Source organism: Anomaloglossus baeobatrachus, chromosome 2 (genome assembly GCF_048569485.1).
Source record: "Anomaloglossus baeobatrachus isolate aAnoBae1 chromosome 2, aAnoBae1.hap1, whole genome shotgun sequence".
Lineage (NCBI taxonomy): Eukaryota > Metazoa > Chordata > Amphibia > Anura > Aromobatidae > Anomaloglossus > Anomaloglossus baeobatrachus.
This window is the reverse complement of record NC_134354.1, coordinates 146,684,063-146,961,516: the sequence shown is the minus strand read 5'-3', so window position 1 is coordinate 146,961,516 and position 277,454 is coordinate 146,684,063. Positions and strand designations below refer to the sequence as shown.

Genomic DNA, 277,454 nt, shown 5'->3' with positions numbered 1-277,454 from the left:
TCTGCGTTAAAAAAACGTTCAGGACGCATGTTAAAAAGACGTAGTGTGAAAGCAGCCTTAGTGGTGTTAATGTCTGCCCTTGAGAAAGCTACCAAGAGGTAGTGATACGTGTGGGGCCACCCATATCTGGTCCACCACCCTTCCTTTGCCCTGCCCTGGATGGTTTTTTAGCATTTTTTGCTGCACCCTCCTTGAGGTTTTGGTATGTCATCCTGAGGGATTTTCCTTAGTTGCTCTCTGGGCTTTTTTTTATTATTTCAGCCCGCTTGCTTGATTATCTAAAACCTGTTTGAAATTCCTGCTGGGTGTCCTGTTCAGGTCTTTGTGAATTTGTGAACTGTACAATTTTTGATTTTTGATCTTGTTCATTTATTTTCTGCTGCTCACTTTGCCATGGGCCAGCCAGTTAATTTCATTTGAGTACCTGTGGGATCCTCGGCATAAGCTGCTATTCTATTTTGTGGAAAGTCCTCTCCTTGTGGCACAAATATAGGGGTATTTCAGGGTTTGTTCAATATTGATTACAGCCTATTGGCATTGGACCAAGTATATATATTTTTCAATGTGGGTATCTCTCAAGTGCATTAGTGCTTTTAAGTGATTTTAGATGTCCGTATTTGTCTGTGTGTATTCGTTTATCGTTTTTTTCTTTATCGTTCCTTTGGGAGACCCAGACCATGGGTGTTTAGCTTCTGCCTCCGGAGGACACACAAAGTACTACACTTAAAAGTGTAGCTCCTCCCTCTGAGCTTATACACCCCCTGGAGAACCAGATCTAGCCAGTTTATCGCTTTGTGTTCAGGAGGCATACATCCACACATGCATTCTCATCTGATTGTTTGACTTTTGGAAAGAGTTTGAAGAAAAGCGGGTCCATGTCTGGACTCCCGGCATGTCCCTTCTCACCCCACTGTGTCGGCGGTGTTGTAAGGTTGATTTACAAGGCTGGAGCCTTACATGCCGCGCTCCTTCACCATCCCTTCTGGGCTCTGGCTTGAAGTGGGAGCCAGCACGGTCTCCATGCCTGGCAGGAGTCCGGTCTCCATCCACAGCCCCTTGAGGATTCTGTTGGACCGGAGCACTCATCCCCAGGGACATGGCCCTGCGTCTCAGCAGCTAAGTACCTGAGACGTTTATGTTGGGGGTCCCGGTTCTTTATTGTAAGGGGAGAGTATGCTGTATGTGATTGTTTTAACTTTTCCGGCGGGTTCTCTAGCTTTTGCCTGAGAACCGCGCCGATGGTGCCTGCTTGTCGGCCTCGGCGCTTAAATTTAGGCCCCGGCTTCGCCGGAGGCCTAGTTTCATTTTCCTGCCCTCGCATGTCACTCATGCAGAGGGACAAGTTCGGCTCCTCCCGGCGGCCTTTCTACACAGGGGAGGGACACTCCCCACTGCTGGGGCGTCCCTCCTTCCCTGCAGGTCTCTCTAGCCCTCCAGTTCCCGCTCTTTTATAGGAACGCCCCTTAGTCATTTCTCAGGCAGAGTTCACTCTGCTCTGGGACATCCTGCATTCTGCATCTCTGCTGAGGTGCTGCGACTGGGGGACCGGGCTTCGGGATCTGGAGGGCACACAACACCGCGCTCAGCGGTCTGGTAAGCCACAGCCGGTCTCCGGTTGTGGACCTCTGTATATTCTCCCTGGGGTTCATTCTCTGCGCGGTCTCTCAGGCTGCTGCTGCTGCACCTGTGACTGAACCCCCGGCCTGGGTAGAGTCCTTTTCTAGGTCCATATCCCAGTCATTTGCTGAGTCCATGGGACTTTTGTCCAGGACTTTGATGAATATGCATCAGCCCCCCTCACAGGGTGCCTCTAATACTCTTGACAGAGGATTCCTATCCTCTGACCTCCGTCCATCGGAGCTCACGGAGGATTCATCATCTGATCCCAGACCCCATCCTTCTAAGAGAAGGCGCAGGGTTTCCTCCCCCTCCCCATCCCACGGCTCTGTCTCAAGAGCTGACTCTCGAGATGAGGAGGATGCCCTCACTGGGGGCTCGGAGGCTATGTATCCCATCGATTTCTCTGAGGGTGACTCAGATCTTAGTGATTTGATTGCTTCTATTAATTCTGTACTGGACCTCAATCCGCCAGTGTCAGAGGAGCAACCCTCTTTGGCAGAAAAACATCAGTTTACCTCGCCTAAGAGAGTGAAGAGTGTGTTCTTTAACCACTCCAGTTTTCAGGCCGCTGTGACCAAGCCCAGGGCCTGCCCTGACAAACGCTTCCCGAAGCGTGGTTCTGATGACCGGTTTCCATTTCCACCTGAGGTGGTCAAGGAGTGGTCTCACTCCCCAAAGGTAGACCCTCCGGTGTCTAGGCTCTCAGACCGGACCGTTGTGTCGGTGGCTGACGGCACCTCACTTAAGGATTCCACTGACCGTCAGATTGACCTTCTGGCCAAATCTGTATATGAAGCTGCGGGGGCCGCGTTTTCTCCGACTTTTGCAGCAGTGTGGGCTCTCAAAGCCATCTCTGCTTCTCTAGAGGAGATGCATTCCCTCGCCAGGCAATCTATGCCTGAGATGGTTACATTAACTTCCCAAGCTTCAGCTTTTTCATCCTATGCCATGTCTGCCATGCTGGAGGCTGCTCACCGCACTGCGGTGGCTTCAGCTAATTCTCTTGTTATCCGCAGGATCTTGTGGCTTCGAGAGTGGAAGGCAGATGCTTCTTCAAAGAAGTTTCTTGCTGGGCTCCCTTTTGCTGGTTCACGGCTGTTCGGTGAACAGCTGGATGAAATCATTAAAGAAGCTACTGGCGGGAAGAGTACTTCCATGCCACAAACTAAAACCAGGAAACCCGCCCAGGGTAGGAATCAATCGAGGTTTCGTTCCTTTCGTTCCTCCAACTGGTCATCCTCTAAGCCTTCCGCCTCGTCCGCTAACTCAGCCAAGGATCAGAAATCCAACTGGCGCCCAAAAGCGCGTCCGCAGAAGACCGCAGGAGGTTCTGTCACTAAGGCAGCCTCCTCATGACTCTCTGCCCGCTCCAGCAACGTCCTTAGTCGGTGGCAGGCTCTCCCACTTTGGCGACGCTTGGTAAAGCAAGTCTCCGATCAGTGGGTGAGAGACATCATATCTCACGGCTACAGGATAGAATTCTCTTCCAGCCCTCCAAACAGATTTTTTGTGTCAACTCCCCCCTGCTCCAAGGCCGCCGCCTTCTCTCAGGCCGTGGCATCCTTGCAGGCAAACGGAGTGATTGTCCCAGTTCCCGCTCAGGAACGGTTCAGAGGTTTTTACTCAAATCTCTTCCTAGTTCCCAAAAAGGACGGTACCTTCCGGCCCGTCCTGGATCTCAAGCTTCTCAACAAGCATGTTCGGGTGCGGCATTTTCGCATGGAGTCTCTGCGATCAGTCATTGCCTCTATGACCCAAGGGGAGTTCCTGGCGTCCATCGACATCAGAGATGCCTATCTACATGTGCCAATCGCAGTGTCACATCAGCGTTGGTTACGTTTTGCGATAGGAGAGGATCATTTCCAATTCGTGGCTCTCCCCTTCGGGTTAGCCACTGCCCCTCGGGTATTCACCAAGGTCATGGCTGCAGTGATTGCGGTCCTGCACCTCCAGGGGTTGGCAGAGCTTCCTTATCTGGACGACCTTCTGGTCAAGGGTCCATCCAGCGCAGACTGTCAGCGGAGTGTTTCGCTCACTCTCGCCACCCTAGCCCAATTCGGGTGGATTGTCAATCTGCCCAAATCCACTCTGACTCCGACCCAGAGTCTCACGTACCTAGGGATGCAGTTCGAGACTTTGCCGGCACTTGTGAAGTTGCCCTTAATCAAACAGCAGTCTCTCCGGCTAGCGGTGCACTCTCTCCTGAGGCCCCGCCGTTATTCCATCAGGCACCTGATGCAGGTGCTGGGTCAGATGGTGGCCTCCATGGAGGCGGTTCCCTTTGCCCAGTTCCATTTGCGTCCTCTGCAGCTGGACATTCTCCGCTGTTGGGACAAGCGGCCTTCCTCCTTACAGAGGTTAGTGGCTCTGTCGCCACGGTCCAGGAGCTCTCTTCAGTGGTGGCTTCGACCCCTCTCCCTGTCCCAAGAGCGCTCCTTCCTGGCCCCGTCCTGAGTGATTCTCACCACGGATGCCAGCCTATCCGGCTGGGGAGCAGTACATCTCCACCACAGAGCCCAGGGCACTTGGACTCCGTCCGAATCAGCCCTCTCGATCAATGTGCTGGAAATCAGAGCTGTGCTTCTAGCTCTCTTAGCCTTTCACCACCTGTTGGCGGGCAGGCACATTCGAGTCCAGTCAGACAACGCGACAGCGGTTGCCTACATCAATCACCAAGGCGGGACACGCAGCCGCCTGGCAATGTTGGAGGTCCAACGCATTCTTCAATGGGCGGAGGACTCCAAGTCCACCATATCCGCAGTCCACATCCCTGGCGTAGAAAACTGGGAGGCAGATTATCTCAGCCGTCAATCCGTGGACGGTGGCGAGTGGTCCCTGCACCCGGCAGTGTTTCAGTCAATCTGCCGCAAGTGGGGCACTCAGGACGTGGACCTAATGGCATCCCGTCACAACAACAAGGTTCCGGTTTACGTGGCTCGCTCCCACGATCCTCAGGCCTTCGCCGCGGACGCTCTGGTTCAAGACTGGTCCCAGTTTCGTCTGTCCTACGTGTTTCCCCCTCTAGCTCTCTTGCCCAGAGTCCTGCGCAAGATCAGAATGGAGGGCCGTCGAGTCATCCTAATTGCACCGGACTGGCCCAGGCGAGCTTGGTATCCGGACCTGCTCCAACTGTCCGTGGAGATGCCGTGGCATCTTCCGGACCGTCCAGACCTACTCTCACAAGGTCCGTTTTTCCGCCTGAATTCTGCGGCACTCAAATTGACGGCGTGGCTCTTGAGTCCTGGATTTTGACGGCTTCTGGTATCCCCCCTGAAGTCATCTGCACTATGACTCGGGCCCGTAAGTCTTCCTCCGCCAAGATCTATCACAGGACTTGGAAAATTTTCCTGTCCTGGTGTCGCTCTTCCGGCCATTCTCCTTGGCCATTCTCGTTGCTGACCCTTCTGTCTTTTTTACAGTCTGGTCTGCAGCTAGGACTGTCCCTCAACTCTCTCAAGGGACAAGTCTCAGCTCTGTCAGTGCTGTTCCAGCGGCGTCTCGCCCGGCTGGCTCAGGTCTCACATCATTCCGCCTTATCGGCGGCCCTTGGATCCCTGGGACCTTAACTTGGTCCTCACGGTATTGCAGAAACCCCCTTTTGAGCCCCTTAGGGAGGTTTCTTTGTATCGTCTTTCTCAAAAGGTGGCCTTTCTGGTTGCCATAACTTCTCTCAGGAGAGTCTCTGATTTGGCTGCGCTCTCTTCGGAGTCACCTTTTTTGGTTTTTCATCAAGACAAGGTGGTTCTCCGTCCGACCCCGGACTTTCTTCCTAAGGTGGTCTCTCCCTCCACCTTAACCAGGATATTTCCTTGCCTTCCTTCTGTCCGGCCCCTGTTCATCGCTTTGAGAAAGCGCTGCATACTCTAGATCTGTATAGTAAGAAATGGAATACATAGATTCTGCATAACGATAATAAATAGTCAGCACAATGTAATATATTATGCAGAATAAGGACCACAATATGAGACCAAATCGCTATTACAATAAGACAAGGACAAAGAACAGGAGGCGATCAAATAGGTCTATTTATTTTTTATTATTAATAAAAGTGCGGACAGGTGAGGGGAGTCAAACCCGGTATACATCACTACAGTTATCATGCACCAATTGTGCAAGGCATTATATAGAGTCAAGGTTGTGAGCACATATGTACCCTCAAAAATACAATCTGCATAGGGTATGAAATATTTATTCATCAAATATCCCTTACTGATTTACTGGACTCACTCATCCATACATGCACACACAGAGAGTACAATGTTATAGATACAATGGAGGCCACATGAACTACTCCAAGCTCAAACATGGACCACGTGCCCAGAGGATAAAGTATGAGACCACTATCCATAAATCGCTATGTCGAAAAGGCATCAATGTCCATAAAGTACAATATAGATCTTAATATCTTTATATGCACATGGTGACCATATGTAATGAAAGGATCACGTAAATGATTCCAGGTACAAAACATGGAGCAGTCCGTGAAATGATGGCACAATCACTTAATTAGTGAGCAAAAATTACATGCTCAGCAAAAAAATATGACTTCCATATAATACTGAGAAAATGGTGGTTACAATGACCAAATGCTCAATATCCATAAAACACATGAACTACTCCAGGCTCAAAACATGGAACACGTGCCCAGAAAATATGAGACCATTCTCCATAGATCACTATATCGAAAAGGCATCAATGTCCATTGATTACAATATAAATCTCAATTATCCTTATATGTATATGGTGACCATAAAAAGATCACATAAGTGGTTCCAGGTACAGAACATGGAGCAGTCCATGAAATGATGGCACAAACACACAGAATATCCTTCATCCACTAATACAGTGTACGGAGGATAAGGTATATAGGATAAGGGCACTATTCATATATTGGTGAGCAAAAATTCCATGCTCAGCAACAGAGTGGAACTTCCATATAATACTGAAATAGTGATGGTTACAAAGAACAGTGCTCAATATCCATACAATGCAGGAGTTATAACTCCAATAATCCTCACATGCACACAAGCGGATTCAAGAATTGTATATAATGAAAATACCACATGGGTTTTTCCAAGCTTGGGTCATAGAACACATGACAATCCATGGACTCGTAGCAATATAATATCCACCATTCACTCATGTGGTGCACAGGGCACGAGCACCGCCCAGAACCAATTGTGCAGAAGACAGGTACATATGATAAACAACAATTCAAGACTTACATGTTACTCAGAGATGGCAATAACTGCAGTGGAATGCGCCCAATGCGCATTTCGGTGTAAACCTTCGTCAGGGGGCGTGAACTAACATGGAGGAAGTGAGGTAATTATAGGCCACCGCTCTCTTCGATTGGGCAGCAATATGACGCACATGGGGCCGGTCAGCCGGAAGTCCCGCCTCACAGACGCGCCATGGATACACGAGCGCCGGGGAACCCGGCGTCCAAGTAGCCATAGAGACGCGGCTGGGAGCGCGAGAATCCCAGACAGGCCGCGCATGCGTACACTGCAACAATACGGAGAGAGAGGAAGATATAAGGATTTGGTTTCTCTGCACTACCAATTACCAAAATTAGAGGATACATTACATATAGCCCATAAAGGCAACTAAGTGATGTATATCGTAACCACACATTGCAATACAAATGTTATAACAAATTGCAAGAATGAGAGTATAATAAAATGAATAATCTAACATCTCAGGACAGGATTGCCACACAATATAACTGTACAGCAACCTGCTACACAGAGCCACACCCTTTATGTGGCTCTGTGTAGCAGGTTGCTGTACAGTTATATTGTGTGGCAATCCTGTCCTGAGATGTTAGATTATTCATTTTATTATACTCTCATTCTTGCAATTTGTTATAACATTTGTATTGCAATGTGTGGTTACGATATACATCACTTAGTTGCCTTTATGGGCTATATGTAATGTATCCTCTAATTTTGGTAATTGGTAGTGCAGAGAAACCAAATCCTTATATCTTCCTCTCTCTCCGTATTGTTGCAGTGTACGCATGCGCGGCCTGTCTGGGATTCTCGCGCTCCCAGCCGCGTCTCTATGGCTACTTGGACGCCGGGTTCCCCGGCGCTCGTGTATCCATGGCGCGTCTGTGAGGCGGGACTTCCGGCTGACCGGCCCCATGTGCGTCATATTGCTGCCCAATCGAAGAGAGCGGTGGCCTATAATTACCTCACTTCCTCCGTGTTAGTTCACGCCCCCTGACGAAGGTTTACACCGAAATGCGCATTGGGCGCATTCCACTGCAGTTATTGCCATCTCTGAGTAACATGTAAGTCTTGAATTGTTGTTTATCATATGTACCTGTCTTCTGCACAATTGGTTCTGGGAGGTGCTCGTGCCCTGTGCACCACATGAGTGAATGGTGGATATTATATTGCTACGAGTCCATGGATTGTCATGTGTTCTATGACCCAAGCTTGGAAAAACCCATGTGGTATTTTCATTATATACAATTCTTGAATCCGCTTGTGTGCATGTGAGGATTATTGGAGTTATAACTCCTGCATTGTATGGATATTGAGCACTGTTCTTTGTAACCATCACTATTTCAGTATTATATGGAAGTTCCACTCTGTTGCTGAGCATGGAATTTTTGCTCACCAATATATGAATAGTGCCCTTATCCTATATACCTTATCCTCCGTACACTGTATTAGTGGATGAAGGATATTCTGTGTGTTTGTGCCATCATTTCATGGACTGCTCCATGTTCTGTACCTGGAACCACTTATGTGATCTTTTTATGGTCACCATATACATATAAGGATAATTGAGATTTATATTGTAATCAATGGACATTGATGCCTTTTCGATATAGTGATCTATGGAGAATGGTCTCATATTTTCTGGGCACGTGTTCCATGTTTTGAGCCTGGAGTAGTTCATGTGTTTTATGGATATTGAGCATTTGGTCATTGTAACCACCATTTTCTCAGTATTATATGGAAGTCATATTTTTTTGCTGAGCATGTAATTTTTGCTCACTAATTAAGTGATTGTGCCATCATTTCATGGACTGCTCCATGTTTTGTACCTGGAATCATTTACGTGATCCTTTCATTACATATGGTCACCATGTGCATATAAAGATATTAAGATCTATATTGTACTTTATGGACATTGATGCCTTTTCGACATAGCGATTTATGGATAGTGGTCTCATACTTTATCCTCTGGGCACGTGGTCCATGTTTGAGCTTGGAGTAGTTCATGTGGCCTCCATTGTATCTATAACATTGTACTCTCTGTGTGTGCATGTATGGATGAGTGAGTCCAGTAAATCAGTAAGGGATATTTGATGAATAAATATTTGATACCCTATGCAGATTGTATTTTTGAGGGTACATATGTGCTCACAACCTTGACTCTATATAATGCCTTGCACAATTGGTGCATGATAACTGTAGTGATGTATACCGGGTTTGACTCCCCTCACCTGTCCGCACTTTTATTAATAATAAAAAATAAATAGACCTATTTGATCGCCTCTTGTTCTTTGTCCTTGTCATACTCTAGATCTGGTGCGTGCTCTCCGGATTTATGTGTCTCGCACCGCTGCGCTTAGGCGGTGCACCTCTCTTTTTGTGCTAACCACAGGGCGGCGCAAGGGTCTCTCTGCTTCTAAGCCGACCTTGGCCCGTTGGATTAGATCAACCATTTCGGACGCCTACCAGAGTACTCAGGTGCCTCCCCCGCCGGGGATCAAGGCACACTAGACCAGAGCTGTCGGTGCCTCTTCGGCTTTCAGGCACCAGGCTACGGCTCAACAAGTCTGTCAGGCTGCCACTTGGACTAGCCTGCATACCTTTTCGAAGCACTACCAAGTGCATGCTCATGCTTCGGCAGATGCGAGCTTGGGCAGACGCATCCTTCAGGCGGCTGTCGCCCACTTGTGAAGTTAGGCTCCGCCTACGTCTTAGTTTTTTCTGTTTATTCCCACCCAGGGACTGCTTTGGAACGTCCCATGGTCTGGGTCTCCCAAAGGAATGATAAAGAAAAAGAGAATTTTGTTACTTACCGTAAATTCTTTTTCTTATAGTTCCGTATTGGGAGACCCAGCTCCCTCCCTGTTGCCTGTTGGCAATTTTCTTGTTCCGTGTGTTATCACCGGCTGTTGTCGTGGACAGAGTCTCCGGTTGTTCCGGCTCTTGCTCTGTTTTTACTTGTGGGTGGCTATTCTCCTTCAGCTTTTGCACTAAACTGGCTAGGACTGGCTACCTGGGGGTGTATAAGCTCAGAGGGAGGAGCTACACTTTTAAGTGTAGTACTTTGTGTGTCCTCCGGAGGCAGAAGCTAAACACCCATGGTCTGGGTCTCCCAATACGGAACTATAAGAAAAAGAATTTACGGTAAGTAACAAAATTCTCTTTTTTCACTTTCACTATGTGTTTTATGTGTGTTCTATTGATAATAAAACATTGATGATTCTTATTAATACTTCATAAGTGGTGATCCCATTTTTTAGGTATGTCTTTTTCTTGTTCTTGCCACGTAACGCAGTGTACCTAGGAGATCCCCGTGGGTGGTGCCATCCCACTGTCTGTCTTTCCCCTGTGTGCTGTATTGCTGATACTTGACTGTTTTGCAGAGCATGACATATCCACTGCTTCTGCATGCATCCATCCATCCATCCTTGCCACACCTATGGATTCGGCTGCTGCTGCTGCACCCAGGGCTGTGGAGTCGGTAAGCCAAACCCCTGACTACTCAATTTCCCTGATTCCGACTCCACAACTCCCTCATACATGACTCATGTTTGTGATAAATTTACTGTAGTAAATTGGTAACATGAGGCTTATAATCAGTAATAAGATGCAATAATCAAGATGTTTAGATAGAACATGAAATAAATTTATTGGAATACAAGTTTAAAACACAAAAAACTTTAATACATTGTAAGTATGCAATATGCTATGCGGTAAGTGGGGAAAAAACAGTTTTCAACAAAAATTTACTGAATTACATTTGTGCAGTTTATGAATTTGTTCATTTAGTAATCTGTTGATCATCAAGCAGTATATGATGACTTGGGTCCACATAAACATATGCCAGAAGAATTTTATTTTCGAATAGCAGTCTCTCTCCAGTTCATTGAAGCAGCAATGCCATCTGCAATTAAACCTCCCCTTTGGGACAGGCAAAACAGCAAGTTCTTCCACTCCCTTATGAAAATGCCGGGAGTTAAATCCTCAGCTTGTAATTTTTTAGTCACTGTAAATGGGTGATGAAGCAATTCCTTCAATTCAGCCACCTGTGTGCATTGACCTTCATCAAGTGTTACCTGAGGGTTGTCCATATCTACAAGAAATGGTTTTAGCTCAAACAATCACTCAATCATTAAATAAGTGCTGCCTCACCAAGTGGCTTGATCGACAATTGCCCCTTTTCCAACACCTCTCTTCAAGATGGAATCAATTTTAGGGGTTCTGGCAGCAATAACCAATTTCCTCACTTTGCCAATCAGAGTTTCAGCATGTCCCTCTTGCAGACTATATCTTATTGCCAGCTGCAACGTGTGCACAACACAGCGCATGTGATGAATAGGAGAGAAAAGCATCTTCAACCAGATCATCTAATTCTAAAGGATCAGTTTGCTGTTTATTGAAAGTTTAGACTTGCTTTAAGAATTACTAATCTTAATCTTACTTTCCTTTTCACTCTAGAGTCTCTAGCAGGTCTGAGATGATTGCAGGCATTCTTTTTACCATTATCTGTAGAGGAGGAGCTTCCTTACTTATATCATGTAGCTGAAGTGCAGCACAGATTCATCTCAACTAAAAGCCTAGATTCTTTGATCAGGAATAGAACAGACATTTATAACTTTCCAAAATTCTTATGAAAAAATATTCATCACATAATGCATTGAACCGCTGTTCCCAATTTATTATATATTTTATGAGTTGGAGTTGGTCCATTTTATACCGACTCTTACTCCACCATAATAAACTCCGACTCCACGACTCAAACTCCACAGCCCTGCACCTGTCCATCCCGACTACACCTACAATACCAGTCGCTGCTGCTCCTGCATCCATCCATTCATACTGGTCCTTTGCTGCTGCATCCATCCTGGCAGAACTTACGATACTGGCCGCTGCTGTTGCCACATCTACTGTCAGAGACTGCCTGTATCCATACCTCTGGCGCCAGCTGCTGAGGTATAAAGATTCCCTGGCTCTGCCTTTGGCAGCTACCTATCTGTGGCTTTAGTGAAGAGTCGGTAGCCATTCAGGTTCACTCCTTCAGGTCTGAGATCGGTACCTTAGTCTAGTTTGTCCACTAGCACTTTGCTTGCCTCATCGAGCATGACAACAGTTTTGCATCACTGTCATTCAAAATAATTTATTGTTCTCAATGGTGGTGTGCACAGTGCAGCTGTCAAGCTGCCACCAGGGGGAGCCAGAGCTCTGCAGCAGAAGACACTACACGGAGCAACAAGAACCAGGAAGTAGATACACAATGTGTGCTCGTACACTGCCTCACAGCACAGCTGGGGAGCAGAACTGCGGGGCGTGCAAGGAATGGTCAGGCGGGACGGGTCAAGCACAGTACGGGCAGTAGGAAGACCGGAGGAAAGAGCAGAAGCTGAGTCGAGGTCAGACCGAGGTCAGTACCAGAGAAAGCAACAGAGTGGGGAGGTAGGAGAGGGGACAGAGGAATGGGGGGATGACTAGGGGATGGAACACAGACAGGGCACGGGGGCACAGGCACAGAAGGATCAGGATAACACTTACAGGACCAGCCATCACAGGAAAAGCAGCGCTAAGCTTATAGCCGGCGCTGGTTCACTGGAGATGTCAGTTTTTAAAGCATCCAAGCTCCGGAAGTGAGGCCCGGGAGAAGGCTCCGTCCCCTAGCCATGTGGACGGGGAGGCGGAACCGTGACAGCAGCAAATCTAAAGCAGTCCATGGTCTCATCGAAGTAAGATTATATGACCAGTTTGGACAATATCATGATTTCACTATGGGGAGATAAGGTATGCACACCAGTGACTATGTAAGGGGAATACATGAAATAGCAGAAACTGCTGTGTGAATACTGACCTGAAAAATCCAATAGCTATATGTAAGAGTGAAAATGTGTAAAATGGAATCTGCATTACTGCCATGAACATATGAATCAAGAGAAATTTAGCTACTGAATTGATCAATGCAATAGAGCCCCAACAGTACGCCAAAGTATTTCTCTACGTTGGGGTCCCTAGCTTGTGTGTGTCCTCTCATGCAGTTAAAAAACTTACCGTGTATGGGAAGCTGAGACCCAGGCTATATATGCGTATGATATGGATTGGCAATAGGTGTGAGTGGGGAGGGTTCACAAACGAAAAACTACTAACAATAAGGAATAACGTTTGGAACACCATTCTAAGTCTGAAACTTCAGACTTAGAATGGTGTTCCAAACGTTATTCCTTAATATCATGATTTCAGGCTGCACTGCTCTAATGAAGAATCCTTGGGACCAAGGACCAAGATGAGTGTAATGGTTTTGATTTCCACCATACTTTTCGACAATGGACTAGCTTCTTTCTCTAGTAAAATAAAAATAATTGCATCCTTCACTTGAGAAAGTCCAGCTTTGAGATGCATTGTGGAAATAAAAACCATTACTCATTTTGGTCCTAAGGATTCTTTCTTACAGCGCACAGCCTAAAATCGTGATATTGTCCAAATTGGTCATCTGTCATTTGAGCCTGAACACAACCTGCTTAGGTGAGATAAAAGGCAGGCAGCAGGCAAGGAGTAATGAGAGCGTGAGGAGCTGTAAGTTCAGTGCCCACTCACTGCACATGCAACTCAGTAGATAATTTCAACTAGGGATTTTCCTAAACAAAACAGATTTCTAGAAGAACAGTAAGGAACTAATCCGCATTAAAGCACCTTTACATATGTCATCAGTTTGGGGTATGTACTTCTGATGACATATTATTTTTATGTTATGTCCTACATCTCCTCTGACCCCCTCTCAATCAAGTCCAAACCCTGACTGTTCTCATCCAAAACATCAACTGGAAGAAGTTGTTAAATATCTTTCTTTTCTTAGCACTTGAAGTGTTGTAGCTAAAGGGATTAGAGCCCACAAATGGCAGAGATGTCGACATTGATGAAAATAAGACCACAATAAAAAAATAATAACTTATGGCAGATGGAGAACATGAATACTGACTCACGGAGTCACTGTCAGAGGTAACATTATCCTGCTTTGCCTGGGATGAGTGTTGTGTCATATTATCCATAATGTCCTCCTTCCCATTAACATGCTTGCTAGAGGCAAAGAAAGATAATGGTGACTCTGTCCATTGCCACTTTCTTTGATGATTAGTTTTTACAACATTAGAATTAACTTGTTACTCTTTGAAACCAGAATTCCCCTGTTCCCAAAAAGTATCAATCAAAAAGCGGCCAAAAACGGCAACAAGCCTCAGTATTGGTGTGGCATGTATGTACGTCAAATTTGACTACTATAATTGGTTTTCAAAAAACAGTAATTTGTAACACACACACTTTGTGACGTAAACAGTCACTTGAATGTATGTGTTTGGTTTTTTTTTAAAGGGATTCTGACAGCACACTATAACTGTTCAAGCCAAGTACAGGTGCTCCATGCATCATGGGGCCAAGCATTTAAGTGCACCTTTCCCTCTAACTCCACTCTCCCTCTCTTTGATTGACCAATTACAATTCACATTTTGAATTTTGGAACTTTAAAAGGTACTAATATGTGGTCTACAGTGTTTTTATTTGTCTATATTTTGCCGGTATGTTCAGTCAATGTATACAGTCTGCGTGCCTAAGGTAGCATGAGCAGTAAATATGGCTTTGCTGAGAGAGAAAGGGAAAGTAGCTGTTAGGTTTGGCAGAAGTGGGCAGGCTGTGAACACAGAACCACCAGGCACCTCATTATTAATAATATGCAGGGAACTGACTCTTAAAGAGAAACTGTCAGCAGGTTTTAGGTATGTAATATGAAGACAGCATGCTGTAAGCTTTAAAGCAGAGAATTCAGCCCTGCGTCTCTAATCACAAAGTGTGTTTTTGTTTTCTTGCTGTTAGCTTAAAGGGAAGGGTGTCGCGTTTTTTTAATTTTTGTATTAATAATAGTGATTATGAAATCAAGTATTTTTAATAGAAAATTAAATTCACTATTTATTTAGTTTTTCTAGTTTTACTGAAGCACTGGGGGCTGCCATTTTGGATTTGCTGTGAGTAACGACAGTTACTCACCACCTTTATGGCAGCCACCTGTGCATAGAAGACTGTTGTCGGGCTTCAACCCCTATACTTAACACAGGAACAGCGTCTGCTGTCATCAGGACAAGACCCCTGGGCTGTACAGATCACAGCAGAGGGAGGAGATCTCCGCCATCTTTGTGGAGCTCACAGCATATGCTGTGTACTGCACTTTCCCCCTGTCACCTGCCGGGATGCATGAGGTGAGTACTGGTGCTGGCAGCGGTGATTGCACCGTAACTGATCCTGGCGTGCTGCTCCCCACTCTGCCGCTCACAGCAGCTGCTCCCCCTAGTGTTTAAGTGTGGAAAATAAAAAACATTAAATTTATTTTTATATTTTTCACAATTAAAAAATAATAATATTATTTAAACATAACATTAAAACATTAATACTTTATATTTTTTCAGTTATTGAAAAATATATTTTTTTTTTACGACACCTTCCTAGCTTTATCATACTTTTTCCTCTTATTATCTAGCTTTTTATTTATAACTGAATGTTGTATTAAATTTTTTAAAAACAGACACGGAAAAAGTACATGAATGCATAGATATGTCTCACAAGCATATGAGCAATAACTATAAACCGAGAATCAATGTACATATCATACTATCCACTAATACAATAAAAACAGGGAATGTGACAAGACAAACAAAACAATACTAGACAAGGAGATATATGGAGGGGGGGGGGAATGAAGTGGTGAGGGTGGATATATCAGGCTTCCATCAAAACCATACCTTACTATTATTCTTTATTGGCCCAATAGGTGTCCCAAAGTGACCAAACGCTCTCAACATGATCTACCGTGTTATTTGACAGGGCAGATAGATACTCCATCCTTCTCACATCTTGGATCCGAGAATGCAGATCTGTAAGTGAGGGTGGATGGGCTAACCTCCAGTTACGGGCAATTAGACATCTAGCTGCTGTAGTTATATGTAACAATAACCGCTTCACTCTTTTCCCCAGCTGAACAAGTGGTATATTTAATATATAGAATTTAGGATCCAGGGGAACCCGAAGGCCAGTTACTTTATATATAAGGGATTGCACCAACCTCCAGAAGCACTGGATAATGGGGCATACCCAGAATATGTGTGGTATGTCTCCTCCTGTAGCTCCACACCTCCAACAATTGTCAGGTATAGCTGGGTTTAGTTTATGTAGTATTATCTAGCTTTTTATTAGTCGGGCCCAGCAGCGCGTGAGCTCAGGTCTGACTCTGCCCCTCTCTGTGATTAGCAGCTTCTGTCTATAGAAATGTGCATGGCGGCAGCTGTATGAGCTCTGCTGTTATGATCCAGAACCATGGAAGATGATAATGTATCATTGGCAAAAATATGACAAGAGCATTGGCAACTAATCTGGCCGCCATCCCCTTACTAACCACCAACACTAGAAGTAGCTGAGGAGTGAACTAACATCCTATGCACCACGAACCCAGCCGGAAAAACTGGCTATCCTAAAGGAAGGATGAATAACTCTGACTCAGAGTAGACCCCCAAAGGTATAGCAAGCCCCCCCACATTCAAAGACAATGGTGATATAGGAAAATACAATACACAGATGGAGGATAGGATTAGCAAAGGTGAGGCCCCACTAACTAAATAGAAAAGGGGCTGATGGTGGCCAGAGAAAAAGCCAACAAAAACCCAAATACCTGATAATACAAAAAGGTCCTCAGATCGCACGATCTGAACTCCGTCCTATACCAGGCGCTCTTGTCAAACCAGTGAACAGAAAAACAGGAACAATTACAAATTCAAGAAGAAACAAACACATGGACTTATAGGAGCAAAACTCCAAACATAGCTGCAGGGAGCTTCCCAGCTAAGCAACAAAGAGGGAAGATTCCTGCATGAAAATAAACTGACAATAACCACAGCAAATGACAAACCCAGATAAGAACAAAAAGAACAAAACAACTAAGAAAGAAGCAAGCACTTATCTGGGGTAGATGTGGTCAGAAGCAAGATAAAAAGGCAGGTGAGCTACAGGACAATGATAACCGTCTCAGACTGCCAGGAGGCCAAGGCTTAAATAGTATCAAACCAAATGTCCAATAATAAATATAAGAGGGGTAATACCCCAACTCACCAAGCTTCAAGGATGAATCAAACACCAAATGAGAAGTCTCGATGGATTCTCATGAATAAAGCATAAGGTGCGACAATATAAAATCATTTTTTTTATTAAAGATGTAAAAAATTTTTTTTTTAAATAAAATACTACAACAACAAGAAAAAGGGACCAATCACAGCCAAGGTATTAAATAACAATAAATATATGGAAAAATATATGAGGTACCGCCAATGCCTATTCAATAAATACTATTTCATAAATAAATATAATAAATAGTATATATATATATATTGTGCCAAAAGGCAGTACAATGAGGTAAGTATGAAATCTAAATGATACATAAAAGGCAGTGCAGGGTTTGTTTAAATATATAATCAGAAAAGCAGTATCTGAATAATACATGTTACCAGCCTGCATTGACAAAATATCACCATTAGATGGCAGCACAACTACGGTGAGAACTGCAACCGCAAACAAAGTACAAACACTTATCACAAGTGACAAAAGAGCAAACCACCGAGCAGCATGTAACCACCAAATAGAGAATTGAATTAACAAGAGACTTACATATAACCTCAAAATAAGATTTACCGTGTTTGAAGACCCCGGACTATGTGTGGTCCCTCACTCCAACATATGTTTCATGCCTGCTTCATCAGTGGGCATCAGGTTATATGTGAGTCTCTTGTTAATTCAATTCTCCATTTGATGGTTACATGCACTGCCTTTTATGTATCATTTAGATTTCATATTTACCTCATTGTACTGCCTTTATGCACTTTAATATATATATATTTATTAAATATTATTTATTGATTAGGCATTGGCAGTGCCTCATATAATATTTTTCCATATATGTATTGCTATTTATACCTTGGCTGTGATTGGTCCCTTTTTCTTGTTGTTGTAGTATTTTAATTTCCAAAAAAAAGGTTTTTTTACATCTTTAATAAAAAATTGATTTTCTATTGTCGCACCTTATGCTTTATTCATGAGAATCGATCGAGACTTCTCATTTGGTGTTTGATTCAAGGCTTAATAGGCAGAGAGTTCGCAATGGAAACGCCCATTGCTCAAGAACACCTGGTCTCTGTCAAAACCATTCCTGGCCACAAGAGGGAGCCTCACAGCAGCAACAGCATAACTGACATTCACAACACTGCTATATGTTAAATCTAAAGTCTTTGATTGTGTCAGAACAGCTGCACAAAGTAATCTCAGTGATACACTGTTGGATTCAGGGCCTCTTAGCCTACATCATGCTGCTCTCAGATGAGGTAGCAAAAAACAGCTGACAGATTCCCTGAACAGAAAGGTGAGTGCTGCAACCTGTCAGACTACAGAATAAAATAAATAGGTTAGTACAGCCAGTTGCGGTATGTTGTTTCTATAAATCTGATAGAAAAGGGAAGAAGTTACAAAAACATCATATTTTAGGAGCTGGAGGTTCCTTGCAAGTTTGGGACTGCATTTCAGCAAATATAACTGGGGATTGTTCAAGATTAATGGTGTCCTCAATGCTGAGAAATACAGGCATATACTTCTCTATCAAAGGAAACAAATACCCAAATTAGCCATATTAATAATTTACAATAGTAGTTCCATACTGTTAAAAAAAGAACCAGTAGTGGGGAAGGAAAACTTCAAAATAATATAGAAAAAACAAGAGAAAGAGGAGTATATTGTGCCAAATGCAAAAATATATTTTATTAGGACAAAAACAGTGATAAAGACATACTCAAGGTAATAAATGTGACAAAAGTGGCAGCAAATAAATGAAGAAATATATGTAAAAACCCCTGCAGGGCAAAAGGTAAATATAAGAAACTTGTTATCTACAGCAAAAATTCTTAATTTTATTCCAAGCCCATGGGGACAGTGTTGGACAAATATCATATCACCATATGTCTACCCAAACACAGGAGCAAATAATCAAAGGTACATACTCATAACAATGAATTAAGGAAATGCTGCCATCACCGGATCACAAGCCCCTACGTACATTTCGCATTAACTATGTAAGGTAGCTACCATGGCCATCGTTTCATCAGGGGAAGGAGTAGTTAGTGCACACAGTGCAATGGATTTTATAACCTCCTGAAGCCTGTGGAACACGGGGAGTGGTTCCACCTGCAGTGGAAGTAGCGCATCAGAAACCCTTAGAGCAGGTGGTCAGGCCGTCACTGGATATCGCGTGGGAGTGGGGACACGTCACCTTGACTCCTGGACATGTGCAGGCCAAAACTAGACAGGCCAAGTGCTGGCATAGATCAGAGCGACGCGCGTACAATGGCAGCTATATGTAGTACAAGATGATGAACATAAGGCTAAATTCACACTTGTGTTGTTTTGCATCCTTCACAAACAGTTCTGTGACCGATGCAACGGATGCGGTGCAGATAGTGGCACAACTGATGTGACTGATGCTGGAAAAAAAACGATCCGTTTTGTCTTTTTTTTTTTTTTTTTACTGTTTTACCGGCGTCCCACTTTTGTGAATGATCAGCTGATCGCCCAGTGTCCACTTTTCGGGAATGATCAGCTGATCGCCCGGCTTTTGTGAACGATCAGCTGATCGCCCAGCGTCCGGCTTTTGTGAACGATTAGCTGATCGTTTTTGTGAACGATCATCGTTCTCAAAAGCCGGCCGCCAGGTGATCAGCTGATCGTTCACAAAAGCCGTCCGCCGGGCGATGTGAACAGTTGTTATAATGTTAATCAGCAAACACTTAATGGTTTATAAATAAATATAATGCAAATGCAAATAGGCTATCAAAAATGTGAGACAGTAGTGAAAAAACACATTTATCCCACATAGAAGTGCAAGTAATAGATTTCATATGTGGGATAAATGTGTTTTTTCACTACTGTCTCACATTTTGGTAACCTATTTGCATTATATTTATTTATAAACCATTGAGTAAAGGGTACTTTACACGCTGCGATATCGGTACCGATATCGCTAGCAAGAGTACCCGCCCCCGTCGGTTGTGCGTCACCGGCAAATCGCTGCCCGTGGCGCACAACATTGCTTACACCCATCACACGGACTTACCTTCCCTGCGATGTCGCTCTGGCCGGTGATCCGCCTCCTTTCTAAGGGGGCGATTTGTGCGGTGTCACAACGACATCACACGGCAGCCGTCCAATAGCAGAGGAGGGGCAGAGATGAGCGGCCGGAACATGCCGCCCACCTCCTTCCTTCATTATTGCCAGTGGATGGAGGTAAGGAGATGTTCGTTGCTCCTGCGGTCTCACACATAGAGATGTATGATGCCGCAGGAACGAGGGGCAACATCGCTACTGACCAGACGATTTTTCATTGATAAACGACCTCTCTCAGACAAACGATTTTTGCCTCTTTTGCGATCGTTTAAGGTCACTCCAGCCTGTCACACGCTACGATGTCGCTAACGATGCCGGATGTGCGTCACAAACACCGTGACCCCGACGATATATCGTTAGCGATGTCGCAGCATGTAAATGGCCCTTAAGTGTTTGCTAATGAACATTATAAGGCTATGTGCGCACAGTGCGTTTTTCGTGGCGTTTTTTGGGTGCATTTTTGTTCAGAAAATTGCATGACTTTGCTTCCCCAGCAAAGACTATGAGTTTTCATTTTTGCTGTCTGCACACATCGTTTTTTTTAGCTGCGTTTTTGTGGTGCCCACAAAAACGCAGCATGTCAATTATTGAGTTCAATGAGATGTTCAAAAATGCAATGAAAAATGCAAATTGCAAATATAGCTGCGTTTTAGTGCGTTTCTATGACTAAAAACGCAGCTATAAACGCAAGGGGTGGGTAGTAAAGTGACATGTACAGGAAGAGGATTCCTTCTGTTGGTAAACACAGAAGTGTGAATCCTCCTGCTACCGCCACCGCTGCTTCCACCTCCCGTCCGGCGCCATGTCCGCACGGGAGGTGGAAGCAGCTGTGAAATCAAAAGTGAACAGTAGAAAAAAAAATGTCATACTCACCTGTTTGCAGACTCCCGGTACATGTCCGCTCCCAGCTCCTCTTCCCAGTACTGCCACCCCCGCTCCGGCTGTATGCAGACTCCCGGGCACGTCCGATGGCTGCAGGACCTGCCGCTGATCAGCTGATGCAGTCACCTGACGCGGTTAGGAGACTTCATCAGCTGATTACCGCCGGGTCCTGCATCGGATGGGGGACTGCACAGAAGAGTGTAGTTTTGTTTTTTTTTGCACTAATGAATCAGCTGATTGTATAAACAGCTTTTATACAATCAGCTGATGTGTGATGTGATTCACGTCCTTGAACCTGACACATCATCTGATCGCTTTGCCTTCCAGCAAATCGATCAGATGATATTGGATCTGGATTGGACGGCCCGGGATCCTTGACCCAGGATTACCTTGGAGGGGGGGGGGGGGGGGGTTCTTTATTTCAATAAAGATGGAGTCACTAATTGTGTTGTGTTTTATTTCTAATAATATTTTTCTGTGTGTTTTTTTTTTTATCTTTTCTAGAAATTCATGGTGGCTAATATTGGCGTGACACCATGAATTTCGGGCTTAGGGCCAGCTAGCCTTAACCCCATTATTACCCAGTGAGCCACCCGGTGCCAGGGCAGCTGAAAGAGTTGGATACAGCGCCAGAAGATGGCGCTTCTATGAAAGCGCCATTTTCTGGGGTGGCTGCTGACTGCAATTCGCAGCGAGGGTGCCCAGAAAGCTTGGGCACCCTGCACTGCAGATCCAATTCCCAGCTGCCTAGTTGTACCTGGCTGGACTCAAAAATTGGGCGAAGCCCATGTCATTTTTTTTAAATTATTTCATGAAATTCATTAAATTTTTTTTAAAAAAAGGGCTTCCCTATATTTTTGGTTCCCAGCCGGGTACAAATAGGCAGCTGGGGGATAGGGGCAGTTCGTACTTGCCTGCTATACCTGGCTAGCATACAAAAATATGGCGAAACCCACATCATTTTTTGGGGGGGCAAAAAACTCCTGCATGCAGTCCTGGATGGAGGATGCTGAGCCTTGTAGTTCTGCAGCTGTCTGCTCTCCTGCATACACTAGTGGAGGATGAAGAACATATTGTAGAAGGAAATTACATCAGACCTTTTTTTTTTTCCAACAATCTTTAATGGCATTGTTCACTGATAAAAAAACCGCATAAAAACGCAGTGAGCAAAAACGCAGCAAATTGCCGGAAAAACGCACAAAAACGCATGCGTTTTTTGCATGCTTTTTTTTGGACGCTCCATTTGTGTGCGTTTTTTGAGGGAAAAATGCACAAAAACGCAGTGAGGAAAAACGCACAAAAACGCATGCGTTTTTTGCATGCTTTTTTTGGACGCTGCATTTGTGTGCGTTTTTTGCGGGAAAAATGCACAAAAACGCAGCGTCAAAAAAACTCAGTGTGTGAACTTACCCTTCACATTTCTGCCATGTGTGTATTGTTGGCTCTCTGTGATTTGTCTTCAGGGACTTCCTGTAAAAACCTGATAATTGTGATTTGATGAATTTGTATGTTACTTTTTGCTACAACACTATTTAATAAATGTTTTTTATATTTTTGCAAGGAGTTGTATTTGACTGGTTTTTGATATTTTTGGTCATATGAAAAAATGAAATATCCTGCTTGGTGAAATTGCTATAAGGGCCATTTCACACCTCCGGTATTTTACCGGAAGCCGGATCCGGCACAAATGCAGTACAATTATATTAATTTACAGTAGAAGCGCAACATCATGTGGACACATGCGGTTGTGTATGCAGCACACAACCGCATGGTGTCGTGCTTCCACTGTAAATGAATGTAACTGTACTGCATGCGTGCCGGATCCGGCTTCCGGCAAAATACCGGAGGTGTGAAATGGCCCTAAGTTTATATATTCATTATCAGCACTCTATCCAATGATTTGCCTTTTGCTGATTACTGTCTAGGTGCTATACACCTATTTATTTATTTATTTATTGATAATGAATTATGATTAGAGTGATATGCTTACACACTGTGATTGGAGTAATATTTACATACTGTGACTAGAGAAATATGTTTACACTTTGTAATTAGAGTAACATGCTTACACACTGGGATAAGAGTGGTATGTGTACATATTGTGATCTAAGTGGCACTACTTTATAGTATTCTGGTAAACTGTGGATAGGCATGGTAACTTATTTACACAGGCATATGCACTTAATTGTACCTTCCTTATGTTCATCTCCTTGTACTAAATATAGCTGTCACTGTGCGTGTGGGTGTGCATGCGTCGCTCCGCTCTATGCCGGTGCTCGGCCTGTCTAGTTTTGACCTGCGCATGTCCGGGAGCCAGGGTGACGCGTCCCCGCTCCCGCGCATGCACCGCTTCCAGTGACAGATGGAACCACTTCCCGTATTCCACAGGGGTTATAAAATCCATTGCACAGCGTGCACTAACCACTCCTCCCCCTTATGAAATGATTGCCATGGTGGCTACCTTACGTAGTTAATGCGAAACGTACATAGGGGCTTGTGATCCGGTGGTGGCAGCATTTCTTTAATTCATTGTTATGGGTATGTACCTTTGATTATTTGCTCCTGTGTTTGGGTAGACATATGTTGATATGATGTTTGTCCACCACTGTCTCCATGGGCTTGGATATATTTAAGCATTTTTGCTGTAGATAACAGGTTTCTTATATTTACCTTTTGCCCTTTGTCTTTATCACTGTGTTTGTCCTAATAAAATATATTTTTGGATTTGGCACAATACACACCTGTTTCTCCTGTTTTTTCTATATACAGTGCCTTGCGAAAGTATTCAACCTGTTCCCACATTTCAGGCTTCAAACATAAAGATAAAAAATTTAATGTTATGGTGAAGAATGAACAACAAGTGGGACACAATTGTGAAGTTGAATGAAATGTATTGCTTATTTAATACTTTTTTAATAAATAAATAACTGAAAAGTGGCGCGTGCAATATTATTCGTCCCCTTTACTTTCAGTGCAGCAAACTCACTCCAGAAGTTCATTGAGGATCTCTGAATGATCCAATGTTGTCCTAAATGACTGATGATGATAAATATAATCCACCTGTATATAATCGTCTCCGTATAAATGCACCTGCTCTGTGATAGTCTTAGTGTTCTGTTTAAAGCGCAGATAGCATCATGAAGACCAAGGAACACAACAGGCAGGTCCGTGATACTGTTGTGGAGAGGTTTAAAGCTCGAATTGGTTACAAAAAGATTTCCATAACTTTAAACATCCCAAGAAGCACAGTGCAAGCGATCATATTGAAATGGAAAGAGTATCATACCACTGCAAATCTACCAAGACCCGGCCGTCCATCCAAACTTTCATCTCAAACAAGGAGAAGACTGATCAGAGACTGATCAGAGATGCAGCCAAGAGGCCCATGATCACTCTGGATGAACTGCGGAGATCTACAGCTGGAGGTGGAAGAGTCTGTCCATAGGACAACAATCAGTTGTACACTGCACAAATCTGGCCTTTATGGAAGAGTGGCAAGGAGAAAGCCATTTCTCAAAGATATCCATAAAAAGTGCTGTTTAAATTTTGCCACAAGCCACCTGGGAGACACCAAACATATGGAAGAAGGTGCTCTGCTCAGATGAAACCAAAATCGAACTATTTGGGCACAATGCCAAATGATATGTTTGGCATGAAAGCAACACAGTACACAATCTAATACATGTCCTTCATTTTTAAGGATGAGCGAACTTACAGATATCCAGCAGGATCGGCGGGACTAACCAGTCTTAAAAAAAAAAATCGGTTCCAGACCAGAATTAATCCCACATTTCTGGCCAGACATTGGTCCCCGTGAAAGTCTATGGGGACCAGGATCCAGCGCTTTAAAATGGTGGTAGACAGTTTTAGAACAGACACGCTTTTCGAGTCTCTGGCGCGGCTCTAACTGCTTCCAGGCCGCTCACTCTTCTTCTGAGGCCGTTCATTTACCTTCATGCATATTTACTGCTTCACCTACCCACCGGCAGTTCCAGCGTCTGTGATTGTTGCAGTTAAACACGATCCCAACCCGCTTTCAATCAGAGACCCGGTTTTTGGTGGTATAAAAATAAACAAATAAATTGACGTAGGGTCCCCCCATATTATGATACCCAACACAGATAAAGCATACGACTATAGGCTGCAGCCCCCAGCTGTGCGCTTATCTTTGCTGTGTATCAAAATAAGAGGAACTGCATGCAGCTTTTTTTTAATATTATTTAAATAATTTTAAAAAATGGCGTGCGGTCCCCCCAATTTTGATACTCAGCCATGATAAAGCTCAACAGCTGGGGGCTGGTATTCTCAGGCTTGGGAGACCCATGCTTATTGGGCCCCCAGCCTAAACATAGCAGCCTGCAGTCGCCAAGGATTGTCGCATCCATTAGATGCGACAATCCCGGCACTTTACCTGGCTCTTCCCGATTGCCGTGGCAATTAGGATAATAAGGGGTTAATAACAACACACCTGTCACTAAGACCTAGATTAGTAAAGGGAGGTGTCTATGAGATACAAAAAACCCCGACTCTTTTTCACACCTTTATTAACCCCCAAAACACTAATGTCCGACATAATCCACACGACGTCTCACAACGATTCCGGCTCTGCTACATTACTGAAGGCACAGCACGCGGCCATATAACATGACTGCCTGCTATGAGCTTCAGGCAGAGACTGAGCTGCGCGATGAGCGGAGATGTCACTCAAGTTATTTCCGGTCACAGCTGGAGGGAGGTTCCCACGGTCCTGTGATTGCAGGTAACCTTACCTCAAATGACTTCACCTCAGGTGAGGTCACTGAGTTCACAGACCTGCATCTCTTGGCAGCAAATACCGCATGTATTGATACAAGCACAGATAAAGCCCACAGCTACAGGTTGCAGCACCCAGCCGTGCGCTTATCTTGGTGGTGTATCAAAATAGGAGGAACCGCATGCAGCTTTTTCATTATTATTTAAAGAAATAATTTTTTAAAAACGGCGTGCAGTTTTCCCCCCCAATTTTGATACCCAGCCATGATAAAGCACAGTTAGGGGCTGGTATTCTCAGGCTTATTGGTTTCCCAAAGCCTAAAATTCGAAGCCTGCAGTGGCCCAGGCTTGTCTCATCCAGTAGATGTGACAATCCTGGCACTTTACTTGGCTCTTCCTAATTGGGCTGGTGCAATGACAATCGGTAATAAGTGGTTAATGGCACCTCACAGATGCCACTAAGCCCTAGATTAGTAATAGGATGTTTCTTTGAGACCCCCATTACTAATCTGTAAGTGAAAAGAAGTAAACACACCAAAAAAAATAATTTATTTGAAATAAAATACAAAACCCCACCTTCTTTCACCACTTTATTAACCCCCAAAACACCCAGGTCTTAACCGCATCCTAACACATACGTTTTGATGCATTTTTTTGCCAGGAGGTGTAGATTGGGTGCAGGAATATGGTGTACAAGTTTCAGCACCAAATTTGCAAAACAATGCACAAAAAACGGTTTTGAAGCCATTTTGGTGCAGTTTTCTGCCAGGAGGTGCAGGGGAAGCAGTGGATATGCATGAAGGTAACTAAGTGGCCCTGGAAGAAGAGTGAGTGGCCTGGTAGCAGTTACAGTTCCGCCGAAGACTCAGTAAATATAGTGCACTTGCTTTATTTTTCCTTTCCTTTTTTCTCTATTTCCTAAGTTGCTGGACCCTGATCGTTAGCCGGAGTTCCCTGAGAATTCTGAGCCCAGGTCCAGCACCAGAATACTTTTGAAACCATGCGGATCCGGACTTTTCCAGTCCGGGTCCGCTCATCACTATTCATTTTAATGTTTTATCAGCAGTTTGTGCCTTTACTGTGCGCTGCATTGTCCTTCTTTATATCTCCATCATTGATTATCAGTTCATGGGAGTGTATTAAATGCATCTATTGATGATACATTATCTTTCTAAAGAAGCTGATTTTACTTCCTTTCATTTGTAGCTCATAAAAAATGTAATGTTGAACTTCCTGTTCCTGCGCTGAGATGTGAGGAGGGAGAAGGAGCAGCTCCATACAGCCCCTGCAATATACAGCGACCTACAGAAGCAAATAGCACCCTAGACCAACATATAAAGGCTGCACTGAATTACCAGTTGTCAGTGCATGGATCGTTATCTCCTCAGAAGTGGAGGAACACCATTCAAGCCCAGAGCAGAGCAGAGGGAGGAGGGGGTGAGTGCAGATAACATGGCACCCACAGTGAGGGGGAAGGAGGGGGAGGAGGGAGAGGAACCACAAGGGCTGCTGCAGCAATGTGCAGGGGGCCAAGATAACAGAAGAATTCAGAGTATGCAGAGTGGTACAGAGACATTGGGCTTAGGGGAAAGATATGAGATGGATTACAAAAGGCTGGCAAAAGAAGTGGCAGATCATCTGACAGCAGAAATCAGAGAGGCAATAGCAACCTCAGTGAAGGAGGCTTTGGCTGCGCTGCAGGAGGATGTGGAGCACCATGATATGAGACTGACAGAGGTAGAGCAAAGAGTATCTGATGCTGAAGAGAATCTGACAAGATTGGAGGGCAGATTTAAGGAGCTAAACACTAATGCTCAGCTTATGAAGGATAAAATAGAAGATCTCGAAAACAGATCTAGGAGAAATAATTTAAGGCTGGTGGGTCTGCCTGAGACAGTGACAACAAAATATTTGGACTCAATCTGTGAAAAAGAATTACCCCAGGCTTTAGGCTTACCACATAGCTGCCGTGTAGAAAGAGCGCACAGAGTGGGACCCATAAGGGAGCAAAAAGATGGTCACAGTAACAATGATAATACCCCCAAGCAAGGTGAAATGTCCAGAGCAAGACAGGTTATTATAAAATACCTGGAATACAAAAATAAAGAAGAAATTCTACGGGCCTTCAGGAATAGGAAACAGGCACTATGCATTCAGGGACACAAGATTCTATTATTTGGCGACTATTCGGCAGAAGTCACACGAAAAAGAAAAGCATTTAGCCAGATCTGCACTGCCCTCTATCACAAAAACATTAAATTTCAGCTTTTATACCCAGCAATACTAAGAGTAAGAGGAGCAGATGGGGTCACAAAGACTTTTTAGGATCCTTCAGAGGCGGAGCGAGAGATACTACAGGACGGGAGAACACGGCGACAGGAGAGGAATGGAAAAGAAGGGACTTTCACTGATCCGAAACATGCAGATCCTGCAAACATAACATCTGCAGTTAGACCCGACAACGAGCCAGAGTGGAGTCAATCGAGATCCAGACCAGCCAGTCCGAAGGAAAAGTGACAGATGGCGACTTCAGCTGGGAAAAGAGGAGGAAGAGGCAGCAGCTCATGAAGAAGCAGGCAAGACAAGGACTTAATTTGAGACTGCTGAATGGAGCCGTATGGTGACAAATGTGCCTTAACTCTCTAAAGTCTCGCCTACCTCCTTCTCTCTTTCTTCTCTATCTCTTTTTCTTTCGCTCCCTTTTTCTCTCTCTCTTTTTCATGCTTATCACTTTTTCCCTTTTATCATTTACTAATGCTTTTTTTTTTTTTTTTCCTTCTTCTCTCTCTCTTTTTCTTCTCTTAATGAGGGTTTTAGAAGCTTGATAAATTTATAAAGGCTGTTTAGGGGCAAGGAGTTAATAGCCAATAGAGGGGGAGATGTGACTTAGTGGGGTGGCTTCATGGAGAGCTTGACTTGAAGCAGGGGTTTGAAAGGAGTCTCAATCATCTCAGAAAAAATGGAAGACGTTAATTGTATTTGTAAAGTTGGGGATGGGAGGGGTTATATACAGTTGGGGGAGGGGAGGGGAGGGGAAGAGAGTTGGGGAATCCATGCGACACGGCCTGAAAAAGGAACTGTTGATTTTGGGGATTATGGTTAAGCTCATTACGTGGAATGTTAAGGGACTCAGATCGCCGCACAAGCGAAATATGATACTACGTCATCTCAAGAAGCTTAAGGTTGATATTGCTTTATTACAGGAGACGCACTTGCAAAAGGATGAGTTCTTCCGTATGAATAAGATGTGGGTGGGAAGGGTATATGGGTCGGCCTCAAACGGTAGGAAAGCAGGGGTTCTTATTTTGATCAATAAAAACTTTGCACACGAGGTGGAAACACAAGATTCAGATGAAGAAGGAAGATACATACATATAAAGATTTCAGGTACTCAAGGCACTTTTAGTATCCATAATATATATGCACCCAATACGGAACAAAGGGTTTTTTTTTAAAATATGGCTAGTAAGATTTTGCTGGATGGGGATATATGTAAATTGGTGGGGGGAGACTTCAATACAGTGGTTTCTCAGGAAGAAGACAGGAGGAGTCAGGGGAAGCAGGGGAGGAACACGGAGGGGTCGCTGAGAGCATTGTTAAATACAACTACACTACAGGATTGCTGGAGATTATATCACCCGCAAGAGAGAGAATTTACACACTATTCCCACCCACACGATTCTTGGTCAAGGATTGACCTTTGGCTGACAAGTGAGAATTTATTGCAGAGGGTAGAAGAGATAGTTATAGAGACTATGGTAATATCAGATCATAGCCCAGTGGTAGTCAGTATAGCTGACAAAGTTCAGAGAGGACAGGATTATATATGGCGCTTCCCCTCATTCTTGACTTTGGACGAGAACTTCCATAGAATACTGAGAGAATGGTGGGTGGATTATACATTGACGAATCAGGAGCACAGTGGGGAAACACTATTGTATTGGGAGACGGCTAAGGCAGTTTTGAGAGGAAAAGTGATAGGATATACGACAAAGGTGAAACGACAGGCACAAGCAAAGTTTCAGGAGGCTAGCCGGGCAGTCAGGGAAGCATATACTGACTTCTTAAAAAAACCATCAAGGGTGACAAAAGCAAAGTGGGTGGAGGCGAAGGGCAATTTTGAGAACTGGGTAGAAAGGAAAGAAGGTATGTACAGGACACAACAAGAGGCAGAGTTGAATCGTTTCGGGAACAAGGCAGGGAAGTTATTGGCAAATCTGGCAAGGGGACGACGACCGATGACACATATTATGACATTGAGAAACGCTGTGGGGAGTAAAACGACAGATCCCAAAGAGATAAACGACATTCTTGGAGACTTCTATGCAGGTTTATATAAAGAGGAGGGGTTAGATGATAGGAGAGAAGGAAATGAGTGGTTAAAAGGAACAAAAATGCCTACGCTCACGGAGGAAAATTTACAGGCTCTGAATAAAGAGGTGACAGAGGAGGAGGTGCTACAGGTTATAGGAGAGTTAAAAACGACAAAGGCCCCGGGACCAGATGGCTTTAGCAGCAGTTTTTTCAAAATTATGAAGGATCAAATCTCACCTATACTGACAGAGTTATTCAATAAGATAATGGACGGGGAAAGAATATCGGGTACACTTAATACAGCCTATATAAAGCTCATTCCTAAAGGAGGAAAGAATTTAGAAGACCCATCTAGTTATAGGCCCATCTCGCTGATTAATCAAGACCTAAAAATTTTAGCGAAGTTGATGGCAAATAGGTTAGCGGCAGTATTGCCAGAGATTATAGATCTCCCCCAGGCTGGCTTTGTTAAAGGACGTTCAGTGGTGACAAACATTAGGAAAGTAATGCTAGCAATTGATGTAGTAAAGCAGACGAGAGAAGGGGGGGAGGGGAATCCAGCCTTGATCACCTTGGACGCGGAGAAAGCCTTTGACAATGTGAGGTGGTCATGGCTGGAACAGGTGTTAGATCACCTGGGCTTACACGGAGCTTTTAGGAATTTTGTGAGGGTCCTTTATGCAAATCTTCAGGCAAGAGTGAGTACCCCGGGATTTCTGTCAAAAACATTTCCTTTGATGAAGGGAACCAGGCAAGGATGCCCGATGTCACCACTATTGTTTAACTTAGCTATTGAACCACTGGCTAGACGTTTGAATGAGGGGGGGTGGTTTGAAGGGATCAAGGTAGGGAGGAAGTCATTGCACTCAGCCTTATTTGCTGATGATATAATCCTGTTCATGAGCAAACCTAAAACACAATTGAGTAGAGTCATAGAACAAATTGAGGAGTTTGGGAGGATAGCAGGGTTTAGACTTAACAAAAACAAATGTGAAATTCTCTTCTTGGACGGAAAGAGAGCGGAGGGGGAGAGGGGTGCATTATGTGACATTCCAATAGCTAGAAATACAATTAAATACTTGGGAGTACAGGTTGGGAGGGATACAAAAACCATATATTCATTAAATTATTCCCCTTTGATTGAGAAAATTGAACGTGAACTGCAAGGTTGGGCAAATTTGCCGTTGACTCTTCTGGGAAGAAATCATCTAATAAAAATGATGAGCTTTTCCAAGCTTCTCTATCCAATGCAGACAATCCCATTGCTTCTTAAACACTCGGATGTGAACAGATTGACAAAAGCGTTCTCACGTTTTTTGTGGAAGGGATATAGGCCGAGGATTAGTGCCAAAAAGCTAATGTTATCAACAGAAAATGGAGGGATCAGACTACCTAACATCAGGGGGTACAATTTGGCCTGTATCTTAAGACATGTAGTTGATTGGATTAGACGAACAAGTAGGTATTCTGACTGGGATATAGAGGCAGAATTTTGTAAACCTTGGGACCTGAGTTCAATCCTACATACCTCCATTCCAAATTTGCCGCCCAACATTAAACACTCACTGATTTGTAGAGACACAGTGATGACTTGGAAGGCGGTTAGGAAAAAGTTCGGGTTAGCCTGGAACATCTCCAAATTCCTTAATATATGGGCTTGTCCTGACTTTCCACAGGGAAGGGAAAATTATCTCTTTAAAGAATGGAGGGAAAAAGGGATTGGAACTCTAAAAAACCTGATGCATGATACAGAATGGAGATGGATGACGTGTGAGGAGTTGAGAGCAAAGTATGACTTGCGCCCATTCCAGACTCTCCAGTATGAGCAGGTGAAACAAGGGATAATGAAGAAACTATACAACATAAATAACGAATATGAGGCAAATCAGATGGATGCGATCATATTAAGGGACATCCATGCCACAAATATATCAAGTCTTTATGGAAATATGAGAGAAGTGTTAGTCCCTAACATATCAGGAAGAATGTTGGAAGGGTGGGCAAAGCAGTTGGGAGATCAAGAAGTGGAGGAGAAGATTTTGAATGGTTGGATGGTGATAAGAAAGAAGATTGTGAATGAGAACTTAAGAGATACCCAATTCAGGATCATACATAGAGCTATCTATGGATTTAATATACTGAATGCTAGACATCCAGATAAGATGATGAGTTGTCCAAATTGTGGTACGGAAAAAACAGATCTATATCATGGGATATGGCAGTGCGAAAGGATTGAAAGATTTTGGAAACAAGTCCAAGGGGTAGTGAGGAAAATCTGGAATAGAAATGTAGAGTTAGATCCAATGGTCTGGTTATTTCACTATCAACATCGGGAGAAGGGAGAGAAAGGGGGAGACAAGTTACCGAATCTTTTCCATGATATAGCAATGATAAGTAAAAGGGCTATTCTTCAGAAGTGGCTGGTGAAGGAAATACCAACAAAAGAAGAACTTGTTAATCAATTGAAAAAAACGCTCATGTTGGAGAAGGTGATGGTGGAGAGGTGTAAAGAAAGGATGACAGCAAAATTTTTCAGTAAATGGAGAAAGTTCATAAGCGTTATATGTTCTAGAGAAGAAACAATACAAATAATGTCCACATTTGTGTCTACGGAATGGTACATGAAGGAAGACCTGTCAGGGTCCCTGTGCGAGCTGAAAGTATAGTTGGCCAAATTCTGGGTTGTGTCGCATGGAGAGGGGAGGGGGGGGGGAGGGATAGTGTTTATAAGTAATGTTTGTAACAAGTTATCAAGGAATGCTGAAGGGGGGTAGCGGAGACTGAATAATGGAAATATACATTGACGAAGAAGGGGAAGGAAAAAATTTGATGACCGTGACAAATATTTGATCGATAAATTGTAGAGACTATATTATTTGATATTTTGATTTGTTGACCCTTATTTTCTTCATTCTGTACCCTTTTTTACCATTACAAGAAAAGAAATAAAAATTTGGTTTTAAAAAAAAAAAAAAAAATGTAATGTTCCCATATATATATATATATATATATATATATATATATATATATATATATATATATATTTATATCATGTTAATTAAAAACTTTTAAGCGAACTTTAATGGCATTGCGCTGATAATGTGGTTGAAAGCTATTAAATAAAACATTTGATTTCATGAAAACAATTCACCGTTAAGGACAGATATGCACTGAGTGCCTTACATCCATGTAACTAAGTTGATAACCACTAGAGGGCAATGTTGTTTCATAATAGAAAACGTGACTTCTGTCAGATTTTGTTCTGAGGAATTTTGCACATTGTTTCTATATACAGGAAGAAATAGTGAAAATACGGAAATGTAAATCTTTTGCTCATTTTGATCACAAGCTTTAACATGTTCTGTATAATTAGCCTACGTGTAGGGCTTTTGTTACTGCAAAAATCGGCAAATATCATTTTGTAGACTATCACTACAACCAGCAACCAGTCAGGATCCATATAATCAAATTCACACATCCCAACATTTGTTCTGAAAGTGATAATATCACTCCTTTATCCAGAATTCAGATCCAGAGAACACTAAAGTAAAATCACAGAAAATCATCTGTGTTCATCCATACAGAAATGGCCTTGATGGGCTAATGTGGCGCCCTGGACAAGCCAGGGGCCACAGAGCACAACACCCTCACACCCCACACTCCCGGTCAGGCACACCGAAGTCAGACAAAAACCCTTGTTGCCTTCCTCCAGGGGCTGATGATCACACCAGGGGGTGGGCCAGGCGGTTGGTCCCGCCCACCGAGGAGTTCACAGTCCTGGAGGCGGGAAAAGGAGTCAGATCAGTTTGGACAGGGAAAGTGGAAGGAGGAAAGTGTGGTAGTGGAGCAACTAACTGACAGTGTCCGGGTGTGTGGCCCGGGCGGGACAGCAAGGTTGGCAGATGGTGGTGACCGTCTTCAGGAGTGGCCTATCAGAGTTACCGTAAGGACCGTGGACGGGCGGTGGCCCGGCGGTACCGGACCGGTACACGAAGAGAAGTCAGCACCATCTGGCAGGGGCTTACGGACCCCGGCAAGGCTAGGAGTCGCAGCGAATTTGCCAAATCCGTTAGTGAAGGGGACCTCCTGGGTTTCCAAACAGCCAAGTCCCGACAGAAGGCAACAGTCCAACCAACAGAGGGAGACACCGCCACCGCCAAGGCAACCGTTTCTCAGGGCCAGAGCCTGCGGGCAAAGAGGGGCTCCTCCGGCCCATATCCAAGCTGGGGAGCGGGTTACCGCTGGGAACCCATCGGAACCATCAACCGTACATAGGTGCAGGGAAAGGCAGTCACCATCAACCTGCCGGGAGAAACAACACCGCAGCCGTCTGTGGGACCCGTCCATCCAGCCGAGTGTTTTACCGAGAACTGTGTCTTCATCATTGGGCTGAGTTAGTACCACCGTGCCGTGCGGCACAGCGCTGCTCCTGCGACCCTGCACCTCACCAGGCCCCGTAACCCGCCTGCCATCCATCCCTACCCCATCACCGAGCCCCGGGACAACCAACCCCCTACCCACGGAGGGGAGAACTAACAACAAAGCTGCTCCCTGTCACCGCTCCCGGGATCCCCGTCCAGAGCAGCGGTGGTGTCACCATTATCACCACAACCGTGGGTGGCGTTACGGACAATAATCAAAACCCCCACAATCAAAATCCCCTTTTCACTCACGGGCGAGGAACGCCGCTCGAGTCCCCGGGATCCGGCCCACCGCTCGAGCCACCACCGAGCAGCAGCAGCCGCGGCCGGACCCGAGCAGTGGGAGAGCGCAGCGTCCCCTCCTCCGCCCGCGACACTAGCAGTTCCATTCGCTTATGGATGGAACCCTAAAACGGTGTACGACCGCCACTCTGTCTAGATTTGGTGTGTATCTGGTTCTGGTACTTACCTCAGTTGTGCCCGAGTTGGTCTATCAAGCCCGTTAATCACATGTCAGGGGCACATCGCAAGGACAATAAATTCAATCTGGACCATCTTGGTCTTTGCACACTAATATTAGCACAACAGACCTGGTTTATCAAGCCTGTCAATCATTTGCCAGAGGCACCTAGCGAGGGCAATAAAGCCAAATGCTAGGTTGGTCTTTGCACACGAATATTAGAGTGACAGACCCCTGTAGGTTCAACTGTTATCCAAGTCAAAGTTGTCGGGTGGCCTTAATAAAAGACAACCAAACACGTAACAGTCCCTGACCTGTGACACCTCACATGGGCTACCTTTTAGAAATGCAGGGTCCCTTTCAGTTCGTGCTGGACAGCTTTATACACTACCACGTCTCACAGCCTCCCCCGTAAGAGGCTCATATCCCACACTCACAGAAGCATTCGCCTAAAGACAAGTTGCACATATAAAGCAGCAGAATTCACTGGTACACGGCAGAAGGTGACATCACGTCACGCACCAGACCACAAGAACAGCAAGAAGAAGAACACAGCCAGTAGACAGACAGGAGACAGCCAGTAACACAAAGGGTTATTTACCGTGGATGTCCTGTGTACCGTTCTCCGTCCTGTGCACCTGTGATCAGAGGCGATGTTGTGATGAACACATTCTCCACCAAAAAATGTTACGGCAAATATGGCATAGAACACAGTGTGACCAGTGATCATTGTCGATGGAGGCAACCATAGGTATGGTGTCAGTATAATTCCTCACCAGGCAGACGCCAAGGGGCAGATTTAGAGGAAAGCTTTAATACACAAATTAATACAAATTAAACATTATAGCTCACTTTTCAATCCTTAAAGTGATTGGTTTATAAAGTTTAATAATTGTGTTGATTGGTTCTTTGGCACAGTTACGCAAGTGGCAGGGTGTGTAGTCTTATAGTCCTTAGCCTATCTTGGCATATATCTTAGAGTTTCAAAGTCAACTTTCGAGCATACCAAGCGCCATCTTAGATTCATAGATGTTAATAAGATGATGAGTTTAAACACTATATAATATACCAATACCATACATAATTGTATTATAAAAGATTCAAACAATATAATACCCATAATTCAGTCCAAAATCCGATGATTTCCCTTACACTTTGTAAATACATTACTTGCTGTGCAGTTTTCCCAAGTTTTCAAATCTGCATTAACGGAGTTATCTCAAATTCTTAAATAGTAAAGTTTCAAAGTGTTTATAAAAACAAGCAAGTTTGCAACTTACTTCTTATTAACAATTCTTCCCATTCTCAAATATTCAGTTAAGAAACGTGCTGATAGCTGGTTCACAGAAAAAAAACCTCTTAAAAAATAATTTTATTACAACCGTTAAAAATATATCAATGCGACAAGGGCAGAGACACAAAATGTAACCAATTAAAATACAAACAATCACACAAAAAATTACTTAAGAAAAAGGTACAATAGCTCCCTCAAAATGTTTATATCACAATCCACAGATAGGCACTAAACTGGCCTAAATTAAATTTCCCTGCCTATCAGCGGTGGTTGACACTTTAGATACAACACAAAAAGGCCACTAGGCTTTCCTTAAACACCTTACCTAACCCTACAGAAAAATAATGTGAGTGGGGTATCAGAGAGAAGTGTTATATGCAGAGGGAGCACCATAATTATAAGACAATTCAAGGCTATAATGAATTGAGATATATGCAATTTAAATAATTCTTGACAAGATCCCTATGCGTAATGATGACACTCACTTGTAGGATACACATTAACAAACCCGACGTGTTTTCCCTGTATGAACAGAGATTCTTCATGGGTGTATTAACAAACCGTTAGTTGTTTTTTTCTGTACACTCATTGGATCTAATTAAACTCCATACTGTTCTTTCTGTGATATTTCTGAACTTTAAAGCCTGCTCATATTACTGTGAAGCTAGCTGGATTGCTAGATCCGATCAGCTCAAGTCCCCCTACACTTCTCCTATGCGTCAGAAGTAAAGACCACTTAATTTGGACTAGCAGCGCAACCACCTTCATCTTTTACTTCTATAACTTATGTTGGGCTCTATGATTTACATCCACAGAGTGACTGCTAGCCGATGGAGCGAGTTAGCAGAATTGTTATGATACTGGATGAAATCCAGGAGGTCAGGGTAAAAATCGGAAATCAGATGAGACTCATGCATTCAAGTTTATGGCTACTATAGAAAACCAAACAGATATCCTAAAGAAACCATCCCTCGATCTGACCTCGACTACCAGCTATCACCCCATATCATTGCTCCCGTTTGCTAACAAACTCCCCAAACTCCTCAAACTGCACGTCCACGCTGAATTTTCCTCCCACCTCTCATCTCTCTTACTTTTTGACAACTTACAATCCGTCTTCCGTCCTCACCATTCTACCGAAACTGCGCTAATCAAAATTACTAATGACTTACTGCCAAAGTTAACAGACACTTATCTACAGTCAGGGCCAGAAATATTTGGACAGTGACACAAGTTTTGTTATTTAGCTGTTTACAAAAACATGTTCAGAAATACAATTATATATATAATATGGGCTGAAAGTGCACACTCCCAGCTGCAATATGAGAGTTTTCACATCCAAATCGGAGAAAGGGTTTAGGAATCATAGCTCTGTAATGCATAGCCTCCTCTTTTTCAAGGGACCAAAAGTAATTGGACAAGGGACTCTAAGGGCTGCAATTAACTCTGAAGGCGTCTCCCTCGTTAACCTGTAATCAATGAAGTAGTTAAAAGGTCTGGGGTTGATTACAGGTGTGTGGTTTTGCATTTGGAAGCTGTTGCTGTGACCAGACAACATGCGGTCTAAGGAACTCTCAATTGAGGTGAAGCAGAACATCCTGAGGCTGAAAAAAAAGAAAAAATCCATCAGAGAGATAGCAGACATGCTTGGAGTAGCAAAATCAACAGTCGGGTACATTCTGAGAAAAAAGGAATTGACTGGTGAGCTTGGGAACTCAAAAAGGCCTGGGCGTCCACGGATGACAACAGTGGTGGATGATCGCCACATACTTTCTTTGGTGAAGAAGAACCCGTTCACAACATCAACTGAAGTCCAGAACACTCTCAGTGAAGTAGGTGTATCTATCTCTAAGTCAACAGTAAAGAGAAGACTCCATGAAAGTAAATACAAAGGGTTCACATCTAGATGCAAACCATTCATCAATTCCAAACATAGACAGGCCAGAGTTACATTTGCTGAAAAACACCTCATGAAGCCAGCTCAGTTCTGGAAAAGTATTCTATGGACAGATGAGACAAAGATCAACCTGTACCAGAATGATGGGAAGAAAAAAGTTTGGAGAAGAAAGGGAACGGCACATGATCCAAGGCACACCACATCCTCTGTAAAACATGGTGGAGGCAACGTGATGGCATGGGCATGCATGGCTTTCAATGGCACTGGGTCACTTGTGTTTATTGATGACATAACAGCAGACAAGAGTAGCCGGATGAATTCTGAAGTTACAGGGATATACTTTCAGCCCAGATTCAGCCAAATGCCGCAAAGTTGATCGGACAGCGCTTCATAGTACAGATGGACAATGACCCCAAGCATACAGCCAAAGCTACCCAGGAGTTCATGAGTGCAAAAAAGTGGAACATTCTGCAATGGCCAAGTCAATCACCAGATCTTAACCCAATTGAGCATGCATTTCACTTGCTCAAATCCAGACTTAAGATGGAAAGACCCACAAACAAGCAAGACCGGAAGGCTGCGGCTGTAAAGGCCTGGCAAAGCATTAAGAAGGAGGAAACCCAGCGTTTGGTGATGTCCATGGGTTCCAGACTTAAGGCAGTGATTGCCTCCAAAGGATTCGCAACAAAATATTGAAAATAAAAATATTTTGTTTGGGTTTGGTTTATTTGTCCAATTACTTTTGACCTCCTAAAATGTGGAGTGTTTGTAAAGAAATGTGTACAATTCCTACAATTTCTATCAGATATTTTTGTTCAAACCTTCAAATTAAACGTTACAATCTGCAATTGAATTCTGTTGTAGAGGTTTCATTTCAAATCCAATGTGGTGGCATGCAGAGCCCAACTCGCGAAAATTGTGTCACTGTCCAAATATTTCTGGACCTAACTGTATACTCATTTTTCTGGACCTGTCTTCAGCCTTAGACATTGCAAACCACTGCCTCCTACTACAGATCCTCTCTCCCATACCATTTTATCCGCATTTTTAGTGTCTCCTACTCTCACACTACCTCCTCATCATACCCTCTCTCTGTTGGTGTCCCTCAAGGCTCTGTCCTGGGGCTATCCGTGCCCGCCAGTGGTATCTGTGCCCCCCTAGTGATGTCTGTGGCCCAGCCCCTCCTGTGATGTATATGCCCCAGCATCTCCTGTGATGTATACTCCCTTCCTGTAATGTATACACCCCAGCCTCTCCTGTCCTGTATATGCCCCAGCGTCTCCTGTGATGTATATGCCCCCAGCTTCTCCAGACTGAGACAAATCTGGAAAAGCAGTTGTGAGAAGCAATATAATCAATATCACCAAACCTCACAGCTGCAGCAAAGAGAAGCAGCTCCAGCCACCACAGTAGGGATGAGTTAATTAATTGTTTGACCAAATATAGTAGGGTAGTTTTCAAGTTGATAATTTTGTGTGGCCCCCGAAGGTTGGTAGAAAATTCCAAATAGCCCCAGCAGTAAAAAGGTTCCCCACGACTGATCTAATGGAACAGATATAAAGACTTTTGAACTTTTTTTTTTGCATAAGGACATATCATTTATCCTTTTAGGCAGCACTACATGTGTATTGGATATGAGGAGACTTAGTTCTACAGTTAGAAACTACAAAGTTAGAATATTACCTCCCATAAAGCTGTTTATATGATTATTTTTTCGTTTTGTTTCGATGTTTTATCTTTGGGGCATAATTAATAATCAATGGCCTCAATTCACAGTACAAAAAAAACCATAAGGACACGTACACTGACAAGCAAAAGGGTAACAATGTTTTGAATTTTCAGGTTCCATATCACGCCAACCACTGCAGCTTTGAGTGTGAGGCTACCTTCATTTTATAGACAATCATCTTTGCTATCTCAAACATACATTTGACTTGCAGATAATTAGCATGTGATTAGTTATGCAGATTCTTGTCATGTCACTGCATTGTTTTGATCCTGGTGTTTGGAAAAAAAAAATGTTTCTTCCTGTATAATACAAATTACAATCTGTTCTTCTCACATTCCCTATTAGGTCAGTCTTTTATTAGGTTGGTTCTCAAGTGAAAGGTCACTGGTTTGAATAGAGAAATAGCCATGAGAAAGATATCCCAAGAAAAGAGAAACAGCATCATCCAGATCATTGATAGTGGTCTCTAGGGCATGAAAATTGCCAAACTGCATCATGTGAGTGCCACGACAGTAGTAAGAATATGAAATGAAGTCCGTCCATCCAGTTTAGTGCGACAAACGAGGCAGTGGAGGAGGCTCATGTGCTTCATAATAGTGAGATCACAGATATCCTTCCAAGTACTGTGCGTCACATGTTGCTGTCGCGCCCCTGGGCAGCCAAGCTGCTCAGAACCGGGCAGTCCGTTACTCGAGGGGTCTCAGACCCGGGGGCACCGTCAAACAGTTTTTAAATAAAAAAAAAAAAAAAAAATAAAAGTATAATTCGACTACGCCATTCGCGGTGTGCGGCTAGGAATGGTAGGGCCGCCGCTGCGGGTTCCCGCTGGGAATGATGGATTGGGGCAGCGTGGATGGTGGAGCCCTCCGCGAGCAGGGCTTTTCCCAAAGAGGTAGGTGAAGGGTTAAGGGTTGGAGGCGCACGGCAATAAATCAGTCTAGACAGGGAGTGCAGTTTGGTTGTGTTTACTTACTAGGTTCGCACCCTGGAGGCGTGCTGGATCCCAGGTGCGCCCGAGTCCTCTATAGCTGTGCCAGCCAACCTGGTGCCACTCTCCCACCGATACACTCTGGTGTATTTGTCGGTCCTTCCTGGCGTGGAGCTCCTGGAGGTCCATCTGTGTCTGGGTCCTGCTGCAGGCAGCTTGGATTATTTAAGGGAATATGTCCCGGTCCCCTCTATGCTGATGATACCTCAGATGTTAGTGGTGGCAGATGAGTCCTGGAAACCCACCTGCCTGGCAGAGTTAACAGATGGCTTGAAGTCCTGGTCTGTTCTGGGATCTGCACCCCGTGTGTGCAAAGTATTGGGAGCCCTGGATGTCCACCCCACAGGATTCCTCTGTCCTTGGAGCTTGCTCTCTCGCTCTCCAGCTACTTTCTCCTCTCAGTGGCTGATCTTTCTACTCAGGTCTTTGCAGAGTCTTTGCTACTTTCCCTGTGTCTCAAGAGTCCGTTGTCTGTCTTGACACCTGTTCTCTTACTACCGCTCACTTCTCACTCCTCTCCTCTCTCTCCAACCAACTAACTGACTACTCCCGCTGTCTACCAACACTTCCCAGGTCACTCTCTCCTCCCCCAGGTCTGGTCCCTCCATTCCCAGTTGGCTGGCTGTTAGCTCACAGTGCCCAGTCCTGTCACCTGGCTCTTAGGGGGGTCTCCCACCCTGGTTCGAGTGTAAATGTCCTGGTGTGCTAGTGTGTGTGTGCTGACTGGCAGTCATGTTGGACCCGAGCTGTTGCTTTGTTGTTACCTTGTTTTTGTGACACCTGGTTACCGCAGGGGCATCACATTACAAATGTCTGAAATACTGCCTTGAAAATAGGTGAATAAACCGGACAGTAAAAGATTGGAAATGAGTGATTTAGAGAGATGAGATGAAAGTCAATAGACTAGGCTCTGATGAGGAGTGCAAATAGATCTGGAAGAACCAGGGAAAAAGGAGCTAATGGATTGAGAAATTGAAGGAACTCTCAAGTTTGGTGGAGGAAGCCTGATGATAAGGGGTTGTTTCACAGCCAAAGTCGTTGGATACTTGACCAGGTTCTATGGTGGTCTGAATGCTGAGATATATCTGAGTATCCTAGATTAAGAGTTAGTTACTTTGTTCGCTCGAGTACTATGGGTATGAAAAGGACGATATAGTGTTCCAGCACGACAATTACTGAAGCATACGTCGAGATTAGAGCAGAAATGGTTCAATGACAATGAAGTAGAGGTGCTGGATTGGCCCTCACAACTGAACACGATCTAGCACTTCTGGGTAGAGTTGAAGAAAAAGCTGTATACATACTCTAGAGAGTCGACCAGAAAGTCAAAAGTGCAAAATATTGTTACCCTTTTGCTTGTCAGTGTATTTCTATAATTTAAGAAGTAAATATTTAATTATAACGGTAGATGTTTTTAAACACGAGTTAGATCACTTATAATATTCAAACTTTAAACTAAACACAATTGCATTTGTTTGAATGGGACAAGCTAAGTCCCTACATTTGCGGTTGTTAATGGGAACCTGTCAGCTGACACATGCTGCTGAAACTGTGGGCAGCCTGTATCAACCACTGGTTGTATTATCCCTGACAGGTATGTTTGACTGTGAAACGCTGTGGGCCTGTAGATGGTTGTACAGTTTGTTCCCTGGCAGTTTCTCCTCACCCACTGCCTTGAAGTGATAGGACTCTGCCATTAGGCACACGTAGGCAGAGACCCATAAGTCACTGTTAGTGAGCGGGTAGAAGCTGCCGGGGTTTGACTACAGAACCACACATGGTTTTCCTAAGACCCTCTAATAATGAAGGAGTTGCAGGTGTGGGACCAGGTGCCACTTGGGAAGACTGATGCTGTAATGGCTGACCCCAGGGTTATGGACACAGACAGTCTCTGAAGATAGGAGCAGCAGCCAGTGTAGTGGATTCAGCCAGGATGGATGGATAGATGTGGTAGCAGCAGTCGATGAGGATACTTGCAGCTGAAGGGGTCCTTGGCAGGTGGCCAGCGTGGATAGTTGCAGCAGTGGATATCGTGATAGCCAGCTGACGTGGATGGTTGCAGCAGTAGACTGGCAATGCACTGAAACACAGATACGAATCAACAGAAGAACACAGTACAATGACAACAGCACAATAGGACCTGAGAACTAGCAACATTAGGAACTTGTTGCCCAGGCACCTACCTAAAGGGGAAGGTACCTTAAATAACTGAAACCTCTCAACTGACCTAAGAGGCACTTCTGGGTCAGGGCGCACTGGGTCTTTAAGAAAAGGGGTGAGGCTGCGCGCACCCTATGACATTTCCAGGTGGCCTGTGAAGTGTGTGCAGGCCCCAGGAGACAGCAACATGAATCAAGGATGGGGCTACCACCGCAGGGGGAGGGGGACAGAACAGCGCGGATATGCCGGTATTGGCGTTACATAATGTATGAGTGTTAATATACTCACCTACTGCTGCTCTCTCCAGTGTCCAGCGCCTTTCCTTTCCTCTTCGGAGTGATGTCACCGCAGTTACAAAAAGACAGCTCACTCTAAGCTCTGTGTATGAGCCAGAAGTCTCTTTTAGGCTGGACTCACAAGAGCGTGAGAGCATCGGATGCGATATGCTAATGTCCCCCGCCTCAGGCTCTGCTGCGAGCATGAGCCAAGTGTCATGCGACTGTAACCCGATCTTGCGATTGAGTCACAGCTGTGAAGCTGAGTGCGGGCTCTGCGGAGGAGAGGGAGGGGTTAATTCTCCCATCTCCTCCACTGTCAGCCTGTGCATATCCAGAATCTGGATGCGAGAAAAGCTGATCAATAGCTCGCACTCATAGAATAACATTGGTTCGAGTGTAATGCGAGAATTTCTCGCATTGCTCTTGTCCGTATTTGTCGCTCGTGTGAGTGTACCCTAACACTGCAAGTCTAAGAAGCCTTGTTCCAGGGCTCCATAGACTTACATTGCAAAATCTACTTCTGGGTCATGCATAGTGCAGTGTGACCCGGAGAGTCTGAAGAGCAGTGTCATCACTCAGAAGATGAGCAGAACGACACTGGATATTGGAGAGAGCAGCAGTAGGTGAGTATATTTATATACACACTACATTACATGCATATACACAGATTTAATGAATAAAAACTTAAGGGAGTGCTTCTTTAATTATAACTATTGCAGAGAAAATATGTTGTCAGTATACACTGCCATCCACTATCACTTGTGAATAATTCATATCAATATAAATCTATTGTGTACCAAGATTGGTAATTATAGCTATTGCAGAGAAATATATCTTGTCAGTGTAAGTTGAGATCCCCTATCTCTTGTGGATACTTCATTTCAATGTAAGTCTGTTGTGAACTAAGATTGTTGATTATACAGTACTTATTACACAGAAGATATATCATGTTAGTGATATCAGATGCATGTTAGTAAATTTTTCTGAAAATTCCAAAATAATTCAATTATAGCAAAAAGGCAATGGTACTTATCAGCCAAGGTCATAGAAACAAATGCACAGACAGGATGCAGCATAATTTTTTTTAAATGTCCTTATTACTTTGGATATGCTTTTTTTTTTTAACTGTAGTGTAACGACTCGAAACACATGGGGACCCGACGATGGGTTGTGAACTTGCGTATTTTGGCCAAAATATAAACCAATACCTTATATTTATTTTTCGACACATTTTATGTATTTTTTTACAGGGTGCAGCCAGTCCCATCAATGGGTAAACTAGGGGCCTGTAACCCTGTGGTGCACTGAGAAAGTGTCTGGCAGCCCACCTAATCCAATAGTAGGGGGCATGTAGAAAGTACTGGAGAAAAAATGGATGTATTGCCGCGCTTACACTAATGCAAAAAAGTGTTGATTAATATTAGTGTTTTATTTTGCAGATCGACGCGTTTCTGGGATCAAGTCCCCTTCCTCAGGAGTATGGAAATCAATAACAGTCAAATGGCTGTTGTATATTTCCATGTTCCTGAGGAAGGGGACTTGATCCCAGAAACGCGTCGACCTGGAAAATAAAATATTAATCAACACTTTTTCGCATTGGTGGTAGCGCGGCAATACATCCATTCTTTCTCCAGTACCTTCCAGATTATTCACGTGGAGCCGCAGCAACCACGATTAAATTATATCCTATATAGGAGTTGTGCCTGCCACAACCCTGCCAGGTGAGTGGTTTCAATTGTACCTAACTCACCATTTATCTGGTAAAGCCCTATTTTCCGCTCGCATTTATTTTCAGCCGAATAGTAGGGGGCTTGTAATAGGCTGTTGGCTGGGCATTGTGATTCACGTGTGTGATCTGTGCTCTATTGCAAGCTTCATCTGTGTGCAATTCTCATTGATGGTAATCACCCCTCCTGGAACTGGTAGGTTGAGAGTACCTGTTTTGTCAATATTTTGTACCAGTGTTTTCTCCTTTGTTAAGGTGGACTGCTGCATCCTGTCTGTGCATTTGTTTCGATGACCTTGGCTGGTAAATAGCTTTGACCTTTTGCTATGTTTATAATTTAATTATTTTGATTTTTTTTTTTCATGTCCTTATTTCTTTGGCTATGTTTTTTATTTTACATTAGTGTAATCCAACAACCACGATGTCACACTCCATGCTGGTACGTCTCATGCGAGAGTGTGTGAGTGTGGACCCACTGGAGGGTCCAGGATTACAACAACGTGGGAGGAATTTTACTAAGCATTTAAATGGGTTTCACTAGAGCCACTGATGTGGTTAGGCTTGAGCCACAGGTGCCACTTCCAGGGCAGTGTCCAGGTGTGTGGTAGCTGAGTAGAGCTGGGTGAACCACAGGACAGGAACAAAACCAGAAACAGGATGGGTTCTGGGACTCAGGCAGGACTGACATGGGACCACAGACCGGACTGGATCCAGGTATTAGGACAGTTCAGGTACAGGGACGTAGGCACACAGGCAGGTCAAGCACAGGAATACAGGCTGGATGAGTCCAGGAACACGGACCGGTCAGGTACAAGAACACAGGCTGACGAGATTCAGGAACTCCGGCAGGTCGGTAGGGGAGCACAGGCAATCCAGATCCAGAAACACAGGCAAGACCGGCAGACACACAACTGATTATAGGCAGGAATGATGCTGGCTACAGGCAGACTGGAGAAACAGGCTGGATTAACAAGGCTAGCCAACCTACTGAATTGCTCAAGCCACTCCCAGAGATAGGCTTTTCAAGGTACGTGCACTGCCCCTTTAAGAGATGGGGAGCATGCATGCCCATCCTAGGCTACTAACCAGGAAAACCCATGCATGTGCGCAGACCCTAGGGCTAGGGATGCAGGTGGGAGCCAGAACCTATGTGGGCAGCCATAGAGCAGAGTCGGGGAGCGCACTACGTGTAGGCGGCAACGCAGGAGAGCTGTCGACCTAAACACACATGGGTAGCCATGTAGCAGAGCAGTGGCCTGAGACGCATGTGGGCGGCATGTAGCAGAGCAAGGGACCGCACAGCACGAGCACACCGTCAAGGACAAGCAAGCGGCCAAGGAGGTAACGGTGTCTGTGTCCCTGCCAGGCAGGGGAAGAGAGCAGGGGCATGGATGCAGGCAAGCACCAGTACGCGTAATTAGGGGTAGAGATGCTGGCGTTACACACTACCTATTTTGACATGTATATCAGTAAATTTAACCCCTACATGACCTTGGAAGTATATACAGTGTTTCCACCCATATCCTGTCCACCACCATTAACTTGAGAATGGCAACAGCTATAAGCATAGAAGTAGTGTCTAGGTATATTAAAGTAGCCATGCGCTACGCAATGAAACCACATATAGCGCCACTTGGTAGAAAACAACAGTTAGCATTTTTATCTCGAAAACGGAACGAGATAGAGAAAAAAAGTGAATTACAAAGTTGTAGGGCATCATCAATACAGAATAAATCGACACCTTGCATACAGAAATGCCATGATTAGAACGTGTAAAACTCACAAGGCTGCGGACGTGAAGCGATACCTCAAGGAAACCTTCCTACAAGTCATGGGATATGGTGGCTGCGTGGAGTGGCCTCCACACTCACCTGACCTGACCCCACTGGACTTCTTTCTGTGAGGTCACATCAAACAGAAGATGTGTGCGACCCCTCCACCAACATTGCAGGACCTACAACAACGTATCACAAATGTTTGTGCAAACGTGTCACCTACCATATTGCACAACAAGACACAGTATGCCGGCCAGAGACCAGATGTGCATTGCAGCTGATGATGGCCACTTTGAGCACCAAAGTTAAATGAGCGCCATATGCGTGACCAGCATTCAATGCTTGGGGGGGAGGGGGAAAGAGACATGGGTTTCATATCATAGCATTTCTGTATGCAAGGTGTCTATTCGTAATGAATCGATGATGCCCTACAATTTTTTTTTTAATTCATTTTTTTCTCTATCTCGTTCAGTTTTCAAGATAAAAATGCTAACTCCATTGTTTTCCACCAGGTGGCGCTATAGGTGGTTTCATTGCGTAGCGCATGGCTACTTTACTATACCTAGACACCGCTTCTATGCCTAAAGCTGCCGCCGTTCTCAAGTTAATGGCGGTGGACAGGATATGGGTGGACACACTGTATATACTTCCAAGGTCATGAAGGGGTTAAATTTACATTCCTAGGTCATATCCCCCCCCCCCAGTCACCACACCTCTGGCACATTTGCACCTTCAGGTCTGAAACTACTTATACCTTGGCATCAATACTGGGAGTTGGGGGTCACCTAACCGGATGACAATATAGGCCACCCAGCAAATATCCCAAAGCTTCAATCCAGTGTGCAATAATATATCTGCTGTAACATCAGCAGGTAAAAAAAAAAAATCCCAGCCACTAGTTAACATTAAACGTAATCATAGCCAAACAGTTACTGCTGATGGTTCAGCATCTAAGGCTGACCGTTCAGCCTCCCTGACTAGGTATATATGGTTTCTTAGCTTATTTGAAAGAATATTTTGAATACTATCTTCCTGGCAGGTAGGAGTGGTGCTGACATTATGCATAGTGTACAGGGAGAAGCAGCTTGTCGATTTCTAAAATTAAATGGTCAGATTCAAACAGGAGACTGAAAGGCAGGGAGGTAAAATATACATAAAAGTAATTCATCATCTTAAAGAAGATCAGGTACTAACTTCAGTAATGATTTCTGTTCCCACTGAAGGTCTTAAATAGAGACCCCACTGACTGGCTCACACAGCATGTATTCCTGTATGCAATGTGCAACAAGTGAATGCTACAGAAAGGAGAAAGGATGAGCGCACACCCACACTAACAGCTTAGTGATGAGGTGGTGTCTCATAGACACTGCCATCACTAAGCTAGGACTTAGTAGCAGCTATGTGCTGTTGCCATTAGCGCCTTATTACCCCGATTGCCCTGGTGCGGTAACAATCAGAATGAGCCGGAAAAAGTCCCAGAACGGTCGCATCTAATGGATGCGGCAATTCGAGGCGGCTGCTGGCAGAAATTTTTAGGCTGGGGGGAGCCTCCCAATGACATGGGTCTCCCCAGCCTGAGAATACCAGCCCTCAGCAGTGAGACTTTATCTGGGCTGGTTATTAAAATTGGGGGAACCGCAGTTTTTTTTTTTATTTATTTAACTTACTGTACAATATAGACCCTCCCACTAGCATCTGTGATTGGCTGTAGCCAGACAGCTGTCACTCAGCGTGGGGGCAGGTCTGCCTGCAACCAATTACAGCCACCGGTGAGCAGGGAAGGAGTGAATATGTTATGAGACTAATGAGCGGCCGACTCTGGAAGATGAAAGAGCTTCCGCGGCAGCCAACTGGTGATCGGTGAGTATGAAGCGCTTGCTCTACCCTTTTGCGCCCGATTCTGGTCCCTATAGACTTTATTTGGGGAGCAGTATCTAGCCAAATACCAGCGATCAATCCCCGCCAACCTGGAGTCTAGTAAGAAAAACGCAACAAAACGCATGTAAAATAACTTGTGTTTTACATTGCAGTTTTCCACACCTCATTGAATTCAATGGGTGAAAAACGCCAAAAGAATTGACATGCTACATCTTTGTGGTCACCTCAAGTACGCAGGCAAAAAACTGCAATGTGCTGACAGCAAAAATGAAATCTCAGCCTTAACATAGTGCAAGTAAACATGGGGTACTTAGTAAACATTTTTTGTTAAAAAAAAAAAAAAAAGCATAAAGCCATCCCGCTGCGACAAGGTGTACCCAAATCGGGACAGTACCTAACACTGTAGTATTAAAACCTTACCATGTGTCAAAAGACATCAATCGGAGTAAGGGCAGAGAGTGACTGGGTCCCGACCATGGACACACAGTGCATAAATGTGACCTAAAATTACATCACTAATATGGAGAATTATGAAGGGTTCAAACTTTCAAGCACCACCGTATAATATACCTATGAATACATTTATACAGTTAAATATAAAGTATCACCATTACAAAAGATAACCCAGTACAAGGGCCAAATAATACCGCCACACTATCACCACGTATTATTTGAATATACAGTAGACAATCATCGCAATGCTGGTACGGATATAAAAACACAGTACAAAGACCAAATTTACCAATAGTACCGCTCTGCAAACTTTTAAAGTGAATATAGGACAGGTATGGGCTTTTGCACATGAGCGTACAAATCAGACAAGTGGAATTAGTTAACAAAAAACCCCCAAAACAATAAAACAACTAATTTGCATTCTGTGGACACCCTGGACTCTGTTTAGGGAGACTCCGGACCTAACTTCCGGGCTTAAAGATCCATCAGTGGCTTTATATGGGGTTATATGATCTATACCTAATTTAGCCTCTACAATCGGGACCCGCAGGGAGTGCTCTCTTCTTGAACTCTACTCTTTCCCGTTCTGCAACTAATCATTTTCCCTTTTTCACGTCTAGCCCCCCCCCCCCCCCCAATGGGACTGATAATCCCACAGTTGGTGTTTCTATGTTTACTAAACATCTGAATTCTACTATACCAGGCCATACGGACATTGAGGGCTCTTGTCCACTTGCGATTTTCATGTGCGAGTGCAATCCGATAAAATCGGATTGCACTCACACCAGTGTTAATCAATGAGGCAGTTTCCTCTCTTTTTTTTTTTTTTTTTTCCTCCACACGAATCGTGCTCTCGGTGCAATCGCAGCATGCTGCGTTCTGCACAGAGTTTTGGCTCACGCGTGTAAAATCGCACTGCCTCGCATGTTATACAAGTGCAGTGCGGAGCACGCAGAGACAGACAGCGGAGGAGATGGGGAGAAAGTGCTCCCTCCATCTTCTCCGCTCATGTGATGCGATTGCAAGATTGCATCACAGTCGCATGACCCTCGGCTGACACCCGCAGCAGAGGGTCATTAGTATACCGCTTACGATGCGGTCGCATCAGAAGCTATACGCAAGTGGACAAGAGCCCTGAGATGGATATTGGCAAAGAACCATTAGGACTCAATGTTGGTGTTTTTTTTTTTTGCAAGCGCTTCTTTTTTCCTTATCCTCATTATAAACTATTGTTAAACTCTGATGTATTGAGAATGTTAATTTGTCTGTTTGTAAATTTAACATAAAATGGAATAAAACTCGATTTATATAAATAAAAAAAAAATCATCACCTTCTACTCAGACCAATGTTATTCTCTGGGGCAGTTCCAATCTCAAATTGTTTTTCTCAAGCCAAATCGGACTGCGGGAGAGGGGAAAAAAAAAACCAAACCAAAAACGAACCCCCCCCCCCCCACCCTCTGTAGCTGCAATTGTTTCGCATCACTCGCTCCCATACATGTCTATGGGTGCATGTTAAACATCAGACTGCACTCCACTTCCATCCGAGTGCACTGCGATATACGCAGAGACAGGTAGTGGAGAAGATGGCAAAATTAACCTCTTCATCTTCTTTTCACCTGTGAACCTATCACAGGATTAGCTCACACTTGCAGCAGAGCTTGAGCAAAGTGTCATTAATATCACGTATCGGATGCCATATGCTCATCTGACCCTAGACTCAAAAGTGACATCTTCTGATTGAAGTGGTACATTTTCCTTTATTTTTCCATCCAACACAGACCCTCCATGACAACGTCTCCTAGCCATGACTAATCTCTGCAGAATGTAATTCTTAGACATCTTTGGTGCATTACTTTTTCAGTACCTTGACCACTCTTCCCTCACCTCTACACAAAGATCAAATGCAATCCACCTCCATTCTGGGTGCTCTAAAATAGTACCCTCTTTTGTGTCCTGCAACTAAACTTAAAATAAAATCCCACTTGTGCCCGCACACAATCGTAAAATCTCCCTCTGTAGCCTCTAATAACAATGTTTTCTGCCTTGTACAGTAATAATGTCTTTTTTTGTGGCCCTCCTACAGCAGTAGTGAGCATTACATACAACAGTGCCAACCTCTTTGTGCCTCCTTTGCAGTAAGTACTACTGCCCCCAAAGAGTAGTAACATTCCAGTTTAAGGCCCCTATACAGTGGTAATGTTTACCTTTGAGTCCCTATATAGTGATGCTGCCCCCATGAAATAGACTTTGCTGATCACAAAATGCATTGTGGAGAAGTTCATGATTGTTGATCTCTGTTGGAAACCAGCAGAGCAATGATGTAAAACACACATGCAGATATATTGATGTAGTTTGCAGAAAATAAAATTGGACGGGCAGTGATGTGTACAGGAGCTTACAGTGCACAGAAGCAGAGAGTTTATTGCAAAGGTAGATTACAGTGTTGGTGCTGGAGGCAGAGCAGAACTATGCCACAAAGCAGCAGACAGAGGTCCTCACTGCCCATGATCGACCAAGAGCATGACACTTCCAATGCAACTGGAGAGGCATCCTTGGGGAAGGGAGAGTAGGGTTAATATGGACAAAACAGGGCAGATTGAAAATAAGTCACCTTAGTACAAGTTAATAAATGTGTACATTATTATAAGACCACAGTGTGATTTTGAGAACACCAGTGACTATGTAAGGGGAATACATGAAATAGCAGAAACTGCTGTGTGAATACAGACTTGAAAAATCCAATAGCTATATGTAAGAATGAAAATGTGAAAAATGGAATCTGCATTACTGCCATGAACATATGAATCAAGAGAAATTTAGCTACTGAATTGATCAATGCAATAGAGCCCCAACACTACGCCAAAGTATTTCTCTACGTTGGACTCCATCTACTGAAGGATGGACAGGTCACATTAAGTTGTGGGTTTTGAAGACACTTCATTCTTGGAACAAGCATTTTGGAGCTAGTAGTTTTGAGACTGTTCATTCTTTTTGACATTGTTCTAGATGTTTTTTCAGGCAGGCTGTCGGCAGAATCCACCCAAGATATGTCATTTGAACATACCCATAGCACCCCATTCACAATACACCATATTTAATTGTCCAAAGACAACTCTTTGAAGTATGATTTTTTTTTTTTTTTAAACACCACAAACCTAAATCATGTAGGTATTTGAAAGTTTATTATATAAATGTCTGGATTTTCTTTAGAAGATTACAAAACTGATTACGATATATGTACAAGCAATGATTACCTTTAAGAATGGATCGTACTGGATAAATACTTACGGTTTAGATTTTAATGGTGGTGATGAGAGATATTCTCATTTAGTTGTACTATGACACTGTACTCTAGTTTACTGCAATGGAAGCATTGATAAGCGTCTTCCAAACATTGGATGATGGCAAAAGGGAGAAATTCAGAATCCTACTTCAAGTATCATAATTGTACTGACATGCCATGCAAAGACTAATATAAAGAATGATTGTACATAACTGTAGAAAAATATTCTCTATGATTTGTATTTAAAAAAAAAAAATTACACAGCCCCTCCCACTGGAGATACAATAAGTCCAAAATAATTACATCCCTTTGTGTACAATGTCCCTTTATTCTGTGGTGGAATTAAGTCATAAAGCACATAATTTTCATCAGAGAAAACTCATCCATTATACAACACAGTCTCAGTAAAAGGAATCTGCTACCTGGTTTTTGCCACCTAATCTAAGAGCGGCATAATCTACAGACAGACCCTGATGCCAGTGATGTCTCACTTACTGGGCTGTTATTTAGTTTTAATAAAATCAATGTTTTATCAGCTGGAGATTATCACTAAAGGATCAGTAGTCCTGCTGCCATGTAGTCCTCCATATGAGTATCTGTATAACTTCCCACCCACCGCTGATTGTCTTTACTGTGCATAGGAAGAAAGCTGGCAAAGCTGTGAATCAGTGCTATGGCTGTAACTCCACCCATAGCACTGGGAGCAAGCAGCTAGGGAAACACAAGCGTATGGCATCGGATGCGATATGGTAATGATCCTCGGCTCCTGTTCTGCTGCGTGAGCCGAGTGTCATTATACTGTGATCCGATTCTGCGATAGGATCACAGCTGCGGAGGAGGGAGGGATTAATCTCTCCATCTACTCCATTATCAGCTGATGTGATTATCGCACTGCACTCCGGTGTCATCCGACGATGTTTCACTCGCACCCACAGACTTGTATGGGTGCGAGTGAATAAGGATCGGATTTTTTTTATCGCATTCCATTTGGCCAGTTTTACTCGCTGTGTGTCCTAGCCCTTATACAGCGCTCATCATTCAGAGAACGACTAGATGTGCAGCAAATAAACAATGATTTTATCAAAACTGTAGCACCCAGTAATTGACACCACTGGAATCACGGTCTGTGCCCATACATCATCCTGCTCTCAGATGGGGGTAGCAAAAACCTAGTGACAGATCCCCTTTAAGAATTATATTGCCTCTCCAGACATTTACTTTGCAGTCAAAACAAATCTAAATGCGAAAATGAATAATACAAAAAAAAAATAAAAATAAATCACATATTTGTGTGTCAGGTAAAAAACAATATCCATATGTGTTTTAAGTTCAAACCTGCTTGGAGCGAGGATGAAGGCAATAAAAAAAAATAATTGAAAAGCAATAGAAGAAAAATCCATCACCACTGCCATTGATTACATGTAGATTTAAAGCAGCCATGTTTCCATAGGCTGCTGATATAATTTAGGTTACAGCTCAGTATTTATCCGCAGACAGCTCCGACGGGAGGTGCAGTAACATAAGAGAACTTCTTCATCACCGGGCAGAGAAGATCAGGAAGCTCTGCACACGCCATAGCTAGAATATGAACCATTTCTATAGAGCCTACGTGAGTAGTATCATTGCTCACGTATACACATGGTGGAGGTCATCTATATGGCGGCCTGCACTGGAATGCTTACATCACAGATAACCTACAAGAATCTCATCCGCTGCTGTGTAAATGGGGCTTCCTTCCCTTCCCTGCGTGGTTGATTTGATGAAGGCCAAGTTTCAGAATAAAGGCAGGGAGCTTATAACCCAACATGAACAAATTAAGTACTATAAAAAAGCAGTAAAGCATGGATCTAACAGGGTAATGATGCATAAAGGCTGTCCATGATATATCCGGTACTGCTGCTGTACTCATTTGTGCTAATTCATGGCGTGGAGGCCAATCAATACCATTGACTGCCATTTCTTTAGAGGAACAAGCTCATGTTCTCCTGTGAGTGCTGGATCGTGTTACATTCAGAAACCGTGACATCGCTGTACTATTCCGGGCACGCACCGCCACTCCGGTGGGCATCTCGGAACGTACAGGACCACAAGGTGAAACCAATACAAGGCATTTAAAGCATCAGAATAGAAAAAAAAAATATATAACAGAGGTAAACTCGAGCACAGTAAGAAATCAGGCAACGAATGAAACATAGAAAACGGCCATGAAATAACCGGACACGTCTGCATGGCACAAAGTACAAGGATTTAAGGAACACAGCTTTGAAATCATATAAGTGCTCAAAATAAAGAGTATCTACATCCCGCTGAGATGGGCGACTAAAAACTCCCCCTATAAAAAAATATTGGTTGCCATTGTTTCAGTGTATTTTTCATGCCAGGGACGAGGGAAGTCTTATTGCTCCACTTTGTTGGAGGACCAGTCTTTCACTTGTATTATATTACAGACTGGCCATTCGAGTCAGTAAGGTTACGAGGGTTGCCGTCAACCAGGTGAAGAGAGAACAGACAAAAAGCAGCAGCATTGATGGTGATCCGGCAGAGAGCAGTGCCTGCCGGAATGTCTCTTTTTGATATGTGCTATCTCTGTTGGCTTGGTTTTGTGCTGTGGATCTTCAGCTCGAGCACTCTGTAGACGTGGCTGTTCACAGAGCGGTGGAGGTAATCTTCTTTATACCTCGCCTTTGAGCAAGAGTGGAACGGCCAACAGGTTCCAGCACTGGAGACAATGGATTGAGGTTCAAAGCAGAGTATGTCGCGGCCATAGCTCCCTATAGGAGATAGAGAACAGGTCAGAATAAGACACATGAAATAAGGGGACTGCTGAGACATAAGGCACCCACAGAGTGGTAAATATGAGCAAAGAAAACGATCAGTACCAATTCCTACATATTGCACTGTGCATGTGCTCACGCTGGCTGACACAAGGGTGTTTCTATTGCTTGAGAACAATAGACCATATACAAGTACACTCATGTAACGGGCGTGTTTCATTACAGCAAACAGCCCGTCTGATATCGTATTAGCCATACGTAAGGCTACAGAACAAGACAACATGATCTTTTACTAGCCAGGACACACCGACCGCGGTGAAGACTGCAAAGCAGAAAGATTGGAATCATAACCAATCCCATACTAAGGGTGATGGACAGGAAGCAATAGCCATATCATACACATGTATAGTTTTATGCAATAATATACAAGGTTTCCAGCAGGACGACCTACTCATTTACTTACTATGGCATTTATCACCTGCATATTAAAGCACAGACTCTATATATGATGAATGATTAACACTGCAATGCAGCAGGGAGAGCGATCCTAATCTGCACTGCTGAGTACTGTGTCCTGTTCATCACCCCATGCACAATGACGAAACGTGAGCGGAGGCTTCAACTCCTCACATTTACGCCTCCGTCTGCCGTAGTGTCACAGTACAACATTACTAGAGTAATGGAGATCGCAGCAGCAGCTGATCCTCTGCAGTGTTCGGGGGCAGCAGCCGTCATACCCCAGATTCCTCTCCCAAGCTGCGGCCAACACTGACCAGTAACAGATGTGACACATTCAGGTATTGGTGACAGATAATGTTATAAGTATAATTGTATACGACTCGTTCATGCTTAACCCTTTGAGGACTATTCTTTCTTTCCCTTCTTCTAAGAGCCATAGCATTAAAATTAGCAGTCAACATAGCTGGCTTTTTTGTTTTTATGGTATTTATTGTGCAGTAAAAATGACAAGTAAATAAGATTCTCCAGAACAGGCATCACCAAAATCCTATTCCATTTTTTGGGACCAGTAACTTTTGCATTTTCCACCCATAGAGCTGTGTCAGGGCTTGTTTTTATGCGTGCGGAGCTTACTTTTTATTGATCCTATTAAGGGGTACATAAAACATTTATTCTACCTTTTTATGGAAGTGTGGTAATAAAAATTGGCTATGGTTTCTCCAGCATAGAATAAACGTATAAATTTATATTTTGACCAGAATTTCTCAGACACTATTTTAAAATTCTTTATTTTTAAAGGGTAAAGGAGAGTGAATTAAAACTTTTTTAAAAAATATATATTGGTTATACACCTATTTTTCAGTCACCCTAGAGCACTTGTATAGGAGACAGATTAGTGTAATTGTGCTTCTTGTAAAAAGCCTTCACAGTAGAGCCAAGCCTGCAGCCACTTGTACCTTCTGTAGGTCCCCAGCTAAGAGGGTAGCACGTCAGTTCCTAGCAATCGCAGCACAGCCATTTAAATGCTGCCGAATGACAGTGGCATCTAAATGGTTAACAGCAGTGATCAGAGCTAAATCTGGCTGCTGCTCTTAGAGATAGACGCCAGCTATGTTCCAAATCTGGCATCTGCCTTGTTTATAGCAGCCTTAGCTCCGGAGCTTGATTCATACACCCCTTCGCGATCAATGATGAAAAGGTGCGGCGTCGGAGGTTGTTAAGGAGTTAAATACTTTATACTTCCCAGCCTGTAGATATCTTCAATGTGCTGGTCACCATGAACAATCTTACTTTATTATTAGAGTCTCCCAAAAATATTTGCAGGAAGGCTTGGCTTTTGGGATTCCTAAAGTGGCTATAATTGCTAGCAATGTGTGTTCAATTTCACCACAATGTCCCAACAGGGAAAATAAAGCTAACAGTTGTTAATGAAATCAGTGCTAGATCCTGCAGATAGAGGCATACCATCTGCACTGGATAATAAAGAAAGATCTTGATTTGGAACCTCTCAATTATCTCTGCTCACCAGTGTCAAGTAACGCAATTATAGATCAGCCCTGTATAATACACAGAAGTCCTACATCCATTCCCAATCATACACAGTCCTCCTTACCTTTACTAGGTGAGGAGCATCCTGGCGGTTGAGCTGGAACTGAGGCAGCTGGTCACAGTGCACGATCCAGGGATGCTTTAGTACCTGGGCTGCTGTTAATCTTTGATGTGGATCCACGTGAAGCATTTTTGACACCAAATCCTAATAAAGCATAAACCAATCTTTGAGTTCAACATCCACACTATAGACACACATAAGCATGGATTCCAGAACAGAAAAGATGAATCATCCATGTCAATCATCAAAGGAGGAAGGCAATTAGTGCCAAAAGGAGGGACAAGAACCGCGAATTAGGATGCCCATGAGACCGGACCAGATTAGCGTACATGGCGGGATATTTTATACAGGTATTTGTGGGGTCTACAGAGGGAATGAGAGGTCAACATGCACCTTTACCGAATGCAGCACAGGTGAGGATGCTTAAGGTGCTAGTTTTGGTTTAGAGCGCAAAAATCTGGTGACAGGTTCCCTTTAAGTCTACGGACTCCAGGCTATAGGCTTGTGTGTGTAAACTCCCCCATGTTCTATAGAAAGGCTTGAGACGACCGCTGCAGTAATCCAGAGCAACATGATGTCTTGCACCGCCCATATTTCTGAACACAAAGTAGTATGCAACATGGTGCCCCAAGCTCCACAAATGTTTCCCATAGATGAACTTGCTTCACAGATAAACGCAGAGTGAATACAGTTTGATTTGGTATACATCCGATACTTACTCTGCGTAAGGAACGCAACATTAGCCCTGGAAGTTATTATTTATTATGCCATTTATTCCATGGCGCTTTACATGTGAAAAGGGGTATACATAATAAGGAAAGTACAATAATCATGAACAATACAAGGCACAGACTGGTACAGGAGAGAGGTCCCTGCCCACGAGGGATCACAGTCTACAAGAAGTTGCAACTATACACGTGGGGTGGCTTGTTTTTATATTCCCACTCTCACCCAACTCTTATTCTAGAAGTATACTATTACTATATGTCTGATTTGTTTTGTATTTCTTTATGGTGTGGGCTTCTTGCTAGTATTGGTATTTTAAATCCATGGAGTGTTTCTGAATACATGATATGCAGCCTTATTGGGACACAGGTGGGGCAGTTCTGGCACACGCTTACAGTCTGGAAATCCTTCAGTATAGGCATGTTTTGTTTTTTTTTAAAAAAAAAAAAAAAGAAATCTGTCACCAGGTTTTTGGTACTCCATCTGAGAGCAGCAAAATGTAGAGACAGACCTATAATTCCAGTGGTGTGTCACTTATGGAGCTGCTTGCTCCAGTGTTGATAAAACTTATATGCTGCTGATCTACCAGTTCTCGGCCCACACCACTGATTGACAGTTGTGTACTTTGCATAGGCAGAAAGATGCCAATTGGTGTTGGGGGCAGGGTTACACAGAGTTTAAGAATATGGTGGACTACATGGCAGCAGGTTTACTAGTCCACTAGTCATATTTTCTGGTGATCAAACTTACTTGAAAATACAACAAGCAGCCCAGTAAGGGACACATCACTGGAATCCGCGTCTCTTTCTCTAAGTTATGCTGCTCTCAGATTAACTGGCAGCAAAAACCTTGTTACAGTTTTACTTTAAGTAATGTTAACACTTGTGGATTTTTGTATGACTTATTTTTCTTTAATATTACACAAATACTAAATATGAGAGAAAAAAAAAAGATTGAATATATATATATATATATATATATATATATATATATATATATATATATATATATATATATATATATATATATATATATATATATATATATTAATTATATAGAGATAGAGACACACACACACACACAAATTCACAGGAGAGTAACAAATAACAGGAGAGACAGAAAGGATTGCATTTGGCAAGTGCACGATTGATTTATAAAGAGAAGGATAGATAACTGACCTTAGCAATATCGGAAACTGAATTCCAGTAACCGCCACTTAGTGAGAACTTTCCACTACCTATTCGTGCTAATATTTCTTCAGGAGTATCATCAGGGCCATTTGCGAATGGTGTATATCTGCAAATCAATACAGGCAGTACATTTTTAGCTTATTTCTAGTTTTTATGCAACACCAAAATATTCCGTAGTGCTTTACAGACATTGTCATTATTCACTGCCCCTAGTGGAGGCCACCATCTAAATTCCTGAAAAGTACATCCGTGGAGTGAGCGGAAATTGGGGTAGAAAACCCACACAAAGAGAACATAGAAATAAAATATTGGCAGCTAAAAATAAAGTGAAAATCACACTGCATAAACTACTATGTGTTTTGTATTTTATCCCTTCTTGACATCCACCAACACATGTACGCTGAGCATGCAACATACATGGCAAGTAATGGCTGGGTGTCACAGCCATCATCTGCCTCTAACAGACGCAGTGAAGCTCTGTCTGAGACCAAGTTAAATGCCTGTTAATCTGAGATAGCCGCATTAATAGAGTGTAGTCAGTATGGAAGCATGTCCTTCTATATGACCATAGGCCAACCCAAAGTGATAGTAGTGGGTACAGATTTGTTGCAAACCCCCATCATTGAGCTCCGTTGAAACCCAGACTGTTTGTACTTTTGAGGAGACCCTAATTTTCACTATATCCAGCAATACTAAGTATATGTTGTATACAGCACAAATGATCAGATAAATCGCAAGTTCAAGTTCCCTAAAGGGTTATCAAATTTACTGGAATGTAAAAAAATAAAAAAAAAAAATAATATATATAGTGTATGTGTGAGAGAAAAAAAAAAAAAACAAAAAACCACCGCATACTAAAAATGAATTAAAAATCCCAAACCCACATGGTGTCGCCATATAAATGTCAGATCAAGATATAACATTAACCCGATCAGTTTACATCATATGCAAAAAATAAAAGAAAAAATGCCAAAATTGTGCTGCAAAAAAAATGCAGTAAGATGTGACACAAATGTAAAAATGTACCCCAAACTAGTAACAGTAAAAACATTTGCCTTGCCACGCAAAAAAAACCAAACCAAAACCCAAGTCCTCACACAGCTCCATCAACTGAAAACATTTAGAGAGTCTTGGAAAAATACGGCACAATCAAAATTTTTACTTAATTTGTTTTTTACAATTTTTACCACCAAAATAAAAATCTGATCAAGGTTTGTATTGCCATTGCAGTAGAAACGACTTTGAGAATCATGGTGCCAGGTCATTTTTTTGCCCACACAATGTGCGCCGTAAAAAATTTCCAGTAAAAAAAAAATAAAAAAAGTCTGAAGTGTGTTTTTGTTTTTTTTTTGCAATTTCTCTGCACTTGGATTTTTCTTTCCTGTTGTACAATATGGCTCCGTTCAAACATACAACTCCCCTCATAAAAAGAAAGCCCTCGTATGTCTATGTGGACAGAAAAATATAGTCGTGGCACATGGAAGGCGGCGAGAAAAAAAATGAACACAAAAATGGAAATTGCCAAGTCAAGCTAGGGGTATACATCAGGTGCAGACACTCACCCAGTAAGCATGGTATACAGGAGAACGCCCAGGCTCCAAATATCACACGCAGCATCATAACCCTGACGCTTCAGAACCTGGAATCCCAAGACAAGTGTAAATATCAGACATTTCATAAGTCATCAGAATATTACCATCATTAACGAGGAAGAGAACTACAAAAGCACAGAAGCAGCTCAACGCCTCCTTATGAAGCTCTGGAGCTGAAATGTTAAGAGATCTGCACATCCCTTCATGGCATCTGCTGGACTTTCTGACATCTCCTACGAGGTCTTTGGGCTCGTCCGACCTCCTGCTGCTGTGAATTCTGCTTTTTATAGTGGCCTGGAGCAGTATAATGTTACTTTATGGATTGCCATGCTTCCCAAACATTACGGATACATTACTTAATAAACAAGAATTCAAAGGAAGTTTTCCTAATAATGATAAGGTATCCTTAACAGTGATTTGGGAAGATTCAGACTGTTATCTGTATAAAGGGAAGCAATCATACGAAAATGACCTAATGTTTACATTACATTTTTGTGTTACAAGTATTTATTAACATTTTTATACATTTTTTTCATTTTCTTTAAAGTAATTTTGTAATTTTCACACTGGCCACTGGGGGCTTTTTTAGACGCTTACATCCTTGACCTTTTAGGAAGGGTTTTCAGAAAGGCTCCATATTTTCAGAGGCAGGGTTACAATGACAGGTACCATCTCTGTATACAGCTGATAACACAAGATCCACCAATCACAATAGATGATGCCACAGCTCACCTGCTCCCTCTCCCTTCATATTGACCTTTGCACATACATGCTCATTAGATGCAAAAGAGGGTGTCGGAGATGCTGTTAATTGTGGCTATGTACACATTTCCTGAAACTAACGCCCCATATTCTAAAAAATTCTCCTTAAAAGGGATGGTGTTAAAAAAAAATAAAAAAAAATCAAATTACTGAAAAAATGTAAAGTATTAATGTTATGTTTAAATAAAATTATTTGTTTTGAATGGAGAAAAATTATATATATATATATATATATATATATATATATATATATATATATATATATATATATATATATATATATATATATACATACATACATATATATACATACATACATATATGTGTATATGTATGTATGTGATGTATATATGTGTGTGTGATCTATATATATATATATATATATATCTATATATATCTATACATATCTATACATATCTATACATATCTATACATATCTATACATATCTATACATATCTATACATATCTATACATATCTATACATATCTATACATATCTATACATATCTATACATATCTATACATATCTATACATATCTATACATATCTATACATATCTATACATATCTATACATATCTATACATATCTATACATATCTATACATATCTATACATATCTATACATATCTATACATATCTATACATATCTATATATATATATATATATATCTATCTATGTATATATGTATATATGTGTGTGTGATAGAGAGAGAGATAGAGAGAGAGAGATATAGATATATAGAGAGAGAGATAGAGAGATATAGAGAGAGAGAGATATAGATATAGAGAGAGAGAGATATAGAGAGAGAGATAGAGAGATAGAGAGATAGAGATATATATATATATATATATATATATATATATATATATATATATATATATATATATATATATATACATACATACATACTAGAAGGTGGCCCGATTCTACGCATCGGGTATTCTAGAATTTACGTATTGTGTAGTTCATGTATGATTTTTGTTATATATATATATATATATATATATATATATATATATATATATATATATATATATATATATATAGATGTTGTTGTGTGTAGTTACCAAGTGTTTGTGTAGGGCGCTGTACATGTTCTGAGTGTCGCGGGGGGTGAGAGCGGTGTTGTATGTGTGTTGCGTGTGTTGCGTTGTTTGTGGAGCGCTGTGTGTATGTAGCGTTGTGTGTGTGTGTGTTGTGCGGTTTGTGTGTGTGTGGTGTGTTTTGGGGGAGGTATGTTTTGAGCAATGTGTGTGTTGTGCAGTATGTGCGTATATTTGTGTGTGCAGCGTTGTCTGTGTGTGTGGGTGTCTGTGTAGGGCGTTGTTTGTGATTCCTAGTGTGTGTGTGTTGTGCAGTGCGCGTGTGTGTGTGTGTTGGGGGGAGGTGTGCACCTCCCATCGTGCTCCATCCCCCATGCTGCGCACCCCCCATCGTGCTGCATCCCCATGCTGCGCACTCCCAAACGTGCTCCATCCGCCATGCTGCGCACTCCCAAACGTGGTCCATCCGCCATGCTGCGCACTCCCAAACGTGCTCCATCCGCCATACTGCGCACTCCCCATCGTGCTGCATCCCCCATGCTGCGCACTCCCCATCGTGCTCTATCCGCCATGCTGCGCACTCCCCATCGTGCTCTATCCGCCATGCTGCGCACTCCCAAACGTGCTCCATCCACCATGCTGCGCACTCCCAAACGTGCTCCATCCGCCATGCTGCGCACCCCCTATCATGCTCCACCCGCCATGCTGCGCACTCCCAAACGTGCTCCACCCGCCATGCTGCGCACTCCCAAACGTGCTCCATCCGCCATGCTGCGCACTCCCAAACGTGCTCCATCCGCCATGCTGCGCACTCCCAAACGTGCTCCATCCGCCATGCTGCGCACTCCCAAACGTGCTCCATCCGCCATACTGCGCACTCCCAAACGTGTTCCATCCGCCATACTGCGCACTCCCCATCGTGCACCATCCGCCATGCTGCGCACTCCCAAACGTGCTCCATCCGCCATGCTGCGCACTCCCAAACGTGCTCCATCCGCCATGCTGCGCACTCCCAAACGTGCTCCATCCGCCATGCTGCGCACTCCCAAACGTGCTCCATCCGCCATGCTGCGCACTCCCAAACGTGCTCCATCCGCCATGCTGCGCACTCCCAAACGTGCTCCATCCGTCATGCTGCGCACTCCCAAACGTGCTCCATCCGTCATGCTGCGCACTCCCAAACGTGCTCCATCCGTCATGCTGCGCACTCCCAAACGTGCTCCATCCGCCATGCTGCGCACCCCCCATCATGCTCCATCCGCTTGGGAGTGCGCAGCATGCCGGATGGTGCACGATGGGGAGTGCGCAGTATGGCGGATGGAGCACGTTTGGGAGTGCGCAGTATGGCGGATGGACCACGTTTGGGAGTGCGCAGCATGGCGGATGGACCACGTTTGGGAGTGCGCAGCATGGCGGATGGACCACGTTTGGGAGTGCGCAGCATGGCGGATGGAGCATGATGGGGGTGCGCAGCATGGCGGATGGAGCACGTTTGGGAGTGCGCAGCATGGCGGATGGAGCACTTTTGGGAGTGTGCAGCATGGCGGATAGAGCACGATGGGGAGTGCGCAGCATGGCGGATGAAGCACGTTTGGGAGTGCGCAGCATGGGGGATGGAGCACGTTTGGGAGTGTGCAGCATGGCGGATAGAGCACGATGGGGAGTGCGCAGTATGGCGGATGGAGCACGTTTGGGAGTGCGCAGCATGGCGGATGGAGCACGTTTGGGAGTGCGCAGCATGGCGGATAGAGCACGATGGGGAGTGCGCAGCATGGCGGATGGAGCACGATGGGGAGTGCGCAGTATGGCGGATGGAGCACGTTTGCTCAGCCTCTCTCCTTCCAGCCTCCCTCAGCATCAGCCTCCCCCTCCCAGCCTTCCCCAAGATCAGCCTCTCTGCTCCCAGCCTCCTCCAGCACGCCGTGCTCCTCTGCCGACACTCACCCACACCCGATCGCATCCACTCACCCACACAACCGATCGCATCCACTCACCCACACAACCGATCGCATCCACTCACCCACACAACCGATCGCATCCACTCACCCACACAACCGATCGCATCCACTCACACACACAACCGATCGCATCCACTCACACACACCCGATCGCATACACTCACACACACAGACACTGACGATATTGCACATACGCGCTGATACTCACAACATCCGGGGATATCACATGCTTCTGGCCATGTGATCCTCCGTCAGGTCCTGGAAGCTCACAGCACAATATCGCCGCCGAGAAGCAAGCGATATCCCAGGATGTTGTGAGTATTTGGATGCGATGTGATGTGTGAGGTATGTGTGAGTGTGATCTGATTTGTGTGTGTGTGTGTATGTGTGTGCTGTTATGTTATGTATGTTCCGCAGCTGCAGGACCTTGATGTGTGGATGCGATGTGATGTGTGTGTGAGGTGTGTGTGAGAGTGAGTGTGAGCCGGTGTACACTGGTAACTATGATACACATCGGGTAACTAAGGGACCTTAGTTACCCGATGTGTATAATGGTTACCAGCTTTCACGGCCTCCGTTAAGATCCCAGCATCGCAAGGTTATGTCTGGCGCTGCCGGGATCCTGACGGAGCAAGCGATATCCCAGCATGTTGTGATGTGTGAGGTGTGTGTGAGAGTGAGTGTGAGAGTGAGTGTGATCTGATGTGTGTGTGTACTCACCTGGGAATCGGAGCCCCGTGTCAGTTGGGCGGCCAGAGCGAGCGTGCATTGCGTGAGGGGGGCGGGGCCTGCAGAGAGCCGGGGCGAGAGGCCAATCCGTGTGGGGGGGCGGGGCCATGGCGAGCCCAGCGGCCAATCAGCTTTGTGTCACCGTAAGGACACAATTTCGGAGCATGACAGACAGACAGAATAAGGCAAGTATATATATATATATATATATATATATATATATATATATATATATATATATATATATATATATATATATATATATATATATATATATATATATATATATATATATATATATATATATATATATATATATATATATACACACATATACACATATACACACACACACACACACACACACACACACACACACACACACACACACACACAGTGAAATTGTGGACAATCAGTGCCAGGTTTGTGGCTGTGTACATGGAACAATATGTCCATGATTTCACTGCAGCCACAGATCTGCCAAAGATTTATCTCTGTGTGTGACGGGGCCTTAAAAACACTAGGCGGAGCAGCTGCTGAAATCCGAGTGTAGGAGTACTGGAGAAATATCTCACATTACAGCTACAGTAAAAGTAGGCGGAGTCTGCTTTGCTTTGTGTGATGTCACCTCCCCCTCCCAATCTGGGTGTTTCCAAAAAAATAAGAGAATGATCACCGTGCAGAGCCATTTTGTTGGTGGCCAAAGAGTGATCTTAATATGTCTAAAGTGTCACTAAGGCCAGTTGCATAGTGCTCCACTGTATCCTGCGCTGCACTGTATCCCAATGCCCCCCCACTGCCTACTGTTCCCCAATGCCTACTGACTGCTTCCCAATGTCCTGTCAGACAGTACAGTATGAGCAGCAGAGGCCCGAAGTGAGTACACACGGGGTCGGGAGGGGAAGGGGGGGTGTGGTTTGCGGCAGAGTGCGGGGGTGTCGCGGCTGCCTGTCGTTACAAACATCAATTCCAAGATGGCAGCCCCCAGTGCTTCAGTAAAACTAGAAATGAATAAAAACTAAATAAAAACAGTAATTTTGTATTAACAATACTTTATTTCATAATCCCCATTACTAATACAAAAATAAAAAACTGACACCTTACCTTTAACCAGTGTGAAAAAAAACCAAACCAAAAATAAAAAAATAAAAACCCATTTCGCATGAAAACCTTGTTTGAACAATAGGTCACTTTGTGATGATAGCCTTCCTTTAAAAAGAGGCTGCAGAGCTGTAAGTTGGGAAGTGGCAGTAAATAGTAGTTCAAGCTGTCGTCAGTGCAAGTGTATGGGAGGAAGCTCACGGTGCGATTCACGGGTAGTACACAATGTATGACGCTCTGCCTCCTCTTCAATAAAGGCCATAAATAACAGTTATGGGAAACACCTAATCTGCATGGTGTCACGGTTGATAGCCTCTTTTTAAAAGTTTCTCTGAGCAGATATTGTGGGGCGCCGTTTCATTTGGAATCCTGTATAGTGAATGTGGAGAAAACCAGACTACCGCTAAACCATGATTTCGCCTGCAGTTCAACACAAGTGTTTTCCAAAATGGCCCAAAAATATTTAGAATTAAGATTATATTTATATATTGCCTCCAGATCTTTGTTCAAGTGAAAGTAGCAAAATGAGATAAGCTGGAGATGATGTAAAGGTTAACAGCTCCGATCATTAACCCCTTCACAACCGGCCAATTCTGCGCTGTTTTTTTCGCCATTCTTCTTCCGAGAGACGTAACTTTTATTTTTCAGTCAATCTGGTCATGTGAGGGATCGTTTTTTGTGGAACGAGCTGAACTTTTAAATGAAGCCATGAGTTTTACCATATAATGTACTGGAAAACGGCAAATAAAATCCAAATGCCGAAAAATTGCAAAAAAAAAAAAAATGTGTGATAGCACTATTGTTTTTGAAATATTTTATTCACTGTGTTCACTATATGGTAATGCTGATGTGTTGCTGTGATGCCCGAGATTGGTGCGAGTTTGTAGACACCACACATGTATAGGTTTAGTTTTATCTAAGCGGTTAAAAAAAAATCTGAAACTTATCCAAAAAAGGTGGCGTACGTTTTGCATCATTTTCCACGACCCGTAGCGGTCTCAGTTTTTCGGTATCTATGGCTCAGTGACGGCTTATTTTTTGTGTCTCAAGCTGACGTTTTTAACCGTTCCATTTCTGCGCAGATGCTACTTTTGATCGTCTGTTATTGCATTTAGCAAATTTGCGGCGACCAAAAAACAATTTTGGGCGTTTGGAATTTTTTTGCTGCTACGCCGTATATCGATCAGGTTAATTGATTTTATACTTTATATAGACCGGGCACTTCTGACCGCGGACATACCAAATGTATATACTTTTTTATTTTTTTAACCCTTTAATTTTCAATTTTCCCGATCAGAGCAGAAACGCGCAGACCGAGAGAAATGATCATCTCTTGTAACAAGCAGGTCTCAGCTGTTTCTTACAAGACCTGAGTCATGTGAGCACAGGAGTCATCACATGGCCCTGTGCTACCATGACAACAACCGGATCCACGTGATCATGTCACGTGACTTACGGTATCGGCCTGTGAGTAAAGTTATAGCGCGATCGCGTTTATAAATGGCACTGTCACATACTGATAGCCCCATTTAAGGGGTTAAAAGGCACGAGCGGAATGAGATTAACACTATGACCGCTAGGACGCAAGATTACTGCCCGCGGTTGTTGAGGGGTTAAAGCAGCAAAGACTAAATCCAACCTTTCAAAGTGACAGTTTAACCAAGAAGGTGAAGCCATTAGTGTCAGTGCAGGTTTCCTGCACATATTTAGCTTCCAGTTCCTGAGCGGAGATCTTGGGAATTACACTAATCAACCATACGCTTCTTCTACAAACACTAAAACACTAGTAGACAGTTACCTCAGGAGCAACAAAGTTAGCCGTGTAGCAAGGAGTCATCAGCAAACCGTTTTCTGCCCTGAGTTGCTTTGCAAACCCAAAGTCACAGATTCTAATAGACTCCGGATTTCCAGACTCGTCCACATAAAGAATATTGCTGGGTTTTAGATCTCGGTGGACCACCTGCCAAAAACAAAAAGGGACATTGTAAGGACCTACATTTATCGAGCCCATAGTGAAGATAGAACTAATGTGATAAATCTGATAGGCCAATGTCACACAAGGTCAGAAGTGGAGCAAGGCAGAAAAGAAATTGATTAATCTTTTTTTATATTTTCCATTTATTTAGGATCCAATTCTGGTTTTAGCTTAGAGAAAAAAAAAACCAAACCACCAATAACTGCAAATCGGAATCCAGCCCCAGTGGAAAACGGCTAATAGTAATAATTAAAAAATAAAAATAAAAAATATAGATCTTGCAGCCTGACTTTATTTGAAATACTGGGTGCGGATGCAGATACAGTTGAAAGAAATGATTGAAGAGGAGAGTTGTCTGCTCCCTCCCTCATTCTGCGTCTAAAGTCTCAGCCCAGAGGACACCATGACGTCACCATTTTGCGCCCGCTGTCCTGGGCAGTGAAGAGCTTCAGAGACAGAGAGCAGCAGGGGAAAGAGGAAGTATTTATCTTTTTAATGTGGGTCCCCTAATACTATATGGAAGACTATATGTGGGGCCCATACTATTATATGGAGGGCTACGTGGGGCCCAATAATTCTGTATGGAGGGCTACGTGGGGCCCATTATTCTGTATGATTAACTATGTGGAGATTATTATTTTGTATGGATGACTATGTGGGGCCCATTAGTCTGTATGGTTGGGTATGTAGGACCTATTATTTTGGCTATGTGGGGCCTATTATTTTGTATGGAGGGCTATGTGGGGCCCATTCAGTATGGAGGGCTATGTGAGGCCCATTATTCTGTATGGATGGGTATGTAGGCTCACTATTCTGTACGGATGAATATGTGGGGCCAATTATTTTGTATGGAGGACTATGTTTCGCACATTATTCTGTACTGAGGACTATTTGGGGCCCATTATTTTGTATGGCGGAATATGCAGAGCACATTATTCTGTATGAAGGACTATGTGGGCCCGCAACCAGGATGGACTCTGACTTTATCCAAGTTTTTAATTTTGGCCCTCTGTGTATTTTTGTTTGACAGCCCTAATCCTGAGAGTATATTTATTTGCAGGACCCCGGTCCGCTGTCTCTACAAATATTCCCTTGGCCGCCATAAAGTAGTCCTGCAAATCATCTCCTACCTGCCAGAAACCCTGGCACCTCTTGATTTGGAAGCCGATGTGATGTCATTGTTGCTGTGTGACATACACATCTTCTCAACGGGCTTACTAATCAGAAAAGGCATTGGAAATGCTGGCAGTTAGGAGGCGGTTTACATGGCTCCTAGCCGGCAACCACAAAAAAACTGACTTTGCCACTGGTTTGAGGTTCTGTGAATCGATTTGCTAATCTCATCTACGTCACTTAAGTTTATATTCACCCACGTTCTCCACCCCACCCCCCAACCAAAAAAATATCATTAATTGAGCTGATGAACTAATAAAAACCTTTCATATGGGCAGAATTGCTTAAAAATTATCTAGAAATTTAGGAGAAATAAAAAATAACCCGATTTGAAAATCATTAATTCTTTACTTCACAAAATAGAGTCTACATGGCTAAAACCTAAAGTGCACATCCACGCCGAACTTCCACTGCATGTCATAGTGGCAGTACAGTGCATGAGACACCAAGAAACGCAGCACAGTACTATCTGGCTGTGGACTGATAAAATAACTGATGAACTTAACCCTCCGCAATGCAAAGAGTGAACTCTGCACCAAAGCAATACATTGTTAAATAGGACCCATGTTTCATTAGGGATGAGCTCCATGTTTTCAGACCCATAAGTGCATGAGCGCAAACAGCACATTTTTACCACTCGGTGCGTAGAATCTTTATCATGTCTTATGGCTGATTAAAAAACCACGCTTGTTTGAACATAAAGCTATAAAGAAGCCATAGGGATGGATGAAGCGAACCATTACAACAAAGGTCTGACATACTTCATGGAAAAATCATTACACTCGTGTTTCTGTTCCTTACCCACTGTGAATGGAGGTATTCTACGGTTTTGGTTATGGTATGCAGCACAGCACTTGCTTCCCTTTCTGAGAAGAACTTCTGCCGCAGAATTTTGTCTAAAAGTTCCCCTCCTTTCATTAGTTCTGTTACTAAATACACATACTTTCCATCATCATACACCTGAAACACATAAAATAGTATATTAGCACATAGGTCACATTAACGACTTCTGAACTCTTGCTACAAAACCAGTAAGTTGGGTGAGGAGGACAATATCAAAAAGCTGGCTGTGATCTATAGCCACAATTATAGGTCACCTAGAAAGAAATTCTACAGTTTGAGGCTTCTGGACAGAACAGTATTACCCGAATCACAAAATATCATGGACTCTCTGCTTATGGAAACCTCTATTTTGTGTAGTATAACAGGTGTAGAATGAAATGCAGTTATTTTGAGATCGCAAAATACATAAAAACAAAGTGAGAAAAAACAAACTTACATCTTTCAAAGTGATAATGTTTGGATGCTGCCCATAACGCAGCAGAATCTCAATCTCTTCTGTTGGATCTCGCTTACTCTTATCAATAATCTTTGAGGAAGAAAAAAAAAACACCATCAAACATGGTAGTATTAAATAAAGTATATGTACAAGAAATCTGATACTAGGGTTAGCCTTATCCTTGTGGCCTGACGACTTCTGGCCATGTGATGTAAGAGAACAATGTTGCAATTTTATCAATGCAACAATGTGATCTTAAAATCAGTTGCAAAGGAGCTCGAACCTAAGACTATGTTCACACGCTGCTTTTATCATGAGTTTTATGCAAATTAAAAGATGCTTTTTAGCGTACCAGCGAAAGCTATGAAATTTCATAAATCTCACACACAAGTAAGCTTTTTGGAAGCACATTTTTTACAGTTGAGAGCAGGTTCTGCTGCAGAAAAAAAAAGCCCCAAGTGTGACCCTAGCCCCAAGTGTGACCCTAGCCCCAAGTGTGACCCTAGCCCCAAGTGTGACCCTAGCCCCAAGTGTGACCCTAGCCCCAAGTGTGACCCTAGCCCCAAGTGTGACCCTAGCCCCAAGTGTGACCCTAGCCCCAAGTGTGACCCTAGCCCCAAGTGTGACCCTAGCCCCAAGTGTGACCCTAGCCCCAAGTGTGACCCTAGCCCCAAGTGTGACCCTAGCCCCAAGTGGCAGGCTTGCTAGCACTCTCAACACAAATGTTATCACTAAACCTCTCTCAATACGTGTGCAATTTAGGTGCATCAAAATAATTATCAAACACTGTCTTCTCCAGTTTCCAGCGCCGCTCAGTTTCTCTTCCCACTCATGTCTCTTCAATTCTGACTCGCCAGGTCACACTGGGGTTTGTGTGTGAACCAGAAGTCACTTTTACAATGTAAGCCTATGGCAGACCCAGAACAAGGCTGCATAGACTACACTGTGTGAATTGGAAGTCGCTTACACAAAAGTCTGTGCAATCTTGCGAGTCAGAAGAGTGGGAAAAGGATAGAAGTGGTGCTAAAAACCGGAGAAGATGGTGACTGTCAATATTTCAATGCACCTACACTACACTACACTACACATGTATTTAGAAAGGCTTAGGGCACAACATGTTTGTTGGGAGTGCTTTTTTTAATCTCTGTTCACACCTGCATTAATGAAGTCTGTCTATTCCGTTTCAGGAACAAGCTATTGGAATTATTGTCCCAAATACATGCACTGTATAACAGACGCAAACTGATGTGGAGGTGTGGCATTGATTATTATGGGTCTGAGTTCTGTGATCAGTTTTTAGATCATTAAATATTCTGCGTAATGTCCTTTTACTTTGGTTCTAAAATGGCCAAATCAAGACAGATTCTGCAACCATTAATGGGCACTTCCTTTTGCACCAGTTAGGCAAATGATCCATTTTTTATATGAATACGGGGTCAGCAGCCGGGTTTTTAAACTGTGTTCTCTAAAACACTGCATCGTTTCAAAGAAAGTCCTACCTAGCGGCAATTGCATAACCGAGCAATAATTTATTCTGCCCGTGGTTCAGGCGGTCCCTGAATGGAATAACATTTTTGGTGAAGCTCACTAAAGTGATAATGAATTGGACATATCTTAACTGGGGTGTCCTCCTTATTGAGAAAGGTGCGTCTTACTCCTGCACGCCCATCATTAAAATTGCAGGAGAAGACAACAATTTTAATGAATCAGGCATCTGTAAATGGCAAGCATCCTACAACATCGCAGACGTCCAGAAAGTAGCTGTATTTTGTTTTCAGACTTTAATTGAAGCTGCCGGCTTTCAGTCATGCAGGTGTTACTGGAGCAATTACGGACACCAATCACAGCACTGGTTGCGCTGACCACTCGCTCTGTACTGATGCACTGCAGAGCCGGCTGTAAGTAACTGCTGGGCTGTTTTAATCACCTCTGCTCTCAGAGCTGTGACAGTAATTGCTCAGGGCACGCCTGCATGACTGAAAGCCGGCGGCTCCTGGGAGTAAAACTTTCTGTACAGTATTTGGGCACCTTCATTACATATGCTATTAATCTGCAGATTAACCCTATGTCTGCATGTTAGTAGTATTATTAGGTTTCTTTTAATTTGTCAGCAGAAACATTCGGTAAAATAGAAACGGTTTAGAAGAAACAGGCTTAAAATAAAAGAATACTCACATTCCACCCATATTACATTTTGTGAAAAATCTCAGTTGCAAGGAGCTTAACCTTACCTTCACAGCGTACTCCATATTGGTAGCCTTGTGAATGCACCTTTTACAAATGGAATAGGAGCCCACGCCAATATCCTCCTTCAAGTCATAACCGTCAGTAAATTGGATGCTATTCCTATGAAGCTAAAATATGAAATGCCACCATTACTAATCCTCATAATACACTTACAGAAAAAACAACAAAAGCTTTTGAGGGTACATGACATCAACTGCTTGTCACAAAGCAAATCCCTACAGAGACTGCCTAGCCCTGGAATGGAGTGATCTGAGTAATTGGTTTACAGATACAATGGACATGAAAAATAGTGACGATGCAGGAAAGTGTTAAGAGGCAAAGGGTGCGATTACAGCCGAACTCGCTGTGTAGTGAGTGGTGACTGTCACCGCCCTCATGACTGAAAGCAAGTGGCTGCGGGGCGAACATAACTTCATTTTCTCCCTCCAGTCACTGCTTTATTAAGTATATTTACCTGATATTACAGCACATATTTGAGACTACAGGTTCCCTTTAGTAAATAATGTTTGTTGGCACTGCTATATTAGTCAACAATGAATATATGATAAGCAACTAAAGCTAATAAATAGCACACAAAGAATCTGATATTTTCAGGTATTGACCAGTATATGTGGTGCTCAGCCAAAAAAACAGGTTAAATTTCATGTATGTAGAGCAGAAAAATATGTGACACTAACCACAGGTTCTGTTTAAAACTGATACATGCCTTGTATCTACATAAAAACCCCAATGTATGAATAAGGCTATGACCACAGTGTTTTAGGCTACTGAAACTGATCTGCAACATGGTAGACAAGACCAGTGGTTTAACAAGACAGGCTCCATGGTCGACCAAAGGAGATGAGTATATATGCTCAGCATCATATACAGACCAAACACCGCACACTGCATCAAATTGGCCTACATGGCTGTTGTCCCAGAAGGAAGTCCCTTCTAAAGATGATGTACAAGAAAACCAGCAAACAGTTTGCTGAAGACAAGCAGACCAACGATATGGATTACTGGAAACATGTCCTGTGGTCTGATGAGGCAAAGACACTTATTTGGTTCAGATGATATCAAGTGTGTGGAGGTGCAAGGTCTCTAACATTCATCAGCTCCGTGATGGCGTCATGTAGGAGTGGAAGAGAATCCAGTGGCTCCTGTGAAGCTCTAGTGGCCTCCATACCCAAGAGTTAAGGCAGTGCTTGAAAATAATGGTGGCCATACAAAATATTCACACATTGGGCACAATCTGGCCTGTTCTCTTAGGGGTGTACTCAGTTTTGTTGCCCGAAGTTTAAACATTAATGGCTGTGTGTGGAGTTATTTAGATGGCACATCAAATTTATACTATTATACATGTACACTGACTAATTTACATTGTATTAAAGGGTCATATCTTCAGTGTTGTCCCATGAAACAATAAAATAAAAAGTAAAAAAAATAAATAAATAAATAAAAAAAGAGGGGTGTACTCACTTTTGTGGTATACGTAATATATATAAAAAAAATATGATGTCTATAGGTTTTGTAGCAGGTTTCAAATTGCCAACATGCTCCATTCTGAAATTACCCAGTAAAAACGGCAAGATCTTATGCATTGTATTAAAATGTGTGTTAGGAGACACAAGTTTACACGTTTTTCACATTGCTAGAAGGATCCACTAGATCTGAGCATGCCCCAATAGTGACTTAATGGCAGCCCAGCATCTCCTCCCTTAGGCCCTCCTCGGCTGCCCCCACGTGTGCCAGGGCTGGCTGGAATGTAGACGCTTGTCACACACAAAATTTCCAGTTTCTTTTCCCAGTAGAAAATGTGACATCTGTTTGTTCTAGGAACATTTGCTTACGCTTGCCATCAACACACATATGCAGCTTATTTCCTGCTGACATAACGCTTCTGCAGTTGTGAATATGTAAATTCATTAATATTTGGTATGTTTAATATCACAGCAGTAATCCCTGGGGCTGGATCCTAAATCCTCCAGTATACGGAGTCCGGTCCGCGCCGGGTGTGCTCAGGAGGCAAGGTGTGGACACCTGGCTGCAGGGTTAGCTCTCCTTACACATTTGGGGAAATACTAGAGATCATTTATGTTGACGCTTCCTGCTGATTGCAAGGCATTCTCAGTGAAAATCAATTATTTCCCTCGGCTGGATGCAAAGTATACATTTATGGTTACTGCCGGCTAATGACATATTTGCCAGCATGATCACCATTTTCTACCAAGTAACTAAAGTTTTAGTGCGACTTAATCATGACTGATGACTTCAGACCCAGATCTGCGTTACACATTACTATACTGCTGCCCCATAAATATCAACCATAACTTGGTGCAGACTGAAAGCCACGGAAGGAAATCTAATGAAACCTATAGTAACTGAGGTCCTCCATCTTTGTACAGCTAAACAACTTAAAGGGGCTGTCCATGCACCACAGACTGATGACCTAGCAAAAGGATCAATATGAGATCACTGGGAGTCTGATACCTAGAGTAACAGCTGATCGAGGAGGGCGCTGGACCCCCACAGAGCGGATATCGATCACTTATCCTGTGGATATGTCATCAATATGTTGTGCACAGACAACCCCTTTAAGGAAGGAGTTTTTTTTCTTTAGTACTACTAGATATCTGGGAAGGAATATGAAAGAAATTTGGTTACACAAAAATAAGTGGGGGCGATTCTCGCATGTCAACGGTTAAAAACCCCCCTCAAAACTAGGAACTTCTGAATGTGAACGTGGAAACATGACACAGTGGAAGTTATATCTATGTTTAGAAAAGAGACCAGTACTGATTTTAGGAACTGAAAATAGGAATTGAATTTTCACCCAATGTCAAACACTTCAGAATATTATGGCGTCTTACTAAGACTGAGATTTCTCCTGGTCGGGTCTCATACGGACGTCAGTGGTTTTCATCTATGTCGTCCGTTCTTTCCACAGTCATATTAGATTCCACGGTGACCATACTGATGGAGTTACATGGTGATCTGTCAGACATTTGTGGTAGTATCAGCCTGTTTGTAGAGTGGCACGGTGGCTCAGTGATTAGCACTGCAGTCTTGCAGCGCTGGGGTCCAAGGTTCAAGTCCCCCCCCCCCCCCAAGGACAACATCTGCAAGGAGTTTGTATGTTCTCCGTGTGTCTGTGTGGGTTTTCTTCAGGTATTCCGGTTTACACCAACAATCCAAAGACATACTAATAGGGGACGTAGATTGTGAGCCCCAATGGGGACAGTGTTGATGTATGTAAAGCGCTAAGGAATTAATGGCACTATATAAGTGAAAAAATATTATTTGGTGCGGGCACCAAAACGTAGTCCACTGCGCTTTTGTGACTGCTTCAAATATGTTGGCTATTTGAAACCATGAAAAAGTGTTCGCTAAAAAAACTGAAGTCTCTCTATGGAATTTAATTCTAAAAAGTTTTTTTTTTTAATATAAAATGTATTTTTAAAGTGTTTCTAAAACCAATTACAGTACGGATTAAGCCTTATCTATGCAGGCAGCTCTTCAAAGTATCTGCTTACCGGAACAATGCCATGGACGCCAACTGTTTGAATTGCCTGGTTGTCTTCCTCAGTTGAAATAGCCACAAAGCTAAATCCACGGAAGAGCTGGTGTGCGTTGGCACTTGCTGGAATACCAGGGGAGTCTAAAAAAAAAGCAGAAAGAACGAAGCCAACATTGAACACAACAGACAGTACTTCCAAGTCAGCAGGGACAGTATTATACATACTTTACTAATAGGAAAGGACGAATATGCAAACAATCTTTTGAAGTTGGTTCCCTTTAAATGGATTTCAGGATTCCTGAATTACAGCTTAATCGCGACATACTGAAAAGTTATGTAACTTTCTAAAATACCTTGTGATTCAACGGCTTCTTATTTTTATCATCCCTACGTGCAGTGAATGAGTGGATATTACATCTATTTAGAAGCTAAAACTGACTTAACCCCTTCACGACCGGCCGATTTTTCGCTTTCCGTTTTTTTTTTCGCCATTCTTTTTCTGAGAGACGTAACTTTTTTATTTTTCAGTCAATATGGTCATGTGAGGGCTCATTTTTTGCGGAACGAGCTGTACTTTTAAATGAAACCATCAGTTTTACCATATAGTGTACTAGAAAACTGCAAAAAAATTCCAAATGCTGAAAAATTGCAAAAAAAGTGCGATAGCACTATGGTTTTTGAGATATTTTATTCACTGTGTTCACTATATGGTAAAACTGATATGTGGGTGTGATGCCTCAGGTCAGTGCGAGACACCAAACATGTATAGGTTTACTTTTATATAAGGGGTTAAAAAAAAAAAAAATCGGAAGTTTGTCCGAAAAAAGTGGCGCACATTTTACGCCATATTCCGTGACCCGTAGTGTTCTCATTTTTCGGGATCTATGGCTCAGTGACGGCTTATTTTTTGCGTCTCGAGCTGACGTTTTTAACGGTACCATTTTTGCGCAGATGCTACGTTTTGATCGCCTCTTACTGCATTTTGCGCAAAAGTTGTGGCGACAAAAAAACATCGTTTTGGCGGTTGGAATTTTTTTGCCGCTACGCCGTATACTGATCAGATTAATTGATTTTATATTTTGATAGATCGGGCGTTTCTGAACGCGGCGATACCAAATGTGTGTATATTTTTAATTTTTTTTAACCCTTTAATTTTCAATGGGGCGAATGGGGGGTTATTTGAACTTAGGTTTTTTTAATTTTTTTAAAACTTTTTTTTTATTTTACTAGTCCCCCTAGGGGGCTATTGCGATCAGCAATCCGATCGCTCTGCAGTATCTGCTGATCACAGCTACACGGCTGTAAACAGCAGATACGCTGTCTCTCTTTTGCTGTGTCCCCGACACAGCGAAAGTGAAAGCAAGTCAGGTGTAGTACAGGAGTCATCACATGACCCTGTGCTACCATGACAACTATCGGGAGTCACATGACGGGATCGGGCGGTAAGTAAAACTTTACCGCGATCGCGCTTATAATGGCGCTGTCACATATTGACAGCGACATATAAGGGGTTAATCGGCACAAGCAGATAACGATTCTGCTCGTGCCTAGCAGGCACACATCTCAGCTGTGAAAATCAGCTGAGATGTGTGCCGATCGCGGCATGCTGCCGCCGGCAGACCGCGGGCAGTAAGGTTATGTCATTTAGGACGTAATTTTACTGCCCGCGGTCGTTAAGGGGTTAATACTTGAATTTTTGTTACAGTAAAGAAGGGAATTTTGTTACTTACCGTAAATTCCTTTTCTTCTAGCTCTTATTGGGAGACCCAGACGATTGGGGTATAGCTACTGCCCTCCGGAGGCCACACAAAGCACTACACCAAAAAGTGCAAGGCCCCTCCCCTTCTGGCTATACCCCCCCCGTGGTATCACGGGTTCTCCAGTTTTAGTGCCAAAGCAAGAAGGAGGAAGCCAATAACTGGTTTAAACAAATTAACTCCGAATAACGTCGGAGAACTGAAAAACCGTTCAACATAAACAACATGTGTACCCGCAAACAACAAAAAAATCCCGAAGGACAACAGGGCGGGTGCTGGGTCTCCCAATAAGAGCTAGAAGAAAAGGAATTTACGGTAAGTAACAAAATTCCCTTCTTCTTCAGCGCTCTATTGGGAGACCCAGACGATTGGGACGTCCAAAAGCTGTCCCTGGGTGGGTAAAGAGATACCTCATGTTAGAGCTGCAAAACAGCCCTCCCCTACGGGGATGTCACTGCCGCCTGCAGGACTCTTCTACCTAAGCTGGCATCCGCCGAAGCATAGGTATGCACCTGATAATGTTTGGTGAAAGTGTGCAGACTCGACCAGGTAGCTGCCTGGCACACCTGTTGAGCCGAAGCCTGGTGTCGCAAAGCCCAGGACGCACCCACAGCTCTGGTTGAGTGGGCTTTCAGCCCTGAAGGAACCGGAAGCCCAGCAGAACGGTAGGCTTCCAGAATTGGTTCTTTGATCCATCGAGCCAGGGTGGCTTTAGAAGCCTGCGACCCCTTGCGCTGGCCAGCGACAAGGACAAAAAGTGCATCTGAACGGCGGATAGGCACCGTGCGAGAAATAGAGATTCTGAGTGCTCTCACCAGATCTAGCAAACGTAAGTCTTTCTCATACCGGTGAACCGGCTGAGGACAAAAGGAAGGCAAGGATATATCCTGATTAAGATGAAACGAGGATACGACCTTAGGGAGAAACTCCGGAATGGGGCGCAGCACTACCTTGTCCTGGTGGAACACCAGGAAGGGAGCCTTGGATGACAGAGCTGCCAGCTCAGACACTCGCCGAAGCGATGTGATCGCAACAAGAAACGCCACTTTCTGTGACAGGCGAGAAAAGGAAACGTCCTTTAGAGGCTCGAAGGGCGGCTTTTGCAGAGCAACTAGTACTCTGTTCAGATCCCATGGATCTAACGGCCGCTTGTACGGGGGCACAATATGACAGACCCCCTGTAGGAACGTGCGCACCTTAGGAAGACGTGCTAGACGCTTCTGAAAAAACACAGATAGTGCCGAGACTTGCCCTTTAAGGGAGCTGAGCGACAAGCCCTTTTCCAACCCCGATTGCAGGAAGGAAAGAAAGGTGGGCAATGCAAATGGCCAAGGGGATACTCTCTGTGCAGAGCACCAGGATAAGAAAATCTTCCACGTTCTGTGGTAGATCTTAGCAGACGTTGACTTCCTAGCTTGTCTCATTGTGGCTACGACTCCTTGAGATAATCCTGCGGACGCTAGGATCCAGGACTCAATGGCCACACAGTCAGGTTCAGGGCCGCAGAATTCTGATGGAAAAACGGCCCTTGGGACAGTAAGTCTGGTCGGTCTGGCAGTGACCACGGTCGACCGACCGTGAGATGCCACAGATCCGGATACCACGATCTCCTCGGCCAGTCTGGGGCGACGAGTATGACGCGGCTGCAATCGGATCTGATCTTGCGTAACACTCTGGGCAAGAGTGCCAGAGGTGGGAAGACGTATGGGAGCCGGAACTGCGACCAATCTTGAACTAATTAATGCGTCTGCCGCCAGAGCTCTTTGATCGCGCGACCTCGCCATGAATGCCGGGACCTTGTTGTTGTGCCGGGACGCCATTAGGTCGACGTCCGGCACTCCCCATCGGCGACAGATTTCCTGAAACACGTCCGGGTGAAGGGACCACTCCCCTGCGTCCATGCCCTGGCGACTGAGGAAGTCTGCTTCCCAATTTTCTACGCCTGGGATGTGAACCGCGGATATGGTGGATGCTGTGTCCTCCACCCACATTAGAATGCGCCGGACTTCTTGGAATGCTTGCCAACTGCGCGTCCCTCCTTGGTGGTTGATGTATGCCACCGCTGTGGAGTTGTCCGACTGGATTCGGATCTGCTTTCCTTCCAGCCACTGTTGGAAGGCCAGTAGGGCAAGATACACTGCCCTGATTTCCAGAACATTGATCTGAAGGGTGGACTCCTGCGGAGTCCACGTCCCCTGGGCCCTGTGGTGGAGAAACACTGCTCCCCACCCTGACAGACTCGCATCTGTCGTGACCACTGCCCAGGATGGGGGCAGGAAGGATCTTCCCTGAGACAATGAGGTGGGAAGGAGCCACCATTGTAGAGAGTCCTTGGCTGTCTGGGAAAGAGAGACTTTCCTGTCCAGGGACGTTGACTTCCCGTCCCATTGGCGGAGAATGTCCCATTGAAGTGGGCGCAGATGAAACTGCGCAAAGGGAACTGCTTCCATGGCTGCCACCATCTTCCCGAGGAAGTGCATGAGGCGCCGTAAGGGGTGCGACTGGCCTTGAAGGAGGGATTGCACCCCTGTCTGTAGGGACCGCTGCTTGTTCAGCGGAAGCTTCACTCTCGCTGCTCGAGTATGAAACTCCATGCCAAGATACGTTAGCGACTGTGACGGTGACAGATTCGACTTTGGAAAGTTGATGATCCATCCGAACGTCTGTAGAGTCTCCAGCGTAGCATGTAGACTGAGTTGGCATGCCTCTTGAGAGGGTGCCTTGACAAGTAGATCGTCTAGGTAAGGGATCACCGAGTGTCCCTGAGAGTGCAAGACTGCTACCACCGCCGCCATGACCTTGGTGAAGACCCGGGGGGCTGTCGCCAGACCGAATGGCAGAGCTACGAACTGAAGATGGTCGTTTCCTATCACAAAACGTAGAAAACGTTGATGTTCTGTAGCAATTGGCACGTTGAGATAAGCATCTTTGATGTCTATTGAGGCAAGGAAATCTCCTTGAGACATTGAGGCAACGACAGAGCGGAGGGTTTCCATCCGGAACCGTCTGGCGTGCACATGTTTGTTGAGCAGCTTTAGATCCAGAACAGGACGGAACGAGCCGTCCTTTTTTGGAACCACAAAGAGATTGGAGTAAAACCCTCGCCCTTGTTCCTGAGGCGGTACAGGAACCACTACTCCTTCCGCTCTTAGGGAGTCCACCGCCTGCAGCAGGGCATCTGCTCGGTCTGGATGTGGGGAGGTTCTGAAGAACCGAGCTGGAGGACGAGAACTGAACTCGATTCTGTACCCGCGAGACAAAATGTTTGTCACCCACTGGTCTTTGACCTGTGACATCCAAATGTCGGAAAAGCGGGAGAGCCTGCCCCTGACCGGAGATGCGGAGGGGGGGGGCTGGAAGTCATGAGGTAGCCGCTTTGGAAGCGGTTCCTCCATTTGCTTTCTTGGGGCGTGCGTGAGCCCGCCAGGAATCTGAGACTCTTTGCGTCCTCTGAGTCCCTTTGGACGAGGAGAATTGTGTCTTGCCCGAACCTCGAAAGGACTGAAACCTCTGCTGCCATTTTTTCTGCTGAGGTTTGCTTGATCTGGGCTGGGGTAAGGAAGAGTCTTTACCCTTGGACTGTTTAATGATGTCAGCCAATGGCTCGCCAAACAGTCTATCTCTAGATAAAGGCAAGCTGGTTAAACATTTTTTGGAACCAGCATCTGCTTTCCAGTCCTTTAACCACAAGGCTCTGCGCAAAACTACCGAATTGGCGGACGCCATTGAGGTGCGGCTGGTAGATTCTAGGACCGCATTGATAGCGTAAGACGCAAACGCAGACATCTGCGAGGTAAGGGACGCCACTTGCGGCACCGCTGGATGTATGATAGCATCCACTTTTGCTAAACCAGCTGAAATAGCTTGGAGTGCCCATACGGCTGCGAATGCTGGAGCAAACGACGCGCCGATAGCTTCATAGACAGATTTTAACCAAAGGTCCATCTGTCTGTCATTGGCATCCTTAAGTGAAGCGCCATCCTCCACTGCAACTATGGATCTAGCTGCAAGTTTGGAAATCGGGGGGTCTACTTTTGGACACTGGGTCCAGCGCTTGACCACATCAGGGGGGAAAGGAAAACGTGTATCCTTAGAACGTTTAGAGAAACGCCTTTCTGGATGAGCGTCGTGTTTCTGGATTGACTCTCTGAAGTCAGAGTGATCCAAGAAAGCACTCAATTTACGCTTGGGATAGAGGAAACGAAACTTCTCCTGCTCTGCAGCTGCCTCCTCTGCAGAAGGAGCTGGGGGAGAAATATCCAACAGTCTATTGATGGCTGAGATAAGCTCGTTTACCATGGCGTCCCCATCCGGGGTATCCAGATTGAGAGGGGTTCCAGGATAAGACTCCTGATCACTCTCTTCAGACGCATCACAGGGCGACTGATTGCGCTGAGACCCTGAGCAGTGTGATGACGTTGAGGGTCTTTCCCAGCGAGCTCGCTTAGGGTGGCTGGGGCTATCATCTGAGTCATAATACTCAGCCTGGGAAGCCGGGGACCCCCTTGCAGTCTGGATTAATTCCAACTGAGGGGGATTAGAGGACAGAGACCTCGCCGTGTCCATAGACTGAGCCCCAGTCATGGATTGCAAAGTTTCAAGGATTTTTGCCATAGTCACAGACATTCCATCAGCAAAAACTGCAAAGTCTGTCCCTGACACCGGGGCAGGACTTACAAGCGTCTCAGCCTGGGTCACTACCCCTCTGGACTCCGGCTGGCGAAGCAGCACCGGATCTGAGCATTGCACACAATGGGGGTCTTTGGAACCTGCTGGTAGAGCAGCCCCACATGCAGCACACGCAGTGTACACAGCCCTAGCCTTGGCAGCCTTGCGTTTTGTGGATGACATGTTGCTGCCTCCTCAGAGCGATCTGGGGTATCCAGCCAGGAAGCGACCTCACAGTGCAAGAAATAAATAAATATATATATCTGGTGACACAGTACACCAATGCACACTGAGGCACTAGAGGGGCCAGCTGAAATGCCGCTTACCGCCCGCTTAAGAGCGGGTGTGTGGTCTCCAAAAGCCCCCTAGTCCAGGTCTCCCAGAGCCTTGCGTCCTTCCTCTAGCCAGACTGCATGTAATGGCTGCCGGCGTCCTGGGAGAGGAGGGGGGGCGGGCCCTGGGCGTTCCTGACTAAGAGCGGGAAGCCTGCTTCCCTCTGTGCCTAGTGAGAGGGCTGGAGCATGTAAATCAGGCTCCAGCCCTCGTCGCTGCTGCGAAACAGCGTCTCTCCCCTACCCTGATTGACAGGGTGGGGGCGGGAACGAAGCGGAGCTAGGCCGCAAAAGCCGGGGACTGGATTTATAAACGCCGCCGCCGTAAAAGCGCGGTCGGCGTGTCCCCGGCGCACTACAAGTCACAGCAGCGCCGCCGGTCCAGTGGGGGTCGGCGCTGCGTTCCCACAACCCAAAAGTCCCCCAGTAAACTGCAGGAACACCAACTCAATCGTTACGGTCCCCGGCGCACTACAACACCCAGCCAGCCCGGAGTGTGTCTGTGCCTGCCGGGGACACAGAGTACCTGTATGATGCAGGGCCTTGTCCCTGATTGTACTCCTGCTCCGTATCCATCAGGTGCTATGGGTCTGTGGATGGAGCCCGGCGTCAGAGCTTAGAGGCCGGCAGGATCCCACTTCCACAGAGCCCTACAAGGGGATGTGGAAGGAAAACAGCATGTGGGGCTCCAGCCCCTGTACCAGCAATAGGTACCTCAACCTTACAACACCATCCACGGGTGAGAAGGGAGCATGCTGGGGGCCCTATATGGGCCCTCTTTTCTTCCATCCGAAATAGTCAGCAGCTACTGCTGACTAAAATCTGTGGAGCCATGCGTGGATGTCTGACCTCCTTCGCACAAAGCTTGAAAACTGGAGAACCCGTGATACCACGGGGGGGTATAGCCAGAAGGGGAGGGGCCTTGCACTTTTTGGTGTAGTGCTTTGTGTGGCCTCCGGAGGGCAGTAGCTATACCCCAATCGTCTGGGTCTCCCAATAGAGCGCTGAAGAAAATGGATTTGTTTAAAGGGATTGTCCATTACGTTACACTGACGACTTATCCTGGGAATAGGTCATCATTATCAGATCGATGGCGGCGATAGGTAGGATTGCAGGCTGTCGTGTCCCCACTGATTTGATATTGATATTACTTTTTGTGTCCCCCCTATTCCCTCACAGACTGTACACTTGATAGCAGGGCCCTCACTTCTCTTCATGTGTGTTGAGCTAGGTTACTCTGGAATGTTTTATCTTGTTTGTAGAAGCACCAACTGAATTGTAAAGTGTTGCGGAATATGTCCGTGCTATAGAAATACAAATTATATTGATGATCTATCATGAGGATGTTATCGATATAAAACTAATGGACAACCCCTTTAAGGAGTTCACGCAATGTGAATGTTGTTTCATGTCCACTCTGCATTTAAAGACTTTTCATTGCTTCCTATAGAAAGCTGTGAACTTGCAGTAAAATCTGCTTCTAAGGCGATGTTCACACGCGGCATCCTTTTTTGTCAGTGCATCTTATAGTGCATCTTATAACGCATCAAAAACGCACCACAACAAAAATGCAATGGGTTTTTACCTCGTTTTGCCCAATGTGCTTTTTTTTTTTTTTTTTTTTTTTTTTTTTTTAAGTCAAATCTATTGACTGGAGGGCTCAAAAACGCAAAAAGAATTGACATGCTGCATCTTGAAAAACACAGCCAACAAAAGATGCCCAGTGTGGAGAGCAAAATAGAAATCTCAGACTTTGCTGGGAGAAGGAAATGCAGGCATTTTGGGGCATCCTTGTGACCTCAAAAACGCACCAAAAGATGCCCTGTGTGAACATAGCCTAAATCCCCGTTAAAAAAAAAAAAATGTGAATAGACCCTAAAAAAGGAAAAGGTGATTAACGTACATGGCGCTCTGCAACAGGTCATGGGTTTTGTGCTTACTGCCCAATGATCACAATTCTCAAACTACAGGGGTGCTGGTCACAGGCATGGAAGGCCACCATCTAAGTTACATGACTTTCTGGAGAGCCGAATGGGAGATGAGACCCTATTCTCCAGATGTATGAGGCATCCAGAGAGGTCTACACAGTGCACCATTAGTATCTGCTGGTCCCGGCTCCTGATCACTTTGCACCTACTCTCGTGTGTGGCTGCTCATATATAGTTAATCTGTCAGACAAGCATTTCTCTATGCATTGGGGCAACAAGGGCCGCTTGTGGCCCCCTGGGCGCAGGTTGTGCATCTCTGGCCTACAGGAACTCACTTATAAGACTCAATCCTGAAAAAGCTTTGAGCTTTTCAGGGCCTCATTTCTTCCATCAAAGCACCAGAGAATACAATAAATATAACAATGCTCGCACCATGTTTTGCCGCCAATCCAAACCTTTTCTTTAAACAGCCACTTATGTACAAAGTCCCTACACATTGCAGAATGAAAACTGCAGAAAAGGCTTTTACCTTTGGGTGTTTTTGCAGTGAACTCTGGATCAAAATAAAATGTGTCTTCAGGACCACCTGTGGCTGGCTTGAATGGAGGCTGGATCTCTCTTCTATACAGTTTCTACAAGAAGGAAAAAAAAAAAAAAAAAGAAGAAAGTTATTTATGTGGGCTGCCAGACCAGAAGAAAAGCAATGTAAAATACCAAGACTGAGTCATCCGCATAAATTAGGGAATATCTTACACTTGCTTTAATATCACTGCACTTACATTCCAATCAATCGTTGCAAAGAATGGATGCCTCTTAATTTCCTCCACGCCGTCCGGTCCAGCTCCTGTACAATGACAAGTGGAGGTGAAACAATACACTTGTGAGAAGCTATTGTATATAGGCCATCATCCGATACATGCTTCACAATGAAGCTCATCTTTATTATACTGAACGTATAGGTAACCGCACCAAAAGCTGAGCAAGTAAGTCGTTTGGATGCAAAGAAGGGAATTTTGTTTACTTACCGTAAATTCCTTTTCTTCTAGCGCCAATTGGGAGACCCAGACAATTGGGGTGTATAGCTACTGCCTCCGGAGGCCACACAAAGCACTACACTTAAAAGTGTAAGGCCCCTCCCCTTCTGCCTATACACCCCCCGTGGGATCACGGGCTCCTCAGTTTTAGTGCAAAAGCAAGAAGGAGGAAAGCCAATAACTGGTTTAAAAACAAACAAATTCAATCCGAAGGAACATCGGAGAACTGAAACCAATCAACATGAACAACATGTGTACCCGAAAAAAACAAAAATCTCTAAGAAAACAGGGCGGGCGCTGGGTCTCCCAATTGGAGCTAGAAGAAAAGGAATTTACGGTAAGTAAACAAAATTCCCTTCTTTGTCGCTCCATTGGGAGACCCAGACAATTGGGACGTCCAAAAGCAGTCCCTGGGTGGGTAAAATAACCCTCGTGACAGGACCGTAAAACAGCCCTTTCCTACAGGTGGGCAACCGCCGCCTGAAGGACTTGTCTACCTAGGCTGGCGTCCGCCGAAGCGTAGGTATGCACCTGATAATGCTTGGTAAAAGTGTGCAGACTCGACCAGGTAGCCGCCTGGCACACCTGCTGAGCCGTAGCCTGGTGCCGTAATGCCCAGGACGCACCCACGGCTCTGGTAGAATGGGCCTTCAGCCCTGAGGGAACCGGAAGCCCCGCGGAACGGTAGGCTTCAAAAATTGGTTCCTTGATCCACCGAGCCAAGGTGGATTTGGAAGCTTGCGACCCTTTACGCTGACCAGCGACAAGGACAAAGAGTGCATCCGATCGGCGCAGGGGCGCCGTGCGGGAAATGTAGATTCTGAGTGCTCTCACTAGATCCAACAAATGCAAATCCTTTTCACATTGATGAACTGGATGAGGACACAAAGAAGGTAAGGAGATATCCTGATTGAGATGAAAGGGGGATACCACCTTAGGGAGAAACTCCGGAATCGGGCGCAGGACCACCTTGTCCTGGTGAATCACCAGGAAAGGAGATTTGCATGACAGCGCTGCTAGCTCGGACACTCTCCGAAGAGAGGTGACCGCTACAAGAAAAGTCACTTTCTGTGAAAGGCGAGAAAGGGAAACATCCCTCATAGGCTCGAAAGGCGGCTTCTGGAGAGCAATTAGAACCCTGTTCAGATCCCAGGGCTCTAACGGCCGCTTGTAAGGAGGGACGATATGACAAACCCCTTGCAGGAACGTGCGTACCTGAGGAAGTCGTGCTAGGCGCTTCTGAAAAAATACAATAGCGCTGAGACCTGTCCTTTAAGGGAGCCTAGCGACAAACCTTTTTCCAAACCGGATTGTAGGAAGGAAAGAAAAAGTAGGCAATGCAAATGGCCAGGGAGGAAATCCCTGAGCAGAACACCAAGATAAGAATATCTTCCACGTCCTGTGGTAGATCTTGGCGGAGGTTGGTTTTCTAGCCTGTCTCATGGTGGCAATAACCTCTTGAGATAACCCTGAATACGCTAGGATCCAGGACTCAATGGCCACACAGTCAGGTTCAGGGCCGCAGAATTCCGATGGAAAAACGGCCCTTGAGACAGCAAGTCTGGTCGGTCTGGTAGCGCCCACGGTTGGCCTACCGTGAGGTGCCACAGATCCGGGTACCACGACCTCCTCGGCCAGTCTGGAGCGACGAGGATGGCGCGGCGGCAGTCGGACCTGATCTTGCGCAGCACTCTGGGCAACAGTGCCAGAGGAGGGAACACATAAGGTAGCCGGAACTGCGACCAATCTTGAACTAAGGCGTCCGCCGCCAGAGCTCGGTGATCGTGAGACCGCGCCATGAAAGCTGGGACCTTGTTGTTGTGCCGGGACGCCATTAGGTCGACGTCCGGCATCCCCCAGCGGCGACAGATCTCCTGAAACACGTCCGGGTGAAGAGACCATTCCCCTGCGTCCATACCCTGGCGACTGAGAAAATCTGCTTCCCAGTTGTCCACGCCTGGGATGTGAACTGCGGATATGGTGGATGCCGTGTCTTCCACCCACGTCAGAATCCGCCGGACTTCCTGGAAGGCTTGCCGACTGCGTGTTCCTCCTTGGTGGTTGATGTATGCCACCGCTGTGGAGTTGTCCGACTGAATTCGGATCTGCTTGCCTTCCAGCCACTGCTGGAAGGCTTGTAGGGCAAGATACACTGCTCTGATTTCCAGAACATTGATCTGAAGGGTGGACTCTTGCTGAGTCCACGTACCCTGAGCCCTGTGGTGGAGAAAAACCGCTCCCCACCCTGACAGACTCGCGTCCGTCGTGACCACCGCCCAGGATGGGGGTAGGAAGGACTTTCCCTTTGACAAAGAGGTGGGAAGAAGCCACCACTGAAGAGATTCCTTGGCCGCCTGAGAAAGGGAGACGTTCCTGTCGAGGGACGTCGACTTCCCGTCCCATTGGCGGAGAATGTCCCATTGTAGTGGACGCAGATGAAACTGCGCGAAAGGGACTGCCTCCATTGCTGCTACCATCTTCCCTAGGAAGTGCATGAGGCGTCTCAAGGGGTGTAGCTGGTCTTGAAGGAGAGATCGCACCCCTGTCTGTAGTGAACGCTGTTTGTCCAGCGGAAGCTTCACTATCGCTGAGAGAGTATGAAACTCCATGCCAAGATACGTTAGCGATTGGGTCGGGGTCAGATTTGACTTGGAAAAGTTGATGATCCACCCGAAACTCTGGAGAGTCTCCAGCGCAACGTTCAGGCTGTGTTGGCATGCCTCTTGAGAGGGAGCCTTGACAAGCAGATCGTCTAAGTAAGGGATCACAGAGTGTCCCTGAGAGTGCAGGACTGCTACTACTGCTGCCATGACCTTGGTGAAGGCCCGTGGGGCTGTCGCCAGACCGAAAGGCAGAGCTACGAACTGAAGGTGTTCGTCTCCTATCACGAAGCGTAGAAAACGCTGATGCTCTGGAGCAATCGGCACGTGGAGATAAGCATCCTTGATGTCTATTGATGCTAGGAAATCTCCTTGAGACATTGCGGCGATGACGGAGCGGAGGGATTCCATCCGGAATCGTCTGGTTTTCACGTACTTGTTGAGAAGTTTTAGGTCCAGAACGGGACGGAAAGATCCGTCCTTTTTTGGTACCACAAACAAATTGGAGTAAAAACCGTGACCTTGCTCCTGAAGAGGAACCGGGATCACCACTCTTTCTGCCTTTAGAGTGCACACCGCTTGCAGAAGAGCATCGGCTCGGTCGGGAGGCGGAGACGTTCTGAAGAATCGAGTTGGAGGACGAGAACTGAACTCTATCCTGTACCCGTGGGACAGAATGTCTCTCACCCAACGGTCTTGGACCTGTGGCAGCCAAACGTCGCCAAAGCGGGAGAGCCTGCCACCGACCGAGGATGCGGAGAGAGGAGGCCGAAAGTCATGAGGAAGCCGCCTTGGTAGCGGGTCTTCCGGCTGTCTTTTTTGGGCGTGACTGAGCCCGCCAAGAATCTGAGCTCCTCTGATCCTTTTGGACGAGGAGAATTGGGACCTGCCCGAGCCTCGAAAGGACCGAAACCCCGACTGTCCCCTCCTCTGTTGGGGTTTGGTTTGTCTGGGCTGAGGTAAGGATGAATCCTTACCCTTGGACTGCTTAATGATTTCATCCAAACGCTCACCAAACAGTCGATCACCAGAAAATGGCAGACTGGTTAAGCACTTTTGGACGCAGAATCTGCCTTCCATTCCCTTAACCATAAGGCTCTGCGTAGAACCACGGAGTTGGCTGACGCCACTGCCGTACGGCTCGTAAAGTCCAGGACAGCATTAATCGCGTAAGACGCAAATGCAGACATTTGAGAGGTTAAGGATGCCACCTGCGGAACAGATGTACGTGTGACCGTGTCAATCTGTGTAAGACCAGCTGAAATAGCCTGGAGTGCCCATACGGCTGCGAATGCTGGAGCAAACGACGCGCCGATAGCTTCATAGATGGATTTCAACCAGAGCTCCATCTGTCTGTCAGTGGCATCTTTAAGTGCAGCCCCATCCTCCACTGCAACTATGGATCTAGCCGCAAGCCTGGAGATAGGGGGATCCACCTTGGGACACTGGGTCCAACCTTTGACCACGTCAAGGGGAAAGGGATAACGTGTATCCTTAATCCGTTTGGAGAAACGCTTATCTGGGTAAGCGTGGTGTTTCTGGACTGCCTCTTTAAAGTCAGAATGGTCCAGAAAAGTACTTAATTTACGCTTGGGATACCTGAAATGGAATTTCTCCTGCTGTGAAGCTGACTCCTCCACCGGAGGAGCAGGGGGAGAAATATCCAACATTCTATTGATGGACGCTATAAGATCATTCACTATGGCGTCACCATCAGGCGTATCCAAATTGAGAGCGGTCTCAGGATCAGAATCCTGATCAGCTACCTCCGCCTCATCACACAGAGTCCTCCTGCTGGGACCCTGACCAGTGTGATGAAGTCGAGGGCCGCTCATAGCGAGCTCGCTTAGGCTGTCTGGGACTGTCGTCCGTGTCAGAGCCTTCACCCTGGGATGCATGGGACACCCCCGGAGCCCGGAGCTATTCCAATTGAGGGGGACCAGGGAGCAATGAGTCAACAGTGCCCCTGGTCTGAGTTACTGGTCTAGACTGCAAAGTTTCTAGAATTTTAGTCATAGTCACAGACAATCTATCAGCAAAGACTGCAAACTCTGTCCCCGTCACCTGGACAGTATTCACAGGTGGTTCTCCCTGGGTCACCTCTAGCAGAGGCCCCGGCCGAGCAGTTGCCACAGGGGCCGAGCACTGCACACAGTGGGGGTCAGTGGAACCTGCAGGTAGAGTAGCCTCACATGCGGTGCAAGCAGCATAGAAAGCCTGTGCCTTGGCACCCTTGCTTTTTGCGGATGACATGCTGTTGTCTCCTCTGAGCAATATAGGAGGGTATATAGCCAAGAATCACTAGCGACCGTACAGTGCAATGTATAGCATGCAAGCATAAAAATACAAATGTACACCTCGGCACTAAGTGGGGTCAGCACCAGAGGTGCCGCTTACCGCCCGCTCAAACGCGGGTGTGTGGTCGCCAGAATCCCGTGTCTGGGTCTCCCAGAACCTGTCTCCCCTCTCCAGCTCAGACTGCACACAGGAATGGCTGCCGGCGTTCTGTGAAGAGGGGCGGACCGTGGGCGTGCCGCAGACTAAGTGCGGGAAACTGGCGTCCCACTGTGCCCAGTGTGAGGGCTGGAGTATGTAAATAGACTCCAGCCCTCTGCGCTGACATTCTGTACAGCGTCCCGCCCTTTCCCTGACTGGCAGGCCTGGGGGCGGGAACAAAACGAAACTAGGCCGCAAAAGCCGGGGACTCGATTAATAAGCGCGGCCGCCATACATGCACGGCCAGCGCGGAAGTCCCCGGCGCACCACAAGTCCCAGCCGCGCCGCAGCATTTTTTAACTAACAGCAGCGGCCGGCGCGGCAGTTCGCAATACATAGACTCACTCAGCAGAGCTGTAGTGAGTAGTGGCACCAGCGCGCGCGCTGTTGTCCCCGGCGCACTAACACACTCAGCAATGCTGCAGTGTGTCTGCGTCTGTATGGGGACACAGAGTACCTTGATGTAGCAGGGTCCTGTCCCTGACGATACTCAGCTCCATATCCAGCTTTTCCAGGGGCTGTGGATGGAGCACGGTCTCAGTGCCTGGAGACCGGTAAAATCCCACTTCACCCAGAGCCCTAAGGGGGATGGGGAAGGATGCAGCATGTGGGCTCCAGCCTCCGTACCCGCAATGGGTACCTCAACCTTAACAAACACCGCCGACAAAAGTGGGGTGAGAAGGGAGCATGCTGGGAGCCCTAGTATGGGCCCTCTTTTCTTCCATCCGACATAGTCAGCAGCTGCTGCTGACTAAACAGTGGAGCTATGCGTGGATGTCTGACCTCCTTCGCACAAAGCATGAAAACTGAGGAGCCCGTGATCCCACGGGGGGTGTATAGGCAGAAGGGGAGGGGCCTTACACTTTTAAGTGTAGTGCTTTGTGTGGCCTCCGGAGGCAGTAGCTATACACCCCAATTGTCTGGGTCTCCCAATGGAGCGACAAAGAAAGGAAAGAATAACTAAACTACAAAACGAAGGAACAGTAGAAAAAAAAAAAAAAAAAAAAAAAGATCATGTTAGGCTGCTTTCACACATCCGGTTTTTGCAGTGCGGCTCAATCCGGCTCAAAAACCTTTGCAATGGATGTGGCGAAAAAAACTGATCCGTTGCATACATTTTTGCATGCGGCCCATCCGTTTTTTTACGGATGCGGCTTGATACTGAGCATGCACAGTGCAAAAAAAAAAAAAAAACGCATCCGGTGGCCGGATGTGGTTTTTACCGCAGGACGCCGCATCCGGTGTCCATAGGCTTGAATTGTAAATTGCGCCGCATCGCGCCTGATCCGGTTTTTTCGCCACACAAAAAACGTGCCAGGCAACGTTACATCCGGCCGCAGCATGGGCTAAACATGCCGCATCCGGCAAAAACCGGACGCAACGCAAGGCCATGCGGCACAATACGGCGCTAATGCAAGTCTAGGCAGAAAAAAATGTAACCGGCGGAAAAAAAAAAGGTTGCGTTTTTTTCTGCAAAGCGCCGTATTGTGCCGCTAAGCAAAAACCGGATGTGTGAAAGCAGCCTCACTGAAAAACATACTAAAAAGCAGGAGGTCTCAGAGATCCTTCTTGAATAGAATCACTCACCCAATCTGTTGGTGGGGTTTCTCTTAAAAAGCATACGGAGGAGAGATTGAGCTTCTGGAGTGAGAAACTGAGGCATCCCAAGCTTGGCCCTAGAGAATCAGACAAATCACAGCAAAGATGACTTGTGAACGCAATGGAAGATCAGTCCAGACTTTTCTTAACTAGGTTACAATGGGAATGACTCGGCCATAGTGCACTTCTACCAGACAAGAAATACTCATGTACAGGGGAGTATTCCAACTGTCTACATTTATGGCCTTATCCACAGGAATGACGGATACAATTTACAAATCTCCATAAGGGATCCAAAGGATAAGTCAGCAATATCATTATTTTCTGTGAAGTTGTATATAAATTCATGTAAGAGGCTGGCTGCAGAGTCCATTACAGCACACCAATCACTAGGATTTTCCTATATAAACTAAAGCCACTGCTATACTGGCACTATCATGCTGATTCTATACAAACCTATAGTTGTGAGATCGGATGTATACTTTCTGAAATACAGGCAAGTAAAGGTTGTGAAATGCAGTGATTTGATGAAAGGTGCAACGGAATATCTAATAGGTGGGTCGGGTTTTGCTAGTTATTCCTGCCCCTGTCTGACCTTCCTCCTCCCTGTCCTTCCTCCACTTGTAATAAGAGACAGGGGGAGGAAGGACAGGCAGGGGCGGGATTAACTAGTAATACCCGACCGACCCACCTCTCATCAAATAACAGTGCATTTCACAAACTTTACTTGCCTGTATTTCAGAAAGTATACATCCAACCCCACAACTAAATGTATGTATAAAGTCAGAATGATCGCTCCAGTATAGCACTGGTTTTAGTGCATATATTAAAATCCTTGTGATTGGTCCTCTTTAAAGGGTCATTTCCAGCTAGAAAAATATTACAATTTGAGAATCCTCAGTGGTCGATACTCTTTCATGGCTGACAAATCACAAGCTTTCAAGCCTACTCCGGTATCTGCATCAGGCAAAGTATAACACAGGACGGAGACATCTCAAAGCTGCTATTTGTTACTATTTTTTTTTAGTCATCAACCAATGAGAGCTCTCAAATTGTGATGATATTTTTCTATCTAGTGGCTAAAAGACATTTACTGTATTTCCATATATTCATTTTATTACAGAGAGGACCATGACGGCTTTTAATATCCAGTAAGAGGCAGAATTGTAAAAAGAAATAAAAAGTCCAGTTGCTTAAAAGGGAACCCCCCCCGCCAAAAAAAAAAAACCCAAAAACCCCCCACAATTGCCCACAGATATGGGGATAATCTGCAGATTTATAGCGTTCTGAAGCTGCTCAGCTCTGGCACAGATCGCCTTGCTGCCAGGAGCAAATATTCTTCCAGGCAGTATCGGACTTCCAGTCATCTGGGCGGTGTCTGTGCGTCACTCAGTGTATAGTGAGCTGCGGCTGTAACCAGCACTGCCAGCAGTCTCTCCCCTATTCCCAATCTGCTCCCACTTACAAGGAGAGGATTCAAGTAGCAGAAACAAGATTTCTATAGGAAACCTCTGCATTAAAAATGACCTGTATCCTCTCCCTGACACGTAGGGTGATCTACTTGATAAGCACAACCAACAGCCCATGTATTTCCTAGAAATACGCAGGATGGATCACGGCATCGGTTATCTATTACTCAGATTTTATAAGGGCAATCATAGATGGCTCTCACATACATATTATATAGGGTCAGGTCCCATGTAAGAGACTACTCACTTCAGAATCATGGTCATAGTTTCTTTTCTGTCCTTTCCTTGAAACGGTAAGGTACCCGTAAGCATCTCAAACTGCGGGCAAAACAGATAACCAAATGCATTAGACGATTACATTACTTTTATCGGACGGACTGTGAAAATGCTTCATCCAGCAGTGGAACAACACTTCCCCTCCTGAATGCATGAGACTAGGACACGTTTAGTGTTCCTCTCCGAGCCCCCATCTGACAGCACACTAAATCTGCTCCATTCTAATCAGTGGCTGCTCTTGGTACATTTACTAGGGTTATTTTTATATCTCCTGGGAGAGAAAGATAAGGAGGTGCGAGCGGCTAGAACAGACCGCAGCGCTGTGTACAAAACAACAATTGTCCACCAAGGGTCACATGAATGAAATCAGTTGGGCAGGACTATAATTTACGTTACATCTTATATCTTTGAGGTTTAGGACAATAAACTAGCAGTTTTAATCAAGGAAAAGGGACACCACGTGCATATGACCACGTTTAACTGACCAGCATACTTGCAATTACTTTGTTTTATTAAGCCCATTAATATTTCATAGACTGGCTACTGTTCAATCTTGGCCACTTAATGGATGCAGTGAACAATACTACACGTAAAAGCCATTTATATAACTGGTTATTCCATGTAGGAAGAGGCGGCATATGATATAAAAGGAGCCCATATACATGTATAGGGGATGTCCCGAATACTCCCTGATTGCAGATACCAGGAGAAGGAAGGATCAGTAACATTAACTTTCAACATTCCCAATAGTATGTTCTCATGAGAGATGACGGGGAATGGCTGATTCACCTCCTGTAGAGTACAAATGCAACTTCGGGAAACACAGCATGCATGTGTATAAGGAGGGGAGCCGACATTTGATCAACAGCAGAGGGGTAAGGTCATCGAGTTGTACAGTAAATGAGAATGTGCCAATCCCCTTCTCCCAGCAGACTGGAGGAATTGTTCATCTGCCCTCATATACATAAGATGCTGGTCACCATTTATTGACGTGGATCCCAGATATAGATGTTAACTAGTGATGGACGAGCACTAAAATGCTCCAATGTTCGTTAAATGCTCCAATGTTCGTTCCTCTATTCGAGCTCGTCTTTCATGGGCTGTGGAAAGCTACTAATACACAGAGTATAAAGGCTCAGAGGTAACTGGATGATAAAATTGTGTATAGGTACCACTAACCAGAGTCAGACCCAGGCATTATGCTATTAAATCGCATTCTTTAATTTTATATTTTTATCTTTTTGCATTTTGGTTTTGATCTACTTTACATTTTAAAAGCTTTCATTTTTGTTTCAAGTGAGATTGTCCTACTTTAATAAAACAACAAAATGTGAGGGCAAATAAGAATGAAAAGAAATGTATCATACTAAAGAAAGCCTGTCCACATTGAAATACTGAGCCTGCATACATTTTTTTTCTAGGAATTCGTAAATACTTAACCAGTGTTGGAGAATGAAGACACAGATTTGGCAAGTGGTAGAGACCCTTCTCAATCTACGCATCATAAGCAGATGGTGGGAGCCTGCATGTATACTACAGGATTTAGGTTCATTTCCCCACACACTGTGAAAGCCATCTGCAAGTAACGTGTATGATAGGCAGTAAACGTGTCGCACAATCAAACCCCTGACCCAGGAGCTGCAATCCCAATGTAAGCACAGTGCTGGATACAAGAAACGCATTGCAGAACAGAGACCCTCATATTACACCCATGTATGGGCCACAAAAGTAAAAGGGATTTTCAGAAATGTAGGGTGGGGGGGGGGGGGGGGGGGGACGGGCCGACCCAGAGAGGGGGGTGTAGGGGACAACGACCCCGAGAGGGGTCCAAGGTAAGTGAGTAAACCGTATTTGTTTTTAAAACAAAATGCTCTGGGGAAGAGGGGGTTTTCTGAAACCGGAAACTGCTTGCAGGGTTGTTTTGTTTTTTTTTTAAAGTGGGTTCTATAAATCTAGGTGGGATGAGAGTCTTCTGTCCATATACTGTAAAAACTGGTCCAGAATAGGTGACAAGATGAGAAATACTATAACGAAAGCACTAGGAATGAAGACACCTACCATGAGAACACCAAAAGACCACCAGTCGGCACTCTGTGTATGGCCTCGCCTATTTACAACCTCTGGAGCCATATACTCCACTGTCCCGCAGAAAGAGTATGCCTTCTTCTCATGGTCAATAGACTCTTTACTAAGTCCGAAATCTAAAATATAAAGACATATTTAGTTACAATAATGTTTTCACATTTGCAGCAAAAAAATTAAGGATAAAATAAGTAAAATTAGAATGGGTAGTTTGTTAGGAAACTAGGACCTTTTAATGATGGAACATCCATCTGTGAGATGCGGTATGTCACTAACAAATCTATTACTGGTTGTAGCATTGCCTCCAGAGACCATGTCATGAAGAAGGAATTAATAAATTAGTTACTAAATTAGCCTCCACCTTTCAAAACAAAACACCGACAGTAAGTGAATGTCACAGTCTAAGGCTATGTGCGCACGTTGCGTACAGTCACTGCAGACATTTCTGCAGCGATTTGAACAGCACACGTGCGCTTCAAATCGCTGCAGAAAGTCCGTAATGGGAAAAAAAAAAGCCGATTTCATGCGCTCTGACTGCAGCCCCTGCCATAGACAGAGTGGGACCTGCAGGCAGAGCGCAGGAAAGAAGTGACATGTCACTTCTTAGAACGCGCGCTTAGGGCACCAGCCGAAGCGCTGCGCTCTAAGACGCCACATGCACGGCTCCTCCATAATCTTCATAGATTATGCTGGGGACGCAGGACACATACAGTTACGCTGCGGTGCAGATCGCAGCGCAACGTGCGCACATAGCCTAAGCCTGATGGGGAGTCCTCTATTACATTATTCAGCCAGTCAAACCTTAAATAGTTATAGCTAAAATTGAAAGCATTTCAGACAGAAAATTATTGCAATTACACGTTTATGGTTATTTATTTTATGTGCATTGGAACCGCAGGCAAAAAAACCCAAAAACAACAAAAAAAAAAAAACCACAGGAGAGGGTTATATATAAAGAAAAAGAAAAAAAAAATTGGAAATTAGGAAAATTGAATAAATAAGTTCACAAAAACACCCTTCAAAAATGGGCAGAACAATACTGTTGGCACCCTCAAATTAATATTTGGCTTAACACCCTTTAAAAGTAAAATGACTGCAATCACTTCCTATAACCATCATCAAGCATCTTACACCTCTCATCTGGATTTTGGACCATGTTTCTTTTGCAAACTTCTCCTGGTCTCTTATATTTGAAGGGCACCATCTTCCAACAGTAACTTTAAGATCGGTCCACAAGTGTTCAATGGGATTTAGATCTGGTCTAATTTCTAGTCACTTCAGAACTTCCCAGGGCTTTGTTGCATGCATTTCTGGGGGCATCTTGAAATATGTTTTGAGTCATTGTCACAGACCTAGGACACAAACCAGCTTTCTGACACTGGGCTCTACATTGTGACCCAAAATTCTTTGTTGATCTTCAGATTTCATGATGCTTTGTGCATAGTCAAGGTTTAGACTGCCTGAGACCGCAAAACAATTTTGAATCTTTGAATCTCCACCATATTTGACTGTAGGTGCTATGTTCTTTTCTTTGTAGGCCTCATTGCCTTTTTTTGGTAAACAGTAGAATGATGTGCTTTACGAAACAACTCTATCTTGGTCTCATCAGTTCACAAGACATTTTCCCAGAAGGATTTTGGCTTACTCACGTACATTTTGGAAAACTACTGTCTAGTTTTTTTATGTCTCTGTGTCAGCATTGGGGTCCTCCTGTGTCTCCTGCCATAGCATTTCATTTTATTCAAATGTCGACAGTTCCAGGTGACACTGATGCACCCTGAGCTTGCAGGACAGCTTGAATTTATTTGGTACTTGATTGGGGGTGCTTATCTACCATCCAGACTATCAAGCCTTGCAACCTTTTATCAATTTTTTTCTGCCATCAACATGCAGGGAGATTAGCTACAGTGACATGGGTTGTAAACTTCTTGATTATGTTGCACAATGTGGACAGAGGAGCATCAATATCTCTGGAGCTGGGAGCTGAACTTGTAACCTTCAGATTGTTGATACTTTTCAACAATTCTGGTTCTCAAGTTCTCAAACAGTTCTCTTCTCCTCTTTATCTGTTCTCAATGCTTAGTGTGGCGCGCACACACACAGACACAATGCAAAGATGGAGTCAAGTTCTCTCCTTTTTATCTGGTTTCCTTTGTGATTTTCATATTTCCCACACCTGTTATAGGTGAGTTTGAACGATCTTTACATGCTTCAAACAGTTCTTTACCCACAATTTTGTAAGGGTACCAAATTGCAATAATTTTGTGGAAAAAAATATTTTTTGTTTTCTGAAACAATTTCAAGTGTACCAACTCTTTCGTCCATGACTGTATATGGTAAACTTACTGCAGTATCCATCTCTAGCTTGTCTTACATTTCACAAAAGACTATGCATTAAGACATACCTCCCAACCGTCTTGGATACAGCGGGACTATCACGCTTTGCTACCAAAGAAGAAGAATACGACCGCACCAACTGTGATTTTTCATCCGGTGAATCTTTATTCCATTTTAACGGTGTGCGATGCAGGCGGGTGGAGGAGACCTGGATGCAGCCCCTCGCTGCGGACGACGGCCGTTTCGCCTCTGAATGGGCTTCTACGGGTCCACATGTGGGGTGAGGCGAGCTCTCCTTAAATAGGAGTGCACATCCAGGTGTCCTCCCCGCACATACATTGTAATCAAGTGAAGTGTGTAATACAATAAAAGATACTATGCCTCCGACAATCGGCTACATAATGTATCATATTAAAAACAATCTTACAAGTAAACCAGAATCGGATTATACACAAAAGTACAGAGTATCTTACTGCTCCTTCAATACATTAATTTGTACATAATTTTTTTTATACATATATATATGTATTCTTTTTATGTGCAAACCACAATATATATATATATATATATATATATATATATATATATATATATATATATATATATATACACACACACACACACACACACACATCTTAATTTTCTTTTTTTCTTTTTTCTCTATGACTAATTATTAGTCCGAATTCACTTTAACACTATAAATCCATTTTTTATATATATTTTTGTGTTGTATATTTTTTCATGTTATTATTATAGGGGCTGCATCCAGGTCTCCTCCACCCGCCTGCATCGCACACCGTTAAAATGGAATAAAGATTCACCGGATGAAAAATCACAGTTGGTGCGGTCGTATTCTTCTTCTTTGGTATTATTGGGACTGACTGTTCCTGTGCCGACCTGCACACTGAACCGGTTTCCTGACCTGACAGCTGGATCGTGTTATCCCAGTAAGGAATGAGCCTATGGTGCGGTATGAGTGCATGTGTAGTGCAGGACTTTGCTCTTTTCTGATGACTATCACGCTTTGCATAGTTTGTCCCGTTGTCACGGGCGGGACGGCCGTATCCCGGGCTCCGCCCACCCACTCTCCCCCCGCCTCCCTGCTTTTCCGTCTTACCATCCTAACACGTGACGTGGCATAACAGAGGAGCGCGCTGCCCGAAACTAGTCTCTGTCTGCTCTGTGCTGCTGCTAAGGTATGAAACTGAATCTCCCCAGCGCTGATTCCCCTCCCCCCCCCCCCCCCCCGGCCGGACCGTGAGATCCTCTGTTTCTCTGACCGTGTGTGTCCTTATCTATCGTGTGTGTCCTTATCTATCGTGTGTGTCCTTATCTATCGTGTGTGTCCTTATCTATCGTGTGTGTCCTTATCTATCGTGTGTGCCTGCCCTGCAGCATTGAGAATCACACAGTGTTTGCTTCTCAATGCTGCAGGCACACCACGGTAGATCAGGACATTGGGGAGAGGACAGTGTACTTACCACTTGTGTCCTCTCCTGTAGGTGCACAGCACTGGCCGGTAATATGCACAGATAGAAGCATTGCCAATGCTTCTATCAGCTACCGACCACTGATCCCCTGCCTGGCAGAGCTGCTGTCACACATCAGTGCATGATCTCCTGCCTGGCAGAGCTGCTGTCACACATCAGTGCATGATCTCCTGCCTGGCAGAGCTGCTGTCACACATCAGTGCATGATCTCCTGCCTGGCAGAGCTGCTGTCACACATCAGTGCATGATCTCCTGCCTGGCAGAGCTGCTGTCACACATCAGTGCATGATCTCCTGCCTGGCAAAGCTGCTGTTCACACATCAGTTTTTTCCCCAATCAGGCACAATCTGCTTTGTGCCTGATGCAACATATCCGTCTCAGATTGTGAAAAAACTGATGCGACGGATCCGTTTTTTTTTTTTTTTATGCTGAGACCCCACACGCACACACGCAGGCACTACCTCGTACGCATCATCACCGCACACCCCTGCACTACCCAGCAGGCATCATCATCACCGCACACCCCTGCATTACCGCACGCATCATCACCGCACACGCCGGCACTACCCAGCACGCATCATCACCACACACGCCGGCACTACCCAGCACGCATCATCACCGCACACGCAGGCACTACCCAGCACGCATCATCACCGCACACAACCCGGCATTACCTCAGTGACGTCGCCGCTGACAGCGCGACTCTTCAGTTGCTGTGTGGAGCTGATAGAGAGAGGCGGTTTTCTACTGCCTTTGCTGTCAGCTTCATGTAGCAGAGCTGAAATAGTCGTGGGACCTCTGGATTACGTCGGACCTGGAGGGGGTATTTGGGGATTTTAATAAAATGGTGAAAGAGTGTGTTTTTTTGCCTTTTATTCCAAATAAAGGATATTTTTGGGTGTATGTGTTTATTTACTTTCACTTACAGGTTAATCAATGGGGGTGTCTCAGACGCCTGCCATGATTAACCCCTTATTACCCCGATTGCCACCGCACCAGCGCAATTCAGGAAGAGCCGGGTAGAGTCCCTGGACTGTCGCATCTAATGGATGCGGCAATTCCGGGCGGCTGCTGGCTGATATTTTTAGGCTGGGGGGCTCCCCATAACGTAGAGCTCCCCATCCTGAGAATACCAGCCTTCAGCCGTGTGGCTTTATCTTAGCTGGTATCAAAATTGGGGGGGAACCGCACGCCGTTTTTCTTTTATTTATTTATTTTACTGCACAATATAGACCCGCCCACCGGCTGCTGTGATTGGTTGCAGTGAGGCAGCTGTCACTCAGCGTGGGGGCGTGTCTGCCTGCAACTAATCATAGGCGCCGGTGTGCGGGGAAAGCAGGGAATACGAGATTGAATAATGAGCGGCCGGCATTTTCAAATCAGGAGAACCTGCCGGAGCAGTGTGACAGCCGTGCAGCCCTGCGCCAGTGATCGGTGAGTGGGTGAGAGTGAGTGAATGAGTCAGTGAGTCAGTCAGTGAGAGAGAGTTTGAGAGTGAGTGATTGATTGATTTTCTGACAAGCAATGAATTTATATCACTTCTGGGCATGCTCAGAAGTAAAAACCGGATACGGTACATGCTTCCGGCGTTTGAAGCATGACACCGAATCCGGCTCGCATAGCACCTCACCTCATTATGCACCATGCCGCACAGCGCCGCACCCGGCGCTATGCATTTTTTTGCCGCTGGGAAAAAAAAACGTTCCTCTCTGCGTCCTGTGCGGCCGCCAGAGTGACGTTTTTTGCCGCATCAGGCAAAAACCGGATCAAACGCAAGTACATGCGGCACAATCCGGCGCTAATAAAAGTCTATGAGGAAAAACCACACCCGGCGGCAAAAAAAAACCAGATGCGTTTTTCCCGCAAGGCGCCGGATTGTGCCGCACAGCAAAAACCTGATGTGTGAACATACCCTTAGCTGCACACCCAGTTCAGCTCTCCTAGGTCCTAGCTGCCTGCACACCCTGTTCAGCTCTCCTCCTGGGTCCTAGCTGCCTGCACACCCTGTTCAGCTCTCCTCCTGGGTCCTAGCTGCCTGCACACCCTGTTCAGCTCTCCTCCTGGGTCCTAGCTGCCTGCACACCCTGTTCAGCTCTCCTCCTGGGTCCTAGCTGCCTGCACACCCTGTTCAGCTCTCCTCCTGGGTCCTAGCTGCCTGCACACCCTGTTCAGCTCTTCTCCTGGGTCCTAGCTGCCTGCACACCCTGTTCAGCTCTCCTCCTGGGTCCTAGCTGCCTGCACACCCTGTTCAGCTCTCCTCCTGGGTCCTAGCTGCCTGCACACCCTGTTCAGCTCTCCTCCTGGGTCCTAGCTGCCTGCACACCCTGTTCAGCTCTCCTCCTGGGTCCTAGCTGCCTGCACACCCTGTTCAGCTCTCCTCCTGGGTCCTAGCTGCCTGCACACCCTGTTCAGCTCTCCTCCTGGGTCCTAGCTGCCTGCACACCCTGTTCAGCTCTCCTCCTGGGTCCTAGCTGCCTGCACACCCTGTTCAGCTCTCCTCCTAGGTCCTAGCTGCCTGCACACCCTGTTCAGCTCTCCTCCTGGGTCCTAGCTGCCTGCACACCCTGTTCCGCTCTCCTCCTGGGTCCTAGCTGCCTGCATATCCTGTTCACTCTACTCCTGGGTCCTAGCTGCCTGCACACCCTGTTCAGCTCTCCTCCTGGGTCCTAGCCGCCTGCACACCCTGTAGTTAACTCCCTGCCTGTTCTGCACATTGCGATCACGGACAGCTTCTGCAGTTTGTTTGCTGGATGGGTGTAGATGGGGAGTGGATATGGGTGTGGCCGTTTGTAAAATGGGTGTGGTTAGGGGCGTGGCCTAAAAAATTGCCGCGCGTTGCAAACTTTGTCCCTCTTTCCCTTCTTTAAAAGTTGGGAGGTATGATTAAGATGTGACTGTCTATAGTGTCATGCTTCGCTATAATTTTCCATTTTGTGGTTGATACTTAAAAGTGTTCTCTGTTGCTAGTCATTTCAGCAGCAGGAGGAGAGTGGTACTAATGACGATGTATGAGTAGATGCCTGCCAGGAGACATACACGATTCCTGTAAGAAGCGCATACATTAACAATACCCATGACCATTTACTGTACATCTGACCCTATTAGAATGAATGAAAGTAGATCTGCAGTACCCCGCTGCAGCCACTATACAGTTGTCAGAGCTGTTCTGTTCTAATTAACAATTGATTGCTTCCAGCAGCTACCAGCACTGGGAACAGATGGTCGGCGGGAGGGCCTGATGTCATACCCCCACCAAGTTGCTATGGATGACATATCTAAAGGATAAACCATCAATATAAAAGTAATGGACAACCCCTTTAAAGTTGATTTGTCAGCAGATTTTGCAATACAAACTGCATAGATTATTAAATAGATATCTTCCACCTGATGAAGCTAGTATACTTACTCTGAAATGCCATGTCAGATTGGCAGTATAATCCTGATCTTAAAGAGGACCTGTCAGCAGGAGACTCATTCACTAAAGAAATCTGCGAGTGTAAAGCCCCGCTGATGCTCATTACATTCATAACTTTCTCGAGGAATTTAATTGGGTAATTTTTATTCTCAAGTGTATCGAAGTGGACACTTACCTCACTTGTACTATTTTGTACTTCGCTGCTGCCAGTCAGCCCCAGCCTTTGTTTAGCAGATCCCTCTTCCCTCAGTTACGCGTCTCCCCTGCACCGGCATTGCCGGGGTTCGTTTCATCACAAGGGCACCTTCACAGTGATATCCTGATTACGCTGTAAGAGATGTACGGGCTCCCACATCATCATGAGACGTTCACAGCATCGGAGCAGTCATTGCCCAGGTTCCTTGCAATGATGGCACCTGAGCAGTGCGCTCCTCTGACATTGTGGAGCAGGTACATTGATCTCGCAGGATCATCAGGCAGGAGAGACCGGTCACAGAAGAGTGACCTGTCAATCAACAACTGGAAGCCAGCAGTGGGCAGAACACTGCACTAGAGCAGAGAATTTATGTGCCCGCTCAGATGTGCTTGAGAAAAAAAAACCCAAAACTTTAAAAACAGATTTTTCCCTAATGTCTCAACATACTTCTACTATAATGGTATGAATGTAAGGGCCTTACAATCACACTTTTAGATAGCACTCCGATATGCTACTGACAGATCCTCTTTATAAAATCATTTAATGGAGTATTGGAGAAGAATGGTAGAGCTCATGACGCCAAGTATATTCAAATCACCACCCACCCAGCAGAACTGACAGCTGCAGCTTGTACTGAGCAGTGGGAGATCACAGCAGCTGGAGTTCTGAGGAATTGTCAATCAGGCTAGGTAGACAGAGTTTAAAGGGAACCTGTCACCAGTTTTTTCACTATGAAACCAAAAGTGTCACCTTCTGCAGCTCCTGGGCTGCATTCTATGTGGGTGCACCTTGTACCCTGACTCCCCTTGCAGACCCCGAATATAACTATATAAAACCTGACCGTTAGGTATGCGAATGACCTGTGGGGCTCAGATGGGCGTGCTCATTTTCGACTCCTGTCCCTCCTTGTGGCCTTCTTCGCCATCCTCCTTTCATGATTGACGTGATGACGCTGCCGTCATCATGCACGCTGCTCGGACAAATCTTGCGTCTTTGCAGTCATTCCCCCGGCTTGCGCATGTGCAAACACCGCACCGGCTCTTGTGAGGGCGAATAGTGCCTGCGCGAGTCGGGGGAATGACTGCACAGACGCAAGATTTGTCGGAGCAGCGTGCATGACGGCGGTGTAATCACGTCAATCAAGAAAGGAAGATGGCGAGCAGAGGCAGGAGGGGGGACAAGAGCCGAAAAAGAGGACCCCCCACCCGACTAGATTAGCATTCATAACGGTCAGGTTTTATAAAGTTATTTTTGGGGTCTGCAAGGGGAGTCAGGGCACAAGGTGCACCTTCATAGAATGCAGCCCAGGAGCTGCAGAAGGGGACACTGTTTCATAGTGAAAGAAAAAACAAAAATAAAATGGTGACAAGTCCCCTTAAGTTTAAAAAAATAAATAAATAAATATACAGCAATGAGATAACTGTACAGCAAGCCCACTACTCTCAAACCTAAAATATCTACTTAATTTATTAAATAAAAAAGGCACCAAAACAGATTTTCACTTTGCTTTTAAAGTTCATTTGTACATACCTGTTAACTTGATGTGACCCTCCTCATCAAGCAATATACTAGAAAGAATAAAAATTAGACAAAATTAGTGGGCTTTTAAATTTACTTTGGAAAAAAATAAAAAAAAAGTTAAAGCTTTTCACTAAAGCGTTTCACTAATGAGCCATTTTAGAAGTCATTGCACTACACATTATGGTCAGCATACCATGCATTTGTGGGTCACCTTTCTCTGCAGAGATAAAATTCATTACAAGAATAAAGCACAGCTCGAGCAGCAGGGAACAACCGGACATGACCAAATCAATAACAGAGATCAAGAATAGCAGCGTTGTATGGTTCTTTAGCTTTCCAGACATTAAGGACCAAATACGTGCCAAGTCATATACACCAAGGACTTACTTCTCTGGCTTCAGGTCCCGATATATTATACCAAGTGTATGAAGATGGTCTAAAGCAAGTGCCAATTCTGCCAGGTAGTATTTCACATCTTCTTCCGTGAACATTACCTACAAAATGAAATAAAGAATTGACATATCCATCATTTATCCTGTATGTATCCAACCATACAACTCTGGTAGCGGAGAATGTTATACTACGAGATCTGTATGTCCGATGGACTGAATAACCACAAAGGCTTCTAGTCATTTCTCTTCTGTCTTACGCTTTATCATTTAGAAGGGTCACGGTTATTAAATCCAGGGTAAAAAGAAAAGCTGCCCATAAAATTCTGTGGATCAGATTGCTGATAGACATTGGTTTATGACACTCCCGCAATTAAATGCACACATTGGTCTTTGCCTGCCCCTATATGTGCTCCGTAAACATACCAACATTAAAGGGAACCTGTCAGGTGCAATATGTCACGAGCAGTTCTGGGTGCATATTGCCAATCCCTGCCTAACCGTCCCTGTATCTGGTAGCATCGATAAAGAGATCTTTAGAAAATGTATTTCTAAAGATCTTTTATCATATGCTAATGAGGGCAGCGACTAATCGCAAGGGCGTGATTTCCCCTGGCTATTCTGTGTACGATCATGCTAATGAATGCACATGTCAGAGGATGGTCGCGCTCACCTCTCTGCTGCCATCACGTCAGAGTCTTGGATTTCGGCTCCGCGCTCATAATCCCGGACTTTCGGTCATGCGTACTGCATGGCTTTGAAGCCAGGACTCGTACACCAGGCGGTCATGTGCACTAGGAGTCAAAATCAGGACTCGGATGTGATGGCAGCAGAGAGGTGAGCGCGACCATCCTCTGACACTGCGCATTCATTAGCATGTTAGCACACCAACAGGGGAGTATCAACATGCTAATGGGGCCGAATAGCAAGGGGAAAATCATGCCCTTGCAACAAGTTGCTGCCCTCATTAGCATATAAAAGATCTTTAGAAACTCTTTCTAAAGATCTCTATGCTACTGGGGAAATGTCAGATTAACCCTTTAAAAGACTGAGGGCCTTCAGAGTACACATCCTAAGGGTGAATTTTATTTTCATTTCAAACTGTCAAATTTTTATGTATTTTTTTTTATTTATTTTTAATTAACAGGGTCTGGGGGAAGCCAGCATACGATGATCTGTGTTATCCACCTGACAATCAGTAATCGAAGGCCAGCTTGCCAATAGATCATTATTATACTATATAGGAAAACGTTTGGATGACACTTTTTGTTAGATTTTATGGTAATGGTATATACAGGAATGAAGTTTACCACATTATTGCACAACACGGTTTGGTCTATTTAAAAGGGAATTTGTAGCTGGGATGCAAATCTACCCTTCAAGGCCGACATGTGAGTAGGTAGTACAGATATATAGATGATATTTCTATTAGTTAACGCATTTCATAAGTTTACAGCAAAACTATAGATTTTTAGGGTGTGTGTAAAAGAACAATACACAAATTCCATTCATACTTTTCTCCCATTGTGTACATAGGCATACACACAAAAAAGTGAAGATTTTCCAATTACTGAGCTAGATGGCAGCTGTAACTGATGAGATTCTATGGCAGAGCGAGGCGACAGCGGCAGAGCGAGGCGACAGCGGCAGAGCGAGGCGACAGAGCGAGGCGACAGCGGCAGAGCGAGGCGACAGCGGCAGAGCGAGGCGACAGCGACAGAGCGAGGCGACAGCGGCAGAGCGAGGCGACAGCGGCAGAGCGAGGCGACAGAGCGAGGCGACAGCGGCAGAGCGAGGCGACAGCGACAGAGCGAGGCGACAGCGGCAGAGCGAGGCGACAGAGCGAGGCGACAGCGGCAGAGCGAGGCGACAGAGCGAGGCGACAGCGGCAGAGCGAGGCGGCAGAGCGAGGCGACAGCGGCAGAGCGAGGCGACAGCGGCAGAGCGAGGCGACAGCGGCAGAGCGAGGCGACAGCGGCAGAGCGAGGCGACAGCGGCAGAGCGAGGCGACAGCGGCAGAGCGAGGCGACAGCGGCAGAGCGAGGCGACAGCGGCAGAGCGAGGCGACAGCGGCAGAGCGAGGCGACAGCGGCAGAGCGAGGCGACAGCGGCAGAGCGAGGCGACAGCGGCAGAGCGAGGCGGCAGAGCGAGGCGACAGCGGCAGAGCGAGGCGACAGCGGCAGAGCGAGGCGACAGAGCGAGGCGACAGCGGCAGAGCGAGGCGACAGCGGCAGAGCGAGGCGACAGAGCGAGGCGACAGCGGCAGAGCGAGGCGACAGCGGCAGAGCGAGGCGGCAGCGGCAGAGCGAGGCGACAGCGGCAGAGCGAGGCGGCAGCGGCAGAGCGAGGCGGCAGCGGCAGAGCGAGGCGGCAGCGGCAGAGCGAGGCGGCAGCGGCAGAGCGAGGCGGCAGCGGCAGAGCGAGGCGGCAGCGGCAGAGCGAGGCGGCAGCGGCAGAGCGAGGCGGCAGCGGCAGAGCGAGGCGGCAGCGGCAGAGCGAGGCGGCAGCGGCAGAGCGAGGCGGCAGCGGCAGAGCGAGGCGACAGCGGCAGAGCGCGGCGGCAGCGGCAGAGCGAGGCGACAGCGGCAGAGCGCGGCGACAGCGGCAGAGCGAGGCAGGAGAGCGAGGCGACAGCGGCAGAGCGAGGCAGGAGAGCGAGGCGACAGCGGCAGAGCGAGGCAGGAGAGCGAGGCGACAGCGGCAGAGCGAGGCAGGAGAGCGAGGCGACAGCGGCAGAGCGAGGCAGGAGAGCGAGGCGACAGCGGCAGAGCGAGGCAGGAGAGCGAGGCGACAGCGGCAGAGCGAGGCAGGAGAGCGAGGCGACAGCGGCAGAGCGAGGCAGGAGAGCGAGGCGACAGCGGCAGAGCGAGGCAGGAGAGCGAGGCGACAGCGGCAGAGCGAGGCAGGAGAGCGAGGCGACAGCGGCAGAGCGAGGCAGGAGAGCGAGGCGACAGCGGCAGAGCGAGGCAGGAGAGCGAGGCGACAGCGGCAGAGCGAGGCAGGAGAGCGAGGCGACAGCGGCAGAGCGAGGCAGGAGAGCGAGGCGACAGCGGCAGAGCGAGGCAGGAGAGCGAGGCGACAGCGGCAGAGCGAGGCAGGAGAGCGAGGCGACAGCGGCAGAGCGAGGCAGGAGAGCGAGGCGACAGCGGCAGAGCGAGGCAGGAGAGCGAGGCGACAGCGGCAGAGCGAGGCAGGAGAGCGAGGCGACAGCGGCAGAGCGAGGCAGGAGAGCGAGGCGACAGCGGCAGAGCGAGGCAGGAGAGCGAGGCGACAGCGGCAGAGCGAGGCAGGAGAGCGAGGCGACAGCGGCAGAGCGAGGCAGGAGAGCGAGGCGACAGCGGCAGAGCGAGGCAGGAGAGCGAGGCGACAGCGGCAGAGCGAGGCAGGAGAGCGAGGCGACAGCGGCAGAGCGAGGCAGGAGAGCGAGGCGACAGCGGCAGAGCGAGGCGACAGCGAGGCGACAGCGGCAGAGCGAGGCGACAGCGGCAGAGCGAGGCGACAGCGGCAGAGCGAGGCGACAGCGGCAGAGCGAGGCGACAGCGGCAGAGCGAGGCGACAGCGGCAGAGCGAGGCGACAGCGGCAGAGCGAGGCGACAGCGGCAGAGCGAGGCGACAGCGGCAGAGCGAGGCGGCAGAGCGAGGCGACAGCGGCAGAGCGAGGCGGCAGAGCGAGGCGACAGCGGCAGAGCGAGGCGGCAGAGCGAGGCGACAGCGGCAGAGCGAGGCGGCAGAGCGAGGCGACAGCGGCAGAGCGAGGCGGCAGAGCGAGGCGACAGCGGCAGAGCGAGGCGACAGAGCGAGGCGACAGCGGCAGAGCGAGGCGGCAGAGCGAGGCGACAGCGGCAGAGCGAGGCGGCAGAGCGAGGCGACAGCGGCAGAGCGAGGCGACAGCGGCAGAGCGAGGCGACAGAGCGAGGCGACAGAGCGAGGCGACAGAGCGAGGCGACAGAGCGAGGAGACAGAGCGAGGCGACAGAGCGAGGCGACAGAGCGAGGCGACAGAGCGAGGCGACAGAGCGAGGCGACAGAGCGAGGCGACAGAGCGAGGCGACAGAGCGAGGCGACAGAGCGAGGCGACAGAGCGAGGCGACAGAGCGAGGCGACAGAGCGAGGCGACAGAGCGAGGCGACAGAGCGAGGCGACAGCGGCAGAGCGAGGAGACAGCGGCAGAGCGAGGCGACAGCGGCAGAGCGAGGCGACAGCGGCAGAGCGAGGAGACAGCGGCAGAGCGAGGAGACAGCGGCAGAGCGAGGAGACAGCGGCAGAGCGAGGAGACAGCGGCAGAGCGAGGAGACAGCGGCAGAGCGAGGAGACAGCGGCAGAGCGAGGAGACAGCGGCAGAGCGAGGAGACAGCGGCAGAGCGAGGAGACAGCGGCAGAGCGAGGAGACAGCGGCAGAGCGAGGAGACAGCGGCAGAGCGAGGAGACAGCGGCAGAGCGAGGAGACAGCGGCAGAGCGAGGAGACAGCGGCAGAGCGAGGAGACAGCGGCAGAGCGAGGAGACAGCGGCAGAGCGAGGAGACAGCGGCAGAGCGAGGAGACAGCGGCAGAGCGAGGAGACAGCGGCAGAGCGAGGAGACAGCGGCAGAGCGAGGAGACAGCGGCAGAGCGAGGAGACAGCGGCAGAGCGAGGAGACAGCGGCAGAGCGAGGAGACAGCGGCAGAGCGAGGAGACAGCGGCAGAGCGAGGAGACAGCGGCAGAGCGAGGAGACAGCGGCAGAGCGAGGAGACAGCGGCAGAGCGAGGAGACAGCGGCAGAGCGAGGAGACAGCGGCAGAGCGAGGAGACAGCGGCAGAGCGAGGAGACAGCGGCAGAGCGAGGAGACAGCGGCAGAGCGAGGAGACAGCGGCAGAGCGAGGAGACAGCGGCAGAGCGAGGAGACAGCGGCAGAGCGAGGAGACAGCGGCAGAGCGAGGAGACAGCGGCAGAGCGAGGAGACAGCGGCAGAGCGAGGAGACAGCGGCAGAGCGAGGAGACAGCGGCAGAGCGAGGAGACAGCGGCAGAGCGAGGAGACAGCGGCAGAGCGAGGAGACAGCGGCAGAGCGAGGAGACAGCGGCAGAGCGAGGAGACAGCGGCAGAGCGAGGAGACAGCGGCAGAGCGAGGAGACAGCGGCAGAGCGAGGAGACAGCGGCAGAGCGAGGAGACAGCGGCAGAGCGAGGAGACAGCGGCAGAGCGAGGAGACAGCGGCAGAGCGAGGAGACAGCGGCAGAGCGAGGAGACAGCGGCAGAGCGAGGAGACAGCGGCAGAGCGAGGAGACAGCGGCAGAGCGAGGAGACAGCGGCAGAGCGAGGAGACAGCGGCAGAGCGAGGAGACAGCGGCAGAGCGAGGAGACAGCGGCAGAGCGAGGAGACAGCGGCAGCTCCACCCCTCCCCCTCTTCTACATAGAATATCATGTGAGCAGGGCAGCAGCCCACTTCACAAACATTAAATCGGGACATGCTCTTTTGTGTCAAACCTAGGCCAGAAGTAAAGGAGCCTGGACTGGCACTGGTATCTTTAAAGGTGCATCTTAATCACAAGTATATTAATAAGTGGAGAATAATTTTTTATTTTAATATGCACTTAACATAATTTTAGGGGACAAACACTTAGTTAATTACATTTTAAATCACAAAAGAAAAGCCAAGAATTGATTATTAAAAAGCAAAAAACGTACCTCTTTGGATAAGCGTGTAAACAAATCCCCACCCCTGAGAAAATCCAAAATTAGGTATAGTTTGCCTTCTGTTTGGAAAGCTGTAACAAAAGATTAGAAATTATATATATTTGTTTTAGTACAGATTGTGCTTGAACTTACGTAATCAAAACCACTTACAAGGTTACATCATTTTTCTGTGAATAATTTACACTTTTGAAGTGTGAATATTTATGAGACGCACAGCCCTTGACCAGCCCTCTCTGTATACAGAATCTGCAGCTCCTACATACACATGAAAACGCCCAGGGGGAATGGGAACACCCGCTGATACTTTAGGCTAGGTTCACATTTCCGTTGTTTTGAATCAGTCACATGCGTTGCTTGACGCTTGTGACTGATGCGTTGTACAACGGATGTCAAGAATGAGAATTCATTGTCGGACTCCGTTGTAAAATGTGAGAGAACGATCAGCCGATCGCTCACAGCAGCCGGGCGATCAGCCGATCGCTCACAGCAGCCGGGCGATCAGCCGATCGCTCACAGCAGCCGGGCGATCAGCCGATCGCTCACAGCAGCCGGGCGATCAGCCGATCGCTCACAGCAGCCGGGCGATCAGCCGATCGCTCACAGCAGCCGGGCGATCAGCCGATCGCTCACAGCAGCCGGGCGATCAGCCGATCGCTCACAGCAGCCGGGCGATCAGCCGATCGCTCACAGCAGCCGGGCGATCAGCCGATCGCTCACAGCAGCCGGGCGATCAGCCGATCGCTCACAGCAGCCGGGCGATCAGCCGATCGCTCACAGCAGCCGGGTGATCAGCCGATCGCTCACAACAGCCGGGCGATCAGCCGATTGTTCGGCCGCCGAGAGAGAGCATGCGCAGCGGAATCAAAAGGATTCCGCTGCTCAAAAAACACTACATGCCGCGTTCCTGCTGCCCGACGGTCAGTCGTTCTACGACTGATCAGTCGGGCGGAGGATGCAACGCAGCATCATCAGTCACAATCCGCCGCTGATACAAGTCTATGTGAACAACGGAATCCGCCAAATGGATTCCGTTGTTTACCAGAGCCGCGGATTGTGACTGATACAAATTGACGGAAATGTGAACCTAGCCTTATTCATGCATTTCCAGGAGGAATATCAGAGGTATTGCATAATGTAACGTTCTTAGAAAACATGCTCCAGAATTGTTACTTGTATTTACTATACTGCTTGTCGGGAGTGCAGACAGGTCCTCTTTGGATAAATACATGGTAAAAGGTCTTGTTTTCACATTTCTAGCACCTTTTTTCTTTGTTTTATTGTGATACGTTCCTTTCAAGTTTGCAAACAAACAATAAGAGAAACGTAAATTAAATTTTATGCAAAGTACCATCTGCATGGAACCGTAATTAAAGCGATGTGAAGGAAAATAAGCTGCACTTCTTACACTCGCAGAACAGACTTCACATTGAAGTGGCAACCGTGCAGAATCAAAGAGGACATCAAAGATATCGTAATGCCGGAGACACCGAGCGGCGTACAATGGCTGAAATAATAAGGCTGGAGCTGGGATAATTCTCGTGTAGACAGAACCTGTTCCTGTGGGCTAATAGTAACTGACATATTTAGATATTTGCATAGTGTGTAAATGTTAGTAAGACGCAGAGGCATTAGTGCGGGCAGGATGTGACATGCGAGCAGCTGGTGCCGCTCTAGCAGCGGGCACAAATCTATTACTCACCATAGTGCAATTTGACAATAAACGGATGATTAACTTCCACTAAAATATCACGCTCCATTTTTGTTCTAACACGATCTCGAACTGTGGGATGAAAAAAAAAACAAAAAACAATATCACTTTAACGATTGATGCCAACTCTACAAGTGCACCCAGCAATCCTTCACGGCGTCTAGGCAGGGCACCTCCTGGGGACAAAATACACCTGAACCCCTATAGACCCCATTAGGATATACGGTATTAAGAAAGGATGGAAATGCTGCAGTTGTGTAGGAAAATCTGCAGTGGATTTAGACCTTGTCATCTACTTTGTGACATATTGCACTATGGATATTTACCTATGGTGCGGATTTTTATATCTCCAGTAAACACATTTCAGGATTTTCTTCATTGACTTTGCAGATTTTGCTGAGATTTAAGTTCAGATCTTAAGTGCGGATAAAACTGAAAAATATATAGTCTGTATCACGGCCCCCAGCGTCTGGCGACTCGCCATAACTGGCAGATGGTTGAACAGAGACCAGCGGGGAACCAATGTCACATTATCAGGTACTAGTAACGGTAGGTCGCTTTTACACTGGCCGATAATCAAGAAACAAATGTTCCAAAGAACTGAAATAAACTATCGGTATGGCTTTACACATGCTGGCAACCACCAGACAAAAAAAAATATAGAGCAAGAAGCTTGTTCGTCGGGTGAAATGACTTTTATAGTTGCATTTAGACTGGCTGAATGTGTGTGTAAACCAATCGGCTACAAGCAGTCTGAATGGCGGGCGTTAATTGGAATGTTTAGCAAGCCGACTGGCTGCACCGCCACGTGGTAAAAGATTGTGCTCTGCGTATAGAATTGTTCTCGGTATCAATGCTTTTACGTTTGCGTAAAAATCATTTCACTTGACGAGCAAGCTTTTTGCTTGTTCTCCAGGAGATCGCTGGCCTGTTTAGAGAGGTTAATAACTGGGAAATGATGGTTAGTTTGATTATTGGCCACTGTAAATGGGTCCTAAGCAATCATCATTCTCAGCAGCCCATCATCCTGTGTACACAAGATGTGGTGCGGTGAGCATGAAGTACTATGGGGATGACGTTTTAAGTGTAGTATTCATCATTCTGGGCATATTTGGTTGTCATTTAGCGGCCATACAGATTAAAGGGACTCTTGTCACCTGGTTTCTGCCACCTAATCGGAGAGCAGTATAATGTAGAGGCAAAGCTCCTGATTCCAGCGATGTGTCACTTACTGGGCTGCACAGTGTAGTTTTGATAAAATTACTGTTTAATCTGCAGTAGATTATCATTATGGGACTACTTTGCGTGCTGCAGGCAGTCCAGCATATTCACTCTGTATAAGGCTGGGGACACACGGGGATTACTGTGATCCCCTCGCATGACACTGCTCACGCTGGCAGTACAGCAGAGCCGAGTGTCATGCGAGTGTCCCTGCGACTGAGGTCCGCTCGTGCAAGTGGACCTCTGCTGCGGGGGGCGGGCCGGCACTGAGGAGGAGAGGGCGGGGTTTATCTCCCGCTCTCCTCCGTAGCCGGCTATTGTCATTCTCGCACTGCACTCGCGGTACACCGATGTACTGAGAGTGCAGTACGATTTTTCTCTCGCACCATAGACTTGAATGGGTGTGAGGAAAAAAAAAAAAACAGGATTGCATTACAGTCACAGCATGCTGCGATTGTTTTCTCGGTTCGATTAGGGCTGAGAAAATAATCGCTCATGGGCGCTGACACACAGGCTAATATTGGTCCGAGTGGAATGCGATTCTTTATCACACTCCACTCGCACAGTTTTTCTCGCCGTGTGTCTTAGGCCTAAGCCACACGGCGAGAAAAACAGTGCGATAAAGAATCGCATTCCACTCAGACCAATTCTAGCCTTTGTGTCAGCGCCCATGAGCGATTATTTTCTCAGCCCTAAATCGGACCGAGAAAACAATTGCAGCATGTTGCGATTGTAATGCGAGACTCTCTCTTGCACCCATTTAAGTGAATGGGGCGAGAGAAAAAAAAAAAATAAATAAAATAAATCGCACTGCACTCGCAGTACACCGGTGTACCGCTAGTGCAGTGCGAGAATGGCAATAGCCGGCTATGCAGGAGAGAGGGAGAGAAATCCCTCCCTCCCCTCCTGAGTGCCGGCCCGCACCCCGCAGCTGAGGTCTGCTCGCACGAACGGACCTCAGTTGCAAGGACACACGCATGACACTCTGCTCTGCTGTACTGACAGCACTAGGCGAGTGTCATGCAAGGGGATCGCAGTAGTCCCCGTGTGGCCCCAGCCTTAGGCCTAACTGCTAGATCTGCAGCAGAGAAAACATTGATTTTATCAAACCGACAGCAAACAGCTCAGAAAGACACATTGCTGGAATCAGGGTCTCTGTCTCTACATTATACCACTCTCAGATGGGGGAGCAAGAACCTGGTTACAGAATCTCTAAGGATACGGCTTTAGGCTACATGACTTCTGTTACCATCTTACGTAGCACATGTTTTAGTGCTTTCTTTTCTTTTTTTAATTACCACAGGGAAAACCTCAACAAAATGGACACGATTTGTGCAGACTGGCAGCCGTAGATTTCCCCGCAGCTTTGTGAAGAACATCCACCAGTAAATCATTTATATTTCAATCTATATATCAAGTGAAAGAAATCCAATAAAGGGAATTTGGTGGTAATTGTGCAAAAACTAATCTTGCCTACAAGTCATAACAGTAAAGTGATGACGCAGGTGTGAACAGGCGCAGAGAGAAAATGGTGGGCAGCAAGCCACGCTCAACAGGTATTAGCAGGCGCACCTCAACGACACCACCAGGTAAAGTGACCAAGGAAAAGAAGGACGGCGCACTGCCACGTTACAGCGCACAATGAGCAATGACATGTGGATGGGTCTCCTCCTTTTCCTTGGTTAGAAGTGTGAACAGAGTCCATGTACAGAGCTGGAGATGATGAAACCATATAACTGCCATTTTACTGCACAGTCTGCTCTTAGCAGGGTGGAAGCAACTCTTGATAATCAAATGATGACGATCAATGAGCCCAGTTACTGTGAATCTCTCAACTAAGCAGCGATTTGGGACTCATCTCCATCTACGCTCAATCCATTATTCTTGTCCAGGCTACATTGCATATTGACTATCCATTATCATCCATGGGTGAAAATTCCCTTATAACGTTAAAGAGAACCTATCAGCACACTGATGCTTTCGTCTTGGAGGGCGGCGTGAAGTGGGGACAGACACTCATATCTGCCGTGTGGCATTTATCTGTATATGTGGAGCGGTTTGTGAAGCAGTTGATTAGTTTCCACGTCTCCAGCACTGCAAATTCGAAGCCCGACGGACTCATAAGCTGAATCTTCCTATTACTGGGCATAAACATCCACAAGCCGCCTTCCCTTTAAAATAAGTTGTCTGGTAGTATAAAAACAAAAAAAAACAAACAGCACTAATACAAAATCGATGTTTCAGTGGCCACTGCTGTCTTGTTTACAGGCATGCAGCAATGACATTTCTAGCCATCACCTATACTACCCGGCAGTATTAGTGGCCAGTATTGGCCGGGATACAGGTGAGCACTTGAAGGACAGGGGGGGGGTTGTTTTTTTGTAACATTTGCAGCATCCCCCCACCCCAAATACTGGACAACCAACCCCTTTAACAGATAACACTGAAATGATGCACATTGAGCGCAATCTAGACAATATTACACCCAATTGTGAAGATTCCATTCTGTCAAATGCTAAACATGAATACGATTTATGGTAGTAATAAGGTATATATATTGTTGGATATTTTGGGGACTCCTGGAGATGACGACATGTGCAGTTCCACCCAAAGACTTTACAGATCTCATAACCCCCTCCCCACAGCATACAAATGACAATATGTAGGATTTACCAGCATGGCACCCAGATATCTGTGCCCTAATGTAACACCTCACCCTATATTGGGGTGTCTAAGCGGCGAGGCTTCTGTCCATCACAGTGGATGTCGCATGCAGCCAAAAATCATTACCACCAGGGCCGGATTATAGGCGGGGCAGGCGGGGCTTCAGCCCCGGGGCCCCCACCAAAAGAGCTTCCAAGGGGGCCCCCACCACCAGGGCCATACTTGCCACCCGTCAGCAATTTTTTTTTTTCTTTTCTTCACACCCGCTCCCCCTCCGTTAAGACAGTCTAAATCAGCTGTGTTTTCGGGGGGGGGGCACCTACATTTATTTGTATCTGCGTCTCTAAGACGCAAAAACAAGCTGCGGGCACAGGACGCTGATTGACCTCGGAAGTACCATCGTTTGTACTTCCGGGGTCAGAGGTGTGCCTGCTCCCTGCTCTGCTGCGGCGTCCAATGCTGCGGACGTCACAGCAGGACGCCGCGGACGTCACAGCAGGACGCCGCCGCGGAGAAGACCCACGCGGGCGGCCGGCTGGCTGGCCGGCCGCGGAGGAGAGGACCCACGCGGGCGGCCGGCTGGCTGGCCGGCCGCGGAGGAGAGGACCCACGCGGGCGGCCGGCTGGCTGGCCGGCCGCGGAGGAGAGGACCCACGCGGGCGGCCGGCTGGCTGGCCGGCCGCGGAGGAGAGGACCCACGCGGGCGGCCGGCCGCGGAGAAGACCCACGCCGCGGCCAGGAGAGGAGACTAACCGGAGCAGGAGAATGGCCGCGGCACCGGAACAGCAGCAGGACGATGGCGGCCTATACCGGAGCAGCAGGAGGATGGCATCAGAGCAGGTAGGGACAGAGCTGAAGAAAGATGTGTGGTGTGATGCAGAGCTGTGTGGTGTGATGCAGAGCTGTGTGGTGTGATGCAGAGCTGTGTGGTGTGATGCAGAGCTGTGTGGTGTGATGCAGAGCTGTGTGGTGTGATGCAGAGCTGTGTGTGTGAAGCAGAGCTGTGTGTGTGAAGCAGAGCTGTGTGTGTGAAGCAGAGCTGTGTGTGTGAAGCAGAGCTGTGTGTGAGTGTGTGTGTGAAAGAGAGCTGTGTGTGTGTGAAGCAGAGCTGTGTGTGAAGCAGAGCTGAAGAAATGTGTGGTGTGAAGCAGAGCTGTGTGTGTGTGTGTGAAAGAGAGCTGTGTGTGTGAAGCAGAGCTGTGTGTGAAGCAGAGCTGAAGAAATATGTGTGGTGTGAAGCAGAGCTGTGTGTGTGTGTCTGTGTGTGAAGCAGAGCTGTGTGTGAGTGTGTGTGAAAGAGAGCTGTGTGTGAAGCAGAGCTGAAGAAATGTGTGGTGTGAAGCAGAGCTGTGTGTGTGTCTGTGTGTGAAGCAGAGCTGTGTGTGTGTGTGAGAGAAGCAGAGCTGAAGAAAGATGTGTGGTGTGAAGCACAGCTGTGTGTGTGAGAGAAGCAGAGCTGAAGAAAGATGTGTGGTGTGAAGCAGAGCTGTGTGTGTGTGAGAGAAGCAGAGCTGAAGAAAGATGTGTGGTGTGAAGCAGAGCTGTGTGTGTGTGTGTGTGTGTGTGTGTGAAGCAGAGCTGAAGAAAGATGTGTGGTGTGAAGCAGAGCTGTGTGTGAAGCAGAGCTGAAGAAAGATTTGTGGTGTGAAGCAGAGCTGTGTGTGTGTGTGAAGCAGAGCTGAAGAAAGATGTGTGGTGTGAAGCAGAGCTGTGTGTGAAGCAGAGCTGAAGAAAGATTTGTGGTGTGAAGCAGAGCTGTGTGTGTGTGTGAAGCAGAGCTGTGTGTGTGTGTGAAGCAGAGCTGAAGAAAGATGTGTGGTGTGAAGCAGAGCTGTGTGTGTGAAGCAGAGCTGTGTGTTTGAAGCAGAGCTGTGTGTGTGTATATATGAATCAGAGCAGTCTATGCGGCACCCCAGAACTATATGGGTCCCCCAGAGCGCTAAGCCACCCATCCCAGTAATGTGTACGCCACCAGAGCGGTTTGCCACTCCAGTAACGTCTATGCCCCCCCCCAGTAATGTCTATGCCCCCTGCCCCTCCTGTAATGTATTTATTGTAGGCCCCAGCCCCTCCTGTGATGTATATACATCAGTGCTGTGTCAGTGTGCATGGTGTGCAGTCATGTCTGTTATTGATGGCCATCATGCAACACAGCCATATGTCCTGGAGGAGCTGGAAACAAGCGGGAGAGGTGAGTGAGGCTGCTTGTGACTTCTCCATATTAACACCTGTAATGCGTCTGTGTCTGCATGTATGTCAGTGTATATGACTGTGCATATATTTGTCTGTTTAAATGTATTTTTGTGAATTTGTCTTCAAATATGTATATGTACGTATGCCTGTATGTGTATGTGTGTGTCTGTGTGTGGATGGGGCCCACTGAGACTCATCCGGGGACCACAAAAACCTGGAGCCGTCCCTGGCTGCCTTAACATTGGGATCAATTAAAAATATGTGAGTAAAGGCCGCTTTACACGCTGCGATATCGGTCCCGATATCGCTAGCGTGCGTACCCGCCCCCATCTGTTGCGCGACACGGGCAAATCGCTGCCCGTGCCGCACAACATCGCCCAGAGCCGTCACACATACTTACCTGTCCGGCGACGTCGCTGTGACCGGCGAACCGCCTCCTTTCTAAGGGGGCGGTCCATGCGGCGTCACAGCGACGCCACTGAAGCGTCACTTAACCGCCGCCCAATAGCAGCGGAGGGGTGGAGATGAGCGGGATGTAACATCCCGCCCACCTCCTTCCTTCTGCATAGCGGCCGGGAGGCAGGTAAGGGGAGCTTCCTCGTTCCTGCGGTGTCACACTGAGCGATGTGTGCTGCCACAGGAATGAGGAACAACTTCGTTACTACTGCAGCAACGATATTAGAGAATGGACCCCCATGTCGCCGATTAGCGATTTTGCAAGTTATTGCAACGATGCAAAATCGCTTATCGGTGTCACACGAAACGGCATCGCTAATGCGGCCGAATGTGCGTCACGAATTCCGTGACCCCAACGACTCCGCATTAGCGATGTCGCAGCGTGTAAAGCCCCCTTTACTCTACTTTCTTTGTATAAGTGACGACTGTGAGTGATCCTGGACTGTATCTGTATTGTAGTCCTGTAAATCTGAATATGGCAGATCAGGGTAAAGGTCCAGTCACACTAAGCAACTTACCAGCGATCCCAACAACGATGGGGATCGCTGGTAAGTTGCTAGGAGGTTGCTGGTGAGATGTCACACTGCGACGCTCCAGCGATCCCACCAGCAACCTGACCTGGCAGGGATCGCTGGAGCGTCGCTACACAAGTTGCTGGTGAGCGCACCAGCAACCAGTGACCAGCCCCCAGCGCCGCGTGGAAGATGCTGCGCTTGGTAACTAAGGTAAATATCGGGTAACCAACCCGATATTTACCTTGGTTACCAGCGCACGCAGCTACACGTGCAGAGAGCAGGAAGCAGCGCACACTGAGCGCTGGCTCCCTGCTCTCCTAGTTACAGCACACATCGGGTTAATTACCCGATGTGTGCTGCAGCTAAATGTGCACAGAGCAGGGAGCAGCGCACAATGCTTAGCGCTGGCTCCTTGCTCTCCTAGTTACAGCACACATCGGGTTAATTAACCCGATGTGTGCTGCAGCTACATGTGCACAGAGCAGGAGCCGGCACTGATAGTGAGAGCAGCGGAGGCTGGTATCAAAGGTAAATATCGGGTAACCAAGGACAGGGCTTCTTGGTTACCCAATGTTTACATTGGTTACCAGCCTCCGCAGAAGCCGGCTCCTGCTGCCTGCACATTCAGTTGTTGCTGTCTCGCTGTCACACACAGCGATCTGTGCTGCACAGCGGGACAGCAACAACTAAAAAATGGCCCAGGACATTCAGCAACAACCAACGACCTCACAGCAGGGGCCAGGTTGTTGCTGGATGTCACACACAGCAACATCGCTAGCAACGTCACAAAAGTTGTTAGTTAGCAGCGATGTTGCTTAGTGTGACGGGGCCTTAAGATACATGTTTATTGGATTTATATCTAAATGCTACAGTTCGTGCTCTACTGTTATGGCTAAAAATGTTAACGTTTATGGGGCCCCCACCAGATTTTCTGCCCAGGGACCCCCACCAACCTTAATCCGGCCCTGATTCCCACACATGGTGGCAAATACATAAGCTAAGGCTGCTTTACACCTTACAATTTCGCATACGATTGTATGTGCGGCACGTTCAATTTGTTGACCGTGTCGCACAAACGATTATTTCCTGTCACACGTACTTACCTTCCATACGACCTCACTGTGGGCGGCGAACATCCACTTCCTGGAGTGGGAGGGACGTTCGGCGTCACAGTGACGTCACATGGCAGCCGGCCAATAGAAGCGGAGGGGCGGAGATGAGCGGGACGTTAACATCTCCTTCCTTCCACATTGCCGGCAGGAGCTGCGGGACGCAGGTAAGGAGATGTTCATTGTTCCCGGGGTGTCACACAGCGATGTGTGCTGTCTCGGGAACATTGCTCAACCTGACGTTCAATTTTTAGTAATTGAACGACGTGCATGCGATGCAATGTAACTAACGATGCCGGATGTGCGTCACTTACGACGTGACCCCGCCGACACATCGTTCGATAAATTGTAGCGTGTAAAGCCCACTTTAGTGGGGAAAGTTGAGGTATTACTGGAAATATGTTGTAGCCACTGAACAGCCTATAGGCATACTCAGCTGCTGCCATGTGGTACCATACCTTTAGTGGCACCCCCTGGCTATTATGAAGGGGATCATTTACTACAGTCATTTCTGCAGCTCTGGCTAAGTGACATTATTAACTACTTTAAAGCTTATTATATTATATTGGTCAATGAGACAAATTAATGTTACATTTTCTATTAAGACATGTAGACTGAACACAGTGAGGCAATGCCACATTATGGTTGGTGGGACCCCTGAAAAACAAATCTGAGAAATCTTAATGTACACTGTCAAGATCTACCGGCTTCTATACCTAAGGCATGTGTAGGAGTCACAAGAGCATAAAAACTGCAGTGTACAATGACAAATAGACGTACCACGGGGCACAAGCCGGCACTTTAATGGAGGAAAATAGAAAAATCCTGAAATGCCCAATTCAAATTCTGATGGCAATGTATTATGTGCATGCATATTACTGAATGTAAGCAGTGTTGTGCATGTCATATATAAGGCAGCAAAGATAAAATAACGGCACTATATACGATACATCCACAGGGCAGTCAGAGACTATGTCCGGGATCCAATTACTCCACCTGCTTAATATATTATAGGCTGTAACCAGATTGCTCAGTTCTTATTCCAAACTTTCGGGCTCTAGGAAACCCAGCGCTTGTGAGCTATACCCATGGCTGGAGCAAACCATACAAACATCAGCTGAACGACAGGAGCAAAACAAGACAGAGACCCAATATTGGTCTTACCTTTAAGTGTGGCTTTTTTTAATACTTTCATTGCATATAGTTGCCCAGCGTCAGATTCTGAGATTTTTCGCACAAGAAATACCTGTAATAAAAGATTGGATTCTGTGGTTATTAAAAGTAAATAGAAAAGCACATGGATACATTTTCTAATATTACAAGACCGATATGGCGGCCCTTAGGGGAGAAGTACTTACACTTATTGCAGGAAAAAGGTCCATTTGATTCCTGCGGAGGTAAGCAAACAGCGGCATACCCCACAGGTCACGCGTGCTACAATAGATTCCCCTGCGTTGCGATATCACAACTAATAGTTTCTCATAGTGGCAAAGGGCAATTTGTTCTGTGTATGCCCACAACCATTACTGTAATATACAGGGAATACATAGTGCACTGAGCTAGCCTCGGAGGTTGTTTATTCAGCATCTACCTATATGAGCTACAAGGGGCGATAGATACAGAAGAGGTGGCCCCCACCATGGGTCCCCTGTATTAGAAGTAGTGAAGAAGACCTGCAACTAACGTCATACTTAAAATGAGAATGAACCAAAATGAGGAAATCTTTGTAATGTCCACCGCTAAGAACGGCTGATCACACGGCTCACAAAATCGGGAATCCTCAATGGCAGGGGTTGGCAATTAATTTCCTGAGAGACCATGATTGGTGTGGAGGGCCGAACCAATAGGCTGAAAGTAATTCTGCTCAATATTATTAACATAACTATTTTATATGAATATTAATTGTATCACTTAATATTGGAGTAGAATTAAGTATGCGGACATCCCCCTATATATAGTGTGAACCCCACACAACCCCTATATAAAGTGTGAGCCCCACAGTCTCCTAAATACAGCATGATCGCTTACTTAACCTCAAATATACAGTATGAGCCCCATTTAGCCTCACATACACAGCAGGAGTCCCCCCATAGCCTCTATATACATTTCTGAGCTGCCATATAGCCTCTAATATAAATAGGGCTTTTAAATATAGAATGAGCCTCACAGCCTCCTACATACTTTGAGCCCCTTATAGCCTCCTATATCCATTTCTGAACCCGCACATTGCCCCCTATATACACACATTTTGAGCTCCCACACAGCCTTCTACATACATACCAACATCCCATACACATGAAAAATAAACACCACACACATCTTGCTAACCCATTCCCCGAGTGCTCTGCTATGGCTTTCTAGTGCACTGAGGCTCCGCACAGCACACGCGGTGATGTGAAGTCATTGTGTCTGCTGTGCCGCACGCTGATTGGTGGAAAACTGAGCCGGCGTCCCCCTCCTTCACAATGTGTTCACCTCTGTCTACATTCGGAAAATGCAGATAATGGTGGCATTGAGAAATGGACTGCGGAATACGGGAAACTGGGGAGGGCATGGTGCGGACTGCGGGCCACAGTTTTCAGCCCTTTGACTGTCTCGGTCTGTGGGCTGGACTGTAACAGCCAGAGAACCGGATTGGACTGCGGGCAGTACATTGCCCAGCCCTGCGTTAGGCTGGGTTCACACATAGCGACAGCGACAACGACGTCGCTGTTATGTCACCATTTTCTGTGACGTAACAGCGACCTTGTAAGTCGCTGTTATGATCGCTGCTTAGCTGTCAAACACAGAGACGCAGCAGCTATCATAACGTCGCTACATGTGCAGAGAGCAGGGAGCCGCGCACACTGCTTAGCGCTGGCTCCTTGCTCTCCTAGCTACAGTACACATCGGGTTAATTAACCCGATGTGTACTGCAGCTACATGTGCAGAGAGCAGGGAGCCGCACACACTGCTTAGCGCTGGCTCCTTGCTCTCCTAGCTACAGTACACATCGGGTTAATTAACGCGATGTGTACTGCAGCTACATGTGCAGAGAGCAGGAGCCGGCACTGGCAGCGAGAGCGGCGGAGGCTGGTAACGAAGGTAAATATCGGGTAACCAGGGAAAGGGCATCTCTTGGTTACCCGATGTTTACCCTGGTTACAGCTTACCGCAGCTGCCAGATGCCGGCTCCTGCTCTCTGCTCGCTTAATTTCGTTGCTCTCTCGCTGTCACACACAGCGATGTGTGCGTCACAGCGGGAGAGTGCCTTTGAAGAAAACGAACCAGGGCTGTGTGTAACGAGCAGCGATCTCACAGCAGGGGCCAGATCGCTGCTCAGTGTCACACACAGCGAGATCGCTAATAAGGTCACTGTTGCGTCACCAAAACCGTGACGTAGCAGCGATTTCGGTAGCGATCTCGCTGTGTGTGAAGCACCCCTTATCGGGACTAATGGCAGATATGTTGGTGGTACAAACTTTCCTGTTAAGAGGAGATAGATTCTCAGTGAACTCATTCAGCAGACAGCAATGTGCAGGAAAATGAAGTCTGAACCAGCCATATTCTAAATGAAACTTGAAAATTAGACCCTACAGGTGTATATACCCTATAATCCCATCTCTTCAGCCAAAACAGAGAAATATATGGCTTTCTAGGACACTTTCTCATGGGACTGGGTAGTCAAGAACACCAGAAAATTACTGCATCGGTCTCTGGAGTCATCCAGAAGTTTATGATGTGAATTGTGTTTCTGCATTTAATGGAATCATAATAGATGGAAATTCTGAATCTGGAGAAGCTGGAGGCAAAAAAACGTGCATAGCCCCTTATTATAACACCAATGCATGGACGAAACGTCACACTCACCTTTCCAAAAGAACCTTGTCCAAGTACCTTGAGAAGCTCAAACTGTGAGGGGTCAGCTTTCTCGTGTCCTTCCTTAACATGATGTGTAATTGCTATTTCATTTATGCTTCCTTCATCCTATGGAAATTAAATAACACAAAAACCATAAGAAACTACAGCCAGCAAACTGAAGCGTAGCGTGACTAATAGAGAACGGATGAACGAGTGAGCAGTGGCAGCAGTTTATCACCGAAAAGATCAATGACACAATATTACAGCATTAAATCCTTGTGTGAGGGGCGAAACGAATGGTAGAGTGTGACAATTGTAACTCAGCGCAGACAGGGGCGCCCGCACTCGCTGATTGACTTCAGCCATGATGGGAACGTACTTAATATATTTGTAAGACAGAAGATGCGCACACAATGGCAAGAAAGAACAACCACAAGACTGCCCGCACCGACATGACTATTCAATATTATCAAACTGCAGTTTTATTGGCCTTTTTTTCTTTTTAAATACAAAGGGATTTTTTTTCCCATTTTTTTATTGACATTATAGTAGGTACAGCTGTTAAAGTGGTAAAAAAAGGTTTCCTAGTCTGCACTTTAGCCAAATGTTGGTACTATTGTATGGAGGAAAACTAAACTTTGTAGTCTTGCAAAATTGATACCCCAACCGATCCAGGAGCAGCCAATCACATAGCAGCTGTCATAATAACAGAACAGGTCTGAAAAACGAAGCTGTGATCCGATTGGCTGATTTATATACACACAGCAGTCATGTTTTAATAGAAGGAATTTAACATCAGGACAAAAATTATTCATCGAATGGCCAAAGACGTAAATGTACAGAGGCGTGTAAAAGTTTGGGCACCTCTGCTGAAAATTACAGTTATTGTGAACAGTTAAACAAGTTGAAGATTAAATGATCTCTACAAGGCATAAAGTTAAGGATGACACATTTCCTTTGTATTAATGAGTTAGGGTTATTGTCATTCGGAAAGGCCAGGTGAAAAAAATCCAGCCGCCTCTAACCTTGTTACAAAAAAAAGCAGCCATGGGTTCTTCTAAGCAGCTGACTAAAGGCCCCGTCACACTAAGCAACATCGCTAGCAACATCGCTGCTAACGAACAACTTTTGTGACGTAGCAGCGATGTTGCTAGTGATGTCGCTGTGTGTGACATCCAGCAACAACCTGGCCCCTGCTGTGAGGTCGTTGGTTGTTGCTGAATGTCCTGGACCATTTTTTAGTTGTTGCTCTCCCGCTGTGAAGCACAGATCGCTGTGTGTGACCGCGAGACAACAACAACTAAATGTGCAGGCAGCAGGAGCCGGCTTCTGCGGAGGCTGGTAACCACAGTAAACATCGGGTAACCAAGAAGCCCTGTCCTTGGTTACCCGATATTTACCTTCCTTATCAGCCTCCTCCGCTCTCACTGTCAGTGCTGGCTCCGGCTCCTGCTCCTTGCACGTGTAGCAGAGTACACATCGGGTAATTAACCCCATGTGTACTGTAGCTAGGAGAGCAGGGAGCCAGTGCTAAGCGGTGTGCGCTGCTCCCTGCTCGTGTAGCTGCATGCGCTGGTAACCAAGGTAAATATCGGGTTGGTTACCCGATATTTACCTTAGTTACTAAGCGCAGCATCTTCCACGCGGCGCTGCTGGCTGGAACACTGGTTGCTGGTGAGCTCACCAGCAACTCGTGTAGCCACGCTCCAGCGATCCCTGCTAGGTCAGGTTGCTGGTGGGATCGCTGGAGCATCGCAGTGTGACATCTCACCGGCAACCTCCTAGCAACTTACCAGCGATCCCTATCAGGTTGTATCGTTGTTGGGATCGCTGGTAAGTTGTTTAGTGTGACTGGGCCTTTACACTCTGAAAATGAAAATAGTGGAGGCCCACAAAAGCAGGAGAAGGCTATAAGATCACAAAGCGCTTCAAGTTGCCCTTACCTCAGTAATGTAATTAAGAAATGACCATTAACAGGAACAGTGAAGGGTCAAGATATGATCTGAAAGCAAAATTTCTGTTCGAACTGCTTGTAGGATTGCTAGAGAGGAAAATCAGAATCCCCCTCACTGCAAAAGACCTTAAGATTTAGTAGTCTCTGGAGTTGTGGTACATTGTTCTACTGCACAAATATGGCATAAATGAAAGAATCATCATATGGGCTGCACGGTGGCTCAGTGGTTAGCACTGCAGCCTTGCAGCGCTGGGGTTCTGGGTTCAAATCCCACCAAGGACACCATCTGCAAGGAGTTTGTATGTTCTCCCTGTGTTTGCGTGGGTTTCCTCCGGGTACTCCGGTTTCCTCCCACACTCCAAAGACATACAGATAGGGACTCTAGATTGTGAGCCCCAATGGGGACAGTGTTGCAAATGTATGTAAAGCGCTGTGGAAATAATAGCGCTATATAAATGAATAAAATTATTATTATTAATTATTATCAGAAGAAAACCTGACCTGTGTCCCAACCATATAATTTAGCATCAGAAGTATGCAAAAGACCATCTAAACAAGCTGATGCATTTTGGAAACAAGTCCTGTGGACCAATGAGGTTGCAATAGAACTCTTTTGCCACATCAATCAAAGCTATATGTGGAGAAAAAAAAAGACTCAATTTCAGAAAAAGACCATCTTGCCAACCATTAAGTGTGGGGTGGATCAATCATGCTTTGGGGTAGTGATGCAGCCAATGGCACAGGGAACATTTCACAGGTAGAGGGAAGAATGGATTCAATGAAATTTCAACAAATTCTTGATGCAAACATAACACCATCTGTAAAAAAGATGAAGCTGAAAAGAGGATGGATCCTACACAAACTCCACAATAGACGACCTCAAAAGCCGCAAGCTGAAAGTTTTACAATGGCCCTAACAAGCTTCTGATTTGATAATCATTGAAAATCTGTGTCTAGACCTCAAAAGAGCAGTGCATGCAAGACGACCCAGGAATCTCACAGAACTGGAAGACTTTGCCATGGAAGAACGGATGAAAATCACTCCAACAAGAATTGAAAGACTCTTGGCTGGCTACAAAATGCATTTACAAGCTGTGATACTTGCCAAAGGGAGTTCTACTAGGTACCAACCATGCAGGGTGCCCAAACTTTTGTATCAGACTAGTTCCCTTTTAGTCATTTTTAAAAATGTAAAAGATTATATTTTTTTCCCCCCTAAAATACAAAGGAAATGTGTCATCTTTAACTTTATGCCCTTTAGATCATTTCATCTTCAACTGTTCACAATAAGGCTAGGTTCACACACAGTTTTTTTGCCGCTGCGTTTATGCGTTTTTTTGCGGCAAAAACGCACTCGCGGCAAAAAAACGCGGCAAAAACGCACGCGTTTTGCCGCGATTTGGTGCGTTTTTTTGCTGAGTTTTTGCTCACTGCGTCTTTATACATTTTTTATCAGTGAACAATGCCATTAAAGATTGTTGGGAAAAAAAAAAAAAAAAAAAAGGTCCGATGTCATTTTCTTCTTCAATATGTTCTTCATTCTCCACTAGTGTATGCAGGAGAGCAGACAGCTGCAGAACTACAAGGCTCAGCATGCTCCATACAGGACTGTATGCTGGAGGGAGAGGCAGGGGGAGCAGAACTACAAGGCTCAGCATCCTCCATCCAATAGTGTATGCAGGAGAGCAGACAGCAGCTGCAGAACTACAAGGCTCAGCATCCTCCATCCTCCATCCAATAGTGCATGCAGGAGAGCAGACAGCAGCTGCAGAACTACAAGGCTCAGCATCCTCCATCCAGGACTGTATGCAGGAATTTTTTGCCCCCCAAAAAAATATCACGTGGGCTTCGCCATATTATTGTATCCTAGCCTGGTACAGCAGGCAGGTACGGCTGCCCCCAACCTTAGCACCCTATTTGTACCCGGCTGGGAACCAAAAATATAGGGAAGCCCTTTTTTTTTTTTTTTTTTTATATTTCATGAAATAATTGAAAAAAAAAAAAAAAAAAAAGACGTGGGCTTCGCTTAATTTTTGAGTCCAGCCGGGTACAACTAGGCAGCTGTGGATTGGAATCCACAGTGCAGGGTGCCCATGCTTTCTGGGCACCTCCGCTGTTTATTGCAGTCCGCAGCCACCCCAGAAAATGGCGCTTTCATAGAAGCGCCATCTTCTGGCGCTGTATGCAACTCTTCCAGCTGCCCTGGTGACGGTGGCTCGCTGGGTAATAATGGGGTTAGGGCTAGCTGTACATTATCAGCTGGCCCTAAGCCCGAAATTCATGGTGTCACGCCAATATTAGACATGGCCACCATGAATTTCTAGTAAAGATAAAAAAAAAACCCACAACACATAGAAAAATATTTTTATTAGAAATAAAACAACACAATTAGTGACTCCATCTTTATTGAAATAAAGAACCACCCTCCACAGTAATCCTGGGTAAAGGGTCCCGCGCCGTCCAATCCGGATCCAATATCATCTCATCGGTTTGCTGGAAGGCAAAGCGATCAGATGATGTGGCAGGTTAAAAGATGTGAATCGCATGACACAGCAGCTGATTGTATAAACGCCGGTTATACAATCAGATGATGCATCGGTGCAAAAAAAAAAAAAAAAAAAACAAAAAAAAAAACCAAAAAACTCACTTATGTGCCGATTACCGGCAGCTCCTGGAGCGGAGTCTGATCCCGTCCGATCGCTGCAGGAGCTGCCGGTAATCAGGGATGAAGTCTCCTGACGGCATCCGCTGATAGGTAAAGCCGGCCGGGCGCCGGCGTCACCGCGAGACTTACGATCAGGTGACTGCATCAGGTGACTGCATCAGGTGACTGCATCAGGTGACTGCATCAGGTGACTGCATCAGGTGACTGCATCAGGTGACTGCATCAGGTGACTGCATCAGGTGACTGCATCAGGTGACTGCATCAGGTGACTGCATCAGGTGATCCATCGCCAGGTCCTGCATCCATCGTACTGCCCGGGGAGACTGCACACACCCGATGTGGCGGTACCGGGAGTGGAGCTGGGAGCGGGCATGGCACAGAGTGTCTGCAGACAGGTGAGTATGACATTTTTTTTCTACTGTTCACTTTTGTTTTCACAACCGCTTCCACCTCCCGCCCGAACATGGCGCTGCACGGCAGCTGACATGCACAGGACTGGGGTGGAAGCGGCGGTGACGGTACCGGGAGGAATCACGCTTCTGTGTTTACTGACAGAAGGAATCCTTTTCCTGTACATGTCACTTTACTACCCCCCTCCTGTGTTTATAGCTGCGTTTTTGGTCTTAGAAACGCAACAAAACACACCAAAAACGCAGCTATTTGCGTTTCTCATTGCGTCTTTCAACATCCCATTGCACTCAATGGATGAAAAGCGCAGTGAAAAACGTGGGAATTGACATGCTGCGTTTTTGTGGCACCACAAAAACGCAGCAGAAAAAAACCGCTGTGTGCAGACAGCAAAAATGAAAACTAAGACTTTGCTGGGGAAGCAAAGTCATGCAGTTTTCTAAGCAAAACCGCACCCGAAAACTGCGCAAAAACGCCACGAAAAACGCACTGTATGAACTTACCCTAACATTAATTTTGACCAGGGGGGCCCACATGTTTTTACATGCAGTTGTAACTGCCATATCAATGAAGGATGTCTGTGTACACATTGTCATTACAAGTATGCATTTCCACTTCCTCTATCCAAGTGTCAGAACGATATCACAAAAATGCCCTCGCTATTGATGACAATTTACACTGTCTGTCACCTAGGGAGGCAAAGATAACGGGGATGAAAGCTCACACTGATCAGCAATAACAATGGCAGCGAGGTGTGTGGACAGAGGGAGACCGTGATTTGGAGTCGGACTATGTCCTTTTAATAATGTACATGACTGATAGGAGAAGGGGAGCAGCTGCAGCCGGAAGGTCTAACACCAAGCACTGGTAACCATGAGAAGAAGCTGCAGAAAGGTCGTCTTATTTCTTCACCGCAAACAGATGCCCGGCCCCACATACAGGGCTAGAGATATACAGTGACACAAGTTTTGACATTTTAGCGGTTTGCCAAAACATATGAAACATACGGTATATAATCAAGACGCTGCCTCCTCCTTTCAAGTAACCAAAAGAAATTGGACAATTGTCTCAAAAGCTCTTCAACCCCTGTCGATTTTCTGGTTTGTTTTTTTTCTGTTTTTTTTTTTTTTTGTTTTGTTTTCCCTCTCTTTCTTCAAAAGCCATAACTCCTTCATTTTTTGATGAATATAACCAGTACTTTTCAATGACACCATTCATTATGCTCCATACTGTACTGGAAAATGGGAAGAAAATTCCAAAGCGGTGAAGTTGCAAAAAACAAAAAAAAAAAAAAAAAAAAAAGTGCAACTCCACAATGTTTATTATTTTTTGTACGAGTTCATAGATACTAAACTTGCATAATTCACCAAAAAGGACACCAGTCACACAGATATGTGCAGTGCACAGTGTCCACCTCACAGCCTATGGATGACGCCCTTCTATTAGGTCATACCAAACAAGTATAGTTTGTTTTTTTTTATTTAAGTGTTGGGGAAAAAAAAACGCAGAAATTTCTCAAAAAATAAAATAAATAAATTGCATTTTTGGCACTATTTACTGAGACCAGAAGCATTGTCATTTTTTTTAATCTGGGGCTGTGTGGGGATGATTTTGAGTGGCCTGGTCTGACTTTTTTAATATTACCATATTGGTGTAAATGTGGTGTTTGATCGCCTAACTTATAATTCTGAAGTTTTTAATTTATTTTTTTCTCGTTACGTGCCCTTTACTGATCACAATTTATTTTACATGTTTGATAGATTGCGCATTTCTGAAGCTGGCAATACCAAATATGTGCTTTGTTTTTATTTTCAATGAGGCAAAAGGGGGTTGATTTGAACTTGTGGAGGATTTTGTTTTCACATTTCTATTTTTTTTTTTATTGTGTTTATTAGGGGACTTGAAGCTGCGATCTTCCGATCACTTCTGCTGTACAGAGCGAGGCATCAGCATGAACAGACTGTCTTGCGGAAGGTATGACTGATGCTTTGCTACATGTGCATATAAAAACAGTTCTCGATTTAAAATCCCGCTATCAAAATTACTTTAGGAACCACAGCTGTGCGGTTTTTTTAATACTAAAGATCCTCACCGCTTAAGACGCCAAGCTCTGACCATTGTCCTGAACAATGAGGCATTCATGTAAACACGATTACAGTTTACATTAACAATTTTTTGCAATGAAGATGCCATAATAACAATGTCAAAAAAACTACATATATGCTTTTTTTTTTGTATAATAGTTTGTGTCATGCTACGACAGCCAGATGAGAAGTTTGTGACGGAAGTGCCATCTAGTACCGCATTGGTAAGCGCTACTGAAGGACATCACGTCAATACAGCCTCCCTCCTCATGACAGGCCACAATAACCTCAGTTTTCAAACAGATCCCACTGACATAATTAGGGCCAGCATGCTTTTGTTAAAATTATATTTTATTTTTTTTTTTATAGGTAAGCAAACAACCAGAAAAACATTAAGTGACTACCAGCTATCTTGATATGTTTGCTTTAGTTCGGTTTCCCCAAAAATAAGCCCTACCATGATTTTACAGGATTTTTGAGAGTATGATTAATATAAGCCCTACTCCAAAAATAAGCCCTAGTTACAGTCAAAGTCAGCATTATGGGGGCGAAAAACTAGTCAATATCTCAGGCTTTCACTCTCTTAGGGGCCACCAGTGATTCTACTCCAAGGGTAAGACTGCTTAAGGACCTTTGGTGACTTCACAGTCATGTGCCCATGATGCCACCAAAGGTCTTAACTGCATTAGTGTTAAGGAGTTGAACATGAGACAGGCTGGTATGCAGGACTGGCATTAGGGGGTATGGAGAGAAAAATGGGCAATTTCACAGGGTTGTCCCACCATTTTTATCCCGAGGTTACGATTGCTTAAGGACCTATGGTGACATCACGGATATTTGACCATGATGTCACCAAAAGGTCTCAACTGCAGGAATCTAGAGCTGAAGAGGAGAAAGGTTGGCATGTATAGGCAACATGTGTGTGTGTGTGTGTGTGTGTGTGTGTGTGTGTGTGTGTGTGTGTGTGTGTGTATATACATACATAATATTTATATATATATATATATATATATATATATATATATATATATATATATATATATATATATATATATATATATATATATATATATATATATATATATATATATATATATATATATATATATATATATATATATATATATATATATATATATATATATATATACACACACACACATAATCTATACATACACACACACACACATACACACACACACACATACACACACACACATACACACACACACACACACACACATACACACACACACACACACACACACATACACACACACACACACATACACACACACACACATACACACACACATACATACATATATATTATACACATAATCTATATATATATAATTGCCTTATTCTGTCTGTCTGTCTGTCATGCTCCGAAATTGTGTCCTTACGGTGACACAAAGCTGATTGGCCGCTGGGCTCGCCATGGCCCCGCCCCCCCCACGGATTGGCCTCTCGCCCCGGCTCTCTGCAGGCCCCGCCCCCCTCACGCAATGCACGCTCGCTGTGGCCCAACTGACACGGGGCTCCGATTCCCAGGTGAGTACACACACATCAGATCACACTCACTCTCACACACACCTCACACATCACATCCACACACTCACAACATGCTGGGATATCGCTTGCTTCTACACCGGCTGCGTCAGGATCCCGGCAGCGCCAGACATAACCTTGCGATGCTGGGATCTTAACGGAGGCCGTGAAAGCTGGTAACCATTATAAAAATCGGGTAACTAAGGTCCCTTAGTTACCCGATGTGTATCATAGTTACCAGTGTACACCGGCTCACACTCACTCTCACACACACACCTCACACACACATCACATCGCATCCACACATCAAGGTCCTGCAGCTGCGGAACACACATAACATAACAGCACACACACACACACAAATCAGATCACACTCACACACACACACATCACATCGCATCCAAATACTCACAACATCCTGGGATATCGCTTGCTTCTCAGCGGCGATATTGTGCTGTGAGCTTCCAGGACCTGACGGAGGATCACATGGCCAGAAGCATGTGATATCCCCGGATGTTGTGAGTATCAGCGCGTATGTGCAATATCGTCAGTGTCTGTGTGTGTGTGAGTGTATGCGATCGGGTGTGTGTGAGTGGATGCGATCGGTTGTGTGTGTGAGTGGATGCGATCGGTTGTGTGTGTGAGTGGATGCGATCGGTTGTGTGGGTGAGTGGATGCGATCGGTTGTGTGGGTGAGTGGATGCGATCGGTTGTGTGGGTGAGTGGATGCGATCGGTTGTGTGGGTGAGTGGATGCGATCGGTTGTGTGGGTGAGTGGATGCGATCGGTTGTGTGGGTGAGTGTCGGCAGAGGAGCACAGCGTGCTGGAGGAGGCTGGGAGCAGAGAGGCTGATCTTGGGGAAGGCTGGGAGGGGGAGGCTGATGCTGAGGGAGGCTGGAAGGAGAGAGGCTGAGCAAACGTGCTCCATCCGCCATACGGCGCACTCCCCATCGTGCTGCATCCCCCATGCTGCGCACTCCCAAACGTGGTCCATCCGCCATGCTGCGCACTCCCAAACATGGTCCATCCGCCATGCTGCGCACTCCCAAACGTGGTCCATCCGCCATGCTGCGCACTCCCAAACGTGCTCCATCCGCCATACTGCGCACTCCCAAACGTGCTCCATCCGCCATACTGCGCACTCCCCATCGTGCACCATCCGGCATGCTGCGCACTCCCAAGCGGATGGAGCATGATGGGGGGTGCGCAGCATGGCGGATGGAGCACGTTTGGGAGTGCGCAGCATGACGGATGGAGCACGTTTGGGAGTGCGCAGCATGACGGATGGAGCACGTTTGGGAGTGCGCAGCATGCCGGATGGTGCACGATGGGGAGTGCGCAGTATGGCGGATGGAGCACGTTTGGGAGTGCGCAGCATGGCGGATGGACCACGTTTGGGAGTGCGCAGCATGGCGGATGGACCACGTTTGGGAGTGCGCAGCATGGCGGATGGACCACGTTTGGGAGTGCGCAGCATGGCGGATGGAGCACGTTTGGGAGTGCGCAGCATGGCGGATGGAGCACGTTTGGGAGTGTGCAGCATGGCGGATGGAGCACGTTTGGGAGTGTGCAGCATGGCGGATGGAGCACGTTTGGTAGTGCGCAGCATGGCGGATGGAGCACGTTTGGGAGTGCGCAGCATGCCGGATGGAGCACGTTTGGGAGTGCGCAGCATGCCGGATGGAGCACGTTTGGGAGTGCGCAGCATGGCGGATGGAGCACGTTTGGGAGTGCGCAGCATGGCGGATGGAGCACGTTTGGGAGTGCGCAGCATGGCGGGTGGAGCACGTTTGGGAGTGCGCAGCATGGCGGGTGGAGCACGTTTGGGAGTGCGCAGCATGGCGGATGGAGCATGATAGGGGGTGCGCAGCATGGCGGATGGAGCACGTTTGGGAGTGCGCAGCATGGCGGATGGAGCACGTTTGGGAGTGTGCAGCATGGCGGATAGAGCACGATGGGGAGTGCGCAGCATGGCGGATGGAGCACGATTGGGAGTGCGCAGTATGGCGGATGGAGCACGTTTGGGAGTGCGCAGCATGGCGGATGGAGCACGTTTGGGAGTGCGCAGCATGGGGGATGCAGCACGATGGGAGGTGCACACCTCCCCCCAACACACACACACACGCGCACTGCACAACACACACACACTACGAATCACAAACAACGCCCTACACAGACACCCACACACACAGACAACGCTGCACACACAAATATACGCACATACTGCACAACACACACATTGCTCAAAACATACCTCCCCCCAAAACACACCACACCCACACAAACCGCACAACACACACACACACAACGCTCCACAAACAACGCAACACACGCAACACACATACAACACCGCTCTCACCCCCCGCGACACTCAGAACATGTACAGCGCCCTACACAAACACTTGGTAACTACACACAACAACATATATATATATATATCTATATATATATCTATCTATATAACAAAAATCATACATGAACTACACAATACGTAAATTCTAGAATACCCGATGCGTAGAATCGGGCCACCTTCTAATATATATATATATATATATATATATATATATATATATATATATATATATATATATATATATATATATATATATATATATATATATATATACACATACATATATATATATACACACATACATATACACACACACACATATATACACACATATATATATATATATATATATATATATATATATATATATATATATATATATATATATATATATATATATATATATACACACATATACACACACATACATATACACACACATACATACATTGTATATATGTGTATGTGTGTCACACACAAGGTTTGGAGAGCTATGTTGAAGTTTCATTATGTGATTATATTTTAATAAATGATATTTTGTTCAAGAACAAATGTGGATTTTTATAAAAAAAAAAAAAAAAAACAAAAAAAAAAACAAAAAAACACACACAGACAGACGCTGAAAATAAGCCCTAGCCAAATCTTTTGGAACAAAAAAAAAACCCATCACATAAGACCCCATCTTATTTTTGGAGAAACACGGTACCTACAGAGCGCTCCAGTTTGCCATCCTTCTGCTATTCCTCTTGGTAATATATGAGTGAAATGACCTTTCGGTGTTACTCCTAACCTGAAGCGTGATCATTCTACACACTGAGACTGTCCAACTGGAGGTAGCAGGGGCAAAACCAGTACTAACCAAGCAGATATGAATGCTGACTACTTAACATATTGAGGTTTCCAGGAAAAAAATAGCTGATTAATATCAATATGTTAGAGGATTGGGAAATACAAGTATTTACGAAAACAGAAATATCAAGAAAACTGACGAATCCGCTTTTCAGAATTAATATGATAAACCTAACAGTAGGCTGATAATACAGGCCGCTCTGCATTGTGATACCGCACCATACAGCCAAACGCTATTTCATGTCTTACTCATAGCGACCTTCATAACTTATAGCATTCCAACACGCCATCTGCCAACAGAAGGGAAAAACACAAATCATATGAAGGCGCGTCTGCTGGGTGTTATCCTCTGCTAACCAGGCCATGGTACATGCAGACTGTATGTTAGGAAACACAAGCCGCATTGTTACATCGAGTCGGACACGCAGCGGGTGAAGACCCCACAGACACGCTGCTTCGCGCTCACTAATGGCAATGCAGCTTTTGATTATTTCTCTCTCCCGGTGATTTTAATTGACTTGTGCAGCAATTTCGGCTATGGTCTCAGTGTCAGTTGCTTGTTCTCTTTGGTGACTTGTGGTTCTCACAATGAGATGGTTTTTTGATTGAATGAAATGTAGAAAACCAGCGGAGCACCACACTTTCATCATAAGGGTAAAGCTGGTGCAAGAACATGGATTACAGGACGGATCAAACCCGATGTGAGCCCTGCTGACAGTACCGGGCCTGGGGTGCCTTGTAAATTGGCAGCTTTTTTTTTTGCATACTGTAATAATGGTCACAAGCAGTTTTTTCTGGCAACTCACTAGACATATGTAGGTTTCTATAAGAAATCACATATATCATAGCCTGCAATTAGCAATGTGGTTGCCAACTGGATTTCCTCCTCTATGCCAGATTTTTTTGCCTTTTACAGTCAGCAGCTAAGCGGAAGTACGGTTACATCAGTAGATGCCCCTTCATCCGGCATTACACCGATTAGTCATGGCCGGTATTCAGCCCACAAGTTACTATGCCTACCTTTACTGTGTTGTATCCCTTAGATTCCCATTATATTCACACACTAACCCATTCTGCAGATTTATACCTCATTCCAAATACCTTTATGATACCATTTTTAAGCCAGCCATCACTTAATCTCCATATTGCTGTCCACCAGATAGTTCTCAAATAAGCCCCTGCCCCCAAAGAGGCTTAAAATGTAATTTCCCAATTAAAGGAGCCCCAATGGGGAAGTGTTGCCAATGTATGTGAAGTGCTGTGGAATTAATAGCACTATATAAATGAATAAATATTATATATAAATATTAAATAGGAAGTTACTTTAGTATGTGAGTGGTATGGATGTACAGACGCTTGTCCTCTAATATAAAATTATGCTTTTTTTGTAGAGATCCAATAGGACAGTCATAAAAAAAAACAAAACACAGAAGCCATATGCAAATTCAGGCTTCCAGTGCACTGTGGGCGTATCACTGCACTTGGAAGCAGCAGTCGATTGGGATTAAAATGCCCTAAGCGGACATCTAGCCTGATTTACACATGGTTTCTGTGCTACATAATGAATTTCTCATGTCTGGCATAACAGATCAATACTGGTGATGACCGAGCACTAACATGCTCGGGTCTCGAAACAAACAGGTCAGACGCTCGGACAGGCTTGACTCAAGTAACCAAGTATAATAGAAATCAATGTAAGTTCTTCCAGAAAAACACTCAAGTTTCCCAAGGACTTCCATTATGCCCGGTACTCGAGTGGAGCCCGTCTGAGCATCAGACTACTCTATTCCAGTACAAAGCATGGTAGTGCTCGCTCAACACTACATAAAGACATCATTTTTATTGGCGGATAAAAGTCCATACAGCCATACCACTACATCCATAAGCAAAAATATGCTAAAGTTTAGCTTCAACCTCAGCAGAATGGATGGGAAATGTAGATGAACAAAAACAAACAAAAAACACATGGAAAATACACAAAAAACACTTCCAAAACGTGCCCTTAGTACTGCATTATAAACAGTATTAATAATAGACACCAAAACGCAAATTCCCTGATTTATCATTCTTTATGCAGGTCTTATTTTTACGTTTTGTTTTAGACATTTTTAATTTTTGTGCCAAGTTTATTCTGGAGTTTGCACCATTTTTACACTAGTTTTCCCAGTCCTTGACATTTTGGGGGGTTTGCTTGACAATGTGGGCATAGCTTGCATTATCCAGATGCTTTTAGTTCATTTATCATTTGTGACCCTTAGAAGCATCGCAAATTTATTTATGGTACATTTTAAAGTCTATTGAAAGCATAGAGCAACAACGTATTATAAAAAAGAAAAAGAAAAAGAAAAAGAAAAAGAAAAAGAAAAAGAAAAAGAAAAAGAAAAAGAAAAAGAAAAAGAAAAAGAAAAAGAAAAAGAAAAAGAAAAAGAAAAAGAAAAAGAAAAAGAAAAAGAAAAAGAAAAAGAAAAAGAAAAAGAACAAGAACAAGAACAAGAACAAGAACAAGAACAAGAAAAAGAACAAGAACAAGAACAAGAACAAGAACAAGAACAAGAACAAGAACAAGAACAAGAACAAGAACAAGAACAAGAACAAGAACAAGAACAAGAACAAGAACAAGAACAAGAACAAGAACAACAACAACAACAACCTGAAGAATCAGGCCTTAGAAAATATTCAACCACTGCTAATATTTGTAGTAGTCATTCATTTCAATGATTTCAGAAATCCAGACTAAAACATAACTATATGAATGGGAGTTTTAGTGTGTGACTATAACATTAATGGATTAACAGGAACAGCATACTCTGGTATTAGTTGTCCGCCATCTACATTTCTGCTCCTATGAAGAGTCATGTATTGCTACCTATAAAAGTTAATGTCCCACTCTTGAGCATCACTAATGGCTCCATAACTAATGGCTCCGATAAGTGGACAGATCCGTATGGAGCAGGATTTATAGAATGCTTTTTCAGGGTAGAAAAGTAACCAGATGTCTCATCATGGTAAATGAGATTTTATATCTAGCTAATACTACAGCATGGCCCATCTGTACTAGCTTTGTAGCAGTTTTTCTAAAATGACCTAACAGTGTTTATTGAGGGAAAACAAGGATTGAGCACGTGTATAGCACACGTGGATGGGAGCAGCGCAACTTGGAAATTCTTGGGCTACAGAGGACAATTTGTAATAAGGCCACCAAACTTTACATGCAATAACGAAAGTAGGGGAAATCCACTGAGACAGTTATAGCAATGACATATAATGATGGCACAGTACATGGACAATAACTGAGCGCGCACTCCAAAGAAAGGACATCTACATCAGGGGTCCCCGACCTTTTTACCTTGAAAGCCACATTTGACTTTGAAAGTTGGCCGAGAGCCACATTCTAGAAGAGAACCACATTCTAGACATGAAGACGTAGTCAAAGCCAATTTAGCAGTAGAAAACAGGAAACAATTGGAAATAAAGAATCTTCCCTATATTGAAATCAGAGAGAAAAAGTGACCTCCATACACAAACACAATCCACTATACCAAGTAAATAACAGTGACCAGACAACATATTACCACCAGAGTGACTGAATACAGCCACATACAAGGGAGAAATAACGCTACACCGTGACCAGATAACACATCAACACATATTGATCAACCACACCATAATTAGACCACGTAGTAACCAAATATTACCACATCCAAGGGAGAAATACCACAACACTATTACTAGACCACATAATGACCAAATAATACCACACACAAGAGACAAATACCACCACCCCGTAACCAGACCACATATTACTACCACGCAGGGATGTATATTACTACAATACTGATCATGAATAAAAACCACAATACTAATATCAGTGCCATTTTACACAGGAGCTCTGTGTATCGTGTACAGGTAATACAGTGATCACTGGTGACATTATACACAGCTGGGCTCTGTATATAGTAGTATGCGTGTACATGTAATGCACTGTCTTACCATTGTCGTCTCTAGCTGAAGTTAATCATTTTCACTTTCTCTTCATTTGGCGCTGACCGCCATCACTTCTTCCTGCCGTGACGCGGCTGTACAGAAAATAACAGTCACCTATAGCTGATTACTTCTAGAGCACATTCCACACCATTTTCTACTCTACATCAGACTTTTGTTTCCCCATGGAAGACAGCATCTTCAAAATTAACTTATATTTCATCAGTAATAATGTCCCCTAAATTGCCCCTACAGTCATTATGCCCCACTTGCCACCATAAACCAATAATGTATGTCCCTCATTCTGGCCCCATATAGTAATTCTGTACCCCATCATGGTCCCAGTTTATAAGTAATGTCTGGGGAAACACGTGGAATCAGAAGGGGTTGTTAATTGATTTCTGCACAAAATATCCCCCCACATACTGCTCCTCTCCAAAATAGCCCCACAAAGTGCCCCTTTCCATAATGCCCCCCCAAAACTTGACCTGTCTATAAAATCTCCCCCATATTACATCTCTGTATAAATACCCCCCCCAGCTCCTCCTCATCCTATGCCGCCTTTCACAATCCCTTTTCTAATTGCCTCATAATGACCTCATTATCCTATAATGTATTGCTACACAATGTCCCAATTTGCTTCATAATTTTCTCCATTGCCCCATAATATCCCAATCAATTTGCTCCATAATGTTACCATTTTCCCAGAATGTCCCTAATTGACCCATAATGTGCAAATTTGCCTCAATGTCGCCATTACCCCATAGTGCTTTTCATTCCCCCACAATGTCCCAATTTACTCTATAATGTCCCCCACTGTCCTATAAAGTATCAATTTGCTTTCTATTATCCCCCATTTCCCCAAAATGTCCCAATTTGCCCCATAAAATCCCTCTTTGCCCCACAACGTCCCAATTTACTCTTTAACGTCCCCATTTCACCATAATGACCCAATACACTTCATTGCCCCATAATGTCTCAGTTTTATAATGTTCCCCACTTCCCTATAATGCCCTAATATGCTTCATAATGCCCCCAAACTCACCTTCAGCTCCTCTGGAGTGGTTACCTGTTCCTGCGCATCTTCCTCTAGCGTTAGGCTATGTGCCCATGTGTGTGCGCTCTGCACCGCAGCGTTTTGTCACTGCATGTCCGCTTCAGAGCGCAGCTGAAAAGCTCCATTCTGAAACTTTGGTGACTGCAGAATTCGTGTGCTCTGGCTGCTGCCTCTCCCTATAGACAGAAAGGAGACAGCATGCAAAGCGCACAAAAGTAGTGACATGTTGCTTGTTAGAACGCAGCGATTTGGCAGCATGCAAATCGCTGCGTTCTAAAACACAACGTGGGCATGGATTATGCATAATCTTCATAGATTATGCAGGGGACGCAGGACGCATGCAGTTACGTTGCGGTGCAATACGCAGCATAACTGCATGCAAATACGCAACGTGGGCACACAGCCTTAGGATCTTAGGTGAGTTACATGACTGATGTCACCAAAGGTCATTCTGCAACTACGGAAACTTCAGCGATAGTACAGAACTTAAACTTCAGCATTAGTACATTATTGAAAGGCTGGGGGCCCCTCAGAGCGTTGGGGCCATGGATCAGCTGCCCCCCCCCCTTTCCCACACCTAACAAATTGACAGCATTGAAACCAGATCGGCTACTTTCAGCGACAATGGAACTATCAATTTACTTTGAAAAAACACTATCAGGCAGACTGCTGTATATAAGAGGCCAAGCCGCTCCGTATAACATAAGAGATTTTATAATACTCACCTAGGGGGCGGTCGGGCCCGATGGGCGTCGCTAGTCTTGGTCCGGCACCTCCTTTTTTCTTGCAATCGCCGTACTCCTTCCCTGCTCCGCGTCCTATGTAATCCACACAGAGGCCTCCATTACGCTCCTGCCCAAGCGCACAGACCGTCCGTGCATGTGCGCTACCATACTTTGATCTGCTTTCAGTAGGGCAGATCTAAATGTGCTTGCACAGGAGCGCAATGGAGACCTCTGTGGATGACGTAGGAAGCGCCATTTACATGGAACCGGGAAGGAGGACGGCGATGGAAGGAAGACTGGAGACGCCGGACCGAGACCAGTGACACCCATAAGACTCGGTACTGCCCGCCCAACATTTCGGCTCATACTGGAGCCTTCACCAGGGGCCAAGAGTACTAAGACAAACATGGTATGAGAAAGAAAACAAAAAGATTTTTACAATTTGCATCATGACACTGCATCAGGGGAAAACATGAAAATAATAACCTATTTGGGAATAAGAAGATAAAGGGAGACAATTGTCGTAGTGTGGAGTGTGGAACAAAAGGATATAACCGCTAGGGATAAAAGTGGAAGATCTAAAGATATAATAGGATAGGAAAACAAGGACAAGAAGGGAACAAAGGAAGAGAAAGGAAGGAGGGGAAAGACAAGAAGAGAGGAGAGGGAAGCACCGGTGTACCGCGAGTGCAGTGTGATTTTTCTCTCGCCCCATACACTTGAATGTGTGCAAGAGAAAGAGTCTCGCATTACACTTGCAGCATGCTGCGATTGTTTTCTCTGTCCAATTAGGGCTGAGAAAATAATCGCTCATGTGCGCTGACACACAGGCTAATATTGGTCCAAGTGGAATGTGATTTTATTATCGCACTCCACTCACTCCAATTTCCATGCAGTGTGGCTTAGGCCTTAATGAGTCAATGCGACTCAATGCAGACATCCAAAGAGAAGCCAAGAACGCCTTCCTGAAAGCACGGACATGAACCTTGAAGATGCCTATCAGAAAGGTCACAGAAGGGAATTAAGTTGCCATGCTGAATCAAGAAGCCTTTTTTAGCACACTGAACCATCAAAAACTGAAGGGAATGAGATTAGCGACCTGCAAGACATCAAGCAGAGATGGAAAGAATGAAAGAATACAGAGGAGTCGGCCAAACACTACAATACGGGCATGTTTACACTGCACTATTTCTAGGCTGTGTACGGTCTGTCTTAAAAAAAAAAAAAAAGTACAGACTTATTTGATGCAATGGAACTATTCTCACGTCTGGTTTTAATGGATCTGTGTGTCTAAGGGTACCGTCACACTTTAGCGACGCAGCAGCGATCCCATCAGCGATCTGACCTGGTCAGGATCGCTGCTGCGTCGCTACATGGTCGCTGGTGAGCTGTCAAACAGGCAGATCTCACCAGCGACCAGTGACCAGCCCCCAGCCAGCAGCGACGCTGCGCTTGCACGGAGCCGGCGTCTGGAAGCTGCGGACACTGGTAACTAAGGTAAACATCGGGTATGGTTACCTGATGTTTACCTTAGTTACCAGTGCACACCGCTTAGCTTAGCGTGTGCAGGGAGCAGGAGCCGACGCTGGCAGCGTGAGAGCTGCGGAGGCTGGTAACGAAGATAAATATCGGGTAACCACCTTGGTTACCCGATGTTTACCTTGGTTACAGCTTACCGCAGGCTGTCAGACGCCGGCTCCTGCTCCCTTCACATTCAGGATTGTTGCTCTCTCGCTGTCACACACCGCGATGTGTGCTTATCAGCGGGAGAGCAACAATAAAAAAACGAACCAGGGCTGTGTGTAACGAGCAGCGATCTCACAGCAGGGGCCAGATCGCTGCTCAGTGTCACACACAGCGAGATCGCTAATGAGGTCACAAAAAACGTGACTCAGCAGCGATCTCAGTAGCGGATCTCGCTGTGTGTGAAGTACCCCTAACAGTAAATTCAGTACATGTCCTATGTTAATCCATTTCAGAATCAGTGAATCCATGAGCCAAGATAAATGGAAGGTTTACAGAAGCCGTCTGTGTTTATCAGGTCAGCTTCTGGGGTCCATAAAACCTGTCATCTGAATGTGCCCTCCAATTAAAGCATTGGAGAAGACCAGTAGTCATTAAAGAGCGATACCTAGCATAAACAGAAAATAATTTATCAAGAAGGGAAAACATCACTTACAAAGCATAATAGAGTACATGAAAAGTTGTGGGAATTCATCAGAAGAGATTGCGTACATTAACCTTGCATGAAGCCATACTGATCTAAGAACCACAAGACATTGATGTGTATGGCTCATAAAACGTCACATAACCACAAGGAAATATGCCAGCAATGCGAAAAAAAAAAAAAAAAAAATCAAGAACAAAGCAGTTTATACTAAACTCTGCACTCAACCTAGCTGTAATGACGGAGACAATGTGACCGGAGATCATGTGGGGCTTGTGACAGCACTTCCTTCTCTTAACACTGACCCTTTGTACGGCATTACCAGTCTTCACGTGTTACCCAAAATTACAGGCTTTCCCAAGGAGCTTTTTAGACATTTTTTCCATCAGAATGTGTTCCTAGCGCCCCCATAATTGCAGGGACCAAATAGTACAGTAGTTGCACAGTAGAACCACAGATTTATAGAAATCCCAGCACAACTGTGCCTCTTCTCTCCGCAGTGTAAATGGACCTGCTGTGCTGCCTTCCGAACCGCAGCATGTCAAATGATGCTGCGGAGACACAAGTATTCTCCGAGGGGAGAACAGAAAAAACGTCCATAGCAAGAAGACATACTGGGTCCAGGACACAGCATGTCCGGATCGTGTGCACAACCCCTAAGGCTGCGTGCCCACGGGACAATGTACCCGCGGAATTTGCCTCGGAAAATCTGCGGATTTATCTGGATTTTCTAGATAAATCCGCAGGTTTGCACAAGTACAGACACTCCCTATGTATGGGACATGGGGATTGCTGTGTCCATGCTGCGGTATGTGCGGCTGCGGAACATGCTGCGGATGTCCCGCAGCTGCACGTAACTGCATGTCAATTATTCCTGCGGACATACCGACCCTCCACTATGGAAATAGAGGCCGGGACTTCCGCTCATAAGTCGCGCGAATGTCTGCAGGTTATATCCGCAGGTACATAGTCCCGTGGGCACATAGCCTTATAATTTCGCCACCTTTGGGCTTTCCGTGAGACAGAAGGCGAAGGACACCACCTGATTTTTAGCTACAATGTACGCGTTTTCCTGATGTATAGTATAGTAGTTTTAATAGGTTGGTCAAGCACCAACCAAAAACGATGCAAAACGTTAGCACAAATGCCTTTTATTGCAATGGCTTTGCCAATTTTCCAATACCAGAAAATTGGTGTAAAAGGAAAATAAACTCCAAAGGATTATGATTCCTCAGCTATATACTCCTAAGCATAGCCATTCCAAATGTTTCAGTCCTACCAAGTGTACTTACACTTTATATTAACCCTCACTTAGCTTTAATCATTTGGCTCCTCCTAAAGGCCCAGTCACACTAAACAACTTACCAGCGATCCCAACAACGATACAACCTGATAGGGATCGCTGGTAAGTTGCTAGGAGGTCGCTGGTGAGAGGTCACACTGCGACGCTCCAGCGATCCCACCAGCAACCTGACCTGGCAGGGATCGCTGGAGCGTGGCTACACGTGGAAGCATGCTGCACTTGGTAACTAAGGTAAATATCGGGTAACCAACCCAATATTTACCTTGGTTACCAGCGCACACCGCTTAGCGCTGGCTCCCTGCACTCCTAGCCACAGTACACATCGGGTTAATTACCCGATGTGTACTCCAGCTACGTGTGCAGAGAGCAGGGAGCCGGCACTGACAGTGTGAGAGCGGCGGAGGCTGGTAACGAAAGTAAATATCAGGTAACCAAGGTAAGGGCTTCTTGGTTACCCGCTGTTTACCGTGGTTACCAGCGTCCGCAGAAGCCGGTTCCTGCTCCCTGCACATTCAGTTGTTGCTCTGTCGCTGTCACACACAGCGATCTGTGCTTCACAGCGGGAGAGCAACAATTAAAAAATGGTCCAGGCCATTCAGCAACAACCAGCGACCTCACAGCAGGGGCCAGGTTGTTGCTGGATGTCACACACAGCGACATCGCTAGCAAGTTGTGCCTCAGCAGCGATGTTGCTTAGTGTGACGGTACCTTAAATCTTGCAGCCAATTATTTTGCATGTCATCCCTTGCCATATCTAAAAATCACAGTTTATGACAGGTACCATATTTAATAATGGTATGAATGGTATGTAAATATGGGTTCTTTATGATGAAACCCCATTATAAAGAACCCATATTTACATACCATTCATACCATTATTAAATATTTGGTAATTGAACACAAAAACCTCTATAAAAACACTCGTGAGAAATATGTATTGTCAAAACACAGCAACTGTGACCAAGGGATCCAGAAAAAGTGAAACCTATAAAATTCCAGCGGCGTGTCAGCTCTATATGTCATCCTGACGTCTGCCCTGCACCGCTCCTTTCTAGAACTAACCTTTGCTCTAGACATAAAAGCATTATCTGCCTATTCAAACAAAGAGGAAGACAAGAAGGTCTCGTTTATGGGGGCGAACTACAAGTTATTCGCTATATAGACAAATGAGGGAGGAAATGTATAATTCTAAAAGGAGACTCCCACATCGCCCAGGTGAACGTCCAATAAAACTGCACATAAGGGTACGCTCACACGAGCGAGAAATTCTCGCATTGCACTCTGACCAATGTTAGGCAATGAGGTTGAGCTGTTGGTCAGCTTTTCTCGCATACAGATTCTGGATGCGAGAAAAGCGGCAGCATGCTGCGTTTTGCTGCTACCGCCGTATCACTCGCACCCATTCAAGTGAATGGATGCGAGAGAGACATCGGACTACACTCGGATGTTATCCCAGTGCAGTGCGATATATGCACAGGCTGACAGTGGAGGAGATGGGAGGATTAACCCCTCCCTCTCCTCCGCAGCACCCGCACTCAGCTTCACAGCTGTGACCCGATCGCAAGATCGGGTTACAGTCGCATGACACTCGGCTCACGCTCGCAGCAGAGCCTGAGCCGGGGGACATTAGCATATCACATCCGATGCTCTTGCATCGGATGCCATACGCTCGTGTGAGTTCAGCCTTATGGTGCGATACTGAACTGTGTTATTCCAGCGCTGTGCACTTAGATAGTAATATTCTGTAAAAGTGCAATGCCTTAAGTCTGCATTATTACACATATTATACTTCTTACTGAAGCGCCCGAGACACTGTGCTGTAGATTACACCTTGCCATCACACCTTCACGCTGCTCGGCATGATAACATTAAGTGTTTTCACAGATCACAAAGGATTTTACATAACAGACAGATGTGTCAACACATAATCATCACAAAGGGGCGAGATACGCATGCATGTTCTCCCAGATCATTATGCATGGAGCGGAGTGTGTGACGCTGCTGTGGAGTCTATCAGCCTCTTCACCGGGATTCTCTTCGCAAATCGAACAACTAAACCGTAAATTGGCTCATGTCATTTGCTCCTATAGTGGAAACCAGTATACATAGGACTTGGGTACTGGTGATAAAGGTAAGCTGTATTCCCCAGGGTGTCTGGATGTGTGCACACGTCGTCTTTTTGCAAGCGGTTTCTGCTACGGAAAATTGCCTGAAAAACCTATTGGGAAACCCCCCCCAGAAGAGTGAACATATGCATAAGGCTGGAGCCACAGCTGTGCATGACTCGTGCAAGGATCGCATCACGCTGCCCGGACCGGCCGCCCGCTCTCCTGACAGGAGCATGCAGCTTAACTATGTCCATGCAGCGGCACACTCCCATCAGAGGAGAGGTGAGGCACACTCAAGTGTGACCCCAGCCTAAAGGCTACTCACTGTGCACATGTGTAAGCTTCTGAACGTCTTAACAGCTTCAGGTGTTTAAAAATGCAAAGAAGTGTGTCCATTCTCCTGGTGTTCTCTACTGGGAAGAAGCTCTGTGCTCAAAATACATGTGACCAAAGAACTACGGGGGGCAAAAGTGTAGGAAACATGCTCAGAAAAGAACCTTAACACAAAACAAAAGATGCTTCAAGAAAAAAGAGCCAGTTTTCTAAAGAAACTTCTGCTAGAAATATTTGGTGAGTTCAAAAGATGCTGCATACACAACCCTAAAGCCCGCTTTACACGCTACGATAGATCATACGATATGTCGTCGGGGTCACGTCGTTAGTGACGCACATCCGGCATCGTTTGACATATTGTAGCGTGTAACCGCTACGAGCATCTGTGAATGAGCAAAAATACTCACCTTATCGTTGCTCGTTGACACGTCGCTCATTTTCAAAATATCGAACGTCCCTCTGTGCTCCGGTTGTTCATTGTTCCCGAGGCAGCACACGTCGCTCCATGTGACACCCCGGGAACGATAAACTGCAGCTTACCTGCATCCGCCGGCAATGCAGAAGGAAGGAGGTGGGCGGGATGTTTACGTCCTGCTCATCTCCGCCCCTCCGCTTCTATTGGCCGGCCGCTGTGTGACGCCGAACGTCACACTCCCTTCAGGAAGAGGATATTCGCCGCCCACAGCGAGGTAGTTTGGGAGGCAAGTACGTGTGACAGGGGGTTAACGACATTGTGCGACACGGGCAACAAATTGCCCGTGCCGCACAAATGATGGGGGCGGGTGCAATCGCACAATTAATTGCAGCGTGTAAAGCAGGCTTTAAAGGGAGTGTGTCACCGGGCTTCTGCCACCTAATCTGAGAGCAGCATGCCCAACCTTTATGAGCCACATTCAGGTGAGGGTCGTGTGCCCCATCCAGATCCCGTCACCCTCACAGTAGTGACACCCACAGTCCCCATTACTGGTAAAATGACAGAAATCCCCATGAGGCAGTATACCAAGATCCAGGGGGGTACCTACCTTAACCCCATTCAGATCTCCTCTTTTGTGTGGGGCTACTTTGTTATTTGCTAGAGGTGGTAGCTGGCAGACAGCCGCGAACCACGCATCATGGGCCTGCAAGCCACAAGCGACTCCAGAGTTACAGGTTGGGGACCCCTGAAGTAGGGACAGAGACCCAGATTCCAGCGATGTGTCACTTACTGGACTGTTTGCTGTAGCTTTGATAAAATCACTGTTTTATCAGCAGATTGCCAATGAATGGCAACTTTCTGTGTATAGGCAGGAAGCTGCCAATCAGTGATGTGGGCAGGATTATACAGAAATTGAAGATGAAAAAAATTCAGCACCAGCGTATAAAATTCAGAAATCTAATATAAAATTAAAAAGCCCATAATAAGAATATATTAGGGTATGTATAGAGCAAGGAAAAGTCAACGCGTTTCAAGGAAAAAAAAAAAAAAAAAAAAATCACTTGAATGATTAAGGGTTTTTTTTTAAAGCTTGAAATGCGCTGATGTTTCCTTGCTCTATACATGCCCTAGTATACTACTAAGGGCGTTATAATTTTATACCAATTTCTAAATTGTATATGCTTGTGCTAAATTTTTTTTCAATCTTCTATTTTGGCCATTTACCTGTGAGCCGGATAAGGCTATCCGTGCACCGCTACTCCTAATATTTCCTCCGGTGAGCTGTTTCTTCTCCTTTACATAGGATTATACAGAGCTCAGCATCCAGAGGACTAGTAACTCTGCAGCAGATAAAACAGGGATAACTAGCAAAACTGTAGTAAACATCCAAGTAAGTGACATCACTAGAATCAGGGTCCCTACTCTCAGATTGGGTAGCAAAAACCTGGTGACAGATTCCCCTTAATACTATGAACCTGTATTGCTCCCACATAAAGAGAGACCTTAGCACATTTCTGCTTTGTTCCACTCCATATTACAATTTCCCCATCCACTAGATGGATGTATCGAGCAATCCACTATGTTAGGGCTCCAACACACATCCGTTAAAACCACGCACGTGTGATACGGGCCGTTTTTCGGGTCCGTTTTCCGTTTTTTAGGTCCGTTTTTATGGTATGTGTGGCCTGCGTGTGTATCCCGTATGCTAGCCGTATGTGCGTGTGGAATGTCCGTGAGTGTGAAATAACTGACGTGTGTGTGTGTTGTCAATGTGAAATGTACGTGTGTGATGCAAAATGTTGTTACTACATGTCGGAAGACAGAGTAGCGGGATGAGAATGAACTCGGGTGAACTTCACCCGACTTCATTGTCATGCCGCGGCTCTGTCTTTGTGCCGTGTACTGATTAGCGGTCACCTGTGAAGGATTCACCGGTGACCGCTAATCCCCCGAGTGACTGAAGTGTCCCCCCCTCTCTCATACTAACCGATCCCCGATCACCGGCGCTGCACGGCATTCACACTGCTCCGGCGACTTTTTCCAATTTGAAAAAGCCGGCCGCTCATTAAACATTCTCCCCCCACCGGCGCCTGTGATTGGTTGCAGTGAGACACGTCCCCACGCTGAGTGACAGCTGTATCACTGCACCCAATCACAGCAGCCGGTGGGCGTGTCTATACTGTGCAGTAAAATAAATAAATAAATTAAAAAACCGGCGTGCGTTCCCCCCCATTTTAATACCAGCCAGATAAAGCCATACGGCTGAAGGCTGGTATTCTCAGGATGGGGAGCTCCACGTTATGGGGAGCCCCCCACCCTAACAATATCAGTCAGCAGCCGCCCAGAATTGCCGCATACATTATATGCGACAGTTCTGTGACTGTACCCGGCTCTTCCCGATTTACCCTAGTGCGTTGGCAAATCGGGGTTATAAGGAGTTATTGGCAGCCCATAAGTCCTAGATTAATCATGTCAGGAGTCTCCCCGAGATACCCTCCATGATTAATCTGTAAATTACAGTAAATAAAAACACACACACACACACACACACACACACACACACACACACACACACACACACACACACACACACACAAAAATCATTTATTAGAAATAAAAAACAAACAAATTCCCTCATTACCAATTTATTAACCCCGACAAAGCCCTCCATGTCCGGCGTAATCCACAGACCTCCAGCGTCGCTTCGTCGTGGATTACGCCGGACATGGAGGGCTTTGTCGGGGTTAATAAATTTGTGATGAGGGACTTGTTAGTGTTTTGTATTTCTAATAAATGATTTTTTTCAGGTGTGTGTGTGTGTGTGTGTGTTTTTTAACTGTCACTTACAGATTAATCATGGAAGGAATCTCGGGGAGACTCCTGACATGATTAATCTAGGACTTATTGGCAGCTATGGGCTGCCAATAACTCCTTATTACCCCGATTTGCCAACGCACCAGGGCAAATCGGGAAGAGCCGGGTACAGTCACAGAACTGTCGCATATAATGTATGCGGCAATTCTGGGCGGCTGCTGACTGATATTGTTAGGGTGGGGGGCTCCCCATAATGTGGAGCTCCCCATCCTGAGAATACCAGCCTTCAGCCATATGGCTTTATCTGGCTGGTATTAAAATGGGGGGGGGGGGGGGGGACCGCACGGTTTTTTTAAATTATTTATTTATTTCACTGCACAGTATAGACACGGCTGCTGTGATTGGGTGCAGTGAGACAGCTGTCACTCAGCGTGGTGGGCGTGTCTGACTGCAACCAATCACAGGCGCCGGTGGGCGGGTAAAGCAGGGAATACGAGATTAATGGTGGCCGGCTTTTTCAAAATAGTAAAAGCCGCCGAAGTTTTTATAACAGCCGTGCAGCGCCGCGCCGGAGATCGGGGAACGGTAAGTATGAGACAGGGGGGGGGACTGACCGACAGACAGCTAGAGGGACAGATAAGACAGAGAGACCGACCGACGGACTGAGGGAGAGAACGAAACAGAAAAAGAAAAAAAGACCGACATCACATGAAAAAAAGCACAAAACGTACAGGGAGCAAACAGAGATGCGTCCGTGTCACTCGGACGTGCGCACAGACCCATTGACTTTCATTGGGTCCGTGCTGCGTGTTGTGTGCAGAAAACGGACATGCTGCCGTGCAAAACGCATACAGGTACGAATCACGGACACGGACAAACGGACATGCATCAAAAACGCACGTGGAGCTTTTGTCATACAACAACATTGGTGCACGTTTGGCCGTGTCTCCAGTATACACAGAAACGGACCAAACACGCACGTGTTTCATGGATGTGTGTTTCAGGCCTTACAGAGACCTCAATAACTACAGGCACTTAGGCTACTTTCACACTTGCGTGGAACGGCATTGTGTGCATTGTGTAACGCATGTGACAGATGCCTTGTAAAAAGTGTGATAATAAAGGCCACGGATTCCAGTGAAATGACGCGTTGCGTTAAGTTTTCTTTAGCCGAGAGAGAGAGCCCTCATCATCACCGCACACATCCCGACACTACAGCCCTCATCTTCACCGCACACATCCCGACACTACAGCCCTCATCACCGCACACATCCCGACACTACAGCCCTCATCTTCACCGCACACATCCCGACACTACAGCCCTCATCTTCACCGCACACATCCCGACACTACAGCCCTCATCACCGCACACACGCACGCACTACCGCCACATCACCGCGCACACAGCGGCACTACCTCACCCATCATCACCGCACACGCAGGCACTACCACACCCATCATCACCGCACACACGCACGCACTACTGCACCCATCATTACCGCACACGCAGGCACTACCACACCCATCATCACTGCACACAGGCACTACCGCACCCATCATCACCGCACATACACAGGCATTACCTCAGTGACGTCCTCGCTGACAGCGCGACTCCCTTCAGTTTCTGCGTGGAGCTGAAAGTGAGCGGTGGTGTTCTACTGCCGCTCCTGTCAGCTTCATGTAGCAGAGCTGGATGCGTCGCGGGACCTCGTGTGGATTACGCCGGACCTGGAGGGGTATTTGAGGATTTTAATAAAGTGGAGAAAGAGGGTGTTTTTTTGTTTTTTTTTGTCTTTTATTCCAAATAAAGGATTTTTTTGGGTGAATGTGTTTATTTACTTTTACTTACAGGTTAATCATGGAATGTGTCTCAGGCGCCTGCCATGATTAACCTAGGACTTAGTGGCAGCTCTGGGCTGCTGCCATTAACTCCTTATTACCTCGATTGCCACACACCAGGACAATTCGGGATGAGCCGGGTAGAGTCCCGGGACTGTCGCATCTAATGGATGCGGCAATTCCAGGCGGCTGCTGGCTGATATTTTTAGGTTGGGGGGCTCCCCATAACGTGGGGCTCTCCATCCTGAGAATACCAGCCTTCAGCCGTGTGGCTTTACCTTGGCTGGTATCGAAATTGGGGGGGGACCGCACGCCGTTTTTTTAAAATTAATTTATTTATTATACTGCACGATATAGACACGCCCACCAACGGCTGTGATTGGTTGCAATGAGACAGCTGTCACTCAGCGTGGGGGCGGGTCTGACTGCAACCAATCATAGGAGTCGGTGGGCGGGGGAAGCAGTGAATACGAGATTGAATAATGGGCGGCCGGCTTTTTCAAAAGAGGAAAAGCCGCCGGAGCTTTGTCACAACTGTGCAGCGTTGCGCCCGTGATCAGTGAGTATGAGAGAGGGGGAGAGAGGGGGGGAGAGACCAGGAGTGATTTTAAACGATTTCGATAGTTCTGCTGGACATGCTGAGCAGGCACAGTAGAACGTGACGAAATCAGTCAGCAGAGTCCGCCGCTTAGCGCATCGTGGCGGAAACCGCCACCATAGACAATTAAACACCGTGGCAGATTCCAATGGAATCCGTCAAGGTGCGCTATTTTAGCGACACAAAACGCTACATGCAGCGTTCCTTCCGCCCGATGCAGTGTCAAAATAACGACGCTGCGTCGTGCAGCGGATGCAAAGCAAGACCATCCGTTGCTATCCGTAGCCAATAGAAGTCTATGAGGAATATAACGGTTTCCTGCAACGGTTATCGTAATTCCTCAAGGCTGTGGATAGCAACGGAAGCCGTCCAACACAAGTGTGAAAGTAGCCTTACAGGTTTACTTCTACAGTGGATCGGGTTCTCCATTTTTGCTTTTCACGTATTGAGCTGCCGGTATGGATAAGATTCTAAAAAATTAGACCCACGCAGGATCCAAGCATGAGCGTAAAGGCCCAGTCACACACAACGACTTACCAGCGAACCCGAAAACGATGCGACCTGATAGGGATCACAGGTAAGTCGCTGGGAGGTCGCTGGTGAGATGTCACACAGTCAGATCTTACCAGCGATGCAGGAACAATACAGGTCGCAGTAGCAATCTGTATAATGATCTCAGCAGTCACTGTGACCCTGTCACACAGTGTCAAACACAGCATATGTCCTGCCCAGCAGCACATCGCCTTTGAAGAAAATGGCCTGGACCATTCTGCAACGACTAGCGATCTCACAGCAGGGGCCTGATCGCTGGTAGATGTCACACATAAGATCGCTAACGGGATCACTACTGCGTCACAGAAACCGTGACTCAGCTGCGATCTTGCTAGCGATCTCGTTATGTGTGACGGTACCTTAAGGCTATGTGTCCACGGGAGAAAGTACCTGCGGATTTTTCTGCATCAAAATCCGCAGCTTTCCCCCGGAATCCGCACCTTAGCATAGGTGCGGATTTGACGCGGATTTGACGCGGATTTTGATGCGGATTTTGTCCATTGTACTCTATTGTGTTTCTGAATAAAGCTTAGTCTGTTTTGAAGGGAAAAAAAAGGCTCTTTATGTCATTTCCTGTCCCAACCCTCCTTTCTCCTCCATTATCCATTTTGTAATAAAGGGGCAGAAATGTTTAAAGGGAACCTGTCGCCACTTTTTTTGTAAAAAGCTGCGGCCAACACCACTGTGCTCTTATATACAGCATTTTAACAGGCTGTATATAATAACCCAGTGGTGGTGGCCGCAGCTTACAGCCAAAAAATGTGGTGCCATGTTCCCTTTCACTGTTTTTTTTTTTTTTTTTTTTTTTAAAAATAAGTGCTCCGTTGTATTTTCACTGTCCAGCCCGATGCAAGCAAGCAACTGAGGGCTGTGCTTCTCAGCGGGATAAGGCTGAAGCATTCTCTGCCCCTCCCGCTGAGAAAAACAGTCCTCAGCTGCCCCTGAAAATGGCGGTTCCGTTGTGAAGCGCCATTCACAGGTGCTGTACCGAGGCTCATCCAGCTGCCCTGATGCATTGGCTGGCTGGGTAATAACGGGGTTAATGCCAGTTTTCTGCAAACTGGCACTAAGCCCGAAGTTCATAATGTCATGCCTGTGTAGACACAGCCATTATGAACCTCCATTTGGTACTAAATAAAAGAAAAACACTTTTTGAAAAATTTTATTTGAAAGAAAAACACACACACATCCCTGATTGCCATCTTTATTACTCCCAAGCCTCAGAGGTTAATCCAGGACAATTGTAATCACTGGTTTGCTCTCTGCCGGCTGCTATGAGCGGCAGAACTCACTGGCCGGGTCAGCTCAGTTCATAGCTGAGCCCGGGTCACAGCGTCAGCCGGTCACAGCAGCCGTCAGTGTATTAAATGCTGCACAGCTCTCTTCCGGCAGCTGGGAACGTCTGACGTCAGAGCCCTGGTCAGCTGACTTAATTCGCGAGTGCGGGCGGGTCAGCTGACTGCACACCGACCAGCTGACGTGCCGGGCTCCGATGTGCACTCATGTGACCCGGGCACGGACGTCAGCCGGTACCAGCAGCCGGAAGAGAGCTTTGCAGCATCTCGAACACTGACGGCTGCTGGGACCGGCTGACATCCGTGCCCGGGTCACATGAGTGCACATAGTCAGCTGACCCGCCTGCGCTCGCGAATTAAGTCAGCTGACCAGGGCTCTGATATCAGACGTTCCCAGCTGCCGGAAAAGAGCTGTGCAGCATTTAATAATACACTGACGGCTGCTGTCACCGGCTGACGTCAGTGCCCGGGTCAGCCGGGTGCACATCGGAGCCCGGCTCGGAGTTGTCATGGATTATCGTCGGGGGATTCAGGGAGTAATAAAAATGGCAATCAGGGATGTGTGTGTGTTTTTCTTTCAAATAAAATTTTTCAAAAAGTGTTTTCTTTTATTTAGTACCAAATGGAGGTTCATAATGGCCGTGTCTACACAGGCATGACATTATGAACTTCGGGCTTAGTGCCAGTTTGCAGAAAACTGGCATTAACCCCGTTATTACCCAGCCAGCCAATGCATCAGGGCAGCTGGATGAGCCTCGGCACAGCACCTGTGAATGGCGCTTCACAACGGAGCCGCCATTTTCAGGGGCAGCTGAGGACTGTTTTTCTCAGCGGGAGGGGCAGAGAATGCTTCAGCCTTATCCCGCTGAGAAGCACAGCCCTCAGTTGCTTGCTTGCATCGGGCTGGACAGTGAAAATACAGCGGAGCACATTTTTTTTTTTAAAAAAAAAAAGAATTGTGAAAAAAGACCTGGGATCCTGTTTTGCCAGCTAAAAGCAAGCAGCCTGTAACTAGCTGCTTTTAGCTGGCAATCCAGAGTCCGGACACAACACGACTACACTGCCACTACTCTACACTACACTACAAAATGGTGAAACTTCCTCTTCCTGAACTATCCTACATCACTTCCTGCGGATTTGTTTGCGAAATCCGCAGGAAAAAGCCTGTGGGAACAGACCTGCGGATTTTACACCTTGCATTGACTTGCATGGGAAAAATCCGCAACAAAATACGCAACAATAATTGACATGCTGCAGATTTTTCCGGATCAAAATCCGCGGCAAATCCGCCGTGGAAAAAAATGCAGCATGGGCACAGCATTTCCAAAATGCCATTGAAATGGCTTGGAAGTGCCGCTGCTGCAGATTTTCGGCAAATCCGCGGCAAATCCGCGATAAATCCGCAGCGTGGGCACATAGCCTAAGTCACAATGCCTCATACACTGTAAATACTTTACCTTGCAGTCGCCAGTTACAGAATACATAAAAGACAAGAATAAAAGGTCTTAAAGTAACAAGTGAAAACCATCGCGATCACATGCCAGTGCGGAGTCAGCTGCATTATAGTTCCATCACATGTGGCCGTACCTTAAAGGATTTACGCAGAACACAATGTTTCTAATATGTTAATACCTTAAAGTGACGCCGCATCTTCTAGTACTGCCGGCTACATTACAGGTATGCAGCAAATGGAAAGGCTACATTACAAAGCATCTTTTCACTCAGTTTTTTTTTTTTTTTTATTCTCCATGTGCTAATAAATGTTGACAGGTAAAATTAGATAAAACAGGTACTAAAAAAAAAAAACAAAAAAAAAAACAAACCTCTACACATAGGAGCCACATTGTTCATCTGAGCTCTCCGCACATTACAGATCATTTTCCCTTTTTACCGATTCACTATTCTGATCACTGCTACTCGTCCTCAGGATAGCAGAAAGGAACAGTATGGAATGAAATAGCCGATATTTTCAGAAATAGCCGAATATTTTCAGGACAAGACCAATTTCAGTCACCCGTTGTCATCCCCATTGACACTTCTCACTCATCTGTTTCTAAACTTCTAACACTCGCTTCCTCCTTTGGCCTCACACAATGGTCAACTGCAGCTACTCGCAAAGATAGCCACACGTTGGACCTCATCTTCACTAGTCTGTTCCCCATCTACCCTCTCTAACTCGCCTCTCCCCCTATCTGACCACAACCTACTCACATTCTCTTCCCTCTCCTCTAAGTACACAACCCCCCCCTCCACAATCTTTCACACCCCCGCAGAAATCTCAATCATCTTGATTTACACTGTCTCTTTTCCCTCTTGCAGACATAGCTTCTTCACATGATGCAGATGCTGCTGCCACTTAAGGCTACTTTCACACATCCGGTTTGAGCCGTGCGGCTCAATCCGGCTGTGAAACCTATGCAACGGATGCGGCGAAAACACCGCATCCTTTGCATACGTTTTTACATGCGGCCGGTCCGTTTTTTTTTCCGGTTGCGGCACGCTACTGAGCATGCGCAGTGGAAGAAACCGCATGCGGCGGCCGAATGCGTTTTTTCCGCATCGCGCCGCATCCGGCGTCCATAGGCATGCATTGAAAAATGCGCCGCAGCAACCGGATGCGGCGCGATGCGTTTTTTTTTTGCCGGAGCAAAAAATGTTGCAGACAACGTTCCATCCGGCCGTGGAATCGGCTAAATCTGCCGCATGCGGCAAAAACCGGACCGAACGCAAGCCTATGCGGCACAATACGGCACTAATGTAAGTCTATGCAAAAAAAACCGTAACCGGCGGCAAAAAAAAACGGTTGCGTTTTTTTGCAGAGCGCCGTATTGTGCCACAGAGCAAAAACCGGATGTGTGAAAGTAGCCTTATACGCCACCATCTCTGCAGCTCTCAAATCAGCTGCCCCTGTCTCACACACCAAACCCGCACAATCAACAGGCAACCCTGGCAAACGAGTCAGACTAAAGAATTGAGACAGGCTTCCAGAATTGCAAACCTACTTCTCATCCCTCATATCCTCTCTATCCTACAACCCTAAACAGCTACTCAACACTTTCAACTCTCTCCTCCGTCCCCACCTCCCTCTCCTCTCATCTGAAGACTTTGCCTCTTTCTAAAAGCAGAAGATCGACAACATCCGAGCAAGCTTTGGCCCACAATCATCACAGCCACTCCTCACAACTAGTCAGCCTTCTTCCTCCAAATCCAGCTTCTCCACAATGAAAGATCATCTTTCCACTCTACTCTCAAGATCAGATCTCACAACCTGCCTGCTTGATCCACTCCCATCCCACCTCATCCCCAATCTCACCAATCTTCCTCCAGACCCTAACCCATCTCTTCAACCTATCACTAACAACTGGGGTATTCCCTTCATGCTGCCTCCATCACACCCATCCTCAAAAAGCCCTCCCTTGACCCTTCCTCTGTGTTAAACTATTGCCCCGTATCACTTCTCTCCTATGCCTCAAAACTACTGGAACAGCATGTCCATCTTGAACTGTCCTCGTACCTCTCTTCCTGCTCCCTCTTTGACCGGTTACACTCTGGCTTCCGACCCCTTCATTCCACTGAAATTGCCCTAACCAAAGTCACTAAGGCTGCTTTCACACCTCCGGTTTCTGCAATGCGGCACACTCCGGCACTTTGCAGGAAAATCGCAACCGTTTTTTTTTGCTGCCGGTTGCAATTTTCCTGCATAGACTTTAATTAGTGCCGCATTGCCTTGCGTTCCATCCGGTTTTTGCCGCATGCGGCAGATTTAGCCGATGCGGGGGCCGGATGGAACGTTGCCTGGCACGTTTTTTTCGTGCGGCAAAAAAAAAAACGCATCGCGCCGCATTCGGCCGATGCGGCACATTTTTCAATGCATGCCTATGGCGGCCGGATGCGGCAATAACCGCATCCGGCTGCCGCATGCGGTTTTTGCCACTGCGCATGCTCAGTAGCATGCCGCAAGCGGCAAAAACCGGACTGGCCGCAAAGGAAAAACTTATGCAAAGGATGCGGTGTTTTCACCGCATCCGTTGCATAGGTGTTTTCACCGCATCCGTTGCATAGCTTGCACAGCCGGATTGAGCCGCAGAGCCCAACGGGAGACCAATGAGCACAGACTGTGTAAGCAGTGTACGCTGGTAACCAGGGTAAATATTGGGTAACTAACCAAAGCGCTTTGCTTAGTAACCAGATGTGTACCCTGGCTACATGTGCAGGGAGCCAGCGCTAAGCGGTGTACGCTGGTAACCAGGGTAAATATCGGGTAACCAAGCAAAGCGCTTTGCTTAGTAACCCAATGTGTACCTTGGTTACCAAGCACAGAGTCGTGGGTGGCTGGTCGCTGGTGAGATCTGCCTGATTGACAGCTCACCAGCAACCATGTAGCGACGCACCAGCGATCCTGACCAGGTCAAATCATGGTCGGAATCACTGGTACGTCGTTTAGTGAGACGGTACCCTTAGAGGGACTGCAGACTTGTGGATTTAGACCAAATAAACCCCTTAATAATAGAAACTCATAGAATCTATTTGGCCATACAGTGCCTGCAATTTATAGGGTAACTGTCAAGTCCCCTAACTGTTCCCTACTAGTTCTGCACCACTAGGCATGCCGCCCCAATTCCTTTTTCTCATAAAACATTTTATGGCCTTACTTAGGTTGCAAGCTTCTAAAGCTGAACTTTTATTATGCAGTGTCAAATATGCTAATAAGGCAGGATTAATCTGGGGCGGCAGGTGGGGGGGCATCTCCTTCCCCCAGACTACTCCTGGCTTAAATCATCTAATTAAACCCCCAGGGAGTGATAACAAGATCCCAGGCAGGGTTAATCAGGAGGAAGAGACTGCCTCATTAGGATAGGTGACTGCCTGCAACCTAGGTAAGCACATAACACACCTTATTAAATTAACAGACACAGCCTGCATACTGATATAGTAGTGGTAGGAAACAGAGGGGAACCTGACAGATTCCCTGTAATAGATTCAGATGAGAAACAAAATTGTGTGTTGGTAAAGCAGTTCTGGGATAGAAGATGGTGTAAAGTTCAGGGGTCATACCGAACATCAGGTGTCCAAGTCCTGGACACCAAGGCAATCCAGATGAGCTGGGTAAAGCGCCAAGATTGATAAGTCACAGCTGTCATTAACCCCTTATATTACCTCGATTGCCACCGTACCAGGGCAATCGGCATGAGCCAGGTAAAGCACCAGGATATGCACATTCAATGTGATGTTCTATTTTTCTTGGCAGCTGCGGGCTGGTATTTTTAGGCTGGGGAGGGGGGGGGGGGAAATATCCATGGCGCCTTCCATCCCGATAATACCATTCCCCACCTGTCTGCTATACTGTGGCTAGTTATCAAAAGTGAGGGGGGGGGGGGGGGGGGGGCGCTCTATGCTTTTTTGATTAACACAATTATTTTACTTTTCTTTTTTTAAAAAAATGGCCCTTTTTTTCTGAGCACGTGCTGGTTCGGTGAACCTGAATATGCACTCATCACCAATGGTATTGCATGATGGGGCACTGTGAGTCAAATTCTCAGAGGCACAGTTCATTCACACACCCCTGTATATGCTGTATGCATGTGGCTTTGCAATGTGCAGGAAATGTTAAGACTTTTTCTCTTAGGCTGCTTTCACACATCTGTTTTTTCCTGTGCGGCACAATCCGGCGCTTTGCAGAAAAACCGCAACCGTTTTTTTTTTTTGCCGCCGGTTGCGTTTTTTTTGCATAGACTTTAATTCGTGCCGGATTGTGCCGCATGGGCTTGCGTTCGGTCCGTTTTTTTGCCGCATGCGGCAGATTTAGCCGATGCGGCGGCCGGATAGAATGTTGCCTGGCGCGTTTTTTTTGTCTGGCAAAAAAAACCGCATTGTGCCGCATCTGGCCGATACGGCGCGATTTGCAATGCATGCGGCCGCCGCATGCGTTTTTTTCCACTGTGCATTCTCAGTAGCGTGCCGCAAGCAGCAAAAACTGGATGGGCCGCATGTCAAAAACTTATGCAAAGGATGCGGTTTTGTCGCCGCATCCGTTGCATAGGTTTTAGAGCCGGATTGGCCGGCTCTGCTAAAACCGGATGTGTGAAAGCAGCCTAAAACTGATAGAATGAATGAATGAAATGTGATGTGAACTTAGATTTGTCACTTTGGCAAAAAAAAAAAAAAAAAAATCCAGTTTTTCTATATAAAACTACTTTTTCCCACTTCAGAAGGCTATTCATACAGTTTAAAGGCGACTGTCATTTTTATGTAGATGTAAATCTCTGCTCTATGACCAGTCGTCCAGTGGGCGGTCCTATGGGGGCATTGCTAAGCTTTCTGCTTAGGCCCCTTTCACGCATCAGTTTTTTTTCCGCTGTCAGTCACAATACGTCGAATTTTGAAAAGAAAAAAAAAAAAAAAAAAAACACAGATCAGGAGACTGATGCTGCTGGGTCCATTTTTTTTCTCATCAATTTGTATTAGCGATGGATTGCCTCACGTTTCATCCGTCGTTGGAACGGATCCGTTCAAAAATGTTAGTCTGTCGGACGGAGACGTCGGCCAAAAGTAATGTTTGAGTACGTTGAAAAAGTGGATCTCTGGGCTCAAGATCAGTCATCATCTGTCAAATGACGGAAAACGGTGACGGATTCAGTTTTTTTTTTTTAACTGAGCATGCTCCAATTATTTAGCCCCCAGCTAGTCGGATCATTCGAAAAACGTATCCATCACATCAGCTTAGCCACAATCTGCGATGGATCCGTCGATCTGTTGAGAAAACAGATTGTGACTGATGGCAAAAAACGGATGTGTGAAAGGGGCCTTAACTGCTCATACAGACACTGCTTTCTGACACTATGTAGGAAGACGCACGGGACTCCTGACAATACTCCTGATTTTTCTGCATCTATGGGGAAATTAAGCACAGCGGAGTGTTCATGCAAGAGAAATGGACGTGACGCTGCTTGAAAAAACGCACTGCAGGTCAATTACACAGAGTATAAAAATAAGCGCAGGGGACAGGAGATTTCTATTAATCCCATCCACTTTGCTTGCACTGTAAAACACTGCATTTTGGACACAGCAAAAAGCCAAAGTGTCCAGAATGGGAGTAACACTGATCGTGGGAACATACCCTTATTCTCCAAAAGCACAGCAAATCCAGTTTTGTGCCTTTTTACACACGCATTGCTTTCTATGGCTGAAAAAGGCTCCTAAAACGGACATGCTGCAGACTTCAAAAACGCTGCCGCTCTCAAACTCAGTCAAGGGAACACAAAGAATGTGCCGGAAAGTTCTGAAATCTCATCTTTTGCTGGTCCTGTAAAATATAGCATCTTTTCTGCAGCATAAAAAAGCATCAAAAAACAAAAGGCTGCCCCATTAAATGTCAAAGTAAAGCAATGAAACAGCTAGAACACCCTGGCAGCTCACATTGGATGCATAAAATACATATTTAATAAACCATTGAAAAAAAAAAAAAAAATCAATCCTAACATGGCTGTGGGTATCTGACTCACGTGGCAGTAAGCGCCATCCTCCGCTGCCACGTATGACCTCAATTTCTGAATGAATAGTGTCAGCTTGTGCGGGGGGTAAGGGGGTGTGCGGGGGCATACGTCCATTACTTCAGATTTGTAGGATCTGCACAGGTAATGACCGGTGTCACTCGTCACTTGACTCTACTGCGTCAGTCACTGACATCAGCACATGGTTACTTTCTGGCAGATTCCCAAAATGATTGTCCTCTCGCTGTGATACCTGTAATTGTACGCGCTCTATGCAGTGACCTATTAGTCTACCTGCCACAATCACCGCTGCGTCATATATTTTTATTCATTTGACCGTCTTTATAATAGATCAATGTTTAATGATTAACAAGGTTTTATGTGACATTTCAATACACTAGATGAATCATTTTATTCACAAATATGTGATTTTAATGAAAAGAGGCAACTTCACTTTCTTGAAATGTCAGCAGACGTGCTCCACAGACAGCGGCTTCAGGAGCTCCCCTCTGTGTAGTCAGAGGTCATGCTATACAATAGCAATCTAGAACATCTGCCCTTTCTTAGTGTATAGTTATCATACACTGCACGTGTAACACACGCTATACAAGGATACACAAAAGCAAACAGCACAAACCATACAAGTAGGACACAGACAAAACACAAACTATACAAGAGAAAAGCAAACAATCTATAAGTACGACACAAAAACAAAAAGATACAAACTATAGAAGTAGGACCCAGATACAAACTATACAAGTACAACACAAAGCAAACAAACTATACAACATAAAAGCAAACATACAAAACTATACAAGTACAAAACTATAAAAATACAAACTTTACAAGTAGGACACAAAGCAAACTATACAACACAAAAACATACAAACTATACAAGTACGACAAAGCAAACACCACACAAACTTTACAACAACATACAAACTATACAAGTACAACACATAAAGGTAAACTATACAAGTACAAGACACAAAAACAAAAACACAAACTATATAAAGTATGACACAAAGCAAACGACACAAAAAAGTGCAGATAACATATTACAATAAACTAAACTAAAGCAACCGTTCAGAAACTGCACCAATACAAGAGCTATGCCATGTAAGACAAGTGGAGACATGTCACCTTAAGACGACCCACGTCTACTAGTCACTACGAGAAGAGGGGGAGAGACAGAACAAAATCTTACCCTTAAAGAACGTATCCGTAGACCCCAGAACCTTAACATGGCCATAAAACCATAATGCACTGTCCAGCACAGACATCTGACAAGTTCTAGAGGAAGGCCAAACCCCTATACTTCTTGCTGCTACCAGCTGTTCCGGCAATTAGAAAATTTCCTGTGAGGGGAGAGTCAGAGATTTCTAGTAAAGGACTTCTGATTCTTTTCCTCTGACAAAAGAAGAAAAAAAAAAAAAAAAGCTCAGCACACAAACAGATTGCAGGACATGAGATCCGAGCAGGAAGAGTGAATCCTACAATGGCGGACAGCGACCTGATCCCACAGACGCTGCTGCTTTGTGGTTTTAGAGACACAGACAGTTGACTGTAACGCAGGACTGAGGGCAAACACACAAGACGTCTTACTTTAATCACTGGCACAGCCAAAGCGAGGAGGTAACTACAACCTCCATGTGCAATAACACTCCCAGCACCTCTGTCCTATGGTAAAGGAAGATGGCACAGACCGGGTGAAGCTGTGCCATGTGCTCCGCCATCTGTAATGTCCGGCACCGTGCTCTGGATATAGTATACAGAGGGTGTGGGATAGGCACAAATCCATTTCAAGTACATGCAGGAATATTTTTGTCCTGTAAACATATTAAGCGCACGGTTTAAGTGAATCCGTTTATTCCTTGCTCTCCACCACAAAGTGCATAAATGCAGTCCTGGAGGCAATAAAAATCTGCAAGTCAGACCACGGCTGGCACAGGAGTAATTACACACCGAGTGCGGGGCATTACAGCCCACAAGTGAGCTGGCGAGGGACGACAGAGCTGGTTAAGATCTTAAAGGAACAAAATAAAAGGAAAATTAGAGACAGAAAATGTCCTTCCAAGTTCAGGTTAACACAGCCAGAGACGCAGGACGGACACAAGGACAAGTTACAGCACTTTAACCTATCTGGCTATATGATCACAGTCTCTGCCAGTCAGCTTCCCAGTGATCCTTCTTGCAGGCAGGTGCTCTTCTACAGAAGGACATCTGCCCCACTTGCCTTTACAAATGCCCAAGGCTATGTGCGCACGTTGCGTAATTACATGCAGTTACGCTGTGCTTTGTAGCGCAGCGTAACTGCATGCGTCCTGCGTCCCCTGCACAGTCTATGGAGATTGTGCAGGGGCCGTGCGCACGTGGCGTCTTCGAGCACAGCGCTTCGGCTGCTGCCCGAAGCACTGCGTTCTAAAAAGTGACATGTCACTTCTTCCGTGCGCTTTGCCGGCAGCTCCTGCTCGGTCTACGGCAGGAGCTGCAGGCAGAGCGCATGGAATCGGCTTTTTTTTCTCTACGGACATTTTCTGCAGCGACTGTACGCAACGTGCGCACATAGCCTAATAAAGAAATGTATTTCAAAGGATTGCAGGAGTCTTAGGCTACTTTCCCACTTGCGTTCAGCGCAGTCCGTCAGTATGGAGAATAGCGCAGTCCGTTAACTTGTATGGACGACGCACTGTAATGCAAGTGTCAGCATTGCATCCGCTGGACAACGCAGCGTCGTTATTTTTACGCTGTGTCGGCGGGCGGGCGGTTGAAACCTTTATTTTTCACTGCGCATGATTTTTTTTTTTTTTCTTTTAAATCACAGAAACTTAAATTTTGTTTCTCGGTGGCCAAATGTTCAGCTGAGCGCCCGACCGCCGGCATGCGAGAGCGCTCAGCTGAGCGAGCCCCGGCATGTGAGAGCGCTCAGCTGATCGTTCACAATAGTCTGCTGCCGGTAAAACTGTAAAGAAGAAGGGAAAAAAAAAAAAAAAAAAAAAAAAAAAAAAAAAAAGAGCTTTCGGTTGTTTGTACGATCCGTTGCATCCGTTGTGTCATTATATGCAACACATCTGTTGCATCCGTCACACAACGCAATGCAACGGATGCCATTCAACACAAGTGTGAAACTAGCCATAAAGACAAATCGTATACACTACTTTTAGGGGTAATGCGACCCCACTCAATCCTGCATCTGAGATAAGTGGGGCTGGTGCCATCCTCTCCACAGATATGTGGGGGCTCATATGTGAACGTGGTGGGCATTACACACCTGTCTTATTCTAATACAGATGTATGATATGTGCAGGCTCATTTGCGCACGTGGTGGGTATTACGCACCTGTTTTATTCTTATACAGATACAATCTGCTACAGCACCATATCAGTCGCAAAGAAGCATGCAGAAATCTCTCTAATGCAGATGTGAATGGGATGACTGTCTTTAGTGGGGCTGCGCACATCTGCAGACACTTGTTTTAGGCTTGAATGCATGCACTTGTACTCAAAATCTTTTTGAGACTCAGTTTCATTACGCTTTTTTATAGGCTTTTGGTTTCCCTGCACTTTTATCTGTGATGTGGTCTGTGGTCATAAATCCGCTGAGTGGAGTCTAGAGGCCCCTTTACACACAGACTTTCTAGCGATCCCACCAGCGATCCCAACCTGGCCGGGATCGCTACAAAGTCTCTGGTGAGTGGCTGGTGAGCTGTCAAACCTGGAAAACGACGCAACAGCGATCCGGACCTGCAGAACGACCTAGCTAGTCATTGGGGACGTTGTAAAGCAGCTTTTTTAAAGGGAAGTCGCTAACGAAGTCGCTGTAAAGGCCCCTTTACACACTGACTTTCTAGCGATCATGCTGCACAGCGGGAAACAAATCCCCTGACCACTAGGCATATAGCAGAATTATCCTAGCATAACGTCCTCACACAGGAGAGGGGGAAAGAGTGAGCACTATTCTGTGGACACAGCCCTGACAACGCAGTATTTGCGGCAGGATGTCGGGAGATTTATTTAGACACATTACAAGATGCAGGATGCGTAGGCTTCCTCCTTAAAATAAAACACCGCTTGATGTCTTCACTTAAAGAAAAAGCTAGAGCCCTGAATGCCGAATCAGCAGTCTGGAAACCGGCCTATTTCTGGTGCGGTCCTAATGGAAGGAGATATCGTTTGCTGCACACTAATGGCCCCGTATTGATCTGTACAGCTGCACGGAGTCATCTGCATTAGCCACCAACGAGGAGCATGTAGGTCTAAACTCTTCAAATGCCTAAGATATAAAGACTGATATCGCCTCAGATCACTGAACTCAGACGTAGATGAAAGCTCTACCTCAGACACCAAACTGCACAGGGAACTTTAAAATCTCAAAACTTTATCGGGGAGTTCCCACCTACCCCTCCCCCACAAGATGCCAAAAAAACAGCTCTTATCTATTGAAGCATTGGTTCTACAGAAATTCTGAAAGTCTGTGGTTGACCCTGGCAACAGATCCTTCAAAAAGGGGTTTCCCAAGAACAAAGTTGATTCTAATCAATAGATCTTAAAATAATAATTTCCACAATTGGAAGAGTATAAAATAAATGTTCCTGTGCTGAGATGATCTTCTATATGTGTCCCTGCTATGTACTGTGTAATGGCCGTGTCTGACCATACAGGACCACGATCTGATCATACCACAGCTCCTGGGCAGGGGAGGAAGTTAAAAAAAAAAAAAAAAAAAAAAAAAAAAAAAAAGTATACAGACAGCACAGCACAGGATCACAAATTATGCTTTCTTTGAGGTAAAACAGTTTTTTTAAAAAGACAGGAAAAAGGTTTTACCTCACAAAAAGAATCAGCTGTAATTCTGTGCTGTAATGTCTTTACACTGTTTTGGGTCCTTTCCGACTCAGGAGATGTGGTATGATCAGACCATGTTCCTGTACGGTCAGACATGGCCACTACACAGTATATAGCAGGGGCACATATATAAGGTAATCTCAGCACAGGAACATTTTTTTTTAAACATTTAAATTATGGAAATTATTATTAGTCCAAGACCTATTTATTAAAATAAACTTTAAAATTAACTCTGAAGGGGTTCTCTAGGAATGATTTTTACACTTCACAAGCTCCCCCACCAGGGTAAAAACATCAGCACTCCACTACCGTCAACAGCGCTGCAGTCAAACACAGGGTTCAGCCGCTTCAACCTTTCAGCAAAGACTGGAGGCACTGTGAGCGCAGGAGCTGTGCGTGTGAGTGTGTGTGTGGAGGGGGTAACCAAGGCTCAGTTTGTCATTTTCATTAGGTGGAAGACCTATGAAATAAAAACTGAAAATACCCAAATACCTTATAAATAAATAGATCTTATCACAAGTGGTCAGTTTTCCCTTATATTCTATTCCTGATGCTTTTATGTTTGTTTGGTTTTTTTTTTTAAAATCTGCCATACGGTTCAAGAAAAATGGGCATTATTATCCAGCTAATCTTTATGGTAGCTACCAACAGGGCGTGACTTTTGCAGAGCAGACTCCAAACATTACTCCGAAGAATTCCATGACCATGCCTACTTTGTAAAGATAAAAAAAAAATGAAAAAAAAAAAAACCACAATAAAAAAAAAAAAAAAAAACAGTATACTAGAAGAGCGGCAGGTATATATATATATATATATATATATATATATATATATATATATATATATATATATATATATATATATATATATATATATATATATATATATATATATATATATATATATATATATATATATATATATATATATATATATATATATATATATATATATATATATATATATATATATATATAAAAAAAAAGCAAAGCCTGACCACTTATGACCTTGTTGCTGACCACTTATTGCGGATCTTCTCGGTGCTGCAGGTTGGTGGATGAAATGGATGGGTGAACTGGAATCTATGGGCAAGTTCTGTGCAAAACGTGTTCATATAACGGGATGTGAACCAAAAGCATTCACAGACTTTGCTCCCTTCAGAAGAAAAAAAAAAAGAATCCTTGATAGAATTGTATTGAGTGTAATACAGTATATTAAGTAGTGTCACCATCAAATAATGAGACGAATGAGAAGCCCACACTGACGTACAGTAGATATTCTGTAATTTGCTTTGTGCCGTGAGCCATCTCAGGAGAGCTGGAGGCAGTGTATACACACGACTATACAAGGAGCAAAAAGTAACATTCAAGGCAGTGAGCGGCACCGGAAGAGATGTCGACATCCACAGATAAAAGCAGACAAGATTTTCAGTTACTTCCCTGCACAAAAGGAAGGGGCTAATAAACTGCAGTGCTCTGGTAGAAATAGAGGGAGGGGACGGAGGAAGAATGCGGCTTCTTTTAGACTTTGAAGACCTTTTTAGTGTCTGATTATATTTCTGGCATGGCACCCACCAAATGGCTCTAAAATATTAATCACAACTACAAATGTCAATTGTTAACATACTACAGATGGGTCTTAAAATGGGTTTTACTAAAACAACTTGTATAGTATTTGATTATATGAAATGCTCTAACATTTCATTCTTCTTGTGAAGAATTGAACAGTTAAAGAAAAAAAAAGTGAAAAAACAAAACAAAAAAAAAAAACAAAACCAAAAACCCTATTCAGGTTGAGTCTACAAATCAAGTCACCTTTAGGCTATGTGCCCAGGCTACAGGATTTACCGCGGATTTACCGCGGATTTGCCGAAAATCTGCAGCAGCAGCACTTCCAAGCCATTTCAATGGCATTTTGGAAATGCTGTGCCCATGCTGCGGATTTTTCCGCCGTGGATTTGCCGCGGATTTTGATCCGGAAAAATCTGCAGCATGTCAATTGTTTGGTGCAGATTTGGTGCGGATTTTTGGCTTTGAATGGGGAAAAAAAAAAAAAAATCCGCATCAAAATCCGCGGCAAATCCGCGGGTGCGGATTTGCCGCGAAAGTCGCGGATTTTCAGGCAAAAAAATCCGCAGGGACATTCTAGCGTGGGCACATAGCCTAAAGGTCTTGTATTCCTAATCTGAGTTTAATGACCATGAAGCGCTTCCTCTCCACACTTCAGAACATTCCTGAGATTACACAAGCAAATGTCCTGAGCCTTTGTCTATTAGGAAAGTGCTAGTTAGGTATAATCTAGCTGCATCGGTGTGAACGAATGTGAGCAGAACACAGCAAACGCAAACTAAAGCGCATTAGAAATGGCTACAAATAGTGATCTCAAGAAAGCTCCTGAAGTGTCACCGATCTTCGAGGAGAAACGTTTGATTAGAAAGTTGATTTTTTAGAATGGACTTTATTGGCATTTTAGAAACTAAAGGGTGCTTTACATGCTGCGATAGCGCTACCAATATATCGTCGGGGTCTCGTCGTTAGTGACGCACATCCGGCGCTGTTACCGACATCGCTGTGTAACACAAATGAGCGACGATCAACGAGCACAAAAACGTTAAAAATCGTTGATCGGTGACACATCGCTCATTTCCTTAATATCGCTGCTGCAACAGGTACGATGTTTGTCACTCCTGAGGCAGCACACATCGCTATGTGTGACACCGCAGGAACGACGAACATCTCCTTACCTGCCTCCACCGGCAATGAGGAAGGAAAAAGGTGGGCGGGATATGTCACGCTCATCTCCGCCCCTCCGCTTCTATTGGCCGGCCACTCGGATATCTATAAATGCCGAACGCACCTCCCCCTTGAGGGAGGGATTGTTCAGCGGTCACAGCAATGTCACTGCACAGGTATGTGCGTGTGACGCTGCCATAGCGATAATGTTCGCTACGGCAGCAAGCGCCAGATATCGTGCAACCGACGGGGGAGGGTGCTATCGGTCGAGACATTGCTAGCAAACGCTAGCGATGTCGCAACGTGTAAAGCACCCTTAAGTAATATCAGATATTGAAAGAAGAAACCGTATAAATAAGGCCAGCACAACATGTGCCCTCCAAAGAAGGTTTGTGGCTGGTTGAGAATTAGGAGACTCCGCTTCTCATTTTCCTACATTCAAGTCCATTCACATTTTTCAAAACATTTTTCTGAGACGAATACGGCTGGACACTGGCCCCAGGACGGCGAGTGGCACAGCAGAGTAGAGCTAGTCAGCCCCCGCTCCATTTTGTGAGGCGCAGTCATCACACTGCCGACCTCATCACCATGCTGCTGTCCCTGGTGTCAAAGCACAGAGGTGGCAAGGACACAGCATGCACTCCTTGGAAAAAACGAAAATAAAAAATATAATAATGGGAGGAATGGGGGAGTTTTGGCGAGAAGGTGGGGAATTATGAAGGGGAGGGGGGGGGGAACAGTATGCAGATTGGCAATGTGGGGGACATTATGTAGAGAGGCATTCTCTGCCTTAAGTTACAGTGTGCGGTCATGTTCAATGGTAAGTTGCTGTCACTTTAAATGTAGCAGAGCCAGGATCCTTGTGGGACTTTATGTGGATTACATTGAACCTTAAGGGGTATTTTTGGTGTTAATAAAGGAGTGAAAGTGATGCTCTTGTCTTTTCTTGCAAATAAACACAAAACCCCCCAAAAATCCTTTATTTCTTTTCACTTACAGATTAGTGATAGGGGAGGGGCTTAGACTCATCCCACTACTAATCTAAGTCTTAGTAGCAGCTGTGAGATACCGTTAACCCCTTACACACATTGCCATAGCAGCGGGGCGATCAGGAAGAGTCGGGTAAAGTTCCGGGATGGTCACATTTAATGGACGCAGCAATCCTGGGAGGCTGCAGGCTGCTATTTTTAGGCTGTGGGCCCAGTAAGCATGGCTCTTTTCAGCCTGAGAATACTGGCCCCCAGCTGTTGTGCTTTAGCATGGCTAGGTATCAAAATTGAAGGAGGGGGGTCAGACACCGCACACCGTTTTTAACAAAAAAAAAAAACAAAAACAAAAAACGACATGTATTTTGATACACAGCTACGATAAGCTCACAGCTGGGTGCTGCAGCCTGTGGCCGTATGTTTTATGCTGGGTATCATAATACAATGGGGGGGCTATTCAAATTTTATTTTTAATTTATTTACTTTTACACCACGATAGTGACTTGCAGACAGCATCTGTGATTGGTTGCAGTCAGACATGCTGTCACAGGCTGGAGCGCGTCTGACTGCAGCCAATCACAGAAGCGGGGACTGCTGGTGGACGAGGAAAGCAGTGCATATGGATGAACAATAATGAGAGGCCCAGGAAGAAGAGTGAGCGGCCAGGAGGCAGTGTTACAGCTGCGCGGGACACTCAGTAAGTTTAACGCTCTTGCTTTATTCTTATTTTCTTCATTTTTTTCTCTTTGCCTTTTTATTTCCAGAGTTGCCAGACCCGTATCATTACACGGAGTTCACTGAGAACTATAATTTTGAAACCACATGGATCAATACTTTTACAGTCCGGGTCTGCCCATCACTATTTTTCACCCATTGAATTAAACAAAAAAAAAAAAACCCGTATTGTCGAAACCGCATGCGCTTTTGGATGCGTTTTTTGGGCCACAGGCTGCGTTTTTGTGGTGATCACAAAGGGAATCTGTAACCAGGTTTTAAAACTATCACAGATCTGAGCAAAAATTATTTCTGCAGAGTCATACTTCCTTAGATAGGTTAAATTTGTACTTGTTCATACCTGTGCTGTCACCCAGATAATAGAATCTGGAAAAGTAGCTATTGGCTGAATGATGGGTATCTTATGAACACACTGAGCACAAAAGTTAGGTAAGTGAGAATTTTTGAACATATCCTTTTAAAGGACTCATTCACATGACTGTTCCGTTTGTCCTGTTCAGTTCCTGTTTTTTTGTAGACCCATGGACAGGCCCATCTTTTCAATGTCTTTTGTGTAACATCGAATGGCATACGGTAGCACTTCCGTGTGCATCCGATCCTACAAAAAAAACAAAACCAAAAAAAAAAACCCCAAAAAAAACCACAATCGGATGCCGTATGTCCGTTCCGTTATTATGGAAGAGGACCTATTCTGTTTCGTAATAACGGACCTTGACACAATACAAGTCAGTGGGACCGCAAAATCTCCAGAAGCCGCACGGAAGCACTTCCGTGTGACCTCCGTCGGGTGCCCGTGCAGTCTGTGTCCCACTCCCTGCCAGCCTCGTGGCTGCCTGCACTGCCGCATATGCCCACACTGCAGCGTGTCCGCATATGCCCACACTGCAGCGTGTCCGCATATGCCCACACTGCAATGCGATGAGCGCTGCTGTCAGGAGGTTAGTAAAAGTTTATTACCTGCGGTGTTGAACTCCTGCCCTCCTGAAGTCAGCGTTCCTCACTGACCGCCGCATTCCTGACATCTCTCGTGGGCGGGCCCAAGACTGACAAGCAGTGACGCCACAGACCTCTTGTGAGAGGTGTGACGACATGGACTCTCATGGGTTAAAGTCTCTTAAAATCCAGCCAGACAGCATGATAGATTGTCTATAGACGGGGGAGAAGTCCCTCATTGTTTTTACAAGACTCTTGTTGACTCAATGTAATTGTGTTGGCCACTGAAAGCCAGACATATTGTTCTCCAGACATTTCCAGTAACCATTGTATTGTAGTTGTGTATTGATAATGTAATTACCTTAGTAGCCATTGTCTAGTCGGTAACTTGCCGACTCCATGTAGATATACTGAGTCTATGCACATCATTTAAATGAACATTATCCATGCAGCTTGAAATTCATCCAATGGGAGAAGCAATCTTGTCCAACCAATCGATGAGGACGCAGTGTATCCTAAGGGAAGGTTATGGCTATAAAAAGGGACTTCTTTAAGCCACCAGGGTTGATGAAGGTTGATGGATGCTGATAGATCCAGTCTAAGCTCTCAGGAGCTGACTAGAGGATCAGGATATCTTATGGCTTCAATCTAGGGGCTCCGGTTCCGGTTGGAGACCATATCCACAGCCTAGGGATTTCGACTCCGGCTGCCAGGATTGTAATATCAAACCAGGACTACCTAAGGAGGACACTCAGGTTGGGACAGTTCAGTCACCTGTTACAGACTTTGCAGACCTCAGACAGCTTGGAACCTGTGAGGCATGGACATTCTAAATCCCTGGTGAGCCAGCGGAAGGGTGAGACTCTGTTGCCTGTTACATTTGTGTGTTTTGCTGGTTATGTGTTATGTGCCGTTAATTGTTTGGGGATCCAATAAAGTCTAATTATTGTGGTTCCCTCACCCTGTGTTGTCTGAGTAGTGTTACGCCCACGGTTAAGGAAGCCGGCGTTCAGTTGGGATGAGCCCTGAGCCACGCTGTCTTTCTAAAGGCGGCGGGTTTTAGCGGACGAGAGCACCCACTGAGCCCCGTGTCTCCACAAGAGGTGATCTGAGAACGCGGTGGTCAGTGAACTCAGTCACCAGCGCTGACATCAGGAGTGCAGAGGCTTCCTTCACCGCAGGTAATGTACCTTGCTATCATCCTGAAGTCAGCGCTAGTCATCCCCTGCAGTGACCTGGGCTGATCTCATGATGTTAGCTCAGGTTACTGCACTGCTCTCCCAGCCAATGGGGAGCATTCTGTTATTCATTCACTGGGACAGAGAGTATGGATCATCGTGGGACCCCCTTATTGGATTACGCCGGACTTGGATTTGTTTTTTCTTTGCAAAAAAATGGTGAAAAGAGCGAATGTTTTGGGGAGTGTTTTTTCAAAAAAAAATTTGTCGTCTTTTTTTTTTTTTTAATTACTGACTGGGTTACTGATGTCGGGTATCTGATAGACGCCGTAACATTACACATCTGGTATCAACCCCATATATTACCCTGTTTGCCACCGCACCAGGGCATCAGGATGAGCTGGGACAAAGCACCAGGATTGGCACATTTAATGGATGCACCACTTTTGGGGCGGCTGCAGCCTGCTATTCTTAGGCTGGGGAGGATCCAAGAACCGCAGACATCCCTAGTCTGAGAATACTAGACCACAGCTGTCTGCTTTACCTTGGCTGATGATCCAATTGGGGGGGGGGAAAAACGCACTTTTTTTGTTTTAAATTATTTATTTAATTTAAAATAACAGCGTGGGGTGCCCTCTGTTTTGGATTACAAGCCAAGGTGAAGCTGCCAGATGTGGTCTGCAGGCTGCAGCCATCTGCTTTACCCGAGCAGGTAACAAAAAAAAATAGAAGGGGCACCACGTCTGTTTTTTTTTTTTTAAATTATTTATTTTTTGGCTAAATACAAGGCTAAGCACCCTTTGTGCCACATGAAAAGCACCTGCAAGATTACAAAATGCTGGGAAGTGGGACATTAGGTTTTTCTCATCTATTATCCATCTATCCCTCTAGCTATCCGTCTATCCCTCCCTTCATTCATTCATTCATTCCTTCCTCTATTTATCCCTCTGTCTCTCTATCTATCCCTCTATCCATCCATCTAGCTAGCTGCTTCCGTGTTTTGCGGTCCGCAAAAAAACCGGAAGGCACACGGATGACACGGCCCGTATACAGAACGGATGTCACATGGATGCCACACGGATGCATTCGTGAAAAAACGGACTGTGTTTTTTGGACCGCAAAAACGGAACAGTCATGTGAATGAGCCTTTAAGCAGATTTTCCAACTCCAAGCAGAATAAACCTGAATGTTTATTGGATGATGCAGATCAGATGATGTGTATTTGTGTAATGATGGGGGGGTGCAGCTTAAAAGGATATCAAGACTATCAATGGGTGCAGAATTATTAGGCAGCTAGTCTTCCTGAGGGCAAAAAGGTCGAAACGAGATGGTCTTTAAAATGTCAAAAACTGTTAAATTGTACAAGTCTTACAGAGGGATGCGGCACTCTGGAAATTGCTAAGATATTACAGTGTGATCACAGAACCACACGTATTGTTGCAAATAGTCAACAGGGTCGCAAAAAATGTGTTGAGAAAACAGATGAGCATTAACTATGAAAGATTTGAGAAGAATAAAATGGGAAGTGACCCGGACCCCTCAAAAGCAAGGGAAAGGCTACAAAAGCATCAACTGCACACACGGGATAACTTTAGAAACGGGAAATAGTTTGTGTTTTATTTTCTATAGAATGATTAGTGGCCAACCAAATTACAATAATGCAGTATCATGGTGTAAAGTGACAAACTAATGGCAGAAATGAAAAGACTTAAATAGTAACATTAAATTTGGTGCATAGCCAGGACGAGCCCATAAACACAGGATATAACAACTTCCGCCGAAACGTGATCTGTAAAATCTTTATTTCCATTTGAACATCACTTGACCTTATTAATACCAGAGAAAATGTTGACTCAGTTATTGAAGAAATAAAAAGATCAAAAGCAGCGCGTAAAGGGTAATATGCAACTTGTAACAATAATGAAAAAAAAAAAAAAACAGCATCCCGCTATAGAAAAAAGTCTCAATACATTTACAATTAATTTCTCAATTTTAACCGCAAAAAAAAAAATAAAATATTGCAAAATACCCACAATATTCTCTTATCTTTAAAATCATGATTTATAATACAAAATTCCCACATGTAGCAGAAACTGTCCGCCTTGGATGTCAGCGAGTGTTATCTACAGATTTTGGGCTGTTGATAATATTCAGTATGCATTCCCCAAGTTCTTCCATTGATTCATCGTATGCATTTTAAAAAAAAAACAAAAAAACAAAACCTATTTAATAACATTGTGATGTATTGCAAATTTTAGGTACAAGAACTAAATCCTCCATGTCTGATCACTGACTAATAAAACATGGATACCAAAGATATGTAGGCTTTACATTGGCCACCATGCAAAGCTCCTTTTCCCTTCTTGTTTCCCTGACGGAGACATTAGAAGAGGATTCCCGTTGATGTACACAGTGATGTTATTTTAGGCTGTGTTTGACATGTTTGTGCTTGTTTTCTACAATTTTGCCCGGCTTGTATATACATTCTGTCTGCAGTAAATATGTTCTCAAAAAAACAATATTTACACGTAGATCAAACATATCCCACAGAATTGGAAACAAGTGAAGGAGAAAATGATAGAGAGGAAGTTATGTATCACGAAGGATGACTAACACCACAAAGGAGAATCTAAAATCTCTAAGGTGAATTAATGGTAAGAAGTGACCCTCCCTCGCTGCCCACCGACTGACTCCATGGGCTGTCATCTCAGCACAAACAGATGGGGTATTGCGATTGCTGAGCCTTATGTGATATACCATCGATGTCGGTCCCAAAACAAAGATAAGGCTTTAAAATGGGCTGTTTCATGGCCAAAGCCTCTGTGCATATGGCATATTAGGGAATATAAACTTCATAAAGTGAGGTCCCCCCCAAGAAAGCTGTCTACATGGACGTCATGATGCCGGTAATAGGACTACGTGCCTGCTGAAGCCACTGGAACGACACCACTGCAGGCAAAGATAACGGGTATCTAATGAGCTTATGGGCTGGATTTTTGGGGAGAGAACGAGCACACATTACATCTGATGCATTTCTTACATTTTTTTTCTACGCCCCTTTAAAGTCATCAGATAAATGTCTGAAGGAAACCATGAGGAGCACTTGTGTTGTGTTGTGATGCTAGAGATCCTGAGGAAGGCTGCAAAATGCACGGCAAGGTGATTAGTGATTGTGGGTACAGAGGGTTTGGACCATGTGTTGCGAACCATCAGTTAATAGAATATATGTTACCCTGTAACTATTGACAAGTGATAGGTGCTGGGGTTAAATATCATGGGTATAGCACTGGAACGCTGTACGTTGGGCATAAAAGGTGGCCACTGATTCTATACCTCTGCAATGACACCTGGTAGAGGACGTGCATATGCCATATAACTCATCGTTCCTCCATTTAGTTTTGTTTTTTTTTAATCTAAACTGGAACATATTTCATGTAAATGATTATATCACATATAGATCCAATTAAAGTCAATTTATTGGGAAAGGAGCCATCACATGGATTTTAGTTTTGGTCTGAAAGGAAGGCATGAGACTGAGGAGGGAGGACTAAAGGGGTTATATTATATATTTATATTATATATATATATATATATATATATATATATATATATATATATATATATATATATATATATATATATATATATATATATATATATATATATATATATATATATATATATATATATATATACACACGCACACACACACACACATATATATACACACACACATATACATTATATATACACACACACATAAACAAACAAAAAAAAAAAAAAAGCATATATTAAAAATGTGAGTAGATAAAATAATGCGGGTGTGGGGGGGCAGCGGAAAACAAATCAACCTGGTAGGTCAACATATCCAGGATCACCGAGGATCAGCAAGGATCACCTGCTTTGGACACATCATACAAAGAGAGCAATCACTGGAGAAGGACATAATATTTGGAAGAATAGAAGGAACAAAAAGGCGAAGAAGATGATCAGCAACCCGATGGCTCGATATAATCATGATGATAACTGCGGAGAAGACCCTGTGGATCTATCTAGGCTTGCACAAGAACAATCTTACTACAGAACCTTAAAGCACCATTTAAAAGCAACTTGATTAAATTACCTACCGTATATACTGGCGTATAAGACGACTTTTTACCCCCTTAAAATAATGGCTACAGTGGGGGGTCGTCTTATACGCCGGATATACGGGGGGGGGGGGGGGGGTGTGTATGTACACTGCAGCGTCCAGGGGAGGTGGGGGCAGCAGCTCTGGAGCACAGGGGAACGCTGCGGCGGCAGCCTTTGATCTCCTGCACCCGCTCATATAATATGCACAGCCGCTGTCCATCTCCAATGGTGCTGAAATCGCACGCAGTGAGGGGCTGGGGCAGCGGTGCATAGTATATGAGCCTGCGCAGTGTGATCGCACATGCACCCCCTGTGTTAGATTTGGCCCCCAGGCTGCTGCTCATTCTAAAATAAAAAAGCTTTACTTACCCCTGCAGCGTTTCTCCCCGTGTCCCTGCTTCCACTGTGATCAGGCAGGCAGAGATCTCAGCCTGCTGTGCCGATCACATGACCGCACTGAGAACCAGGAAGTGGAAGAACAGAAGCACGGAGCCAGACAGGAGGGAGCTCAGCGCTGGAGGAGGTAAGGAAAGAGGGTTTTATTTTACTATGGGCAGCAGCCTAGGGGCCATATCTGACACAGGGGGACTTGTGCGATCTATAGGGGCCATGGGCAGCACTATGGGGGCGATATCTGACACAGGGGGACTTGTGCGATCTATATAGGGGCCATGGGCAGCACTATGGGGGCGATATCTGACACAGGGGGACTTGTGCGATCTATAGGGGCCATGGGCAGCACTATGGGGGCGATATCTGACACAGGGGGACTTGTGCGATCTATATAGGGGCCATGGGCAGCACTATGGGAGCGATATCTAACACAGGGGGACTTGTGCCCATTATGGGCCCCGGTGAGCTGCTTCTAACCCCCCAGATGTATGCCCTGCCAATCCCCCCCCCGCCGATGCCGCGGGTGCTGTACCCGCCGAGCCGCGGGTGCAGGCCCCACAGAGCAGCAGAGTTGTGTGTATTTGTCTGTATGTAGCAGAGTTGTACGTGTTTGTCTGTATGTAGCAGAGTTGTACGTGTTTGTCTGTATGTAGCAGAGTTGTACGTGTTTGTCTGTATGTAGCAGAGTTGTACGTGTTTGTCTGTATGTAGCAGAGTTGTACGTGTTTGTCTGCATGTAGCAGAGTTGTGTGTGTTTGTCTGCATGTAGCAGAGTTGTGTGTGTTTGTCTGCATGTAGCAGAGTTGTACGTGTTTGTCTGTATGTAGCAGAGTTGTATGTGTTTGTCTGTATGTAGCAGAGTTGTATGTGTTTGTCTGTATGTAGCAGAGTTGTGTGTTTGTCTGTATGTAGCAGAGTTGTGTGTTTGTCTGTATGTAGCAGAGTTGTGTGTGTTTGTCTGTATGTAGCAGAGTTGTATGTGTTTGTCTGTATGTAGCAGAGTTGTGTGTGTTTGTCTGTATGTAGCAGAGTTGTGTGTGTTTGTCTGTTTGTAGCAGAGTTGTGTGTGTTTGTCTGTTTGTAGCAGAGTTGTGTGTGTCTGTTTGTAGCAGAGTGTAGTACCATTGTTTCAGTCCAGTTGTGGCTTTATACAGCAGGGAGGAGCATTCCTTGCTGTACTAAGTGAACATTGGAGCGATTGATCTGTCAATGGCCCTTTAAAAACATATTGTACGGCTCTCGCGGAATTAAAATTAACATGTTGCAATCAAAGCAGACTTTTTTTCATTTGGGAGCGGGGTAGTCTTATACAGTGAGTATATCCCAAATTCTATATTTTTAGGGCAGAAGTTGGGGGTCGTCTTATACGCCCAGTCGTCTTATACGCCGGCATATACGGTATTTTCTATGCATTAATTATTTCTGGCTATTATGTGTGTGCATCTGTATTAGAGTCTTTAGTATTACAAGGATAACGAATATTCCAGAGAGACCATCTTATACCTGTCATGCGATGTTCGGTTCCCGGCTCATTAGGTGTCATGGCGGCATTGGTTCACACTACAGAGCCTGACAAACAACCTGGTGTCTCCTAGTTGTTCAGCCACAGCTGGGCGCTGGCTGTTTCATGTGATCTGTTCCTCAGACCTGATAGAGTTAATTCCTGCTGACCTGGGGAACTCTGCTCTGAGCTAAGGTTACTAATTACCAATCTCAGCAGTCTCCTACCTAATAAAGGGACAGGATCCTGCTACTCAGTGTCGATAATAGCTCCAGCTTGGGCACAGATTACGATCTATTGTGGTGATCCAATCTTGGTGATCTGTGGTGTTCTTACTGTGCGGTGTGGAAGTTTCCCGGTTGTCTGTTTACTTCCTATTATGTTATTTTCCACTTGTGCACGTATAGTCTCACCTTTGTGTTTTATTGCCGCGTGTTTGAGGTTTGGTTTTCCCCCCGATTTGTGGCTAGTTGTGGGGTTTGTGACTGCGGTCCCGGCTCACCCCCTTAGGTGGAGGAGGGGGAGAGGAGTTACACCAGGGCTTGGACAAGAGTTAGGGTCACACTGGCGACTCACACCTCACCACCATCTAATGTACCTCTGAGCTGAGTGACAGCGCAGGATCCCTAGTCGGAGGGTCAGCCTAGATGTCTGTCCAGTCATTCCATTCCCGTAACAATACCATAGTTTTCTAAACAATTATTTCTGATAGGGAGTACTCAAACACATAAAGGGGGTTTCCCAATCAGTAACCTCAGCATTTTCCTGCCAGGTCACTGATCGGCTGCAGCAGTCACATTAGTAGACAGGATGCGGCCGATGTAGAAAAGTACACATTGGAGAACACCTCTGTGGCAGCACTGGAGCATCATGGGATTTATCAACCAAGTAGCCTTTTGCTCTATTACTTCATGGAATTGAAACCTAAATGTCTCATTGATATTGGAAAAAACTTTCAATTAGTTATACAATACAATCCATTGACGGCATGAGGTAAATGTTTTTATGAATGATCATTTGGTGAAGGTGACATTGCCTTCACAACCAACAAGACCGATTTTTGTGCGCATAACTACTAACAATTCACAACAAGCAAGTTTCCGGAAATCGGCAGCACTAAGTGAAGTGATGAGGCTTAGATACTGCCTTATAATAAATCAGGCTGTGTCTGGCACTTGCAGGAATCCTGCCGTTTCCAGGCATGAGAGGCGAGATATGTCTAGGAGAAGCCTCCCCGAGCTTTCACTGTTTAGAATTCCAAATCTCAAAAGGTTACAGAGGAGTCTGGCCAGATGCCAGGCGCTGGAAAGTTCCCCAGGACATCCATTATCCAGTCACAAAATATACAGGTGACTACGCAACAGAACGAATGGCAAAATCATTCTACAAAGAATGCAGAGATCTTCCTTGGAGCAATAAGCCAAAATCTCAGAGTAAGAAGTCACAATTTGTCAACTATCAAAAAAATAAAAATTAGAATAAATGAAATGCAATAGGTTATGGTACAAGATAAGAGTAAATGTAGGACATATCCAGTTGATATTAGACAGCTCGTGATCCCTTTTATATGCTGTCTAAGAGCAGCATTTTGCTACAGGTCAATATTACAGTATAAGCCAAAATAAAAACAAAAAAAAAATGTTCTGAGATTAGTTAATACAAAAATGCTGAGAATTTGGCTTACTCTGGAGACAGATATGGACTACATATTTTTAGGGTAAGTCCACACACTGCATTTTATGCCGCAAAAAAACCGCACGAACGCACCAGCTGTAAAAACGTATGCGATTTCACCGCGTTTTGCTATCAGTGAACAATGCCATTAAAGATTGTAGAAAGAAAAAAAAAAAAAAAAAGTCTGATGTCATTTCCTTCTTCAATATGTTCTTCATTCTCCACTAGTGTATGCAGGAGAGCAGACAGCTGCAGAACTACAAGGCTCAGCATCCCCCATCCAGGACTGTATGCTGGAGGGAGAGGTAGGGGGGGGGGAGCAGAACTACAAGGCTCAGCATCCTCCATCCAGGACTGTATGCTGGAGGGAGAGGTAGGGGGGAGCAGAACTACAAAGGTTCAGCATCCTCCATCCAATAGTGTATGCAGGAGAGCAGACAGCTGCAGAACTACAAGGCTCAGCATCCTCCATCCAGGAACTTTTTTGTATGCTGGCCAGGTACAGCAGGCAGGTACAGCTGCCCCCAACCCCCAGCTGCCTATTTGTACCGGCTGGGAACCAAAAATATAGCGAAGCCCCCTTTTTTTATTTTTTTTTTTGTTTAATTTCATGAAATCATTAAAAAAAAAAAAAACAAACACATGGGCTTCGCCCAATTATTGGGTAGTCCAGCCAGGTACAACTAGGCAGCTGGGGATTGGAATCCGCAGTACAGAGTGCCCAAGCATTCTGGGCACCCCCGCTGCAAATTGCAGTACGCAGCCACCCCAGAAAATGGCGCTTTCATAGAAGTGCCATCTTCTGGCGCTGTATCCAACTCTTCCAGCTGCCCTGGTGACTGGTAGCTCGCTGGGTACTGATGGGGTTAGGGCTAGCTGTATATTATCAGCTGGTCCTAAGCCCGAAATTCATGGCGTCACACCAATATTAGACATAGCCACCATGAATTTCTAGTAGATTAAAAAGAACACAAAAACACAAAAAAATATTTTTATTAGAAATAAAAACAAAAAACCACAAATTAGTGACAGCCTTTATTGAAATAAAGAAACCCCCCTCCCCCCCGCAGTAATCCCGGGTCAAGGGTCCCGCGCCGTCCAATCCAGATATCCAATATCATCTGATCGGTTTGCTGGAAGGCAAAGTGATCAGATGAAGTGTCAGGTTCTCAGGTTCAAGGATGAGAATCACATCACACATCAGCCGATTGTATAAAAGCTGTTTATACAATCAGCTGATGCATCAGTGCAAAAAAAAAAACAAACAAAATAAACACACAACTACACACGTCCGTGCTAGCTCCAGTCCGATCGTTCCAGGAGCTGTCGGTAATCAGCTGATGAAGTCTCCTGATGGCATCAGCTGATAGTTTAAGCCGGCCGGGAGGTAAAAAGCCGGCGTCACCGCGAGACTTACGGTCAGTTGATTCCGTCAGGTGCCGCATCAGTTGATCACCGCCAGGTCCTGCAGCCATAGGACGTGTCCTGGAAGTCTGCACACAGCCGGAGCAGGGGTGGCGGTACCGGGAAGAGGAGCTGGGAGCGAACATGGCACCGGGAGTCTGCAGACAGGTGAGTATGACTTTTTTTTTCCTACTCTTCACTTATAATTTCTCAGCTGCTTCCACCTCTCGTCCAGACATGGTGCAGAGTGGGAGGTGGAAGCAGCAGTGGCGGTACCGGGAGGATTCACGCTTCTGTGGTTACTAACAGAAGGAATCTTCTTCCTGTACATATCACTTTACTACCCACCCCTCGCGTTCATAGCTGCGTTTTTAGTCATAGAAACGCACTAAAACGCAGCTATATTTGCAATTTGCGTTTTTCATTGCGTTTTTGAACATCTCATTGAACTCAATGGGTGGAAAACTTAGTGAAAAACGCAAAAAAAAAAATTGACATGCTGCGTTTTTGTGGGCACCACCAAAATGCAGCTGAAAAAAAAAAACCGCTGTGTGCAGACTGCAAAAATGAAAACTCAACGACTTTGCTAGGGAAGCAAAGTCATGCTGTTTTCTGAGCAAAAATGCACCCGAAAAATGTGCAAAAATGCCGCAAAAAACGCACTGTGCGCACATAGCCTTAAGCAGCACTCCAGCGGTTTATTTCCTTGCTTGAATGATTCTGTAAATCTAAGTCCCCTGTCACCTGCCACTTGCATCACCGCCGCTCAGGTCAGTCTCCTATGCTTTGTGACCTACCGGCTGCTCCAGTGTTTCATGGAGCGACAGGCGGACAGAACTCAATACATCTCTATGGGAGTCTCGTTCTGGCTCTCAGAGATGCATTGGGAGCTTGACCAATAACTTCCATTCAGTCAAAAATTGTGCTCACAAGATACCGCCGCCGAAAAAGGGTGAAAACCACAGATATTGAGTATAATGGGGTAAAAGGACTTTTATTTAAAAAGGCCACTCAAGCGGCAAAATAAAATAACCTTAAAAAAACAAAAAAAAAAAAAACCACGAACTGGAGTGGTGCTTGAAGGGGGACCTGAAAGGTTTGATATGGCTATTAACCTGCAGGAATTAAGTTATACTTGTTTACGTGTGCTGGGTGGGACTGAATCTTTTCAGCAAACCAAAAGATCAATTCATCCAAGCAAGTATTCCCCGATCATAGTGTACTGTAAATGCACCTTTACTAGAGATCAGACTTTCTGGCTGTCCAGTCCCGAGGCCAGGTGAACAATGACTGGTAACACCTCTATATAGAGTAGATAACATAGGATCCACCATTGGCCATTCTGAAAATCACAGCTCAGCTCCTCTCCTCCCTTCACAATGACCTTCGCCCATATTAGAGCAATATATCGTTTCCCTACAAATAGAGTTTGAGCAAGTGTTATGCTGCTAATGTCACTACCTGGGTCAAAGATCCAGAAATATAAGCCTAATATTTAGACCTAAAGGAATTATTTTTTTTTTATTTTTTTTACATACTGTAGATCATAAAACGAAAATTTGAAGATACAAAAAACAAACAAACCTGATTTAAAATACTAGTCAAACTCTGATAACACTCATTTTAAACAGGTTGTCCACTAGTTTTACATTGACAGTCTTCTCTTAGGGGCACTTTGCACAATACAATATCGCAGCTGCGATGTCGGTGGGGTCAAATCGAAAGTGACGCACATCCGGCGTCGCTCTCGACATCGTAGTGTGTAAAGCATTTTTGATACGATTAACGAGCACAAAATAATCGTAATCGTATAATCGGTGTAGTGTCTGTCATTTCCATTAATTGGGAAAGACCGATGTTACGATGTTGTTCCTCACTCCTGCGGCAGCACACATCACTGTGTGAAGCCGCAGGAGCGAGGAACATCTCCTACCTGCGTCCCGGCCAGCTATGCGGAAGGAAGGAGGTGGGCGGGATTTTTACGTCCCGCTCATCTCCGCCCCTCCGCTTCTATTGGCCACCTGCCGTGTGAAGTCGCTATGACGCCGCACGACCCGTCCCCTTAGGAAGGAGGCGGTTCGCCGGCCAGAGCGACGTCGCAGGGCAGGTGAGTGCATGTGAAGCTGCCGTAGCGATAATGTTCACTACGGCAGCTATCACCATGATATCGCAGCTGCGACGGGGGCGGGGACTATCGCGCTCGGCATCGCAGCATCGGCTTGCGATGTCGTAGTGTGCAAAGTGCCCCTTGGGATAGGTCATCAATGTGACTGACTGGGGCCCACCACCCTCATTGATCAGCAGTTCTCGTTGCCTGCAGCAGGTGGCAGGAAATGCTCAGTTCCGGAGCTGATCAGTCTCCTGATAGCGGCCATGTACTGTACATTTGCCTTCTATTCTAATGAATTGGAGGCGGAGGTGTAGTACCCGGCCGCGGCCATTATCGGAAGACGGGGCAGCTCTGGAACGGAGCATTTCCGGCAGCCTGCTGCTACCACCAGGACACAGAACAGCTAATTGGCAATAATGCGGCGTGGTGGACCTGGCTGATCGTACACTGATGACCTATCTTAAGGATAGGTCATCAATGTTTAAGTAGTGGACATCCTCTAATGCTTTCTGGAAAAAGACAGCAATATAAGCAGATAACTCAAAAGTAAAACAAAGTCTTAGATATGAAAGTTAGAAGATACAGGGTCTTGTAGAAAACATGAAGTCACAACAATTATATCTAAAGAAGAAGGTACTTCTTGTCCAGATAAGGTGCAGTAAGGTGTATTATTGCAGTAAGATATAGTACTGCACAGCAGAGAAACGCTACTAGACCGCCAAGAAGTCCATACACTTCAATGATGAAGATAATCGGTGAAATATTTATGCCAATTTGTTTTATCTTCTAACTACTTTTTTTTCTGTGCAGCATTAATCGTTCCCTGATCAGCAATCGTTTAATAATGGGTTTACACAGACCACAGTTCAGATGTGCGATGGGCAATCTGATCACTGTCAGTGCGCACAGGCGGCCATTGTTTTTAGCAGCGCAAGGCCTGCAGGAAAAACGCAGAGCAAAAATGCAGGTGTTTGCCAAATTTTGCAACTTTTCTTTATGCGTTTTTGGCATGCTTTTTTTTTTATTATTTTCAATAGTGAAAAATGTAAGCAAAAAGGCTGAAAGAATTGACATGCTGCAGATTTTCTACATTAAATCTGCAAAAAAAAAAAAAAAAAAAAAAAACAAACCTCAACATGTGCACAAAACTTCAGGTTTCTCATGTATTTTGCTGGCAAATGAATATTATAAGACCTAAAATGATAATAGACTCACAGAAATATACCGTATTTTCGGATTATAAGACGCACTTTTCCTCCCAAAAATTTGGGAGAAAAGCGAGGTGTGCGTCTTATAATCAGAATAAGGGAGCCAGCACAAATTCTAAACTGTACTTATTAATAAATGGAGATTTTTGGCAAAATATTGCAATATTTTGAGCTACCCCGCCACTCCACGGCAAATCTCAAGGGGCAGTCCTACACTAATATTTTATTTATCTGAAGGGTGCCATGCGGCCTCACACATTAAAAGCAGGACTATTTAAAACAGCACCTACCTGATGCTTTGCAATCCCGTACCTGTGACTGAGATCACAGCTGTGTGCGGGACAGGCCCAGGCAAGTGCTGCTTTGATTAAATAGCCTGTGGACAGGGCTGATGGCTGTGTGTGAACAGTCACCACTTGCCAAAAATCAGACAGCTAGAATGACCAAAAAAGGGTGCACGGCGTGGATATCCACCACCAGGCCGTGCACCGTTTTTTGGTTGTTCTATCTGTAAACTGGTTTAGCTATTGGTTACTGTTCATACACAGCCACCGGCCCTGTCCACAGGCTTTTTAATCTTAGCCGCACTTGCCTGAGCCTGTCCCGCCCACAGCTGTGACTCAGTCACAGGTACAGGAATAAAAAAAGCACCAGGTAAGTGCTGCCTCAAGCAGTTCTGCATTTGATGTGTGAGGCCATATGGCACCCCAAACAAAATACAATATTTAGTGTAGGACTGCCCCATGGGATTTGCCGTGACGTTGGCGGGGTGGCTCAAAATATTGCAATGTTTTGCCAAAAATCTCTAATTTATCAACAAATACAGTATAGAAATCGTGCTGGCTCCTTGTTTCTTTGTGCGTCTTATAATCTGAATGTAGCTTACTAGGGTGGTGGAGAGGGGTTGCAAGAGGCCGGGGAAATGCTGAGGCACTGTGCAGGGGCTGCATTGGAGTCTCCGGCGGCTGCTGCTGGGGCGGCCGTGCAGGGTCTGAGCTGGGTCTCCGGCGTCTGGACTTCAAATAATGCCGCACGGAGTCTGCGCATGCGCAAATGGAGCCCTCGGCCCAAGCTCTCATCTGCACAGGCGCCGCCTCCAGCCAACTGATCTCCCTCTAGCGGACTTCAGGAAAATGGCGCCCGGAGGTGGTGCTTGAGCAGATGAGATCTCTGCTTGCCATTGAGCCTACAGCTAAATCTGCACTGACTCCGGGCGCCATTTCTTTAGAGCCCTCACCGCACGCAGCTGCTTGAGCACAGCAGCCTCAGCCTCCACACAGCCTACAGTTTCTGGGTACCTACTGCCCTTGCCTCCTGTGACTTCACCACCGATACTGCCCCCTCCGGTAAGACATCACCGGATTACAAGGCGAACCCCATTTTTTTTTTTCACCTTTGCTTGCTCTGAATTTGGAGTGCGTCTTATAATCCAGTGCGGCTTATAAAACGAAAAATACGGTAATTTAATGTATGGCTCATTACCACATTTACCCCCCCAAAAAAAACAAAAAAAAAAAAAACAAACCCTGGTCTCACATGCCTCAGTATGAATTTGACTTTTATATAATTTGTTTTTTCTTATTGGTCTTTTACTTATAAGGATATGCTTCAATAAATTAAGTACTATATGCATTTAGCATAAAATTCAGTCATGTTCCTTACATTGGCTGCATACTACTCGGACAACCCCTTCTCAATTTGTGCGTTTTCACCTTTGAAAATAACACTTATACTCACCTCTGGTACCCGCGTCATTCCTGCTTTGGTCGGTAGTCGCTTGCTCGGCAGCCACGTAACAATCTTACATCACTCGAGTCCTGTGGCTAATTTACAGCAGCTTCATATACAATAACCGGAGGAAGAGTGCAGCAGCTCTCACTTCTTACAAATCACTAACATCAGTAAGAAAGTGGGGCAAGTGAAGTGGCCACTGATCAGTCGTGTGACACATGATTGTTACGTGATCGAGAGGAGATCGAGTGCCAACACTACTGAAACGGCCGGAGGTGAATATAATTATTTTAAAAGGAGGAAACATACAGACTGAAAAAAGGATTGTCCACTACTCAGACAACCCCTTAAGAAAAGCAAAGATTGTGACGGAAACCGATCCAGACCCCTGATTAAGCCAAACCTCTACTATATGGGTGCAGATTTAATTTTTCTTTTAAGGTGTTTGATGTAACTTATTAGCACTGAAATCTTTGAAGATTGTCCGGACACTCATCTCCTTTGCCCGGATTTCCTGGATGGCATCTTAGGGGGCACTTCTCACATAGCGAGATCGCTAGCGAGATCACTGCTGAGTCACGGTTTTTGTGACGTACCAGTGACCTCATTAGCGATCTCGCTGTGTGTGACACTGAGCAGCGATCTGGCCCCTGCTGTGAGATCGCTGATCGTTACACACAGTGCTGGTTCATTTTTTGGACGTTGCTCTTCCGCTGTGAAGCACACATCGCTGTGTTTGACAGTGAGAGAGCAACAACCTGAATGTGCAGGGAGCTGGCGTCTGGCAGCCTGCGGTAAGCTGTAACCAAGGTAAATATCGGGTAACCAAGCAAAGCCCTTTGCTTGGTTACCCGATATTGACCTTGGTTACTAGCGTCCGCCACTCTCACGCTGTCAGTGCCGGCTCCCTGCACAAGTAGCCGGAGTACACATCGGGTAAATAAGCGAAGCGGGTTGCCAATTAACCCGATGTGTACTCTGGCTAGGAGTGCAGGGAGCCAGCGCTAAGCGATGCTGCGCTTGGTAACCATGGTAAATATCGGGTAACCAAGCGCTTGGTTACCCGATATTTACCTTAGTTACCAAGCGCAGCATCGCTTCCACGCGTCAGTGCTGGCTGGTCACTGGTGAGATCTGCCTGATTGACAGCTCACCAGCCACCATGTAGCGACGCACCAGCGATCCTGACCAGGTCAGATCGCTGGTGGGACCGCTGGAGCGTCGCTAAAGTGTGACGGTACCCTTACTCCATACCTCCCTGGATGCGATACACAGCCTGAACCCAATTGTCAACATGGGAGAACCCTTTTGCAGGCTTCCAATCACGTCCAGGATGGAGTTATTCAGAGTAATTCTAAAAATTGGAATCATTACTAGTTCAAAACAGTGTTGTCTCATTGGCATACTTAACGATGCAGAAGAAAAGTAAATTTTCAAAGACTGCAGTGATACGTAACATCAAACACTATGAGAATGGAAATCTGCGCCCACACCACCACAGCAGCAATTTCGGACGGTCCTTTCCTTTATTGCCAACGTATATGAATATAATATTTTACATTCTACAGTCAATTGAGTACAATGTCTAGAAAGAAAAATAAAAATCTCAATTGATTCATTACAAAAATAAAAGAACACTTACATTGTTCTCGTTGTCATCTTCACACATAGATTCCTCTGCAAACTGTTGTCCATTCTGTAATTGACATAAAAAAAATACAATTAGTCATCTTTAAATAATTCATGTAAAATTATCCAAAGGTTACAAAATATATATAAAATAGGGAACCGGCTATCTGATTCATCCTGGTCGACAGACGGGCAGCATGAATCGGGCACCAGCTGCCGTATCGCAGTCATGTGTTTGAGCACTGCAGCTCTCTGTAAAAAGTCGACCAAGGACTGTCCCCAATTGCTAGTCTGAGGCCGGTCCCACACAACTTCTCCCTGTCCTCTACAGGCTGCCAAGTCTCTATGGGTGGCCAAAAGAGAGAGAGCGCAATCAAAATTATCGAGGAGGGAAAAAGCCGCCAAGTACCTGACACAAGCTAGTCTATAGCTGACTAGATTCTCTGAATTGCCGCTGCGTTTGAGAAATTGAGATCTCTCAAGCTTCTCGCACACAGTCCTAAATGGACAGCACACAGATACAACTTAGGATGCCATCCGTGTGTTGCCTTTGTGATTGAATCACTCACTTGAAAAACTGATTAGTGGATAAGCCAGAATGTAAAGCTGGGTTCACACATAGCGACAACGATGTCGCTGTTACGTCACCATTTTCTGTGACATAACAGCGACCTAGTAAGTCGCTGTTATGATCGCTGCTTAGCTGTCAAACACAGCGACGCAGCAGCGATCATAACGTCGCTACATGTGCAGAGAGCAAGGAGCCGCGCACACTGCTTAGCGCTGGCTCCCTGCTCTCCTAGCTACAGTACACATCGGGTTAATTAACCCGATGTGTACTGCAGCTACATGTGCACAGAGCAGGAGCCGGCAGCACTGGCAGCCTGAGAGTGGCGGAGGCTGGTAACGAAGGTAAAAGGTGGTTACCCGATGTTTACAGCTTACCGCAGCTGCCAGACGCCGGCTCCTGCTCGCTTCATTTCGTCGCTCTCTCGCTGTCACACACAGCGATCTGTGCGTCACAGCGGGAGAGCAACAATAAAAAAACGAACCAGGGCTGTGTGTAACGAGCAGTGATCTCAGCAGCGATCTCGCTGTGTGTGAAGCACCCCTTAAACATTAGGCTAGATAAGCTAAAAAGACCATTACCAGCATCCAGCAATGTCTTATTATTGAGTAATCAGTAGAGATAAGTGAGCATGCTCGTTAATCGAGCATCAGAGTTGAAAAAGGATCATTTCCCATTGACCTCCATTATACTCTGTACATGAGTCACACCCAAGCACCACGGAGCTCGATCGAGAAATGACATTGCTCGCTCATCACCAGTAGTTAGTTTAAAACTATGTGGTTTTTCCCATACCAGCAATTTCTATTGTTAGAACATTGATTAAATCAATCTGTGGCTTGTCACACTCAACGACTTACCAGCGATCCCGAAAACAATGCGACCCGATAGGGATCGCTGGTAAGTCGCTGGTGAGATGTCACACAGTCAGACCTTACCAACGATGCAGGTCGCAGTAGCAACCTGTATAACGATCTCAGCAGATCACAGGCACTGTAATGTTCCAGCCATTTAAAATGACTGAAACATTGAAATCCAGCCCTGACCAGTGCAGCTGTAGCACTGGCCATTGGCTGGAGCTGGGTAACCTCACTGGATCACCCTCCCCCAGTTCCAGCAGCTCTGATTGGAGAGATCGGCCTTGTGACCGATCTCTCCAATCACCATGGACCTGTTGCCGGTGACCGACAGTCACCGTCACTTGTCGTCCCTGCAGCACGCCAGCACAAGAGTGTATACAGTGCAATGGCAGGGCGACAAGCTCCGGTCCCATGTTGTTATGAGACCGGAGCATGGGACCCGGAAGTTGCCGCGCTGCCATTGCACTGTATGAAACCCGCGAAAAGCCTCCCGATCCGCCGCTGCCCTCCGAGATCTGCCACCTGTCTCCCCGATCTGCTGCCCGCACCCCAACCCCTCGTGATCTGCTGCCCGCACCCCCATGACCACCCCTCCCGATCCGCCGCTGCCCTCCACCATCTGCCAGTGTCACCGCTTTCCCCGATCTGCTGCCCGCCCCCTCCCCTCCGTTATGCGCTGCCCGCCCCCTCCCCTCCGTTATGCGCTGCCCGACGCTCCCCCTTGTGATCGGCTGGCGCCCCCTCCCCTCTGTGATGTGCTGCCCACTACCCCCGTGATTGGCTACCCGCCCCCTCCCCTCTCACCCCCGTGATGTGTGCTCCCTCCCCTCTCACCCCCGTGATGTGTGCTCCCTCCCCTCTCACCCCCGTGATGTGTGCTCCCTCCCCTCTCACCCCCGTGATGTGTGCTCCCTCCCCTCTCACCCCCGTGATGTGTGCTCCCTCCCCTCTCACCCCCGTGATGTGTGCTCCCTCCCCTCTCACCCCCGTGATGTGTGCTCCCTCCCCTCTCACCCCCGTGATGTGTGCTCCCTCCCCTCTCACCCCCGTGATGTGTGCTCCCTCCCCTCTCACCCCCGTGATGTGTGCTCCCTCCCCTCTCACCCCCGTGATGTGTGCTCCCTCCCCTCTCACCCCCGTGATGTGTGCTCCCTCCCCTCTCACCCCCGTGATGTGTGCTCCCTCCCCTCTCACCCCCGTGATGTGTGCTCCCTCCCCTCTCACCCCCGTGATGTGTGCTCCCTCCCCTCTCACCCCCGTGATGTGTGCTCCCTCACCTCTCACCCCCGTGATGTGTGCTCCCTCACCTCTCACCCCCGTGATGTGTGCTCCCTCACCTCTCACCCCCGTGATGTGTGCTCCCTCACCTCTCACCCCCGTGATGTGTGCTCCCTCACCTCTCACCCCCGTGATGTGTGCTCCCTCACCTCTCACCCCTGTGATGTGTGCTCCCTCACCTCTCACCCCCGTGATGTGTGCTCCCTCACCTCTCCCCCCCCGTGATCTGCGCTGCGCTCACCCTCACCGATCTGCTGCCTCCTTCATCTCCTGTGATCCTGCTGCCTAGATCCATCCTGTAAGGTAACTATCCCCCAATCTCACCTCCCACTCCCCTTCCCTCCCATCCCCCCCTTCACCCCATCCTCTGCCGCTCCTGCATCCACTGCGCCCTCTCCCATCCTCCCCCACCCTATCCCAGCCGCCTCCGTCTCAATCACAGATGCTCCCTTTATATGCCGCTGCCCCCCCATCTGCCGCTGTTCTGATCTATATTGTAAGTATTGTTCGTGGCTCTTTTCTAACTATCCCCAATCGCATCTCCCACTCCCTCTCCCCTCCTCCCCCACCTGCTTGCCGCCAAGTGCTGATCAGCTACGTGATTGGCTGGTCAGGTATGTAATTGTTGCTCTAGCTTTTGCTTTTTTGTGCACCCCAAATAAAAACAAAAAAAAAACAAAAAAACTTTATTAGGTACCTGATCAGCAATCGTCCTGCAGTCGTACTCTACTTTGGACAGGACTTCTTTTCCGTCCCACCTAGTCCCCCCCCCCTTTTTTTTGCAGAACATTCGTGCGTGTGCCCTGTTTTTTTTTCTATGCCATGGGGGGGGGGGGGGTCTAGTTTTCCAAAATGGGGTCACATGTGGGGGAGCTCCACTGTTTCGGCACCTCAGGGGCTCTCCAAACGCAACATGGTGCGGCTAACGATTCCAGCTAATTTTCTGTTCAAAAAGTCAAATGACGCTCCTTCCCTTGCGAGTCCTGCCGTGCGCCCAAACAGTGGTTTTTCGCCACATATGAGGTATCTGCGTGCTCAGAAGAAATTGCCCAACAAATTTTGGGGGTTCATTTAATCCTGCTACTCTTGTGAAATGCAATATTTGAGGCTAAATTAACATTTTTGTTGCAAAAAGTAAAATGTTCATTTTTTCCTTCCACATTGCTTTAATTACTGTGAAGCACCAGAAGGGTTAATAACCTTCTTGAACGTGGTTTTGAGTAGCCTGAGGGGTGCAGTTTTTGGAATGGTGTCACTTTTGGGTGTTGTGTCATGTAGACCTTTCAAAAATTGCTTCAAATGTGATGTGGTCCCTAAAAAAAAAAAGTGGCTTTGTAAATTTTGTTGTAAAAATGAGAAATTGCTCAAACTTTGAACCCCTATAACTTCCTTAATTTTTTTTCCCCCAAAATTGTTCTGAGGTAAAGTAGACATGTGGGAAATGTTATTTATTAATTATTTTGTGTCATATGTCTCGTTGGTTTTAGAGCATAAAAAAATTTTCGCAAAATTTCCGTTTTTTTTTCACAAAGAAACGCAAAAAATATCGGCCTAAATTTACCACTAACATGAAGCCCAATATGTCACGAAAAAACAATCTCAGAATCACCGGGATCCGTTGAAGCGTTCCAGAGTTATAACCTTGACACTGGTCAAAATTGCAAAAAAATGGCCTGGTCTTTAGGGTCAAAATAGGCTTGGGGCTGAAGGGGTTAATAACATGGTGTGAACATGGCCAGTGAAGTCACGTACACAGATGTGCACACCCCGGCACGCGAGGCAGCGGCTATCTATAAATGTGACGTCCCCGTCCCTACACATCTCTGATATTGCTTTTCTATGTACATATTACTGTTATATGCTCCTCTTTTGATTCCCTAAAATCAACCTGAAGTGTTCAGTGGCATCCGCTCAGATTGATCAACTGGATTCTTCAGTATATAGCGGCAGGGGGATCCCCGCTATTGTGCAGGACAGACACTAAAAATCGGCGCCCTGGAGGGAGCTGCTCTCACCAGCACCAGGCACTTTGGTGACTAAGAAGAAAACCCCACGCAGAGCCATAACAAGCATGGAAAAAGTAATCAATTGAAAACCAGAGAATAAAGCCGGTTACATTTATCCCCCACAGCTCGACCCACAAATGTGCTGAGAAATAACCTACAATGAAACATTGAGCCAAGTACCAAGCAATCCCTGGACTCCAAGTTGCAATAATGTGTGAAGCAACCGAACAAACGCAATAAACTATAAGGCTATGTGCCCACGGGACTCTGTATCTGCAGATTTTTCTGCATCAAAATCCGCAGCTTTCCCCCGGAATCCGCACCTTTTCATAGGTGCGGATTTGATGCGGATTTTAGGATTTTTTTTTTAATTCAATTGAATAGGCAAAATCCGCACGAAAATCCGCAACAATAATTGACATGCTGCAGATTTTTCCACACGAAAATCCGCACGATTTCCGCTGCGGAAAAATCCGCAGCGTTGGCACAGCATTTCCCAAATGCCACAGAAATGGCTGGGGAGTAGCTGTGCTGCAGATTTCTGGAAAATCCGCGGCTTTTCCGCGAGAAATCCGCACATTTTCCGCAGCGTGGGCACATAGCCTAAAAAGAATAAAAAACATAAACCTACTTTAAAACCAAGAGAAAACCCCCTTAATAGAAAACGTCTCTAAGGTTTACATGGGCCGCGCTGAACAACAAACTGTCCCGGTGTGATCAGGAGAGGAGACAACATCAGTCAGACACCACCACTTCCTTCTATGCCAGGGTCAATGGTAATGAGGCAAAGGTTAAAAAAAAAAATACAAGGAAAAAGGGGTCTTTTTAAGTTCTCCGCGGGAACGCTGGTACCGGCAGAGCTCAGGGTGAATTCAATGGGGTTGTATGATTATAAAAATTGTCCCTGTGAGATTAGAGATTAATTACATATTCTGCTTCCATCACTGACATGCATCGAGAGGAGGGCAGACGGCTCCGGAAGCAACGTCTGTGTTGGATGTGAACATGGCCGCTGAAGCCGGTAATTGGCTGCAGCAGTCATGTGACTAGAGCAGCAAATCAGAGAAGCTTCTGTGATGCTTAAAGGGGATCTGTCACCAGAGCTCACAAGATAAAACTGTATACATTACTAAACAGATCTTGTTAGAATAGTGGTAAAATCCTTTAGAAAAGCTCAGTCTCCACCCCCCAAGCCTCAGTGCCCCCCCTGCTGCTGAGATCTCACACTGCTCAGTACAAGCTACAGGTGACAAACAAGGTGGTGATTGGAATCAAAAGGTTTATCGCAAAGGGAACCTGTAACTATGAAAATGCAATCCAAACTGAAGGCATCAAGTTATAGAGCATTGGAAACGGAGTAGACTGACCTATAGTGGAAGAAGGTATATGTACCATGTTTCCCCGAAAATAAGACAGTGTCTTATATTAATTTTTGTTCCCAAAGATGCACTAGGTCTTATATTCAAAGGATGTCTTATTTTTCCATGAAGAAGAATTCATATTTATTGTTGAAAAAAAAAATAAATGAACATTATATACTGTACAGTAGTTTTTAATCACAAACCAGCATAAACAGACAAACTGTGAATCCTATCAAGAATTTCTTGTTACTGCCATTATTTCCATGTACAACATGCCCTGGTGTTCTGTTCGGCGGGCATGCTTCCAAACAAAAACTTTGCTAGGTCTTACTTTCAGGGGAGGCCTTATATTTAGCAATTCAGCAAAACCTCTACTAGGTCTTATTTTTAGGGGATGTCTTATTTTAGGGAAAACAGGGTATGGCATACTTGTTTAGAGGAAGGTGCTCAAGGAGGACTCCAACCTGTAAAGATTATGACGTAAATGCCAAACTTTGAACTGCAAAAATAGATGCAATTCATTGTCCAGTCAGTCCTCCAGCAAAAATTAAGGCACTGTGCGCACGCTGCATTTTTTGGTGCAGTTTGCTGCCCAAAACTGCACGTCTTCTCTTCCCCAGCAAAGTCTGAGAATTCTGAAAGGCTGTGCACAAGTGGCTTCTTTATTCCATGCAGTTTTGGGTGCAGAAAAAATAAGCAGCATGTCAAGTCTTTGCAGTTTTGTGGTAACATCAAAGAAAAAGGCATGGTCACAAAACGCACATTTATTTATTTTGGTTTTGGGCCACAGCGTGCATTTTTGTGGTTAGGACAAAACTGCAGCCTGCGGGCATACCCTTATTTGCTTAATCCTCAATTTCCGTATACAAGTACATACAGCGATAGCTGTCAGTCACTGATCGGAACGCCCACTGGACGGAAATCCCAACAAGAGCAGGCTTAAATGATGGGTAAAAAAAAGAAAAAAAAAGTTCTGAGAAAGGATTCACTATAACCTATATATTAATCAATACCTCTTCTGCTTCTCTATACCATGCTGCCTGCAGATTAGATTGAGTTTTCATGGTGACAGTATTCCTTTAACATTATACAGCCATTTAGATATGGCTTTTCAAAGTAAGTACACAAGCTTCATCAGATCCAAGATCTTTTTAATAATGTTAAATCTTGTGACACCTGATAAAATGCTCCAGGCATGTATCACAGCAGCTCATGCTGGATATTGTGGTGCATCGTTAGACTGTCAAGTCTGACTTGACATTAATTCTTTATGCCAGATATCTTCAGCAAAATTTTGGTACATGATATCGTATGTTAGGCCACAGCCTCCTTTCCACTGAGCCATGCACGGAGCAGAAAGAGTCTAAAATACTCAATGTATATGGTGCAAGCCATTTTTTGACACAAGAGCTGACATTCAGCTGGAAAATCCTCCCAGCATTAGGCTGCTTTCACACGGTTTACAGTGGAGACTGCCAATACATCGTAGACACATAAAACACTAATATACGAGGGGCGATCCAAAAGTAATGATAATCGGTTATTTCTATTGCACACAAATTAAAATAAAATGTTGTTTTCTTCTCTTAGGTACCCACTAGTCCAGGAAAAAAAAAAAAAAAAAAAGTCACTTAAATAGGCCACGATTCCCGGGAGCTACATTCATTTGAATATGAACTGCCGAGGAGTGAACATCAAAATGGAAAAAACAAGCTCAGAGCTGTCATCAAATGCCTCTGCTTGAAAAAAATAACTACCAAAGACATACACAGCGACTTGGTGGAAACATTGGGGGACTCTTCTCCTCCATATTCCACAGTTGCACGCTGGGCCAAGGAATTTAAGCTGGGAAGAACATCGACGGAAGATGAACATCGTGAAGGACGCCCATCCACATCCCTCAATGAAGAAAACGTGAAAAAAGTTGAAGTTGTATTGGCAGACGGAAGATGACTATCAGGCATGTAGCTGAGGTCCCAGGGATCTCATATGGCAGTATTCAAAGATTCATTGCAAAAGAATTGCATATGAGAAAGGTCTCCGCACGTTGGGTGCCAAAAATGTTAACCGACGAGCAAAAGAAGAAACGAGTTGACATTTGAATAGCAAATCTTGGAAAGTTCCAAGCAGACAAGGAGAATTTGTCACGTTTTTTTGACCATGGACGAGACCTGGATCCACCACTTTGATCCCGAAACTAAACAACAATCGATGACATGGAAACGAACCGACGCCGAAGAAATTCAAAGTGTCAAGCTCAGTAGGGAAGGTTATGGTTATGGCGTCCGTTTTTTTGGGACGCTGAAGAAATTATTATGGTGGACTATTTGGAGAAGGGAGCCACTATTACGGGCTCCTACTACACAGAACAAATAAGAAGATTGCGGGAGGCCATCAAGGAGAAAAGGTGCAGCAAACTGCGGGCTGGAGTGCTGTTTCACCAAGATAACGCGCCGGCTCACAAAGCTGCAGTTGCCATGGCAACCATTCAAGAAGCGGGCTTTGAACTGGTGGAACACCCCCCCCCCTATTAGCCAGATCTAGCCCCCAGAGACTTGCTCTTTCCTCGCCTTAAGGAACACCTCCGGGGCAAGAAATTTGGCAATAGCGACGTGATAACCGCTGTTGGGGATTTTTTTGAGGGTCAAGATCAAGAATTTTTTTTCGAAGGGAATTCTAAGTTTAGAAAAGAGATGGACTAAATGTATAGACTTGTTAAGAGACTATGTAGAAAAATATATATATTTTTTTAATATATTCATTGTGTTTATTATTGATTATCATTACTTTTGGATCGCCCCTCGTACTAAACTAGAAAGATAAAAATATAAGACATTTCACTAAAATAAAGAACAGCATTTAAAAACAGACAAAACCAGCTACGATATCTCCAAGGAACATTGGCTCTTCCATCCATGACCAAGGCTGTGAAACCCTAGATCTGAATACACGATAACCTTACAATAAAATACCCAAAGTATCCTAAAGACGATCTGAACCAGGAATTTCACAACTGCATGTAAATAACAGCCGACCGATATACTCACAGTTTCTTCATGGAAATATCCAAGATACCACATTTTTAAGAACCTCCCTTTTTCTCCGAAAGCTTCACTCAATCTCCTCTACACACGGCTATACACCTCCTCACATGATCAGCTTAAATACAGTGGAAAAAAAAACAAAAACAAAAGGATGCAAGAGCTGGTAAAATAATGAAGATGCATATTGATATAGTGGAGGGTAAAGGATCATGTGTTTCCATGGTAGCCTTCGGGAAGAAAGAATAGTTGAAAATAGATCAGTTTCCTGGACGTTTACCCATGGCAGAGGGAGGTATGAGATTTACCATAGCGATACATTAGGAGATGGCACGCAGTAAGAAAGGCTGCTGCTTATAAGGAAACCCTCAAATGTTTGACAATGAAAAAAGACAAATATAACGAGTCCCTGATGGCAGTGTCATTCCTGGATGTCAGCCTAAGATCAGTACAGCCCTGCGGTAACTGGACTTATTGGGATGTCACATCCAGGTGTCTGTCCTGAAAAGATGTAAGGCCAGGTATTACCAGAGCACCACAAAGGATTCATGTCTGAATACAGACCTACACATGTTCTTTATGGAGGTCAGATAAGGATAGCATCTGAACTTTAGGACTAGTCACACATGACAATTACTGACCCAATCTGGCCTTTATAAAAGGTGGCCGTACACTCGTCATGATGAAATTGAATAAGACTAGGTTCACATTTCCGTCGTTTATGATCAGTCACAATCCGCCGCTCTGCTAAACAATGCTATCCGTTTGGCGGATTCCGTTGTTTCCCATAGACTTGTATGGAGCGGCAGATTGTGACTGATGCTCTTGCGTTGTATCCGCCGCCCGACTGATCAGTCGTGGAATGACTGACCGTCGGGCAGCAGGAACGCAGCATGTAACGTATTTTGAGCAGCGGAATCCTTTTGATTTCGCTGCGCAAGTGCGCATGCTCTCTCTCGGCGGCCGAACGATCAGCTGATCGCCCGGCGACCAGCTTATGAGAGCGATCAGCTGATCACCCGGCTTATGAGAGCGATCAGCTGATCACCCGGCGGCCGGCTTATGAGAGCGATCAGCTGATCACCCGGCGGCCGGCTTATGAGAGCGATCAGCTGATCGCTCTCATTAGCCGGCCGCCGGGTGATCATATGATCGCTCTCAAAAGCCGGCGGCCGGCTAATGCGAACGATCACTCGTTTTACAACGGAATCTGTTTTCTCGTGACAATGAATTCCAATTCTAGTCACCCGTTGTACAACTCATCAGTCACAAGAGTCAAGCAACGCATGTGACTGATGGAAAACAACGGAAATGTGAACCTAGCCTTAACCACATATTCCATGAGAGAACAGGATTTTTCCCTTTTCCGGTGAGGGTTTTCAGGATTTTTACCTTTCCTATCTTACTGGTTGTAACTTTTGTCATTTTATTACTCTCCCTCCTATATTCTAAGCTGGTTCGATCCTGCTTTCAATATAAACCGGTGACAAAAATGTCCAATGAGTCCACAGTACAAACTAATATGGACTTCACGGTATACCATTTCCTGGCTTCCCTCCCTATAGGAAAGTACAGTCTGGGGTACCAGAATATACCACCAGCCTGAGGGGGCCAAGAGGACATCGTTGCTGGTCTCTTTTAGGATGCGCTTATCGTGCAGTCGGGTTCTGACTTGTGCTGTCGCGGTTCGGGCAGCATGAATCTGATGTTCTCTTTAAGACAAGCCCTGTCCCCTGAAAGCTGCATATATTTTAATGTTTTCCTTGGTACACTGCACAGTTTCTAATTCTGTGACTACCAAAGCAGATAGTGACATTATGCTAAGGATCGTTCAATGCAGGCTAACGTTTTATATTCATGGCGAATTACCAGATGTTCATGCTGCATTGACAAAATGCTGAGAAAGGAGCATTTCTTTGAACGAAAAATAATTGAGCAGCGAGATACTGTAAAAAGCAAAAAAAAAAAAAAAGAAAAGAAAAGAAAGTGAAAAGTCGGGAAAAGACTGACTACAGGAAACCCTCAGACTGCATTGTACTTGGAACGTTACGCAGTGGAAAGGGTTAAATAATGTTCTTCAAGGCAAATAAGTGGGACCAGACTGTACACTATCACCATCTGCTTTACAGCATTGTGCAAGCAGCGCAACGTTCACACCGATTATTGGGACTCTAGAATTTTATCAGTTTCCTCTTCGTATTTCTATTGTCGATCGAGCGACTGAATTCCTATGAACTGTGCAGTCCTCCCTCAGTACGGTACCATCGTCACCACGTCTATGTGGAAATGCCTAGGATGAACTGGCTTCTAAATTCCTGTACCTGCAGCCCCATTTGCAGCAAAGCTGGGCAAACAATAGGCCCTCTATCTGAGAAGCGGATCCGGGCTGCTCCCTGAACTCAGCACAATCTTCTATATTCCTGACAACCCTTTGGAGCCTGTGGATTTTGACTTTCCCAGGGGTCCACTTGAGGATTACGGTACATCCTTCGGCTGGCTCATCCACACAGATACGTATTGACTACAGCTGCTGCTCACAATTTCACATGGACGTTCACACATCGAAGCATCCTCTTCTTGTAAGCTGGTGTCAGCGCGGCTATGAACATTGCTCAAGATGCCTGAAATTTAGGAAAGATGCATCATCTGTCCTAAAGAATATCTCTGCTGATCATTGCAATGCAGCCCGCTGAGGAACAATGAAAGGATCATGCCAGGCCTGCCAGGCTGAGAAATCCATTTATGGCCGAATACAACTGACACAGGTCAGAATCTGTTAGTGCGTTCCCTGCAGATCGGGTCACTTATGAATGCTGACAGCTGTTTATAGTCCATTAGAAGTAATAAGAACCACTGAGGCCATTTATTCTGGACCAAAATGTAAAGTGACTTGCCGTAACCAGCACTCATTTATCACAGGAATCTGAAGGACATTCTGGGCTTATCATCCGACATGGAATAACTGCTCTCTTAGGGCACAGTCATAAAAGCGCAGGAGGCTAGAAGTACACCGGCAACGCCATAAATTGTACACATTGTAAATCCGGGTTTAAGACACACAATGCTCCATGAAAATCCACACACATTGTATGTTCCCTGAAGTGTCATAACCTGGCAGTGACAGCAGAAGGGAGGCCAGACAAATCCTGCACCATGAGGGGTTGTCCCATAAAGCACCACTTTTTTCTCTAGTGGTGCTTTTAACCTAAGGTCCCTACTCCTACACCTAAACGGGCTTTACACGCAACGGCATCGCTAACGAGATGTCAGAGTCACGGAATTCGTGACGTACAACCGGCCTCGTTAGCGACGTCGTTGCGTGTGAAACGTACGAGCGACTGCTAACTATCAAAAATACTCACCTAATCGTTGATACGTCGCTCTAATCCCAAATATCGTTGCTGTTGCAGGTCGTTCCTGAGGCAGCATAAATCGCTACGCGTGACACTGCAGAAACGACGACCAACACCGTACCTGCGTCCTCCGGCAGCAAGGTGTGCGTCACTTTCTTTCGGCTGCTCACCGCCCCTCCGCTTCTATTGGACGGCTGCCGTGTGACGTCACACGGACCGCCCCCTTAGAAAGGAGGCGGTTCGGCGGCCACAGCGACGTCGCTAGGAAGGTAAGTACTTGTGATGGGTCCTAGAGATGTTGTGCGCCACGGGCAGCGATTTGCCCGTGACGCACAACTGACGGGGGCAGGTGCTTTCACCAGTGATATCGCTAGCGATATCGCTGTGTGGAAAGGACCTTTAGGCTCACTCTTAGCATCTTCACCGTTGTTCAGTGTCACTCAGGTCCCGCGGCGCCATCTTGCGACCGAAGCTTCCGACGGTAATGTAAGAAGCTCTCAGTGCAAGTCTAGGAGAGCGCTGGAGTGGCGACTTAAATAGTAATTATCTTACCACAGCGCAGATAATAAATGTATGATCACAGGGGCGTCAACCAACCCCAAGAATGGGAGCCCCACAGTCCTCTTAGCGCATGGAAAGTTGGGGAGCTTGTGCGACCACTGCTCCATTCACTGTCGCCACCCATAAGAGTTACAGACATTTAATGGACAATGATGACTAACCGTGTACTCACACATGGGACTGCGAGACCCCCGCTCTTGGGATCACTATTTTAGCAGTTTAATCCCCAGCACTAATCTGGATAAAGATGTAAATGTTCTTTATGGGACAACCCCTTTTAAGGTTATACAGTGGCACGTAAATGTTTTGGCACCCCTGGTCAAAATTACTCCTTTTTTAAACAGTTAAGAAAGTTGAAGATTAAATGATCTCTAAAAGGCATAAAGTTAATGATACATTTCCTTTGTATTTAGGCAAAAAAAAAAATGTTTTTATAATATACTTTTATTTATCCAATGAGTTGCATAATTAATAGAAAATATAGGCCAGACATTGATGAGGTTAGAAATAATGATTTTTAATTGAAATAATAATTTTCTCCTTCAAACTTTGCTTTCGGCACAGAATGCTCCTCTGCAGCAATTCCAGCTTTGCAGACCTTTGGCATTCTAGCTGTTAATTTGCGGAGGTAATCTGGAGATATTTCCCCCCATGCTTCCAGAAGCCTCCCACAAGTTGGATTGGCTTGGTGGGCACTTTTTGCGTACCATAGGGTCAAGCTGCTCCCACAACAGCTCAATAGGGTTGAGATCTGGTGACTTGGCTGGCCACTCCATTACAGATGGAATACCAGCTGCCCGCTTCTGCCCTAAATAGTTTATGCATAATTTGGAGGTGTGCTTTGGGTCATTGTTCTGTTGTAGGATAAAATTGGCTCCAATCAAGCGCTGTCCACAGGGTATGGCATGGCGTTGCAAAATTGAGTGATAGCCTTCCTTATTCAAAAATCCCTTCTACCTTGTACAAATCTCCCACTATACCAGCACTAAAGCAACCCCAGACCATCACATTACCTCCACCATGCTTGACAGATGGCATCAGGCACTCTTCCAGCATCTTTTCAGTAGTTCTGCGACTCACATATGTTCTTCTGTGTGATCCAAACACCTCAAACTTTGATTTGTCTGTCCATAACACTTTATTGCAATCTTCCTCTGTGCAATGTCGGTGTTCTTTTGCCCATACTAACCTTTTCCTTTTATTAGCCAGTCCCAGATATGGCTTTTTCTTTGCCTCTCTGCCCCGAATCGCCTCTTCACTGTAGACGTTGGCACTGGCGTTTTGAGAGTACTATTTAATGAAGCTGCCAGTTGAGGACCTGTGAGGCGTTGATTTCTCAAACTAGAGACTCTAATGTACTTGTCTTGTTGCTCAGTTGTGCAGCGGGACCACCCATTTCTCTTTCTAATCTGGTTAGAGCCTGTTTGTGCTTGCCTCTGAAGGGAGGAAATCTTCAGTTTCTTGGCACTTTCTCGCATGGAATATCCTTAATTTCTAAGAACAAGAATAGACTGTCACGTTTCACATGAAAGTTCTTTTCTTCTGGCCATTTTGAGTTTAATGGAATAAATGTAATGCTCCAGATTCTCAACTAGCTCAAAGGAAGTTCAGTTTTATAGCTTCTCTAATCAGCAAAACTGTTTTCAGTTGTGCTAACATACTTGCACAAGGGTTTTGAAGGCATTTCTAAACATCCATTGGCCTTCTAACACAGTTAGCAAACACAATGTACCATTAGAACACTGGAGTAGTGGTTGTTGGAAATGGGCCTCTATAAATCTATGTAGATATTGCATTCAAAACCAGACGTTTGAAGCTAGAATAGTCATTTACCACATTAACAATGTAAATAATTCTGTTTAATTTAGATACATTGAAAAAATAAAAATGTTTTTCAAAAATAAGGAAATATTGAAGTGACCCCAAACTTTTGAACTGTACTGTATGCAGCATATCTGTTGCTATTATGGGCCTGTTCCTCCTTTCTGTGAAAAACTGACATCCCTATTAAGGGAACCAGTCATCAGCCCCTCCCCCCTCTTAATGGCCAACAACTGGACAAGGCCTTTTATAAAACAAGTTTTCATTAAACCCTACATCATCTGCATCAAACCTGCATCCACCTTTGACTTAGCAGTGCAGCTTTTCCCCAAAATGCGCTGTGTGTGAAACCAGACATAAGGCTGTATAAGAAATAGTGGTGGGGCAGTGCGGTGTTTCAGGGACCGAGCCGCACTAAAGACTAGTCGGACAGGTGGGTTCCCAGCAGCTTCTTCCACCCCCTGCCCTCAACTGACAAGTCTTTCCCTATACATGCACACCGGGATAGACCTGTCAGTCACTGGCGGTAGACCGGAAGAAGCTGTCAGGGATCCACCTGTCCGACTATTCTTATGTGCAGCTCGATCCAGGCAGCCATTAAAGAGGTGGTTCACTACGCTGCAATAGTGACCACCTCTCTGTAAAACTCATAGGGAAGGTTTTGTGTAAATACCTTGTGTGGCCAATGCTGCATCTGAGCGGCACTATCGCAGTCCGCTCTTCCCCATCGTGTGACCCCTGGGCTCCGTGACCTCTGGTCAACTTCCAATTGACCTAACATGGGCTGTGTTTCACCGCTCATCACAGCATCTCACATGCGCTCTCCTTCACTGCAGAGCACTGCAAGCAGGAGACATGCTGGGCTGTGATGAGCAGTAAAACTCCGCTCACAGCCCGGTCACTCAGGAAGACTGGGGCCGGCCTCAGTGAGGTCAGTTCAACTGGAAGTTGATGTGACGTCACTGGATCCCAGAGGTCATGGGAATTTGTTGCGCGATGGGGGAAGAACGGCCAGAGATAGCGCCGCTCAGAGGCTGAATTGGCAGCACAAGGTATGTACAAAAAGCCTCCCCTATCAGTTTTACAGAGATGTGATCACTACTGCAGAATAGTGAACCACCCCTTTAAACTACGTTTTGTTCTGAAATGCCACAGTGTTTCACTTAAACCGATATGACTGAATTCATGCAGGCAGTGGATCGGGCACCATGTATCAGCTGTCAGGTTCTCTTTAAAGAGATATATTTTATAAAGTGACATTATATACCGGATTTTTCAGATCATAAGACGCACCCTGGTTTAGAGGAGGAAAATAGGAAAATAAAATTTTAACCAAAAAATGTGGTCATGACACACTTATGGGGCGAGGATCTGCTGCTGACACTTATGGGGATAACGTCCCCAAATTCTCTACTAAGGTACCCCATTCTGGTAACGATCCTCCTGCCTTGTATATGATCCTGCTCATTTACCCCCATCCTGCTCATATACCCCCATCAATCCTGCTCATAATATACCCCCATCCATCCTGCTCATAATATACCCCCATCCTGGTATATGGCCTGTATCCTATGGCACAGAAAAAAAAACAAAAAAAAAAAACAAACAAAACTTTATAGTTTATACTCACCTTTCCTCACTCCCTGCAGCACCAATCATCTTCCGGTCACAGCAGCAGCGCCGCTGAGTGGAGCGGTCACCGTTGTCTGCAGCATCGCGATGTCTTCCTGTCTGTCCCGGTCAGCTGATCTATGTGGACACTAGCGGTGCGCACAGCAATGAGGTCATCGCTATGCTCACCGCTCTCTACACAGATCAGCTGACCGGCACAGACAGGAAGACATCTCGATGCTGCAGGGGGACAGCTCCACACACTGACGGGTGAGTACACTGATTCACTGCACCCCGCGCTGATAATTATGCACGGGGGGGCAGTAAATACAGCCGCACATGATCACTCCAGGCTGTAGTCGCCAGGGGTGATCATGCGGGCCGGCTGTTAATTATGCGCGCACCCCCCCGCTCATCCCCCGCCCATCATCCCGTCCACCTATCAGAGCTGGCTTCAGCGCTGACAGATGATGGGCGTGCATATGAAATGAGCGGGCCCACGTGGTCACGGCAGGCTGCTAAAGCCTGCTCGTGCCCCCAATGACCCACTCCCCTCAGCGCCCTCATTCTCCGCAGCCACATTCAGACTAAGACGCACCCCCCACTTTCCCCCAACATTTGGGGGGGAAAAAAAGTGCGTATTGTAGTTCGAAAAATACGGTAGCTAGGACCTCATTATAAAATCAGCAGGGAACAGACCACTGGCTCACTGATCCAGAGCATTATCGCGCTGTAGATACAGAGGTCTCTAGAATTCTCTAGAATCCGCCCCTTTCTCACAATGGAAACGACAAAAACCCTCACCGTGGCCCTGATCCACTCTCGCCTTGACTACTGTAACTCTCTATTAATTGGTCTCCCCCTAACTAGACTCTCTCCTCTACAGTCCATCCTTAATGCAGCAGCCAGGGTCACCTATCTGGCTAACCGCTACTCGGATGCCTCTGCTCTTTGCCAGTCATTGCACTGGCTGCCCATATATCACAGGATCCAATTCAAGCTGCTTGTTCTCACCCACAAAGCTCTCCACAGTGCGGCACCCCCCTACATCTCCACCCTCCTCTCTGTCTATCATCCTACCCGTTCTCTACGCTCTGCAAATGACTTTCGACTAACATCCACACTAATTCGAACCTCCCACTCCCGAATCCAAGACTTCTTCCGAGCTGCACCAAACCTCTGGAACGCTCTACCCCAAGAAGTTAGGACAAACCACCACTTACTCCGCTTCAGACGCTCCCTAAAAACGCATCTTTTTAGGGCGGCCTATCACACTCCCTAGCCAAACTAATTTCACCTAATCACTCTACAACTTCTCAGAACATAACCCCACGTCAAGCTCCATGGCACCCAAATGCATCTCACGGCTCTAGCCAACTGGTCCAAGAAGCCATTATATATCCCCCATGATATGGCTGGATTGTCATTGTAAATACGAACTTGTACCTTGCCCCTCCCCCCATCTCATTGTAGATTGTAAGCTCTCACGAGCAGGGTTGCCATTTTTCCTTTTAAATATTGTATCTTCTATAATTGTTACTTGTTTGTATATGTTTATGTATATGATATGTATATGTATATGTACATGAGCCTCCTGAATTGTAAAGCGCTGCGGAATATGTTGGCGCTATAGAAATAAAGATTATTATTATTATTATTATTATTATTATTATTATTAGAGGTCAGTGTTATTTTTTGCCTAGCAGCACTGCACTCACTGATACATTAATGGATCTGGGCAGTAAAAAAGGACAAAGAGCAGGTGTGAATGCAAATACCGTAGATTTTGTTGAAATTTGAGACTGAAAATCTGTTCCATTCATCTGAAATGGGTTGTTTCAGATTAGTGCGACAATTGTAGAACTTTCCACGAAAAAAAGAGCAGGAAATATGTGAACATACTTTACAGAGGCGGCTTGACTCAAGATTATTTAGGTCTCAGAGGTCAGAGCCCAAAGTGATGACTTATCCTAATGATTAATATAATACGTGTACTCGTGTGAAAAATAAGAATACATACAGAACATGGACCTAATATGTCCAATATTGAGGAGTCTCTGATCAAACTCGGCAATGCAAGTCTGGGTTTGTAAACCAAAATTAGGCAGCACATGAATGCCATCAGTCTGCTGGCCGATATTCACAAGCCCGAGAAAACTTTGCATATGCAAACAATTTATTTTTTTTACTGCTGAAAATCGGTACACTGTTGACAAATGAGAAAAGTCACTGATGTTTGATTGAGCACTAAGGCTATGTGCAGAACGCAGAATAACTGCATGCAATACGCACACGTGCGCACATAGCCTGAGGCTGTGTTCACATGTTGCTTTTTTGTAGGTTATTTTAGGAGCTTTATGCAAATTTAAAGTTGCTTTTGTTTAGTATCCGCGCTATGATATGTCAAAAAAACTCCTGCTGCTTTTTGAAAGAAGCTTTCGGTCACAGTTTTTTCAGTTTTTTTTCACCACTGACAAAAAAAAAAACAGCAAAAATGGAAACAAAGGCAGCAAAACCTGCTTTTTGGAAATAGCTTTTTGTTTACTGGAAAGAGCAGCAAAAAAAAAAAAAAAAAAAAAAAAAAAAGCAATGTGTGAACATAACCTAAGGTTTCGTTCACATGTAGTTTTTGCAGCTTTTCGGTGAATAAAACTAACTTTATTATACATGTACTGTGGCCAAATCACACAGGTAATCAGCACCCAATGAGCAGGTTTTGGCTGAAAAGAAAAAAAAAAAAAAAAAGTCATACCTGTGTTTAATGCACCACTCCAACATTTTATCTTAGTTCAGAGCTAGAGTGATGCTTTACATGCAATTCCCCTGCCTCCATCTTCATCTTATTCCATAGTCGCTCCTGACGGTCTCTGGCGATTTGTGACGTGCCATCAGTTCGTGTTCCATGGAAGAAGTCATAGTTCAATACAACTCTATGAGAGCCTCGTTCTGACTCTCAGTCTCTCAGTAATGCATTGAGACCTTATGACTTAAAGGGAAACCATCACCAGGATTTTCGTATATAAGCTAAAGCCCGTGCTATACAGGCACTATCAGGCTGATTCTCTACATACCTGTAGTGGTCAGCTCGGATGTTTAGGTTTTGAAAACCAAGAAAGTGAAGTTTGTAAAATGAGCAGCTTCTTGAGTGACCGTTGCACTGGAGCAGATCATATATTCATAGTTATCCCCTCCCCCTGTTAGAATTAGCATAAGCATTATACACATAACTCACTTTGTCTAGCAGGACCATGTGACCAGAAGGGGCGGGGCCTCAGCCACCAAAGCTGGATACCAGGTCACATGGGTATGACCTCACACAGGTCCTGATAGACGTGAGTCATTTGTATAATGCTTATGCTAATTCTAGGGTGTCATAATTTTTTGGACATCCCCCGTTCCAGGTGGCTGACCCTCACTGTCCCTGTCACTAACTAGCATTGTAACCACCACCAGAACCAGGTGTACAAGCAAGTGAAAGACAAACCACTTACACACAATACAAAAATAGCGTTAAATATACTATGGTTTCCAACTAGTACTCAATCTCTACCCAGAGACATTAGTTTGATTTATATTAGGAAAGGGATCAAAGGGCCTACTTAACTAAATAGGCACCCTCAACTCTCCTGACGCGTTTCCCCCCCCCAACGCAATAAAAGGGGGATCATCAGGGGATGCACTGGAGCAGATCATATATTCATAGTTATCCTCTCCCCCTGTTATGCTAATTCTAAGTATTATACAAACAACTCACTTTGTCTAGCAGGACCTGTGGTGAGGTCATACCCATGTGACCAGAAGGGGCGGGGCCTCAGCCACCAAGTCACATGGGTATGACCTCACCACAGGTCGTTTGTATAAGGCTAGGTTCACATTTCCGTTGTTTATTATCAGTCACAATCCGCCGCTCTGATAAACAATGCAATCCGTTTGGCGGATTCCGTTGTTCCCATAGACTTGTATGAGTGGCGGATTGTGACTGATGCCCTTGCGTTGCATCCGCCGTCCGACTGATCAGTCATGAAATGACTGACCGTTGGGCGGCAGGAACACAGCTTGTAATGCTTTTTGAGCAGTGGAATCCATTTGATTTTGCTGCACATGCTCTCTCTCTGCGGCCGAACAATCAGCTGATTGCCCGGCTTCTGTGAGAGATCAGATGATCTCCCGGTGGACGGCTTATGAGAGCGATCAGCTGATCGCATGGCAGCCGCCTTATGAGTGCGATCAGCTGATCGTTCACAGAAGCCGGCCGCTGGGAGATCAGCTGATCGCACTCAAAAGCTATTGTGAACGATCACTCATTTTACAACGGAATCCGCTTTCTTGTGACAATGAATTCCAATTCTTGCCACCCGTTGTACAACTCATCAGTCACAAGCGTCAATCAACGCATGTGACTGATTGAAAACAACAGAAATGTGAACCTAGCCTAATACTTATCTCCTCCCCCTGTTAGAATTAGCATAACTATGAATATATGATCTGCTCCATTTTACAAACTTCACTTTCTTGGATTTCAAAATCTAAACATCTGAGCTGACCATCACAGGTATGTATAGAATAATCCCGATAGTGCCAGTATAGCACTGGCTTTAGGTTATATGCGAAAATCCTGGTGATTGGATGGAAGTTAGAAGTTAAAGGGAACCATCGGGATTTACATTTAAAGCGCCACTTCAACTTTGGGAAAATAAAAAGCTGGAGTGGCATTTAATCACAAAAAATTGCCACATTAATCTTACAAATGGTAAGAGGTAATTCACTACACGTCCAGTCCAGCACACACAGTAAGGCACCAGGACTTTTTAGCGCATTTGCTTTTCAATCTTAGACATAAACAGGAAGACTGTGTCAAACAATCTGCGCAGATCTCAGGCCAGGAGCGAAGACACAACTTCTTAGATGCACAAGACTGCATTCCAGCTCCAAACAACCTCCGAGACGTGGGGCAGAGGCAGCTGCAACACCCCATGGAAACTAACCTCACAGGATGGCTTAGATGGCACAACTCTGCATTCAATCTGATTAATCAGACCACATCTAGTGATAATTATTGCAAGTAAATGACAATAGCTGCCATCGGAACTGGAGTTAATATGTGTTAAGAATTTCCGTCTTCAAACAAGAAAATGTGTGGTTAATATGTAAACCAGATTCTCTGTACAGTCAGTGCCAGAATGAATGGCCTCCCAATGTCAGAATGATCAGCGTTATACAGGAACATCTTTCGAAGAAATTGTGGCCACTGAGCAATTATAGTAATCAGCAATTTAACTGGACTGCAAAATGGTACTACAGGAACTATTGGGGGTAACTTATACTGGTAAAAATACAGTTCTCTCATACCCAAGAGGTGACACAAGGAATAGTGGCTTCAGGATGGGGATTGCTAGTCTGTACAGGTAGTTTTATGGACGCAAGAGGGAAAAAAAAAAAGCGTTCGGAAGTCAAAAGAAAAATACTACAATCTATAAAGAAAACTACAAGATTGAAGAAAAATAAAAGGAAAAATATGTAAAAGAAAATGCAGACATGCCATTCCCATTAGTGTAAAAAACGCGCGCTTTTAGTTATGCCGTACATTGTCTACTGAAGAGTTACAGAACAGGTCTAACCCGTTCATTATCAAGGTTGTGTGGGACAAGCTGCTCGCCTCCGCCAATCTGATAAGACTGCCCGAGAAAGTGGCTTTTTGGGACTTATATGGGAGGCATGAAATATAGGTTGAAGTTCTAGTACTAATTTAAAGGGAACCAATCAGGAGGATTTTCATATACGAGGGGCTGCTGATAAGTCTTTGGCTTTACCCAGAAACAAAACAAACAAGATAAAGTTTAATAATTCTATTTATTCCACATACTCTCCACTGATGTCAACAAACACTTCTTACATCGGTATTCCAAGTTCTGTAAGCCTAGCAAAAAGGATGTCGGTTGTGCCTCAAACCAGGCATCTGTAGCAGCCATGGCATCAGAAATGGTGTAAAATTTGGTACCCTTGAGGTGTTTCTTCAGGTTTGGAAACAGATTATAGTCGGAGGGAACTAGATCTGGTGAATAAGGTGGGTGGGCAACCAGCAGGAAGCCCAGCTCTGCCAGTTTTGCCGTGGTCGCTTGTGCAGTGAGAGTGGAGGTGTTATCTTGCAGGAACAAGATTCCTTTGGACCGCTTGGCACAACTTTTGACCTTCAATTGGTCGAAAAGGTCAATGTAATACCTTGCATTGTTGGTGGAACCCTTTTGAAGGTAGTCCAAGAGCAGCACGCCCTCCTTATCACAGATGCCATCACCTAAGTGACTGATTTTTGCACCCTGAACTTCTTTGGTTGAGGAGAACCACTGTGCCGCCACTCTTCTGACTGATCTTTGTTTTCAGGGTCATACAAATAAATCCAGGTCTCATCCATAGTGACCGGTCGATCCAGGAAGTTATCAGTCTGGAAACGCTGACAAATGGACGGGGAAGTTTTCACTCACATGCTTCTCTGATCTGTTGTCAAACATTTGGGGACCCACTTTGCAGTGGGTCCCCAATGTCCAAATGTTCATGGATAATGACACAAACATGTTCACAGGAAATCCATATGATGTCTGATATTGCTTTGGCTGAAATTTGTCGATTCTCCAGTATGAGGTTGTGCACAGCATCGGCGATCTCCGGAAAAACCACTCTCGGTCGTCCAGGACGTTCCTCATCATTGGTGATGAAGTGGCCAGTTTTAATTTTTGCAACCTAGTGGAATATGAAGGGCATTGATCCCCCAATGTCTGCGACATATCACCATGAATATCCTTGGCAAATTTTCCTTGCAGAAACAAGAATTTTATCACTCCTCTACTCTCCGTTGCTGTGAATATCGCATTAGACTCCGCAATTTTATTTTCCTGCGTGCATAGAACACTGTTGCCATAAGCAAACAACATTTTGAAAACATATTAGACACATAAGGCTTTCATGTGATGTAACATTCGTTACCATACAAACAAAAAAAAAAAAAAAATCACAAAGCCAAAGACTTATCAGCAGCCCCACTTATAACCTAAAGCCAGTGCTATACTGGCACTATCAGACGGATTCTATACATACCTATAGTGGCCAGCTCGGATATTTAGGTTTTGAAATCCAAGAAAGTAAAAGTTTATAAAATCATCAGCTTATTGAGTGGCAGCAGCTGAGGAAGATAATATGGGGGTGTATTCAGAGTTCTCCCCTCCCCGTTGGAAATACTTTTACTTGCAGGACCTGTGGTGAGGTCATACCCATGTGACAAGCTGGTACCAGCTTTGTTGGCTGAGGCCCCGCCTCTTCTGGTTACATGGGTATGACCTTACACAGGTCCTGCTAGTAAAAGTAAATTGATGGTATAATACTTATGCTAATTCTAAGGCTATGTGCGCACGTTGCGTACAGTCACTGCAGAAGTTTCTGCAGCGATCTGAAGAGCACATGTGCGCTTTAAATTGCTGCAGAAATGTCCGTAGTGAAAGCAGATTCCATGCGCTCTGCCTGCAGCTCCTCCCATAGACAGAGCAGGAGCTGCCGGCAAAGCGCACGGAAGAAGTGACACGTCACTTCTTTTTACGCAGCGCTTCGGCAGTAGCCGAAGCGCTGCGCTCTTAAACGCCACGTGCGCACGGCCCCTGCACAATCTCCATAGACTGTGATGGGGACGCAGGACGCATGCAGTTATGCTGCGCTACAAAGCGCAGCGTAACTGCATGTATTTACGCAACGTGCGCACATAGCCTTACAGAGGGAGGGGAAAAACTCTGCATACCGCCCCCCAGATATTATCTGATCCTCAGCTGCTGTCACTCAAGAAGCTGATGATTTTATAAACTTTACTTGGATTTCAAAACCTAAACATCCGAGCTGACCACTAAAAGGTATGTAGAGAATCAGCCTGACAGTGCCAGTATAACACAGGCTTTAGGTTGTATATGAAAATCCTGGTGATTGGTTCCCTTTAAACTGAAAGGATGTTCCTCGCCTTATTGCGCAGTGGCCAAGACACAATCTACATGCCAACTGTGATCGGTCGTACGGTCTCTAATTTTTGTAAGGCTAAATTCTGTCATTACGACAGAACAGAAAACGTTTACAGCGCAGAGTATCCAAGCCTCACCCACCGCACCCGTGACGTGTCACTCTGAAAGGAAAAAAAAAAACTCACAAATTTCTCAGGTGCCCCAGGCATTGCAGATATTTGATGACATTATTAAATCCCTTTTATTGACCCATCCGCCCAAGTGATCTAATCCTTCCCTTCCCAATCCATCAGCAGCTCTACCTTCTATGCTCCTATCAGTTTTGTCTTCCGGAAAACTCAAGTTGCCAACTGACCTCCACAATACTCGAGTGTTCGAGTTTCGCCCATCCAACTGCTTGTTACGAGTACTGTACAAAAGCAATTCTGCTAAGCAGAGAGATAATGCCCAATAGTCCTAAATCAGTAATTATAATAGCAGGGACTAAAACTTAACTTTTAATCTGACAATAAAATGACAAAGTGCTTGTGCAATAAACAAAACATACCAAATGGCAAGAAATTAGACAGATCTCACCCAAACTTTCTCCATAGGCAAGACTGTACACCGATCCAAAAGTAGAAGGTCACAGCCTGGAAAGACCAGGGTCACAATTACCCGACGGCTGACCCTGGTCTTTCCAGGCTGTGACCTTCTACTTTTGGATCGGTGTACAGTCTTGCCTATGGAGAAAGTTTGGGTGAGATCTGTCTAATTTCTTGCCATTTGGTATGTTTTGTTTATTGCACAAGCACTTTGTCATTTTATTGTCAGATTAAAAGTTAAGTTTTAAGGCCCCGTCACACTAAGCAACATCGCTAGCAACATCGCTGGTAACGAACAACTTTTGTGACGTTGCTAGCGATGTTGCTGTGTGTGACATCCAGCAACAACCTGGCCCCTGCTGTGAGGTCGTTGGTTGTTGCTGAATGTCCTGGGCCATTTTTTAGTTGTTGCTGTCCCGCTGTGAAGCACAGATCGCTGTGTGTGACAGCGAGACAGCAACAACTAATGTGCAGTGAGCAGGGAGCCAGCTTCTGCTGAGGCTGGTAACTAATGTAAACATCGGGTAACCAAGAAGCCCTGTCCTTGGTTACCCGATATTTACCTTTGATACCAGCCTCCTCCGCTCTCACTGCCTGTGCTGCCGGCTCCTGCTCTGTGCACATGTAGCTGCAGCACACATCAGGTAATTAACCCGATGTGTGCTGTAACTAGGAGAGCAAGGAGCCAGCACTAAGCAGTGTGCGCTGCTCCCTGCTCTGTGCACATTTAGCTGCAGCACACATCAGGCAATTAACCCGATGTGTGCTGTAACTAGGAGAGCAAGGAGCCAGCGCTCAGTGTGCGCTGCTCCCTGCTCTGTGCACATTTAGCTGCAGCACACATCGGGTTAATTAACCTGATGTGTGCTGTAACTAGGAGACTGGGGGCTGGTCACTGGTTGCTGGTGAGCTCACCAGCAACTCGTGTAGCCACGCTCCAGCGATCCCTGCCAGGTCAGGTTGCTGGTGGGATCGCTGGAGCGTCGCAGTGTGACAGCTCACCAGCAACCTCCTAGCAACTTACCAGCGATCCCTATCGTTGTTGGGATCGCTGGTAAGTTGCTTAGTGTGACTGGACCTTTAGTCCATGCTATTATAATTGTTACGAGTACCGAGCACACGAACTTTATTGCCTTTACGCAAATAATAATTAATAACCCTTTTGTCAAAACGTAGAAGAAAAATGTTGTTATCCATTAAGAGAGTCTACTTTTTTTTCCAGATTTAAATTTTTTTTTTTTTAGAGAATGCTACGGAGATATGTCTGACAAGCCGCTAATGGCACAGTATCACATGTGTCACTATGAGATTACATAGCAATTAGCAGAAATTTGCGCGGCTCTCCTGGGAGCAGATTTCGCTGCGCACACAGCTCGTGCTTGCATTACACCGGCAGGCACCAGCAAACATCCTGGATACTCTTCATCTTTCCCGCACACTCATTACCACCCACAGATGATGTTGTAAGATCAGAAGGAGAATCTGAGTAACGTTAGGATGTCACTAGACTCCCCTGCAGCCACACCCTGCTGACAGAGGAGCAAATCCGAATTCGGGAAACGGCGGCAACACATTTGTGACACTTGCCGAGAAGATGGACCTGGATTCAATCTCCTGTCTGGTGGAGAAAAGGAAAACAAAGGGGGACAAAAGCCTCACTGCACTGACTTGTGCCTCTTCCTCCCGAAACATGAGCCGAGAAATGTATGAGCCTAGAGGTCTCCAACCTCATAAATAATCCACTGCCTCTCCCTGCCAGACTGACTTGTTTTAGGGGAGATGAATGCTATTAATGGTCGTCAAGTTACAGATGAGCACAGAGTGAGATGACAGCAGCAGGGAATTTGCTTTCTGGCTCCCCTCCATAGCCTCTAATGCCCAATTACTCAGCCAGGTTTAGAGGGTGAAAAGGACATTAAACTGGGGGCAGAGCCAGATCAGCCTACCTAACAAAGGAGAACCGCTCGCAGGCAACATCTGGCCAAAAAGCCTAGAAAACCTGAAGACCATTCTGCACATGAAGGCAGCACCTAGCATCTTGTCAGGGGCTCTAGAAGATACACATGATATGGTCACCTTATTTCTACAGAGCTGAAAGGAAACCTTAGTTAACCCTTACTGAATTAGATTTGCTGCAAAATCCATGTTCCAATTGCCTTAAACCCTTACATTAACCCCATATGCATTCATAAAAGGAAACCAATTGTCCTGACCAAGGGTCCTGTACCCGGGGTAATGATCGGCTGAATGATCGTTCACACATTGATTGCATCTTTTCTGCAGGCATAAAAATAATCATTGACAGTAAAAAGAGCAGGCTGCTGATAATAGTGTCCAATGTATGGGGAATGAGGGATCGATCGTGATCATTTGTGCAAAGCCCCATCTCATTCACTAAGTGGAAAAAATCTGAAACCATTACTGATCACCTTCCGATACTGTGGATCAGCGCAGGGTCTGCACGTGTAGAAGGCAACTGCTATTATAAGAGCCTGATATGTGCATAGCATATCCGGAGGGCAGGGAACTATACTGCCTGTATGGAGACACGACAATGGATGTCCACCTCCAGGGCTACAAGCCACCTACATACGTCTGTCATTACTGTAGGCTGCACTACCTAATCATTAGCCGGCCCACGGTGTTCGTCATGTGCCTCTTGCTCCAAGTTCTCAATCATTTGCATGAATGAACGTAATACTATAAATAGGAGGTGGCTGACATATACCGTAGTGATTTCAGCTGCATTGTGACCCCCGCTGGTCAACCACACACTGGATGATCACCATGATGGCAGGAAGATGGCGAGGGGGGTGGGGGTATAGTGACCAGTGGGATTATGGTGATCAGGGGGACGGTGATCATGAGCCTCATATCTATAACCTCTACCCATCTTGGATTGTCCCAGTGATCAGTCACTTAGACATGGAATTGTGCGCAGAGGGTGTGAACTCCTCCTTAGCTGTCAGCAGTTTCCAGACAAGTGTCATCTCATCACCTACTATCACCTTTGCCCTCCTACAGGCACAGCCCCATATGCCCCTATGTAGTCACTAGCTGGGCACAGCCCTATGTAGCCCATTAAGCACATGACTGGAGCAGACCCAGGGGCAGTCACCAGTCGGGCACAGTCCCCCGGGGGGCAGTCACCAGTCGGGCGCAGTCCCCCGGGGGGCAGTCACCAGTCGGGCGCAGTCCCCCGGGGGGCAGTCACCAGTCGGGCGCAGTCCCCCGGGGGGCAGTCACCAGTCGGGCGCAGTCCCCCGGGGGGCAGTCACCAGTCGGGCGCAGTCCCCCGGGGGGCAGTCACCAGTCGGGCGCAGTCACCAGTCGGGCACAGTCCCCCGGGGGCAGTCACCAGTCGGGCACAGTCCCCCGGGGGCAGTCACCAGTCGGGCACAGTCCCCCGGGGGCAGTCACCAGTCGGGCACAGTCCCCCGGGGGCAGTCACCAGTCGGGCACAGTCCCCCGGGGGGCAGTCACCAGTCGGGCACAGTCCCCCGGGGGCAGTCACCAGTCGGGCACAGTCCCCCGGGGGGCAGTCACCAGTCGGGCACAGTCCCCCGGGGGGCAGTCACCAGTCGGGCACAGTCCCCCGGGGGGCAGTCACCAGTCGGGCACAGTCCCCCGGGGGGCAGTCACCAGTCGGGCACAGTCCCCCGGGGGGCAGTCACCAGTCGGGCACAGTCCCCCGGGGGGCAGTCACCAGTCGGGCACAGTCCCCCGGGGGGCAGTCACCAGTCGGGCACAGTCCCCCGGGGGGCAGTCACCAGTCGGGCACAGTCCCCCGGGGGGCAGTCACCAGTCGGGCACAGTCCCCCGGGGGGCAGTCACCAGTCGGGCACAGTCCCCCGGGGGGCAGTCACCAGTCGGGCACAGTCCCCCGGGGGGCAGTCACCAGTCGGGCACAGTCCCCCGGGGGGCAGTCACCAGTCGGGCACAGTCCCCCGGGGGGCAGTCACCAGTCGGGCACAGTCCCCCGGGGGGCAGTCACCAGTCGGGCACAGTCCCCCGGGGGGCAGTCACCAGTCGGGCACAGTCCCCCGGGGGGCAGTCACCAGTCGGGCACAGTCCCCCGGGGGGCAGTCACCAGTCGGGCACAGTCCCCCGGGGGGCAGTCACCAGTCGGGCACAGTCCCCCGGGGGGCAGTCACCAGTCGGGCACAGTCCCCCGGGGGGCAGTCACCAGTCGGGCACAGTCCCCCGGGGGGCAGTCACCAGTCGGGCGCAGTCCCCCGGGGGGCAGTCACCAGTCGGGCGCAGTCCCCCGGGGGGCAGTCACCAGTCGGGCGCAGTCACCAGTCGGGCACAGTCACCAGTCGGGCGCAGTCACCAGTCGGGCACAGTCCCCCGGGGGCAGTCACCAGTCGGGCACAGTCCCCCGGGGGCAGTCACCAGTCGGGCACAGTCCCCCGGGGGGCAGTCACCAGTCGGGCACAGTCCCCCGGGGGGCAGTCACCAGTCGGGCGCAGTCCCCCGGGGGGCAGTCACCAGTCGGGCGCAGTCACCAGTCGGGCACAGTCACCAGTCGGGCGCAGTCACCAGTCGGGCGCAGTCCCCCGGGGGCAGTCACCAGTCGGGCACAGTCCCCCGGGGGCAGTCACCAGTCGGGCACAGTCCCCCGGGGGGCAGTCACCAGTCGGGCACAGTCCCCCGGGGGGCAGTCACCAGTCGGGCACAGTCCCCCGGGGGGCAGTCACCAGTCGGGCACAGTCCCCCGGGGGGCAGTCACCAGTCGGGCACAGTCCCCCGGGGGGCAGTCACCAGTCGGGCACAGTCCCCCGGGGGGCAGTCACCAGTCGGGCACAGTCCCCCGGGGGGCAGTCACCAGTCGGGCGCAGTCCCCCGGGGGCAGTCACCAGTCGGGCACAGTCCCCCGGGGGGCAGTCACCAGTCGGGCACAGCCCCCCGGGGGCAGTCACCAGTCGGGCACAGTCCCCCGGGGGCAGTCCCCAGTGCAGTCACAGTCCCCGGCGCGGTCCGCGGTCACCATATATAGTTAGTGGCCGCCGCACGGACCGCACAAACTTCTCCGGATCCGTCACTTTGTTCCCCGCTCACTTCCTGCCGCAGCTGACAAGGCACAACATGCCCGCGCCTCCTCCCGCTCTTCCCCGCTCACCTCGCTCTCCACTTTCTGCACCGGTAGCTTCTGCCACGGGTCTGCCAGCTGCGCCAGTGGCATCTTCCCCGGCGCAGGACGAGCAGCAGTGTGCCCTGGGCTTTCCCGTACAGCTTTCAAAGAAGGGACAAAAGGAGCCGGTTCTCTCAGGTGGCCGGCCGCCTTACTGCTGGCTCCGTTGTCGGTTGTCCGGTAGCGGGCGAACGTGTACCGCTCCAGCGCAGCTCCTCTCCCGTCACACTCACTCACACACTGATTTTCACTTCCTCTCACAACATGGCGTCCCCAGCAGTACCTGCCGTTCGCATTTAGAGTCCCCGACGTCATGGTGACGTCATCGTGTAGGCGTTGCATTCCCCGCCTTCGGTCCAAGGGCAACAGGTGACAGAGCGCATAAGAATGGGGCGTGGCTGTGTGTGGGATGGCCAGGAGTGGACTGGACGTGCGGGCAGCCATGTTGGTTGTGGCAGTGCGCGCTCGAGTTTCACAAGAAGTAAAACTCTGCTGCGGCTTTTCTTGAAGACTTTGTATCTCTTTATACCGATACCATTTATTAGGAGGTTATCAGTGTATAATACACTGGAAAGTCTGCCCTCCTATCCTAATGTGACCGCAGAGGGGTGACGTTCCCGGAGAATTTTGAACCAATGGAAATATTTAATTTTTCAGCTTGAAGATTGCGCTTCCATGGCAGACACCAAAGACGAGGGTGTAATTTTTGTGATGATGGGGTTCAGTTTTTCACTTCCTAATGGAACAAAACGACTGAACATGTGACGTAGATGTAGGACCTGTGCACACCAGCACTCAGGGGGTTAACACTGTCCTGACTGAATAAAAAAAGTGTTAGGATAAATATTTTACTGAGCAGCCACAATTAGTAAATCACTAAATCCCTGCTGTGACTGTGTAGCCCCCCTGACTATATCAGGGTGCTACAGGGGACTGCATCCTGTCCCCCAGGGTGCAGGACCCAACTCTCATGGTTCCAGGTTCCCAATAAAGGCTGCTTTCACACATCCGGTTTTTCCTGTGCGGCACAATCCGGCGCTTTGCAGAAAAAACGCAACCGTTTTTTTTTGCCGCCGGTTGCGGTTTTTTTGCATAGACTTACATTAGCGCCGTATTGTGCCTCATGGGCTTGCGTTCCGTCCGGTTTTTGGCGCATGCGGCAGATTTAGCCAATGTGGCAGCCGGATGGAGCGTTGCATGGCACTTTTTTTTGTCCGGCAAAAAAAACCCCCGCATTTGCAATGTATGCCTATGGACGCCGCATGCGGCGTCCTGCGGCAAAAACCGCATCCGGCCACCGCATGTGTTTTTTTCCACTGCGCATGCTCAGTTGCTTGCCGCAAGCGGCAAAAAACGGACAGGCTGCATGTCAAAAAAGGATGTCGCCGCATCCGTTGCATAGGTTTTAGAGCCGGACTGGCCGGCTCTGCACCTACTGGATGTGTGAAAGCAGCCTAACCGGTGTCACACCATCATCACTACAAATCCCAACCACACCTCACATCAAACCTGTCAGACACACCAGCGGGATGGTCAAGCTGGAGTAGGGACACCCACTTAGGGGTCAGGCAGACTGGTGGGAGGAGAGAAAAGTGTCAGCTCTCAGTGTGAGAGGAGCTGGAGTGAGCTCCTGGGGAGCTGAAGGAGGAGAGTGTGAGAGTAGCCCTCAAAATGAAGAGCTGGGGAGTAGTAGCTCCCAGGGAGCCACACCAAGGTTGGGTCGCAGACGGTGGTCCGGGACCACAGGAGTCGGGGACCATTGGCAGTGACATTGGAAAAGGTGTGACGAACATAGTCTAGGAGGACTGTCAGCATCAGAACCCCAAAAGAACTGACCGGTACCGAGCACAGTGGGGTACAGGACCCTAGGTCAGGAGCAGGTTCATCCGTCCTGATAATTAACCTGGGAGGGAGAGTATCTTCATGAACTTCCCTAAGAGCTCAGAGATTGAAGGCATCAGCACACCGCGGGGGATAGGGTTCTCCGTAAAAAACATATGTTAGTAGAGCACCATCTTTCATTAACTCATGTACGGAGATAGCGAGGTTGAGGAGCCGATTTTCAATATTTGAGCCCATGTGTGGGTGGCGGAGGCACAGGATGTCTGAGATGTGAGTTAAGGGAGATCCGTATGGAGCTAGTACCCTTGTTAGTTTTCTCTACTCCAGGAGCGTGGCCCTCGTCAGTATATTAGGGATTTTCCTTTTCTGGTCAAGTCCAGGAGGTAGAAGTAAGAGTGAGCGGAGAGGGGCTGTGGCCAAACAATCCTCTACACCAACCCATGCCTTCTCCTTCGGTCTCCGGATCCAGTCCAGCGCCCTGGTAGCTAGTACCGCGTGGTAATATAAACAAATATTTGGTGCCCCCATTCCTCCTCCGTTTGGGTAGAGACAGAGTGTGAAAGTTTATGCAAGATCTATTGTTGTTCCAAATAAATTTTCTAATAAGTGAGTTGGCCTGGGCTAGGAAGGATTCTGGAACCTGAATTGGTAGCATTTGGAATAAGTAAACGAATTTTGGAAGAATTATACTCTTTATCAAGTTCTTTCGTCCTATCCACGATAAATATGGGGCCCTCCAGGAATTAATACACTCTGAGATCCTTGGTAGTAAGGGTTTGAAATTGAGCTCAAAAAGGTCTTTGGGATTCCGGCCAATCTTAATACCTAGGTATGTAATATACTTTGGCGGCCAACGAAAAGGGAAGTTAGCTTTAAGGCTGTTAACTAGGTGTGTAGTTGCAGGGTTGTTAACCCCCATTCTCTCCCTGCGCCTCCATCTTCCTGCTCCCCCTTGGTTGCCATCAGCAATCACTCTTGCGCAGGGGCTCACTGGGAACTTCCGATTCCGGTCACTACCTGTTTCCGGTTGCGCTCTCAGGACAATGAGCTTCGGCGTTGCATGCTTTTGGTCGGTAAAGTGGCGTTTTTGGCGCCAAAGATGGCGGGAATGGAATTTTGACTCCGCAGCTTGGATTTCAAGACGCACGTCACCCAGGTTAGTGGGTCCAGTCCGTATCCTGTTCGTGACGCCAGATAATTTGATGTGTGCCGCCCCTGCAGTGGTCGAACCACTCGGATCCAGGTTGCTGCTGTGGCTCGAAGGTCTCCGGACCCAGGGGCTTGCGGCCACTCAAATGTAAAGGGGGGAGACTATTTATAGGGGATGAGAGTTTGTGGCACCACCTGTGGTTCGCGGTAAGGGGAGTACCGCCGCTGCCGATGGGAGTGCCTGGGGGAGATGGAGTGGGGCAGCTAGATGACGTTCCCTCCACGGGTAGGGGAAGCCCCGGGACTTTGAATGGTGAGGCAGGTTTGAGAGATTGGGAGGAAGGAAGCAGAGTACTCACTGCTGGTAGTCGTGGTGCTGGATAATGTTTTGTAGTCATTACACACACACACACTGCAGATGAACCAAAAGTCCCTTTGCACCACTACTGCTTGTCGAGGGGGAGCACGTCCAGGTATCCGCTCCCATTAGTATTTCTTTGCTGTGTCCCAATCTCCTCCGACCTCTCAGGAGCTTCAACTCCCCAGCCTCTCACACTATGAGGGCTCCTACTTCACTTTTCCTGGGGGCTCCAACCCCCAGTCTCCTCTCCCTTTGAGAGTTTCTACTACACTTCCTCTCCCTTTGCTCCCCTTGAGCCGACTGCTCTGTCACCTCCCACCAGTCTGCCTGACCCCTAGGTGGGCGGCCAGCCGACCCCTTTCTCAGCTAGACCTACCCACTGGTTTGTTTGTCCAGTCCTGGTGTGAGTGTGGATTGGGCTTTGAATGCGGTTGGTAGCAATACCATAGGGTGGAACCTGGAACCAAGGGAGGGTAGGCCCTGCATTTCTTGGAGGCGTGCAGTTCCCTGAGGCACCCTGATATGCTCAGGGGGACCACACATGTGCAGTAGGAGTGTTACAGAAAAATACATGAACCGCACTATACAAAAATAGTATATAATTTTATAAATAAAATTTTATAAAAAATTTATATACCTGAAAATGAGGTTCTTGGTTTAACATTCTGATCAGACTGTATGAAGCGAACTGCCACATCACGGCAAATCTCTTAGTGGGTTCCTAACTTATTTGAAGCCTTAAAGGTGCAGCGCCGCACACCAACCACCGCTGCAGCGACAGTGCACCAGCAGAGCAGGTGACCTGGTGCCTCACAACAACCATGCTGCAAGGCCGAGCCTCCATGGCTTCAGGCCCCACCGACACAAAACCACCACAGTGGTGGGGCCTGGAGCCATGGGGGCTCAGCCTTGTAGCATGGTTTTGTGAGGCACCAGGTCACCTGCCCTACTGGTGCACTGTCGGTGCGGAGGTGGTTGGCGCGTGGCACCACAACTTTACAGCTTCAAATAAGTTAGGGTACCTTCACACTTTAGCGATGCAGCAGCGATCCGACCAGCGATCTGACCTGGTCAGGATCGCTGCTGCATCGCTACATGGTCGCTGGTGAGCTGTCAAACAAGCAGATCTCACCAGTGACCAGCCAGCAGCGACGTGCAAGCGACGCTGCGCTTGCACGGAGCCGGCGTCTGGAAGCTGCGGACACTGGTAACTAAGGTAAACATCGGGTATGGTTTCCCGATGTTTACATTAGTTACCAGCGCACACCGCTTAGCTTTGCTCTCCTAGCTACAGTACACATCGGGTTAATTAACCCGATGTGTAATGCAGCTACATGTGCAGAGAGCAGGGAGCCGCGCACACTGCTTAGCGCTGGCTCCTTGCTCTCCTAGCTACAGTACACATCGGGTTAATTAACCTGATGTGTAATGCAGCTACATGTGCAGAGAGCCGGAGCCGGCAGCACAGGCAGCGTGAGAGCTGCGGAGGCTGGTAACTAAGGTAAATATCGGGTAACCACCTTGGTTACCCGATGTTTATCTTGGTTACAGCTTACCGCAGATGCCAGCTCCTGCTCCCTGCTCGCTTCATTTCGTCGCTCTCTCGCTGTCACACACAGCAATCTGTGTGTCACAGCGGGAGAGCGCCTTTGAAGAAAACGAACCAGGGCTGTGTGTAACGAGCAGCGATCTCGCAGCAGGGGCCACATCGCTGCTCAGTGTCACACACAGCGAGATCGCTAATGAGGTCACTGCTGCGTCACAAAAAACGTGACTCGGCAGCGAGCTCGCTGTGTGTGAAGCACCCCTTAGGGGCACACTTAAAGGTGTGATGTGGCAGTGGGCTTCATACAGTCTGATCAGAATGTTAAACCAAGAACCTCATGTTCAGGTATATAAATTTTTGTCTAGTGGAATTAGATCAAAGTATGAATTTTGGATGTGTGGTTCATGTCTTTTTCTACAGCTATTGCATGTGCGGGAAGAGTGTCCAGTGCTGTGACCAGGCTTTTGAGCATGTGCAGTAGAGGTCTCTGCTGCTGTGAGCAGGCCTGTGAGCATGTCCAGTAGGAGGCTCTGCTGCTGTGACCAGGCCTGTGAGCATTTGCAGTTAGAGGTTCTGCTGTTGTGACCTGGAGGCAACCTATACCACTAAGAGTCATATCTCAAGGTCACCGCATCGGAGCCTCCTACTGCACATGGTCACAGGCGCTGTCACAGCAGCAGAGCCACCTACTACACATGCTCACAGGCCCTGTCACAGCAGCAGAGCCTAATACTGCACATGCCAGAATCCTACTCCACACTGATGAGTGGCAATACCCCGAAACAGCTGTCTGTGGATGGATACCTGGCCTTGGTATTTCCCTTGTCATATGTTTAAACTTGTCAAAGAGTTGGATATTGACTAAAAGGGCCACTTAATATAGTGGTTTCCTAAAAAGAGCCACTCCTTGGCTAGGTCCTTCCCGGAGGGATATCTGGCTGGTTTCTGTGTCGAGACTCCTAGGCTCCACGGATTTTTTTGACTTGCATATTTCCCAGGGGGCAATGCACCTAGGATTTCACGGTGTTGAGTGCCCTCGTTGGCTGCCGGCAGTGTTTTCTCTGGCTGGTCTCCCCGAGATCAGTGATTGTTTTGACTTGTTGGTCTACTAGGCATTGCTCCCACCTGGCCAGAATCCTACTCCACACTGATGAGTGGCAATACCCCGAAACAGCTGTCTGTGGATGGATACCTGGCCTTGGTATTTCCCTTGTCATATCTTTAAACTTGTCAAAAAGTTGGATATTGACTAAGAAGGCCACTTAATATGGTGGTTTCCTAAAAAGAGCCACTCCTTGGCTAGGTCCTTCCCGGAGGGATATCTGGCTGGTTTCTGTGTCAAGACTCCTAACAGAGGCTCCACGGATTTTTTTGATTTGCATATTTCCCAGGGGGCAATGCACCTAGGATTTCACTGTGTTGAGCGACCTCGTTGGCTGCTGGCAGTGTTTTCTCTGGCTGGTCATCCCGAGATCAGTGATTGTTTTGTCTTGATGGTCTACTAGGCATTGCTTCCACCTGGCCAGAATCCTACTCCACACTGATGAGTGGCAATACCCCGAAACAGCTGTCTGTGGATGGATACCTGGCCTTGGTATTTCCCTTGTCATATGTTTAAACTTGTCAAAGATTTGGATATTGACTAAAAGGGCCACTTAATATAGTGGTTTCCTAAAAAGAGCTACTCCTTGGCTAGGTCCTTCCCGAAGGGATATCTGGCTGGTTTCTGTGTCGAGACTCCTAACAGGCTCCACAGATTTTTTTGATTTGCATACTTCCCAGGGGGCAATGCACCTAGGATTTCACTGTGTTGAGCGCCCTCGCTGGCTGCCGGCAGTGTTTTCTCTAGCTGGTCTCCCCAAGATCAGTGATTGTTTTGTCTTGTTGGTCTACTAGGCATTGCTCCCACCTGGCCAGAATCCTACTCCACACTGATGAGGGGCAATACCCCGATACAGCTTTCTGTAGATGGATACCTGGCCTTGTTACTTCCCTTGTCATATCTTTAAACTTGTCAAAGAGTTGGATATTGACTAAAAGGGCCACTTAATATGGTGGTTTCCTAAAAAGAGCCACTCCTTGGCTAGGTCCTTCCCGGAGGGATATCTGGCTGGTTTCTGTGTCGAGACTCCTAACAGAGGCTCCACGGATTTTTTTTGATTTGCATATTTCCCAGGGGGCAATGCACCTAGGATTTCACTGTGTTGAGCGACCTCGGCTGCCGGCAGTGTTTTCTCTGGCTGGTCTCCCCGAGATCAGTGATTGTTTTGTCTTGTTGGTCTACTAGGCATTGCTCCCACCTGGCCAGAATCCTACTCCACACTGATGAGGGGCAATACCCCGAAACAGCTGTCTGTGGATGGATACCTGGCCTTGGTATTTCCCTTGTCATATCTTTAAACTTGTCAAAGAGTTGGATATTGACTAAAAGGGCCACTTAATATGGTGGTTATGGTGGTTTCCTAAAAAGAGTCTCTCCTTGGCTAGGTCCTTCCCAGATGGATATCTGTCTGGTTTCTGTGTCGAGACTCCTAACAGAGGCTCCATGGATTTTTTTGATTTGAGATGTGTAGTTCATAAGAGACAAAAGGTTCAGCTCCACTGAATTAAAATGATTCTTTATTGATACATAAAAGCCTGTCCAAAGTCGCTAGTAAGGTAAAACATAGATGATGAATGATACAAACGCCATACCTGAAAGGCTAGTAACATAGCCGTAGTAATGGCAATCAGCGCATTTCTGGTGTAGTACACCCATAATAATAGTTAATAGGGGCTTATCAGGGGATCGTTTTCCCCATTGGGGAGTAAAAGAGTGAGGTGCGGAATGAAGACTTCAAACTCCAGCAGAGGAGAATGATCGCTGCATCACGCATGCAGTCTACAATAAGATGCTGACTTCCATTGTAAGGTAGGGCAAGTTTTTTTTAGGATGTACCAGGTTGTTTGTTTTTTTTGTAGGTATATAACTGCATAGCAAAACTTTGGAAATTCACAGTTAAATGTGTGCAGTGTTATGAGGGGTATTTGAATACCATTCAGCAAAATTATGTGGGCAACCTTACTATTTATTGAGCTCAGGTTTTATCTCACACAATCATGCACTCTACATAGACTCAAAGGGGTTTTCCCATGAACATAGTTAATTTTAATCACTAGATCTTATAATAAAAATAATTTCCACTATTGGATCTGTTTAAAAAAATGTTCCTGTGCTGAGATAATCTTATATACAGTATGTGCCCCTGCTATGTACTGTGTAATGGCCGTGTCTGACCGTACAGGGACATAGTCTGATCATACCACAGCTTCGGTAGGTGTGGACACAAAAGAAAATACAGACAGCACAGCATGGGATTCTTTTTGTCAGGTAAAACATTTCCCTGTTTTTAAAAAAGTTTTACCTCAAAGAAAGAATTATTTTCCATCTCGTGCTGTAATGTTTGTATACTTTTTTTCTTCCTCTCTGCTCAGGAGCTGTGGTATGATCAGACCATTTTCCTGTACGGTCAGACACGGCCATTACACAGTACATAGTAGGGGCACATATATAAGATTATCTCAGCACAGGAACATTTTTTTAAACACATCTAATTGTGGAAATCATTTTTATTCTAAGATCTACTGATTAAAATGAACTTTGTTTGTGGGACACACCACTGTAAGTCTTTGACAATGGAGAGCATGGTTGTGTGAGAAAAAAACCTCAGCTCAATAAATAGTAAGGTTGCCCTCACAATTTTACTGAATGGTATTCAAAGGAAGTAAAAAAAGTATACAAACGTTACAGCACGGGATCACAAATAATTCTTTCTTTGAGGTAAAACCTTTTTAAAAACAGGGAATTGTTTTACTTCACAAAAAGAATCAGCTATGATCCCAAGCTGTGCTATCTGTACACTCTTTTGTGTCCTCATCTGCTCAAAAGCTGTGGTATGGTCAGACCATGTCCCTGTTCGGTCAGACACGGTCATTACACAGTACATAGCAGGAGCACATATATAAGATTACCTCAGCACAGGAACATTTTTCTAATTGTGGAAATTATTATTATTTCAAGATCAATTGATTAAAATTAACTTTAAAATTAACATTGTTCGTGGGAAAACAATCCTGCATATGACATTTATCACCTATCCACAGAATAGGTAATGTCTCATCACAGGGGGTAACATCACTAGGACCACCACTAGTTACTAAGACTGGTGTCTCACGCCCCATGTTTTCTAACTACTTTTCCTCTCTAGCCTGACTGACCTCTCAGTTTTTTCAGTAATGCTCCATGTTGTGATGAGGAAGATAATTGTTGCCATATTTCCCGTAAAACAGTTTGTTCTTCCACAATGTCTGAATGCTGATGATGATTCTGCTGAAAGCTGAGATCTGCAACTCTCTTAAGGACTACTAAGGCTACTTTCACACATCAGGTTTTTTCCATCAGGCACAATCCGGAAAAAAACGGGTAAAACGGATCCAGTACCGCATCCGTTTTATCCCCATAGATTTGCAATGTTACTGGATTGTGCCTGTTGGCTTTGCGTTGCATCCGTTTTTTTTCTGGATGCGGCAAAATTAATTAAAGCGGCGGCCGGAGGCAACGTATCTTGAAACGTTTTTTTGTCCGGCAAAAAAAAACGCATCGCATCGGATCCGGCGCGATACGGCGTGTTTTACAATGAAAGCCTATGGACGCCGGATCCTACGCAATGCGTCAAAAAACAGATGCGGCTGCCGGATCCGTTTTTGTAAACTGCGCATGCTCCAATGTTTTGAAAAAACGGACAAAACGGATGCAAAAACGGATGCAAAACGGATCCACTGGATCCGTTTTTTTACGCATCCGGCATAACGGATCCGTTAAAAAACGGATCCGGTGGATACAGTTTTTACATTTTTTGCCAGATCTGTTGGATCAGGAAAAAAAAGGATTGTGCCTGAATGCAGAAAACTGATGTGTGAAAGTAGCCTAACTCTAGAGATGAATGAGAAGAATAAAACCTAGTAGTTAGTGAGCATGGGCTTCTATGAACTCTTAAATAAAACAGTTTGTAGAAGGTTTTCATACCTTAATTTTTTTCATGTTTTGAGTTGTGTATTGAAGCAATAATGTAAGAAAAGGGGTAGAGGTGGCTTAGTGTTGCTTGTCGGTTGCACCCTCATCAGTAAATTGAGTTTCCTGCTACTTTTGTTCCAAACCTTTGTCAGTTAGGGATACTAGTACAGTGGAACCTTGGATTCCGAGCATTATTTGTTCCGGGAGTGTGCTCTTAAACCAAGTTACTCTTATACCAAAGCAAATTTTCCTATAGAAATTAATTGAAACGCAGACAATTCGTTCCACAACCCAAAAATATTTACTGTATTTATACAAATTTAATAGAAAATATTGTTCTGTATGCATATCAAATTATTTCAGTACACTAATACAAAGTACTGTACAGTACAGTAAAAAAATAAAACAGATTAAACTGCTCATTAACTATAGAGAGAAAATATCATGTAGAAATATGATAATCTTTATTCTAGTACAATACATAAAAAAAATCCCCAAATCTATTCTCCCCAAAATAAAGGCAGAACTAAACAAATGTGGGGTAGGAATACTGCACTGGCCGATTACAGTATAAGCAATGTGCTGTACTGGTCAACAGAAAAAGTACAATACTGTATCCACAAATGCAAATTAATAGACATGCTATATAGTATATACTGTACTGTACAATGGTATATTGTGTACAGTATACAGTACATATGTACAGAAAGTTACCTCCAGAGCGGGTCAGAGCACGGTGAAAGGACAGAACCGGAAACGTGCACGGTGAGTACTTGCTCTTATTGCAAATCATTGCTCTTAAGCCAAGTTACACATTTTTAAAAAGCTTTGATTGTCTTGCAAAACGTTCTCAAACCAAGTTACTTTTAATCCAAGGTTCCACTGTACTTCCTTTTCTACAATCATTAAGGAGTTGTTCAGTTTTTCTTCAGTCCATGATTGTTAGAAGGTCCTCAGAGTATTATTATTATTATTATTCTTATAGCGCCATTTATTCCATGGCGCTTTACAAGTGAAAGAGGGTATACGTACAACAATCATTAACAGTACAAAACAGACTGGTATAGGAGGAGAGAGGATCCTGCCCGCGAGGGCTCACAGTCTACAGGGAATGGGTGATGGTACAATAGGTGAGGACAGAGCTGGTTGCACAGTGGTGTACTGGACTGAGGGCTATTGTAGGTTGTAGGTTTGTTGGAAGAGGTGGGTCTTGAGGTTCCTCTTGAAGCTTTGCACGGTAGGAGAGAGTCTGATATGCTTAGGTAGAGCGTTCCAGAGTATGGGGGAGGCACGGGAGAAATCTTGTACGCGATTGTGGGAAGAGGAGATAAGAGAGGAGTAGAGAAGGAGATCTTGTGAGGATCTGAGGTTGCGTGCAGGTAGGTACCAGGAGACTAGGTCACAGATGTAAGGAGGAGACAGGTTGTGGATGGCTTTGTATGTCATGGTTAATGTTTTGAACTGGAGTCGTTGGGAAATGGGAAGCCAGTGAAGGGATTGGCAGAGTGGTGAGGCTGGGGAATAGCGAGGGGAGAGGTGGATTAAGCGGGCCGCAGAGTTTAGGATAGGTTGGAGGGGTGCAAGAGTGTTGGAAGGGAGACCAGAGAGCAGGAGTATACAATTAATTATCACTGGGTGTTCTCCTGTTGGTTTATTAGCAATCATTTGTTTTCTGTAGGCCAATCTAAGCAACCTACTGTGTTTCCCCAAAAATAAGCCCTTCCTTTGAAAATAAGCCCTATCAGGATTTTTATGCCTTTTTGAAACAAGACCTACTCCAAAATAAGCCCTGCTTGCATACTCAAACTAACAGTATCCTGAAATAGGGCTTGTGCAGCACTAGTTCAGGATATGTAACTTTTATTGTCCACTTGTGTTGCTCCAAGCCCCAGCTTATTAAGTGAATTCACCCTCTTCCCCACCCAGAATCCCACCCACCACTCTGAGTACTGCATTCACACTCCATGCCTGTTGTACTTTATCAATGTTCAAGGATCGCATCGCAATCCATGATGGCTCTCCTGAGCTGAGAGTGACAGCTGGATGATTGTGGTGAGCAAGCGCATGGCTAATTAAGTGAATTCAGCATCCTCTCCTGTAATTCCGCCCACCGCTCTGAGTCCTGCACAGGCACCGCACTCTGCCTGCTTTATAACCAGTTCTGCCAGCCCGAGGATTGTATTGCAATCCTCAGTAACTCTCCTGTACTGAGTAACGGTTGCATAGACATACACGCTGTTACTCTCTGCTCAGGAGAGTCGCCAATATTCATACACTTAATTAGCCATGCGCTTGCTCACTGCAATCATTAGCAGCACTCTTGATCTGAGAGTAGCAGCATGTATTTCTATGCAGCTGTCACTCTCAGCTCAGGAGAGCAATGCATTCCTGGTACAATGACATGCACAGCAGGCATAGAGTGTCAGACCTGTGCAAGGTTCAGAGCGGTGGGTGGGATTCTGGGTGGGGAAGAGGGTAAATATGCATTCACTTAATTGGCCGCTCAACCACAATCCTCGGCATCGGCACTCCTGATCTGAGAGTGATAGCGTGTATTTCTTTGCAGCTGTCACTCTCTGCACAGGAGAGATACCGAGGATTGCAATGCATTCCTGGTACAGTGACACGCACAGCAGGCATAGAGTGTCAGGGCCGCTGCAGTACTCAGAGTGGTGGGCGGGATTCTCGGTGGGGAAGAGGGTGAATATGCATTCCCTTAATTAGCCAGCGCCTGCTCACCACAATCCTCAGAGTTGGCACTCCTGATCTGAGAGTGACAGCGTGTATTTCTATACAGCTGTCACTGTTAGCTCAGGAGAGATGAGGTTTGTTTGGCAATCCTCAGGCACTAGTAGAACAGGCAAATATAAGACACCCCCTAAAAATAAGCCCTAGCGCATTTTTCAAAGCAGAAAAGAATATAAGCCCCTGTCTTATCAGGGAAACAAGGTAACTTCTTCTGGGGACAATAGGGTGCCAACCGGAGGCAGTACACAACGATATATGGAGTGCCGATGGCTTCATTATACACACCATCAGGACTTTCTGTACTACTGACCAGGATTAATTCACCCGACAAAGTCAACTAAGGCTTACTGTGCCGCTATACATGGGTAGTTCACAGACTGTCATCGGGATCTACCGAATGCTTAAATGACGCTCACAATCTATAGTCTTTGCAGGAGTCGTTGTCAATATCCAAGGTCACTAGTTTATCATTACTTTGATTTTGGGGGCATTACGCTCTGTGTTGTGGTTCCATTCACATTCGTTCGTCTTCGGCTATGATGCAGTGTCTTTTATCTGCTCTGATTTTTCGCTGTGCTGTGACATTGACCATTTTCCGGGATTATACAAATGGTTAGATCATATCTGATGGCGGTTCCATCCAGCTGCGGGCTGCTGGCAGTTCCCATAAAAAACAACGCTCAACATTTTTTCTTTTTTTTCAAGCATCTACTGTTTATTAAAATCAGTGTGAAGCCAATATGCAGCTTTGTCAAAAAAAGAAGGTGACTCTTACAGCTGAGTTTTCATTTTCATTCTTTTGTAAGCAGTTTCTATGTCATGCTGTACATACAAAGAGTTCACAAGACTTTGAAACAAAGGGTATAGTTCCCGATATAAGCAAATGTATGAAAAGAACAGGGGAAGGATTTTATAATGTGAGAAACAGCTGATACTACAAGTACCGCAAAGTCAGCTTGGGTATTAGTCCGTAATGCCGGCTAAAATATGCCGGAAATTGTACGACACAGGGCATCAGCTGCACTCAATTGGGTGGGAATAATATAGTTTCCAGCACTAAAACATAATTTTCTAGCTACTTAGTAGATCGTTCAGGGCATATTCCAGAATGCAGTTTTAGGGCTGTAACTTGATAAATACATAATACTATTATTAGAGCCAAACAGATGTTGTCTAGAAGCCCAAGGTCAATGATCAGTTCAGTGAGTGCTATAAACTGTAAATTAGGAAGCTGCAAAATAGTTTTCGGAAATGTACATATTAAATACAAGCATGATCTTGTTGCACTCATTACCCACACCAAGTTAAAACTGCTTTTGGTGTAAGGAGCTGTCCTGATTCTCATGCTATGTATCTTGTTCTTCACTCTTTTTTTTGAGTAAGCTGTTCCTCTTCATCTGCATTCTGTCAGCACTCTTGGTACTGGAATTTCCATACCCCAAATTTTCATCATGCATTGTTTCTGCTTCTGTGCAATGGTTTTCTAGTCCTAAATAGAAAGGCTGCCTCATTTATACCTGTCTACAGTTTAAATAAAAGCAGAGATGGTGACGATGCCGGGCGCTGCGTAGGGATAATACCCAAGGTGGTAAAGAAGTCAGATTCATTCAGTTGAAACAACATGTTTCTAGGATGATCCATCCCCCGGATCAGGTCTGTGAGACAGAAAGACTATTCACACCTCATACATGATGGGTGTGGTTCAATTAAACAATTAACACTTTCATGAACAGAGGAATAACAGGAAACATTATTCCAAAAGAAGAAAAGAGAAATTATACATACATATAAAAATACATATTCATAAATAGCTGCAAGTATTAGGCTGAGCTTACATTGGGAAAAAAGTTCTGCAAACACAACTTTTTTTGTCCGTTGTTAAATAACTAATGTCTGCCGTATCCGTTTCTTTTTAACATTAAATAACTAATGTCTGCCGTATCCGTTTCTTTTTTTTTTTTTTTTTTTTTTTTTTTTCCAAAACGTTTTTTATTGATTTTTCAAATTTGTAAAAACATGACAAGTATCATTGCAAAAGAAGAACATTCGTCTGACAAAATGTGACATAGAGGTGGGTGATACCCCAATTTGGAGTTCCATGTTGCTGTTCGATTTAAGATAGTATACAGTAACATTAAACCAAAACATAAGTAATGAAATATAATATAACATATGCAATACAATTCGTTAAATCTGTGTCGTCCCTGAATGATTTCAATTTTGCTAGCGTGTCTTGGTATTCCCAACCGTCTCGTCTCCCCCTCCCGCCAGAGCCCCCTCCTAGGTGATTCTCAGTTTACCCAGGCTGTCCTGGATATCGCTCAGGATATACCACTCCGAATGAACAAAAGGTGCCATCAGGTTAATTATTTCTCCCTGTGTGAATTGGCTTTCAATAAAATGTCTCCATCTCACAAAAAACTTGGCTGTCAACCCATCTTTATCCCTCTCCGCTTCTAGTTTTTCCCACTTCAGAAGGTTGTGTAGTTCGCCCACAACCTCCTTTATGGATGGGCCCTATCCGTTTCTTTTTAACATTGGAGTCTATGGAGACTGGGTCCATTAATGGATTGCTGGTTATCTTCCATTTGGAACGGATCCTGTAAGAAAAAAAAACCTATCTGTCACAAATGAAAGAAAAACAGATGGCTAAATAGCAATCCGTTAACGGATCTGTTTTCCATTGACTCCAATATTAAAAAAAACGGATCTGGCAGAAATCATTTTGCCAACGGATCCGTTCTAACGGATGACTACAGGACATGTGAAGTCAGCCTTAGATACTATACCAAAATGTAGTATTACTAATAAAACATTGTCAAGCCTCATCCATAAAATTGCTCATGATGCGTGTTCTCCATAAATTAATTTAGACCTTCCGGGCATAATGTGGATAGTTTGAAAATCCAAAATGATTCCTTGTTTATTATTTTTTGGAACCTATTAAAACATTTATCAGGGATTTGCTGTAGAATAATTAATCGTAAGCCCTCAGGATTTTTTTGGGTGTGTATTATAAAAGTGTCTGGATAAACTATGGTTTAAAATGCCATTGTTAATATTTGATCTGTGTTTGTTCATTCTAATGTGGACACGCTGGGTAGTACATCCCACATATTGTATTTTACAGCTACATTGAAGCAACTATATTACATAGTAGCATTTACAATTTAAAAACTACTTTATTGGAAAGGTTTCCCCGTCGTAGTGGATATTACATTTTTATACTTATGTATCACCATTCTGCAACAGTTGCATTTGGATCAAGCTTTGTCACCACTTTTAAAGGGGTGGTTCACTATTCTGTAATAGTGGCCACATCCCTGTAAAACTGATAGGGAAGGCTTTTAATAAATACATCGTTCAGCCAATTCTGCCTCTAAGCAGCGCTTTTCACAGTCCGCTCATCCCCATAAAGTGACTCCTAGGGCTCCATGACATCTGGGATCCGGTGATGTCACGTCAACTTCCGTCACTTCCTACATCACCGAGGCCGGCCCATGTCTCACTGAGTGACTGGACTGCGGATGACGTTTCACCGATCGTCACAGCCCATCATCTCGCACATTCTCTCCTTCGCAACAGAGTGCTGCAAGGAGGAGCAATACTGGACTGTGACACTGGGCTGTGATAGAGGTGACGCTGCCACACAGCCCAGTCACTCAGGAAGACTCAGGATCCCAGAGGTTACTTCATGGGGATTAGCGGACTGCGATAGTGCCGTTCAGAGGCAGAATTGGCTGAACAAGGAATTTAGAAAAGCCTTACCTATCAGTTTTACAGGGATGTGGCCACTATTGCAGAGTAGTGAATAACCTCCTTAACAAATCTCATGAGTCAATGAGAGGCATTATAAAAAAAATTACTGGTTCATATTAAAAAAAATGACTCTATTTGAGCATAAAAATTGCCTAGGTTTTAGGAGGAATAAAAACCTAAAAAAAATATCATTGCTCCAAGCTGGATAGAAAACAAAAAAATATTGACACTCACAGACAATCATTTGACTCATTTTCCAGAATTAATGGGGAAGTATCACTGCGGGGGATCCAAATGCAAATGCTGCAGAAAGGTGGTCCATGGGTGTGAAACTTTCTATTATCCATATGGCTGCTCCTGGCATCACTGTCATATCTACTCTTATTTAAATTCTTCATGGCCCTCTGCTCTGCACTTGGTCTGGCATTCAGAGCCGCAGCCCGGTGGGTTTTCCTCCTCGTGCATACCAGCGTTGTGCCTGACTAGCACACTCCCCTCTCAGGAGCCTCTCCACCATGCTGAGGTTGCCCTATTTTTCTCAGCTGGTTCACACACAGCGCTTTTCCATTCCTTTCTCTGTATACAGTTTAACAGACGAGAAGAGAGCCAGAGAGACAAAGACCCATCACCACTTCATGTAATCTGTGTCTGCGGCTAGTGAGGGATTGCACTTCTCAACAGGCAATAACCAACAGGCTCAACAGAAGGAGATACTTGGTAGCCAGAGTAATTTCTTGTGTGTAATAGAAGATAGTATCAGACATTTATCTTTCATTTTTAGACAAATTTCTGCACAATCTTCTATTATAATTTTGTTCACCAAATGTATTAATGCTTATTGCCATTTAATACACCAAGTGTAAAATACATAAAAAATGCTGCTAAATTTGAGATTTCACACAAAGGAAAAGTAGGCGATCATGTGGTTCAAAAATTGCTTTTTAGTAATTGGTGCAGAGAGGTAGAAAGGGTAAGGCAAACGGATTACATCACCGCAGTCGAGGGGTAAAGAACATATTTAGATGTACATACAAAATAGCTGGCAAAATCCAGATAAACAGTGCAAACAATGGCCCATGAATTGGGTCAGTATCCCAACAATTGTCCAGTAGCTCATTAATTATCAATGTAAAAAATTACACATGCATTACTATTCACAGAAGTGAAAGCCCAGAAAGATAGAATATCTAGAGCACAGTATAGAGCTGCCGACATACCAAAAATGAAGGAAGCCACTGAAGCATTCAAACTGTATAAGGAATGGCCACAGAAACGGATATCTAATGGCACATATTATATTGCTGTAAATCTACCCATAAACCGCATATCATGGGTGACCCATCCCCCTCTGGGCAGGGGAATTTTTAATAAACATAATACAGTATACTATGACATGTGCCTATGTCGGTAATGAAGATCAGCACAACTGCAGAAGAGCACATATAATGAATACATAAATACATAACAGTGGAGGCTGAAACCGTCATAAAAAAGGGATCAAAATTCCACTGAAAGGATAGACTAAATTTAATAGGTGCTCCAGCTAAATTAGTGCGGTCAAAAAACCGACAGAGGCACCTGTCCTTATACACCCGCCCAGAGGGATAAGAGTGCAATACATAGGATGCCAATGTACCATAAATGAACCGCTTCCACAGAGAACTGTTTAAAAGTAGCAGAATTGCAAAAACCGCTGTTAGTCAGGATAAGCCAGCAAGGAATAGACATTACCTAGACAAATATCGCTGCGGTGGTAATGCGCCGATGCGCATTTCGGAGTGTACCTTCGTCAGGGGGCGTGACCGGAAGGGAAAGGGGTGCCGTTAAAATAGGCCTCAATCCCCAGCTGATTGGGCAGACATAACAACGCATCCGAAGCCGGCCGAGTGGAAGTCCTGCCTCACAGACGCGTCATGGCCACAGAGGACGCCAGGTAAGGAAACCAGCGTCCCCGTAACCATAGAGACGCGCTCGGGAGACAGGAAAATCCAGGCAGGCGACGCATGCCTAGACCACACAACCAGGTGGGGAAAGAAAATACAGATAATAGAGAGAATATATAGGAAATGGTGCACGCATTTAAATAGCAAACGTTGATGAATCACATCACAATAGAAGGCTCGTCACACTCATTAACATATAACTCCCATAGGAGACCATGAATAAGGATAAGATAACAAAGACTAATGGTTTGTATTACCATAAAACGGTCATAGTGTGATATAAACACCCCCGCCTAAAAAAGGGTAATACACAGAAACAAGAATCAAGAACAGTTACATAAACTTGCTTAAGATGTCAATAGTAATACAAAGAATCATAACTAGGTAATTCCATATAGATATATGTAATGCAAAATAAATGCCTACAATGAAGCATATAGTCTATATCTAAAAATACAGCTTAAAGCCAAAGAAGAAAAAGTATACATATATCATATGGAAGAAAGGCAATGCAATAAAGATTATATATCAATAACAGTCTTGTATTCTTGATTTCATAGTTCAAAGTAGTCAATCCACTTCATCGTCTCGTGCAGAGGGAAAGTCAACACATATCGAGCCACACAATTGTAAATACACCATACACAGTGCAAAAGGGCCTAGAAAAAAATAAGAATAAAAACAACGGCACCCCTTTCCCTTCCGGTCACGCCCCCTGACGAAGGTACACTCCGAAATGCGCATCGGGCGCATTACCACCGCAGCGATATTTGTCTAGGTAATGTCTATTCCTTGCTGGCCTATCCTGACTAACAGCGGTTTTTGCAATTGTGCTACTTTTAAACAGTTCTCTGTGGAAGCGGTTCATTTATGGTACATTGGCATCCTATGTATTGCACTCTTATCCCTCTGGGCGGGTGTACAAGGACAGGTGCCTCTGGGTAGATTTATAGCGATATCATATGTGCCATTAGATATCCGTTTCTGTGGCCATTCCTTATACAGTTTGAATGCTTCAGTGGCTTCCTTCACTTTTGGTATGCCGGCAGCTCTATACTGTGCTCTAGATATTCTATCTTTCTGGGCTTTCACTTCTGTGAATAGTAATTCATGTGTAATTTTTTACATTGATAATTAATGAGCTACTGTACAATTGTTGGGATACTGACCCAATTCATGGGCCATTGTTTGCACTGTTTATCTGGATTTTGCCAGCTATTTTGTATGTACATCTAAATATGTTCTTTACCCCTCGACTGCGGTGATGTAATCCGTTTGCCTTACCCTTTCTACCTCTCTGCACCAATTAATAGAAAGCAATTTTTGAACCACATGATCGCCTACTTTTCCTTTGTGTGACATGTTAGTTTTTAGCGATTTGGTTCATATATTGTAGTTCCTCTTTGCATATTATATGATATATGTATATATATATATATATATATATATTTTCTATTTTTAAATATGCTGATGTTTATGCCGTTACTTATTCTAAATTTGAGATTGCTGCAGGCAGAGAAAGGACTGTGCAGCTTACACTGCGTGCAGAATTATTAACTAATTTGTATTTTTGATGATTCATTTTATTACCGAACTGTTGGTCAATCCAAAAGGTTAATAAACCTGAGAATTTAAGAAAGTCAAAGTGAGATTTTGTCTTTCCTAGGAGAATATTTATATGTTCAGAATTATTGGCCAACTATTAGTTTGCAGAATTATTATGCAATTAAATGAAAAACAATATTGTTCCCATCTCCATTCTTTTCATCTGTTAAAGTGAGAATAACCAAACAACTCAAATGTACAAAATTACATCTCTGACATTTCCCCCCCACAAAATATTAGTGACCAATATACAGTTGTGCTCAAAAGTTTACATACCCCAGCAGATTTTTTACTTCTTGGCCTTTTTTCAGAGAATATGAATCATAACAAAAAATCTTTTTCTCGCTCATGGTTAGTGGTTGGGTGAAGCCATTTATTGTCAAACTACTGTGTTTTCTCTTTTTAAATCATAATGAAAACCACAAACATCCAAATTACTCTGATCAAAAGTTCACATTTCTTAGTGATTTTTGCCTGATAACATGCACAGAAGCTGACACAAATGGGTTTGAATGGCTAATAAAGGTAACATCCTTACCTGTGACCTGTTTGCTTGTAATCAGTGTGTGTGCATAAAAGCGGAGTGAGTTTCAGGGATCCAGACAGATTCTTGCGTCTTTCATCCAGCCACTGATGGTTCTGGATTGTGAGTCATGGGGAAAGCAAAAGAATTGTCAATGGATCTACGGGAAAAGATAGTTGAACTGTGTAAAACAGGAAAGGGATGCAAAAATATATCCAAGGAATTGATAATGCCAGTCAGCAGTGCTCAAACTGTGATTAGCAAATAGAAAATCAGGAGCTCTGTAAAAACCAAACCACGATCATGTAGACCAACAAAAATTTCTGCCACAACTGCCAGGAAAATTGTTCAGGATGCAAAGAAAAACCCACAACACAAATAACATCAGCTGAAATACAGGACTCACTGAAAACTAGTGGTGTGGCTGTTTCAAGATGCACAATAAGGAGGCACTTAAAAATGGGCTGCATGGTCGAATCACCAGAAGAAAGCCATTACTGTGCAAAAGCAACAAAGTATCTTGCCTACAATACGCCAAACAGCAAAGAGACAAGCCTGCAAACTTCTGGAACAAGGTAAAATGGAATGATGAGACCAAAATGGAACTTTTTGATCACAACCATAAATGTTACATTTGGAGAGGTGTAAACAAGGCCTATGATGAAAGGAACACCATTCCTACCGTAAAGCACGGAGGTGGATTGCTGATGATGTGGGGATGTGTGAGCTACAAAGGCACAGGAAACTTGGTCAAAGTTGAAGGAAAGTGACTGCAGAACATTATCAGCAAATACTGGAGGCAAATTTGCACTCACCAGCCCGTAAATATCCCGTTTAAGAAGAGCCCACAAGGTCTCAATAGTGTTTAGATCAATTCTTTCATTTTTAACCCCTTCACCCCAGGCGATTTTCCGTTTTTCCATTTTTCTTTTTGCTCCCCTTCTTCCGAAAGCCGTAACTTTTTTATTTTCCCGTAAATCTTGCCATATAAGGTTTTGTTTTTTGCAGGACGAGCTGTACTTTTAAATGAAACCATGAGCTTTACCATACAGTGTACTGGAAAACAAGAAAAACATTTTCAACTGCGGAAAAACTGCAAAAAAAGTGTGATCGCACAATAGTTTTTGGAATATTTTATTCACCATGTTCACTATATGATAAAACTGATGTGTTGGTGGTGTGATGTCTCAGGTCGGTACGAGTTTGTAGACACCAAACATGTATAGATTTACTTTTATTTTAGCGCCATTTTCTGAAACCCGTAGAGTTTTCACTTTTTGGGATCAATGGCTCAGTAATGGCTTATTTTTTGCATCTCGTGCTGACATTTTTAACGGTACCATTTTTATGAAGATGCTACATTTTGATCACCTGTTATTGCATTTTGCGCAAAATTTGCGGTGACCAAAAAACGTAATTTTGGCGTTTGGATTTTTTTTACTGCTATGCCATTTACTGATCAGATTAATTGATTTTTATATTTTGATAGATCGGGCGTTTCTGAACGTGGCGATACTAAATATGTGTATATTTTCTATTTTTTTAACCTTTTAATTTTCAATGGGCTGAATGGGGGGTGATTTGAATGTTTAGTTTTTTTTATTTTAATTTTTTAACACTTTTTTTTTACTTTTTTTATTTTACTAGGTCCTCTAGGGGACTATAACGATCAGCAGTCTGATCGCTCTTCCATTTCTCCAGATTACAGCTACACAGCTGAGATCTGGAGAAAAGTGGCTTTACTCTCACACACTGCCCTCTGTCGGCAGTGAGAGAAAGTGACTCATGATAGCTACAGGAGTCATCACATGACCCTGTGCTACCATGGCAACCACTGGAAGTCACGTGATCACATCACGTGGCTTCTGATGGGGGTGGGTAAGTTATGCTAAAGGCAACCTCGCCTGATCCATGACGTACCCAGTACGTCATGTGTCGTAAAGAAGATAAGACCTTTACTGGCAGCCAAGCAGTGGAGACTTTGATGCAAGCGATGGAGCATTGTCCTGCAGAAAAATCTTGGTTTTCTTAAAAGATGCAGAATTTTGCCTGAACCACTGCTTGAAGAAAGTGTCTTCTAAAAATTGCCAGAAGTTTGGGAGTTGAGTTTAGTCTATCTTTAATGTGAAAGGATCCCACTAGCTCATCTTTCACCTTTTCATGACACATGACGTACTGGATCGTGTCAGGTTAATTCCTGCCTGCTGCCACGGCCATAAATGAGCCATAAATTCCAAAAAATTAGAACACTACGGATCACAGAAAATGGCGCAAAAAGTGCACCATTTTGTTTTTTTTTTTAGAAATGTCTGACTGTTTTAACCCCTTAGGTAAAAGTAAACCTATACTTGTTTGGTATCTATGAACTCGTACTAACCTGATGCATCACATCGACACATCAGATTTACCATATAGTGAACACCGTGAATAAAATATCCCAAAAACAATCATGCGATCACACTTTTGTTTGCAAAATTTTTTGCACTTGGACTTTGTTTGCCGTTTTCCAGTACACTATTAAAATTAGAACTCGTCCCGCAAAAAATAAGCCCTTATGGCAAGATTGACAGAAAAATAAAAAAATACGGCTCTCGGAAGAAGGGGAGCAAAAATAAAGGAAAATCGCCCGGGGGTGAAGGAGTTAATAATACCAGCCCATAGCAGTGCCCACCTCCACCTTGCTGGTGTCTGAATCGAAGTGAAGTTCTGTGACCATTACTAATCCAACCATGGAACCATTGATTTGGTCCTTCAAGAGTCACTCTCCTCTCATCAGTCCATAAAACCTTTGAAAAATCTGTCTTCAGATATTTCTTGGCCCAGTCTCTTGACGTTTCAACTTTTGTGTTTTGCTCTGTGGTGGTCGGTTTCAGCCTCCCTTACCTTGGCTATGTCTCTGAGCTCTGAGTATCTTGTACTTCTGGGCTCTCCAGGGAGGTTGCAGTACTGAAATATGACAGCACTGGAGGATAAAGGGATCCTGGTCACTTCACGTTTGATTCTTCTCAAATCTTGGTAGTTAAATGCTCATCTTTTTTTCCTGAACACAATTTTTGCCACTTTGTTGACTATTTGCAACAAAACTTTTGATTATTGCCAAGTACAAGAGTGCAGCATACATCTTACAACAATTTTGACTTTCCAGAGTCAATTTAATCTCTTTTTTGAGTCATTTTTTCCTGAGGAAAACAACCTGCCTAATAATTCTGCATGCTTTGATAGAGGGTGATGATATCCTCAGGCCGCACCCTCCATCATTACACAAATACACATCACCTGATCTGCATCATCCAATAAGCATGCAGGTTTATTCTGCTTGGAGTTGGAAAATCTGCATAAAAATAATGATATGGTGAAAATACTCACTTGTCTAATTCTGCACTTGGTGTATAGTAACTTTTGTGAAAACGAACTCTTACAGCACTTCACCAAAAATGGGTGTGTGGTGGGGGGAAATTTCACAGTTTGAGAAGAACTCTAAACTCTATAACATGATGCCAGCAGATTTAGTTGTATCTTCATGGTGACAGGTTCCCTTTAATTTACAAGGGGCTGCGTCAATAACAAGTTTTAAAGGGAACCTGTCTCTAACATTCTAACATGCTGTATATAAGTGCCCAGGCTGCTGTGTAGAACATAAAAATCACTTTATAATACTAACTTAGATGCAAACTGGTCAGATGGGTGGCGCCGTACTTCGGGAGCGGCGCCTCCTCTTTTGACCATCTTTGTCCTCCTCCTTCTGAAGCTGGCATGCATGACGCGTTCTACCTCATACACCCTCACCGGCACTGAAGTCCCGCGCAGGTGCACTTTGATCTGCCCTGTTCAGGGCAGATCAAAGTATTGTAGTGCGCCTGCGCAGGACCTCAATGCTGGCCTGTGTGCATGACGTAGGACGTGTAATGCACCCAGGCTTCAAAAGAAGGAGGACTAAGATGGCCGGAGGAGGAGGCGCCGGACCTGGAGAATGGAGACAACCATCTGACCAGTTTGCATCGCACTGACCCCCTAGGTGAGTATTATAAAGTGATTTTTATATTCTACACAGCGACCTGGGCTCTTATATACAGCATATCTATTAAATCAATGTGGCTTATTTTCCACTGTTGCTTATACAGTCAGGGCCAGAAATATTTGGACAGTGGCACAAGTTTTGTTATTTTAGCGGTTTACAAAAACATGTTCAGAAATACAATTATATATATAATATGGGCTGAAAGTGCACACTCCCAGCTGCAATATGAGAGTTTTCACATCCAAATCGGAGAAAGGGTTTAGGAATCATAGCTCTGTAATGCATAGCCTCCTCTTTTTCAAGGGACCAAAAGTAATTGGACAAGGGACTCTAAGGGCTGCAATTAACTCTGAAGGCGTCTCCCTCGTTAACCTGTAATCAATGAAGTAGTTAAAAGGTCTGGGGTTGATTACAGGTGTGTGGTTTTGCATTTGGAAGCTGTTGCTGTGACCAGACAACATGCGGTCTAAGGAACTCTCAATTGAGGTGAAGCAGAACATCCTGAGGCTGAAAAAAAGAAAAAATCCATCAGAGAGATAGCAGACATGCTTGGAGTAGCAAAATCAACAGTCGGGTACATTCTGAGAAAAAAGGAATTGACTGGTGAGCTTGGGAACTCAAAAAGGCCTGGGCGTCCACAGATGACAACAGTGGTGGATGATCGCCGCATACTTTCTTTGGTGAAGAAGAACCCGTTCACAACATCAACTGAAGTCCAGAACACTCTCAGTGAAGTAGGTGTATCTGTCTCTAAGTCAACAGTAAAGAGAAGACTCCGTGAAAGTAAATACAAAGGGTTCACATCTAGATGCAAACCATTCATCAATTCCAAAAATAGACAGGCCAGAGTTAAATTTGCTGAAAAACACCTCTTGAAGCCAGCTCAGTTCTGGAAAAGTATTCTATGGACAGATGAGACAAAGATCAACCTGTACCAGAATGATGGGAAGAAAAAAGTTTGGAGAAGAAAGGGAATGGCACATGATCCAAGGCACACCACATCCTCTGTAAAACATGGTGGAGGCAACGTGATGGCATGGGCATGCATGGCTTTCAATGGCACTGGGTCACTTGTGTTTATTGATGACATAACAGCAGACAAGAGTAGCCGGATGAATTCTGAAGTGTACAGGGATATACTTTCAGCCCAGATTCAGCCAAATGCCGCAAAGTTGATCGGATGGCGCTTCATAGTACAGATGGACAATGACCCCAAGCATACAGCCAAAGCTACCCAGGAGTTCATGAGTGCAAAAAAGTGGAACATTCTGCAATGGCCAAGTCAATCACCAGATCTTAACCCAATTGAGCATGCATTTCACTTGCTCAAATCCAGACTTAAGACGGAAAGACCCACAAACAAGCAAGACCTGAAGGCTGCGGCTGTAAACGCCTGGCAAAGCATTAAGAAGGAGGAAACCCAGCGTTTGGTGATGTCCATGGGTTCCAGACTTAAGGCAGTGATTGCCTCCAAAGGATTCGCAACAAAATATTGAAAATAAAAATATTTTGTTTGGGTTTGGTTTATTTGTCCAATTACTTTTGACCTCCTAAAATGTGTAGTGTTTGTAAAGAAATGTGTACAATTCCTACAATTTCTATCAGATATTTTTGTGCAAACCTTCAAATTAAATGTTACAATCTGCACTTGAATTCTGTTGTAGAGGTTTCATTTCAAATCCAATGTGGTGGCATGCAGAGCCCAACTCGCGAAAATTGTGTCACTGTCCAAATATTTCTGGACCTAACTGTATATCAAGTGGCAAACTTTGATTTTTGCCTTGTTGAATGATCCTTGGAATAGTCAGTTCATTGGTGAACATGGATGAAAAGTACCGGTTTAAGATCTCAGCCTTTTATTTGTCCTCTATACTTATTCCTTTATCTTTTAAAAGACCTATATCATCCTTTTTTTTTCTTTTTGGTATTAATGTATGTATACATTTTTTGGGAATTTATTTTAATGTCTCACGATTTCTTTTTCAGTAGCTAACTCTGCTAGATTGATTTTTTACATTTCCTACTGAGATCTTTATACCCCATAAATGCTATTTCTGTATTCTCGGCCTTCAAGTTTTTGAATGACTTTTTTTGTCTTATAATATTTTGTTCTGTCCTATTCTTTTTATTCCTGGACATTTTATTACAAGAGGGTATAAGTTTTCTACTGTATTCTAGTAGTATATCCTTAAACGTGCCGCATTCATATTCAGTATCCCCAGTTAACATGATATGGTCCCAGTCCAGATGATTAAGCTCTTCCCTTAATTTGTTGAAATCAGCTTTCCTAAAGTTCCAGGTTTTAGTGTTTCCCCTTTGAAATGTTCTATTGAATATTATATTGAAATTTACCATATTATGGTCACTGCTGCTTAAGTGCTCCTGAACCTGTAGATCTGAAATTATATCTGGTCTATTTGACAGGAGCAAAACCGGCAAATTATGTCCCATGGTCGATTCATCTATCATCTGAGAGCGGCAATTGTCTTGTATTGTAGATAAGAACTTGCAGCGTTTAGTACAAGCAGAAGTTTCTATGTCCCAATGAATGTCAGGATAGTTATCATGCATGTTTTTTTTCAATATTTTTGGGATTAGTAACAGTGATTTGGATTGGTAGCTGTTGTTTATTTTTTTATTTTTGTCCATTTTAGACCTTTTGTACATGGCTGCATTATGTCTCAATTTAGCATGTAGTTGTGATGCAAGGGAATTTTTATGTTCCTTTGTGATGGATTTTATCAGCGTTTGCAGGGCTAGTGTCAGCACCTGGCACACCCGGGCAAGTGCCGGGCCCCGGACAGCTGGGAAGGCCCACTTGCCTTCATCAGCTCAGTGTCGCCTGGGCCGAGTTCTGGGGACCTCAGTGCTCAGCAGGAACATGTGGCTGCCGTCCCTTTAATCCACACTGGCACACAGTCCACAGCGTTCGCTTTGTGCTCCTGGTTTGAAGTTCATCTGTGCATGGAGCTACCACGCTGTGTGCTCCAGTACCACAGATGAAGAGGAGCCGCAGCGCTGCCCTCCAGTGCTGTATGGGCCCATACTGGTGGAGAGGGAGCCCCCTCTTCACCGTGACCGAAGCAGTATATTCCTCCGCCCTCCTTTTGCGCTGCATGTGTCCTCTCTCCACAGTGATCTGAGCGGTATGTCCCTCCACTCCCACGCCCCCCTTTAGCGCTGCATGTGTCCTCTCTTCATCGTGACCTGAGCGGTACATTCCTCCGCTCCTCCGCCCCCCTTTGGCGCTGCTTGTGTCCTCTCTCCACCATGACCTGGGTGGTATGTGTCACGGCCAGGTGGACGGGCAGACCCAGGAGGTGGATCCACTGGGCCGAACTCCTAGATGGTAGTAAAGAGTCCGGTAGCTGGAACACTATAAACAGCAGAACAGTCCGTGCACACGAGTATAGCGGAGAGTCCCTGGGACCACGGAGTCACGGGTGGTAGTCCGGGTGACGCAGCTCAGGTTCGGAAGCCGAGATGATGTCAGGCAGGGTCCGGAACCTTTGGAGCGAGATGACGGGTCACCGCAGGGATCCGAGATGGTGCGGACTGTCAGGATGGCAGATGGACAGCGTTCGGGGTTCAGGATACGGCAGGACTGGATGGCGAGGCAGGCACGGCTCTACAAGAGAGATAGGTGAGTACATGCACAGAGACACCAGGAGACCTGACTCCTAGCTTAGGAAACACGAAGATCAGGCCCCGCCCCCTTGGACAATAACCCCCTTTATACCCTGTACCTGTTTAGCCTCATTTCCTGTTAATGGACGCTGGCCCTTTAAGAAAGGGTCAGTGACCGCGCGCGCGCCCTAATGCGCATGCGCGCCGCCCGGGTGCCAGAAGCCAGGGAAGGAAGCTGAGAGGAGGACGCAGGGGAGCCGGCCAGGGCCTGGGAAGCCGTCGGGCGCCGGGATCGGAGACCAGGGGGCCTGGGAAGGACGGGCACCGGAGGCTGGAGAGCGGGGAGCGTGGCAGGTTAGCCGGGGAGCGGGGGTGAGGACCCGGGGAGCGGAACCGAGGACCCGGGGAGCGTGACAGTCCCCCCCCCCCACGCCCCCCTCCCCGCAACCGGGACATGAAGGCACGGATCAGAGGAGTGCCCACGTTCTCCCTGGGCTCCCAGGACCTATCCTCAGGACCATACCCTTCCCAGTCCACCAGGAAGAACTGTCGACCTCGTACGGTCTTCATGGCCACGATATCCCTTACCGCATAGATGTCGTCATCGGCAATAGGTGGAGGAGCCGGACTGGCAGCAGCGGGGAAGGGACCAAGGACAACCGGCTTGAGCAGGGAGACGTGGAATGAGTTGGGTATCCTCATCGTGGCCGGGAGCTGTAGCTTGTAGGAGACCTCATTGATCTTGTGGAGAACTTTAAACGGCCCAATGTAGCGAGGACCCAGCTTGTATGATGGTATCTTCAGGCGGACGTACTGGGAAGCAAGCCAGACGAGATCTCCAGGAGAGAAACACGGAGGGTCCAGACGTTTCTTGTCTGCGTGTCTTTTCATCCGCAGGGAAGCACGCCCAAGGGACGCTTTGACAGAGTCCCAAATGGTAGCAAAGTCACGGGCTACTGTATCTGCAGCAGGGACATCCGAAGAAGGGGATACAGGCAATGGGATGGAAGGCTGAAGTCCGTAAACGACATGGAAGGGAGAGCTGGAGGACGACTCACTGATGTGGTGGTTGTGGGAGAATTCAGCCCAAGGAAGAAGAGCGGACCAGTCGTCGTGATGGGCATTCACATAGTGACGTAAGAAAGAGGTCAAGATTTGATTGACCCTCTCTACCTGGCCATTAGACTGAGGATGGTATGCAGATGAAAAGTCCAGAGTCACTCCCAGATGTTTACAGAGAGCCCTCCAGAAGCGGGAGGTGAACTGAGTTCCTCTGTCGGATACGATGTGTAATGGAAAGCCATGCAAGCGGAAGATGTGTTGTATATAGGCGTCCGCGAGTTCCTGAGCAGAGGGCAGTCCAGCCATAGGGACGAAATGGGCCATTTTAGAGAACCGGTCCACCACGACTCATATGACTGTGTGTCCGGAGGACAATGGCAAGTCCGTAATAAAGTCCATTGCTATGTGTTGCCACGGAACTGAGGGTATCGGCAGAGGCAGAAGACGGCCATATGGGAGGTGTTTGGGCGTCTTGTTCCTGGCACAAGAGGAACAGGCGGATACAAAAGCAGCGACGTCCGTGCGAAGGGATGGCCACCAATAATGACGTACAATCGCACCCCATGTCTTTTTCTGACCAGCATGACCGGCTGTTTTCGAGGCATGACCCCAGTGTAACACTTTTTCCCTGTCTACCTCGGAAACATAGGTCTTCCCGGGCGGTATCTGGGCCAGGGTGACAGGGGCCACCGGAATGATTTTACTAGGACAAATGATGGGTTGGGTAGTCTCTTCCTCCTGCTCCATGGGCATGAAAGACCTGGACAAGGCATCAGCGCGTACATTCTTGTCCGCGGGTCGGAAATGAAGCTGGAAATCAAACCTGGCAAAGAATAGGGACCACCTGGCTTGCCGTGGGTTCAGACGCTGAGCGGACCGTAGGTATTCCAAGTTCTTGTGGTCCGTGTAAATAATCACGGGGTACACTGCCCCTTCCAGGAGGTAGCGCCATTCCTCCAAAGCCAGTTTGACTGCCAAGAGCTCTCGGTCACCGATGGTGTAGATGCGTTCAGGCGCTGAGAAGCCCTTGGAGAAGAATCCGCAAGTCACCATCTTCCCGGAGGAGGACTTTTGCATGAGCACTGCTCCGGCTCCTGAGGAGGAGGCATCCACCTCCAAGGTGAACTGGCGGTTTGACTCCGGACGGTGGAGTACAGGAGAGGAAGCAAAAGCCCGCTTCAGAGAGCCAAACGCGGCGTCAGCCGCAGGTGACCAGTCCTTTGGATTAGCCTCCTTCTTAGTCAAAGCGGAGAGAGGAGCAGTCAAGGCAGAGAAGTAAGGGATAAACTGGCGGTAGTAGTTGGCGAATCCCAGGAAGCGTTGGATTGCCTTCAGTCCAGAAGGAGGAGGCCAGTTGAGAATGGCGGAGACCTTCTTGGGATCCATCTGCAGTCCAGTATCAGAGATGATGTACCCCAGAAAGGGGAGAGAAGACTGCTCAAAGACACACTTCTCATACTTTGCGTACAGACGATTCTCTCTCAGTCTTTGTAGAACCAGCTGTACGTTTTCTCTGTGGGTTTGGAGGTCCGGAGAGAAGACAAGGATGTCATCTAGATACACTACCACACAGATGTAGAGAAGGTCCCGGAACACGTCGTTCACCAGTTCTTGAAAGACGGCAGGAGCGTTACACAGGCCGAAGGGCATCACGCAGTATTCATAATGTCCATCGCGTGTATTGAACGCGGTTTTCCATTCGTCACCAGAGCGGATGCGTACCAGATTGTAAGCACCCCGAAGATCCAGCTTGGTGAACACACGAGCTCCTCTAAGCCGGTCAAACAATTCGGGAATGAGCGGCAGAGGGTACTTGTTTTTTACGGTGATTTGATTCAGACCCCGGTAGTCTATGCATGGGCGTAAGTCGCCCTCTTTCTTCTTGACAAAGAAGAAACCTGCTCCAGCAGGAGAGGAGGATCTCCGAATGAACCCCCTTGCCAGGCTCTCTGAGATGTAAGCAGACATGGCCCTTGTTTCGGCTGGAGATAAAGGATATATGCGTCCTCGTGGCGGTGTTGTTCCTGGGAGCAGGTCGATGGCACAATCGTATGGACGATGTGGCGGCAGTACCTCGGATTCCTTTTTATCAAAGACATCTGCAAAGGACCAATAGGCCGAGGGCAGCCCCGGTAGGTTCTCTGGAACCGGAGGTCGTCGGATGGGTTGTATGGACTTTAGGCACCTCTCATGACACGAAGAGCCCCATCGGGTGATTTCGCCAGTGCCCCAGATAACTGATGGTTCGTGTGTCCGCAACCATGGAAGTCCCAGCAGGATCTGGTGGGACATGTGTGGGAGAACGTAGAAAGCGATGTTCTCGGTGTGAAGGGCACCGATACGCAGTTCGACCGGCCTGGTGATCCAGGAGATGGTGTCAGAGAGGGGTCTCCCATCCACCGAGGCAATCACTAGGGGCTTGTCGAGTGGAATAACAGGCACCCGGTACTTGTCCACCGTGGCCTGCTGGATGAAATTGCCTGCTGCCCCGGAATCGAGGTAGGCATCAGCCGTGAACCGCGTCTCTCCCGTTGTCACTTGCACTGTCCATGTAACCGGGTCAGAGAGAGTCCCAGCACCTAGGGTGGCCTCTCCTACCAACCCTAGGCTTTGGAGTTTCCCGGCCTCTCTGGACAGGAGCGTAGCAGGTGTGTGCCCTCACCGCAGTAAAAGCAGAGACCCTTGGCGAGCCGCTCTGCTCGACGTTGTTCAGACTGACGCACTCGGTCGATCTGCATGGGCTCGTGGACGGGAGCCCCAGCTGTCGATGACTGAAGTACGGAGGGTTTCTGCGGAGGAGAGGAATGCCGTACTGGACGTCTCTCACGGGACACTTCCTTGGATCGCTCCTGAAAGCGAATGTCCACTCGAGTCGCTAGGGCAATCAGGGCATCCAGGGTGGTCGGTACGTCACGACCCGCCAGCTCGTCTTTAATTCGCCCTGAGAGTCCTTCCCAGAAGGCGGCGGTTAGGGCCTCGTTGTTCCACCCGAGTTCTGAGGCCAGGGTGCGAAACCGGATCGCGTATTGACCCACCGTCAGAGTCCCCTGACGTAACCGGAGAAGAGACGAAGCAGACGCGGAGGCGCGTCCGGGCTCATCAAAAGTACCACGGAATGCCTGCAGGAAGTCCTGGATGTTCGTGGTAACAGGATCCCCCTTCTCCCACAAGGGGTTCATCCACGCCAGTGCCTCACCCTCTAGATGGGACATGATGAAGGCGACCTTGGCTTGGTCGGAGGCAAACAAATGCGGCAGCTGCGTGAAATGGAGGGAGCATTGGTTTAAGAATCCCCTGCAGGTCTTGGGGTCTCCGGCGTACCGGGGTGGTGAAGCCAACCAAAGTCTGGTGGTATCTGAAGAAGTCGCCACAGGAGCTGGATCCGTGGATTGACTAGTGGAAGCCCGGGATGTTGAAGTCGTAACTGCCGTTTGTAGCGTGTTCAGGCGGGCGTCCACAGAAGACATGAATTGCAGCATGCGGGTCTGGACTTCACGCTGGCGTTGAAGTTCCTCCTGTACGGCTGCTAGTGCTGCAGTGGGATCCATGGCCTGATCTTACTGTCACGGCCAGGTGGACGGGCAGACCCAGGAGGTGGATCCACTGGGCCGAACTCCTAGATGGTAGTAAAGAGTCCGGTAGCTGGAACACTATAAACAGCAGAACAGTCCGTGCACACGAGTATAGCGGAGAGTCCCTGGGACCACGGAGTCACGGGTGGTAGTCCGGGTGACGCAGCTCAGGTTCGGAAGCCGAGATGATGTCAGGCGGGGTCCGGAACCTTTGGAGCGAGATGACGGGTCACCGCAGGGATCCGAGATGGTGCGGACTGTCAGGATGGCAGATGGACAGCGTTCGGGGTTCAGGATACGGCAGGACTGGATGGCGAGGCAGGCACGGCTCTACAAGAGAGATAGGTGAGTACATGCACAGAGACACCAGGAGACCTGACTCCTAGCTTAGGAAACACGAAGATCAGGCCCCGCCCCCTTGGACAATAACCCCCTTTATACCCTGTACCTGTTTAGCCTCATTTCCTGTTAATGGACGCTGGCCCTTTAAGAAAGAGTCAGTGACCGCGCGCGCGCCCTAATGCGCATGCGCGCCGCCCGGGTGCCAGAAGCCAGGGAAGGAAGCTGAGAGGAGGACGCAGGGGAGCCGGCCAGGGCCTGGGAAGCCGTCGGGCGCCGGGATCGGAGACCAGGGGGCCTGGGAAGGACGGGCACCGGAGGCTGGAGAGCGGGGAGCGTGGCAGGTGAGCCGGGGAGCGGGGGTGAGGACCCGGGGAGCGGAACCGAGGACCCGGGGAGCGTGACAGTATGTTCCTCCACCCCCGCCCTCCTTTGGCGCTGCATGTGTTCTCTCTCTACAGTGACCTGAAAGATATGTTCCTAAACTCCCCTGTCCCCCTTTGGTGCTGCATGTGCCCCCTCTCCACCGTAACCTGAGCAGTATGTTCCTCCGCTCCCCCGTCCCCCTTTGGCGCTGCATGTGTCCCCTCTCCACTATGACTTGAGCGGTATGTCCCTCCGCCCCTCCGCTCCCCCTTTGGCACTGCTGCTATGTTCCTCCTGTGTGGATGTGTGCAGTATAGCTGTGTGTATGTGTGCAGCAAAGCTGTGTGTATGTGTGCAGCAAAGCTGTGTGTATGTGTGCAGCAAAGCTGTATGTATGTGTGCAGCCGAGATGTGTATGTGTGCAGCAGAGCTGTGTGTATGTATGCAGAAAAGCTGTGTGTATTGGTGCAGCAGAGCTGTGTACAGCAGAGCTGTGCCTATGTGTGCAGCAGAGCTGTGTATGTGTGCAACAGAAATGTGTATGTGTGCAGCAGAGCTGTGTACAGCAGAGCTTTGTGTATATATGCAGCAGAGCTGTGTGTATGTGGGTAGCACAGCCGTGTGTTTACAGCAGAGCTGTGTGTAGCAGAGCTGTGTGTATGTGTGAAGCATAGCTGTGTGTATGTCTACAACAGAGCTGTGTGCAGCAGAGCTGTGTATGTGTGCAGCTGAGCTATGTGTATGTGTGCAGCAGAGCTGTGTGTACGTGTTCAGCAGAGCTGTGTGTATGTGTGCTGCAGAGCTGAGTGTGTATATATATATATATATACTCTTTGGGCAGCAGAGTTGTGTGAATACATACTCTTTGGGCAGCAGAGCTGTGTGTATGTATACAGCAGGGCTTTGTAGTTAGTAGTGTTGTGTGCATGAAGGCTGCAGAGCTGTGTGTTTTTCTGTGTCTGAACATATGCAGTAGAGGTGTGTGCAACAGGGTGCATGTGTGCAGCAGAGTTCTGTGTGTGTATACAGCAGTGCTTTGTGTGTAGTAGTGCAGTGTGCATGAAGGCAGCAGAGCTGTGTGTGTTTGTGTCTGTACATATGTAGCAGAAATGTGTGCAACAGTGCTATCAGGGTTTGTGTGTGCAGCAGAGCTGTGTGAGTGTGTATGTATGCAGCAGAGTTGTGCGTGCGGCCCCCCAGAATATATGTACGGCCCTCCAGAACTGTATGGGCCCCCCAGAGCACTATGCCACCCACCCTTAGAGCTGTTTGCCACTCCAGTAACATCTATGTCTCTCTCAGTAACATGTATGCCCCCCTAGTAATGTCTATGCCCCCTGCCGCTCCTGTGATGTATATATTGTAGCCCCCAGCCCCTCCTGTGATATATATATACAGCCGTGCAGTGTCAGTGTGCACTGTGTGTGGCCATGTCTGTTAGTGACAACCATCATGCAGCACAGCCACATGCCCTTGAGGAGCTGGACGGGAGACAAGCGTGGAGTGAGTGGGGCTGCTGCTGTATTCCCCATATTAAAAATATCTCTAAAGTGTCTGTGTGTGTTTAGCCTTTCTGTAACAATTATTTTTTGGACACTTTTTTTTCACTTGGCAAGGTTAACAACAGTGATTTGGATTAGCTGTAGGTATTTATTTATTCCCTGCTTTTTATTCTCTATCAAAAACATTGTTCCTAACATCCAGCACACATAAGCACAATAATAGCACACTGTGCAACATAAGGAACATGATGGGAATCTTTGTACCTTGTGCTGTGTAAATTTAGTCTTGGTAAAAGGGCAGTATGGTGGCTCAGTAGTTAGCAGCACTACTGTTTTGCAAAACTGGGTTCAAATCCCACTAAGGACACCATCTGCAAGGAGTTTGTATGTTCTCCCTGTGTTTGCGTGGATTTCCTCCTGCACTCCAAAGACATACTGATAGGCAGCGTCGGACTGGCTACCGGAGGAGTCTCCAGTAGTGCCAGGCCTGGATTCTGGTACCTGCATTGTACTCCGGAGCTGTCACCTGAGCTCCGGCGTGCCTCCTAGACTGTACCGCGAGCGCCGAGTGATTGATTCCCCGGCGCATGCGGTTCAGTTCATGACAGATGCAGACAGGCCGGGCTGATCTCCGGAGTTCAGGTGAGAGCATCGGAGATCACCCCAGCTGTCTGCAGCTGACATGAACTGGACCTCAAGCACCGGGGAATCAATCACTCTGCGCTCGCGGTATAGTCTCGGCTGCACGCCGGAGCTCAGGTGACAGCTCCGAAGTGCAGTGCAGGTACCACAATCCAGGCCTGGCATTACTGGAGATTGCTCCGGTAGCCAGTCCGACGCTGCTGATGGGTAATGGGGAATCCACTGATAGGGAATATAATGGAGAATCCAATGGGGACAGTGATGATGTCTGTAAAGCACTGCAGAATATGATGGTGCTATGTGACCAGATAATAAATAAATTGAGTTTGTTATCTGAGAAATACTCCTTAGGCTATGTGTCCACATTGTGTTGTTATGTGCAGAAATCTGCACATAAAAACGCATGTTTTGGCAGGAAAAAAGCAGGTGAAAAACTGTGCATTATTTTTACGTTTGCGCGTTTTTTCATATGTTTTTTCCATTTTTTTGTGCTTGTTTTAGTCATGGCGCTCGTGGGGGATCCTGTGCTGTACCCCCGCGATCACCGCCGGATCCCCGGCTGATCTTACTGCCAGGATCCAGCTATCACTGCCAGGAGCAGTGCTCACGATGTATCCCGCAATGTAACCCCCTAAATGCTGTGTTCAGTGCGATTGCAGCATTCAGGAGGCAGGGAAAGAAATTGCTTAGGCTGCTTTCACACCTCTGGTTTCTGCAATGCGGCACAATCCGGCACTTTGCAGGAAAATCGCAACCGTTTTTTTTTGCTGCCGGTTGCGTTTTTTCTGCATAGACTTTAATTAGTGCCGCATTGTGCCGGATGCATTTCAATGCATGCCTATGGCGGCTGGATGCGTCGCGATGCGGCAATAACCGCATCCGGCTGCCGCATGCGGTTTTTGCCACTGCGCATGCTCAGTAGCATGCCGCAAGCGGCAACAACCGGACTGGCCGCAAAGGAAAAACTTATGCAAAGGATGCAGTGTGTTCACCGCATCCGTTGCATAGCTTGCACAGCCGGATTGAGCCGCAGAGCTCAAGCCGGATGTGTGAAAGCAGCCTTACCTCTCCCTGGCGATCGGCTCCCTGTAATGCGATCACAGGCACTCAATCGCTGCCATGGTAACCCTGGGTCTTCACCATGGCGACCCTGGGTTACTGAGGTACGAATTGTCTCACAGACCAGGGCACGTACGTCACCAAAGTTTCCTGCAGCAAGGTCCCACGGTAAAGACCGCAAGATGAGAAAATGTCTGCTGACACTGGCTATGTGGCCTAGGTGCAGGGAACGCTGGTGACATCACAAGGTGAACTGAGTTCATGCCTGTTGGCAGATCTGCAGGAAAGCCCGGTGATCCGCCAGCATGAACTCAATTCACCTTGTGACGTCACTGGAGTTCCTTGCAGCACGGTCCCGCGGTAAAGACCGCGAGATGAGGAAAGGGCTGCAGGGAATCCCAGTGATGTAGAAAAAGTACATAAAAGGCACAAAAAAGTAACGTGTGCATTACACATGCATTTTTTTCCTGTGTTTTTCACTGACTCCGTTGAAGTCAATTGGTGAAAAATCTATCTTCCAATGTAGTATACATGCTGCGTTTTTGTTGTGCTTAATAATGCAAGGAAAGGAGATGTAATTTCATGGAACTCATGCCCACTGTGCATGCAAAGGTACTGTTGAATTGTGCTTTTTTGGTGTTTTTTCACCCCTAAAAGTTTCTATGGGGAGCCTTAACACCAGTAAAAAACAAATGCAGTTTTAAAGGGAATCTGTCAACAAGTTTTTGCTATGTGATCTGAAGACAACAGGAGATATGGGCCTTGACACTGATTGATTTCAGTGATGTGTGAATTATTAGGCTGTGTGCTATTTACTTACAATGATTGTTTTACCACCAGCAGATTGTCACTGCCCTGCCTGCTAGATCAAACACATTCCCTCATGTGATAAGCAGCTCACTATGAACAGACTATAGTATATACAGAGCTCTGGTGTGGGTGGGGTTAGCTTTCTGAGGTCTGCTACATCTAAGAACTGTAATTTTGTCAATACTGCTGCACCTGGTAAACTAAACACAGAAATTTGATCAATGAAAATGACCGTGCACCACACTAAATTGTTAAGGTGTAAAGAAATTGGTACATATTCAAAATGATAGTGTGTGGGTCATATGGATGTGATTGACCTACGGTAACATAACTAGGCACCGAAAACAGAACAAAAAATTCAAAAGGATACCGATTAGGTCAAAAAAGTATAATAACTTTATTATTAAAAATGATTGCCCACTGGCAGAAAACCTAAAAACAGTGGCATCACATGTATTAATATTGTGTGCAGTGAGGGCAGGTATCAAAGTACAGGTATTACAATATTAGTGTTGAGGCCGATTAAAGGCATACAAAAATGTAAAACCAATTCATAATACTAAAGCTGAAAGTTGTTAGAAAAATTCAAAAGGGTTGGAATATCATATCAATTTGACATCAATAGTATAACCATACAGAGAAAAACCCACAGTTATCAGCCTGCACGTGTACAGTGGTATTAACAGTGGTATGTAAAGTAAAAGTTTACATGTAAAAGTGGGGGAAGGGGGGGGGGGGTTTACAAAGTGTGTGTACACATATATAAGTGGAGGTTGAAGGAGTGTACATGTGAGGCATATACAAAAAACAATTTTTATGTAGCATGTATAAGAGTTGAAAGAACTATAGTGCAGGGAGTAGCTGTGGCAAAAATTCAGCCAAGATTTAGGTATAAAAGAAGAGACATATAGAGAGGTTTTTTACCTGGACACGGAGATACCAATGCTCACATGTGATGCCAGCCCCGACGCGCACGTTTCGGCGTCACCTTCGTCAGGGGGTCAATACCTGGTAAACTAAGTAATACATCACTGTAATCAGGGTCTCTTCTACATTATGTTGTTCTCAGGTGAGGTAATAAAAATCTGCTGATAGATTCCCTTTAACCCATTTATCCTCTGATGATTTTCTGGGGTCTTTTTATTTTTCTTCATTTCGGTTTTTCCTCCCCTTCTTCGAAAAGTCATAACTTTTTCATTTTTCTGGCCATATAGCTGTATGAGGGCTTGTGTTTTGCAGGTCGAGTTGTACTTTTGAATGACTCCATTCATTTTATCATATAATGTACTAGAAAATAGTAAAAAAAAATCCAAGTGCATTGAAATTGCAAAAAAGTGCAATTCCACAATTGTTTTTTGGGGGGATTTTCAATTCCCATGTTCACTACATGGTAAAACTGACCTGGCAATATGATTCTCCAAGTCAGTATATGTACATATATACCATACATGTATAGTTTTTATTGTTAAGTGCTGAGATCTTGAACAGTTTTAATTTTTCAGGATATGCGGCTGTGTGATAGCTTATTTTTCGTGCCCTGAGCTGGTGTTTTTAATTATACCTCTTCGGGGTAGACTTGGTGTTGTGTTGTGATCGCCTCTAATTGCGTTCTATTGCAATGTTGTGGCAACCCCAAAAAAACCTCATCATTCTGGCATTTTGATTTTTTTATTGTTACGCCGTTTACAGATCAGATTAATTTATTTTATATTTTTATAGATTAGACATATCTGAATACAGCGATACTAAATGTGTAATTTTTCAAAAATGGTTTTATTTTAATGGGGCAAAAAGTGGTTGATTTTAACTTGTGTGTTTATTTTTTTCACATTATCTTAAAACTTTTTTTTTTTTTTTTTTTTACTGTATATAAGGGTAAGAACGCACTTTGCGTTTCAACCTGCGTTTCAACTGCTTTTTATGTCCGATTTGAGAAGCACCTTTTTCATGCCAAAAGGCATGCGTTTTGATTTTCCAGCAAAGTCAATGGAAAATGATGATTTTCAGACTGCACTTTGCGTTTCTAAACGCTGCGTTTAATTTGCATATTTTGTGACAAAAAGCATGCGTTCAAAGAAGCAGCATGTCAATTGTTTTTGCCATTTTTGGTGCGTTTTGCTAACATTGAAATCAATGAGAAATGGCAAAAACCAAGATTCCTTCAAATTCCAGCATTTTACCTGCTTTTTATGTGCAGTAAACATGCGTTTTGGACTACCAAAACGCATGCTTTTTGGACATTAAAATAATGATTTCATATGTCCCTTTACACACACACATAGTCCGACAATTAAGGTTTAAAAAATATATAATTTGTTGCTATTTTTGCAATAAATAGTATATTAACGCTATAATTTTATTCAATATTTCTATTTTCTTTATTTCTAAAAATCTATATGTGTTCCTTTTTTTTCATTGGGTTTGACATATTAAACTTTATTTAGCAGTGCCTTGATGTTCAAAACGCATCTGTCAAAACTCAGGTGAAAAAGCTTGTAAAAAGTGCTGAAAACGCATCTAAAATGCGGTAAATACGCATGCGTTTTCAGCGCTAAATTTCTGGAAAAGGCAACTTTGGTCAAATCAATTAAGCCCAAAACGTGCGTTTAGAACTGCAAGTAGGAGAACGCAAAGTGCGTTCTTAGCCTTATACACAGCACTGCTGTGTATAACAGTAATCATTATCTCCTATAAACGCTGGCCACGGACTGGCATTCATAGGAGAATCAAACTAAGACGCACAGGGGTCATCAGTAGACCCCCAGCTCTAATAATAACCCATCGGTGCCTCGCGATCCCTTCACAGGTGCAGATGAGCATGTGGAATGACGCTCCCTCTGCCAGCGCATGTTACATACTGCTGTCAGAGATTGACAACAGTATTTAGCCAATTAACAATCATGGTCGCAGAGCCGCTCCATCCACAGCTGTTATAGGCACTTTATGACTGATTAAAGCAGGCATCATGTGCATTGAAAGAAGGGGTTAAGTACAGACAATCCCAGCTTTTCTGCACTATAAAAATGCATTAAATTGTATCTTCAAATCTGTACTGAAAATACATAAAAAAAGAGTGGTAATCAGAAAAAAAAACAGCAAAAATGCTATGCTATAGTCAGAGCAGATTGCCATTGTGTATTTGGGTATGGGCAAAGGCAGAAATAACGCAGCAGTAAAGGAGAAGTGTTTTTGCTCTTAGATCATGGTCTCTTATGCAGTTTTGCAGTGCTGTAATGCATTTTTGCTGAAGAATATTCCACTTCCGGTGTATGAAGTAGATGATGGGTGGTTGATTCACTGACTGAATAGAAACTGCTTTTACATGTTTTATCCTTTTATTGTAAGACATTAGTCAGTTAGCTGTAAGAATGCTCTCCATTCATTTCCCTCCCACAAAGCCTCCATCCACTTCTTGATTTCTTGTCTTCGCGTTCTCATTGTAAATTAGATAAAAGAATATTTATTACCGTGTGCACAATAAGATATTCATGCCTTGGATTTATTTCCATGTTTGTGTCTTATTAGTCATAATTGTGAATCCATGCAGTCTGTAGGTTTAGGTACTATATATAAAATACGTAGAAGTCTGGATGAATCAATACATTAAATTGCTGAAATCATCTCTCTCAGGAAATCACAGACAGTATTCATCAGAACTTCCGGCAATCTCTACACAAAGATAGAAGACGATCTAGTTCTATGTAGGTTCCCCCCCCTATACTAGAAAAGCTTAAAGAGGTTGGCCACTATTTTTACATTGATGGACTATCCTTAGGGGTACTTTGCACATTACGACATCGCAAGCCGATGCTGCGATGCCGAGCGCGATAGTCCCCGCCCCCGTCGCAGCAGCGATATCTTGTAATTGCTGCCGTAGCGAACACTATCGCTACGGCAGCTTCACATGCACTTACCTGCCCTGCGACGTCGCTCTGGCCGGCAAACCACCTCCTTCCTAAGGGGGCGGGTCGTGCGGCGTCACAGCGACGTCACATGGCAGGCGGCCAATAGGAGCTGAGGGGCGGAGATGAACGGGACGTAAACATCCCGCTCACCTTCTTCCTTCCCCATTGCAGCCGGGATGCAGGTAAGGTGATGTTCCTCGCTCCTACGGCTTCACACACAGCAATGTGTGCTGCCGCAGGAACAAGGAACTACATCGTACCGTCGCTGCTGCGAAATTATGGAAATGTCGGACCCTACACCGATCATACGATAACGACGCTTTTGCGCTCGTTAATCGTATGTAAAAGGATTCACATACTGCGATGTCGACAGTGATGCCGGATGTGCGTCACTTTCGATTTGACCCCACCGACATCGCACCTGCGATGTCGTAGTGTGCAAAGTACCCCTTAGGATAGGTCATCAATGTCTAATCAGCCGGGGTCCAACACCCAACACCCCCAGTGATCAGCTGTTTAGGGGCTGGGGGCAGTAGCCTGTGGCCAGAAATGCTCAGTCCCAGAGCTGCTCTGTCTTATGATAGCGGTCAGGTACTCTACATCCACCTCCCATTCACATCAATAGAATGTGGATGTTCAGTACTTGGTTACAGCCACAATCAGTTGACAGAGCAGCTCCAGAACTGAGCATTTCTGGCTGTCTGCTGCCACAGCCAGCACCGAGAACAGCTGATTGGCGGGGGTGAAGGGTGTTAAGGCCCTGTTACAAACAGCGATAAATCTTTGGCAGATCTGTGGTTGCAGTGAAATCATGGACATATTGTTCCATTTGTACACAGCCACAAACCTGGCACTGATTGTCCACAATTTCACTGCAACCACAGATCTACCACAGATCTACCACAGATCTACCACAGATCTACCACAGATCTACCACAGATCTACCACAGATCTGCCACAGATCTGCCACAGATCTGCCACAGATCTGCCACAGATCTGCCACAGATCTGCCACAGATCTGCCACAGATCTCCCACAGATCTGCCACAGATATATCTCTGTGTGTGACAGGGTCTTTAGTCCCCGGCCGAACAGACATTGATGACCTATCCTAAGGATAGGCTATTAATGTTAAAGTAGAGGATAGTCTCTAATTCAGTGCATTGTGAAACTTTATCTTTTACTTCTTCACCTAGGGGTACTTTGCACACTACGACATCGCAGGTGCGATGTCGGTGGGGTCAAATTGAAAATGACGCACATCCAGCATCGCAGGCGACATCGTAGTGTGTAAATCCTAGATGATATGATTAACGAGCACAAAAGCGTCGTAATCGTATCATCGGTGTAGCGTCGGCGTAATCCATAATTACGCTGACGCGATGGTCAGATGTTGTTCCTCGCTCCAGCAGCAGCACACATAACTGTGTGTGAAGCCGCAGGAGCGAGGAACATCTCCTACCGGCGTCACCGCGGCTCCCATAGGATATGCAGAAGGGAGAAGGTGGGCGGGATGTTTACATCCCGTTCATCTCCGCCCCTCCGCTCCTATTGGCCGCCTGCCGTGTGACGTTGCAGTGACGCCATACGACCCGTCCCCTTAATATGGAGGCGGGTTGCCGGCCAGAGCGACGTCCCAGGACAGGTGAGTCCATGTGAAGTTGCCGTAGTGATAATGTTCGCTACGGCAGCTATCACAAGGATATCGCAGCTACGACGGGGGCGGGGACTATCGCGCTCGGCATCGCAGCATCGGCTTGCGATGTCGCAGCGTGCAAAGTACCCCTAAGGGTACCGTCACACTTTAGCGACGCTCCAGCGATCCCACCAGCGAGCTGACCTGGTCAGGATCGCTGGTGCGTCGCTACATGGTCGCTGGTGAGCTGTCAATCAGGCAGATCTCACCAGCGACCAGTGACCAGCCCCCAGCCAGCAGCGACGCGTGGAAGCGATGCTGCGCTTTGTAACCAAGGTAAATATCGGGTAACCAAGTGCTTGGTTACCCGATATTTACCTTGGTTACCAGCGCATACCGCTTAGCGCTGGCTCCCTGCACTCCTAGCCAGAGTACACATCGGGTTAATAAGCAAACCGCTTTGCTTATTTACTCGATGTGTTGTCCGGCTACTTGTGCATGGAGCAGGGAGCCGGCACTGACAGCCTGAGAGCGGCGGACGCTAGTAACCAAGGTAAACATTGGGTAACCAAGCAAAGGACTTTGCTTGGTTACCTGATATTTACCTTGGTTACAGCTTACCGCAGGCTGTCAGACGCCGGCTCCCTGCTCCCTGCACATTCAGATCGTTGCTCTCTCGTTGTCAAACACAGCGATGTGTGCTTTACAGCGGGAGAACAACGTCCAAAAAATCAACCAGCACTGTGTGTAACGAGCAGCGATCTCACAGCAGGGGCCAGATCGCTGCTCAGTGTCACACACAGTGAGATCGCTAATGAGGTCACTTGTGCGTCACATAAACCGTGACTCAGCAGCGATATCGCTAGCGATCTCGCTATGTGAGAAGTACCCCTAATTTCAGTGAATAGAAGTAATCTTGTTTATATTCAGAGGTTGAAAATCTGCACAGACTAATATTATGTATTCTATATTTAAAGGCGTTATCTTGGTTATTAGCAGCGAGTTCCTAACTACCTGCCTGTTCTGTCGTGTGATGATCTTACAGATCAGAGTGGTCACAGACTTTTGCCAGCGATTCTCCTACTTCTTATAACGTCACATCGACAGAGCTTCTGCTCTGTCAACAGGGCATCATTGCCATTGTTAATTGACAGCCGTCTCCCCACTGCCTTACTGTGCTGATAATCTCTACCAGGAGTGATCCATGAGTAGAGATTGATGAACTCACAGATGTTCTGGTTCGGCTGGACTTAAAAAAAAATGTCCTGTTCGGTACCGGACTTGAGACGGACCCCAAACCCTATATTAATCTATGGAGACTTGAACGTAGTGCAATAAAATAGTGTTAGTAAAGGCTTGGGCTGCTGAAAAGCAGGATAATTATACTTACCGAGTTTCCGTGCATGCGGCTGTCACATACCTTCCTGGTCCACTCATTAAATCTTATGAATATTTACTGTTTCCCCCGCCCACCCAAAAATAAACCAATTATGTCTGATATCGCCACAATTGTATTTACCTGAAGATTCATGTTGCTAGGGTACTGCATAATGAATGCTAGCAAAACAAAACCCAAAACACAATGCACTTATTTTTTTCTACCATTTCACATCACATATTATACAATGAATGATGTAATCCAAAACTACGATTAAAAAAAATAAAATAAAAAAACTAGAACTATGGCTATGTTGACGAGAAAAAAAAACAAAACTGTGGCTATTGGAAGAAGGGGAGGAAAAAAAACCCGAGAGTGCAACATTGGAAAATCACCCTGTCAAGAAGGGGTTAATCACTAGCTAACAGAGAGTGGAAACAGGCTCTCTGACTGTGTCAAAACCACTGAGGAGGTGGAGCTTTAGATAGACCATTATTTATTACTAGAAGGTGGCCCGATTCTACGCATCGGGTAGTCTAGAATTTACGTATTGTGTAGTTAATGTATGATTTTTGTTATATATATATATATATATATATATATATATATAGATGTTGTTGTCTGTAGTTAGCAAGTGTTTGTGTAGGGGCTGTACATGTTCTGGGTGTTGTCTAGGTGTGGCGGGGGGTGAGAGCGGTGTTGTTTGTGTGTTGCGTTGTGTGTCGTTATTTGTGGAGCGCTGTGTGTCTGTATCGTTGTGTATGTGTGTTGCGCGGTTTGTGTGGGTCTGGGGTGTGTGTGTGTGTTTTGGGGGGTGGTATGTTTTGTGCAATGTGTGTGTTGTGTGGTATGTGCGTATATTTGTGTGTGCCGCGGTGTTTGTGTGTTGGGCGTTGTGTGTGTGCGGCGTTGTGTGTGTGGGTGTCTGTGTAGGGCAGTGTTTGTGGTTCCCAGTGTGTGTGTGGTGTGTTGTGCAGTGCATGTGTGGCAGTGTGTGTGTGTGTGTTTTGGGGGGAGGTGTGCACCCCCCATCGTGCTCCATCCCCCATGCTGCGCACCCCCCATCGTGCTCCATCCCCCATGCTGCGCACCCCCATCGTGCTCCATCCCCACTCCCCATCGTGCTCCATCCCCTATGCTGCGCACTCCCCATCGTGCTCCATCCCCCATGCTGCGCACTCCCCATCGTGCTCCATCCCCCATGCTGTGCACTCCCCATCGTGCTCCATCCCCCATGCTGCGCACTCCCCATCGTGCTCCATCCCCCATGCTGCGCACTCCCCATCGTGCTCCATCCCCCATGCTGCGCACTCCCCATCGTGCTCCATCCCCCATGCTGCGCACTCCCAAACGTGCTCCACAGTCACACATCAGATAGTAAACACGCACACATCTGATCGCATACACTCACACACACACACCCCACTTCTCCCTATGCCCACCGGTGGGCGGTCCCAGCAGCTGTGCTGCACGCCCTGCTCCTCTGCCGACACTCACAGATCCGATCGCATACACTCACACACACACACTCACACACACACTGACGATATTGCACATACGCGCTGACACAATCACAACATCCGGAGATACCACATGCTTCCAGCCATGTGATCCTCCGGCAGGTCCTGGAAGATCACTGCACAGTATCGCCGCCGAGAAGCAAGCGATATCACCGGATGTTGTGAGTATGTGGATGCGATCTGATGTGTGTGTGAGGTGTGTGTGAGAGGGAGTGTGATCTGATGTGTGTGTTTGTCTGTTCTTATGTGTGTGCGTGTGTGTGTGTTCCGCCGCTGCAGGACGTGGATGCGATCTGATGTGTGTGTGAGGTGTGTGTGAGAGTGAGTGTGATCTGATGTGTGTGTGTGTTCTTATGTGTGTGCGTGTGTGTGTTCCGCCGCTGCAGGACCTTGATGCGCTCACCTCGGGGCGAGAAGCCATTCCGTGTGGGGGGCGGAGCCTGGGCGAGCGGCCAATCCGTGTGGGGGGGCGGAGACGAGGCGAGGAGAGTGGCCAATCCGTGCAGGGGGGAGGAGCCGAGGCGAGCGGCCAATCCGTGAGGCGAGTGGCCAATCCGTGCGGGGGGGCGGAGCCATGGCGAGCCCAGCGGCCAATCCGCTGTTTGTCACCGTAAGGACATGGCCAATCCGTGGGGGAGGCGGACACGAGGCGAGGCGAGCGGCCAATCCGTGCGGGGGGAGGAGCCGAGGCGAGGTGAGCGGCCAATCCGCTGTTTGTCACCGTAAGGACATGTCACGGTAAGGACACAATTTTGGAGCAAGACAGACAGACAGACAGAATAAGGCAATCTATATATATAATTGCCTTATTCTGTCTGTCTGTCTGTCTGTCATGCTCCAAAATTGTGTCACCATGACAGTGTCACCGTGACATGTCCTTACGGTGACACAAAGCTGATTGCCCGCTGGGCTCGCCATGGCCCCGCCCCCCCACACCGATTGGCCGCTCGCCCAGCCTCCGTCCCCCCCCACAGATTGGCCTCTCGCCCCGGCACCCTGCAGGCATTGGCAATTCGGCCACGCCACGCCCCGCCCCCCTCACGCAACGCACGTTAGCTCTGGCCCCGCCCACCTCCCCCCGCGCATTCCCCGAACTGACAGGGCTGTTAAGGGGGGTGAGTACTGTACTCCCCCCCCCATCCCCCATCCCCCGCTCGCACGGGAGTGGTGTGGGCTCCCGTGCGAGCGGGGGACGGGATACGTTGGCATGGTTACAAGCGCATCGAGGTCCTGTAGCGGCGGAAGATCCACACGCACACACACACACACACACATCAGCTCACACTCACTCTCACACTCACTCTCACACACACCTCACACACACATCACATCGCATCCACACACTCACAGCATTCGGCGATATCCCTTGCTTCTCGGCCTCGATACTGTGCTGTTGTGACCTTCCAGGACCTGACGGAGGATCACATGGCCAGAAGCATGTGGTATCTCCGGATGTTGTGACTGTGAGCGCGTATGTGCGATATCGTCAGTGTCTGTGTGTGTGAGTGTATGCGATCGGGTGTGTGTGTGTCGGGATCGGGTGTGTGTGAGTGGATGCGATCGTGTGTGTGAGTGGATGCGATCGTGTGTGTGAGTGGATGCGATCGTGTGTGTGAGTGTCGGGATCGGGTGTGTGTGAGTGTATGCGATCGTGTGTGTGAGTGTCGCCAGAGGAGGGGACAGAGAGGGGCTGAGGCTGGGGACAGAGAGGGGCTGAGGCTGGGGACAGAGAGGGGCTGATGCTGGGGACAGAAGGCTGATGCTGCGGGTAGAGAGGCTGATGCTGGTGCAGCATGGGGGATGGATTACAATGGGGGGTGCGCAGCATGGGGGATGGAGCACGTTTGGGAGTGCGCAGCATGGGGAATGGAGCACGTTTGGGAGTGCGCAGCATGGCGGATGGAGCACGTTTGGGAGTGCGCAGCATGGCGGATGGAGCACGTTTGGGAGTGCGCAGCATGGCGGATGGAGCACGTTTGGGAGTGCGCAGCATGGCGGATGGAGCACGTTTGGGAGTGCGCAGCATGGCGGATGGAGCACGTTTGGGAGTGCGCAGCATGGCGGATGGAGCACGTTTGGGAGTGCGCAGCATGGCGGATGGAGCACGTTTGGGAGTGCGCAGCATGGCGGATGGAGCACGTTTGGGAGTGCGCAGCATGGCGGATGGAGCACGTTTGGGAGTGCGCAGCATGGCGGATGGAGCACGTTTGGGAGTGCGCAGCATGGCGGATGGAGCACGTTTGGGAGTGCGCAGCATGGCGGATGGAGCACGTTTGGGAGTGCGCAGCATGGCGGATGGAGCACGTTTGGGAGTGCGAAGCATGGCGGATGGAGCACGTTTGGGAGTGCGCAGCCTGGCGGATGGAGCACGTTTGGGAGTGCGCAGCATGGCGGATGGTGCACGTTTGGGAGTGCGCAGCATGGCGGATGGTGCACGTTTGGGAGTGCGCAGCATGGCGGATGGAGCACGATGGGAAGTGCACAACACACCACACACACACACACACACTGGGAACCACAAACAACTGCCCTACACAGACACCTACACACACAGACAACGCTGCACACACACAACACCCAACACACAAACACCGCGGCACACACAAATATACGCACATACCGCACAACACACACATTGCACAAAACATACCTCCCCCCAAAACACACCACACACACACAAACCGCGCAACACACAACGCTACAGACACACAGCGCTCCACAAACAACGCAACACACATACAACACCGCTCTCACCCCCGTCACACCCAGACAACACCCAGAACATGTACAGCGCCTACACAAACACTTGGTAACTACACACAACATATATATATATAACAAAAATCATACATGAACTACACAATACGTAAATTCTAGAATACCCGATGCGTAGAATCGGGCCACCTTCTAGTTATATATATAGATGCTTTACATCATATTTCACAGCACTTTGCAGACATCATCACTGTTCCCATTGGGGATCACAATCTAAATTCCCTATTATTATTATTATTGTTTATTATTAATTTATTCCATGACACTTTACAAGTGAAAAGTGTATACATAAAAAACAAATACAATAATCATGAACAATACAGGGCACATATTGGTACAAAAGGAGAGAGGACTCTGCCCATGAGGGCTCACAGTCTATAGGGGATAAGTATGTTTTTGGAGTGTAGGAGGAAATCGGAATCCTCAGAGGAAACCAACACAGAGGGACACAGTGGGACCACTCTTAAATTGTGACATCACTGCAGCTTGGAGAATTAACCCCTTAACAACTGCTGATACACATTAAAATGGTAGCCGTTAAAGGGCCTAATTCACTAATCGCCATTTAAAATAGCAATGAAGGATAAATAAATAATGCACGCATAGGGTGAAAATTCCACAGATAACAGATGTATATTATAGCAGACATCCTGTGGCATCGCAGAGGCGTATCTTGGGGGGGCTGGCGGGGCATCTGCCCCGGGCGCAGTGTCAGGGGGGGGGCGCTGTCGGACCGACTGAGGCAGCACTGATTCTCCCGGGCGGCCAGGGCTGGCTTCAGCACCCGTCAGGAAGGGCGGTGATGTATGCTGCGGCCCCCGGGCCGAATTCCGGGGACCACCGCGTTCATGCCTGCACCCAAACTTCCCTGGCTGCAGACTCTTAAATCCTCACCTGCACGCAGCTTTTACCGCCGCGTATAGGGACTAAGTTCATCTGTGGGCGGAGCTAGCACGCAGCGTGCACAGCGCTCCCACAGATGAAGGTAGATGCTAGAATATATGGGCTCCTTCCAGGTATGACTTACTTTGTAATGAAGCTGGTCACTCCCACTAACCTGGAAGGAGCCCATACATTCTAGGCTCAACCCACAGATGAAGAGAGGAGCTGAAGCATTAACATCCCAATGAGCTGTATGTCCTGTCCTCCCAGTGCTGTATACCCTGCAGAAGTGTGTATCCCCCCACCCAGAGCTGTATACCCTGCAGAAGTGTCTATCCCCCCACCCCAGAGCTGTATACCCTGGCGAACTCTCTATCCCCCCACCCCAGAGCTGTACACCCTGCAGAACTGTCTGTCCCCCCACCCCAGATCTGTATACCCTGCAGAACTGTCTGTCCCCCACCCCAGAGCTGTATACCCTGCAGAACTGTCTATTCACCCTACCCCAGTGCTATATACCCCAGAACTGTCTATTCACCCCACCCCAGTGCTGTATACCCCCAGAACTGTCTATTCACCCCACCCCAGTGCTGTATACCCCCAGTACTGTCTACCACCCCACCCCTGTATACCCCCAGTGCTGTCTACCCCCCCACCCCAGTGCTCTATACCCCCAGAACTGTCTATCCCCTGACCCCAGTGCTGTATACCCCCAGAACTGTCTATTCCCCTGACCCCAGTGCTGTATACTCCCAGAACTGTCTATTCCCCTGACCCCAGTGCTGTATACCCCCAGAATTGTCTATCCTCCACCCCAGTGCTGTATACCCCAAGAACTGTCTATCCCCCCCACCCCTGTGCTGTATACCCCCAGAACTGTTTATCCCCCCCACCCCAGTGCTATATACCCCCAGAATTGTCTATCCTCCACCCCAGTGCTGTATACCCCAAGAACTGTCTATCCCCCCACCCCTGTGCTGTATACCCCCAGAACTGTTTATCCCCCCCCACCCCAGTGCTGTATACCCCCAGAACTGTCTATCTCCTCACCATGCCATATGGTAATGAGGCTCCAGCCTTTATTTGTGATACTGACTAATTCTCATCATTAGGCCTCAGTTCCACTTGCGCATTGCTTCCCATGCGAGACCATCAGATGCAATATGCTAATGACCCTTGGCTCAGGCTCTGCTGCGAGCCTGAGCAGAGTGTCATGCGACTGTGATTCGATCTTGTGATCAGATCATAGGTACAGACAAGAGGAAGGGAGGAGGTAATTCTCCCCCTTCTCCACAGCCTGTCTCTTCATACATCGTACTGCACTCTGATGACATCCAAGTGCAGTGCGATGTTTCACACTCTCCCGTAGACCTGTATGGGTGTGTGAGCTGAGATTCGCTGCCAAACGCAGCATGCTGCAATTCTTTTCTCATGCCAATATATCATGAAAAATCAATCGCAGATGGACACTGCCCCATAGTTTTACACTGGTGCAAGTGCACTTCGATGTTTTATCGGATTGCACTCGTCCGTGCAAAACGCAAGTGGAACTGAGGCCTTACTGTGGTTCCTGTATAGTCCGCAGTCTGATGATGATTGATAACTCCCAAGTATCTCCTTACCATTGTTAAAAGGAATCTGTCACCAGTTTTTGCTCCCCTATCTGAAAGCAGCATAATGTAGAGACAGAGCCATGTGTCACTTACTGAGCTCTTTGCTGTTATTTCGATAAGATCAATGTTTTCTCTGCTGCAGATCTAGCAGTTATACAGAGCTGATGAATATGCTGGATTACCTGGCAGCATGCCAAGCAGTCCTGTAATGATAATCTACTGCTGATTAAACAGTGATTTTATCAAAACTACACTAAGCAGCACAGTAAGTGACACACCGCTGGAATCAGGATCTCTGCCTCTACATTATGCTGCTCTCAGATTAGGTGTGAAAATCCTGGTGACAGATTCCCTTTAAGGATGTACTGGAAGTTGTAGATTCCTGCAATTCAAATGTGTATATGTCTGAGCTGACATTACAATTGATGTACCATGTACTGCTTGTGGTTCTGATTATGTATTTCTATACTGATGAGGGTTTTGATCCTGTGTTTTTGAACTGATGGGGTTATATGGATGTATTTCTGCTGGTGGTTCTGATGATGAATTGCTGTACTGCTGGTGGTTGTGATGCTGTGCTTCTGCATTGATGGGGGTTCTATTTATGTATTTCTATACCTTTGGTTGTTCTGGTGCTGTTACTAGTTCTGATCCTGTACACAAGTAACAATACATAAATTGTGAGATTGGACAACCCTTTTACTTAAGCGGGCTTTACATGCTATGATATATCTAACGAGATGTCGGCGGGGTCACGTCGTAAGTGACACACATCCGGTATCGTTAGTGATATCGTAGCGTGTCACAGCTATGAACGAGCAGAAATACTCACCTTCTCGTCCATCATTGACACGTCGCTCATTTTCTAAAAATCGAACGTCCGGTTGTTCATAGTTCCCGAGGCAGCACACATCACTCCGTGTGACACCCCGGGAACGATGAACTGCAGCTTACCTGCGGCCGCTGGCAATGCGGAAGGAAGGAGGTGGGTGGGATGTTTACGTCCCGCTCATCTCCGCCCCTCCGCTTCTATTGGCCGGCCGCTGTGTGACATCGCTGTGATGCTGCACGACCCGCCCCCTTCAGGAAGTGGATGTTCGCCGCCCACAGCGAGGTCGTTTGGGAGGTAAGTACATGTGACGGGGGGTTACAGCATTGTGCGACACGGGCAACAAATTGCTCGTGCCGCAGAAACGATGGGGGGGTACGATCGCAAATGCGATCGCACGACTTATTGAAACGTGTAAAGCAGGCTTTAGAATTGGGCTACACTGCTTAATTTTATAAGTAAAGTCTTGTCTAGGTTTGAGATGAAACTTTCCAGTCTCTCTAGGTGACTGCAGGCTTCTGAATTCTCACAATGCATGCTGTGCACATTTTTAGGATTCTCCGGTGCCAGTAACGAGTGTGGACGGTCATGTGAGTGCAAGTATGAGATTTTTATATTTCTGGCCACATTCTGATTTGACGTGTCCAGCCTCACTCAATTCATTTTTATTGAGCAAGGCCACGCATGTCTAGTCAGCCTATGACCACATGTATGTAAATCACATACTTGCAGTATCGTGACCTCCCACTCTCACCGCCGGCACCAGAGAATCCTGACAGTGTGCGCACTGTGAGAATTCAGAAGTCTACAGTCACATAGAGTGACACACAGTGACTGCAGACTTTTATCTTAAACCTGAAGAAGCCCTTTACTTATAAAATTAAGCACTGTAGCCCAATCCAAACAGCATGTAATATACTCCCTGTCAGGATTCAGCTCTGCTCGCTGGTTCCAGCAGACACCACACGGCCTCTCCACTCATATGTGATTTTCATACTTGCATGAGACAATTCGCTTTTCTTCCTATGTTTCTCTTTATACATCTAGAGAATTATTAAAAGCAGCTCGTCATCACGTGACTAAGTGTGCAAATCACATATAAATAATTGGTCACATGGGGGGGTGCCAAAATGAATTCTTGCCCCAGGTTCCGGAAAGCCTAGATACACCTCTGGGCATCGGTTAAGACTGATTTTGGAACCAATCACAGTGCCGATTAATCCCTTATATAACTGTCAATTGCAACAGTGGCATTTAAGTGGTTTTAAGAGGGTTAAAAGACTTCCTTTAGTGCAACCGGTGATCGTAATCATAGGTGCTGATAGTTACGTTGGCACCCCGAGATCATCTGATGACCCAAGGGTACGGTGGCCTGTTAGATCCAGCTATAACCAGGGTCTAACAGACTGAGTCAGTGAGACAAAGATAGGGCTCAGGCACTGCAGTACACATGTACTGCAATGCATGAGACCAGCAATCAAAGTAAAAAATATTTATAGCCCACAGTGGGACTAAGTAAAAGAGTAAAAAAATTGAAATAAAATGTGTAAAAAAGTAAAAAATGCAAACAAGTCACAAAAAGGCCTCTTTTACACATCCATGTAAACCACACACGTTTTGCATGGGCTATGGTATAGGTGAGTATGTGAGTGTGTTTTTTGTGTGCTGTCCGTGTACAATACGTGTGACATCTGCATAGCACATGGACAGCATAAACTTCTATACTTACCTGTCCCCAGCACTGATGTCTCTGTCCGGTGCTGCTACTTCTGGGTCCGCGGTGCAGTGAATATGCATGAGCATAAATGAGCGGACCAGTAAGCAACAGCAGAGGCAGAGACAGCAATGCTGGAGGCAGGTGAGTATAAAAAAAAACATTTTATTTCAAAGACATGTTTTCTCCGGTACGTGTCACACTGATGTCACATGGATCACATCAGTGTGTGGTCCGTGTGACATCATATGGAGGTGTGTGCAAACCCATTGATTTTAATGGGTCTTCATGTGTCCATGTCTTCGGTGCATGTGAAAACGGAAGTCACACGTACCGGAAAAACGGATGTGTGAAGGAGACCTAAGGCCTCCTTCATTGATCCGTGTAAAAAAAACATGTTTTGCACTGTCCTTTTGGACATCCATATGACAATCCGTGTGACATCCATGTGCCGTCCGTATGTTTGTGTAACACGCCTGTGTGACTGATACCTGGAAAAAACGCATGATACTGAAATTAAGGTTTATTTATGTGTAAAAGATTAGCAAAGCCAGAAAAATGATAGATAGATAGATAGCTTGTACAGCTATTTAGCAGAATTAAAGGAGTTGTCCGACATAAACTCTAAAAAAATTTAAGCTAATCTGTGCTGTATTGTTATACAAAACATTCCTACATTATGGGTTTTTTTTTTTGCTTTCTGACTTTTGATCCTCTTGAATTATCCCTTTAGTCTCATAGACTTGTATGGAGTTGTGACCTCTGATACGCTCCAGCAAACACTGGAGCTGCCAGAAGGTCACAAATCACAGGAGACCGACTTGAGAGCCAGCTATAAAAGATGAAGACGGTCGGCAGGTGAGTATAAGGGGTACTTTGGATGTTGCGATATCGCTACTGCGATCTCGTCGGGGTCAAATCGAAAGTGACGCACATCCGGCGCCGGTAACGACGTCGCAACGTGTAAAGCCTTGAACCACCGATAAACGATCACAAAAGCGGCAAAAATCGGTGATCTGTGTAGCGTCGGTCATTTACATAATTTCGCTGCATCGACAGGTACGATGTTGTTCCTCGTTCCTGCGGCTTCACACATCGCTGTGTATGAAGCCGCAGGAGCGAGTAACATTTTCTTACCTGCCTCCACCGGCAATGAGGAAGGACGGAGTGGGCGGGGTGTTTACGTCCCGCTCATCTCCGCCCCTCCGCTTCTATTGGCCGCCTGCCGTGTGAGGGCAAGTAAGTGCGTGTGAAGCTGCTGTAGCGATAATGTTCGCTACGGCAGCTATCACAAGATATCGCATCTGCGATGGGGGCGGGGACTATCGCGCTTGGCATCGCTACAATTGGCTAGCAATGTCGCAGCGTGCAAAGTACCCCTAAGACTAGGTGTAGGGGACTTAGCACTAAAGCACCACTCCAGTGTGGAAATTAAAAAAAGAAAAACGTTGGAGTGATGATTTAATGTTAAAATTACTAAGGTACATATTAATGTGAACATAACCTAATAGATCATATTTCCCATAAAAAAAGTATGTGTTCTGCTACTATCAGTTTTCTTCTGTAGTTGATTGATATTCATTTTTGTTTATAACTAAGGATTCAATGGAGTAGTTAAGCTAAATTTCCCAATTCAATCACTTAAAGCAAGCTGTGTGACTTATTGACCTGCTCTAATCTGTGCCTTCAAGAGTTGTTCTATTCTTTATATAGAAATTGTAACTAGCACAGAAAAATTCAGCCACATTAGGTTTTAAAAAGCATAAAGACCCTTCTTCAACAAGGAGTTTTTACCAGAATTGTGGTGTATAACTCCTTGAAATTTCAGAAAATTTTGTAACTTATGGCGTTTTTAAACTTCCCCTCCAGCTCCTCCAAAATAAGCAGAGCTGGTGCAGGGGCACAGCCAATCAACAAGTTCACCATAATTTATGCAATAAAAGTGGCATAAATTATGTCAGTAACATAAGCCAGCCACTGGATAGAGTAACTTTCTTGCGGAGGCAAGATGTGCCAATTTAATTAACAGGCACTCATAACTTAAAGGGGTGTTCTCAAGTTCTTAAACTGCTTTAATTATTTAGTCAGCTTGAAAATAAGCAAGTTTTCAATGACTTTTTCTATATGCTGTTACTCTTCTGCAATCAGAACTTTTATCTTTTACAGAGTACAGCTGTTTTCCATGTAGTCCTCTAGTGCCTGGCCAAGATTGAGCAGTAGTTAGTACATTAGAGGAGAAGGGTTAACAGTTAACTGTTATCTCAGTCAGCTCTCTCCTGTCCATTGATTTTTTATTTCTATACAGCAGATAGCTTCTCATCTCCCC

At 46.0% G+C, this 277,454-nt stretch overlaps 1 protein-coding gene across 2 annotated transcripts; it reads right to left on the bottom strand.

Annotated features, from left to right (window-relative positions):
* Positions 1-52,673: 52,673 nt before the first annotated feature.
* On the bottom strand, positions 52,674-221,666 carry RPS6KA3 (ribosomal protein S6 kinase A3). Of its 2 annotated transcripts, none has more exons than XM_075335415.1 (22): positions 221,340-221,666; positions 191,196-191,249; positions 125,461-125,577; positions 122,776-122,857; positions 113,445-113,525; positions 111,737-111,816; positions 106,070-106,176; positions 105,692-105,729; positions 96,700-96,842; positions 94,613-94,683; positions 92,885-92,973; positions 85,947-86,011; positions 85,697-85,799; positions 76,499-76,623; positions 72,968-73,090; positions 70,737-70,826; positions 70,259-70,417; positions 68,108-68,269; positions 60,686-60,762; positions 59,112-59,229; positions 57,211-57,351; positions 52,674-55,136 (listed from the first exon to the last, which is right to left on the bottom strand). In XM_075335415.1, exons 1-22 carry the CDS (start codon positions 221,664-221,666, stop codon positions 55,011-55,013), a joined length of 2,478 nt encoding a protein of 825 aa, XP_075191530.1. In that variant the 3' UTR covers positions 52,674-55,010. The 2 variants fall into 2 exon arrangements, with proteins under 2 accessions (XP_075191530.1, XP_075191531.1); XM_075335416.1 differs by having other exon boundaries at positions 221,635-221,656.
* Between the last annotated feature and the right edge of the window lie 55,788 nt (positions 221,667-277,454).

Bases quoted from the DNA above. Each gene is read 5' to 3' on its own strand.
- RPS6KA3 (XM_075335415.1), bottom strand. From the start codon at position 221,666: ATGACGTCGGGGACTCTAAATGCGAACGGCAGGTACTGCTGGGGACGC. The intron at 191,250-221,339 runs GTGAGCGGGGAA...TGTCAATTACAG, and splicing joins TGCAGAAAGTGGAGAGCGAG to AATGGACAACAGTTTGCAGA. The intron at 70,418-70,736 runs GTAAGTTTGTTT...TATGTGTTTCAG, and splicing joins ACATTATCACTTTGAAAGAT to GTGTATGATGATGGAAAGTA.